General features: G+C 50.2%; 55 protein-coding genes and 2 non-coding genes across 57 annotated transcripts; 28 read left to right on the top strand and 29 right to left on the bottom strand.

Moving 5' to 3' along the window:
- Positions 1-12,873: 12,873 nt before the first annotated feature.
- On the top strand, positions 12,874-13,311 carry THITE_2049812 (uncharacterized protein; the record flags this gene model as incomplete). The annotated part of the gene is made up of 2 exons (XM_003653965.1): positions 12,874-12,979; positions 13,001-13,311. Coding segments are annotated over 2 exons (417 nt in total), but the record flags the coding sequence as incomplete, so codon positions are not given.
- A 15,792-nt stretch (positions 13,312-29,103) lies between these two features.
- THITE_2116548 (uncharacterized protein) lies at positions 29,104-29,971 on the top strand. The gene has a single exon (XM_003653964.1). It carries the CDS (start codon positions 29,266-29,268, stop codon positions 29,926-29,928), a length of 663 nt encoding a protein of 220 aa, XP_003654012.1. The 5' UTR covers positions 29,104-29,265; the 3' UTR covers positions 29,929-29,971.
- Positions 29,972-31,028: 1,057 nt separating this feature from the next.
- Positions 31,029-36,174, top strand: THITE_2144965 (uncharacterized protein; the record flags this gene model as incomplete). The annotated part of the gene is made up of 3 exons (XM_003653963.1): positions 31,029-33,597; positions 33,658-35,772; positions 36,131-36,174. 3 exons carry the CDS (start codon positions 31,029-31,031, stop codon positions 36,172-36,174), a joined length of 4,728 nt encoding a protein of 1,575 aa, XP_003654011.1.
- Positions 36,175-37,756: 1,582 nt separating this feature from the next.
- THITE_2116547 (uncharacterized protein) lies at positions 37,757-43,247 on the bottom strand. The gene is made up of 2 exons (XM_003653962.1): positions 39,627-43,247; positions 37,757-39,572 (listed from the first exon to the last, which is right to left on the bottom strand). Exons 1-2 carry the CDS (start codon positions 42,957-42,959, stop codon positions 38,088-38,090), a joined length of 4,818 nt encoding a protein of 1,605 aa, XP_003654010.1. The 5' UTR covers positions 42,960-43,247; the 3' UTR covers positions 37,757-38,087.
- A 4,206-nt stretch (positions 43,248-47,453) lies between these two features.
- Positions 47,454-49,486, top strand: THITE_2129529 (uncharacterized protein; the record flags this gene model as incomplete). The annotated part of the gene is made up of 6 exons (XM_003653961.1): positions 47,454-47,537; positions 47,693-48,658; positions 48,749-48,907; positions 48,994-49,161; positions 49,365-49,414; positions 49,480-49,486. 6 exons carry the CDS (start codon positions 47,454-47,456, stop codon positions 49,484-49,486), a joined length of 1,434 nt encoding a protein of 477 aa, XP_003654009.1.
- A 799-nt stretch (positions 49,487-50,285) lies between these two features.
- On the bottom strand, positions 50,286-50,965 carry THITE_2129528 (uncharacterized protein; the record flags this gene model as incomplete). The annotated part of the gene is made up of 2 exons (XM_003653960.1): positions 50,286-50,667; positions 50,775-50,965. The coding sequence occupies 2 exons, from the start codon at positions 50,963-50,965 to the stop codon at positions 50,286-50,288; spliced, it is 573 nt and encodes a 190-aa protein (XP_003654008.1).
- A 2,310-nt stretch (positions 50,966-53,275) lies between these two features.
- On the bottom strand, positions 53,276-54,620 carry THITE_2116544 (uncharacterized protein). The gene is made up of 2 exons (XM_003653959.1): positions 53,742-54,620; positions 53,276-53,669 (listed from the first exon to the last, which is right to left on the bottom strand). Exons 1-2 carry the CDS (start codon positions 54,503-54,505, stop codon positions 53,357-53,359), a joined length of 1,077 nt encoding a protein of 358 aa, XP_003654007.1. The 5' UTR covers positions 54,506-54,620; the 3' UTR covers positions 53,276-53,356.
- Positions 54,621-55,677: 1,057 nt separating this feature from the next.
- Positions 55,678-58,346, bottom strand: THITE_2116543 (glycosyltransferase family 90 protein). The gene is made up of 2 exons (XM_003653958.1): positions 57,229-58,346; positions 55,678-57,169 (listed from the first exon to the last, which is right to left on the bottom strand). Exons 1-2 carry the CDS (start codon positions 57,962-57,964, stop codon positions 56,028-56,030), a joined length of 1,878 nt encoding a protein of 625 aa, XP_003654006.1. The 5' UTR covers positions 57,965-58,346; the 3' UTR covers positions 55,678-56,027.
- Positions 58,347-59,103: 757 nt separating this feature from the next.
- Positions 59,104-65,184, bottom strand: THITE_2154984 (uncharacterized protein; the record flags this gene model as incomplete). The annotated part of the gene is made up of 7 exons (XM_003653957.1): positions 59,104-61,041; positions 61,747-63,680; positions 63,739-63,766; positions 63,825-63,986; positions 64,043-64,366; positions 64,507-65,041; positions 65,102-65,184. 7 exons carry the CDS (start codon positions 65,182-65,184, stop codon positions 59,104-59,106), a joined length of 5,004 nt encoding a protein of 1,667 aa, XP_003654005.1.
- Positions 65,185-66,005: 821 nt separating this feature from the next.
- THITE_2116540 (uncharacterized protein) lies at positions 66,006-67,006 on the top strand. The gene is made up of 4 exons (XM_003653956.1): positions 66,006-66,131; positions 66,204-66,221; positions 66,293-66,404; positions 66,471-67,006. The coding sequence occupies exons 1-4, from the start codon at positions 66,084-66,086 to the stop codon at positions 66,575-66,577; spliced, it is 285 nt and encodes a 94-aa protein (XP_003654004.1). The 5' UTR covers positions 66,006-66,083; the 3' UTR covers positions 66,578-67,006.
- A 938-nt stretch (positions 67,007-67,944) lies between these two features.
- Positions 67,945-72,829, bottom strand: THITE_2144959 (uncharacterized protein; the record flags this gene model as incomplete). The annotated part of the gene is made up of 4 exons (XM_003653955.1): positions 67,945-68,062; positions 68,625-72,255; positions 72,366-72,528; positions 72,578-72,829. The coding sequence occupies 4 exons, from the start codon at positions 72,827-72,829 to the stop codon at positions 67,945-67,947; spliced, it is 4,164 nt and encodes a 1,387-aa protein (XP_003654003.1).
- A 163-nt stretch (positions 72,830-72,992) lies between these two features.
- THITE_2116538 (uncharacterized protein) lies at positions 72,993-73,584 on the bottom strand. Its single transcript, XM_003653954.1, has one exon. The coding sequence runs from the start codon at positions 73,386-73,388 to the stop codon at positions 72,999-73,001; it is 390 nt and encodes a 129-aa protein (XP_003654002.1). The 5' UTR covers positions 73,389-73,584; the 3' UTR covers positions 72,993-72,998.
- Positions 73,585-74,372: 788 nt separating this feature from the next.
- THITE_2116537 (uncharacterized protein) lies at positions 74,373-75,876 on the top strand. Its single transcript, XM_003653953.1, has 3 exons — positions 74,373-75,239; positions 75,314-75,401; positions 75,483-75,876. Exons 1-3 carry the CDS (start codon positions 74,552-74,554, stop codon positions 75,781-75,783), a joined length of 1,077 nt encoding a protein of 358 aa, XP_003654001.1. The 5' UTR covers positions 74,373-74,551; the 3' UTR covers positions 75,784-75,876.
- A 408-nt stretch (positions 75,877-76,284) lies between these two features.
- Positions 76,285-77,741, top strand: THITE_52978 (uncharacterized protein; the record flags this gene model as incomplete). The annotated part of the gene is given in 4 exon segments (XM_003653952.1): positions 76,285-76,671; positions 76,763-76,821; positions 76,844-76,891; positions 76,907-77,741. The coding sequence occupies 4 exon segments, from the start codon at positions 76,285-76,287 to the stop codon at positions 77,739-77,741; spliced, it is 1,329 nt and encodes a 442-aa protein (XP_003654000.1).
- A 14,342-nt stretch (positions 77,742-92,083) lies between these two features.
- On the top strand, positions 92,084-92,254 carry THITE_53764 (uncharacterized protein; the record flags this gene model as incomplete). The annotated part of the gene is made up of 1 exon (XM_003653951.1): positions 92,084-92,254. A coding segment is annotated over one exon (171 nt), but the record flags the coding sequence as incomplete, so codon positions are not given.
- Positions 92,255-103,427: 11,173 nt separating this feature from the next.
- On the bottom strand, positions 103,428-104,919 carry THITE_2116536 (glycoside hydrolase family 61 protein). The gene is made up of 4 exons (XM_003653950.1): positions 104,687-104,919; positions 104,264-104,623; positions 103,812-104,105; positions 103,428-103,647 (listed from the first exon to the last, which is right to left on the bottom strand). Exons 1-3 carry the CDS (start codon positions 104,739-104,741, stop codon positions 103,819-103,821), a joined length of 702 nt encoding a protein of 233 aa, XP_003653998.1. The 5' UTR covers positions 104,742-104,919; the 3' UTR covers positions 103,428-103,647; positions 103,812-103,818.
- Positions 104,920-106,330: 1,411 nt separating this feature from the next.
- On the bottom strand, positions 106,331-107,794 carry THITE_2170564 (uncharacterized protein). Its single transcript, XM_003653949.1, has 2 exons — positions 107,613-107,794; positions 106,331-107,522 (listed from the first exon to the last, which is right to left on the bottom strand). Exon 2 carries the CDS (start codon positions 107,334-107,336, stop codon positions 106,527-106,529), a length of 810 nt encoding a protein of 269 aa, XP_003653997.1. The 5' UTR covers positions 107,337-107,522; positions 107,613-107,794; the 3' UTR covers positions 106,331-106,526.
- Positions 107,795-131,991: 24,197 nt separating this feature from the next.
- THITE_2020879 (uncharacterized protein) lies at positions 131,992-133,437 on the top strand (the record flags this gene model as incomplete). The annotated part of the gene is made up of 2 exons (XM_003653948.1): positions 131,992-132,605; positions 132,648-133,437. Coding segments are annotated over 2 exons (1,404 nt in total), but the record flags the coding sequence as incomplete, so codon positions are not given.
- A 945-nt stretch (positions 133,438-134,382) lies between these two features.
- Positions 134,383-135,452, top strand: THITE_160705 (uncharacterized protein; the record flags this gene model as incomplete). The annotated part of the gene is made up of 2 exons (XM_003653947.1): positions 134,383-135,069; positions 135,141-135,452. 2 exons carry the CDS (start codon positions 134,383-134,385, stop codon positions 135,450-135,452), a joined length of 999 nt encoding a protein of 332 aa, XP_003653995.1.
- A 325-nt stretch (positions 135,453-135,777) lies between these two features.
- THITE_2050349 (uncharacterized protein) lies at positions 135,778-138,341 on the bottom strand (the record flags this gene model as incomplete). The annotated part of the gene is made up of 2 exons (XM_003653946.1): positions 135,778-137,174; positions 137,246-138,341. 2 exons carry the CDS (start codon positions 138,339-138,341, stop codon positions 135,778-135,780), a joined length of 2,493 nt encoding a protein of 830 aa, XP_003653994.1.
- Positions 138,342-139,601: 1,260 nt separating this feature from the next.
- THITE_165525 (uncharacterized protein) lies at positions 139,602-141,672 on the bottom strand. The gene has a single exon (XM_003653945.1). The coding sequence runs from the start codon at positions 141,409-141,411 to the stop codon at positions 139,873-139,875; it is 1,539 nt and encodes a 512-aa protein (XP_003653993.1). The 5' UTR covers positions 141,412-141,672; the 3' UTR covers positions 139,602-139,872.
- A 13,930-nt stretch (positions 141,673-155,602) lies between these two features.
- Positions 155,603-156,842, bottom strand: THITE_117983 (uncharacterized protein; the record flags this gene model as incomplete). Its single annotated transcript, XM_003653944.1, has 7 exons — positions 155,603-155,842; positions 155,917-155,972; positions 156,137-156,160; positions 156,242-156,276; positions 156,343-156,404; positions 156,458-156,721; positions 156,840-156,842. 7 exons carry the CDS (start codon positions 156,840-156,842, stop codon positions 155,603-155,605), a joined length of 684 nt encoding a protein of 227 aa, XP_003653992.1.
- Positions 156,843-162,103: 5,261 nt separating this feature from the next.
- On the bottom strand, positions 162,104-162,718 carry THITE_2116532 (uncharacterized protein). Its single transcript, XM_003653943.1, has one exon. It carries the CDS (start codon positions 162,574-162,576, stop codon positions 162,202-162,204), a length of 375 nt encoding a protein of 124 aa, XP_003653991.1. The 5' UTR covers positions 162,577-162,718; the 3' UTR covers positions 162,104-162,201.
- Positions 162,719-174,920: 12,202 nt separating this feature from the next.
- Positions 174,921-176,496, bottom strand: THITE_2129516 (uncharacterized protein; the record flags this gene model as incomplete). Its single annotated transcript, XM_003653942.1, has 2 exons — positions 174,921-176,081; positions 176,491-176,496. The coding sequence occupies 2 exons, from the start codon at positions 176,494-176,496 to the stop codon at positions 174,921-174,923; spliced, it is 1,167 nt and encodes a 388-aa protein (XP_003653990.1).
- A 635-nt stretch (positions 176,497-177,131) lies between these two features.
- Positions 177,132-178,071, top strand: THITE_2129515 (uncharacterized protein; the record flags this gene model as incomplete). The annotated part of the gene is made up of 2 exons (XM_003653941.1): positions 177,132-177,321; positions 177,419-178,071. The coding sequence occupies 2 exons, from the start codon at positions 177,132-177,134 to the stop codon at positions 178,069-178,071; spliced, it is 843 nt and encodes a 280-aa protein (XP_003653989.1).
- Positions 178,072-179,537: 1,466 nt separating this feature from the next.
- On the top strand, positions 179,538-180,092 carry THITE_2089143 (uncharacterized protein; the record flags this gene model as incomplete). The annotated part of the gene is made up of 1 exon (XM_003653940.1): positions 179,538-180,092. One exon carries the CDS (start codon positions 179,538-179,540, stop codon positions 180,090-180,092), a length of 555 nt encoding a protein of 184 aa, XP_003653988.1.
- Positions 180,093-180,458: 366 nt separating this feature from the next.
- Positions 180,459-182,667, bottom strand: THITE_160710 (uncharacterized protein; the record flags this gene model as incomplete). The annotated part of the gene is made up of 7 exons (XM_003653939.1): positions 180,459-180,531; positions 180,605-181,161; positions 181,234-181,299; positions 181,370-181,560; positions 181,638-181,753; positions 181,843-182,231; positions 182,308-182,667. 7 exons carry the CDS (start codon positions 182,665-182,667, stop codon positions 180,459-180,461), a joined length of 1,752 nt encoding a protein of 583 aa, XP_003653987.1.
- Positions 182,668-184,215: 1,548 nt separating this feature from the next.
- On the bottom strand, positions 184,216-185,315 carry THITE_160711 (uncharacterized protein; the record flags this gene model as incomplete). Its single annotated transcript, XM_003653938.1, has 2 exons — positions 184,216-185,231; positions 185,300-185,315. The coding sequence occupies 2 exons, from the start codon at positions 185,313-185,315 to the stop codon at positions 184,216-184,218; spliced, it is 1,032 nt and encodes a 343-aa protein (XP_003653986.1).
- A 576-nt stretch (positions 185,316-185,891) lies between these two features.
- THITE_2116527 (uncharacterized protein) lies at positions 185,892-186,885 on the top strand. The gene has a single exon (XM_003653937.1). The coding sequence runs from the start codon at positions 186,145-186,147 to the stop codon at positions 186,754-186,756; it is 612 nt and encodes a 203-aa protein (XP_003653985.1). The 5' UTR covers positions 185,892-186,144; the 3' UTR covers positions 186,757-186,885.
- Positions 186,886-187,921: 1,036 nt separating this feature from the next.
- THITE_2078416 (uncharacterized protein) lies at positions 187,922-190,052 on the top strand (the record flags this gene model as incomplete). Its single annotated transcript, XM_003653936.1, has 7 exons — positions 187,922-188,110; positions 188,185-188,416; positions 188,475-188,615; positions 188,680-188,797; positions 188,847-188,918; positions 188,991-189,017; positions 189,160-190,052. The coding sequence occupies 7 exons, from the start codon at positions 187,922-187,924 to the stop codon at positions 189,755-189,757; spliced, it is 1,377 nt and encodes a 458-aa protein (XP_003653984.1). The 3' UTR covers positions 189,758-190,052.
- An 844-nt stretch (positions 190,053-190,896) lies between these two features.
- On the bottom strand, positions 190,897-192,234 carry THITE_136625 (uncharacterized protein; the record flags this gene model as incomplete). The annotated part of the gene is made up of 2 exons (XM_003653935.1): positions 190,897-191,433; positions 191,476-192,234. 2 exons carry the CDS (start codon positions 192,232-192,234, stop codon positions 191,281-191,283), a joined length of 912 nt encoding a protein of 303 aa, XP_003653983.1. The 3' UTR covers positions 190,897-191,280.
- Positions 192,235-194,701: 2,467 nt separating this feature from the next.
- Positions 194,702-195,208, top strand: THITE_25363 (uncharacterized protein; the record flags this gene model as incomplete). The annotated part of the gene is made up of 1 exon (XM_003653934.1): positions 194,702-195,208. A coding segment is annotated over one exon (507 nt), but the record flags the coding sequence as incomplete, so codon positions are not given.
- A 389-nt stretch (positions 195,209-195,597) lies between these two features.
- On the bottom strand, positions 195,598-197,017 carry THITE_2051261 (uncharacterized protein; the record flags this gene model as incomplete). The annotated part of the gene is made up of 3 exons (XM_003653933.1): positions 195,598-195,894; positions 196,007-196,507; positions 196,583-197,017. 3 exons carry the CDS (start codon positions 197,015-197,017, stop codon positions 195,598-195,600), a joined length of 1,233 nt encoding a protein of 410 aa, XP_003653981.1.
- A 1,461-nt stretch (positions 197,018-198,478) lies between these two features.
- THITE_2116526 (uncharacterized protein) lies at positions 198,479-199,173 on the bottom strand. Its single transcript, XM_003653932.1, has 2 exons — positions 198,956-199,173; positions 198,479-198,895 (listed from the first exon to the last, which is right to left on the bottom strand). Exon 2 carries the CDS (start codon positions 198,770-198,772, stop codon positions 198,617-198,619), a length of 156 nt encoding a protein of 51 aa, XP_003653980.1. The 5' UTR covers positions 198,773-198,895; positions 198,956-199,173; the 3' UTR covers positions 198,479-198,616.
- A 299-nt stretch (positions 199,174-199,472) lies between these two features.
- Positions 199,473-201,412, bottom strand: THITE_2116525 (uncharacterized protein). Its single transcript, XM_003653931.1, has one exon. The coding sequence runs from the start codon at positions 201,098-201,100 to the stop codon at positions 199,628-199,630; it is 1,473 nt and encodes a 490-aa protein (XP_003653979.1). The 5' UTR covers positions 201,101-201,412; the 3' UTR covers positions 199,473-199,627.
- A 444-nt stretch (positions 201,413-201,856) lies between these two features.
- On the bottom strand, positions 201,857-202,835 carry THITE_2116524 (uncharacterized protein). Its single transcript, XM_003653930.1, has 2 exons — positions 202,485-202,835; positions 201,857-202,384 (listed from the first exon to the last, which is right to left on the bottom strand). The coding sequence occupies exons 1-2, from the start codon at positions 202,650-202,652 to the stop codon at positions 201,881-201,883; spliced, it is 672 nt and encodes a 223-aa protein (XP_003653978.1). The 5' UTR covers positions 202,653-202,835; the 3' UTR covers positions 201,857-201,880.
- Position 202,836: 1 nt separating this feature from the next.
- THITE_2116522 (uncharacterized protein) lies at positions 202,837-204,719 on the bottom strand. Its single transcript, XM_003653929.1, has 2 exons — positions 204,321-204,719; positions 202,837-204,237 (listed from the first exon to the last, which is right to left on the bottom strand). Exons 1-2 carry the CDS (start codon positions 204,634-204,636, stop codon positions 203,069-203,071), a joined length of 1,485 nt encoding a protein of 494 aa, XP_003653977.1. The 5' UTR covers positions 204,637-204,719; the 3' UTR covers positions 202,837-203,068.
- Positions 204,720-205,113: 394 nt separating this feature from the next.
- THITE_2116519 (condensin-like protein) lies at positions 205,114-209,697 on the top strand. Its single transcript, XM_003653928.1, has 5 exons — positions 205,114-205,626; positions 205,795-206,306; positions 206,359-206,624; positions 206,681-209,212; positions 209,472-209,697. The coding sequence occupies exons 1-5, from the start codon at positions 205,391-205,393 to the stop codon at positions 209,640-209,642; spliced, it is 3,717 nt and encodes a 1,238-aa protein (XP_003653976.1). The 5' UTR covers positions 205,114-205,390; the 3' UTR covers positions 209,643-209,697.
- A 1,590-nt stretch (positions 209,698-211,287) lies between these two features.
- On the top strand, positions 211,288-212,103 carry THITE_2089133 (uncharacterized protein; the record flags this gene model as incomplete). The annotated part of the gene is made up of 1 exon (XM_003653927.1): positions 211,288-212,103. The coding sequence occupies one exon, from the start codon at positions 211,288-211,290 to the stop codon at positions 212,101-212,103; it is 816 nt and encodes a 271-aa protein (XP_003653975.1).
- Positions 212,104-212,586: 483 nt separating this feature from the next.
- THITE_2078408 (uncharacterized protein) lies at positions 212,587-214,283 on the bottom strand. Its single transcript, XM_003653926.1, has 4 exons — positions 213,817-214,283; positions 213,172-213,281; positions 212,951-213,103; positions 212,587-212,873 (listed from the first exon to the last, which is right to left on the bottom strand). Exons 1-4 carry the CDS (start codon positions 213,865-213,867, stop codon positions 212,822-212,824), a joined length of 366 nt encoding a protein of 121 aa, XP_003653974.1. The 5' UTR covers positions 213,868-214,283; the 3' UTR covers positions 212,587-212,821.
- Positions 214,284-214,413: 130 nt separating this feature from the next.
- THITE_2116513 (uncharacterized protein) lies at positions 214,414-217,891 on the bottom strand. Its single transcript, XM_003653925.1, has 2 exons — positions 217,765-217,891; positions 214,414-217,664 (listed from the first exon to the last, which is right to left on the bottom strand). Exon 2 carries the CDS (start codon positions 217,581-217,583, stop codon positions 214,854-214,856), a length of 2,730 nt encoding a protein of 909 aa, XP_003653973.1. The 5' UTR covers positions 217,584-217,664; positions 217,765-217,891; the 3' UTR covers positions 214,414-214,853.
- Positions 217,892-220,468: 2,577 nt separating this feature from the next.
- On the bottom strand, positions 220,469-224,923 carry THITE_2116511 (glycosyltransferase family 1 protein). The gene is made up of 3 exons (XM_003653924.1): positions 223,856-224,923; positions 223,363-223,800; positions 220,469-223,308 (listed from the first exon to the last, which is right to left on the bottom strand). The coding sequence occupies exons 1-3, from the start codon at positions 224,639-224,641 to the stop codon at positions 220,474-220,476; spliced, it is 4,059 nt and encodes a 1,352-aa protein (XP_003653972.1). The 5' UTR covers positions 224,642-224,923; the 3' UTR covers positions 220,469-220,473.
- An 853-nt stretch (positions 224,924-225,776) lies between these two features.
- THITE_2116509 (uncharacterized protein) lies at positions 225,777-227,888 on the bottom strand. The gene is made up of 2 exons (XM_003653923.1): positions 227,171-227,888; positions 225,777-227,117 (listed from the first exon to the last, which is right to left on the bottom strand). Exons 1-2 carry the CDS (start codon positions 227,712-227,714, stop codon positions 226,087-226,089), a joined length of 1,575 nt encoding a protein of 524 aa, XP_003653971.1. The 5' UTR covers positions 227,715-227,888; the 3' UTR covers positions 225,777-226,086.
- A 152-nt stretch (positions 227,889-228,040) lies between these two features.
- Positions 228,041-229,731, top strand: THITE_2116508 (uncharacterized protein). Its single transcript, XM_003653922.1, has one exon. It carries the CDS (start codon positions 228,202-228,204, stop codon positions 229,624-229,626), a length of 1,425 nt encoding a protein of 474 aa, XP_003653970.1. The 5' UTR covers positions 228,041-228,201; the 3' UTR covers positions 229,627-229,731.
- A 1,522-nt stretch (positions 229,732-231,253) lies between these two features.
- On the top strand, positions 231,254-231,610 carry THITE_2089127 (uncharacterized protein; the record flags this gene model as incomplete). The annotated part of the gene is made up of 1 exon (XM_003653921.1): positions 231,254-231,610. The coding sequence occupies one exon, from the start codon at positions 231,254-231,256 to the stop codon at positions 231,608-231,610; it is 357 nt and encodes a 118-aa protein (XP_003653969.1).
- A 652-nt stretch (positions 231,611-232,262) lies between these two features.
- Positions 232,263-234,258, top strand: THITE_2116505 (uncharacterized protein). Its single transcript, XM_003653920.1, has one exon. The coding sequence runs from the start codon at positions 232,437-232,439 to the stop codon at positions 233,961-233,963; it is 1,527 nt and encodes a 508-aa protein (XP_003653968.1). The 5' UTR covers positions 232,263-232,436; the 3' UTR covers positions 233,964-234,258.
- Positions 234,259-234,409: 151 nt separating this feature from the next.
- On the top strand, positions 234,410-235,070 carry THITE_2116504 (uncharacterized protein). The gene has a single exon (XM_003653919.1). The coding sequence runs from the start codon at positions 234,588-234,590 to the stop codon at positions 235,056-235,058; it is 471 nt and encodes a 156-aa protein (XP_003653967.1). The 5' UTR covers positions 234,410-234,587; the 3' UTR covers positions 235,059-235,070.
- A 1-nt stretch (position 235,071) lies between these two features.
- THITE_2116503 (uncharacterized protein) lies at positions 235,072-235,739 on the top strand. Its single transcript, XM_003653918.1, has one exon. It carries the CDS (start codon positions 235,092-235,094, stop codon positions 235,410-235,412), a length of 321 nt encoding a protein of 106 aa, XP_003653966.1. The 5' UTR covers positions 235,072-235,091; the 3' UTR covers positions 235,413-235,739.
- Positions 235,740-237,821: 2,082 nt separating this feature from the next.
- On the top strand, positions 237,822-239,257 carry THITE_2116501 (uncharacterized protein). Its single transcript, XM_003653917.1, has 4 exons — positions 237,822-238,211; positions 238,290-238,418; positions 238,485-238,579; positions 238,653-239,257. The coding sequence occupies exons 1-4, from the start codon at positions 238,017-238,019 to the stop codon at positions 239,035-239,037; spliced, it is 804 nt and encodes a 267-aa protein (XP_003653965.1). The 5' UTR covers positions 237,822-238,016; the 3' UTR covers positions 239,038-239,257.
- A 286-nt stretch (positions 239,258-239,543) lies between these two features.
- On the top strand, positions 239,544-241,233 carry THITE_2078396 (uncharacterized protein; the record flags this gene model as incomplete). Its single annotated transcript, XM_003653916.1, has 3 exons — positions 239,544-239,761; positions 239,934-240,223; positions 240,296-241,233. The coding sequence occupies 3 exons, from the start codon at positions 239,544-239,546 to the stop codon at positions 241,153-241,155; spliced, it is 1,368 nt and encodes a 455-aa protein (XP_003653964.1). The 3' UTR covers positions 241,156-241,233.
- A 724-nt stretch (positions 241,234-241,957) lies between these two features.
- On the top strand, positions 241,958-243,577 carry THITE_2129497 (uncharacterized protein; the record flags this gene model as incomplete). Its single annotated transcript, XM_003653915.1, has 1 exon — positions 241,958-243,577. One exon carries the CDS (start codon positions 241,958-241,960, stop codon positions 243,575-243,577), a length of 1,620 nt encoding a protein of 539 aa, XP_003653963.1.
- Positions 243,578-243,649: 72 nt separating this feature from the next.
- On the bottom strand, positions 243,650-243,721 carry THITE_t84. Its single transcript has one exon. It is a non-coding gene; the product is annotated as a tRNA-Cys (tRNA).
- A 10,228-nt stretch (positions 243,722-253,949) lies between these two features.
- On the top strand, positions 253,950-254,216 carry THITE_2033989 (uncharacterized protein; the record flags this gene model as incomplete). Its single annotated transcript, XM_003653914.1, has 1 exon — positions 253,950-254,216. A coding segment is annotated over one exon (267 nt), but the record flags the coding sequence as incomplete, so codon positions are not given.
- Positions 254,217-261,038: 6,822 nt separating this feature from the next.
- Positions 261,039-263,149, top strand: THITE_2144934 (uncharacterized protein; the record flags this gene model as incomplete). The annotated part of the gene is made up of 5 exons (XM_003653913.1): positions 261,039-261,836; positions 261,884-262,147; positions 262,187-262,518; positions 262,655-262,820; positions 263,093-263,149. The coding sequence occupies 5 exons, from the start codon at positions 261,039-261,041 to the stop codon at positions 263,147-263,149; spliced, it is 1,617 nt and encodes a 538-aa protein (XP_003653961.1).
- Positions 263,150-263,327: 178 nt separating this feature from the next.
- On the top strand, positions 263,328-263,412 carry THITE_t105. Its single transcript has one exon. It is a non-coding gene; the product is annotated as a tRNA-Thr (tRNA).
- A 1,887-nt stretch (positions 263,413-265,299) lies between these two features.
- THITE_2095935 (uncharacterized protein) lies at positions 265,300-266,539 on the bottom strand (the record flags this gene model as incomplete). Its single annotated transcript, XM_003653912.1, has 3 exons — positions 265,300-266,168; positions 266,289-266,381; positions 266,477-266,539. 3 exons carry the CDS (start codon positions 266,537-266,539, stop codon positions 265,410-265,412), a joined length of 915 nt encoding a protein of 304 aa, XP_003653960.1. The 3' UTR covers positions 265,300-265,409.
- Positions 266,540-267,466: 927 nt separating this feature from the next.
- On the bottom strand, positions 267,467-269,035 carry THITE_160737 (uncharacterized protein; the record flags this gene model as incomplete). Its single annotated transcript, XM_003653911.1, has 5 exons — positions 267,467-267,887; positions 267,946-268,596; positions 268,653-268,682; positions 268,740-268,930; positions 268,970-269,035. The coding sequence occupies 5 exons, from the start codon at positions 269,033-269,035 to the stop codon at positions 267,467-267,469; spliced, it is 1,359 nt and encodes a 452-aa protein (XP_003653959.1).
- Positions 269,036-273,088: the final 4,053 nt, after the last annotated feature.

Here is a 273,088-nt window from a genome sequence, read left to right as displayed (position 1 = left end):
AGCCTACCTAAAAGAAGACTAAGACCGAGCCGGCCTATTATACTATCTTAACGCTATAATTCAGTACTTTCGTATATAGCTTCTACAACGTAATTAGTATAGTCCTATAATATCGGTCTCTAGTGTACTTTACCTTTGTATTTAATGTACTTCTAGCCCCCTCTTCGTCTCCTTTGACCCTAGGCTAGCGAGGAGCCCTAGTTCTATATTAGGCTCCTTAGGACAACCTCGCTATATAGCATTATAGCCGTCTAGTTAAGTATATAGTACAATATCTCAATTCCTCCTAGTAGGAGAATCGGTATATCGTAGAGGCTATTTACACTATAGCGTAGTCTTAGGCAACTGTCCTAGAGACGAATTTACGCTTCGTAGACTATATTATCGTGCTTACTGCCCCTTTGCCCATCTATACCCCTTGGGGGTCCTGCCCCTACTACTCTCCCTATACACATTCCCCTACTTATAACCTACACTATAGTCGACGCTCTTCCTCCCCGGTAGAGGATGTACTATATACCCGTCAAGCGTATATATAGCCTTTGCCTTAGACCCCTTACGTCGCTACTCCGCCCCTTTGTACACCTACTCTGCCTACGTACCCGTTCGAAGATGAGGAAGAGATTGCCGACGTAGGTCCCATTATAGACCTTAAATGAGTGACGCTACTAGTACGTCCTATTGTTTTTTCGTATATAGTTCCGTTCTATCTAGGTTTAGGAGGATGATTGGACTTAGGCGTATCGTAGTTTTCCTATACCTATATAGTTATATTTGTCTAAGTAGCTAGTCTTTATAGAGTAGTCTATATATAAATACGACGTTTCCTCTTCCTCCTCTAGTTCGATACTAGCCTATTGTTATACTATATATCTCCCTATTTCTATTTGAACTTGTCAAGCGTAGCAGTATCTAAGAAGTTCTTTAAAGGCTCCTATATCGGTTTATTGTAACCTACCTACTTAACGTATATATCGTAGTTGTTCCCCCTCCCCCTCGCGTTCTAAGCTTTAAGGATCGCCTCTACCCTATACTCTTGCTAGGGAATACCCTCCTCCGATATAACCTATATAGGGTCTAGTCGTTTATCTATAACTTTCTATAAAGGGAGTGGGTTAGAGGCTGCTCGCTCAACTAGGTCAATATAGAAAGTTGGGTATAGGCTATTTAGTACATCGAGCATTACCGTTAGGAGGGTAGGTACTACGACTACCTTATACTTAGTATTTAGCTAGTCGAGCTTTTTACTAGGGCGGTTCGTCTTTATATTGTATAGGGAGAGCTATACCTCGTCCCTAACCTAGAACCGTTCGACTAGGCGATAGGAGTGGTTTATATTCGCCTACTACCACTACTATATATATACAATAGCTACTTAGGTCTACTCTATTCCCTCCTTTAGATAGTGGAAGAACCTAGTAGCGTAGCCTTCTAGGGAGGCCATAGGCGCCGTTAAGATTGTAATAAGTTGTATAGGACTTATATCGAACTTATAGAGAAGGTAGTTTGGACTTACTCCGATTATAGACGAGTCCCTATTATTGAATATAAACTAGTAGGCTAGAAGATATTTAGGCTAGTTGTACTATATAAAGGAAACGAAGATCCGGAGGATCGTTTACACCTTTTAATTAACCTACTTTGTCCCTCTATCTGTCTAGGGATAGTAAGACGTTGATAGGAGCTGCTTTACCTCTATCGCCTTATATAGTACGGTCTAGAACCTACTTAGCTAGTCCGACCTATAGTCGGTTATAATTTAAGTTGAGAACCTATAGAAGCGCTACTATACGTTATAGAACCAAAGGGTATACTTTTCCACTCCTATCAAGTACATTGCCTCGAGCTATATATACTTAGAGAGGTAGTCGGTAATTACTATAAGGTAGCTAGGCGCCCCCTTATCCCTTATAGAGAGGTCGGTTATAAAGTCAATGGAGATCTACTTCCAAAAGTGATCAAAGATAGGCAAAGGTTATAAAAGCCCTTAACACAACTGTCGAGAGATCTTGCTTCGACGGCACTAATTGCAATTCCTAACGAACCGCTTTACATTAGACGATATAAGGTCCTAGTAGTAATCTCTCTAAAGTATTTTGAATAGCCTATTGCGCCCTAGATATTCTAATATAGCTAAGTTATAGATCCGCTAGATGATCGTAGTAGTTAAAGGCTCCTATATAAGGAGCTAGAGACAACTATAGAACTAAAGCGCACCTTACGTATTGAGGGAGTAGTCCACGATCTAGGTCTATACTACGTTCGCCTCCTTTAGAAACTTCTAGGCTTCGTTGTAAATAGCTTAGAGCCAATGAGCGTAGTACTCGTCTTCGACAACGCCTTTATCCTATAGAGTAGCAAGCTACTTATCCTCGAAGAGCGTCTCTCCTATAAGTAACCTAGCCTCCTCCTATACACTAGTCTAATATACTTTGATTGGAGGGAGTAGCTAGGCGATACGCTAGCTATCCTTAGGCTTATCCTATTTATGCTAAGAGAGTATATTAGGGCGTAAGGCCTAGGATCCTAGCTAGTACTTTAGTTCGAAGTTGAATAGAGAGAGCGTCTCCGCCTATTGGGCCTGTCGTTCACTGATTAGACGCAACTAGGTAAAGTACTTAAGGTTCTTATAGTCGGTTAGGATAGTGAAGGGGGCTACTATACTCTAGAGCTCTGTCGACTAGGCCTTAAGGCAAGAGATGATAGCTAGTAGCTCCTTATTGTAGATAGTATAGTTGCGTTCAGTAGGGCTTAGCTTTGTAGAGTAGTAGGCTACGAGGTAGAGAACCCTATCCTCTCCTCGCTAAGATAAATACCCGCTAAGCGCTATACTGGAATAGTCTACTTCTACAACCGTCTCCCTCTCAAGGTCTTACTAGGCGAGGATCGGCTCCGATATAAACGTGGCTTTAAGCGTATCAAAGGCTTCCTATTCCTCTTTGCCCTAGTGGAATAGGACATTCTTATAGGTAAAGCGTATCAATAGGGCCGCCTTTTTAAAGAAGTTGGGGATAAAGTCGCAATAGAAATTAGCGAATCCTAGGAAGCTCTATACTCCTTGGACCTTATAGGGCGCCTTTTACTTATGGATAGCCTTGATCTTCTTAGGGTTAGGACAGATATAGACCCCTACCTCTACAATATACCTTAGATATTTGACTTTCTTTATCGCGAATATATATTTCTTAAGGTCTAGGTTGAGGCCTACGTCTTTTAGTCTTCAGAGGACTTTGTATACCTTTCTTATATAGTCCTTTTAACTCTTGTTCGAATATACTAAGACGTTGTTAAGATATACTATTATATAATCTCCTAGCGTTGGACTAAAGGCGTTGTTGATATATCTTTAGAATATCGTAGGAGTACCCGCGAGCCTAAAGGGGTAGACTAGCTACTCGAATAGTCTAAACCTCGTATAAAACGCTATAAGGTGCTCGTCCCCTTTAGCTATCTAGATATAGTGGAATATAGCCCTAACGTCCAGCTTTATAAGCTATTTGGCCCTAGCTAGGGACCGAAGAGTCTCTTTGATTAGAGGGAGTAGGTACTAGTCCTACTTAGTAATTTTGTTTAAAGCTCAGTAGTCTATATAGAACCTCTATCCTCCTCTTAGCTTCTTTACGAGAAGGACTAGGGTAGCTACCGATAAAGAGCTTACCTAGATCTATCCCTTATCCAATAGGTCTACAACCTACTTCTAAATCTCTAGGAGATAGTCCCTTAGTATATTGTATAGGGGTCCCTATAGGAGCTTAGGAGGTTTTCTATCTAGGCCTGTCTTAAAGCGGATATAATGGTTGGCCTCCCCCTAATAAAGGGGTAGGCCGTTCGCCTTCTCTTTGTCGAAGAGGTCGGCGAAGTTATATAGCTCCTCTAGTAGAGCGACCTTTAGGTCTAGGTTAGTATTGGGCTAGGAGATAGCTACTCCTAGTATAGTAGTTATCTCGTAGATACTAGTAACAAGGAATGTATCTTATACCCTTTTAGACTTCTTCCTTTATACCCTATAGGCTATACCTACGAATACCGCGCCTATAACGAGGGTAGTGCTAGTTTCCTTCTATTGTAAGGAGCATTTATATACCTATAGGCCGCTTTACGAATTGACGGTAAGGACCCTGTTGGCTAGGTCTAGCACAATCCTATAGTAGTTTATCTAGGGGAACTCTAATATAACGTTGTAGGCTAGCCCTAGGACTATATAGAATATAGCAGCACTGATCTACCTATCGATGTCCATTGTAACATAGGCGATATATATAATTTTCTTTATGATTTATACTCCTTTGACTATAATACCTAGGGTATAGGGAGTCGGTAGGCTTATTTACTCGATCCCTAACCTCTAATATACTCTTTCGCTAATAGCTCTATAGCTCTAGTACCTACTATCCATTTATATATTTATAAAACTAGAGGAGTTTAGGAAAATAGGGATAAGAAAAGGGGGCTTATCTATTTTCTCTCTAATCTCTATAAACTCGTTCTATAAGTGGCTAGGTCCTTTCGGCCCCTATACGAGATTTTGTATAAGGGCTACTCTTTTCCCTCCTCTTCTTTAGAGGGGGAGTCCTCCTCTATCTATTCCTTAGCCTTCAACTTATTGATGTCGATTTAAGGAGCTAGTCTCTTAGCTAAAGCGAAGGGATAGATAGCTATAAAGTGGCCTTAGCGCCTATAATAGATATAGGCTCTAGTCTATTAGTGCGCTATATATACTTCGTTATTTACCTACTTTGCCTATAGTATATTTGTACTTCGTTTTCCTCTATTCTACTACTACTTTCCTCTATAACCTTTATTAGCTTCCCCTTAGGCTAGGGTAGTGTAGGTTATATTGATCCTAGTCATCGGTATATCTCTATCTATATCCTTCTCCACGTCTACGTTGGGCCTAGGTCGTTTACCCTAGGACCGTTAATATCGTTCCTCTAGGCGGAGGGCCTCTAGGTCGATAGCGATCTTATAGTACCTTACAACGGCTATAGTATAGTCGTTCTATAGGACCCCCTATCCTATCGCGATATACTTCAACTTTAGGGAGAGGTATCGTTGTAGTTTGATAAGTCGTACCTTATTGCTCTAATTAAGTCCTTTAGCCTTCGATAGCTTCGCTTTAAAGCAAATAATAAAGGAGGAGAATAGCTCGTTGTCTCTTTAATAGAGTATATCTAGCTCCGTCAAGGCTATAACCTACTTATAGGGGTCTATATAGACTATCGAGAGATATTCGAGAAACGCTCCTAGGTTATAGTTGTAGCTAGGTCCTCCTAACTTATAGAAGGCTACGACCTTAGCCTAGACTCCCTAGCTAAGGTTCTTCTAAATGAATATCTACTAGTCGTAGAGGCCTCTAATAAAGTCCTAGTCTACTACTAGGACGTATACTATTATAGCCTTCTAGGCGGTAAAGAGCTCTTTTTTACTATCGAAGGGTTGTCCTATAGGGAGGCGCTTCCGCTATATCTAGGGAGTTGCTAGAGCTATAGTATCAATTGTCGGAGCTAGGGCGTTGGCTACCATAGAGACGTTCATAGTCTAAGCTATAGTAACCTAGGCTATACAAAGTTCCTCAATAGTTATATTCTATTGTACAATCGTCTCCTATAGGAGCTAGAAGTGTTTATAGACCTAATCTAGGTCCAGGACCTATAGGACGCCTAGGTTGTTTATAGTAACGTCCGGTCTACTCGGTACTAGCGTCGAAACGCCTAATATACTACTCTCGTCTACGCCTAGAAGCAACAGCTACTCCATCTATAGAAGGTAGTTGAACTATAACGTACTAGCCTTATAGCGTCTATAGATAAGCGTACAATGTTCTATTCAACTACCTTAAGGAGAGAAAAGGAGAAGTATAGGCTACGGTTCTTACGTATAGAGTTTTCAGGGGCTCGCGTACAGGGGGCTCGGGCCGATGTTATTCTAGGCGCGAGGCGGGTCCGCCTTGGGCCCATAGCGGGCCCGTCATAGGACCGCTGTAGATCCTGGGCGTAGCCCCACATACCTAGCCCGGGTATAGCCCGGTCTGTAACAGAGGTTCAAGGAAGCAGTAGGTTAGATAGCGCCTTCGCCTTTTCTATGACGGCATAGCACGCTGACCACCGTTATATAACTTGCGCATAGACCTGTCACGTGACCACACACTTATATAACCTCCTAACTTGGTTAATTTGTAAGATTCGAGTCGACTTCCAGATTAGGAAGGAGGGGTTGACTTGCCAATAAGGAAAAACACGCTAATAAGGCGAACTACGTCTTGCCCTACAATGTATAGACTTTATAGTTCTACTACAAATTGTAGCTCTACTACAAATTGTCTATACGTACTACCTAAGGTATTTAAGCACTGTTTTCCACCTATATATTGATAGTTTCCCTCTCTCTCCTTAGACTTGAAGTCTTTGTCAATCGAAGATCAATTTAGCTATAAGTTATCTAGCACTTGTTTTGCCTTACTATAATATTACTTTAAGTCTTACTACTATAGGCCTACGAAGGCGATACAATATCCAATATAGCCTTTCCCAATAGGACTAGTTTAGTTGGCTAGAGAACTTGAATCTCCGATAGAACCTTCGACTTACTAACAATACAATGCGACAGGTTGGCTAGGAACCAATTGGCACTAAGGACAAACCGTTAAGCGTACAATAGGTTGCTAATAGCGAAGCAACCTCCGATCGACTAGCGGTAAGCAGTGCAATCACCTTGTTGAGGCGATTCAACTATATTAATCAATAGAAGAAGTCCTAAAAGGGGTACGATTCTACAATGGCTTGTGAAACGGAAAACGTAGGTCATACTCCTAGGCCTACCGAACAGGGCTAGAACACCTAGAAGATTGCTAATATAGTCGATCTATAGGGCTAAACTGTGCCCTCGACCTAAACTAAACCGATGTAAACCAAGTCGCACTTAGAGTTATATAATCCTAATCGTCCGATCCCAACGACTGAAAAGACTTCTAAACCTATAGCCTATATGAAAACCACGAAGATTGCTGACTTTAAGAAATTCACCGATAGCAAAGACCTAAAGTATTTAGTATAGAAAGTAGCTATATTTCAGAAGATTAAAGGGAACTACAAATTGTTCCTAACAAAGGACTTGAAATTTAGGTATATAGTGTCCTTTATTGGTAGCGAAGTAATGGAGGCTCTTATACCCTATCTAGAAGAAGGTACAATAGAACTAATTACTAATCTTAATAAGTTGTTCAACTTCTTAGATAGATTCTACACCGATTCTATTGAGCTCCACTATATAAAGAACGATTTTATAGCCTTGAAAATAGGATCTATACCTTACTATAAGTTCCTTACTAAGTTTGTCTACTTTACTACTAAGTCTAAGAAACCTAAGGACAAGTAGAAGGAGGAGTTCTATACTTGACTCTTTTAGAGCCTCTATTTCTAAATAGTAAAAGATCTAGTTAATCTAAGTATTAGCTTTAACGACTTTACTCGCCTTAGTCACTAGTTCTCCTTACTCTAGGAGATAGCTAAAAAGGATTAAAAGGATAGAAAATCCAATTTACTAGGATCTAGATAACCGAATAGAGGATTAGGTCCTATAAAGAAGAAAGAAAAGACCCTTTAGCTAGATAGCTCTAGCGGAGGCAAGGCTAAATTAGGATCTTCTAGGCTCTTTTAGAAGGAGTATAATACCTTAAAAGAGGAGGGTAAATGCTTCTATTGCTAAGAGACTAGCTATATAAAGGTACAATGCCTAAAACGTATTATAGCTATAATTAAGAAGATAGAGGTAGACTTAGAAAAAATAATGAACTTAGCTAAAGAGAATAAGACTAAGACTATTGAATTAGAAAACTAAGAGCCCTAGGGAAAGTAGACTCTAGCTTAGAGCTAGATATTAGGTTAGTAGTTACCTAGGTAGACCTTTAGTAGCTTATAGGCAGTTAAAGTCTCTCCTTCCTCTATACATTAGCTATTAATAGAACTAGCATTACTATTACTATACTTGTTGACTCTAGAGTAAATAGATATACCTTCCTTGATCGAACCTATATAAAGCGAATCGCTAAGAAACTTAGTGTTGAAAGGACATTACTCGAGATTCTAATCTTTATAAAGGACTTCTAGGGCTAGTCTATAGACCTTATCGACTTAATCCTAAGATTCGACCTCTAAATTAATAAAAGAATATAGAGGGATACCCTATTCCTAGCCCTTAATATAGGGAAGGAGCATTAGCTATTACTAGGCTAATAGTAGCTCGTTTACTATAATATTCTACTAGATGCTTACTAATATCAATTAATCTAGCCTAAAGATAAACTATATAATCTAGAATAGAATTATATCTTTAAGATTCTTTACAACTCCCTTGTTCCTAAAGCCTTAAACCTTGAATACTAGAAGAATATTAAATAGAGAGACTAAGCAATAAAGCGTTAAGATTAGTATTAGAAGGCTCAATAGTAGCTATAAATATTAAAGTATAGGGAAATACTCTCTAAACCTTTACCTAATAAATTCTACTAATTGGTATAACCTACTAAAGATCTAAAAATATATTGATTAGTATAACCTAAGGTAGACCTAGGATTATACTAATTAGTATAACTTAAAGTCTTTAAAATATATATCAATAGAAGTAATCTTATTGAACCCCCTAAGAAACCCCCTTAGAAGGTATCGTTTAGAAGCATATAGGACAATAGCCTCTAGAAGATAGACTAGGCACTGAAAGGCAAGGAATTTATTCCCCTAAGAACCTATACTCGACCTATAATACTTAAAGAAGAGGAGGAATAGACCACCTCCTAGATAGAAGAGGGTAAGCGACTACGGATTCTAGAAGATCTAATCAAGGCTATAGTTATCTCTACTATAGCCTTTAACAAAATGTTCCTTAAGGGAAACCAATAAGAGAGTTCTATACTAGGATTCATTATAATTGCCTAGATCGACTAAGCTATTGAGGCTAGGAAGACTAGTAAACTCCTTGACAACGAGGACAAAGAGGTCTAAAGCTAAGTTAAGGAAGTAATTGCAAAGTACCTTTACTTTGCTAAATTTACTAATATATTCTTAAAAAAGGAATCTAATAAGATACTACCAAGGTGTAAATACAACTATAAGATTAAACTTACTAGACCGCTACCCTAGCGAATAAGCCCCCTATACTCCTATACCCTCAACTAGCTAGAGACTATAAAAAAGTACTTAGTTAAGAACCTATAGAAGGGTTTCATTGAGCTAAGTACTACCATATATAGCTCCCCTATACTCTTTGCTATTAAAGGAGATAGGACCTAGAGATTTTACGTTGACTACTAAGCCTTAAATAAAGTTACTGTCAAGGACTACTACCTATTACCTTATATTGATAAAACTCTATAACAACTAAGAAACGTTAAAATCTTTACTAAGATCGATATCTAATAGGCCTTTTACTAAATCCGACTTGCCCCTAAAAGCAAAGACCTAACAACCTTCTGAACCTACTATAGTTAATTCTACTATAAGGTCCTACTGTTTAGCCTATACAATGGGCCTACTACCTTCTAGCGATTTGTCAATTCCTAGTTCTTTAAGTACTTTAACGTATTTATAACCACCTATATTAATAACCTAATTATCTACTCTTAGAACAAGGAAGAACATTATAAATATATATAGCTTGTCCTTTAGAAACTATACGAAGTAAGTCTTTAGATAGACATTAAGAAATATAAATTCTATATCATTGAAACTAAGTTCCTTAGATTTATTGTTAGCATTAAAGGTGTCTAAGTAGACCTAAAGAAAATTGAGACGGTAGTCTCTTAGGACTGATCTACCACTATATAAGGAGTATAAGCCTTCCTTAGATTCTATAACTTTTATTACCAATTTGTCTATAAGTATAGAAGGATTATACGCCCTCTATAGCGCCTAACTGTTAAGGGAAAACCGTTTAAGTAGACCAAAGAGTGTAAAGAAGCCTTCTAAGAACTTAAAAGGCGAATAACTAATACCCTACTCCTTAAATACTACGATCCTACTAGAGAGAGCTAAATCAAAGTCGACGTATCTAGCAGAGTCGTAGCTAGAGTCTTCTAATAGAAGTACAATAATAGTTAGTACCCTATTACGTTCTTCTTAAAAACGATGTCTAGACTAGAAAGCAATTACCTTATCTATAACAAGGAACTCTTTACTATTATATATACCGTTGAAGAATAGTACCTAATACTACTTAGCCTCTAGTAGTAGTTCAATATCTTATTCGACTACTATATATTGTAATACTTTATATAGAAGAGGCTACTTAATATACAACAAGCTAGATAGGCTAAGCTCCTCTCTACCCTAGATTTTTAAATCGTCTACTGACCTAGAAGGCAGAACGCCGTTGCCAATGCCCTGTCCTACAAAGCCGAAGAGCTCGCTACCTAGAAGGAAGTCTAAGAAGCTTACTACACCTAGACGGTCCTCTCTAAGAGTAAGCTAGACCTATAGATCCTAGAGGAACTAGAGTTGCCGTCTAAGGAGCCTACTAAGTACAACTTATAGTATATAATCTATTAAATTAAAGCTAACGAATCTGAGCTATCTCGCCTATAACGGCTCGAAGGATATAAACTAGTAGATACTATCTTTAAAGCGAACTAGGAGAACAAAGCCCTAGAGAGTTTCTAGGAACTTGCCTACTAGAATAATATCGACTAGACCCTAAGCAATAGTAGCCTCCTACTAAAGGGAGATAGGCTAACAATTCTACTAGATAGTTACCTATAAACCTACCTATTAGCTAAGATCTATAACTAGATCTCTATAACCTACCTAGGTAAGAATAAGATACGAGAGTTGGTCTAGAGATAATACTTCTAGCTAAGGTAAATAGGAGATATCAATAGGTTCGTCTAGAATTACTAGACCTATCAACGTTCCTATATACCTCGCGATAAGCTACTAGGCCTCCTTAAGCCCTTAGAAGTCCCTATAAGACCTTAGCAATATATCACTATAGACTTCTATGCAATGTCTTAGGACAAGTTGGGCTATAACCAAGTCTTTATTATAGTAGACCGCTTAAGGAAATATAGCTATTTACTCCCTTACTATAAGACTACTATTGCTAAAGAGATAATGTAACTCTACTACTAATATATTTAGTATACTTATAGAGCCCTAGAATCAATCACTTTAGACTAAGGACCTTAGTTTATCTTAGTATTCTAGGACAAGTTCTATAAGATCCTTAGAATTAACCTACGCCTCTCTTCTTTAGAATACCCCTAGATAGATAGATAGACTAAAATTATAAATCAATACCTTGACTAGCGTCTATACCCCTTTATTAACTATTTCTAAGACAATTAGTTAGAATTACTATCTACTATAGATTTTACTTAAGCCATTTTACTCTACTCGTCTATAGGCCTTGCCCTATTTAAGGTCGAGACTAGTATACTCCCTTAGATAATCTACAATTAGTAGGAGTATATTTAAAAGTTTAGTAGCGCCAAAGATAAGCTTAATTGTACTAAAGCCTAAGAGATGCTCTTTAGAATTAATTCTACTATCTAATTTGCTAAAGAAAGTATATAGAAAGCCTAGGAAGCTTAAAAGTAGTAAGCAGATAAGCATTAGTAGCTAGAAGAGTTTAAAGTTAGTTAAAAGGTCTATATTACAAAGGGCCACTAATAGACAAACCAACTAAGCAATAAGCTCGACTACCTAGTCGCTAGACCTTTTCTAATTATTGCTAAGAAGGGTTATTCCTATAAGCTAAAGCTACCTAAGACCTAGAAGATATATTTAATATTTACCTTAGATCGACTCTAGAGGGTACCGAATAATCCGTTACTAGGCTAGGAACCTTAGCCTAAGCTGCTAATTGAGGTAGATAGCGAATTAGAATAGTAAGTCGAAAAGATTCTTACCTCCTAGATATTTAAAGGGAAACTCTAGTATTATACTTAGTAGATTAGTTAGAGCAAGGACCCTAAATAGTACAACGTTATTAATTTTAAAAATATACTATACCGCCTCTAGGAATTCTATAAAGAATTCCCTTATATAGCTAGACCACCTTGGCGATTACTATAATGGCTAAAAGCCTATAAAGAGGATTACTTTAATAACGAATACCTAGATAATAACCTGCTAGTACCTAATAGACAACGCGATCCAACTCGATCTAGGAGATATCGCGTATATATATAAACCTACTATAAGGTCGTAAGATGACATTTCATCCTAGCTCCCTCGTATACCTATTAGCCTAGATATAGCATCTTATATAGCCTAGTGGGTTATAGAGCAGATTTCCGAGTCTCGTAGAACTTAATTGTATAAACTTTGTAAAAAATAGGCTTGTAAGCCAATTCTCCTAATTCCTAATAGCCAGTAGAGGACTACAACGTATCCGTTATATAGGTACAACGCTTTTTCAAGGGGGGGGTAATATAACGGTATAGCACGTTGACCACCGTTATATAACTTGTATATAGACCTATTATATAACTATATACTCACGTGACCTCCTAAGTTAGTGGATTTATAAGATTCGAGTCGACTTCTAGATTAGGAAGGAGGGGTTGACTTGCCGATAAGGAAAAACACGCTAATAAGGCGAACTACGTCTTGCCCTACAACGTATAGACTTTGTAGCCCTATTGCAAATTGTAGCCCTACTGCAAATTGTCTATATACACTACCTAAGGTATTTAAACACTGTTTTCCACCTATATGTTGATAGTTTCCCTCTCTCTCCTCAGACTTGAAGTCTTTGTCAATCGAGGATCAATTTAGCTACGAGTCATCTAGCACTTGTTTTGCCTTACCGTGACATTTTCCTTTTACCAAATGGCACTTCGATATCCAATATATACCGTCTAGCTATAGGGAGAAGAAGTGTTTCCTTGTCGAGGCTTACAACAATCTTATAGGATATATCAAAGCTAAGATCCTACTGAATAAGTCCTCTAAGTCCGTTAAGTCCTTTATCTTGCAATACATCCTTTGTTACTAGGGTTACCCTATAGTTGTAGTTGTCAATAGAGGCTCTAAGTTCAAGGGCGAAGTTAAAGAGATCCTTTGCAAATTAGATATTAAGAGAGTTATTATCTCACTATATAATTTGTATACAAATAGTGTAAATAAGGCTAGCTATATCCCAATTGCCATCTTGTTTACAAAGATAACTAATAGTATAGGAAAGAGGTGGAGGGAGCTCCTTCTATATATTTTATATATAGATTATACAACTATTAAAGGCTCTTATAAGATATCTCCCTTCTTTCTTATCTACAATTATAAGCCTATTAGTCTAGTTGAGTTTAATGTTCCTATATAGCGAATTCTTACCTAGGACTTTGTCTATACCTAGTTAAAGGGAGAAGATCCTACAAAGGTCTATACAAAGCTTATTGCCCTCTATATCTATATCCTCTAGGAAGTAGAGCACAATTATAAGATTACTACTAAATAGGTTGCTATAGCCTACAAAAAGATAGCTAAACGTCGTAATAAGGCCTATAAATATAAATTTCACCCTAAAAATGCGGTTATATCTATTAGTAATCTCGTCCTCGTCTACAACAATATACGCTAATTAGATATAAGCTCAGTTTAGAAGCTAAAATATCGTTGGTTTAGCCTGTTCTATATTTAGATAATTAAAGACTAGGACACTTACTTCTTAGAGACTCTAGACAATATACCTATCTAGATGCTATATCCTCTAAACTATATAAAGAAATTCTTTAAGCTAGATAATATCTAGCTAAAAGTAGATAGACCGACCCTATTCTATTGCAAAGAGGAGTGCTATAACAGTAGGCATTACAACAAGGTTAACGACGAGGGTTGTAGCGATAAAGAGCGAGATTCTACAAATATATATTACTCAACGTCTACCAACAATAGCGAAAGGGAATATAGCGTCGCCAATAGTACTAGCCTCAACTAGGTAGAAAGGGACTACGCCTACGTCTTCACTAGCCTAGATAGCTACACCGATTATCTAAGCAAGCTTCTCTATAATAGTATTATAGTTCTAGATTGTAATAAGGTCTATAGTATAAGCGATTACGATAATAGAACATTAAGAGAGGACAGTACAAAGGACGCTACAATTATAGTTGAGGAGGATGTCCTTAAGGAAGAAACCCCTAGTCGTACTATAGCGCCTTAGGCTAGCTAGACTCGCTTAACTGTAAAGGGGGTAAGGAAGGAGCGACCTCATTAGAAGCTTATCGTCGAAATCCCCTATAGAAAGCTACCTAGTTTTTAACACTAGCCCTCTAGATATATAGGGATATATATTCTAGAAGGGGGAGAGGGTATAGAAGCTGCCCCCTCCAATAGTTTCACTAGTGTTTTGCTATATTTCCTTCCTAATACCTATTGTTATATTAGCCTCTTACTTATTAATAATATCTTCGTTAGCTACGTCTTACTTAGTCTTTATTTATCTACTATCCTTCGCTCGTTTTTAGCTTTTAGGACTTTATTCTTTTTTCGCTAATACCTAAGTTTTCCTCTTAGAGGATGACCCTACTCTTAGGGGCCTTATAGTTATTTATACCTTTTTCTTTTCACTTCTACCCTCTAGATAGATAGTTTTTATTGTATAGGACTAAGTTTCTTAGAGCTAAAGCCAAAGCTAAGAAAAATCTACGATTAAAGTATATAGTCTCTTAATCTACTGTCTATAGGCTAAGCTCCTAGACTATGTCCTACCCCCTACCTGTCCCTATCTATTGTCTCTATCCCTTAGTGGCGTAAACTCTTACGATTAACCTAGTACTATACTATCTACTCTTTAATAACATCCTCTAGTGAAATAAACTACTTTTAGCCTACTTCTTCTAGATATAGCTTCAACCTAGGATTATTCCTTAGATCGTATAGGAGATAGCTCTATAAGATCAAGTCCTAAGCTAGGTACTTCTAATTATTCCTATAGATATAAGTCTAAGTACATTCTTTCTCTAACTAAATACAGTTAATATACTTATTAGCAAAGAGAGGAGTAAGAGAAGTGTAGCTATTAAAGAGCTAGGTTATATAGACATCTCTATTTTCACTAAAAGGAGTTATTAAACGCTAGAACGACAGTTTATAGCTTTAGTAAGGAACTTTGTTACTATAAGAGTGTTAGTCTTCCTCTACCTAGAGGGCAAATATAAAAAGGGAAGTATAGCGCTTATTTACGACCCTATACCTAGATTAAAAGAGCCGAAGCTCGGTTTAGGCGTATAGCGAGATAGTATATCTAGCGCCTAAGCAGTCTACTATTATAGTACTCTATATATACTAGACAAAGGACTAAGGTATTATAGTGCTATTCGATTATATCAACTAGCCAATCGTCGATATAAACCAATTGCTATATCCTATATTAATCTTACTAGTTGCTTAGTAGGATCTACTAGATATATAGTAGCTTAACGTTTAGTTAGAAGATCTTAATTATACTATAGATAGCCTTATATTTAACTAAGATCGTAGTATACTCGTTAGTATAGCGCTTATCTTTTAGCATTGGCAGATCCCTCATTTTACTTCGAACTACCTAGATATACTTCTAGGCTATAAAAATGTTCGTCTTTGGCACTAGCGAAAGATCGATCTAGCGATTTATAATCCTATATAACAATGGCCTTTAGTCGTCTACTTTATCAGTGATTTCCTACAAGACGTCGTAGGTACGCTAGTTGTTCAACATCTTAGTTTTTAGGTTGCAAATTCGTATATAGGAGCTATATATAAATTCGAAAGGGAAGTAGAAGACTCGATTACTAAGAACCTAATCTACCTAAAGAGACAAAGGCATTAGAATAAGGTAGCAAAAAGGTTAGAGGAAGGAAATGGTTCTAGGATAGTAAAGAGAAGAGGAAGGCCTTAAGAATTTAGGAGGCGAACGCTCTTTTCTAGCTTATTTCTAGCCAATTAGCGAGCACTATGGGCCTTATCCGTTTTCTTTCGCCTAGATTAGGAAAGAGCTAAGTAGCCCTCCTACCTTTAAAGGCTTGCCTACCCCTTTTCTCGATCCTTCTACTAGCTCTTTTATAATTAACTATTTCTTTTACCTTGCCTATTACGCTTTAGATTTTCTTGTAATTGCTTTAATTAGTCTAGATCTTTCTGCCTAGAGAGCGACTTTTCTATCGAGCTAAATTTTTATATACTATTGTAAGCATTGCTATAGGTCGTTGTAGGATTCCTAATTTTATAGAGCCTATATAATCTTAGGCTAATATAACTATCGCTCTAGGATAGAAGCAGCTACTTAGAGAACTTAAGTTTTATATACCGCTAGGTTTATAGAGGCTTATAGGAGATAGCGATTAAGCGAAGTATTACACCTCCTTCATAGAGTAAGAGCTAGACTTAAAGATACTAAGTTACTCTAGGGAGACTAGTCCTAAGCTTTTTCTATTTCTATAGACCCTAAAGAAGTACCTATAAGATATAATCAATTAGCGGCCTAACTAGATTCAGAGCCCTTAGCTTAGTGTAAACCCTAAGATTATAAGCTACCTATTCCTAGGCTAGCTAGAGGGAAGGTATATAATAGATCGGTTTTTCAAGGTTAGTTTTATAGATATAGGTATTTCGCTCTTTGATATAAAAGGTATACTACTTACTAAGGAATAGCTAGAGGGCTAGATAATCCTAGACATTATATAGTTTTTCTTTTGTCTTTATAAAGTCTATCTCTAATTCTACCTCTAGTCTATTTTAGATATTAGTCCTATACTAAAGGAGTTCCATTGGTCTAACTAGAAGGTCATTGCTAATCGTTGTCGTTTCTAGGTCTTCTTTTGCTTCGTCGATAGAAGGTATTGGGCTATTATAATCTTCGACTAAGTCGTAGGCTAGCTTTACTACTTCAACTCTATACTTAAGAGTATAGAGATATATATCAACATCTTGTCAAAGGTCTAGATCGCTTTCTAGTCTATCTATAGGTTCCTTTAATTGTAGCTATATAAGGAGGTAATCGTCCACTGTCCTTAGCAAGGTATAGATTAGGAGTATAGATAGTTCGCCCTAGAGTTTATATAGGCTTTTCTTTAAAAGCTCTAGCCTCGCCTTCTAGATAGACTAATATAATTCAAGATACCCTAGCTCCAACTATATTAGAGAGATAGTAAGAAGGTTATATAGCGGTATATATTACATTTATAGTTAAGAGCTTATAGGAATGCTTTTAGTACCTTCAAGGATTGCCTACTCTATACTAAGGGAATCCCTTTATTATAGTAGAACAAAGGCAAGACGTATAAGCTCCCTCTAAACCTATTGTCTCCGACCTAAGAACCTATATAGCCTATACTCTTAGAGTATAACAAAGATAAGGTGATCAAAGTCCTTTAAGCCAACGATATATTTATACTTAATGTCCTTGAATTCGATAACTTGCCTATATATCTCTATAACTACTTTAGTAATATAGAACTTAAGATTTTAGCTATATACTTAGTAGCGTTTAAGGAAGCCTAGCTCCTTAACTAGAGCGAGAAAGGAGTAATTGCTACTACCTAAATTATCCTTATACCCTAGTTAAAGAAGGATATAGTGTACTAAGTATACTACTATAGGGTTGTAGAACTCCTACTAGATAGACAGTTTAATAGTATACTACCTTTGTAAGACCCTATAGACGACTTTGGACAATAGCTATAAAGTACGTTTCTAGTACCTAGCACTATTCCACCTCTCCGACTAGAGGACTAGCTAATTGCTTTAGGTCCATTAGCGGCATTTATAGAGGATCTTAATAATATATCGACCTAGTGGAATATCGAAGCTAAGATTATAGAGATTACTACGCTATAAGCGACTACGATATAAAGACTTGTCGATACCCTTATAGACAAAATAGACTAGGAGCGCCTCTTTGGGAGTAAGCTAGTTAAGAACCTTAGGGCACTAGTATAAATAGCCCTTAAGAAGATAGTACTTGATCTCTACCTCTAGGAAGAGGAGACACTTGTCTATACGCTTATAAGGAGGCTAGACTACCTTAAGATGCCTTATACTTTGGTATAGAAGCATCTTTAGGTATAAAGATTATCTACGTTATTTAGTTAAACGTTACCCTTAGTATAGCACTATAGTAAACGCCTTTGTAAAGAGCCTACAAAGCCTAGACGTTTACTTTGTCTACTACTATACGACCTATATAACTGTGCCTTTGCCTATAAGTATAAGTATCTAGTATAGTAGTAAGGCTAGGACGTGTATATCAAGGAAGTAGAGGAGTACGAGAGACGGTGTAATTAACTACTATAGCTAGCTAGACCTTTATAAGCTAAGAGAGCTATATATAGAGAGTAGCTCAAGGAGTAGCGACAATAAGAGGTATATACTAGGGAGCTTTTAAGGTATAAGCTTACCTATTGGAGTATATAGCAAGTTCGAAAGGGAAATGTAGATTAGGGTAATAGACTACCTAGATATAGAGGACCTAGTTTTTCTGTTTTTCTATTTATTTTAAAGCATTATATTTGTTGCTAAAGGAGGTCTAACCCTCTAATTATATATATTTAAGTAGGTTAAGCCTATCTTCTTTATTATTAAGTAAGATATTAAGTAGTTGTTAATATATATTTGTTAACACTACGTTGGTAGTTCTCCTTCTTCTAGGAAGGCTGTTAAGCCTCTCCTTTTATTGTCCTACCTCTGTCTAGACGATAGGCATTCGAGCTATTAAGCTCTAACCGTATTCTCGTTGTCTTCTATCTTTTCTACTATATCCTACTAGACGTACTTGAGCTACGTATCTTCCTCTTAGGAGATATCCTTCCTACTACTCGATACGTACTATCTTTATCCGTCTAGAGGGGCACTATATTCCTCTAAGAGCTATCTTATACGCCTAATCCTAGGTGTAGTGGGGTAGGTTGGTGTAGAGGTTTTGCACTATTTCACTATAAGTATAGAAGGATTATATAACCCCTATAGCGCCTAACTGTTAAAGGAAAACCGTTTAAGTAGACTAAAGAGTATAAGGAAGCCTTCTAAGAACTTAAAAGACGAATAACTAATACCCTACTCCTTAAACACTACGACTCTACTAGGGAGAGCTAAATTAAAGTCGACGTATCTAGCGGAGTTGTAGCTAGAGTCTTCTAGTAGAAATATAACGATAGTTAGTATCTCGTTATATTCTTCTTAAAAACGATGTCTAGACTAGAAAGTAATTACCTTATCTATAACAAAGAACTCTTTACTATTGTATATATTGTCGAGGAATAGTATTTAATGCTACTTAGCCTCTAATAGCAGTTCAATATCTTATTTAACTACTATATATTGTAATACTTTATATAAAAGAGGCTACTCAATATATAGTAAGCTAGATAGGCTAAGCTCCTCTCCGCTTTAGATTTTCAAATTGTCTATCGACCTAGCAAGTAGAACGCCGTTGCTAACGCCCTATCCTACAAAGCTAAAGAGCTCGCTACCTAGAAGGAAGTCTAAGAAGCCTATTGTACTTAGACGGTCCTTCCTAAAAGTAAGCTAGACCTATAGATCCTAAAGGAACTAGAGTTGTCGCCTAAGGAGCCTACTAAGTACGACTTATAGTATATAATCTATTAGATTAAAGCTGACAAATCTGAACTATCCTACCTACAACAATTCGAAGGATATAAGCTAGTAGATACTATCTTTAAAGCAAACTAGGAAAGCGAGGCCCTAGAGAGCTTCTAAGAGCTTGTCTACTAGAATAATACTAACTAGACCCTAAGCGATAGTAGCCTTCTACTAAAGGGAGGGAGGCTAATAGTTCTACTAGATAGCTATTTATAAACTTATCTACTAGCTAAGATCTATAACTAGATCTCTATAGCCTACCTAGGTAGAAATAAGACATAAGAGTTAGTCTAGAGGCAATACTTCTTACTAGGGCAAATAGAAGATATTAACAGATTTGTCTAGAATTGCTAGACCTACTAATATTTCTATATACCTTACGACAAGCTACTAGGCCTCCTTAAGCTCTTAGAAGTTCCTATAAGACCTTAGTAATACGTTACTATAGACTTCTATATAATACTTTAGGACAAGTTGGGCTATAACTAAGTCTTTATAATAGTAGACCACTTAGGGAAGTATAGTTACTTATTCCCCTATTACAAGACTACTATTGCTAAAGAGATAGCGCAACTCTACTATTAGTATATTTAATATACCTATAGAGCCCTAGAATCGATTACTTTAGACTAAGGCCCTTAGTTTATCTTAGTATTTTAGAATAAGTTCTATAAAATCCTTAGAATTAACCTATACCTCTCTTCTTTAGAGTACCCTTAGATAGATAGGTAGACTAAAATTATAAATCAATACCTCGACTAGCGCCTACACCTATTTATTAACTATTTCTAAGACAATTAGTTAGAATTACTACCTATAATAGATTTTACTTAAGCTATTTTACCCTACTTATCTACTAGCCTTGCCCTATTTAAGGTTGAGACTAGTATACTCCCCTAGATAATCTACGATTAGTAGGAGTATATCTAAAAGTTTAATAGCGCTAAAGATAAGCTTGATCGCACTAAAGCCTAGGAGATACTCTCTAGAATCAATTCTACTGTCTAATTCGCTAAAGAAAGTATATAAAAAGCCTAGGAAGCCTAAAAGTAGTAAGCGGATAAGTATTAGCAACTAGAAGAGTTTAAAGTTGGCTAAAAGGTCTATATAATAAAGGGCTACTAGTAGATAAACCAACTAAGCAAGAAGCTTAATTACCTAGTTGCTAGGCCTTTTCTAATTATCGCTAAGAAGGGTTATTCTTATAAGCTAAAGCTACCTAAGACCTAGAAGATATACCTAGAATTTACCCTAGATCAACTCCGAAGAGTACCGAATAACCTATTACTAGGCTAGGAACTCTAGCCTAAGCTGCTAATTAAGGTAGATAGTGAATTAGAATAGCAAGTAGAAAAGATTCTTGCCTCTTAGATATTTAAAGGGAAACTCTAGTACTACACTTAGTAGATCGGTTAAGGCAAGAACCCTAAATAGTACAACGCTACCAATTTTAAGAATGTACTATATTGCCTCTGAGAATTCTATAAAGAATTCCCCTATATAGCTAGACCACCTTGGCAATTACCGTAATAGCTAAAGGCTTATAAGGAGGATTACTTTGATAACGAACACCTAGATAATAATTTGCTAGTACTTAAAGGACAATGTGATCTAACTTGATCTAGGAGACGTTGTATATATATATAAACCTACTATAAGGTTGTAGGATAGCATTTTATCCTAGCTCCTTTATATACCTACTAGCCTAGATATAGCAACTTATATAGCCTAGTGAGCTATAGAGTAGATTTCTAGATCCTATAGAACTCAATTGTATAAACTTCGTAAAAAATAGGTTTATAAGCCGATTTGCCTAGTTACCAATAGCTAGTGGAGGACCGCAACGTATTTGTTGTGTAGGTACAACGTTTTTTCAAAGGGGGGGTAATATAACGGTATAGCACGCTAACCATCGTTATATAACTTGCGTATAGACCTGTCACGTGACCACCTACCTACGTAACTTCTCGAGTTGGTAGATTTGTAGGATTCGAGTCGACTTCTAGATTAAGAAGGAGGGGTTGACTTACTAATAAGGAAAAACGTACTAATAAGGCGAACCGCGTCTTACCCTGCAATGTATAGACTTTATAGCCCTACTGCAAATTGTCTATACGCACTACCCAAGGTATTTAGCACGGTTTTCTACCTATATATTGATAGTTTCCCTCTCTCTCCTTAGACTTGAAGTCTTCGTTAATCGAGGATCAATTCAGCTGCGAGCTATCTAGCACTTGTTTTGCCTTGCCGTGACAATAGTGTCCTTTATTAGTAGCGAAGTAATAGAGGCTTTTATACCCTATTTGGAGGAAGATGTAGCAGAGTCGATTACTAATCTTAACAAGTTGTTCAATTTCCTAGATAGATTTTATACTAATTCTACTAAGCTCTACTATATAAAGAACAATTTTATAGCTCTAAAGATAGGATCTATGCCCTACTATAAGTTCTTTACTAAATTTGTCTACCTTGCTACTAAGTCTAAGAAACCTAAGGACAAGTAGAAGGAGGAGTTCTATACTCGACTCTCCTAGAGCCTACGTTTCTAGATGGTAAGAGATTTAGTCAATTTGAATATTAGCTTTAACGACTTTATTTGCCTTGGTCACTAGTTCTCCTTACTTTAGGAAATAGCTAAGAAGGATTAGAAAGATAGAAAATCTAATTTACTAAGATCTAGACAACTAAGTAGAGGATTAGCTTTTATAAAGAAGAAAGAAAAGACCCTTTAGCTAGATAGCTCTAGTAGAGGCAAGGCTAAATTAGGATCTCCTAGACTTTTTTAGAAGGAGTATAATACTTTGAAAGAGGAAGGTAAGTGCTTCTATTGCTAGAAGACTAGTTATATAAAGGTATAGTGCCTAAAACGTATTGTAGCTACAATTAAGAAGATAAAGGTAGACTTTGAGAAGATAATGAACTTGGTTAAAGAAAATAAGACTAAGATGAGGAGAGTAGCGAAGTGGGGCCATGCAGGATGCAGAGACATGTGTATTGCTCCTCTTATGCAGGGTGGGAGGAGCACCGAGGTCTATATACATGTGTGGGCAGAGCTGACATGTGCCCCCTAAGCGCAGGGAGCTTGGCAAGTGGAGTTACGTGTGCACCAGCACGCGACATAAGACTACCAAATTAGAAAACTAAGAGCCCTAGGGAAAGTAGACTCTAGCTTAGGGCTAGATATTAAGTTAGCAGTTACTTAGGTAGACCTCTAGTAGCTTATAGGCGGTTAGAGCCTCTCCTTCCCTTGTACTTTAGCTATTAATGGAACTAGCATTACTATTACTATACTTGTTGACTCTAGAGTAAACGGTTATACCTTCTTTAATTAGACCTATATAAAGCGAATTGCTAAGAAACTTAGTATTAAGGGGATACTACTTAAGATCCTAATCTCTATAAAGGACTTCTAAGGCTAATTTATAGACCCTATTAACTTAATCCTAAGATTCGACTTCTAAATTAACAAGAGAATATAGAAGAATACCCTATTTCTAGCTCTTAATATAGGGAAGGAGCATTAGCTATTACTAGGCTAACAGTAGCTCATTTACTATAATATTCTACTAGATATTAGTCGATATTAATTGATCTAGCCTAAAGATAAACTATATAATCTAGAATAGAGTTATATCCTTAAGATTCTTTACAACTCCCTTGTTCTAAAGGCACTAAACTCTAAACACTAGAAGGATATTAAGCGGAGAGACTAAGCAATAGAGCATTAAGACTAGTATTAGAAGGCTTAGTAGTAGCTATAAATACTAAAGTGTAGAGAGTCACTTTCTAAACCTATACCTAATAAATTCTATTAATTGGTATAGCCTACTAAAGATCTAAAAATATATCGATTAGTATAACCTAAGGTAAGCCTAAGATTATACTAATAGTATAACTCGAAGTCTTTAAAATATATACTAATAGGCGTAGTTTTACTAAACCCCCTAAGAAAACCCTTTAGAAGGTATTGTTTAGAAGTATATAGGACGATAGCCTCTAGAAGATAGACTAGACATTGAAAGGCGAGGAATTTATTCCCCTAAGAACCTATACTCAACCTATAGTGCCTAAAGAAGAGGAGGAATAGGCTACCTCCTAGGTAGAAGAGGGCGAGCGACTATAGATTCTTAAGGACCTAATCAAAGCTATAGTTATCTCTATTATAGCCTTTAATAAAATGTTCTTTAAAGGGAACCGATAAGGAAATTCTATACTAGGATTTATTACAATTGTCTAGATCAACTAAGCTATTAAAGCTAAGAAGATTAGTAAACTCTCTAACAACGAGGACAAAGAGGTCTAAGCCTAAGTTAAGGAAACAATTGTAAAATACCTTTACTTTACTAAATTTACCGATATATTTTCGAAGAAAGAATCTAACGAGATGCCCCTAAAGTGTAAATACAACTATAAGATTAAACTTACTAGACTACTACCCTAGTAAGTGAGCCCTCTATACTCCTATACTCTTAATTAGCTAGAAACTATAAAGAAGTACCTAGTTAAGAACCTATAGAAGGGTTTTATCGAGCTAAGTACTACCTTATATAGCTCTCTTATACTCTTTGCTATTAAAGGAGATAGGACTTAGAGGTCCTATGTTAACTACTAAGCCTTAAATAAGGTTATTGTTAAGAACCGCTACCTATAACTCTACATTAACGAAACTTTATAATAACTAGGAAACACTAAAATCTTTACTAAGATCGATATCTAGTAAGCTTTCTACTAGATCCGACTTGCCTCTAGAAGCGAAGACCTTATAACCTTTTAAACCTACTATAGCCAATTCTACTATAAAGTTCTGCTATTTAGCCTATATAATAGACCTACTACCTTCTAGCGATTTGTCAATTCCTAGTTCTTTAAGTACCTCGATATATTTATAACCACCTATATCGATAACCTAATTATCTACTCTTAGAACAAGGAAAAGCACTGTAAATATATACAACTTGTCCTCTAGAAGCTATATAAAGCAGGTCTCTAGGCGGATATTAAGAAATACAAATTCTATACTACTAAGACTAAGTTTCTTAGGTTTATCGTTAGTATCGAAGGCGTCTAAGTAGACCTAAAGAAAATTAAGACAGTAGTTTCTTAGGACTAACCTACTATTGTACAAGGAGTATAAGCCTTCTTTAGATTCTATAATTTTTACTGCTAATTTGTCTATAAGTATAGAAGGATTATATAACCCCTATAGCGCTTAACTATTAAAGGAAAATCGTTTAAGTGGACTAAAGAGTGTAAAGAAGCCTTCTAAGAACTTAAAAGACGAATAACTAATACCCTACTCTTTAAGTACTACGACCCTACTAAGGAGAGCTAAATCGAAGTCGATATATTTAGTAGAGTCGTAGCTAGAGTCTTCTAGTAGAAATATAACAATAGTTAGTACCCTATTACATTCTTCTTAAAAACGATATCTAGATTAGAAAGCAATTACCTTATCTATAATAAGGAACTCCTTACTATTGTATATACTATTGAGGAATAGTACCTAATGCTACTTAGCCTCTAGTAGTAGTTCAATATCTTATTCGACTACTATACGTTATAATACTTTATATAGAAGAGGCTACTTAATATATAGTAAGCTAGATAGGCTAAGCTCCTCTCTGCCCTAGATTTTTAAATTGTCTACCGACCTAGTAAGTAGAACGCTATTGCCGATGCCCTATCCTATAAGGCTAAAGAGCTTGCCACCTAGAAGGAAGTCTAAGAAGCCTATTGTACCTAGATAGTTCTCCCTAAGAGCAAGCTAGACCTATAGATCTTAGAGGAATTAGAGTTGCCGCCTAAGGAGCCTACTAAATGCGACTTATAGTATATAGTCTATTAGATCGAAGCTAATAAATCTAAACTATCCTACCTACGACGACTCGAAGGATATAAACTAGTAGATACTATCTTTAAAGTAAACTAGGAAAGCAAGGCCCTAGAGAGTTTCTAAAAGCTCGTTCGCTAGAATAATACCGATTAGACCCTAAGTAATAGTAGCCTCCTACTAAAGGGAGAGAGGCTAATAGTCCTACCAAATAGCTATCTACGAACCTATCTATTAGCTAAGATCTACGACTAGATCTCTATAGCCTACCTAGGTAAGAATAAGATATAAGAGTTAGTCTAGAGACAATACTTCTAGCTAGGGCAAATAGGAGATATTAATAGGTTTGTCTAGAATTACTAGACCTACTAACGTTCTTATATACTCTACAATAAGCTACTAGGCCTCCTCAAGCCTCTAGAAGTTCCTATAAGACCTTAGCAATATATTACTATAGACTTTTATATAATACCTTAGAACAAGTTGGGCTATAACTAAGTCTTCGTTGTAGTAGACCACTTAGGGAAGTATAGTTACTTACTCCTCTATTATAAGACTACTATTGCTAAAGAGATAGTATAACTCTACTGCTAGTATATTTAGTGTACCTATAGAGCCCTAGAATCAATTACTTTAGACTAAGGCCCTTAGTTTATCTTAGTATTCTAGGACAAGTTCTATAAGATCTTTAGAATTAATCTATACCTCTCTTCTTTAGAGTACCCCTAGATAGATAAGTAGACTAAAATTATAAATCAATACCTTAACTAGTGTCTATACCTATTCGTTAACTATTTCTAAAACAATTAGTTAAAATTACTATCTACAATAGATTTTATTTAAACTATTTTACTCTACTTATCTATTAGCCTTGCCCTATTTAAAGTTGAGACTAGTATACTCCTCTAGATAATCTATAATTGGTAGAAGTATATTTAAGAGTTTAGTAGCGCTAAAGACAAGCTTGATTATACTAAAGCCTAGGAGGTGCTCTCTAGAATCAATTCTACTATCTAATTCGCTAGAGAAAGTATATAGAAAGCCTAAAAAGCCTAAAAGTAGTAAGTAGATAAGTATTAGTAACTAGAAGAGTTTAAAGTTAGCTAGGAGGTCTATATTATAAAGGGCTACTAGTAGATAAGCCAACTAAGTAATAAGCTTAATTACCTTGTTGCTAGGCCTTTTCCAATTATCGCTAAGAAGGGTTATTTCTATAAGCTAAAGCTACCTAAGACTTAGAAGATATATCTAGTGTTTACCCTAGTTCGACTTTAGAGGGTACTAAATGACTTATTACTAGGCTAGGAACCCTAGCCTAAGCTACTAATTGAGGTGGATAGCGAATTAGAATAGTAAGTCGAAAAGATTCTTATCTCTTAGATATTTAAAGGGAAACTCTAGTACTACGCTAAATAGATCAGTTAGGGTAAGGATCTTAAATAGTACGATGCTACTAATTTTAAGAATATACTATACTGCCTCTAGGAATTCTATAAATCATTCCCCTATATAGCTAGATTACTACGATGGTTACTACAATGGCTAAAGGCTTATAAGGAGGATTATTTCGATAATAAACATCTAGATAATAATCTACTAGTATCTGAAGGACAACACGATCCAACTTAATCTAGGAGACGTCGTATATATATATAAACCTACTATAAGGTCGTGGGATAACATTTTATCCTAGCTCCCTTGTATACCTACTAGCTTAGATATAGCAACTTGTATAGCCTAGTGGGCTATAGGGCAGATTTCCAAGTCCTGTGGAACTCAATTGTATAAGCTTTATAAAAAATAGGCTTATAAGCCGCTTTTTCTAATTACTAATAGCTAATGGAGGACTGCAATATATCCGTTGTATAGGTATAACGTTCTTTTGAGGGGGGGGTAATATAATAGCATAGTATACTAACTACCGTTATATAACTTATATATAGACCTATCACGTGACTACACGCCTATATAACTTCCTAAGTTGGTAGATTTATAGGATTTAAGTCGACTTCTAGATTAGGAAGGAAGGGTTAACTTGCTGATAAGGAAAAACGCGCTAATAAGGCAAACCACGTCTTACCCTTTAGCGTATAGACTTTATAGCCCTACTGCAAATTGTTTATACGCACTACCTAAGGTATTTTAGTACGGTTTTCCACCTATATATTGATAGTTTTCCTCTCTCTCCTTTTAGACTTGAAGTCTTCATCAATCGAGGATCAATTTAGCTGCGAGTCATCTAGCACTTGTTTTGCCTTGCTGTGACAGTATTAATTATAAAAGCTTATAAGGTTATACTATTATCCTATTTAGAAAGCTAATCGCCTAGCGAGCTAATAAGTAAAATATAATAACTATATTAACTATAGAAGTAGAGTTGTTAGCACTTATAAAGATAGCGAAAGAGGGTATATTCCTTTAATGCCTATTAGAGGCATTCGAGATCTATCTAAATAAAAAGATCTTATTGATCTAGTATAATAACAAATAGATAATCTGACTAATCAATGCTAAGATGCTTATACTATAGACAAAGCTAAAATATATTAATATTTATAACCACTAGCTACGCTAAGAAGCTTAAAACAAGAAAGTTAATATAGATTATATACCTTTGAACTAGATATTAGCTAACGGCTTAACGAAGACGCTAGAACCAAAGCCCTATAGGAAGTTTATAGAAATGCTCAATCTAGCAGATATCCAGGCCCTCATCGAGATCCACGCCCACTAGGCGGCGTAGAAGGAAGAAATATAGGGCTAGAAGAAGGCTCTAGCCGAGCCGAAGGTTCAGTTCGCGGTATAATACGTAGAATTAAGAAGGGTAGGCGTGCAAGGCTCAGTAGATCAAGGCGATAGGAGAAGGACCTCAACACTATAGAATTGCTAGATTAGGAAGGACGTAGTATTAGGAATAGCTTTATAGATTACTAGATTTGGCAGGCCAGAGCTAGAGGCTCGACCTAGGGGGGTGTGTCAGAACTAGTCTAGCCCGGAGTACCGGACCGGCCTACTGAGATTAGGATCCACCGGCTTAATGCCCAACTGCTGCCCAAGACTGGGCTCCTCAGGGGCCTCACTCCCACAATACACCATCTTCAACACCACGATTGATCCCAGTTGTATATATCGCTTGCGTCGTGATAGCTTCATTTTCCTAAGCCTACGCAGCGGTTCCAACAAGTAGTATGTATACCAAAATAAGCAAGTCTGCCGGATTGGCTGATGCAGCCCGGATGTTTGTTGTGGGTACGATGCTTCTTTCCCAGACGCCTCATGACATCGGGATTCGTTAGCGGGATGCAGAAAGAAGTGACGAGTACTCTAGGCAGCTAAACACGAGAGCAGGCAGGCAGGTTAGTTAGTTATGTCCTCATAGTTGTCCGCTGACTTCAATGATCTGCGGTGGTACGGATGTAGGCAGCTGTTATCTCCGGGATGTCCGTGTTATTAATATCGGGTCAGCAAAGAATGCTCAAAATCCATGTCCCCTCCTCCACGACAGACGCAGCGATCCTCATTCTTCCTCGATCCTCGCCAGCGTGTGCTATTGACAGTCATTCGGACTCCAGCGTCTCTTGCTCGCCACAAACCCACTGAGCGGTCCCATTGCTATGGCGTCTGCGCCCCAGCCGAAGATCGTCCTGGTGACGGGCGCCAACCAAGGGCTCGGCCACGCCGTCATCGAGGTTGGCGGCACGAGGTACCCGGACAACGTCTACATTCTCGGCAGCCGCGACCTCGACAAGGGCAAAGAAGCGGCCCGGAAGCTCGAGGAACTGGGGGTCAAGGCTCGCGTCGACGTCGTCCAGCTCGATGTCACCAACGACGAGCATATCGAGGCTGCCGTCCGGCACGTGGAGAAGACCTATGGCCGGCTCGACGGTACGCAGTTCCTCGGCCAATCTCCTACCACATGCATACAGCCGCCCACTCCCTCTCTTCTCTCCGCGGGTATGGCTTACACGTAATTATGCCACAGTCCTGGTGAACAACGCCGGCTTCCCCGGTGGCCGGGACCTGACCGAGGACGCGCCGGCGGCGAAAATCCGGGCCGTGTTCGGGGAGCTGCTGAACGTGCACATCACGTCGGTGGCGGTCATGACGTACGCGTTCCTGCCGCTTCTGCGGCGGGCGCCGGCGCCGAGGGTCATCAACGTGACGTCCGGGCTGGGCAGCATGACGCGGGTGCTGACGCCGGGGCTGCGCATGGGGCGCTTCCCGCCCTACGGCGCCTCCAAGGTCGGCATGAACGGCCTGACGGCGCACATGCAGGTCGTCGAGACCGAGCGGGCGGCGGCCGAGGCGGCCGAGGAGGGGAAGGAGTCGCGGGGCGCGCGCGTCCGCTTCTTCATCTCCAACCCGGGCGTGCTGAAGACGGCCTTCACCCACTTCCACCCGATGGGAAGGGCGCCGCAGCTGGGCGCCAAGTCCATCGTGGAGTTGATTGGCGACGACGAGGGCAAGTACGACGACCACATGCAGTGGGAGTGGGATTTGGAGGGAGACCAGATGAGAAAGGTCCCGTGGTAGCGGATACGGGATGTATGTATACTCAGCTGCGCACTGGTGGTACACTCATCCGGCCAGCCGGCCGGACTGGCGCTCGGTCCGTCTCTCACCTGTTCCTGGTCTCCAGCAGTCTTTTCCCCGGCTTAGTCAGCACTTGGCACTGTCCACTCGCCAGGCAGCCACTTGTTTGGAGCCTTGGTCTTGACGGGCTCATGTGTGCGTTGAGAGGGAGTGTACGGAATAACAGACGACGAGAATCGAGATATCTGGCGATCAAGTTCTGTTCTCCATGGATACGTTTGTTGTTGCCAGGTGGAGATGAAGATAGGTGTGTGGTTGGGAATTCATTACCACAGTAGTTTGTGGGTCCCCGCACACAGCTCCTGCATGAGAAAGCTTAATGTACGTACACGTGTAGTGTAGTGCAGTTAGCGTCGCCCCTGCAGGGGAATAGGGGAAAGTTGCTTTTGCGACGGCCCTGCAGGAACCAACCTGGAAGCACGGAGCCCCACAGTCTGGTTCTCTCCATCGTTTCAAAACATAAAACAGATGCTGCCAGCAGTGGCAACCCGTGAATTGAGTCAATTTAATGTGTGTCTCGTCCATAGGTGGGCAGTAAGCACCTAGTCCATAGAAAGGTCAGCTCGGTAAAGTACCAGGTAGGCATGGCAAGAGTCAGGTTCCTGTTGGCGTGTGGTCTCCGCCAGGAGAACTGCTTGGGCGTCCAGTGAGAACTGCGGTTCTCTCCGAGCCACTAACTTCCCCAAATTGATGAACCTAGAACACAGTGGGGCCGGCTGAGAAGATCCCTAAATTACCTACCCCGGCCCCCGACGGTCAGATTGCCCACACGGCACAGGCACACCGCACGCACACTCTTTACACGGTAGGGACGCGCTGTGCTCGCCGTGCTTCCCAACGGTGCCAGCACCAACCATTTTCCGCCACACCGCAGCACAGGTACTTCCGTACCTACTGTGTAATTTGAGCGAAATTGGTATTGCCCTGGCTGGCGGATGGATGGCGTCGACGGCGCTGCAGCCACCACAGCTTGTGTCACTCCATTCCCGCTGTTGCTTTTCCCGCTCCCTCCCGATCGCCGTGCTGGCCGAGAGCCGATCATGCCTGCCCCAGACACCGTCCGCCGGCACGGCAGGCGCAAACCTGACCTGAACATCGACACCTCGCCACCGCCGCCGCCGCCACCGCCGCGAGCCAGGGAGCGAGACCTGCAACGAGACAGACAGCGAGACGGGGGCAGAGCCGCCGAGGCCGTCCCGCAGACACCCACCGGCCTCCTGCCGCCCACGCCGTCCGAGGACAGCGTCAGCGATTCTCCGCCCGCCCGCCCGCGAGCGCCGCAGGGGAGGGATCCCGCCGACATTGAGACATTCCTCGAGGGTCTTACCCCCGTCGACATCCCGATCGACATGACCGATAAAGATATCGACCGCCCCGAACCACACCGCCCCGGCCTGCGGGACTCGCACGACCTCTCGCTCCCCCCCCGTCAGGTCACCCGCGACTCGCTCGTCGCGAACATGCTGCTTTCGCTCGATCAACTCTCAATGGGTCAGATTGGCACGACTTACGGCCCTTCCAGGTCTAGCTACGACGAGTCGGCCATCTACCGTACCCCGTTCAGCGAGGACGCACGGGCGATGACGTTCACCTCGAGATCGGGCCGCGCCAACGGACACGGATACTCGTACAGCTCCGACTTCGAGGGCGCCGATGACGCGAGCAGGATATCGTCGCGGGGACGCCGCAGCAACAGCAGCTCCGGGTACCAGCCCGGCCTGGGCCGCATCAATAGCATGCGCGAGACCTCGCAGAGGAGCCCGGCGCGGCCGCTGCACTCCAGGGGCGGCAAGGGTAGCAAGAGCAGCAGCACGGCCAGCGTCGACGCAGGCTATGCCCAGGTCCTGAGTAGCCAGCGCTGGGCCAGGGGCTTTGGGGGCAGGTCGTCCAGCTTTGACGGCGAGCCGCGCCCGTCGCCCGCCCCCTGGCAGGTCGAGTTCGCGAGCTCCTTCTTCAACGACGCATACGATGCCGCCCCGACCCCTACAGTCCCAGCAGGCCCGCGGAAGCTGACCACGGCGCCGTCCATGCCCGTCATGCCGCCTCCCGAGCCGAAGCCGGTTCCCAAATCACCTACGAGGGGAGCTGCTCCTGAGCGTCGCCGCAGCACCCGGTCTTCCAGGAGCGCGACGGTCGGCCGCAAGGCCGAGCCCAAGTTCAACGCAGCACGCGACGCGCCGCCTCTGCCCGTCTTTGACCTCGACTCCGCCCCTGCGCCGCATGTTGGGTACGAGAAGACAAAGGAGCCCGTCCCAGTGCCGCCGGCGAATGCGGCCCCTCAGCCCAAAGAGAAGCAGGGCTTTTTCAGGAGGATGTTCGGGTCGTCAAAGTCGGCCGTGACCAGCAGCTCATCGTCGCCTCAGGTCTCGGCCTTCTCACAACAACAGAAATCTTCCACTCCGCCGTCCCGCGAGTCCCACCAATCGGCCACCCACACGCTGCAAAAGAAGACCTCGTCCTTCTTCCGGAGACGGAAGTACTCCATCACCGATTCTGAGCCGCCACCGGTGCCGGCCTTGCCGCTGGCCCCTGCTGTCAAGCTGCCTTTGGACAGGTTAGACGTGCTGGCTGGAAAGGCGGAGCCTAGTCCCATTACCAGCCTCCGGCGGGCTATGGACCCATTCCTGCAAGACAGCAGCTCGGCCTCCGCCGCTCCGGAGAATCCTGCGGATACTCCGTTGCCCTCGGTTGAGAGCCCCCACGACCCCCATCAGGAGAAGACCACCGAGCGAGCTGCCGCCGAAAATGACGAAGACCGCGCGCCCAGAGGTTTCTCGCCCGATTACGAGCCGAGCCCGAAGGCCGTCATCCGCAAGGTCGATCCCGAGACCGTCACGCCAGGATCACGCCCGGTCGCTACACCGAGCCGGCAACCTGATGAGTACCCTGCTGGATCCCCGCCCAAGTCATTCCTTAGGGACAACAGCGACAGCGAGGACAGCCCGGTGCGGCAACGGAAGGCGCCGCGCTCGGAGCCTCGAGAGAAGAACCTCAGACCGGGACCGCAGCCAGACGGCCGGACGCGGTCCCCTTCCCCAGTCGTGTCGAAATCGAAGAGCGTCCCCAACCTGAATAAGGCTAGGGAAGAGGCTCGGTTGTCATCGCGGCCGGACTCTAAGCGGTCGCCCTCTGCTCGAAACGATCGGGGTGATTCCAGCGCACTTAGTCCAGAGGCGGGTGCTGAGCCTAGGTACAAACACAGCGTGCCGAGTCTCCGAGTTGACAGTGCCGAGCCCAGTCCGAACGGCATGGGGACGGGCGAGTCGATCAACCAGTCAGCGAAGTCCATTGATGAGCCCGAAATCATAGTGGGGGACCCTACCGAGGATGATCGCCAAAAGGCGCAGAAGATTTTCGACGGCAATGAGGATTTCATCCAAAAGGACCGGGCCGCCGCTTGGATGGGCGAAGAGGGGATTGTGCGGCAGCGGACCCTGCGCGCCTACATGGAGCTCTACGACTTCGAGGGCCAGAGCATATTGGCCAGTATGCGCCAGGTTTGCCAGCGGCTGCTGCTGCGAGCCGAAACGCAACAGCTCGACCGCATCTTGGTGGCCTTTTCGAAGCGGTGGTGTGAATGTAACGCCAACCACGGCTTCAAGTCGACAGGTAAGGGCTTCCTTCCCCCGGGCGTTCCCGAGGCCGCATCGACCATAGCTAACCTGTCAGACGTCATTCACACGATATGCTACTCCATCATCCTGCTCAACACCGACCTGCACATGGCCGATATTGAGCACAAGATGACCAGGAGCCAGTTCATCAAGAACACCATGACCACCATCAGGCAGGCCCTCCAGGAGTCGGCCCCTGATGCGTTCAACCGGCCGAGCATTCTACCGGGCAAGGCGACTCTAGGTGCTGATGGCGAGGGACGCACGTCGGAGGACTCGAAGCACAACAGCTTCCGCGCTTCGTTCAAACCTCCGCCGAGGCCGGGCTCCGCCCTTGGCACTTTCTCCGACCAAACCCCAGGCGACAGCTGTGGCCCCCTTGTCAAGGCGCCGTTCGATGGCCCGCTCCGGGCCTGGGAAGCCCAGGTCGAGCTCGTGCTCAAGGACATTTACGCCTCGATCCGCGACGAACGCCTGCCGCTGTTCGGCGCCGAGCCGGCGGCTCCGCAAACCCCGGGGGGCCTCTCGGTCATGGGCGTGCTCAAGCGCACGCCAAGCGTGCTGAGCAAGGCACCATCAGAGGGTGTGGCGTCCACTCGCGGCAGGGTGCCCGAAGCGGCCAAGGCAAGCTCTTCGCGGTGGAACTCCAAGAGCCGCTCGCGGCCGAGGGGATTCAACAACGGCTTCTCGTCTAGTAGGACGAGCTTGGAGGATGGCAACTCGGTTTGGACCCCGACCGATTCCTCCGCGACGTGGAGCAAGCTCTCGCTCGGGCGCACGCACACGTCCATGTCGATGGATTCCTTCGGTTCGTCGTACCCGCGCGGCGACTTCCAGCAGTCCATCGGGTTCGCGAACGCGCTGAGCCAGGCTATCATCCGCGAGGACAGCGCTCTCGAGACGCTTAAGGACGAGATCAAGAACGAGCAGCTGCTAGACGACGAGTCCCTGGAGCTGGAGGGACCGCCGTGGGTCAAGGAGGGCATCGTCACGCACAAGCACCACCTGGACGGCATCGACAGGAAGGCCAAGGGCCGCAACTGGGTCGAGGTCTTTGCCGTCGTCCAGAAGGGCCAGCTGAGCCTGTTCTCCTTCTCTCCAAACAAGTCTCTGCGCAACAAGGCCAGACGCGGGCTCGGCAGCACCGCGCTCCTGCCGAAGGGCGCCGTGGTCGGCGGCGGCAACTGGCAGGACAACGCGACCAACCTCGGGACCTTCTCGCTACGCCAGACCCTGGCCACCGCGCTGCCCCCGCCGGGCTACTCGCGGACCCGTCCGTACGTCTGGGCCCTCTCGCTCCCCACCGGCGCCGTGCACCTGTTCCAGGTCGGCACACCCGAGATCTGCAGGGAATTCGTCAGCACGGCCAACTACTGGAGCGCCCGCCTCAGCACGCACCCGCTGGTCGGCGGCATCTCCAACATCGAATACGGCTGGAGCGAGGCTCTCATCAACAGTGCGTCGACCAACGCCGCCCACCACCCCGCCAACGACAGCGCCGCCAGCATCGTCGGCGGCCGCCCGCCGAGCAGCACCAAGGGCCACTCCCGGCCGGGCAGCGCCGCCAACGCCGCCTCGGTCGCCGCCGCCGGCGTCGGCCGCTCGTCCATGCAGTCAGGCCGCTCGATGCGCTCCGCCTCCTTCGACTTCGCCGTGCGCCCGGGATCCGGCAGCTCCGGCGTCCTCGGCGGCGGCGGCGGCAGCACCCTCCCGCGCCACCACGCGCACCCCCACCACAGCAGCGCGCACCCGCACCACGGCCGCCTCCCCGGCGACCGCGTGCACATCGCGGACTGGACGCCGCCGACGCCGTCGATGCGGCCGTCGCCGCTCGCCGAGGCGGACCAGCTCGAGTCGCTGCTCGGGTACGTGCGCGCGCTCGAGGCCGAGCTGCAGGCGCACAACGCGCTGCGCTCGCCCATGCTGGGCGCCTTCTCGCCCCGCTCGCCCAACGCCGCCCGCGCCATGGCCAACTGGGAGCGCAAGAGCGAGTACCTCCTCCGCGAGATCGTCAAGTTCCGCACCTACGTCGACGCCCTCCGCCACGCCGAGGCCCGCCGCCGCGAGATCTACCGCGAGCGCGAGACCGCCCGCCGCGCCGCCCGCGGCGAGGAGGTCCGTGATGTCGGCGAGAGCGAGGATGAGGATGAGCGCGAGCATGAGCGGGAGGGTGAGCATGAGCATGAGCATGACCGGGATGGAGAGCAGCAGCGGGAGCGGGAGCTGGAGGGAGGTGAGGATGGGCAGGGGGAAGGGGGAAGAGGCGGGCTGGAGATTACCGTTGGAGAGTGAACGTTTTTGTGTTTGAGTCATGTGAGGCGGGGCGGTGTTGGTTTTGTCTGTGGCGACGAACCAACCCGTTTTGCGGTGGTTGAACCAACCTGTTTTGTGGTGGTTAACTGTTGGCTGATCGATCCTGGCTCACATACCAACCGATACGGAGGGGTTTGGAGGGAGTTTGCCGACGACGAACGGTGACCGAGAACTGTCCTGGCTGTGGCATGCACGGTTACGACGGGTATTAATAGCTCCAGTGAGCAGCGGTGGAGGAAAGAGTCTGAGTGACGGCTGAAGCTGTGTGCTTGGATGGATGGATCTGACTGCTGCCTGCTTGTGTCACGCTCGGCGCCGGGACGTGAGGTGTCAGTCAGTCAGTCCAGGGGGTAATCTTTTGAGGGGTGTTTTGTCGTGTTGAAAGAGGAGGGATCGATCGGGTTGTGGATGACGCCATGACTGATAGAGTTTTGTTTTGTGTTTGTTTGTGTTTGTTTGTGTTTTGGTTACGAAAGCCTGTTGGCGGTGAAGTTGGAGAGCTCGACGCTAGTTCCTTTTCCTTCCTTTTTTCTTTTCTTATTCGTTCATCTTTGCTCTCCACGTCTATATTAGTTCTCCATACATGAGCAAGCGCGGCGGACTTGGTCACACGTGGCACGACAGAGCACGACACAGCACAGTACGGCACGGCGCGTGATTCCTGTTGGTAGAGCGTTCATTCACGTTTCTTTCACTTTGTCTGCTGATGTTGGTAGCCTTTACGAGAGGAGCTACTGCTACGTTGGAAGTCGGTGTAGGGTGTAATCTTAGATGAGAAGAGCTGGGAAAGGGGGGTGTACAGTAATGCGGATAGCTAACATGTCTTCTACTTCTTCAGCTGCTTGGGACCTCTCCTGATTTCGCCGCCCTCTCTTCGTGTACCTACTCTCTTCTGTTAACCGTCCTCTCCTGGTTTAACCATCCTGATCTGAGTATTCCCTTCTGATCTGACTCTCCCTCTGACTTGTTCCTGATCTTTGTGCTGCATTCGTCTTGTGCGTTTCCTCTAATGTGAAGGCATGGGATAACAAATCCGGAAATTCCCTTCCCCGGCCTGGCGGCTCTTGCAAGTCTTGTAAGTTTAGATGGGCTGCTGTGTAGCTCTTGCTGCCAAACTAGTAGATACCTACTGAAACAGGTTGAGTAGCTACCTGACGGACCGACCGGTCTCACTGCTGGCTGCACTGCTGGCTGCACTGCAGCAGCAAGACAGGCGACTAGGCCTGAACAAGTCCGTCCAGATTAGGCATCAGGATCTAGGTCCTGATAGTAGTGTGTCGACAGAACCGTATACTCTGAACCCCCTTGATGGTCAGTCATGCTGTCGTTGCTGAAGCCGTTGACTCCTGTATCCTGCTTCAACTGCCAAGATGTCTGTTGCCTTCTCTCCGCGAGTGGGTTCTCCCCCCTGATGATAGGTGGTAGGGCACGCACAAGACATTTGCGGAAGGGAAGTTATTACAGTGAAGCTAAGGACATCCTTGTAGACAGACCCTTGTCATTGAACTAAGACTCAGGGCTCAATGGCCAGCGACATCAACCCTGTCCATAAAGAGCCCTAGCAATGCTGCTATCATACTCGTACAAAGGATGATGACAGCGCCTCAAAGTAAGAGTACACAAATATACTGCCTCGCCATAAACTTGGACACCTGCTCCGACTACCAAGAACCGCAGTACCGTGGTCCCAGACAGGAGAGAACGCAAGCCAGCTGATACAGGCTAACCCTTGACAACCCATTGAGCATTTCCCAACCCGCATGGTATACTATCAATAAGCCAGAGCCGTAACAATCCGCTGCGCGAGACCCCGAAACTCCTTCGCAGAGAACATGCCCATGCTTACAACCCGCCCAGAACAGAAGAACATAATCCTGCTCATAAGCATCATCACAAGCAGCAACACACCGACGACCCCCATCCTCAACCGCTTCGATTTCAGCCCCTTTGTACCAGCAGCCCCGCCTGCACCGCCGTACTTCCCCAGCCAACCCATCACCCGCTTCATATGCAGGAACAAGCGCCCCATCCCCGCCTTAGTCTTCTTGCCGCCCTTACTTCCACCCCGATGCCAACCCAAAACCAACCACCACCACCAGCAGCAACAGCAGCAGCAGCTCCTCCACCTCCGATGCGCGACAGCGGTAGCGGCAGCGACAGCGACGCGGGCGCCTACCTGCCCGCCGCGCGCCTGCGCTCGCGCTCGCGCTCGAGGTTCTCGCGCAGCGCCGCATTCTCGCTCTCGCTGGCGGTGAGGCGCTTGAGCGCCTCGCCGCGGTCGAGCAGGCGGCCCTCGCGCTCGGCCTTGAGCTTGTGCTCGAGGTCGCGCAGGCGCAGCATCCACTTGTTGTCCATGCTGCCCCCGCCGCCGCTGCTGCTGCCTCCCGCGCCTGTGCTCCCGCTGGCGTTGGAGCTGGCGCTGGCGTTGTTGGTGTTGGTGCCGGACGCGGCTGTGGATGTGGTGATGGCCGTGGAGGTGGCGGCTGACGCGCTGGTTCTTTCTCGGTCGTGTCCTCCCTTGCTTGCTTGGGGCTGGCTTGGTTGTGGTAGCGAGCCCGTGATGGTGTCGTCGTCTTCGGTGGCAGCAGGGTCGCCGCCACCTCGGGGCGTGGCCGGGCTGCCGCCCCTCGAGCGCGAAAGCATGGCCACCTCGTCCGCCGCGGCCAGGCTCTGTCGGCTGGGGTGAGGGTGGTAGTGGTAGTGCGATGACGAGCTCCGCGTCGGCGTGGCCATCTTGCCCAGGCCGCTGCTCTTGCTGCCGGACTTCGGGATCTTGCTGCTCCTGTCCTTCGCCTTGGGCCCTGTTGGAACCAACGGCGACGGGCTGCCGCCGGGCGATTCCGGCCCGTTATGGTCGGCCGAGGCGGCGTACGCCGCTCGTCGGGCTTCGGCGGCGGCGCGCAGCGTGTGGTTCTCGATTTTGAGTTGGCGGTAGGCGTCCTCGAGCCGGGCGAGTCTGGCCTGCGTCTCGGTGAGGGTGTGCGAGTGAGTGCTCAGCTGGCCCGTGGCGATGCCGTTGCGCACGATGGCCTCGAGACGGTCGAGCTTCTTGGTCCGCTGCTCGAGATGGTTCTCGAGCGTCTGGTATTCCCTCCAGAGGTCCTTCTCAACGCTCTTGATCTTGCCCTGGAAGCTGCCAACCATTGTCTCGATGGTCTTGACGGCGGCGAGGAGGTTCTTACTGAAGCCCGGCAGCATGGTCGCCACGGATTCCAGGCTGGGCAGCGCACGCCCGTTGATGAGGCTGTTATCATGGGCCCAGTCGGTGCCGCACAGCGCCGAGAGGCGCGTCCACAGGACGAGGAGCAGGTTGTTGCGCTCGGTGAGCTGCTCCTTGAAGGTGTTCTCGAGCTGCGAGAGGCGCTTCTTATCTTGCGACTTCATCTGTTCGAGCTCCATGATGCGCTGGTCCTGCGAGCTCACCGTGCGGGTGATGTGCTGGTGTGTCTTCTGGAAGGTCTCGAACTGGTGCTTGACGTTGCGGTGAGCCTGCCGTTCCTTATCCAGCATCTCCGCCAGCTTGCGAGACTCGAGCGCGTGCGACTCGAGCAGGGCGTCGCGCTGCTTGATCATGCGGTCCTTCTCGGCGAGGGATGACTTGGTGGCATCGAGGTCGCGGACCGTGTTCTCCAGATCGCGTTGGAGTTTCGCGATGGACTGGAAGGTCAGCATCCGAGCCGTCTCTATATCGCTCGGCTCGGGCAAACTTACCTTGAGCAGGCTAGACCTAGTACCGTTCAAGTCGCCCAGCGCCTCCCGCAGGTTGTTCTCCAGCTCGAGCAACCTCTCCTTCCACTCGGTCGCCTCCACCTCCCGACTCGTCAGGCTCTTGCGCAGCCTCCTGGCCTCGTCCTTGGCCGCCGACGCCTCCCGGTTCAGCTCGTTCACGAACTGCTGCACCTCCTCCTTCTCACGGTTCGCGACGATCTCGCGCTGCCGCCTCTCGGCAGCGAGCCGCTGTTCCAGCTCCTTGGCGCGTTCCTTCTCCTCCCGCAGAGACTGCTCTGCGTTGGCGAGCGCCGCCTCGAGGTCGCCGATCCGGATCTTGTCGCTTTCCTGCTCCTCCCGGAGGAAGGCGATCTCGCCCTGGCTCGACTCCTGCTGCACCGACAAACGGTTGGCCTTGTCGTTTGCCTCGAGCAGCTTCGCCTCCAGGTCCTCGAGCTCCTTGTTCGCGTCGCTGAGTTCCTGCTCGAGCTGCTTTATCCTGCGCAGCTTGGCCTCCTGCTCGTCCTCCAGCCGGACGAGCGCCTCGCTCATCTTGCGCATCTCGCCTTGCAGGGCGTCGAAGTTCTCGGTGCGGTCGTTCAGGTCGAGCTGCAACCGCTCGATTTCGGCGGTGCGCTGGTCCGCCTCACCCTCGAGCGCGTCGATCTCCTCCTGCGCTTCCTTCCGTAGCGCCTCGAATTCGTTCTCGAGGTTGGCATGCTCCTGCAGGGCCTCGTCCCGCTCGGCCTGCAGCGCCATCAGGTCGCTCATGGCCGTCTCGAGATCGTCTTGCAGCGCGGCCACCAGCTCCTCGGCCTGCCTCTTGGCCTCGATAGCCGCCTCGAAATCCGCCATGCAGGCGTTCAGCTCGCGCTGGAGGTCCTGGTTCTGCAGCTTGAGGTCGTTGTTCTTATCGCGCAGCTCGGCCAACTTGTTCTCGAGTTCCTCCAGGTCGGCGTCGTCGACGGCAGTGTTCGTCCCCCGCGTGCCGCCGCTGGCCCTCGATTGCGACCGCTCGTGCACGCCCGCGCGAGAGGCCGACCGCTCCAGGAGGCTGTCGATGGTAGAGGGCGCGGGAGCACCGCGGCGCTGTGCCATCTTGAGGTCCTCGATCTCCTGGTAGAGCCGCTCCTTCTCCCGGTTCCGCGAGGTCAGCATCGAGGTCTGGGCTCCGACTTCGCGCCGGAGCTCGGCGTTTTCGTGGCGCAGCTGCTCGCTCTCTCGCCGCAGCTCCTCGACCAGCGTGCTGCTGACGCTGAGTGTTGCGTGGCCGTCGGCGTCTCCCAAGACGGACGTTCCTGACCGACCGGGAGATGACGGCCGATCGCGTGGTTTCTTGGTGATGTTGTAGATGTTTGTCGTGTGATGCATCGGCCCGACGGCTGAATGTGCTGCGAGTTCCTGCTTCAAACGGAAGATCTCGTCCCGCAGGCGGCGGTTGTCTTCGTCGCTCTGCTCCCTCCTAGCGGTCTCCTGCTCGAGCAGGTCCTTCCAGACGTCGGCTTCTTCCTGCCGCTCGAAATCCTCGCCCAACCGTTCGCCCGTCTTTTCCCCAAGCGTCCGCACGACCTCGGCCATGCGGCGCTTCTCGGCCTCCTTGTTCAGGTTTTCTTTCCTGAGCCGCTCAATCTCGGTGACGTACTCCTCCACCTGTTCCCGGAGGTAGATCAGCTCCTCCTCTCTTTCTTGCGCCTCCTGGTCGTAGGCGGCGCTCTGCTCGTCGTCCGACTGGCCGCTCCTCGCCGTCCCCGGGCGCTCCTCCTCGTCCTTGAGCTGCTTTTCGAGCTCCTTGACTCGCCGGCGCAGGACTTTGTTATCACGCTGCAGCACGGCCAGGCCTGTTTTGAGCTCGACATTCTCCGAGATCATCTCCTTAATGCCTTCTTCAGAGAGCTTGTCGAGGCGGTCGCTCAAAAACATGACCTTGAGCTTCAGGTCAAAGTTCTCCTTGCTGAGGCGCTCGATGGTGCTGCTCTGCTCCTTGAGTGTCAGGCTTCGGCCGTGCCGGCTCGCAGTGGAGGTTCCAAAGCCGCCAGCATCGGAAGTACCGGGCCGCGCCGGGGTTACCAGCCCCCCTCTGTTCTTGTACTCCTTCGCCAGCGATTCTGGGACTTGCACATCCCTGACGTGACGGGCAATAACCGTATCAGTCGGGGCGGCAAGCGCCGCAGCTTTGGTTGGCTTTGGAGTTTGAAGTATCGCGCGGTCCGGCCCGCGGCGCGAGTCAGACTGGGGCGATATGCTGCCGTCAACCTCGTCCAGGGTCTCAAGCTGGCGGAAGACGGGACCGGATGAGTCGTGGAGATCTTCAATGCCACTAGCCATGCTTCCCATGCTTATGGAGCGAGACAGGGGGTTGTTGAAAGACCGCGGCATTCCTGAGGACGGCACGGCGCCGCCCGATTGGAGCGCATAGTCGGCGCCCATACCCACGGTGACGTCGCTATCCGGGTCCGTATGTAGGGACGAGACGGAGGAACGCTGGCTGCCTATCCGACTGCGCAGGAATCGTGGCCGCTTGGCGGCCTTGAGGGCCTGTCCAGGGGTGTGCCCTGCGTCAGCAGCCGCTCGCTCTCGGCTTTCGTCCCGGCTCGCCGTCGAAAGGGAGGCACTAGAATCGGGGTGCAATAGAGAATCGTCGACTGGTTGGTCTGGGGCATGCTGCTCGACGGGGGAGTCCGCACGCTCGCGACTAGGCTCACTCCGAACTGACGCTGCCTGTGATAGGGCTTGAGAAATCGACCTCACTGTTGCCGCGGCTGTTGGCGAGGAGGAAAATGTCTCTAGTGACGCCGTGCCGTTGCCGACGTCGTCTGTGGAGTTATCTTGACCAGGCAGCTGAGGACTCGACTCTCGGGCATTATGCGGCGTGCTGGTCGTGGAGCGGCTCAGGGTTGGCAGCACTTGTGACTGGTCAACGGCAGAGGAGTCGTCTGCGTTCGGGGCGAACCGCGGCGGCGCTGGCTTCTTGGAGGGTGAGTCGAAGAGAAAGGTGTCGTCGAGGCCGTTGTTGGAGGCTGGGAGGGGCGAGGGGGCAGCAGAGAAGCTCGACTCGATGTCTTGCAGGTGTTGGCGGACAATGATCTCGGCCTGGGAGTCCGAGTGTCTCAGGTTCATGCTCGGGCTCTCGAGGTAGCTGCTCTCGGGCGCAGCGAGCGCAGCGGCAGGAGGGTGGAGCGGCGGGATGTTTTCGGCCTTGACGGCAGCGACGTCGGTGGCAGGGCGCTTCTCGTCGGCGTGCTGTTTTGTGGGGGACGCGGCATCGTCGTCTGGGTCAATTTTGCAAGCCGTGGACGGGCGGGAAACGGGCTCGTGGCCCTCTTGGAGGTTGTCCATTTTGGGGAGTTGAACCTCGCTCGCTATTGGGCTCGGAAAGCGCAGCTTTGGGTAGTCGAGGCACTGAATCTGGACACCAACGATTGGACGCCTCGTTGGGGCGTGCAGTCGTCAGTGTTGTCGGGGAGGTTAATCGTATGTGGATTGTGAAATCGCATGCGGAGCTGCATCGCATTCTCAAGCCCGGTACGTGTATGGCAGCCACATTTGCCGTTGGTGTCTGTCGCCGAGTTTGAGCGTTTGGGTTGTTGCTCCTGGATCCGGTGCTGTGTTGTTGCTTGCTCCTGCAAGATGCGGCGGTCCAGAGCGGGCCAAGTCGTCCCATGAGACCCAAAAATCTCCAGGGAGCAGTCGCTCCTAGCCCGGAGGCCCGTGCGCAGCCCCACAGGCGTTGCTACAACACCCACGCTGCCATGTGCGCCACGGTCCAGCCCTCCAATGAAGGCATGTGCCGAACGTCAATGAGACAGCGAGGCTGTAGCACAGACGGACGAGGGGATGCGGTATGTATTCGGGACCAGTCTTGCTGCAAACTGTCGGATTTATGGGCAACTCGCCGTCTCTCAATCACTAAGTGCCTAGTACCTGCCAAGCTACCTAGCGAATGGAAACAGGAAAGCAACGACGAAGGATTCGCCGAGAAAAAAAAAAAAAAAAAAAAAAAAAAAAAAAAAAAAAAAAAAAAAAAAAAAGAATAGAAAATGCCCAACCTGCAAAGCCCTTCTGCGATTCCGTTACCGACTACCTATTGACGTTGGAAACAAACCTGCTTGCGCATCCACTTATCTGTGGAAATTTAGCCCTGCGCTTCGTTCAATCACCAGTGGTTCGGGCATCGAGTGGACATACGTTACGGCAGTTATAGCAGTACCGACTCACGTCGTTTGTATATCCAGCGCACTCGCTCGGATCCTTGCACAAGGTACTGCCCCAAACACATTGGCACCACATCACTCGGAAGTAAGTCGCTCGGGGGCGCCTCCTGACGCCGTCGTTCACCTCCACGTAGTGCCAGCCTGGGTCCGAGGATATCGTCGTGCCGGAAGTCGTGCCGGAAGTCGCGCCAGAAATCGTGCCAGAAGTCGTGCTGGCCGCCGAGGAGGCGTCATTCACGCCAGTGCCATTCACACTAGTGCTTGTGTAGCTGGTACTGGCGGTGGTCCCGTTGCAGTAGCCATCCTGGTAGCTGGTGTCAGCAGTGGGAGCATGTCCATATCTCGCCGCCATGAGTGAGAACCGGTCCATAGAAACAAAAATGGATGAACCCACGCAGCTATCGCAGTAGGTTTTCCCGGCTGTCGTGATCTCGCCCCGGCAGGTATATGGCAACCTGCATCCGGATTGGCGTTTGCAATAGCACTGGTCGTTTGGCATTGCGGTGTTGGGAAAGGACCGTCGAAGAGGAGATCTTGACAGAGGGTGGCCTTGTGTGCAAGAGTCCACTTTTGTGTAAGAAACGAGTATGTGCGGATGCGAGAATCAAACTCTGTTTCCGGGGTTCCAACGTCAAGTCGGATAGGACGTGTTGTGCTTCTACTTCCAAGCGTGGAGACTCCTGGGTGGGAAGGCTGCCATTTATGAACGCCGCTCGCCGAGGCCACGCAACATCCAATACACGAAGTGCAACACCTATGACAAGTCACTGACCACGAGGTACTTTCCTGGGTCTACATGACTCCGAGAGGGAACAAGATGGAATGAGCCCCGAGGTCTTATAGCCCCCAATGGCCAAGGGGCACTTTTCCTTTCCCGAAGTCAGCTGATAGGTGGTGCCAGATTGCCGGTTTACTATTTAGTCTGCGCCTACTTGTATGGGCCTTTCACAGGGAACCAATGGGCACAATAATAGCATACAAAGCCCTTCATGAAGAAGCGAAATACAAAAACCAAGGCAGCCAGGCCGACGCCAACACAATGCTTTCCGTGCTTTGTCGCACACACCCGAAGAGCCGTCACTAGTCTCGTTGGCAAGACGAAAGGCCCCGTAAAGCAACGCGGTCTGAAACTAGTGGATTTGACATCCGTCTAGGATTTTGCTCATGAGGAGCAGAGGACTGACTACATGGTTAGTTTACCAGCCGGCCACTTACCGCCAACGCTTGGAGCCGTCCGTCCTCAACCTTGATGGCCAGAAGAACCCTTACACATATTCCGCTGCCACTCCTTCCTCGCCGCTGGCGGTACCAGTCCGGTCATCTCGGTCCGCTCCACCCGCCACAAATACGCATACATAAGGTGCAGTTTCCGATCGCCGCGTTGACTGAGCCGCTAGCGCTTGTAAGCGAACCCCCTGCATTGTCCTCAAAGGTTCCATGCGTTCCGCTTCTATGTAGCACAACCCAGCTAGGAGGGACACCTGGCCCCCTGAGTAGGGTTACCAAAACTCATCAGCCACACCCGTGACCATTTCAGCATAAACTGAACCAACAGCACACCATAAAACACCGGGCTCGACCAAACACGGTGGCAGTGACAGGCAGACAGACCGCCCCCGCCCCCCCCTCCTCCCCTTTCTCCCAAAAAGTTCCCATCTAACCGGGCCAACTTATCGCCCCTGGGTCCCAGGGCATCATAGTCGCTGTCAACGTCGTGAAAATAGAGTTCGGGTCACCTTTCATATGATTGCCCCTTTTCAAGCTTGACTGCTTGTGCCTCACGGGCTAAACCCGTTGCCCAATTAATTGAAGCGTGACCCAACCGGTGCTGTAAGCAGCCAAGACCCCCGGAAAAAGCAAATGCGTTACTGTCCGGTCCATTCTACGCGTGCAAGAAGGGAGTAGCAAGCCTATGATGTGCAACAGTTCATGGCGACCTACGAGAAAACACGGACAAGGCGTGTGGTGATGATATTGCCCTCGCCGCGACGCCAACCCTTCCACGGCGCTTACAGTGCCGAAATGCTAACCCCGCCGCGATGTGACGGGGCCAGATGGCTCATTTGGGCGATTGGGATGGCTCGGGGCTCCAGATCGTGGACAATTCAGGGAGGCGACGGCCGACGTCGCTAGAGGGAGTCGAGCTGCGGGACGAAGGCCGGATGCGCGGCAACTTCAGGCTCGCGTCTGTGAATGTTGTCCATGAACCGCATTGGGCTCCCTTAGAAAACGCGAAGTATACACATCACGGTGACAGTGTCAGGCTTCATGAACCACGCAGAAGAGCACTTGTCTTGGAGGTGGCCTCAGAAGTGAAGGGCGAGCGTACATGGCACATTGTACAGAGCATCTCAGACCAACAAGAGGTGCGGCGCTTGCAGAGTTCTGGGGCCTTGCAGTAGGGTAGGTTCTGGCAGGAGCAATAACAATGCGGTCTGGCATCTGGCCCTGTACATATAGGTCCGGTAGGCGCTGTCTTTCGGTCGGTAGTGGGCGGTTCAGTAGAGGTGCCGCAGGGTTTCTGTGACGACATATCTAAGACGTACGCACACTCAGACGGCGCGTCTCAAGCTTAATCAAGTAAGCCAGGATCGGTGGGCAGGCAACTTCACTTTGTCGTAGTCGATGCGTGAAGCGCTTGAGGAAGGGTGATACTTAGGGGGGCAAGGGGCTTTATTAGTGCATGTGAACTGGCGGCATTAGGTTGCACCATACTACCTGTATGATGCATGCCATGTGATTTCTGACGTGTTACTGCCAGGAACTGGCAATGCGTGAGACTGGGAATTTGTGGAGGTCGGTTGGAAAGGGAACCATTGACTAGCAGTCGAATAATCCCACCTTTCGAGTGCCCCTTTGTTCTTCAAATCAACCAACTACCTACCTCTAAGGTAGGCTGGACAAGATCTTCGTACAAGCTGCAAACGAGACCTGTTGGTAACTAGCATTCAATGTGCAATGTGAGCGAATAGCTTCTTGTTGTATAGAAAGAGTAACAGGAAGTTTGCTTACGCGGTCTCTGGATGCCCTGGTGACCTGGGTTGTACAATGAGGGTAGGGAGTCACCACGCATGTGAGGTGATGATGTCAACACAATCCCCTTTTGGCAGACAGGAAACTCAGTGATCTCGGGTTTGATGCTTATTCACATGCAAGGCGCCTCGGGATAGCGAGCACTTGAGAAGTAGCAGTTATATTCTGTTAACCCTCCCGATTCTGCAAATCAAATATTGAATGTTTGGGTTACCTACAGGCCTATCGCGTAGCCTTGTGAAGCGGGACGTTTTCGGTACAAACGAAGTCTCTTGGATTTAGTGACTCGCTCGTGCTCTTGCTTGACCTACTACGCTCACGGTTGGGAGGAGCGACCGGGTTCGTTCTTCTCGTCAGAGACCAAACCGGGCAGCGTCAGCGCATCGGGATCTGCAGAGTCCGCCAGACAGCCCGACACAGTACAGCAAACCGCGCACGACATAATTGCAAGCATTTCTTATAGAGATGAAACTTAACCACCAGCCTACGACCGCCGCCAAGCCCAATTGTTCGCCTCCTGTGGCCGGCGCGAGCCTGGTCCCCGGATCGGTTCGTGGAAAACAGATCCCGGCCGACAGCATCAACAATGCCGACAACAGCACGGGACTACCCTGCCGCTGCCGCGAGCCCGGCAGGGAGCCACTCTGCCAGCTCGGGCCCGCAGGTTGCGGTCAGATGATAGCAGAGCCAGGGATGCGCTCCTGCCTTGCCTGCGTCAGACTCCCATTTCTTTGCCTCCATCCCTACCCCCTGCCACTCCGTCCGTTAGGTTTCGCTGCGCGCTGCTATCAAAGATACAACCATTGACGCTGTTGTCCAATGCAGAACCAAGCCTGCAGGCCGTACCAGTCCGCACACGACGAGGCGCTTGACGAGCTTCTCCACCCGGGAAGGAATGGAACGGGGACTGGGGAGGCAATAGGCGTCGACATCGGCGCGCTCGGCTTCTACACTGATGATAGCGGTCTCGGGGACAGCGCGCTCTGGGAAAATGTGGGCAACATTGGGGCTGCCGCAGGCGATGCGGATCCAGGGCCCATTGAGCTTCAGGGTCTCTCGCTGACCGAGGACGCTGGAAACAGCAGCGGCGCTAAGGAGGCCAAAGACTGGGCCGGTAATGGAGGGACTGCGCTTGCTCGGGACACCGGTCCGGCCGAGGAGGCCGGTAGTGCCTGGGGTGACTTCGCCGGAGGTTATGAGGAAGAATGGCACTTCGCGCCGCCTCAAGAGGCGTCTGGGGACACGGGGAATCCCGACACCCCGCCCATCGCGAACGTCGGAAATGCTGACTCCCCATCAAACTCGGGGAGTTTAGTGGATCTGCCCACAGCGGCGCGCGACGGAGGCGAGGCGTCAGACGAGCGCGTGTTTGGAGACGCTGAAGGCACTGGCACTCCGCCGATTGTGGACACCAGCAATGATGGCTCTCCTTTGGCCTCGGGCAACGCCGGGGCTGAATCCAAACCTGCCTCTTCTTTATCCGACGAGGGCATGATTCTGGTTCTTCCAACACGGCCGGCCGAAACCAGTACCACGACTCCCTCGTTGCAGCCTCAGCCACCTGACTCGTCTCAACCGGCGGAAGAGGCCGTGCCAGCTGCAGCAGGCCCTGACGCATCCAGCCGCGCGAGTCCTCCTGCCGAGCACAAACCCTTTACGGTCTGCATCTGCCGCGACCCACCCGAAAAGGGATACCGACCGCCGCCCTGCCGATCGCTCAAGTGTACCGGGCGAGTGAGCAACCCGGAGCATCCTATCCAAGCATTCCGAAGGCGCTGTGACGAGTGCATTGTAAGCTTTCCCCCCTTCTTCGTCTTTGCACCAAGACCATCTCTTACTTTTCTCCGAGCGGAAGTTGAAAACTAATACTGCCCACGGCAGGCTGCCCGGTGTCATCGCCCGATGCGCTCGTATCTCTGCATCTGCCGGTCCTGCTCCGCGAGAAGGGCGCCCAAACGCCTCGGCTGCAAGCTGAAGAATCCCGCGGAGTGCGAGGGGCGGACTGTCGACCATTTGCGTCGCTGGTGCAACAGATGCAAGGTAACCGACCTTTGGCCAGCCCTCGTGTTTTTTTACACTGGGAATTTGACTGACGCTCACACACTTTTCTGTTCCCCTGCCTACAGGAGGCCGGATGCGACGAGATCACCACGAACCCCCGGCGGGGTCGGCCGTACAAGTGCAAATGCACCTGGGAGGAGGCACCCCCTTGCGCGTTCCCCGAGCGCTGCCTGAAGGAAGGCACCATGGTCAAGACCGGCGAAGCGAGGGTGGCGTGGTACTGTGCGAACTGCGTAAGACCGAGTTTGCCCCCCGTCCAGTCCAATCCTAACACTTTGCGGTGCTGGCGACTGACGGTTGTTCTTTTGACTGCTGTAGTTTGAGACATGCAGGCCGGAAGTCAGGATCTGCGTTACCATAAATGAGAAGTAAGTTGCAATCGTGACTCGGTCAGGGCGCGGTTCTTGGCTAAAATGCATGGGTAGACAAAAAAAAGGGTTACGACGTAGACAATCAAGAGTCAGTTCTAGATGATGGGGACGGATTGTAAGTGGTTCCCAGACAAAGCTTAACTTGACATAAATTCCGGCTTTTTACTCGAGACTTACTAGTACTTAAGGGCGTGCATACGTGTTGCCCTGGTTCACGGCGGATTGTGGATGGATGAGTTCGAGGCAAGCAAGTCGGAAAAAAAAAAAAAAAAAAAAAAAAAAAAAAAAAAAAAGGTTCCTGGCACCTGTATTCCGTACTGTGGTAGACCTGGTCCCTTTTGTCCTTTTGTTGTTCCCAATAAGTACTTTGGGCTGCTTGCTGTCCGTAAATTTAAAACCAATCATCATCGACCATTGTTTACTTTCGAGTCAGGGGTAGGATGTCAAGACCTGCGCCCTCCGATTCAGAGCGCAAAAGGAGCAGATTCGCGCCCATGTGGTTAATTTGGCATTGGGGTCCCATCTGCTTTTAAACTTGAAACACTTCGGTCGTTCTGAATACAATAGGTGGGATCTCCCTTAAAGCAGTTGATGCATGTCTGGCGTACCCATGATCTGATACCCAGTCGTGAGCATCGAACTACTCTTCCTTTGCTGTAAGAAATCACAGCCTCATCCCTCGGCCGCTTGCAATGCTCGGTGTACCTCCGGTCATACGTCGCATATACATGCCTCATCTCAGATCCAAACACCCCGTTGATACACAGAATCTGCCAACACAAATGCCCCGAGAAGCCCAACTCCGTCTATCCATGCAAGAGGGAAGAGCCCTGGCCGAAAAAGCAGCCAAGAAACAAAACACAAATATACACAAAAAAGAAAATGGAAGAAGCTCCCAGCGCAGAACTGCGTTTGAACTCGCGAATACGGCATTGACACAGAGCGCCATCATCCCACAGCAAAAAGAAGAGAAAAAGTACCCGACCTCAAGAATCATCCGCAAAAACCTGATAAGACATGACCATGATCCACAACAAAAAGATCTCCCCAACCAGCCCGAACGCAAAGACGGCCTGCCAGCTCTGGCAGATGCTGCGCTGCTGCAGCCAGGCGAGCGTCTGCAGGCTCTGGCCGGTGGGCTGGGGGCTGGCGCCGAAGACGTAGACGTTGCAGTTGGAGCTGACGGAGCCGGAGGGCCCCCACAGCTGGATGGAGATGACGACGAGGCCGACGAGCCACAGGACGAACAGGATGAAGCCGCCGATCAGCACGATGCTCGGCAGCAGCCGCCGCTGGAAGATCAGCCAGAGCAGCAGCAGGATGAAAGCCACCGACAGCGAGGCCACCGTGATGTAGTAGGGGAAGTACCTGGCTCGGCGTGTTAGCGGCTTTTTTTGAACTGGAAGAGGCCGAGAGACGGCCGGGGGAAACGAGAAAGGGGATGGAGAAGGGTGGGAAGGGAACAGGGAACTTACCATGGTATTGGCAGCAGCAGTGTCTGCTGGATCTGGATGAAGGTTGCGAACACGCCGATGATTAGGCACGACGCGATCAGCATGATGAGCATCCAGAGGTTGAGCTGCACGGCCGGCCAGTGGTACTTGTGGATGCGCTCGACGACGCGGCGCTCGTAGACGGCCGAGTCGCTGGTGACGGTCGACGCCATGGCGGCGGTTGCGGGTGCAGGATCGCAGTGGGAAGGGAGAAGAAGGCGCGATCGTGCGAGGCGGGGTGGTTAGGTGGGTGAAGATGCGGTGTTCGGCCGGGGCCGGCGTGCCGTGTCATCCACGGGGACAGTGTCCGGCCGTCGATCGGCGGAGTGAGTGGGTTGAAGTCGCTGAAATGTTTCCCTCTCCTCTTTATGCTCATCCAACGATCGCGTAGTGTAGAGACCAGTGCGGACCTCGGACAACCGCAGCGCACCTGTCCGGCCCGCTGCACTGACCCGTCCGTGGCACGATGATCTTGGTTTTGTTGTTGCCAGTCGCACAGGCAGCCCTTGGCCGCAAGGGAAGCCTGAGCCCGTCAAGAAGAAATTCTTCTTCAAATCCACCAAAACCCCAGTCTGGTGCCCCTGAGCCCAGACACTTGCGGTCAGGCGAGCGCCTTGCCGGGGCCGCAGGGGGCACAGCGGAACGGAGCGGGTGCCACGTCGAGGTGTGGGGGGATCGAGAGGTTGGCGGCGGGCGTTTTGGCGGTCTTCGTCGGGTTGCCCCACTGCGCGGTGGAGCAAGCCAGTCGCTGTCGTGGCTGGGAAGAAGAAACTGACCGAGTCGAGCGAGCCGGTGGGACGCGCCGAAGGCTTCAAGACAAGATTGCAAACGGGGATGATCTGTGCATCCGTTGATCAAGAATGCGATGGGATGCGACGGGGAGAATGGCGTCGGGTTTCTGATCTCCGCGCCGCGCCGTCGCTGGACCTGCGTCCCGCGGGAACTTGAAAGGCTTGGCTCGCGCTTTTATCGGTGCCTGATCGCAACGTGGGGAACAGGGGTGCGGGGAGCTTCCATGTCAGGGCCCGACAGATCGGAAAACAGGGGAGGCAGGGAGTGGAAGTCGAGGAATCTCAGCCCAACTGTAATCAATTGGGCATTGTTGGGTCTCAGTGGAATGGTCCTGGAAAAACGTTGCATCCCATGGCCCAACTCAGAACCCAGCCAAAGCTGCTCATTGTTCCTCCATCGAGGCACTCAGGAGGTGGGCTGTGATTATCGTGAGTGGGGCAGCTCTCGCGGTGGCTGGGCCGTTGGGGGTTATGGCTAAAGAGGTCCCGCCAAGACTAGTGTAATTTCGGAGACTGCCGCTTACAAGTATTTACAATCGCCATGGGGTGAGCGGCAATCGCCACGGGGTAAGCGGGGCCGCGACGACTTAGAGCAACATCAACAATGCAAAATCGCGAAGACTCGTAGCAACAACTTCACCAAACCTTAACCAAATTGAAAAAAAAAAAAAAAAAAAGGAGGATAACCCGTACCCTAACCTTGACCCGCACCCTAACCTTAACCCGAATCCTAACTAGCGGGGGGCGGGGGGCTAGCGCCGCCCTCCGTACCCCCGGCGAACTAACCGCTTGGCGATAGTGATAATGCAAACGCCTTGGCGATCGGGGCTGCGTAATAACGTTGTAAAAACATTGCCGACAATTGGCCGAAATTAGTCTTGGCAGGACCTCTTTAGCCATCAGCCCGTTGGGCACCTGCAGAGCCAAAATGCCGGTGGCGGGTGGGCCGCTCAGAACCTGCCAGGGCCGCAGTACACCTCCTCCAGCATTCTGAATCCTAGCGCGATACTTCGCCCCACTTAGTGCCAACTTTAATCCATTTTTGGCTAGTAAGTTACTCTTCTCATAATTTCTATGGCAAGGTACTTCTCGCAACCAACAGCGCGAATTTCATTGAACCAAGTCGAATCCAACTACCACGCTACGTTCGAAGCGCCACACTTACGTTCGAACCACCATACAGCAATCCGTCCACCACCTTCGAGGTTGGAGGCCATTTAGGAGGTATCGGCGGCGATACTGGAAGACTTCATCCGACGGTTTACACGTTCAATGCCCAAATGGCTTCGTATAGTTATTGAAAACTAGGGAGGCTGTATCTAGTACTGATACTTCCGCGGCAATAGAAATTTTATATGGCTTGGCTGTATCTGAACTTCTCGGCACTTTGACTGATTTAGGTTTAGTTGATCGACAAGTACCACGCTAGGATTCAGAATGCTGGAGGAGGTGTAGGCGAGCGATCCTCCCGCGATCTGCGATCTCCAATTGACATGTAGTCACAGACTCCTTGTAGCAACAACAGTTCTATGAGGTTCCGTACTCCGTATCTGTATCTACTCGATATCCATCTACATCCGAGCCGCCAAAGTCCGGAGAGACTGAGAAACATGCCATGCTGCCTGATGAAGCTGGAAATAACGAACCCATGGACGCCCCGGCGCCTGTGAGCTAACGGACGGTGTACGGAATATTCCGTACGCAAGACAACATCCAACCAAAAAGCCGCAGGAAGCTCGCGGCATTCCCTCCGCCGTTTTCGTTCTGACCACCTCACAGCAAGCTCTCGCCGAGCGCGCACCGGACAAGGGAGCAGCCCGCCCTGACCGTCTCGTGCGCTCCGATGTCGTTCTCCGGCGCCAGGCGCGGGTTGACCTCGACGAGGTCGACGGCCACCAGGCTGCCCGTCTGATGCACCGACTCGCAGATGAAGTCGCCCTCGCGCAGCGTCAGGCCGCCGCGCACGGGCGTGCCGGTCGAGGGAGCCCACAAGGGATCGAGCGCGTCGACGTCGAACGACAGGTGGATGGGCGTGTCGTTGCCGATGTGCGCGAGCGCCATCTCCACGACGCGGCCGATGCCGTACCTGTTGGCCGTTAGCTACAGATTCGTCCTCATCTCATTGCAGCAGGAACGCTGAGCGGCAGGGGGAACCGACTTGTCGATATCGAACATGCTGAACGCCTTGATCCCGTTCTCCCTCAAGATCCGCTTCTCCCCCGGGTCAACATCCCTCAGGCCGATGTATACCAGCTTCTTAACGCTGATCCGGTGCTCGTCCTTCAACCAGCCGAAAAACTCGTCCTTGTCCTCCCTGGCGAGACCGGTCAAGAAGCTGACCGGCATGCCGTGGACGTTCCCGCTGCCGCTCGTCTCGGGCGTGTTGATGTCGGCATGCGCATCGACCCAGATCACGGCGATCTCCCTGCCGAGCCGCTCGCGCATGGCTTTAGCGGTGCCGGCGATGGTGCCGATGGCGATGCTGTGGTCGCCGCCCAGCGTCAGCACCAGCCGCCCTTCGCGGGCGTGCTCGTACACCTGGCCGGCGATGCGGCGCGTGACGGCCGACACGGCGCGCGGGTTCTTCATGCCGCGGTGCGGCGGGTCCTGCGCGGGGACCAGGTCATTGTACAGGTGTACGGTGTCGTGGCCGTGCAGGTTGTAGCCGAGCTCGTCGCGCAGCTGCGTCAGCAGGCCGGCCTCGATCAGCGCCGTCGGCGCCGCGTCCACGCCCGGCTTGCCCTGCCCGCCCGAGAAGCCGACGGCGACGATGCCGAGGTCTTCCGGGTGCGCGAGGAACTTGGACTCGATCATGGACGTGTTGAGCTTGCCGAAGAAGCGCGGCGAGTTGCGGCCTGTCGTGGGCGGCGGCGTGAGCGTGCCGGCGCCGGCGATATCACCGTTGCGACCGAAGGGGGACATCGGCTTGAGATTTATTGGGTGGGAAATGCGAGATGACGTCGTATGGGGCCCGATCCGGCGCCGATATGCACACGTTGAGAAGGTAAGCGACTAAGGTAAGGGACTAAGGCAAGGGACGCGCTGTGCTGCAAAGACACAATTGATTGATCGTCAGAACCAAAACCCGGACACCAGAAAACTGCAAAAAATGAAGCGCAGAGATCTTCTTTATCTTGCCGGCCGGGGCCAACCTGATGGAGACCGGCACATGGCACAAAACAAGGAATGCATGTGCGGGATCTCCGCCCATGACTGCTCCATCGCCCGGATTTTGTGGGCCAAACACCCTGATGGCGGCGCGACATGGTGGGGCGAACACCCCGGGGGCGAGATCAGGCGAAACGGAAGCTAACAATAGGAAGTTTCGAAACACACCTTGACAGAACCAAGCCACTGATTCAGGTCTGTCACGGGCGATAAGGGACTTGCTTGACTCGTCGGACTCTGTCAGACGGGCCTTTGCTGTGGCCACAGGAGGCGGTCAATGCGGCACAATCGATAACGTCAGAAAGTCGGGGTCTGCTCGCGGAAACAAAGAGAGAGAGGCCGGCCAGACGTGCTGTCGTTGAAGAACAAAAAGAGTGAAGTTCTCCCGACCCATCGCGAGCTGGAGGGCGGCAGATAAGCTTCCTCCCTTATATCTCCCCGTTCCGGCCAAACACGTAATGCCATCGGCACCGGCAGGGCGCATCCCGGCATCGGATTACTGGCCAGTGTGGCTCGGAGTTGCTACACCCTCAGCTTCGCATCCCTGATTATCTTGCCTTTCTTCTTCATTCTGGGGCGTTTGCCGGCAAATCGCTCACGTGGAGGGGAGAAAAACGGCGCGGGAGTGCTTAGCATGACATCGTCTCGGCTCCGACTGCCGTTAAGTTATAAGTGCGATTGCAGTTAACGGCAGGCCGTTAACCCCCTGGCGGATACCGCCGGCAAGCGCCGGCCCACCCGCATCCACAGGCCCACTCCTTACTCAAAATTCGGTGCAGGGTCTCCGGTTCTCCCGCTCGCCGTGCCCACTCCCTCCCCCCGGCTCCCGAGTTCGTCTGTATCCTTGCTCACCGTTGCGGCCGCCTGTCCTGCCGTCGGGCTGCTGGGCACGGGATCTGCTGTTAGGTAAGAGATTGCGCTGCACCCGGCTGGGACTGGTCGGGAGACATGCGCGTTTGGTTCATGGGTGTCACGGGCCTTTTTTGTGCACGGAAATACCTGGCGAGAAGTCTTGTAATTACCAAGGAATCCTGGCAGAGTTGATCAAGTGATGTGCCATGCCGAATTCAGTCTGGAGCTCGGGAGCAACTTGGACTGAGAATTTCTCAGATTGAGGAGGAGATTGAGGGAGAAAGTTGAGATCCTGCGCCCACTCCCTGGTCATGACGCACCGTGCGCCAGAGGTCCCACTCACTTTACTTGAATGGCCCAATCGAGATTGAAGATCCTCCAATGCAGGAACAAGACACACCTGCACGTTGCTGGCCACTGCGCCTCAGCGCAGCAAATCCCCCACCCACCCCATCTTCTCCCTCCTCTCATCCACCACCCTCGCATACTCCAACAACAACCTGAGCACGTACACCTGCATATCTTCCCGCCGGAGGACCTTGCCGGCCCACTCGCGCCCCGCCATCGCAATGCGCTCCGCAACCCCATCCCTCCCCGGCACGCCGGCGGCCTCGCAGCCGAGGAAATACTCGAGGATGCCGTACCAGTCGCCGAACCGGGCGTCCATGGGCACGAAGTGCTTCCACGCGACGAGCCGGCTGTCGTGCCACTCTCGCCACAGCGCCGCCTTCACCGGCAGGCTGGTCGAGCGCAGGAAGCCGAGGTAGCGGCCGCTGAACGAGTTGCCGTCCACGTCCGGCAGCAGCTTGTGCCGGAACTGCTCCGCCATGGGCATCGGCGGGACCGGCGCGAAGTACGCGTCCGTGTAGTTGCACCCCGGCCAGAAGCCGTCGTGGGCGCACATCAGGTCGGTGAAGGCGATGTCGGTGGTGGCGGAGAGCCAACCGGGCAGGGTGAGGTCGCTGTTGGTGCTACTGCTGCTGCTGCTGCTGCTGCTGCTGCTGCTGCTGCTGCGAGTGGCGGCGAGGTGGTATTCCTTGGCCGGGAGCGCAAAGTTTAGGGGTGGGCTGGCGCCTGACGCGGCTAGGGCGAGCTGGCTGGCGTTGTTCATCGCGACGAAGCGGTGGCGTTGGAACGAGCGCCAGTTGGTTTCTCGGTTGAGGCCGCCTGTCGCAACGCCGCGCCAGATGGCGGATGAGTGCTTGGATTCCCAGGGGATGCTAGCCCCTTCGGCACCCGTAAAGCGCTCCTCTTCGTTCCAATACATAGGCGCGGGGAGCAGGATGTCGTTGTTGACCGCTAGCTTGGAGCCCCCAAAGACCGGGAGAAGGGATCTGGTAGCGGAAACGCTGAGGGGTTCGACGAAGATGCCTTCGAGGGCCTGCAGGTCGGCTTGGTGGCAGAAGTCGGTGCTGAGTGTGTAGTTGACGACGTAACCATCCTGCATATGCTTCAAGTCGAAGCTGCTGGCAATGGAAGGGGTTCTGTTGAAGTCTGTGACGACGTCCGCTTTGCGAGCCGGGCTATCGGGTGCGCAGCCGCGGCGGGCTATGAGCCAGTAGTGCTCTGTGCCGGATCAGCCGAAGCTCCCAAGTGTGAAGCAAGTATAATGCAGGTAAGCTCACTTTCGTGCTCCCATATCCTCTCAGGCGCAGCCTCTTCTTCCAACGTCTCCTTCCCAGGCAGAGGCAACTTCCCAAACTCACTCACCACGCCCCGTGGATCCTCCATGGTCTTCGTCTTTGCCGCCTGCCGCATATATCCCTGTATGTCCTCCCACGGAACCACTAGCCTAGGTTCGTCCATTGGGTTCAGCGCGAGATCCATGTCCGGAAGCAGGTGCTCGATCGTCTGGAGCATCTCCAGCCAGATCTGCGTCCAAAACCAGTCGCTCCTAGTCGAGGCTTTATGGTCGCGGATCTCGATGCGCATCTCGAACTCGCGGGCGTCCTTGCGGATCTGCGCCGGCTTGAGAGCCCAGAACGGCTCAAGATCGTGGTATATCTGATCCCAGAACTCCTCCACGATGATGGCGTTCTTCTGGCGTGCGAACTCGTACCACTTATCGAAGCTAGGCGGGGGATGGCGGCCCCGGCGCTTGCGGTAGGCGGCGGCCGCATCTTCGAGAGTTGAGGTTGCGCGCGAGATCAAGCTGGAAAACTCCTCATCGGCCTTCTTGACTAGTTTGTCGATAGGATGCCGGTTCGAGCCATTCTTGTGCTTCCAAGAAACCGCGGGAAGGAGTGGGCCGATTTGTGAGGAAAGGCCTTTGGTTTGGGTCAAAATGTAGAAGGTCAGCGTCAGTATGAGCGCTGGGAGGAGATATCGGAGGAATGCCGAAGGACGACGTGGAAACGGCATCTTGTTAGAGAGTCATCGCGCAAGGGCTGCAGGACGAGGGGTAGGTTTGGCCTCGCGTTTGCACCGTAGGTTGTCGTGCGACGTGCTAGTTGGTGGTCGGCTGCCTTGATAAAGCCGTAGCCACGTACGCACAATTTTGCCCTGCGTGGGTCGAGGTCGCAAGTCGAGGTCAGTACGGAGAAGCAGCAAACCGTTAGCTAGTTGACGTTCTCATTGTAGGCGCAGGAGACAGAATGAAGGCATTCGTAATGGAGGAAATTCGGAGGACGGGACAGCGAAGCGAAGCGAAACGAACAAGTCGCACCGTGCACCGTCGAGGTAAATCCTGAAAAAAGGGAGGAATTGTCGGGTGTCACCCACTGGGCTGCATCAGGTAGGCTCGCTTCACACAAGGCACGCAAGGGAAGGCGCGCCGGACGGTGATCGACTTACACAGTACATACCTGCTGAGACCCTGCATTCGCTAATCTGGACCAGGGGTGCAGCAGGCTGATCGATCGTTGCGACAGGGGTGGCACGGGCCGTGGAGTTACAGTGCCAGGAACAGGGCCAAGTGCCGAGCCAGGGTCCAAACACCGCGTCAGAGATGCTTCATCGCGGCTAGTGAGCTGCCAGACAGTGAAAAAGAGCTGTCGACATGTGAGGTCTTCCAAGTTTGCTATGCTTAAGAAGTTCAGGATTCACTAATTTTTTTCCTGTACGAGTGGCAAATGGACGGCCAAGGCAACCTGCATTCGTCGGGGACCGAACTCGGCCCCGGGAAGTACACTGGCGAGGAAGTTCAGTGACGTCGCCTGTGTTAGCAATTCAACAAGAGGCCGCTCAGTTAGGGCAGTTTGCGGCCCAAGTGGACTCACATCTCGGGTTGCGAACTTGACGATTGAAGATCACACGGATCTCTTTTAAGCTCAATAACCTCACAGGGTCACGAGGCACGCAAGAAAAGACGGCCTGCCATATCCCAGTATCTATATCCCTTGTGTACACTAATATACAGGTCGATCTACAGTACCGCGCAACATACGCCATGCCCATGCTGCAAGCCAATAATACATACCTCTCCCAGTTACCTTATATATGCCATGCCACACAGCTTATGAAACACGTATACCGTCCCTCTTTCCCCTCGCGGCAACCGATCAATCGACGTTGGGCGACATACTATTACCGCTCGGGCTCTCCTCGATGTCGTCGGAGAAGTCCTCGACCGTGCGCGACACCAGCTCCGCGTAGGTCGGGCGGAAGGGCCACTGCATCCAGCGCTCGGCGATCTCGACGAACTGGCGCTCGTTCATGCTGCGGGTGGTGACCTCGCCGACGTCGCGGATGGGCGAGCCGCCGGCGGCGGGGTCGGCCAGGCTGGGGCAGTAGGGGAAGACGCCGTCGCCGGCGCCGGGGAAGATGGTGTTGAGGGCCTTGGTGATGGGCTCGGAGCCGCGCTGGCTGAGGCTGCGCAGCACGAGGTCGAAGGTGTCGCCGCCGCGGGTCGAGCGGGGCCCGATGTCGCGCAGCACGCGCGCGGCCGCCTTGGGCTGGATGTCGAGCAGCGCGCTGGGCACGGCCGGGTAGAACTCGTGCGCGCGCACCCGCAGCGGCTCCACGTAGCGCCGGTCCCAGTTCATCACCGGCGGGTCCTGGTACAGGATGTGCATGTTGTCGCGCTGCAGCAGCACGTCGGCGCGCATGCTCCGGTCGAGCGAGTCGACCTTCTTGCACCAGTCCTCGCCCATCTTGGCCGCGCGCTCGAGGAGCGCCTGGTCCGATCCGGCGTTGACGAACGCCTGCACGATTTCGTGGCGCTCCCGGAGGATGTTGCCGATCTTGCCGGTGCGCTTGACGCTCCACTTGACCCAGTACTGGAGGGCCTTGAGCCGCGCGTAGGCGGCGGAGCCTTGTTGGAGTCTGCCTTCGGCCTGCGCGGTTTCGAGCTCGTGTAGCTCGGCGGTGTACGCGGCTCGTTCTTGCCCGTATGCAAGTTCATCGTCGCTGGGAACGGCGCCGTTTTGCTTCAAAAATTCCAGCAGATGCTCCGGCTCGCGTCCCGGGGGCATGACGAATCCGCCTCGGCGCATCCGTTCGAGTGTTTGGGCCGTGCTGTACAAGTCCATCCCGGAGTCGCGGCGGTACCACTGCCCCCTTCCGGACCCGGAATCGACAACCTCGGCGCCGGCAACCTCACACACGTAGTCGGTGGATATCTCGGCCTCGATGGCCATCTTCTTTCTCCGCTGCACGGTGCGCGGCATGATTGCGCCCTTCTCCTGGTCGGGAATCCAGAGGAGCATGCGCACCAGGCCATATTTATGGAATAGCGAGGCCGGGCGGATCGACGCGATGACTTGGAACAGAACAAGCTGGGCGAGGCTGTCGAAGCTGCGGAACTTGCGCTTCGGGTGCATGGACAGGTTCATGGTGACCAGCAGCGTGTCGTTGCGCTCGGGCGTCTCGTCGGCGCTGTATCTCCTCTCGACCTGGTGCGGCAGGTACGTCGGGTTGAGGATCTTGTTGAGCTGCTCCCAGACGATGCCCGATTCGGGCAGCAGCTGCGTGCCCGGCCGCTCCAGCAGCGGCTGGAGGAACGGTCGATAGTACTCTTCGTCGGGTTCGAGCAGCAGGTGCGAGCGCGGCTTAAGCAGGTCATTCAGCTTCCTGCTCCACACGCCCACGCCGGGGAAGATGTCGAGGATGTCGCAGCCCTCGTGGCGGGCCATGGTCGGCTTGATGTAGTTGAGAATGTCATCGCACAGCTCTTCGCTGACGACGTTGACGCGGTACTTGTCCGTGTTCTTCCCGCGCCGGCGACCGCGCAAATAGGCCCAGACGCCGGTGTCGCGCAGCTGCTGGGCTATGGCGTTGTGCGCCGTGCCGACGTCGGTGGCTGCTGAGGCTGCTGAGGTTGCTGCTGCGGCCAGTGTGCGCCGGGCCTGCTGCGCAACGAGGCAGCGCCGGGCGCATGGCGCATGGAGCAGTGTCGTGCGCACATGACTGCGGGCTGCGTACATGGGGGCGGCCGGCGAGCAGCGGTTGCAGGCTGGCGAGCCAGGGAAGTGAAGGACAACGGCAGAAACCCTTGTGTTCTAATCCATAAAAAGTTCCAGACACCGGCGGCCATTTTGCCGACGTTGACCGCAGCGGGCCATCAAGGCTTGGCTTATCAGAGAGCTGATAAGGGTTGGGGTACTGGTGTGTATCAGGGCATGCTCACAGATCGAGTGACGGCAACCACATCAGCTTATTCCGCGTAGGTAGCCGCCTCGGTGATATTAATGGCATATTAATACTAATACTAAGCCTCCGGAACTTAACACACCCAAAACAATGACCGTGAACCAGCAAACGAGCACCACATCAAACCGCGTATCTTACACAGCGACCCCTACCTCGACACCGGCCTCGTCCCGCTCTCTCTCAGCGCCCACCCTACCCTTCACTCGCTTGGCCGGACTCATCAGTGGCCCGTCCGCACTCGACAGCGGCATCCTCAACTCAGCCGGGTACCGGAACCTCGGCGAGCGCGGCACCCGGGCCCTCTCCCTCTCCCAATCCCTTTGGGTTCCCCTTTCCAGCTCATATTCCCCCTCCCAGTCCCTACCCCAGTCCCTTTCTTTCTCCCTCCCATCCCGAATCCACTCTCCTCTTCGACCCCCATCCCCAACCCCAACCGACAACCCCTTTTCTCCCCATTCTGACCCGCCCGGCCTCCATCTCCTGTTATCCCAACCCCCCACACCCATCCCCAACCCAGTCCCCATCACCAGCCCCTCCCCATCCCCCTCCCTAACCGCCAACCGCGCCAACTTCCTCAGCACCCTCTCGAGCCGAAACCTGGCGCCGAACACGGGACTCAGCAGCGGGGCGGCGCGGGCGCCGGGCGCGGCGTGCATCGCGACGATGGCGTCCGGGTCGGCCGCGCCCAGCAGCGAGGTCCAGCGCTTCCACAGGCGGAAGCCGTCGGCGGCCAGCGCGGCGAGCAGCGCCCGCTGCGGGAAGAAGTACCGGAACCGGGTCGGCGAGAGCAGGTGGAAGAGCAGGTGGGTGACGGCGTAGGGGAGGAAGGGGTACGAGGTCAGGATGAGGTGGCGTTGGTGGTGCGTGGAGGCGGTGGGGTTGCTGCTAATTGTTGTTGTTGTTCTTGATGAGGAGTAGGAAATAAGCTGGGGGTGGTGAGGGTGCCAGCGGGGTTGTTGTTGTTGGAGGGGGCTCAGGGATGGTGGTGTTGTGGCCGTGGGTTTGAGCGGGCTGAGGGGAAACAAAGCCTGGGAGGAGGTCGGCTTGCGGCGGCGGCTGGCGCCGTGGCCGAGGGATTCAAAGTCCCGCATATTGAGGTAGGTCAGGCAGGCGCGGAGCATGGCGTAGTGGGTGATATCAATGAAGTCGGTGACAGGGAGGTTTGCCGGGATGGACGGGTTGCCGGCGGCGAGGCAGGCGAAGCCCCGGCCGGAGAGGAAGAAGGTGCGGACCGAGCTGTGGATGGGCTGCACGCGCTGCAAGCCGAGCGGCTCGTTGGCGGCGGACTGGTGGCTGTCGGATTTGAGCTCGAGCAGGCCGATGGAGCGGGCGCGGAGGAAGCGGTGGAACTGGTCGGGGGTGTCGGAGTTGATCTCGGAGTTGCGAAGCTGGCGGAGCTCGCGCATCGAAAGCGGCATGCCGATGTCTAGGGCCATGAGCGGGCCATGCTTTCTGTACAGGGCGAACGGATCGGCATCCGTCAGCCTGACGGCGAGAAATAAGTCGTTCAGCCGCATCGGCTCTGCGGCGAGCATAACCCATTGGAAGAGGAGCAGCGACTCGGCTCTTTCCCGGTCGTTGAGCGTCGACAGCATCCACTCGTACAGGCCATGAAGATCGTCGGGGACCTCATCCAGCGTGTATTCGATCATCTCCTGAGTCGCCCCTTCGATTATGGCCGCGTTCAGGATGTTCACCATGATCTCCGCCCAGAGGAAGACACCCCTTGCCTTCCGTCCGATGGTCATGACCGCGCTGTCTCTCTCCTCCCACTCGGCCAGCAGGTTGAGATTAACATATCGCAAGATATCATCAGTGTTGCGCAGGTGCATGGGAATGCTTATCAGGTTCTCCTCCTCAATGATCTCCTGGCGGTAGCCGCTTGCGACGCAGATGCTGAAGTCCGAATTGCGAGCGAGACGTGACAGCCGGTTGAGCAGCTCGTTCACGTAAGCTGGGCAAGCCTCGTCGGCAATCTCGACAATAATGAAGGTCCTTCTGACTGGCGTCTCGATTTTTTGGTTGACGTAATAGTCGGCAAAGAAGGAGACCACCTGTGCATCGTCAAAGGTCCGCGGGTCGCTTCGCGGCTGGTTGTACAGCGCGAGGAGCGCCTTTCGGAGACGGGGGTCTAGCAAGAAGAGTTGTGCAAGCAGGTCGCGGTAGACGCCGGCGGGGCTAACGTGGTAATGGCCGGCAAGGGGGACGTCGGTGCCATTGCAGGCCTGAGCGGCGCACCAGATGAAGGCGGCGCCGGCTGGACCCCATTGCCTCTCGAGTCTTCTGCGAAGCGACCTCAGCAAGATCGTTTTGCCACAGCCGGACTCTCCCCTGATCCAGAGGATCTTATGCTTGTTTGGGCCGTCGCGGTGGTGCCACGCCTTGAAGTCGTGCAGGTCATACAGCCACAGGCATGTTCCCGGGTACGAAGTGGCCGGGTGAGTCTCAGGGAGCGCGGGCTGCGGCTGAACGAGCACGGAGAGGCATTCTAAGGGGTGGTGTAAGTGCCGGACTCGTACAGATACACAGGCTGCTGTTGCACTCACCAGTCTCCTTGGTATTCAGAACGTGGCGCTGGACGCCGTCAACCCCGCGGACCCTTTAACAAAACAGTAGCACGGGGTGAGCTTACCGCATCTTCTTCCTTGCATATGATCGCAGTCAGGGTTTTCATCAACGCACGATAGCCTGCATCCTCAGCTGAGCCGAACCTGCATATGTCGGCATGTAACGCGTAGATGGTCTCTGCGTCTTCCCTTGGGTCGCCAATGAAGCTCGCAAGACGCCGAATTGTCTGCAACCTGTCAGCGAACCGCGAAGCCCACATCCTTCCGTGAGCAGCGCACTCACGGTTTCCGCCCTGATCTCCGGGTGCTGGTAGCTCGGAATAACCGACTCCTGGAACGTCTTGACCTTGAAGTTGTACTCATTCCACAGCCGCACAAATGCCTGTCGGCCTAGCTCTACCGCGACGCTGTTCGCGCCGCACAGTTCCTGCAGCGCAGGGTCGTCGGGGTCGCCAGGCAATGTGACGCTGGCCATGCTCCTGATCGCGTCGCCCAGCTTGCAGTGCTCCGTGCCGCGGTGGGGACTGCCGAGGAAGATGACAGCCGAGGTTGAGAGCAGGATCTCTTTCAGGGGCCCGTCGTGTTCGGCCTCGGAGAGGCGCAGCAGCTGCACGAGTCAGACAACGGCGTTCCAGAAACGTGTGGCGTACTCACGTCCTTGACCAAAACACCTCCCGTGGAGTGCGCAACGAAGACGATCGGCCGGGCGCCGGCGCCGAGCGCAGAGCGGACGCCGGCAAGTTCAACCAGCAGCTCCTTGGCGTGGGAAAAAATATCGGCCTGCAGCGGGAGAGGCTTCGTGCCGGTCACGAGCGTGTGGTAGCCCCAGGTGAACAGCCTGGCGTTCGGACATGACGCGGGGAAGAAGTCAAGCGGCCAGTATGCACCATCCTGTAGATGGCGTTGGCCAGCTGGCTCTGCGAGCACCGCTAGCTTCAACCTCGACGCCGACTTGACCGAAATCTTTCGTAGGAGGCTCCTCGACCTGCTCAGGGAGCCTTGCCGAGTGGGTTCGGCGGAGATATCGAGGTTGAGTCGGGACGCGGACTTGGCCGAGAGGTTCCCGAGCGGTGTTCTTGCACTGCTCCCGGCCCGCTGGTCTCTAGGAAGCAGGGGCTCGGAGTTCGACCGTCGGAGCAGTGCTGTCGGCTGGCGCTTTGTCAACCTCCTCTTGATGCCAGGATGAGATACTGTGGTCTGAGTAGCGGCGAGGGCCTGCTCTTGGCTCTGGCACTTCCACGACCGGACGGGATGGCCGCCAATGCCATGGACAAGGACAACGCTGGTGGCAGATGATGGTCAGCAACATCTCCAAGCGAGGGGTGAATCGGTGCTCACTCACTCAACCGCCGGGTCTATGGGCCAGTCTGGCTCGTACAGGAGCGTGAGACCGACCGGCTTGATGGCATCTTCGTTCACTTTCATTGTTTTTGCATTTGAATGTCATCCTCGAGAGCATCACAAAACGTGGAGCCAGCGTCTTATTGCATGGTCACGTTGCAGACCAGGAGCACGGCACAAGCAACAAATTTAGAGCTACGGCCGCATCCATGTTGGCAGCAGGTATGACATGGTGGAGGGGTGCGGTTGGCAAGTTTGGGCCATGGCCATCCGAACTTCGTACCCATGCTTGTTGCTGGGCAGACTGGTCAGAAACGGGCCGGAGAAGGCCAAGTTCTTGAGCGAATGTGCCGTCTGTCGCCTCTCGGCCCATGAAAAGCCGGACACTATAACCGACCCGGCTGTTTGGCGGTGCGGGAAGGGTCACTTGTTCCGCACTCCCAAGCAAGACGAATCGTCAAGGCGATCGAGATCCAAGCGATCTACCTCGAGGCCGCGTCGATCCATGGATCTGAATCCCTGCATCCATCCCATCCGGGCAGAGACACCACTAAGTCCAACCAAGCCGCTGTGGGCTAACAGCAACGGGCCGCCCGCACACCACCGCTGGACGTGGACGTGGATCGTCTATCCAGGAGTTTTGCTCGGCGCGCAGACGGGCAGAGCCGATATCGAGTGCTCGATGGGCAAACCGATGATAATTTGGCGGTTTTATGTCCAACAGGAGGTTTCGGACCGACGGTTTGCGATGGCCTGGTTCGGAAATCCAAGCAGGAGTTTTGTGGCGCGAGGCTTGGCAGGCGGTTGGTTGGTTACCTGTTTGGGGTGGAGAAAACCGGCCCCTGCAGCCTTGTTGCCCCACTTCCCCTTTTCATTCAAGCATGCGGGACATCTTCGGGAGGATCGGGACCTTGCTCGCCGCTCTCCACCCGCGAACCGTCGCCAACGAACGCATCTGCACAACCAACATGAGCTGACCCGAGATGGCGCCATGGGCTCGTCTTTTCTGGACGCTATACCTAAGTGTTGAGGTAGGTGCAATTTCTACACCCACCACTGGCCGCGCAACGCCAAACTCTCTGGCTGACCGAGCTCAACGACAGGACCGAATCGTCCACTTCGTAAGCCTCCCCTTCCCCCACTGCCGCCACCCGCCGAGCTTCTTCTCCTGACTCCTCCCGCGTCTCCAAAGATTCTGCGAAGTCCATCATTCCATCGCGGAGTGCGTCGGATCCACCGCACCGTCGAGAACCTCCGCTATGGCCGCGATCCAAACGAGCCGCTGAGACAGGGCGAGGCAACAGGTGCGCGCAAAACGACGGTCCCAGAAGCATATTGCCGCGAGCATACCGTGCTGACTCCGGCCGCAGCCGAACCAAGCAGGTCGCAGAGTTTTCTGAAGCATTTCATCGAAGAGCTCCGGAACCAGGCCCGCGGCAAACCGACCGATCTTCCGCCGAACCCGCCGAAGGATTGACAGGGCAACTGCGCCGGGTCGTTCCACACACTCAAGTGATACCAGGTGCTCTTGCCCGTGGCTACCGTTGACCATGAGCGCGGCACTCGGCGCTGTGGCGCAGGTGTTGCCTAGGGGGTTTGGAGACTCGAGTGTAATTTAGGCTGATGTCGAGGGACATCTCGCTCTCGTCCTTGGCAAGATGTTGCCCGAGTCGCGATAGCGGCCGTGGCCATGAGTTAGAATCTCCGGATAGGCCCTTTTTGGCCGGCCCTGACAGATGGGGTGCACTACCTGTGCCCGGAGATCCAGGCCTGACCTACGGCAAGTCCGGCCGCACCCGTCGCTGATAAAGCGAGACCGGCCGGGCAGGGAATGCTGCGTGGGTTTCTGATGTACTTAGTGGCTGACTCCCTTGGAATTGAATTCCCTCAACTCAACTGCATGCTATCTAACCTAAGACGAGGTGGGCTACCTTGCGAGCTTGACCTCAGATCTTTCAGCAGACTGTTGACCCTCGCCCTTATATTCTACTGGTACTCTCACGCTCTCCCCATCCCCTGTTTCATCCTCCCGAGCCTTCCTCCCTTGAAGCGTGGGTCGGCTCATTCGAAATTCTTCTCCGGTGCCTTGCTGCCTGCTGATTGACTGCCTAGGTACTAGCTGCCTGCCACAAGCTGCAGACACAGAGCCATCTCAGATCAACGCACTCAATTCACTGCCTAATTACCTCCCCTAGCCCGCTCTACGAGAACAGTTCAACGCAATAGCCCTTGTCCAGTTTCCAAATCCCCATTCAGAAGCCAACCCCAAAGCGGAACTTATTAATCGTTGTTGATTTTCGCGCCCAACTCCGACTCCCTTCCCCCCATCCCTCCCCTTTCCTGAGCCGCCTGCTGGTCTTATTACTCGTACCAGCTGCAATTCTTCTCGCACTGTCCGCAAATATCGTCGTACTCATCGGCCTGCGCCAGGCAGTCGTGGCTTGTTGACAATTTCTGCAGTTTTACGGCGTTGCCGCCTCGTCCTTGGCTTGAGTGCTGGTGGATGCCATTTTGTCGATCAGTTAGGACAGGTGTGTTTACTTTTTGGATCCCGTGTGGTCTCTGAGAGTGCTGAGCCAGTGGCAGCATTGAAATCCAGGCTGTGTGTGAGTATATCTGTGTGAGAGACTGTGTTGAGGATGCTGGCCGGTGTTGGGCGGCTCATGAAGGCATTACTCATATGCGCACATTCTTCGTGTCGGCCAACCTAGTGATTACACATGCCATGTTGGCCTGTTCAACAGGACAGGTCAGGGATTCTCAATTGAAATACATGACAAAGTCATAACCTTTCTCAGCTCCACGCCAGCTACCACGCAGAAAAGTACCTACAGGCACCTGCGGCTATCCCGCTTCGAGGCCCACGCAAGGAGCCTTTTGTTCACGCAGCGACCTCGTCCATCCATGCAAATGCCTCCGTCCGTTTGATACCCGCACCGTCATGCTGACACTAATCGGTGGCCTAAAACTAAGCCCAAGTCGTCAACACTTTCTTGATCCCCTACCCCGTGATTGACCCATTCCCTTCCATCACCACGGCGAGACACGCATAGCATGTCAAATCAAGCAACGAATCCATTCTTCCCAGCGGCTCGAATTTGGCCAGTCCATGATCATCGCAAGCCCGTGCTGACGCCCCTTTTTACCGTGCCATCACAAACAGCGATGTGCCAGCCAAGGCATCCATCAACCATTCAACCCATACCAGGCCGCAACAACTCTTCCCCACCTCCTAAAAGGCCCGCCCATACCGCACAATGGCCACCTCCCCGTTCCTGGGCACAAGCAGCACGCCCTGCTCAGTGAACCGGATCAGCTGCATCGTAGCCTCGCTGCCCAGCCAGTCCCTCGGCAGAAAGTAATGCCGTCTGATATCCGGTGCCGCTTTTCCATTCCACGAGATATCGCTTGAACACAACCTGTCCGGTATGTCAATGTACGCTCTTGCAGGTTCTAGGTGGGAATTCCGTGCAGTTGGGAGGAAAAAAAAAAAAAAAAAAGATATGATGACAAGCGCTACCCACCAGTTTTGATGGTCGATGAAGATTATCTTCTCGCGGTAAGTGCCCAAGAACAGCTGTGTCCGTGCTGAGAGCTCCGGTAGAGATCTGCGTCTGACTTGCTCTTTGGGCGTGGGGGCTGGACCCTGCAGGTCTGCGGCCAGAAGCAGGTTGATCTGGTTCCTGCCTCTATTCGTCTTGGACCGCATGTTCCAAGGTTCAGGGGATGTTTGGTGGACAATAAAGCGGCGGCTGTGAGTGGTTGACAGTGCTTGGACTTTGTCAGTACTGGTGATATCGCTTGGCCGTGGAGTTGCTTCTTCCGCCTGGTCCGTTGGATCAGTCGTGATTATGTCGAGAGTTGTTTCTTTCTCGAAGTCCCGCCAATTGTGGATATGTACCCGGTTTTGTTCGACAAACAATAGTCGAGAGTCGTCAAAGGGATCGTTGATCCACTGTCCACTCCGATCGCCGGACCTCGTTCTTTCTAGCGCTAACGTTCTCGAGGCCAGGTCCCAGATTTGATCCCGGGACCGAGTTGATATCAACAGCAGAGTTTCGTCCGGGCTGAAAAGAAATTGGTCGGCAACCTCATCGGCAACGTCGTCGGCGATCCATGCTTCGAAGACAGGGTATACTGCCCATTTCCCATCCTCTTTCAACCTCAGCTTCTTTGCAATGATCTTGCCCATGTCGTCTCCGCTGACGAGGTACCTTCCGGAGGGAGACCACGCCAAGCTGATCACATCCGCGTGAGGCCCATGAGTGCAAACCTTTCTTGAGATCTTCCCTTTGAGCATGTCGTGGATGGCGACTGTTCCGTCTTCCCGCCCACAACAGTAAAACTCACCCCCCCTCTCATATGCAAGCGCGGTGATTGCACTGCCGCTCTTATCCTGTGAATATACTGGCTCTGACACTGCTTCCGAGACCCCGGACCCGTCAGCTGTGCTGCTTAGATTGTCGCCATGGCGATCGATGTCATCTGGTCTGACAAGCGCATCAGGTTCCCACACAGAGCAGATGGAGTCTCTCACGTCGTAGATGCGTTGCGAATCAGGACTGAAGGCGATATCCCGAACGAACTCGTTGCCATGAAGCCTGTACACAAGGTTGAGCTTTGGCAGTGCCCACACCGACAACACTCCTCTATTGTTGCTGGTCAGGAGTAAGGTTCCGTCGCTGTTGATGACCATCTCCCGCGCCTCGGTGTTGTCATACTCTTCTCGCTCGTCCTCGATGAGATTCCAGTGAACAAGAACTGTGTCCTGGTACAGGATGAAAAGCGAGTCTCCATCTGGGTGCCAAACTGCAACTTCAGGGGCACTGTAAACATCATTTTCGTCCGATCTGCTTTCGTCGGCGGCGCGGATGCATCTCCGGGGAGGGTTGGGAGCATCAACATTCGCCTCCCACACAAATACCGGCCGCCCTCGAAACGCGATGACAACCTGGGTCCGGTCAGGGCTCAGCACCATAAGGCGGGGGCAGCCGCGGAGTTTGTCCGATTTGTCGGTTCTGAACCTTGCCAGTGCCGTGCCAGTCTGCGCGTCATACCGGACAATGGAGCAGTCGTCATACGCGACCACAAGATCCGTGTCGGTATTCCCAAAAGCAAGGTGCATTGGGTCAGCTTCAGGAAGTTTGTTGAACGAATGGAGCAGATTCCCAGTCGAGATATCCCAAATCTTGAAAGTAAACCGACCGCTGGAGACGACCATGCTGCCAGTGCCGTTAGTTTCGAACAGGACAACCCACTCCCCGTGCTCGAGCCGGCGCAATTCCTCGCATGTCTCGGCAGACCAGACGATGATGGTGCCGCTGGCGGACACCAGTGTGAGGAAGTAGACGCCGCTGCATCGCACTTTGGATGCTGTTTGGTCTTGTCCGACGGACAGCCGCGCAAGGTTGTCATCCCAGTTGCGTGAGGAGATTCCCGCGACTCGAATGAGCGCGCTGTCCTGCCGTGCACCGAACTGAGCAATGATGGAATCTCGAGGGCAGAGCGGTGGAATATGCTTGAAGATGGATGACGGTGTCTCGGCGAGGTTGCTCCCAAACTTGCCTAGGAGTCGGATGAGGTCCACAGCCCAACGCTCGAGAAACTGCACTTCGTTATCGCCTGGAGCCGAGGTCTCTCCACGTGGCTCTGCAGCGTCGAGCGACGACGGGCGTGCTCTCTTGCGCCGCTTGAGATAAAGCTTGATGTACTGGGAAGCCAGCGGCAGGGTGCGTAACGACCTCGAGAGTGCCACAGCTTGGATCCAGCAAAGAACATGTTTCGCGAAAAAGAGCTTTAGATGCTGAAGCAGTTCTGGAGAGCTGACTGGGGCGTGTCTCACATGATAGGCCCAGTAGTTCAGCGCGTAGCTCAGAAGCGGGTGTGACTCGTATACCGCGGACAGTCGGTCTTTGTGCTCGGTATCGGCCTGGGGAACCTGCGACAGGATGCGTCGCCATCGATCGTCAGAGAGGTACCTCAGGCATGCCTTTGCCAGCGTTTCGTGCCCCCCCCGTGACGAAATAAGCTCCGGCTCCTCTCCATCGGGCGTGACAAGGAATCTTCGAGCAGTGGCATGGATCAACGTCACACTGTCGCCGTCGACCCGCACAAAATGGCCGCAGACCTGGACGATGGTGTCCTTGAGGCTTATAAATCCGCCGAATTCAGGTTCAAGTGCGGCTTGGAGCTCCACCACTCTCATGGGCCTGAAGCTGCAAGTTGCCCACGTCAAGATCCTCTGTGCTATGTCCTGGAGCCGGGGTTCCTGATTCTTGATGGACAGAAGCATGTTCCGATACAACGACTGCATGTCTTTGGGTATGACGTCCATCGCTTTTTGTATGTCGCCCAAAGTGTGCCAGTCGTGGTGCAACCTGTCCAGGGCAAGGCGAGCCCACAGGAACGACCCCTCCGTTCTGGCGAGAATGCGCTCGATGATTTCTTCCCGGATGAGGCTTTCCGCCGGTAGAGCTTCAGCAACAACGGACCGAACGTATCCTCGAATGTCGGCCGCTGTATCTCGGACACTTATCGTGTCGAATATTGCCGCCTTGCCCTTCTGCGCCAGAGCACTTGTGATGTCTTTGCTGGGCCGGCTCAGAAGCATGATTTTGATGCACGAATAGGACTGCATTTGCGACAAGAACTTCAGAAACGCCTGCGGGTTCTCCGATTCGTCCACTGCGTCGATCACCCAGTGCAGCGTGTAGCCCACGTCAAGCTTGAACAAGATGCCTTCGAAAATCTTCGCCCAGATTGTTTGGTGCTTCTGAGACGATAGGACGTCGCCAACATCCTGATGCAGGCGAAGCAACTGCTCAGCGAAGACGTCGTGGGTGCTTGCGACCTGGAAGGCAATGGACCTGAGGCAGTAGGCGACGCTCTTCTTGGTCGGCTGGGACTCCAGAAAGAAGTGAAATTGGCAGCTCTGGGCCAAAAAGGCTTGTTGCAAATGCCGAACAGTCATTGCTGCCAAGGTCGACTTGCCTGTTCCCGGCATGCCGCTCAAGCAAAACAGACGATTCTCTCCGGTTGGATCACTCAGCCAGTGCTGAAAGCTCTTCCGTTCGCGGAGCCATTCACCGGACCCTTGCAGTCCCTGGCTTGCAAACTTTTGCACATCTTCAACCGGGTTTTCGACAATGCCGAGAACTGATTCGAGGGTTACGAATTCGATCCACCGGCGATGGCTGCTTGACTGGGGATTGAGCTTCCAGACGTCAGCGAAGGAACGGTAGCAGAGGGTTTGGGTCGTCGCATACAAGGAGCCATGAGGTCACGAGAGATCTGCTTGAGAAAGGTGATGAACAAGATATAATTGTCATCCACTCGGCTGCGGTACTTGCAGATTGTGTGATGGTCTGCATCAGCTGGGCCCGAGATCTCCTTCGGATAGTTCAGAACGCCTGTGTCTTTCCCCACAATCTACGCTCGTTAGCGTCCTGTCCCAGTTGGACCGGGGGAGGTTCCGTACCAATTTCTTGATGCCCGGGGGAACTCTCGTCGGGAGCGTCTCGTATATAGATACCAAGCGTAGGGGCCCACAAACGGTTCGAAATTGTTCATTCAAATCCTCGATTGAGGTAGAGTTGCTCTCCAGCTCCGACACGTAAACCTTGTTCGACGTCCCAACCATGACAGAAAGGAGGGTGTTGAGAGAGCTGGCATGCGATGAGCCTCTGTGGGGCGTGGAGAGAAAGACGATCCCGTGTACGCGGGAGATCATTTCCGTGTAGTGGTCATCGTACTTCCCGAGCACATAAGCCTGACAAGGAGGTAAGCAGTTGGAGTAGGCGAAAGCCCTTTCTGACCCACCTTCTTTACCACCAGCCCGCCCATGGAGTGCGCAACGAAGATGATCGGTCGCTAAGATGGTCATTCTTAGTTAACGGGCTTCACCACCCAGTGGTTGTTATCATAACGGCACAAACCTTCCCAAGAGGCTGAGCCCCGCTGGGATCCTCGTCGCCAAACCCCCTCATCCGAATCAGCAAGCCCTTGGCGAAGTCAAGGATGCTCAGTGGCGTGTCTGGACCACGCCAGTTGGCATTGTATCCGAACGTGAAGATCCTAAACTCTGATAGTCCTTGCTCATGTTGAAGCCAGGCGGGCCAAAACATGGATGAGTCGTGCCTCCAGCACCACGTAGTCCAAGAAGACCCGCCAAGGCCATGAACAAATATCACGTCGGCCGTAGCATCATGGGGTTCGTGCACCAGCGTCAGGCCTTGAGGATTCTTGGGTGGCGCAGACGTGAAGAACCTCGAGTCCGAGCCGGTCGCCATCGTGGCAATGGAGTCGTGCCTATAGAGCGCTCCTTCGGGGGTTCGTAGAGGGACATTGTGATGATCAAATGCCGGTTGCGACGGCCAACTTCGGCGAGTCCATTCGTCGGTGGTGCTGGAGCGGGGATTCACAGGTTGACGAGGAGAGCTCTCTGAGCTTCCTTGCTCCGCCCGGTCCGCGCGGAACCGTTTGAACTGCAGAGTGGTTAGCGAGAGATATGAGGAGTCAAAGAGGAACCTGCCATTTCGAGAATAGAATCCGAGAAAGACGCCTAGCATAGGCTGTCGTATGATCGCATGGAAGAAGATTTGTTCGGGATCGTCCCCGCCAAACTCCCGGGAAGATGTGGGTGGATCGAGGGGTCACCAACCAGGGAGGGCAAGAGCCTCACACATAAGGTACCTAAGGTAGCTACGTACCTTAGGTAATGAAATTTCCAGGTTGGCACATTATCAGGGGAGGGGGCATCATGTGCGTCCGGCATACTGTGCTCTCGGGGAGGCAGCTCGGGTGCCCTGATTGGGCAGATCTCAAGCCTCCCTGCAGCTTCCAGGTTGCAGACTCGACAGCACGGCACAGCACCCGACCGTTCAGATAAGAGGGGCAGTGCCTTCCCAAGTCTACGTTCAGGATGTTTCGTCCCTACCTTAGAATACTCTCTGCTCTGTGCGCCTGAACTCCGAGTTCCATCCGCTCAAACATTGAAGCCATCGGATCACCCACCTGAGTACGAAATGCTTGAGGATCCGGTTCCCCAAGTTCCATTTACTCAAGCATTGCATTCATTTGATCCACCCCCCGAGGACAAACATCATGAGGGTGCGGACCTCGACGTCGAGCGTCATGCGGGAAACAAAGCACCCACTGGTCCAGTGCCCAAGCCCCAGCTCGGGAGCGCTTTCAAACTTGACAGTGCCGTAGCTAAGGGTAGGGCCTTCGGATTGCGAGAAGATGAAGATTGAAACGTCAAGTCCATCGTCTGACATGATCCTTTAGCATTCCCCGTCCCTGGGTCGAAGCCTCTGAGCACAAACAGCTACGGCAGGTCCCTCTGGGGTCAGACTGGAAAGATCACAGCTGAGCTCCCGAACGGCAAGCTTCAAAACTACTTTCTGAAAGTAAGCGACGATGGTACGCATAACAACGCGTCAGAACGGTCATCATGTTTATGTATCTGCAGACCGAGAAGCTCGGAGATACCGGCCGAGTCATGATGCAGGGCGAGTACGAATCACTCAAGGCAATGCACGCTGTTTCTCCGAGCCTAGTCCCAGAACCGTACGGCTGGGGACAGTACGATGACGACCCGGAAACCTACTTCCTTCTGGCCGAGTTCCGAGACGTTGGCGAGCAACCGCCACACCCGGTGAACTTCACGAGGCGCCTGGCAGAAATGCACATCAAGTCGGTCTCACCGACGGGCAAATTCGGGTTTCACATCACGACGTGCCACTCCAAGCTGCCGCAGATCACCGACTGTTGGGAAGACTCTTGGGCCGTCCTCTACCGCAAGCAGCTAGCCCATATGATCAAGCTCGATGAAGAGAAACACGGCCCGTGGCCGGAGTTCAAGATTGTCTGCCAGCTCGTGCTCGACAAGGTGATTCCCAGACTCCTGGAGCCTCTCCAATCTGGTGGCCGCAGCATCAAGCCGTGCCTCGTTCACGGTAACCTGTGGGACGAGAACTGCGCCGCGGACATGGTTACCGGTGAGCCGTTCATCTTTGATGCCGGGTCGTTTTACGCCCACAACGAGTACGAGATCGGGAATTGGAGAGCTGTGAGGCATAGACTGAGCGCCACCCGCTATGTGAAAAACTATTTGCGGAACTTCCCTCCTTCTGCGCCTAGTAAGTCAGGACCCAGCCCAGAAGGCTTCCTGGACGCAGCTTGTTCTCGTTCACTAATAACCCTTCGAACTCAGAGCATGAATGGGACGACCGAAACCTTCTGTACTCCCTTCGTTTTGATCTCGGGACCGCCATCCTGATTCCCTCCGAGCAGCGCCAGATGTGAGTGCCACGATATCGTTACAAGCCGCGGGGGCTGTTGCTACCCATCAGCTTTTCCCAAAAGGTTCTGACGACTTGCAGTGTCAAAGAGAACATGACAATTCTGTGCAAGAAGTTCTTTCCCAATGAGTACGCGGCTCTGCAGAACGGCTTGATTGGGCTTCCTCTGCGCGCGAACCCGAGCTTGCGGCGCGCCGCCACGTACTCCGAAGACCAGCAGGTAGATGAAGAGGAAGAGGACGAGACGCAGTTCGAAGAAAACGATGAGGAAGACATCGAGGAGGAGACAGCTAGCAAGCTCTTGGATATGGATGCCAAGGATGACTGGGACGATCAAACTACCGTGGTCGATGAAGACCAGCAGCCTCGGTCAAGGTTGTAATCACGTATCACAGGACTCATCAATGGCACGTTCCCGTCTTCAAAATTAACTGTTAATAATCGCAAGAACGCTTAGACTGCGGCTAACCGCGCCGTTATGGTCTGGCCTCGTCGGAGAGATGATCACAGACCAGTCGCCAGGCTATACATATGATCCCATCAGAGCCGGGCGCCGCGGAGAACTGGTGGAACTTTGGCGTTGCATTTTTGCCCGACTGACTTGCACAACTGAATCTGATTCGGCGGGGAAGAGCGGGCGGCGCGGGAGGCACGGGCAGCGCCATGGTCGGGCCGGGGCGGCTGCATCGTACACAGTGAAGTAACTGACTTCGTACTGGCGTTCAGATCGGCGATGTCCAACGGTTGGGGTGATTTCTCACCGTTCTTCGGCTCGGCTCCACAACTCTCTCGGGGGGTTTCCTTCTTCTGAAGAACCGCAGTGCTACCAGCGTAAAGGATGGCCTCAATTTCAGATATTCGACTCCAGGTGTGGATTCTAGGCATGTACAACATACCCTATTCTCCCCAGAGTCTCGGTTCTCTCAGAGACACCGGCGCTGACAGCGACCCAGGCCTGATCCGCGCGACCGAAGCCATCGCCTGGAGCAGCATCTTCCCGTATGCCTACTACATGATCCGGTCATTCGAGGTGCCGGAGCACGAAGTAGCCTTTTACGCCTCGGCCTTGGTCGGCGTCTTCACGTTCGGCGAGTTCCTCACGGGCGTCGTCTGGGCGCGCGTCAGCGACCGGATCGGGCGGAAACCGACGTTGATGCTCGGGACGTTCTGCGCTCTCGTTTCTGCCCTTTCTTTTGGATGTTCCGGTTCTGTTGCTGCTGCCATCGCTTCTCGTGCCTTCGGTGGGCTCTTCAATCCCAACGTCGGACTGGTGCAAACTTGTGCCGGTGAGTTGGCGAGGAAAGAGCAGCAAGGTAAGCACGGGCGTGCAGGTGGCTGCTGCTGTGTCAAGAGGCCATAAGCTGATGGAGGAACAGCGCAGGCATTTTCTCTTGTCAGCTTCATCCGGTCTCTTGGGTATGTAATTGTTCCAGATCCAGAAGATTCCATTGTGTACCTGCCTGGGCCGCGGCTTATTATTGTTTGATCATGTCCTGATTACATAGCAACCTCATTGGCCCTGTCCTCGGTGGCCTACTTGCGGATCCAGTGACACTCTACCCGGCGGTATTCCCGGGCAACTCGATTTGGGACGCCCACCGATACCTTCTTCCCAACCTCGCTGTCGGCATCTTGCAAGTGCTCACCTTGCTCCTAACCTTCTTCTGCCTTCGAGAGACGCACCCTCGGTTGGCACAGCGCTACGATCCGGGCTTATCGGCAATTCGCGCTGCCAAATCTTACCTCAGGGGAGGCTCCGCGGAGGAGGTGACTTATGCTCCGCTCCCGCTCGACAGCGTCCCCTCCGGGACTCTTGAGAGTCCTCCTGAGGCACATCAGTTGGAGGCTTTGGAGGAGGATTCACTGGAGAGAAAGGCGGCATCGAGTCGAGTCTTTACTCTTCAGGTTGTGCTCGAAATCCTGGTCGTTTCGCTGCTCGCCTTCCATAAAATGTCCTCCGATGCCCTCATGGGTACCTTCCTTTCCTTGGCGCCTGCGTCCGGCGGCGATGACCAAGGCTCTAGAGCCAGTAGGCGAAGTGCATTCTTCCCGCACGCAAACGGCGGCTTCGGCTTTGACACTCGGACTATCGGCATTATCTTTCTCACCGAGGCAGTCTTCAGGGCGCTCATTCAGCCGACATTTATCCCGTGGCTCATCTCAAAACTCGGCGCGCTGAGCGCTTTCCGGACCGTTCTTGGACTGTATCCGGCCATGTACCTGTTGACTCCTTTCCTGCCCAGCCTTCCGTCTCCTCTTGGGCTCGTGGCCTTGCTGCCAGACTTGTGGATCAAGGTTGCCCTGTCTTCTGTCGGCTATGTTTGCTCGGCAGTCCTGTAAGTTGACTGCGGTTAACTTGGAAGAACGTGGCAGAAGCTCACATTGGCGCTTAGAATCACAAACGTGTCGCCATCCAGCGATGCACTTGCCAGAATCAACGGCGCTGCAGCGTCGTTCGGGTGTCTGGCAAGATCCGTAGGTCCATTGATAAGCGGCAAGCTCTTTACCCTCGGCGTCCAGTTGGGGTATTTGCAAGTTCCATTCTGGACATTAGCCGCTGTCGCATTGATGGGTGCTATTGTGTCATATTTCCTGTCTGATAGAGATTCCTAACCTGCTTAGTGGTGGACGAAACCCTCTTTGTGCTTTGGGTTCCTCGATGGTTATCTTAAAGGTTCAGCGAGAAATGACGTTGGAATGAGACAGCAGCAACCATGTCTTGTTATAAATAAGGTATATTCTATCACATACGTCTACATGCTCCAACCTCGCAATAAGCACGTCATTCAAGTGACGGGCCGGGTAAATCCTCCAGGAACAAAGGCCAGGGTATAGGATATGCTACTCCCGAGCCTCAGCATAGGCTCCGCGAACAGAGAGACTAAAAGCATACTCGAATGGTCGGAGACAGACGTGTTCTTGATTGTATGTGCGCATCTCCGCAACGGACCACGGCTGCCAAGCACCAGTCGAGTCCCCTAACCGGTTCTGCAGCTACTGCAGCACAAAATGCAAGAAGAACGTACCTTTGAGCCAGACCAGATTCACATCGGCAGACGCTGCGGGCCTGTCGATATGTCTTGGGGCTTCAGGTAGGTCTAGGCGCCGATTATCACGTCTACAAATGCGTAGCACTACCTTCCTCTGGAATTGGAAACGGGAAAACGGAGTAGTCCAGTAGGGCGAGGCGAGGGCAAGATATAGGATTCAAAATGCGAGTTGTTAAGAACAGAGTCGGCTTGTAATGGCTGTCGTGAAGGTGTAGACAGGGTGGTCTCCCTACAAAAGAGACGAAACGCTGGCGGCTCGGCAAGTGGGGAAGGCTTATTGCTGTGAGCTGGCCTCCTAGAGCCGGTTAAGGAATGGAGTTGTATGAGGATTCGGGGCCCACGTGACCTGGCCCACCGACCTCGGGTTTATCCATCCACCCACCTCTCTACCACCATCTCTGCCCCACTATCTCCATCATCATCAGTAGCATCATCTATGCATTGTCTTCCTTATCCTATAGGTTATAAGCCTAGCCTTTCGAAGCGCATTTTTCACTCCTTTTGAACTATTTGAATCAAATTGAACTAGATCTACTGCGTATATAGTATTTTCGACCTTTTTAATCGCTTTGAGCCTAATAGTCGGTCATTTACCCGATTAAGGGCAGATCGTCGTCTAGCGATAGAGACTAGAGACCTCGTCGATCAAGCTTAGCGATATTATAGTCGCTTAGTGGTATCGATAGACCGATTAGCTTAGAAGAAGTAGATTGCCTCTTTTAAGTAGAGCCTAAAATACTATAAGGATTAGCTTTAGTATAACACCTCTCTGTTCTTATCGATAAGATAAGATGCTAGATAACTCGGAGTTTAGCTAGGACCTTCGTAAGTTCGTAGAGGCCTTAACGAAGGCCTTGGACAATCGTTAATCAAAGTATAAGCTCCTAGCTATAAAGAAGATCGCTAAGGAAGAAGACTAGCCAATATAGTATAACAACCTTATCTAGAACTTTAGCTAGAACCGACTTTCGAAGTATATCTTCTACGACGTTCTCTAGCTTAAAGATGCTGTAACGTTTAAGAAGTAGGAGGAGGAGCATATCGCCGTTGATATATACCTTCGTACCTATATTGGTAATACTAAGATCGAGCAAGCGTTTAAATAGATAAGTTGGAACTCGAGGGATATAGATCCTAAGGCTACTTTTAATTTCTTAACTAAGTACTTCGAAAGCGCTTTTATCAATATATATATAGCTCTATATAAAGAATTTACTAATATCGATCGTAGTAAGTTCGCTTTAATAGAGGCCTTTTAATTATAGCTTAGTTATATTTAGAGCTAGCTATAGACCCTTGGCTTGCCCTTTACTAAGCTAAAGAACAAGGCTTATATTTATATCGCTCTAAAGATAGTTTGTAAACACTACCTAGTAAAGTACTTATATTAGGAGTACCTTATAAAGAAAGGCGATATAACTTAGAACTTCCTAATAAAGGAGTTCTATAAGATCAACTTTAATAAAAGCGCTTAGTCTATCTTTATTAAAGTAGATACTAAGAAGAAAGATAGCTCTAACAACAATGGCAATATAGATATTAACGACAAGGCCTAGAACGATAGTAAGAAGAAGAACAGATCTAATAAGAAGAAGGACAAGGATTATACACCTTATATAGTTTATAGTAAGCTAATAAGCTTTAACTAAATATATTGTAACGTCTATAACTATTATCGTCCTTATAACAACCTATTATACTTCTAGTATAAGCCTAAGAAGGCCTTAGATAACTAGCGTAATAAGTTAATTGTAAAGGCGAAGAAGGAAGAACGTTAACGTATATCAACGACTAGCCCTCTCTATTAGTAATCTGGTATATAGAATCTATCGATAGCGCTAGTACCGGTTAAGAAGGTCCTGTTCTAGACTAATATAGTCAACCTCCCTATCAACAAAATAACGATAATATCTTTTTAGGGAGGCTTATAGTATAATTAAACGCTAAAGTCCAATAGGCCTTGAAGGTAATCCTCGTTTATAAGATACGAGACTTAGTGGTCTATAACTTAGGTTGTTTAGCTATTACCTTCAACGATAAGAAGTGGTTTAAAATACTAGAACCGCTCCTAATACCGTTATTATTACTCTTTTCCAATAGCAAGATTATATATACAATGTATATAGGTATAGTTAGCTATAAGATAGTACTCTCTAATAATATAATCGTAACGATAGAGATTCGCTATACAATTTACTAACCAACGTTGCCCTACAACTTTCTTACGTCGTTGAATATAATTAACAACAGTGTTTTATAGAATTAAAACAACTATACTCTGTTTTCTTAGTATATTGGCTAGATCCTAGTAGAGATAAACATTGATTACAACGTTTCAACTATCAAGGCTAGGCCTACTAAGGAAACTATGGACTACACCTTTATTTCTATTCTATACTATAAGATATATCGCTACTTAATATATACCAATAAGTCTATAGTTGAGGAGGCTTATAGATATACCAATATTATACTTATTTACAAAGATAACTCTGTTTACAAGAGTTATATAATAGGTAAAGCCTATAACGAATAGGGCAAGATCGCCTCTATAGAAACCTATACGCCTCTCGATTTTATTTGTATAAATATAACGAAATATAAGAACCTAGGGCATCTTAGCTACTAGTACAGTATTTACATTATAGATATCTAGACCAACTATCATTGGGTTAAGTTTACCTAGAGGAAAGAGGCCTATTTCAATGCTCTCTAAGACTTTATAGAGATAATTGAAACCTAGACCAATTATAAGATTAAGATCATTAGTATCGATAGTAGTAGTAAATTCGGCTAAGCTATATATCTCTTCTTTAATAGTAAGTTCAACGCCTAGATACGTTTAAAAGGTATAATTGCAATGGTTATACCTCTATATACGCTATAGATAAATAGCAAGGTAGAATATACTAGTAAAGAAGTTATTGAGAAGACCTGAGCAACGATTATTGTATATAAGATTCCTAAGTGCCTATAGCTATTCGTTATAGAGACTATAGTCTAGGTAATAAACCTTTTACCTACTAAGGTGAATTCTAATATAGAGAGCCTACATTAGCGCCTAGCCACTGGGCTGAATATACTAAAGGAAGCTCAATAGCTATTTATTCAATATCTTTGAATATACTTTTACAAAGTATACTACTACGTTAAACTTATATATTGCGACAATTTTGACAAGTTTATACCTAGAGCTAAGAAAACACGTCTAATTAGCTATATTGATCTATATAGAAAGATCTATTGGCTTTAGAATCTTTAAACTAACGAAATCATCTATATTAGTATAGTTTGATTTAACGAAGGACCCGATGCCTATAATAATAACGATATTTAAACCGAATACAAAGTAGTAATAGATAACAATCTTCTAGAGAAAGAGGAAGAAATCGTTGTTAAACCTATTACTATTCTACAACCTTTGAACAAGTAACTAACTATATCTTCGCTACTACAATAGGAGTCCTCTCCCTTTAAGGACGAAGGTATAGGCTCCTCTAATAAAGAAAACTCTATTATAGATTGGTATAGCGTTGAAGAAGAAGATCCTAATTAGGAAAATCCTAATAAGGAAGATACTAAAACGATATATCTACTATCACCTAATCTAACGTCTAAGGCCTTAACGCCTTCTAGATAAGATAATTCTATTTCTAAATATTCGAATTACAAGGAGAGGGATCTTCAACCTCTTCTCTATAATAATAGAGGAAATCCTTAATCTCTTCTCTATAAGGAGATAGGTCCTTAACCTCTTCTCTATAATAAAGGGGGTTCTCCTATTATAGAAGTTCCTCAACTACTTTATTATAATAATCGACAATCGCCTTCTTTGCTTAATAAGGTAGACTAATAAAAGATTTAGTAGGAAGCTTCTATACCGCTAGATCATCTACTAGCGCTATATATTAAGTAAGAAAACTATATATAATAGCTATTTAAACAACCTCTCTTAGTAGGGGGGTTGCTTAGATATTCTCCTTAGGCGAGTAGCCCTTTAGAATTAGTAGGGGGGTCGAATCGCCTATAACGAAATAAAGTAAAGTATAGCGATAGAAGAGAGCCTAGCTACTATGCTAAGTTGATATAAAGTAAGTTACCTAGCTAGAATTACTTTATAATATATCTCGTTGAACTACCTCCTCTAAAGCTACTAATCGAATTCACTTTATTATATATTAAAGCCAAATATAATATTAAGATATCTTATTGTACCGACCTTCTATAGAATTATCGACAAGCTAGCTAGCTCCTAAACTTCAAAGAGTACTAGCTTCTAGCAATACGAAAACAAGATCGAAGTCTCCTTGAAAAAGACGTCTATAAGCTAGTACTAAGGCGCTTAGGGATAACGATTCTTCCTAGCAAATGGGTATACGACGAAAAGACCGACCTCGATATAGGTCAAACTACTATATAGGCTAGATAGGTTGTCTATAGCAACTTTGATCAAGGCTTATAGAATTTGTAAGATCTCTATATAATGGTTGTCAATAGCGTTATAGTCTAGGTTTTCCTAGCATTAGTAGCTATTCTAGACCTTAAATACCTTCAATTTGACTTCGTTATAGCATTTCTTAACGCTAAGATCCCTAATAGAGCAGAATACTACGTTTAGCTATCTACTAGGTTAAACAAGCTATTAAGCTTTATTTATCACCTTTGTTGTATACTCTACGGCTTACGCTAAAGCCTACTCTATTGGTTTATAATAGTTAAACCGACGATAGAGGAACTGGGCTTCGAAGCCCTAGATTTAGACCTCTGTCTCTTTTAGCATAAAGAAGATAGCATCTTAGTACTCATTTATATAGATAACTTGCTAATCGCTACCTATACTAGGGACCTTATTTACAAGGTATATAATAAGCTCAACAACATTTTCTAATTAAAAGAAATCGACGAACTATAACGTTTCCTTAGTTTTAATATCGTTCGCGATCAACCGAATTAAAAGATCTACCTCTTATAGGCATTATATATCAAGACACTTCTCTAGAAGGTCGGTATATAGGATTGTAACCTAGTTTCTATGCCCTAGCTAGCTAAGTTCGAGCTTCCTACTAGTTAGGAGCCGATTATAGAGGAACAGAAGACATATATTAAGAAGATTAGTTCGATCAACTAGATTACAACAGGCATATAGCTAGACATTGCCTATACTATATCGCAGCTATATAAAGCAAATATAGGCCTGTTATAAACATATCTCGATCTAATAAAATACCTCTTTCGATACCTTTATTATAGACCGGGCTATACCTAGGCTAGGTATATAGGGCTACGCCTAAGATCCGTAGTGGCCCTAGGGCGGACCTATAGCAAGCCCACTTCGCGCCTAGAATAACTTTAGTCCGAACCTACTTCGTAAGCCCCTAAAAAACTCTATACGTAGAGACCGTAGCCTATACTTCTCCTTTTTCCTTCCTTAAGGTAGTTAAATAAAACATTGTACACTTATCTATAGACGCTATAAGGCTAGTATATTATAGTTCAACTACCTTTATATAGATAAAGTAGCTATTGCTTCTAAATATAGACGAGAGTAGTATACTAGGCGTTTCGACGCTAATACTAAGCGAACTAGATATCACTATAAACAACCTAGGTATCCTATAGGTCCTAGACCTAGATTGGGTCTACGAACACTTCTAGCTCCTATAGGAGACGATCGTATATTAGAATATAACTATTAAAGAACTTTATATAGCCTAGATTACTATAGTTTAGACTATAAACGCTCCTATAGTAGCTAACGCCCTAGCTCTAGCGACTAACGCTATAGCTCTAGCAGCTCCCTAGACGTAGTAGAAGCGGCTCCCTATAGGACAACCCTTCAATAATAAAAAAGAGCTCTTTACTATCTAGAAGGCTATAATAGTATATATCCTAGTAGTAGACTAGGACTTTATTAGGGGCTTCTACAACTAGTAGATATTCATTTAGAGGAACTTTAGTCGAGGAGTCTAGGCTAAGGTTATAGCTTTCTATAAGTTAGGAGGACCTAGCTATAACTATAACTTAAGAACATTTCTTAAATATCTTTTAATAGTCTATATAAACCTCTATAAATAGGTTATAGCCTTAATAGAACTAGATATATTTTATTAAAAAGACAACGAGCTATTCTTCTCTTTTATTATTCGCTTTAAGGTGAAGCTATCGAAGGCTAAAGAATTTAATTAGAACGACGAGGTATAACTTATTAGACTATAATGATACCTCTCCTTAAAGTTGAAGTATATTATAGTAGGATAGAGGGTTCTATAGAACGATTACGCTATAGCTATTATAAAGTACTATAAGATCGCTATCGACCTAGAGGCCCTTCGCCTAGAGGAACGACACTAGTAGTCCTAGGGTAAACGACCTAGGCCCAACGTAGATATAGAGAAAGATATAGATAGAGATATACTAATAACTAGGATTAATATAACCTATATTGCCCTAGCCTAGAGGGGAGCTAATAGGGGTTATAGAAGAAAGTAGTAGCAGAATAGAGGAAAACAAGGTATAAATATACTATAGATGAAGTAGATAAACAATAAAATATATATAGTGTACTAATAGGCTAGAGCCTATATCCGTTGTAGGCGCTAAGGCCACTTTATAGCTATTTATCCCTTCGCCCTAGCTAAGAGACTAGCTCCTTAAGTCGACATTAATAAGTTAGAGGCAAAGAAATAGGTAGAGGAGGACTCCCCCTCTAAGGAGGAGAAGGGAAAAGAGTAGCCCCTATATAAAGTCTTATATAGAGGTTGAAAGGACCTAGCCGCTTATAGAACGAGTTTATAGAGATTAGAGAGAGAATAGATAAACCCCTCTTTCTTATCCCTATTTTCTTAAACTCTTTTAGTTTTATAAATGTATAAATAAATAGTAGGTACTAAAGCTATAAAGCTATTAGCGAGAAAGTATATTAGAGGTTAGGGATTAAGTAGATAAGCCTATCAACTCCATATACCCTAGGTATTATAGTCAAAGGGGTATAAATTACAAAGAAAATTATATATATCGCCTAAAAGCTTAAACAATCCTTTGCACTCAAACGCTGATTGCGAAGGAACCGTTGAGCCAAAACCGAATCCGACGACGCAAGCGTTCTTAGCGCACCCGATTACCCCTATCTGCGATATCGTAGAGGGGGCGTAGCGGCTACGTAGGTCGTGGTGGCGATGGCGGTAGCCCAGCGTTGGGCACCGTAGGTCGCGACACTACGGCTAATATATATAAATACCCTAATCGACGCGATCGAAGACTTAGGGTCCCTCCTATAGAAGCTATAAACGATCGGAATATATATACTAAAAGCGCTAGCGACAAGCGATCGAAGCTCCTATAGGAATTCTATACCCTAGTGTCGCTAGAGATATAGCTATATATATAGGTAGCTATATATATATATTACTACGAGGTGTTCTAAGACGAGCTAAACTGCCTTTACAATATATATAAGCTATATAGGAGCGTCGACTATATTAAAGAGGAGGTTATATAAATTAAGAACAAGGTTAGGATATAGGCGAGCGTTAAGAGCGTATAAGCGAGGACCTAGATATAGGTAGTAGGGTAGGGCGTAGCTATAACGGTAGCGCCCTAGCTACTTGAAAGCTATATTTAGTATATACTAAAGAAACTATTCTATAAGCTTGTAGTAGACCTTAGGCAAACGTCTATAGATATCGTCAATAGGAGTATAGGTGATATAGTCTAGGTAGTCAATATAGCTATAGCGACGATAGGAGCAATGATAGAGGGTAGCGAAAGCGGTACGATCATAGTATAGAAGCTACTAAAGAGCAAGAATATAGTAGTTACCTTTAAGGAGGACTACTAAATATAGTTTATTAATAAGGATAATAAAGTATAGGTTATAACTATATTTAGAGTAACTATAATATTTAAACGCTATACCTTTATAGTACTTATAAAGGGTGTTTAGCTAGCCGCTTTAACAAGGTATAAAGGTAACGTCGACTACCTAGTAGTAGACCTAGCGAAGAAAAACAAGGTTTAGATTATATATATAAGGCTATAGGCGCTATAGGGTAGCGCTAAGGACAGTTAGGGGCTATAAACAATATATATACTAGTCGAGCTATATATAGTCGAGGAAGTGGCAAGGCTTATCGACCAAGGGGTCTTGCTCAATTATATAGTCTACCTTTATAAATACTTTAAAGGTATAGTATATACGATCCTATACTTTAAGTATAGGAAGTAGAGGTATAAAGCGATATTCTATAAAGAGGAAGAGGTATACTACTTAATTTATATCTATATAGTGTATAGCGATAGCGATATAGCAAGGGAGCAAGAGGCAAGATACCTAGTAAAGACCGACCTAGCTAGGAATAGGCTAAAGTGTATTAACTATAGGAGTACTTATATAGCCTTTAATACGAGCTATAAGATAGTAAAGGAGTAGCGCTAGCGTATAAAGAAGCGGTTCAACGACCGCCTACTCACCTTCTATATACTCTAGTCTTAGGTGATAGTAGCAACGGGGGTAAGTACATAGTATAGGAGCTAGGAGGACAAGTTAGGAGAATAGCGCCTAAAGAAACGCCTTGCTAAGGTAGACTAGCCTACTGATATCTAGAGGGTAAAGTACTCTAATAGTAAAGACCTATTCTAATTTAAAGTACTTTTATAAACCTTCTAAGGAGTAAAGGCGTAGAATAGGAGCATTGCTTATATAGTACCCCTATATAGTATAAATACAGAGCTAACTTTGTAATCTAATATAGTAATAACTAAGGGCCTTTGTCCTATATCGAATATATAGCTATAACGTTGAAAGTACTCTATTAGAACACCGATAGTAGTAGAAACTACCTTAACTAAGCGCTAGAGGATAGAGAGGAGTTCGACCTAATAGCGATTTAGAAGCTGCTAATTCGCCTAGATATAGCCCCCCTAGCCCTGCCCTATAGGCGAGATAGCTAATATAAGATAGTATATAGCGTTGGCAAGGCGGCGCTATATATAAGCAAGCGCCTCGATTATATAATATAGTTGGCCGAGGCGGGGGAAGATTAGGTAGCTATAATGTTTAAGAAAGAAGGATCGGACCCCTTTATAGTATAGTCCATTTATTTACTTAACTAGGAGCTAGAGTAGCAATCGCTACTCTATACCTTAGTAGAGTAGGAGCCAAAAGGGTATAATGTACTTATAGGCGACTTTAACGCCTATTACCTAATGTAGGACAAGTATAATAGGACCTCTTGATTAGTGAGTATACTACTCTAGATCGTAGTAGAATAGGAGCTCGAGCTTCATATACTATACAATATATCTACCTAAGTATAGCAAGGCAATAGAGATAGTATAATCGACTATATCTAGGCAACGTAGGGTAGCGGTGCCTAGTGGCTAGGACCTTTTAACTTAGTAGGCTTAGACTATATGCCCTAGGTAGCTAAAGTACTACTAAGGGGGAGCAACGGTAGAGCTACTATACTATAGAGCTATAGCTAGGTATTACTAGACTATAAGAGGTGTAAGGCTAAGGCTTAGTTCCTAACTCTACTAAAGGAAATTAATATAGTAGAGGAACTTAAGGATATAGTAGATACCCTTATATATAAGCTAACTGATATCGTAGATATAGTAGCCCTACGCTATAAGCTTAACTAGGGGTCCTATACGCTATAGTAAAATCTTAAAGTCAACGAGGTAATATAAGAAGCAAAGAGGGTTAAACGTACCTAGTAGTTAAGCTATATAGTAAGCTCTTAAATATACTATCGCAAGGCGATATAGCGTTTTAAACGCTATATCTACTAGTTGTAGACGCTATACTAACGCTATTCACTTGCTAAGGCGTCGAAGGAGTAGAAGCTAATGTAGAACATTGAGAGATAGGTATAGCTTCGAAGCTACTAACGCCCTAAGCCTCTAGCGCTACTAACGCTCTAGCTAAGACCTAGTAAGCTCTAAAGCACTATAATATACGCCTAGAAGGCTAAGGCGCTAGCAAGGTACTTCTTTCCTATACTATAAACGTAGTATAATAGTATCCTCGACTAAGACTAGCCTAAGGGGTCTTTTCGTAATACTACGCCTATTGACTAAGAGGTCTATAGAGCTAAGGTTATAAAGATTATAAGCTGTATAGGATCGAACAAGGTGCTTAGCGAGGACCTCCTTATTAACAAGTTCCTTAAGGCCTATAATAAAGAGGGTAAGCTATTAGAGGTACTTACAACGATTATATACATTTGCTTTAAGCTAGAGCACTTCCTATATAGATTCTATACTATATAGGTAGTCGTCCTTAGGAAGCTAGGGAAGTCTCTAGAATAGCTAACAGAGGTAGAGGTGTACTACCTAATATTACTGCTTAGTATAGTAGACAAGATTATTAAGGTAGCTATTATAAACCAAGTAATATATATAGCTAAGGCGTATAAGCTACTCCTAAAGATATAGATAGGCTTCTAGTAATACAGGTCTATAGAGGTAGCAATCTAGGTAATAACAGATATAGTAAAGACAGTATAGATATACAACGTCTATATTTCGCTATTGCAATTAGACCTAAAAAGCGCCTTCGACTAGGTCGACTAGGTCTAGCTTCTATATATACTCTAGGAACTAGGCTTCGAGAGGAAGCTAATTATATTTCTAAAGAGCTACTTCGAGGATCGTATAGTACGCCTATAGTTTAACAAAATTATAGCTAAGCCTACAACTCTATAGCAAGATACGCTATAGGGCTTGCTACTATCGCCAATGCTATTTATCCTCTTTATCACCCCCTTGTTCTACGCCCTCGAGGTATATATTAGGCTCCTAATAGTCGAGTATATAGATAACACTAACCTTCTTACGTTTAAATAGGATATACTAGCGTACTACTATATATTAGAAAGGAGGTTTACTAAGTATAAGAAATAGGCTATAGAACAGGGGATATAGTTCGAACTAGCGAAGAGCAAGCTTATCTACTTTATAAGAGTACAATAGCTATATATAGAGGTCGTCAATATCTTCGACGAAGGTTAGCTAGGACTTATATCTATAGAGTTAACAAGGTTCCTAGGTATATAGCTAGACTATAAGCTCTTGTTTTAGGTATATAAGAAGGCAGTTAAAGCTAAGATAGCTATATAGAAGTTTGCCCTTATAAGACTTGTAGCGAAGACGTATAGAGTATATATTATATAAGCTTAGAAGATCTATATAAAGGTTATTAGGAGCGTCCTTTTATATAGGGTAGCGGCGTAGTATACTTTAACGCTAGTTAGAGGAGCTCTCTATAGGATTATATATAGCTTTAGCGTAATATAGTTAGGCTACCTCTAGGTAGTTACTAGCGTATATAAGGCTACGTTAGTCTATAACCTAGAAAGTGAGACCTAGGTACCCCTTATCGATCTATACCTTAACTGCTAGGTAGCGTATACCAAGTAGAGGCTTTAGAAAACTAGGCTTATATAGCTCCTATACAATGTCTACGCGAAGGTAGCGTCAAAATTAAAGAAGCGACGCTATATATATTACGCCCTAGCGGTAGGGCTAGCTATAAGGGAGTCTTCTATAGAGCAGAGGCAACTATAGGCCAAGGACTAGCTCCTTGTATATTGCTTAGCAATAGTAGTAGAAGCGTAGGGCGAAAGCGACAAAGACGACGATTAGAGACCCTAGGAGCTATAGCTATACACTAATGTAGATATAGCTATAGTAGAGGAGTAGAAGGTGTATAAAGAGCTATAGATACGCTATATAGACGTTAGAAGGCTAGAGAGGGTATACTATAGAGAAGTAGCAGACCTATATACTTTAGAACCCTTTGCCTAAATGCTATAGGTATATAAAGATCTTAGTAAGGTATAAAGCTCCCTCCTTATATAGGCGTAAACTAAGGCTATTGGCCTTAGGTAATTCCTATTCTAGAAGGGGGTATTAGATATACCTATATCGCTTTATCGCTATAGCGAGGTACCTAAGATCGTTATCTACTTTGTAATACGCTATAAGGACCCTACAATTACTATAGGAAGGCCTTATATCTAAGATCGATATACGCTACTTGTACTACTTAGAAGTAGAAGAGGCGCCTAGAGGCTTATAAGATAGCTAATATACATTAGGCGCTTATAGGAGTATTAGCTAACGTTTAAGCTAAACGTCGAAGGCAAGGTAGGATATAAGGGATCGGCAAAGGGCTCTACAAGTATATAGTAGGAGTATAGTAGCTAGGACAACGTAGCAAGGGAGCCTTAGGCAGCTAGCTATAAGGACTAAGGCGCGAGCGAGAGGCGTAATAGGAAGAGGAGGAGGCATAGGAAGGTCGGCCTCTAGCCGCTCCCCTCGAGTATATAGCGCGCCTAGTGGCTACGGCACTCGCGCTAGGAGCGTATTATATATATAAGTGGCGTACAACGGGCTATATAGGCCACTATATCTCCGTTGCTACTAGGCTAGAAAGGTGAGTTCTAGCGAGTTAGAGAGAAGGAACTAGGGAGGCCCGCCCTATATAGCGAGAATATAGCGTAGACGCTATATGTAAGTGGTATATATAAAGGTGGAGGGACCGCTTACCCTTAGTGGCGAGGCGCTAAGTGCCTCTTTAGTATAAGATTAATAATAATAATAATAATAATAATAATAATATATATCGCCTATATTACAATAGACATTAATAGGTAGATTAGTATTGCTATATTCTATATAGTCCTAGGGCTAGCCTATAACGTTATATTAGAGCTCTCCTAGATAAACTACTATAGGATTATACTAGACCTAGCTAATAGGGTCCTTATCGTCAATTTATAAAGCGGCCTATAAATATATAAGTGCTCCTTATAATAGAAGGAAACTAACACTACCCTAGTTATAGGTATAGTGTTTATAGATATAGCCTATAAAGTATAAAGGAAAAAGTCTAAAAGAGTATAAGACACGTTCCTCGTCACTAGTATCCGCAAGATAACCACTATACTAAAAGCGGCTATCTCCTAGCCTAATACCGATCTAGACCTAAAGGTCGCCTTACTAGAGGAGCTATATAACTTCGCCAACCTCTTCGACAAGGAGAAGGCGAACGGCCTACCCCTTTATCAAGGGGAGGCTAACTATTATATCCGTCTTAAGACAAGCCTAGATAGAAAATCTCCTAAGCTTCTATAGGGACCTTTATATAATATACTAAGGGACTACCTTCTAGAGATTCAAAGGTAGGTCGTAGACCTATTGGATAAGGGATAGATCTAGGTAAACTCTTTATTAATAGTTGCCCTAGTCCTTCTTATAAAGAAGCTAGGAGGAGGATAAAGGTTCTATATAGACTACTAAGCCTTAAATAAGATTACTAAATAGGACTAGTACCTACTTCTCCTAATTAAAGAGACTCTTTAGTCTTTAGCTAAGGCTAAATAGCTTATAAAGCTAGACGTTAGAGCTATATTCTACTATATCTAAATAGTTAAAGGGGACAAGTACCTTATAGTATTTTATATAAGGTTTAGACTATTTAAATAGCTAGTCTACAGCTTTAGGCTTATAGATACTTCTATAATATTCTAGAGATATATCAATAACGTCCTTAGTCCAATACTAGGAGACTATATAATAGTATATCTTAACAACGTCTTAGTATACTTGAATAAGAGTTAAAAGGACTATATAAAAAAGGTATATAAAGTCCTCCGAAGATTAAAGGATATAGGCCTTAACCTAGACCTTAAGAAATATATATTCGTAATAAAGGAAGTTAAATATCTAGGGTATATTATAGAGGTAAAGGTCTATATCTCTCCTAACCCTGAGAAGATTAAGGCGATCTATAAGTAGGAGGCGCCTTATAAGGTCCAAGGAGTATAGAGCTTCTTAAGATTCGCTAATTTCTATTGCAACTTTATCTCTAACTTCTTTAAAAAGGTGGCCCTACTAATACGCCTTACCTATAAAAATATCCTATTCTACTAGGGCAAAGAGGAATAGGAAGCCTTTAATATACTTAAGGCTACGTTTATATCAAAGCCGATCTTCGTTTAATAGAACCCTAAGAGGGAGATAGTTATAGAAATAGACTATTCTAGTATAGTGCTTAGTAGATGTTTATCTTAGTAAAGAGAGGATAAGGTTCTCTACCCCATAGCCTACTACTCTACGAAGCTAAGTCTTATTAAATACAACTATACTATCTATAATAAAGAGCTATTAGCTATTATCTCTTACCTTAAGGCCTAGTTAGCAGAGCTTTAGAGTATAGTAGCCCCCTTTACTATTTTAACCAATTATAAGAACCTTAAGTACTTTACCTAGCTATATCCAATTAATAAACGATAGGCCTAATAGGCAGAGACGCTCTCTCTATTTAACTTCGAGCTAAAGTACTAGCTAAGATCCTAAGCCTTATACCCTAATATACTCTCTTAGTATAAATAGAATGAGCTTAAAGATAGTTAGTGTATCGCCTAGCTATTTCCTCCGATCAAAGTATACTAGACTAGTATATAAGAGGAGGCTAAGTTACCTATAGGAGAGACACTTTTCAAGGACAAGTAGCTCGCTACCCTATAGGATAAGGGTGTTGTCAAAGACGAGCACTATACTTACTAGCTTTAAGCCGTTTATAACAGAGCTTAAAAGTTTCTAAAGGAGGCGAATATAGTATAGACCTAGATTGTAGACTACTCCTTCAATATATAAAGTGTACTTTAGTTCTATAGCTATCTCTAGCTCCCTATATAAGAGCCTTTGACTACTACGATTATCTAACAAATCTATAACTTAGCTATATTAGGATACCTAGGGTATAATAGGCTATTTAAAATACTTTAGAGAGATTACTACTAGGACCTTATATCGTCTAATGTAAAGCAGTTTATTAGAAACTATAATTAGTGCTGCTAAAGTAAAATCTCTTGATAACTATGTTAAAGGCTTTTACAACCTTTACCTATCTTTAATCGCTTCTAGAAGTAGATCTCTATTAACTTTATAACCAACCTCCCTATAAGGGATAAAGGGACGCCTAACTACCTTATAGTAATTATCGATCGCCTCTTTAAATATATATAGCTTAAAGCGATATACTTAATAGGAGTAAAAGAGTATACCCTTTAGTTCTATAACGTATAGTAGCGCTTCTATAGATTCCTAACTTAAATTATAACCAATTATAGGTTAGACTAGCTAAGTAGGTTCTAGACTATGCTATATAAGGTAGTAGAGGTAGAGCAGCTTCTATCGACGTTTTACTATCCTTAGACGAATAGAGGGACAAAGTAAGTCAATTAAAAAGTATAGACGATCCTCTAGATCTTCGTTTCCTTTATATAGTACAACTAGCTTAAATATCTTTTAGCCTATTAGTTTATATTCAATAATAGGGACTCGTCTATAACTAGAGTAAGTCCAAACTACCTCCTCTACAAGTTTAATATAAGTCCTATATAACTTATTACGATCTTAATAGCGCCTATAGCCTCCCTAAAAGGCTATACTACTAAGTTCCTCTGCTATCTAAAAGAGGGAATAGAGTAGATCTAAATAGCTATTACGTATATATAGTAGTAGCAATAGGCGAATATAAACTACTCCTATTGCCTAGTTAAACGGTTCTAGGTTAAAGACAAGGTATAGCTCTCCCTATATAATATAAAGACGAACTGCCCTAGTAAGAAGCTCGACTAGCTAAATGCTAAGTATAAGGTAGTTATAGTACCTACCCCTCTAACGATAATGCTTAATATACTAAGTGGCCTATATCTAATCTTTTATATTGACCTAGTTAAGTAAATAGCCTTTGACCTACTCCCTTTATAGAAAGTTATAGATAAACGACTAGACCTTATATAGGTTATATTAGAGGAGGGTGTTCTCTAGTAAAAGTATAGGGTAGAGGCGATCCTTAAAGCTTAGAATATAAAGGGGAGGGGGAATAACTATAATATATATATTAAGTAGGTAGATTATAATAAACTAACGTAGGAGCCTTTAAAGAACTTTTTAGATACTACTACGTTTAACGAGTTTAAATAGGAATAGAGAGATATATAGTATCACGATAGGCTAGTATTAAACTAAAAAAAGAAGGGGAAACGTTATATTTATATATAAACTACTCTATAAAGACTAACAACTTAGACAAATATAACTACTTAGGTATAGAGAAACTATAATATACCTAAATCTAGTTATCCTCCTAAAACTAAATAGAACGTAGCTATATATAAAAAGAAAATAAGATATATAAACGGCGCTATCTACTCTAGCTCTATAATAGGTCCTATATCTAGTAAGTCCTCCTCTTTATCCTTAAACGGATATATAGGCGAGGCAGGTATATATAAGGGCAGAATAGGCGTATAAAGGGTATAGGGCAAGGGCGGTATATATATTTGACGAGTATATAAAACGTCCTCTATAGGAGAGGATAGGCGTTGTCTATAGTATAGGTCGTAGGGGGATATATATATATAGGGTAAGTAGCGAGAGTAGGACCCCTAAAGGGTATAGACGGGTAAGGGGGAGGTAAACGTAATAACGTACTCCGTAAGATGCGAATTCGTCTTAAGGACAGTTGCTTAAGACTATACTATAGTATAGATAGCCTCTACGATATACCAATTCTCCTATTAAGAGGAATTAAAATATTACACTATATACTTGATAAGGCGATTATAGTACTATATAGCGAGATTGTCCTAAGGGGCTTAGTATAGAACCAAAGCTCCTCGCTAGCTTAGGGTCAAAGGCGTAGAGGAGGTGACTAAGGGTATATTAGAAGCGAAGGTAGAGCGTACTAAAGATTAGTATATAAGGGCTATACTAATTGTACTATAGAAGCTATATATAAAGGCGATAAATAGCGCCTTTAAAATAACGTAGTAGACTAGCTTAGATTTAGTTTTCTTATAAGTAGGCTCTATAATAGCTTTATTGTTAGTGTAGAATTTAATTAGGTATTTTAAGCCAATATATAGAGAGGGGTTGGTCGTCTAGAGTACTAAATCTTAGCGACACTTAGTATACAACTTAGTATACTCTATATAGCTTTCTCTATATCCTTAGATATATTTAACGAAGTTACTATATATAAGCCGTTTAACGTAGTTCAAATAGATATCTCTTTCCTCTTTAGGAAGGGCGTTATCCTTATTGTCTAAGTCGCCCTCGACAATATAGTCGCTAATAGTATAGTAAAAGGAGTTGTTACAATTATTATAGTTTTATCTAAGACATTGTTAGCTTCTAGCCTAGGGCTAAAGTAGGCTCGATAAGGGATAATATACATTATAGTCCTAGTTATCGTCTCCTCTAGGATAATATCCTTCTTTGTTACTATTAAGTGAAACGACTATAGCCGACATTTTAGAGGGTATAAACAAAGACAAAATAAATAAGTTTTAAGAATATATCGCTATTATAAAGAGAATAGAAAGCTATTATAGAGGTCGGAGCAAATAGATAAAATATATATAAATATATATAGGACATATATATAAAGGAAGTAGCGAGAAGCTAAGTATATATAAGGAGAAAGAGTTATAAGAACGAACTAGGCGTATAGTAGATTCTTATTAGGTTTATATCAAAGTCGAAGTAGTAGTGTCGTAGATATAGAATAGTTATATAAAGAAACGACGAATATTGCTAATAGGACATAGAACAAACGTATAACGAAAATAGCGTAGACGACATAGGCGTTGCTATATATAAGAAGGTTAAAAAACAAGTATAAAATAAAGACAAGGTAGGAAGAGCCAACGTATAGAGAGAATAGAGGATAGGAATATAAAGGAGAGATAGGGGTATACAATGGAAGTAAGAAGAAAATATAGGGTATAAAGTTCATAGGGGAGGAGGGGGTTTTAATAGTATAAAAGGGGGCTAGGTCGTATATAATTAATAGGTACGCCTAGTGCAACGTAGTTACAATATATAAATGTATAAAAAACAAAACTAATATTCTAGTAGGCAATCCTTTGCACTTAAACGCCGATTGCGAAGGAACCATTGAGCTAAAACCGAATCCGATGACACAAGCGTTCTTAGCGTACCCGATTACCCCTATCTACGATATCGTAGAGGGGGCGTAGCAGCTACGTAGGTTGTAGTAGCGATAGTAGTAGCCTAGCGTTAGGCACCGTAGGTCACAACACTATAGCTAATATATATAAATACCTTGACTGACGTAACTAAAGACTTAGGCTCCCTCCTATAGAAGCTATGAACGATCGGAATATATATACCAAGGGCATTAGCGACAAACGATCGAGGCTTCTATAGGAATTCTACGCCCTAGTATCGCTAGAGATATAGCTATATATATAGGTAGCTATATATATATACTACTATAAGGTATTCTAAGATGAGCTAAACTGCCTTTATAACGTATATAAGCTATATAGGAGCGTCGACTATATTAAAGAGGAGGTTATATAAATCAAGAATAAGGTTAGGATATAGACGAACGTTAGGGGTATATAAGCAAGGACTTAGGTATAGGTAGTAGGGTAGGGCGTAGCTACGATAGTAGCGCCCTAGCTACTTGAAAGCTACGTTTAGTATATACTAAAGAAATTGTTCTATAAGCTTATAGTGGACCTTAGGCAAGCGTCTACGGATATCGTCAATAGGAGTATAGGTAATATAGTCTAGGCAGTTAATACGGCTACAACGACGATAGGAGCGACGATAGGGGGTAGCAGAAACGGCGTAATCGTAGTATAGAAGTTGTTAAAGAGTAGGAATATAGTAGTTACCTTTAAGGAGGACTACTAAGTATAGTTTACTAATAAAGACAATAAGATATAGATTATAGCTATATTTAGAGTAATCGCGATACTTAAACGCTATACTTTTATAGTACTTATAAAGGGTATTTAGCTAGCTACTTTAATAAGGTATAGAGGCAACGTTAACCGCCTAGCGGTAGACTTAGTAAAGGAGAATAAGGTTTAGATTATATATATAAGGCTATAGGCACTATAGGGTAGCGCTAAAGACGGTTAGGGGCTATAAACGATATATATATTAGTCGAGCTATATATAGTCGAGGAAGTAGCGAGGCTTATCGACTAAAAGGTCCTACTCAATTATATAGTCTACCCTTATAAATACTTTGAAGACGTAGTATATATAATCCTATACTTCAAGTATAGGAAGTAGGGGTATAAGGCAACGTTCTATAAAGAGGAAGAGGTATACTACCTAATCTATATCTATATAGTATATAGTAATAGCGATATAGCAAAGGAGTAAGAGGCAAGATACTTAATAAAGACCGACCTAGCTAGGAATAGGCTAAAGTATATTAATTGTAGAGGTATCTATATAGCCTTTAACATAAGCTATAAGATAGCGAAGGAGTAGCGCTAGTATATAAGGGAGCGGTTCAACGATCGCCTACTTACCTTCTATATACCCTAGTCTTAAGTAGTAGTAGCGATAGAGGCGAGTATATAGCGTAGGAGCTAGGAGGACAAGTTAGAAGAATAGCGCCTAAGGAAACACCCTACTAAGGTAGGCTAGCCTACTAATATTTAAAGGGTAGGGCGCTCTAACGGTATAGACCTATTTCAATTTAGAGTACTCTTACAAACCTTCTAAAGAGTAGGGGCGTAGAATAGGAGTACTACTTATATAGCGCCCCTATATAGTATAAGTATAGAGCTAACTTTATAACCTAATATAGTGATGACCAAGGGCCCTTATCCTATATCGAATATATAGCTATAACGCTAAAAGTGCTCTACTAGAATACCGATAGTAGTAGAAACCGCTTTAACTAAGCGCTAGAAGATAGGGAGGAGTTCGACTTAGTAGCGATTTAGAAGCTGCCAATTTACTTAGATATAGCCCCCCTAGCCTTACCCTATAGACAAGGCGGCTAGTACAAGGTAATATAGAGTGCTAGTAGGGCGGTATTATATATAAGTAAGCGCCTCGACTATATAATATAGTTGGCTAAGGCAGGGGAAGATTAGACGGCTATAACATTTAAAAAAGAAGGATTAAACCCCTTTATAGTATAGTCTATTTATTTGTTTAACTAGGAGCTAGGGTAGCAGTCGCCGCTCTACGCTCTAGTAGAGCAGGAGCTAAGAAAGCGCAATATACTTATAGGCAATTTCAACGCCTATTACCTAATATAGGACAAGTATAATAGGACCTCTCGATTAGCGAGTATACTACTCTAGATCGTAGTAGAATAGGAGCTTAAGCTTTATACGCTATATAGTATACCTACCTAAATGTAGCAAGGTAATAGAGATAGTATAATCGACTATATCTAAGCAATATAAGGTAGTAGTACCTAGTAGCTAGGACCTTTTAACTTAGTAGGCTTAGACTATATACTCTAGGTAGCTAAAGTGCTACTAAGGGGGAGTAGTAGCAAAGCCGCTATATCGTAGAGCTATAGCTAGGCGCTACTAGACTATAAAAGGTATAAAGCTGAAGCCTAGTTCCTAATTCTACTAAAGGAGATCAATATAGTAGAGGAACTTAAGGATATAGTAGATACCTTTATATAAAAGCTAACTAGTATTATAGATATAGTGGCCTTATATTATAAGCTCAACTAAGGGTCCTATACGCTATAGTAGAATCTCGAAGTCAACGAGGTAATATAAGAAGTAAAGAGAGCTAAACGCGCCTAGTAATTAAGCTATATAGTAAGCTCCTAAACGTATTACTATAAAGCGGTATAGCGTTTTAAGCGCTATACCCACTAGTCGTAGACGTTATATTAGCGCTACTTACTCGCTAGAGCGTCGAAGGAGTAGAAGCTAATATAGGATATCGAGAGGTGGGTATAGCTTTAAAGCTACTAACGCCCTAAGCCTCTAGCGCTACTAGCGCTCTAGCTAAGACCTAGCGAGCCCTAGGGCGCTATAATGTACACCTAGAAGGCTAAGGCGCTAGTAGGACGCTTCTTTCCTACGTTATAGGCATAGTACAATAGTATCCTTAACTGAGACTAGCTTAAAGAGTCTTTTCGTAATACTATACTTATTAACTAGGAGGTCTATAGAGCTAAGGTTATAGAGATTATAAGCTATATAGAATTAAACAAGGCGCTTAGTAAGGACCTCTTTACTAATAAGTTCCTTAAAGCCTATAATAAGGAGGGTAAGCTATTAGAGGTATTTATAGCAATTATATATATCTACTTTAAGCTAGAATACTTCATATACAAATTCTACATTATATAGGTAGTCGTCCTTAGGAAGCTAGGGAAGTCTCTAAAATAGCTAACGAAGATAAGGGTATATCGCCTAATATCGCTACTTAGTATAGTAGGCAAGATTATCGAAGTAGCTATCGTAAACCAAGTAATATATATAGCTAAGGCGTATAAGCTGCTCCTAGAGATATAGATAGGCTTCTAGTAATATAGGTCTATAGAGGTGGCAATCTAAGTAGTAATAAATATAGTAAAGACGGTATAGGTATATAGCGCCTACGCTTTACTATTGCAATTAGACCTAAAAGGCGCTTTCAACTAGGTCAATTAGGTCTAGCTGCTATATACGCTCTAGGAACTAGGCTTTAAGAGGAAGCTAATTATACTCTTAAAGAGCTACTTCGAGGATTGTATAGTACGCCTATAGTTTAATAGGATTATAGCTGAGCCTATAACTCTATAGCAAGGTACGCTATAGAGCTCGCTACTATCGTTAGTACTATTTATCCTCTTTATTACCCCTTTGTTCTATACCCTTAAGGCGTATACTAGGCTTTTAATAGTCGAATATATAGATAACACTAACCTTCTTATATTTAGATAGGATACGCTAGTATATTACTATATACTAGAGAAGGGGTTTACTAAGTGTAAGAAATAGGCTATAGAACAGAGGATATAGTTCGAACTAGCGAAGAGCGAGCTTATCTACTTTATAAAGACGTAGTAGCTAGATATAAAGGTCGTCAATATCCTTAGCGAAGGTTAGCCGAGACTTATATCTATAGAGTTAACGAAGTTCCTAGGTATATAGCTAGACTATAAGCTCTTATTTTAGGTATTTAAGAAGGTAGTTAAGGCTAAGATAGCTATATAGAAGTTTACCTTTATAAGACTTATAGCGAAGATATATAGCGTATATATTATATAAGCTTAGGAGATCTATATAAAGGTCATTAGGAGTGTCCTTTTATATAGGGTAATAGCGTAGTATACCCTAACGCTAGTCAGAGGGGCTCTCTATAGGATTATATATAGCTTTGGCGTAACGTAGTTGGGCTACCTCTAGGTAGTTGCTAGTATATATAAGGCTACGCTAGTCTATAACTTAGAAAGTAAAACCTAGGTACCCTCTATTGATCTATACCTTAACTACTAGGTAGTATATACTAAGTAGAGGCTCTAGAAAACTAGGCTTATATAGCTCCTATATAATATCTATATAAAGGTAGCATTAAAGTTAAAGAAACGACGCTATATATACTATACCCTAACGGCGAGGCTAGCTATAAAGGAGTCTCCTATAGAGTAGAGGCAACTATAGGCTAAGGACTAGCTTTTTATATACTGCCTAGCAATAGTAGTAGAGGCGTAGAGCGAGAGCGATAAGGACGACAATTAGAGACCTTAGGAGCTATAGCTATACGCCAATATAGATATAGCTATAGTAGAGGAGTAAAAGGTATATAGAGAGCTATAGATATATTGTATAGACGCTAAAAGGCTAGAGAGGATATACTATAGAGAAGTAGTAGACCTATATACCTTAGAACCCCTTACCTAAGTACTATAGGTATATAAAGATCTTAGTAAAGTATAAAGCTCCCTTCTTATATAAATGTGAACTAGGGCTATTGGCCTTAGGCAGTTCCTATTCTAGAAAGGGGTACTAGATATATCTACGCTACTTTATCGCTATAGTAAGGTACCTAAGACCATTATCTACTTTATAATATATTATAGGGACTCTATAGTTATTATAGGAAGGCCTTACGTCTAAGATCGATATATGCTATTTACATTGCTTAAGAGTAAAAGAGGCGCCTAGAGGCTTATAGGATAGCTAATACGTACTAGACGCCTATAGGAGTACTAGCTAGCGCTTAAGCTAAACGTCGAAGGCGAAATAGGATATAGAGGATTGGCAGAGGGCTCTACAAATATATAGTAGGAGCGCGGTAGCTAAGATAATGTAGTAGGGGAGCCTTGGGCAGCTAGCTACAAGGACTAGGGCGTAGGCGAGAGGTGTAATAGGAAGAGGAGAAGGCGTAGGAAGGTCGGCCTCTAGCTACTCCCCTCGAGCATATAATGCACCTAGTAGCTATAGTACTCGCGCTAGGAGCGCATCGTATACGCAAGTAGCGTATAATAGGCTATATAGGCCGCTATATCTCTGTTGCCACTAAGCCAGAAAGGTAAGTTCCGGCGAGCTGGAGAGAAGGAACTAGGGAGGCCTACCCTACGTAGCGGGAACGTAGCGTAGGCGCTATGTGTAAATGGTGTATATAAAGGTAGAGGGACCGCTTGCCCTTAGTGGCGAGGCGCTAAGTGCCTCTTCAGTATAAGATTAATAATAATAATAATAATAATAATATAAATGTATAAAGTAGAGAAGGGCTAATTACCGACTTACTAAGGTGATATAAATAAATAACTTGAGCCTAGGCAGTAGGACAACTATAAGTAGCAAGGCCTTAGTAGGTAGCTATACTAGGCTACCTTAATAATAAGGTAGACGCTATACAACTAAGTAGCAAGTACTAGCGTATATTACAACTAGCACTGCACTAGACCTAAACTACGCTCGATATAGCATTACATATACTCTAATTTAATTGCCTAATAGGGCGGGGGGGGTATATTACAGATTAGGCTATACCTAGGCTAGGTATATAGGGCTATACCTAGGATCCGTAGTAGCCCTAGGGCAGACCTATAGCGGGCCCGCCTCGCGCTTAGAATAACGTTGGTCCAAACCTACTTCGTAAGCCCCTAAAAAACTCTATATATAGGGACCATAGCCTATACTTCTCCTTTTTCCTTCCTTAAGGTAGTTAAATAGAACATCGTACGCTTATCTATAGACGCTATAAGGCTAGCACGTTACAACCTTCGCGATATATAGGACTATACTATCTCGTTTAGTAGCAAAGATCTTACAGTCGAAGACCTTAAGATAATAATATTCGTAGATACTAGCTATACGGACTATATACTATCCTATTATTCAACAAGTAGCTATATTGTCTTTGTAGCTAGTATTGTCTTCGTAGCTAGTAGTCCAATGTATTAGAAGACGAAGAAATAGACCTTTATAGCACTTTCTTCTATAGAAGCCGAGTTTATAAATCTTATACCTATAAGGCAGTCAGCTCTCTAGGTAGTGAGCATTCTCAAAGACTACAGCTATATATAAAATATACCCTAGGTTCTCTATACTAATAGCCTAAATATATATACTACGGTTCTAAATCCCCTCAACGTAGCTAGAACCTAATACATCGATATCTAGTACAAATAGATCATTAAATAAGTTAAACGGAGCAAGCTCATAGTACATTACATCAGAGGAATAGAGATACCTATAGATAGCTTAACGAAGCTACTAGGCAAAGAGAAACATACTAGGTTCATAGTTTTAATTGGGATCACTAAGATAGCTATTCCCTAGATTTGAACAAGGCGGTAGAAGCTGGATTTGAGCTTAGAAAACGTAGAAAATACGTTTTTTGATAGATTTGGCTCAGAACTAGATTCTTCAATAGATTTACGTTGTACTAGGCAATTGCCCGGCATACCTGTTTAATACCTTATAGTAGATGCTTAATACTATAGATTTGTATATAGTTACTAGATTGGGAGATGGGAATAGCCTCATCTCTATAGTACTGGCGAGGTGGCTGTCTATAGGGGGGTATAAGGATTCGGGGCCCACGTGACCTAGCCCACCGACCTCGGGTTCATCCATCTACCTACCTCTCCACCACCATCTCTGCCCCACCATCTCCATCATCATCAGTAGCATCATCTATACATTGTCTTCCTCATCCTACAAGTTGGGGTTGGCAGTCAGAGAATAGAGCGCGTTGACTTTAGATGGAGGCTGGATGTGCGTTGATTTGAGATAAAGCCGACTTTGTATCTGCAGCTCAATTATCATAGCCAGCTCATAAACAATGAGCAGGCACTGGGGCAGATCCCCAGGCTCACATACGCTATCGAGGTACAAGTACGTGTCCAAGTCAATAGCTTGAGTCGATCGGCTCTGGCGTGAGATGGATTGTGAGAGACGTCACGCAATATGTACAGCAGAATCGAAGTATGTACCATTTCCACCAAGCACATCATCACCCAGACTACCCCCTCATCCCTCAGTCCTCCCCTCCCCCTCCCCCAGAGAACCTAGACAAGAGCAGGCAGCCAACCAACCTGGAATTTAGCAGCTAACGGGCGCCGGGCCGGGGTTGGTGTAGCTGGTCGGGATGGGCCAGTACAGCTGGAAGAGGATGCCCGGGTCGGTGGCGCTGTAGGCGCCGGGGAAGGCGACGAGCTCGCCCGTGTTGAGGGTGCCGGTGCCGCCGGTGACGGTCAGCTGGGCGCACGCGAGGTAGAACTGGGCGCCGCCGACGGTGCTGGCGCTGTGCAGCGCGATGTGCTCCACGCGCAGGAGGTAGTCGCCCGGCGCGATGCACGAGGGGATCTTGACGCTGACTTCGGTTTTGCCTGTTTTTTCCATTTGGTTAGTCATTAATTAGGTGGTGGGTGAGTGGTGAGGTGGTGGTGGGGGGGTAATATAGGGGTTTGGTCGGATAGGGCGGGCGGGGTGGGGGAAGAGACGATGGAGAAAGAGAGAGAAAGAGAGAGAGAGAGAAAGAACGCACCGCTGCTAGGCCAGGTGATGTTGCTGGTGCCGAGGCCGGACGGGCCGTCCTCGTAGATCTTGAACCAGACGTTGCCGGTGCCCTGGAAGGTGGCGGCGGTCTGGCCCGACGGCGCCTTGGCCATGTAGAACTGCAGCGGGCCCGGGTGCTGGATGCTTGGGTCGACGGTGAAGGTCACGGTGCCGCCGGCCTGCACCGTGGCGATCTGGGGCGCGGGGGTGCCCGGGTTGAGCTCGTAGCAGCGGATCTGGTCCGACGTGACGTCGGTGACCGGCCCGTGCGAGTAGTGGTTCGTCGTCTCACGGATCGTCACCCATTCGCCGGAGAGCTGGCCGTTGATGTCCGTCTGCGGGAAGGTGTCTGGCCAAAAGTGTTGGTGTTAGCGGCGGCGCCTGGTGGAGGCTGGCGGAAGGGGAGGCTCACAGTGGGCTTGCGCGCCCGCCGCGGCAAGCAGGGCGACCGAGGTGGTGAGCTTCATATTGGATGTGTTTGACGAGGCTGGGGAGTAAACGATCTTCGGCGTGTCTTGGCAGAGGATGATCAACAACGTGCGCCGGGTGAATTCCAGGAGTGAATTTGGACAGGGCTTTATAGTTTGCTGATCTCCCGCCCCGATGGGCTGCGGATCATGGAGGATTCCATGTCTTTCCACCTCGCGGCCCCGCATACCCTCGCGTCATCTGCGAGGTCCGTCCCAAGAACCGGGCTACTGCGAGGACGTGCTACGCTGTGGACCGCGTGATGCCCTGGGAATCGTCATCTGTGGAGGAAAATCTCAGCACTCCACGGCCTCGGCGGCGAGTGGGAGGGTTGCGTCGGACGGTAAGCGACCGGACATAGATGAAAGGGAGGATCAAGGGCGCTCCATTTCGCCCTGGAATCCGGGTTTCGCCCCCCTGTCCGCCAAGCACGTCTGCGTAATGCTGCCTACGCCGATGTGCTGGCGGACTGGGATGGCGATGTGGATTGCTGGAAACCTGGGGCAAGCCAGAGTCGCACGCGGCTTGTGTTCCCGATCACTTGCCCCTTTTGGAGCGCGAACTCGAGACAGCTGGGCATCCTTGCTGAGGGCGACGAATGAGAAGGGCGGTTTCGGGAAGCGCACGTTGCAACCCGGGCGCCGGGTTGCACGACTCGGTACCAGCCCTTCCATGGTTCCCATTCCGGCTACTCACGCATTGCCGATCGCCAAGCAGTTGGCTTGATGCAGGGGCGGCCAGAGGAGGCAGACGTGCCGTTGCTAGACCAGGGGACTACACTGGACATGATCTCGATCGACTCCAAGCGAGTTGAGAGCCCGGACTTAAGCACAAAAGCTACGCTCCAGGCAGCGGTGCGCTCGACTTGAGCCTCAGCCCTTGACGAAGGATGGACATTGGCTTCGGCAAGAAGAGAAGAGTCCCGATGGCAAGAGGGAGATTTGTTTCTATGGAGTGTGGGTTAGTTGCGATGTCGGGGCGAACGCAGTATATCTGATTTCTTTCCGAGTCCGGAGAACTTGGACTGGCTTCCTGGCTGGTCGAGGGTGGGCTGTGGAGGATGCATACTACTGTGTTGTGTGTAAGTCCGGATCAAGGGATGGGGTACCTAACAAGCAGGTAGTACTGTGTGCTGTGCGAGGCTGGAGCCGATTTTCCCGGGCTGGAATTCGGCGGAGTGAATAAGTTTTGGCTTCTTGCTCAAGGCGTACAACGATGCCGAGGCTTACACAAAACCGTGGGGGTTCGTTCCATCCACTTGCTTGCGGGTGCACCGAAATGAAGTCTTCGACAAATGACCCGAGTTCGGCTCTCCACGACGGCCAACTTTGGCTCGAACATACTGTATTGGCATTTCTCATTGTCTCGTTCGTTGCTATTCCCGGTTGCTATCATTCGAAGCGTTGCTTATACGGCGGATTCACGTTGCTGCCATCTACGGAGTACTCGATCGAGCCCGAGCAGGGACGGATCGTGACCTAGCACCAGTGACTCGGGGGAAGAACCCCCAGAAGTCGGGCCGGGCAGCTGGGAGAATCGCCTCTTCGCGCACACCACATGCTCAAGTGAGCAAGCTCAACCACGACCTAGTATTGACGAGGTGGATTGTCTATGTAGTGCATGAGACAACCCACCTTGGCCACCGCGCTCAAAACCCCATCCCCTACACGAGCACTGCATCTGAAAAAACAAGCCAAAACATTGCATATTTATCATGATGGGTATCAATACTGGACTCGACAGCTCCCTCCCCAACATCACAAGCGTCCCTTCACGGCGACCCTTCAAGGCGTGCCCGGCGACCCGACATCAAGATTCGGATCGAAGACGGTAATCTGCGAGGGCTTGGCGCGGCCGATGGCGCCCGGGAAGGTCGCATCCTTGAAGTCGATGGTGGCCTCGCCGAAGTCGTGGGCGAACAGCTCGTCGCGCAGGGCGGTGGACGGGAAGCCGTTGTACGAGACGAGGGCGCCGCGGAACCACACGCCCTTGGCGTTCTCGATCTTGTCGTCGTCCGCGTTGGCGAAGCGGAAGCAGTGGGTGCTGAGGCCGTCCTTGTGGTACACCATCTTGGGGTGCTCGCCGTCCCAGCGCACGTCGGCCGCGGCCCTGACCTCGTAGTTGCCGTGCTGCGAGGCGGCCACGTACTCGGCCTTGCCGGTGGCGTCGCTGACCCACACGGCGATGTGCTCCCAGTCGTGCGTGTGGCCCGGGTCGATGAAGTCCGGGATGGCCACGTCCTTCTCGAAGTAGTAGCCGTACAGGTAGATGCACCAGCCGTTGTTGCAGCGCTGGCGCGAGTAGACGTTGTTGTTGTCGAGGTCGGACAGGTCGTGGCAGTCGCTGGACAGGCCGGTGAAGTCGTGCGGCAGCCCCTGGACGATATTGCCCTGCGCGTCGATGGCCGGCACGTTGTAGCAGCCGTCCGTGTCGAAGTCGAGCGAGGGCTGCCAGCGCAGGTCGTTGGCCGTGGCGCGCTGCGGGAGCGCCGTGGGCGGGTTGGGCGCGCGGCCGACGAGGAGCGGAGGAGCGGCCAGGACGGCCGGTGCCGCAGCGACGGCCAGCAACAGTAGCGCGGCGTCTACTCTCGTCATGGCTGGTGCAACTGGCTGATGAGGACAGGCTACTGCTACTGCTGCTTGGAGCGGGGGAGGGGGGAAGGATGGCGAGTGACCCCTTGGGTGGTCACCGTGGCGTCGCTGCCAGGGACAGGGCCGTCTTATAGCATCGCCGTCGATACTATCCTAGCACACAGCAGTGGTTGCTGCTGGCGGGGTAAACTGCCGCTTTCAGCGATGCCGGCCGATCTGCGGTCTATGTTTCGGGTTACGGGATCCGGTGTATGAGCGTGATTCACTATACCTCCTTACCTGGACGTAGGCACATTCGCGCCGCCCAGGACAGCCATGAGAAAGCCAGCACCAGAATGGCACCGTCATGCTGGAATCTGCGCATCCCATTCGCCCTGTCGAGGGGCGGTCGACGAGCTAAACGGTAAGGTCAACTACTGCGTACCTGGTAAAGGTTCAGGGTAGGGAACGTTGCATGCACCATCTCCGCTTTGCATGTCCGCATGGCCGAGGCCGCGGCCATCAGAAGACCAGTGCCTGGCCCAGTTGAGAGCCGACGTCGCATTTGAGTTATCTCCTCCCCAGCCAATGGCGAGGGGTAAAGCGGGATTGTGGTCATTCGACGGTCGCCAAGCACGCACCGCCGACCTGGGGGAGGCGCCATTGCTGTCCGTGTGAGTGGCCACGACGCGGGTCTGAGACACCCAATTGGACACGCCGCCACAGAGCCCGGAAAAAGGGCTAGTTACGGAGTACACCAATGCGAGACTTGGCTAACTCGATCGTGGCTCAAAAGCCGCCGGACGAAGTGACATCGAAGTCAAGCCACAGAACGATGCGGAGGACGGATGGGTGCTCATATCAACGTTACTATGCAAGAAGGGGCACGCATCACTTGCGGGGATAACTAATTTTCGGAATACACACACCGTACTGGCAGTACTACGTACACGACAGTGAATAGTCAGGGCCACTGACATTAGCCCTAACCCTAGAGCTTGCAATTGCCTCAAGGTTTGCGAACCGCCAACACAGAGAACTGAGTAGGGCGTGGAATATCGCGCAAAGGATATGTCCGATTCGCTGTATTAGCGTATCAAAATGATCATTTGAAAAGGCAGACCAAACTTGGCCAGCAGCGAGCGATGTGTGTGAACTTGGGATCTGAGCCAATCGGATGGCAGGAATGACAGCTGACAGCCGTTGCGTTGTCGCTTGCAAGCACCAGGTTAAAGTGGGTCCAGAGGCCTGCAACACACCCCCAATTTGAGCAACAACAGTAGCCAACAGTGGGCAACCATCGCCATCGAATTTGAAACTGTAGATACTGCAAAAAACGGCCCAAATGGCCATTTTCTGGTGTTTTCGAGTGCCTGTTGATGTTTTGATACTTCCTTTTTAGACATCTCCTCTGTTGCATACGTCGGAAGCGCTACACGTACTGCGCGGGCGAGCAACGCCCACAACAACGCCCACCACAATATAGGCATGGAACCGCTTGAATCACTGTATTGGGCACGAATTCGAAGCTCTTGATGCATTTTGCAATATCCTGATGATGGCGTATTGTTTGGATACTTCCTTTTTTAGCGTTTCCTTCCTGTATCGCGGGCATCACTGGCACCGCGGCATCATGGCTGTATCGCTGGCACCGTGGGTATCGCTGGCACCGCGGCATTGTGGCTGTATCGCGGCCACCGCAGGCACCGCGGGCATTGCGGCATCGAAGCTGTGTTGCGGCCACCGTGGGTATCGCGGGCATCGCGGGCATCGTGGGCATCGCGGGCACTGCAGTAGTGGTCGGGACGGCGTTCGGTATAGCGGTCGGTACGGCGGTCGGCACCCAGGATATTGAACAACGGTTCGGCACAACGGTCGGCACCCAGGATATTAAGCAACGGTTTTGCACAACGGTCGGCACCCAGGATATTAAGCAACGGTTCGGTACGGCGGTCGGCACGGCGGTCGTTGCCCTGGATATTGAACGGCGGTCGGCATAGCGGTCGGCACAACGGTCGGCACCTAGGATATTGAACAACGGTTCGGCACAGTGGTCGGCACGGTGGTCGGCACGGCGGTTGGCACCCAGGATATTGAACAGCGGTTCGGCACGGCGGCCGGCACCCAGGATATCGAACGGTGGTCGGCACAGCGGTCTGCGCCCTGGTTATTGAACGGCGGTCGGCACGGCGGTTGGCACCCAGGATATCGAACGGTGGTCGGCACAGCGGTCTGCGCCCTGGTTATCGAACAGCGGTCGGTACGGCGGTTGGCACCCAGGATATTGAACGGCGGTCGGTACGGCAGTTGGCACCCAGGATGTTGAATAGCGGTTCGGCACAACGGTCTGCGCCCTGGATATCGAACGGCGGTTAGCACGGCGGTCGGCACGGCGGTAGGTACAGCGGTCGATACAGCGGTCTGCGCCCTAGATCTAATATATATACTACACAACGGCCCTCAATTTTGCCATAAGGCGATGGTCATTTAAGCTGTAAAACAGGGGTCTCCCTTAACTAATTGTTATTGCTCTCTATCTTCTATGTCCGTTAACAAATAACAGGTATAGGGTATAAGTCTGTTAGCGTTTTTTCCCCCCTACCTTGCTTACCCCTTTTCGGATGTGCGAGCCCCCTTTTCGGATATGTAAATTTTATAGAAAAATCTTAGCTCCCCCTTTTCTAGATGCTCCCCCTTTTCTAGATATATAAAATTTTCTGCTTTCTCTCCTCCTCCCTTTTCTATTATTATTTATACCTTCTTTTGCCTTTGCTACGCTTCTCTGGATCTACTACGCTTTGTAACTCGATATACCTCCTTTTCGCCGACCTTCTACCTCTCAGTCTACGTTCTACAACTATTGCTATATATATAAGCCGCTATTAGAGTTTTAGACTCGTTGTAATAGCGCTCTTTATACTATATATATCTCTTATAGTAGTAGTTGCTATACTTATACTCTTAACCTTCTTAAGCTCCTCCTACTTCTCGATCTTATAGTTGTTACTAGTTGGCTACCTCTTATAGGTTATATAATATTTACGATCCTACTTTACTATCCTACACTGCTATATATTACTAATGTCTATATAGGCAATGTAACCGTTGTATTGTATAATCTTAGCCCAGTAGACGTCGAGTGCACTGAGTATAGTACGTTATATTGGATAGATAAGCATCTTAGTATATATTTATATATCTATTATATCTTCTTCTTCTTTAGCTAATACTCTTCTATAGTATAGAATTCTATAGCTACAAATCTTGTATTTAGCTCCTATTGCTTATAGGGCAATGTTTCTTTGTTACTAAACCGCTATCTTCTAGACTTCCTTAACTATTTGTTGTATATATAAGATCTTCGAAAGTCCTATTTTCGTAATAATCTTTATTGTTATAATTTAGCTTTTGTATTTACTTCTGTTTCTATAAATTAAACCATTTACAACGTTTATAGTAGTAGGCCTATAGATTTTCAAATCTATAGCACCCTATATTATATTGCTAGCCCTCTTATAGAAGTGCTTAGAGAGCCTCCTTAGTATACTTAGCTTTTTTTTATAATCTATAAGCTACTATTGTATATTGAACTTTCTTCTTTATAGACTCTAATTACGATTTTATAATACACTTTATAGACTTTCTCTATCGATATAACCCCTTTATTTGTATCTACTTAACTATAAGAGAGCGCTTTCTTTAGAGCTTAGCTATATTACGAGTTGTAATTATACCATAGTTGCGTTTAGTTATAGATTATAGCTATAGTTACAATCGTCGCTATAAGAACTTGCTAGTAGTAGATAAGGTAGCTATTTTTATTCCGGAGGAGAATTTAAAGCCTAATTTTCGTAATATTGTCTTTATACGCTGCTTAGACGACAGCTCTATATAGGCCTAGCACTATATTTATCTATATTACTTTGCCTATCTCCTATTAGCTTACCCTTTGATGTTTTTATTTAGAGATCTTAGCTTTTATTAGGGCTTATAGCTCTATAATGGCTAAGGGTAGGGCTATATTTAACTATATGTTGAGTTTAGGCAGTGGTGTTGGTACTTATTATATCCTTATATAGGTTATAGCTAAACACCTTTTCTTTTTCACTAGTTATTCTAGCAGTTTTTAGTAGACCTTTAGGCTATAAGCAATTAGCAAAAGCTATATTAGATTCGTAATAACTAGAAGGAATTGTATATAGAACTATATTAAGGAGTGTAGAACTAGCTATAACTAGGTAATAGCGATGCTTATAAGCTTAGGTAGCAAATTGTCCTACTTGTAAGCTAAGTTAGGGGCCTATACTTTATTGCTTAGTGCTATTAGGATTTAATAGCTATCATTTATAAGCTGGGTTATCCTATACTATTTATTATAGTTATAGCCAACCTAAACTAGGTAGAGATCTAGCAAGAGCTTCTTCTAGACTAGACTATAGTAGACCGCTCTAACATTGCTAGCTATATCTTTGAGCTTAAGTGCTAAGCTATCCTTTATAAGCTTTAGTATAGTAATCTATTTAACGAGTTTATAGGCATTGTTTAGACTATTAAATACTAGAAATGTAGGCTCCTATACCGCTATATATTGCTTTTCTTTTCGTAAGAGTCTATACGTCTGTTTCTTACGCCTACCAACGTCGACTACGTTATTTGGGCTAAGCTTCTAATAGAGGTGAAGATCTTAATAGCTAGTTATAGGTCGTTATTACAAGTAATATAATTTATAGGCTATATAGTTCTAATAAACCTACCTTTCTTTGTATAGTTCGTAACCCTTATATAGGGGTTGTAAGCTGTTCTAAGCACTTTCTAAAGGCGTTTATAGAGGAGACTGTTATTCTAGAAAATAGGTATCCTATCTATCGTTGTCAAGACATTGGGCAAATAGTTACTTATAAAGTTAATAGCTACAAGGTGCAACTTAACAACCGTTGGGTTATACCTTATAACCTTTACCTCTCTTATAAGTATACTACCTACATTAATATAGAGATTTATATATCTGTGAAGTCTATTAAATATATATATAAGTATATTTATAAGGGGACTAACTAGTCGACGATTCAACTCTCTACGAGTAACTAGCTTAATAAGGTTGATACCTACTTACAATATTAGTACATTAGTCTAGCAGAGGCGGTTATATTAGATTGGGGTAATGGACTACCTAAACATAGGGGACCCAGTTTTTCTATTTTTCTATTTGTCTCAGAGCGTTATATTCGTTGCTAGGGGAGGTCTGACCCTCTAGTCATATATATTTAAGTGGGCTAAGCCTATCTTCTTTATTATCAAGCAAGACATTAAACAGTTGTCAATATACGTTCATTGACACTACGTTGGTAGTTCTCCTTCTTCTAGGAAGGCTATTGAGCCTCTCCTTCTATTGTTCTACCTCTGTCTAGACAATAGGTATCTAAGCTATTAAGCTCTAACCGTATTCTTATTGTCCTTTCTTATATTTCCGCTATATCCTATTAGATGTACCTAAGCTATATATCTTCCTCTCAGAAGATAGCCTTCCTACTATTCGATATATACTATCTTTATCCGTCTAGAGGGATACTATATTCCTTTAGAAGCTATCTTATACGCCTAGTTCTAGATATAGTAGAGTAGGTTAGTATAGAGGTTTTGCACTATTTCAAATGGGGGCTTAATTAGGGAAGAGCTTAGCTCTATGTCTAAACGGGACAGTATAGACTACGAAGTCTTCTAAGATTATAGAACTATACGATGCTATATTAATAGCTATACGACAACGATACGACCGACCTATTGAGGCTCCAGTATACCAATACTAGTATCTCTAGGAGGCGTAGAAACCTATTGAGGCGTATACGTTCTAAGGGTCTGTTGAGACCTTGTCCTAGGAGACCTTCCTTTGCCTAGACGGCGTAGGGTATCGAAAAGATATCCTATTATCCTTAATACTTTAAAGACCTATTAAAGCTTCGTCATTATCGATATAGCGATTGTAAAACACTAACCTAATCGAAAGACGATAGTTCTATCCTCCTAAGTAGAGACAAAGGTAGAATTTTTATTGATCGTCATTTTCTTCTCTAGTCTAGCTGAACTAGTTATAAAAGTAGTTAAGTGTAGTAGCTATTTATAAGCTTCTAAGCTTAGGGCTATACCTTTATAACACTTAGCTCCTTTTAATAGTATATCTAGCATTGTTTTATATTAGATACAAGGTCTTAGCGTAGACGTTTACTTTTTTTTTTAAGAGCTATACTTTTACTGCTATTATACTAGTTGAGTTTAGTATATTAGTTGCTAAGGGTATCTAGGTAATCTACAAAGAACCTATAGTTATCCTTTAGGGCCTTTAGACTATATATTCTAAAGGAACCTAGCTACTTATAAGGTTTTCTTCCTCTAGACAGACGTCGAAAGAGTCGATATTCCTATAGAAGTATATACATTAGTCTTTTTATAGTCTATCGATATAGTCGTTGCCTTTCTTAAAGACGATAGCCAAGCGCCTAATGACTAGACTCTAGCGATATATATATATACTATCTATAGAAGCTCTAGGAATCCTATCGACCTCTATAATACTATTAATCCTAATACTAACCTCTAAGGGAGAGTCTAAGGACGTATCTGTCTTATAGCCTTTCTAAGGTATACTAAGCGAAGAAGACTTAGCTAAAGCGGTGTACTACCCTCGTAAGACCCTATAGGCGACCTTAGACGACAGCTATAGAGTACGTTTCTAGTACCTAGCGCTATTCTACCCTTCCGACTAGAGGACTAGCTAGTTACTTTAGGTCTACTAGCGGCATTCGTAAAGGATCTTAACAATATATCGACCTAATGGGATATCGAAGCTAAGATTATAGAGATTGCTATACTATAAGCGACTATAATATAAAGGCTTGTCGATGCCTTTATAGACAAGATAGACTATAAGCGCCTTCTTGGCAATAACCTAGTTAAGAACCTTAGGGCATTGGTATAAGTAGCCTTTAAGAAGATAGTACTCGATCCCTACCTCTAGGAAGAGGAGACGTTTATTTGTACGTTTATAAGGAGGCTAGACTACCTTAAGATGCTTTATACTCTAATATAGAAGTATCTTTAGGCGCAAGGATTATCTGTATTATCTAGCTAGACGTCACCTTTAGTATAGCACCGTAGTAAACGCCCTTATAAAGAACCTATAAAGCCTAGACGTCTACTTCGCCTACTACTATATAACCTATACGACTATACCTTTGCCTACAAGTATAAGTATCTAGTATAGTAGCAAGGCTAGGATATGTATATTAAGGAGGTAGAGGAGTATAAGAGACAGTGTAATCAACTACTATAGCTAGCTAGACCTTTACGAGCTGAGAGAGCTATATGTAGAGAGCAACTTAAGGAGTAGCGACGATAGGAGGTATATATTAGAGAGCTTTTAAAGTATAAGCTTGCCTATAGGAGTGTATAGTAAGCTTAAAAGGGAAGTATAGATTAGGGTAATAAACTACCTAGATATAGGGGACCTAGTTTTTCTATTTTTCTATTTGTCTTAGAGCATTATATTCGTTGCTAAAGGAGGTCTAACCCTCTAGTTATATATATTTAAGTGGGCTAAGCCTATCTTCTTTATTATTAAGTAAGATATTAAACAGTTGTTAATATACGTTCGTTGACACTACGTTGGTAGTTCTCCTTCTTCTAGGAAGGCTATTAAGCCTCTCTTTCTATTGTTCTACCTCTATCTAGACGATAGGCATCCGAGCTATTGAGCTCTAACCGTATTCTTATTGTCCTTTCTTATATTTCCGCTATATCCCACTAGACGTACCTAAGCTATATGTCTTCCTCTCGGAAGATAGCCTTCCTACCATTCGATACGCACTATCTTCATCTATTTAGAGGGACACTATATTCCTTTAGAAGCTATCTCGCACGCCTAGTTCTAGGTGTGGTAGAGTAGGTTGGTGTAGAGGTTTTGCACTATTTCAATATAGCTCTTTGAATTTTATATATATCGCGAGTTCCCCTTTGTTTATCGCTTTCTAGTCTATCTTAAGCATTAGCAATATATTGTTTTCTAGGTAAACAGCACTTCTAAGAAGCTTATAGAAGCGTTAAAATATAGAACTGTAGAGCTAGAAGCATTCTTTGCTTATAACGTAGCCTATAAAGATACTTGTAATATCCTCTATATTGATTTTCCTTTATACTTCGTCTAGGATAAGTGGTTATAGGAGTAGAAGCCTTATATCCGTAGCACTGCTATTGGGCATATATACTACGTTCCTTCTACTATAGATAAGCAGTATTTTCTTTGTCTTCTTCTTTGTTTAGTTCTTAGTGCTTAGTCATTTACCTATTTATAGACTATAAATAGCTATAAATATCCTATATTTTAAGCTACTTATATTGTAGCTAGTTTGCTCGACTTTGATTAGAGCTAGATTATATACTTCGACAAAGCTATAAACTAGCAAATAGGATATACCCTTTATAAGCTTTTTGCTATTAGCCTCCTTGCTAGCGACATTATAGACTTGATAGTGCTATAGTTATAATTTTGTAATTCCTTTTGTAATGATCTTCTATACTGCTTTTATAATAGCATAGCACACTAACCACCGTTATATAACTTGCGCACGGACCTGTCACGTGACCACCCACCCACGTGACTTCCCGAGTTGGTAGATTTGTAGGATTCAAGTCGACTTCCAGATTAGGAAGGAGGGGTTGACTTGCCAATAAGGAAAAACGCACTAATAAGGCGAACTGCGTCTTACCCTATAACGTACAGACTTTGTAGCCCCACTGCAAATTGTAGCCCCACTGTAAATTGTCTATATATACTACCCAAGGTATTTGAGCATAGTTTTCCACCTATATGATAGTTTTCCTCTCTCCTTAGACTTAAAGTCTTCGTCAATCGAGGATCAATTTAGCTATAAGCTATCTAGCATTTATTTTACCTTGCTATAACATTACTTTAAGTCTCACTACTATAGGCCTACGAAGGCGATACAATATCCAATATAGTCTTTCCTAATAGGACTAGTTTAGTTAGCTAGGGAACCTAAATCTCTAATAAAACCTTTGACTTACTAACAATGTAGTACAATAGGTTGGCTAGGAACCAATTGGTACTAAGGACAGACCGTCAAATATATAATAGGTTGCTAATAGCGAAGTAACCTCTAATCGACTAGCGGCAAGTAGTATAATCACTTTATTAAAGCGATTTAACTATATTGATCAATAGAAGAAGTCCTAAAAGAAGTATAATTCCAATAATAGCTTATAAGACGGAAAACGTAGGTTATACTTCTAGGCCTATCGAATAGAGCTAGAACACCTAGAAGATTAATTTAGTAGACCTCTATAAGTTTAACGTAGAAGGTAACTAAGGTACTTAAATTCGATTGAAGATTAGTGATTTAACTTTGTTTAGCTCCTAAACCTAAATGACTGTCAACTTAATTAAGAAATATAAGCTTATAAACCCTATTTCTAAGTTTTTTAACTAAATTAGCTAAATTAAGTACTTAGCTAAAGAATAAGAGATAGATTTAATTAAGTGTTATATAAGGCTTAAGAATAAGTATATCGTTATTACTTGCTTCCCTTAGGATAACAAGCTAATCGCTCTTAAAGAGGTCTAGCCACTAAGTACCGAATAGGTCAATCAGTTATAAGGCGACGATCTTATTGAGATAATCTAATCGATTATTATATAGCACAATATAGCAATTGGGCAAGCTATAGCTCTATAAGTCACCTACAATGTACTAGCTAATTCGATAGTAGTACTACTTATAAGAGTTTAGTAGTTTAAGTAGAAATAAGGCAATATCCCTAACCCTAAAGAACTTTCTACTTTATACGTCTAAGTCGAGGTACTTTTATACAATAAAATAGTACTAGAAGACGAGAGGACAGAGCTCCTTAAGAAGATTGCTAATATAGTTGATCTATAGGGCTAAACTATGCTTTTGACCTAAGCTGAACCAATATAAACTAAGTTGTATTTAGAGTTATATAATCCTAATTATCTAATCCTAATGACTAAAAAGACTTTTAAACCTATAACCTATAGAAAAACTATAAAAATTACTAATCCTAAGAAATTTATCAATAGCAAAGACTTAAAGTATTTAGTATAGAAGGCAACTATACTCTAAAAGATTAAAGGGAACTACAAATTGTTCTTAATAAAGGACTTGAAATTTAGATATACAATGTCCTTTATTAGAGGCGAAGTAATAGAGGCTCTTATACCCTATCTAAAAGAAAATATAGCAGAGCTAATCACTAATCTTAACGAGTTGTTCGACTTCCTAGATAGATTCTATACCGATCTTACTAAGCTCTGCTATATAAAGAACGATTTTATAGTCCTAAAGATAGAATCTACGCCCTACTATAAGTTCTTTACTAAGTTTGTCTACTTTGCTACTAAATCTAGGAAACCTAAGGATAAGTAGAAGAAGGAGTTCTATACTCGACTCTCCTAGAGCCTACGTTTCTAAATAGCAAGAGATTTAGTTGATCTAAATATTAGCTTTAACGACTTTACCCGCCTTAGTCACTAGTTCTCCTTACTTTAGGAAATAGCTAAGAAGGATTAGAAGAATAGAAAATCCAATTTACTAGAATCTAGACAACTAAACGAAGGATTAGCCCCTATAAAGAAGAAAGAAAAGACCCTTTAGCCAAATAGCTCTAGTAGAGGCAAGGCTAAATTAGGATCTCCTAGACTCTTTTAGAAGAAGTGTAATACCCTAAAAGAGAAGAGCAAGTGCTTCTATTACTAGGAGACTAGTTATATAAAGGTATAGTACCTAAAATGTATTGTAGCTATAATTAAAAAGATAGAGGTAAACCTAGAAAAAATAACGAATTTAGTTAAGGAAAATAAGACTAAGACCACTGAATTAGAAAACTAAGGGCTCTAGGGAAAGTAGACTCTAGCTTAGGGCTAGATATTAGGTTAGTAGTTACCTAGATAGACCTTTAGTAGCTTATAGATAGTTAAAGTCTCTCCTTCCCCTATACATTAGCTATTAATAGAACTAGTATTACTATTACTATATTTATTAACTCTAGAGCAAACGGATATACCTTCCTTGATTAAACCTATATAAAGTAAATCGCTAAGAAACTTAGTATTAAAAAGATACTACTTGAGACTCTAATCTTTATAAAAGACTTCTAAGGCTAATCTATAGACTTTATCGACTTAATCCTAAGATTTGACCTCCGAATTAATAGGAAAATATAGAAGGATACCCTATTCCTAGCTCTTAATATAGGGAAGGAGCATTAGCTATTACTAGGTTAATAGTAGCTCGCTTACTATAATATTCTACTAAATGCTCGCTAACATTGATTAATCTAGCCTAAAGATAAACTATATAATTTAGAATAGAGTTATATCCTTAAGATTCTTTATAACTCCTTTGTTCCTAAGGCACTAAACTCTAAATACTAAAAGGACGCTAAACGGAGAGACTAAGCAATAAAACGTCAAGATTAACGTTAAAAGGCTTAATAGCAGCTATAAATACTAAAGTGTAGAGAGATACTCTCTAAACCTATATCTAACAAATTCTACTAATTAGTATAACCTACTAAAGATCTAGAAATATATTGATTAGTATAACCTAAAGTAAGCCTAGGATTATACTAATCGGTATAATTCAAAGTCTCTAAAATGTATACTAATAGGCGTAATCTTCTTAAACCCCCTAAGAAACCCCCTTAGAAGGTATTATTTAGAGGCGTATAAGACAATAGCCTCTAGAAGATAGACCAAGCATTAAAGGGCAAGGAATTTATCCCCCTAAGAACCTATACTCGACCTATAACACCTAAAGAAGAGGAGGAATAGGCCGTCTCCTAGGCAAAAGAGGGCGAACGACTATAGATTCTAGAAGACCTGATCAAAGCTATAGTCATCTCTATTATAGCCTTTAACAAAATATTCCTTAAAGGAAACTAATAAGGGAATTCTATACTAAGATTTATTATAATCGCCTAGATCAACTAAGCTATTGAGGCTAAGAAGATTAGTAAACTTCTTAACGACGAGGACAAAGAGGTCTAAGCCTAAGTTAAGAAAGCAATTGCGAAGTACCTATACTTTGCTAAATTTACTAATATATTCTTAAAGAAGGAATCTAATAAGATACTACTAAGGTATAAATATAACTATAAGATTGAACTTACTAGACTACTACCCTAGTAAATAAGTCCTTTATACTCCTATATCCTCGACTAGCTAGAGACTATAAAAAAGTACCTAGTTAAGAACCTATAGAAGGGTTTCATCGAGCTAAGTACTACTTTATATAGCTCTCCTATACTCTTCGCTATTAAAGGAGATAGGACTTAGAGGTTCTATATCGACTACCAAGCCCTAAATAAGGTCACTATCAAAGACTACTATCTACTACCCTACATTGATAAAACCTTATAATAACTAGGAAACGCTAAAATATTTACTAAGATCGATATCTAGTAAGCCTTCTACTAAATCCGACTTGCCCCTAGAAGCGAAGACCTAACGACCTTCTAAACCTACTATAGTCAATTCCGCTATAAGGTTCTACTGTTTAGCCTATATAATAGACCTACTACCTTTTAGCGATTTGTCAATTCCTAGTTCTTCAAGTACCTCGACATATTTATAATCGCCTATATTAATAACCTAATTATCTACTCTTAGAACAAGGAAGAACACTATAAGTATATATAGCTTATCCTCTAGAAGCTATATAAAGTAGGTCTCTAGGTAGACATTAAGAAATACGAATTCTATACTACTGAAACTACGTTCCTTAGGTTTATTGTTAGCATCGAAGGCGTCTAAGTAGACTTAAAGAAAATTAAGATAGTAGTTTCTTAGGACTAACCTACTACTATATAGAGAGTATAAACCTTCCTTAGGTTTTATAACTTTTACTACTAATTTGTCTATAAGTATAGAAGGATTATACGTCCTCTATAGCGCCTAATTATTAAAGGAAAACCATTTAAATAGATCGAAGAGTATAAGGAAGCTTTCTAAAAACTTAAGAGGCGAATGACCAATACCCTACTCCTTAAGTACTATAACCCTACTAGAGAGAGCTAAATCGAAGTCGATATATTTAGTGAAGTCGTAGCTAGAGTCTTCTAGTAGAAATATAACGATAGTTAGTACCCTATTATATTCTTCTTAAAAACGATGTTTAAACTAGAAAGCAATTACCCTATCTATAATAAGGAACCCTTTGCCATTGTATATACCGTTGAAGAATAGTACCTAATACTACTTAGTCTCTAGCAATAGTTCAATATCTTATTCGACTACTATATATTGCAATACTTTATATAGAAGAGGCTACTTAATATACAATAAGCTAGATAGGCTAAGCTCCTCTCTGCCCTAGATTTTCAAATTATCTACTAACCTAGTAAGTAGAACGCTATTGCCAATGCCCTATCCTATAAGGCTAAAGAGCTCGCTACCTAGAAGGAAGTCTAAGAAGCCTATTGTACCTAGATAGTCCTCTCTAAGAGCAAGCTAGACCTATAGATCCTAGAGGAACTAGAGTTACTGCCAAGAAGCCTACTAAATACAATTTATAGTATATAATCTACTAAATTAAAGCTAACGAATCTAAGCTATCCTACCTATAATAATTCGAAGGATATAAACTAGTAGATACTATCTTTAAAACGAACTAGGAGAGCAAAGCCTTAGAGAGCTTCTAGAAGCTTGCCTACTAGAATAATACCAACTAGACCCTAAGTAATAGTAGCCTCCTACTAAAGGGAGGGAGGCTAATAGTTCTACTAGATAGTTATCTATAGACTTACCTATTAGCTAAGATCTATAACTAGATCTCTATAGCCTACCTAGGCAAGAATAAGATATAAGAGTTAGTCTAGAGACAATACTTCTAGCTAGGGTAAATAGGAGATATCAATAGGTTCGTTCGGAATTGCTAGACCTACCAACGTTCCTATATACTCTACAACAAGCTACTAGGCCTCCTTAAGCCCCTAGAAGTCCCTACAAGACCTTAGTAGTATATTACTATAGACTTCTATACAATGCCTTAGGATAAGTTAGGCTATAACTAAGTCTTTGTTATAGTAGACTGCTTAGAGAAGTGTAGTTATTTACTCCTCTATTATAAAACTACTACTATTAAAGAGATAGTACAACTCTACTATTAGTATATTTAGTATATCTATAAGACCTTAGAATTAAGTACTTTAGACTAAGGCCCTTAGTTTATCTTAGTATTTTAGGACAAGTTCTATAAGATCCTTAGAATTAATCTATATCTCTCTTCTTCGGAGTACCCTTAGATAGATAGGTAGACTAAAATTATAAATTAATACTTTAACCAACGCCTATACCTATTTGTTAACTATTTCTAAGACAATTAGTTAGAATTATTGCCTATAATAGATTTTACTTAAGCTATTTTACTCTACTTGTCTACTAGCTTTACCCTATTTAAAGTCGAGACTAGTATACTCCCTTAGATAACCTATAATTAGTAAAAGTGTACCTAAGAGTTCAGTAGCGCTAAAGACAAGCTTAATTGTACTAATGCCTAGGAGATACTCTCTAGAATTAATTCCACTGTCTAATTCGCTAGGGAAAGTATATAGAAAGCCTAGGAAGCCTATAAGTAGTAAGCAAATAAATATTGGCAACTAGAAGAGTTTAAAGTTGGCTAAGAGGTCTATATTATAAAGGGCTACTAGTAGATAAACCAATTAAGCAATAAGCTCGATTACCTAGTCGCTAGGCCTTTTCTAATTATCGCTAAGAAGGGTTATTCCTATAAGCTAAAGCTACCTAAGACCTAGAAAATATACCTAGTGTTTACCCTAGATCGACTCTAGAGGGCATCGAATAACCTGTTACTAGGCTAGGAACCCTAGCCTAAGCTACTAATTAAGGTAGACAGCAAATTAGAATAGTAAATCGAAAAGATTCTTGCCTCCTAGATATTTAAAGGGAAACTCTAGTACTACGTTTAGTAGATCGGTTAAAGCGAGGATCCTAAATAGTATAGCACTACTAATTTTAAGAATATACTATACTACCTTTAGGAATTCTACGAAGAATTCTCCTATATAGCTAGACTACCTTAGCGATTACTGCAATAGCTAAAGGCTTATAAAGAGGATTACTTCAATAACGAATATCCGGATAATAACCTACTAGTACCTAAAGGACAATGTAATCCAACTCGATCTAGGAGATGTTGTATATATATATAAACTTACTATAAGGTCGTAGGATAACATTTCATCCTAGCTCTCTTATATACCTACTAGCCTAGATGTAGCAACTTATATAGCCTAGCAGGCTATAGGGTAGATTTCCAAATCCTATAGAACTTAATTGTATAAACTTTCGTAAAAAATAGGCTTGTAAGCCGATTCGCCTAGTTACTAATAGCTAGTGGAGGACTATAATATATTTGTTATATAGGTACAACGTTTTTTCAAAGGGGGGGTAATATAATAGTATAGTATACTAACCACCGTCATATAACTTACGTATAGACCTGTTATATGACCACCTACCTACGTAACTTCCTAAGTTAGTAGATTTGTAGAATTCGAGTCGACTTCCGAATTAGGAAGGAGGGGTTGACTTGCCGATAAGGAAAAACGCGCTAATAAGGCGAACTACGTCTTACCCTACAACGCATAGACTTTGTAGCCCTACTGCAAATTGTAGCCCTACTGCAAATTGTAGCCCTACTGCAAATTGTCTATACGCACTACCTAAGGTATTTAAGTACGGTTTTCCACCTATATGTTGATAGTTTTCCTCTCTCCTTAGACTTGAAGTCTTCGTTAATCGAGGATCAATTTAGCTACGAGCTATCTAGCACTTGTTTTGCCTTGCTATAATAGCTTTAAGTGTATTACAGATGTTTCGCTAGACTTAGAAGAACTATATTTCGACTTTGGGCTCTTTTTATTGAATTAGCTACTAGCTAATGGCGATAAGTATTTAGTCGACTTTAGTTTACTAACTATTCGTTATTACTAGGAGGATATAGAGTGGAACCCCCTATTATAGGCGAAGCTTAGTTACAACCGTCAATAGTAGGAGGCCCTCTTTATAAGTATTTAATCTTGGTTAAACGTTAGCTAAATCTAATATATATACCACACAATGAGGCAGGTAGTGCGATCCTCCATTTGGCTATAAAACAGGGGTCTTCCTTAACTAATTGTTACTGCTCTCCACCTCTTTGGCCTTGCACCCCTCCTCTCTAGCTTAACAAATAACAGATGCAGGGTACAGACCTGTTAGTAATTTTCGCGCTCCCCTCCTATTGGCTTACATGCTGACACCCCTGTTGCTGCCCCTTTTCCTCCCTTCCGCACCTCGCTTATACCCCTGTTACACCCCTGTTGCTCCCTCTTTTCTTCTTTTCCGCTTCTTTTGCTGTTTCTCTTTCTCCTCCTTTTCTCCTTTCCGCTCAGTTCCTCTTGACCTTCCCGTCGATAAAATGTCTCTTCTTCGTCGCCCTCCTAGTAGCTCTCTTTATAGAGATTATAGCTATAGTCAACTTATACTCTAAAATAGCCTATTTTTTATCTAAGGCGCTAGCGGGACTGGTAGAACCTTTTTATATTATTGTCTCTCTTTTTTCTTCCGTTTATAAGGGTATATTGTCCTTTACGTTGTTTCTTCTAGTATTGCAGCTCTCCTTCTCAATAGTGGCTATACTTCTTATAGCTATTTTAAGATTCTAATCGACATTATAGACGCTAGCACTTACATAGTCTAAAAGTATACTTAGCTTATAACTCTTTTGCAATGTACTAAGCTTATTATCTAGGACAAGGTTCTAATATAGTACCGCTATTGCTTTAAAGCTATAGATCGTATATTGTAAGATATTTATAATTGCGATAGCCTATTTAGAGGAGTTCCAGTTATATTAGAGGGAGACTTTATATAAATCTTGCCTGTTGTTCGTAATAGTAATAGGTGTTACATTGTTTAAGCCTATCTATAGAACTTGCCTATTTAGCCTTAGCTATAGGTCTAGAGATTATTAGAGAATATATAAGTATAGGGAGCTAATACTAACAATTGTACTTTCGTAAGTTGGTTGTAGGATCTAAATTATAATCCTTACTTCTATAGCTCTATTAATCTCCTCTCCCCCTTTATACTCTGTTCTATATAGGAGCAGTTAGTTGATTAGGTCCATCTTATATACTTGCTTAAGCACGTTGTAACGGACTTAACAGTGTTTATAAGCTAAGCGATTCTTTGCCTTTACAATGTAATTATAAGTTTTATTAATATAGCTATTATTTCTTTAGTTCTAGGTTAGAAAACTTAGTATCTCTTTATTAATAAGGTGGAAAACCCTCCTAATAGTAAGGATCTTAATACTCCTATATTGTCTTTTGATTTTTTATTTTCCTTAAACTTTGCTTCTATTCTACCTACTATCCTAACTTTGATGGTTAGAGCTCCTATTCTTTTACTTTAAAACCTTGACCCTAGCAATAGTGTCGCGTACCACACTGGCCCACCCCCCTGTCTGTGGCTCTGTGGCTCTGGCATCTGTGGGGCTGAGCTCCCACTTGTGTATATAGATCTCAGCTCTCTTCCTACCTACTGGGAGGAGCTCCCTCGATCTACGTCCTCTTCTCTCCAGCTCTCGCTCAGCCACCTAATGTGCCCTCGCCTTCTCTCCTTAGTTATAAGCCTAGTTTACGCTTCAAAATCACCCTCGGAGGTTGCTTTGTAGAGCCATCTTTTTCTTCCTTTCTTCTATCTTCTAGCCTCTTGAGCCTGTAACTACTATAGCATCTCTCGCGTTTACCTCTTGCGATTGAGAGCGCCTCCGATCGTCGACTTCCAACCTCCTTTTTCGAGCTCCTTTTTTAGAACGTTCGGATCTCCCGACCTCTTGCAACCTTAGCTACTGCCCGCTAAGCCACTAGCGCGTATACTACGGCTATTCTTAGGAGCGATCGACAGGTAGCCCTACTATTTAGGGGGTACTATAGTCTTAATGCGTTTAACAGTTCTAGAAGATCTATTTCTATCGCCTATCTCTATAAGGTAGAGCACTTCCTATAGCCTTTTTTAGCTTTACTATAGAGACCTAAGCTTCTAGTAGCCTTTCTAATTAGCTAGCACTATAGAATTAGGTACTAAGTATATAATAGTAACTATAGGCTTTAAATGTCTATAGTTCTATACTTGGTTTTAGCTCCTAAGTATAGTATATACTCTATTCCCTATTAGAGCTATAGCCTAAGAGGGCCTAGTGACGGTTCCTAGCTCTCTAGAACAACTAGGGGGTACTAAAGGAACTAGAAGGGTAAGCTTCTCCCTACTCTCCTACTAAATTAGGGGGTATAGAAGTACTTAGGCGCCTAAGGCTAGGGCTTAAGCGAGGAACCTACTAGTAGTCCTTATACTCTAGAACCAACTCTAGAGCTACACTAGGAACGCCTAGACGTATTTAGAGAGAGCGGCTACCCCTGCTAATCATAGGGCTAGCAGTAATAGTAGAATAGAGATTTACTATATTAGTAGAGGCCTCTAATATAGGTGTTAGTACAATTGTTGCCAATATAGCGGTACACCTAGAAGTGCTAGCTAGGGCAGTACAATGGCAAGTGCTACTACTACCATTAGCTAAGGCAGTACAACAGCAAGTACTGCTATTATCGCGGTCGACACTTCCGACAATGGAGGTTAGTTCGACCACTTTTCGCTCTAGCTAACGCGGCCACCAGAGGCAACCGCGGGCCTCAACAGCCTTGTCAGGCACCTGTCTTTTCCTTTGTTCGAGGGATAGATCTGTGGTTGAGATCTCTAGATCTGCGGCCTAGTGTGCCTTACGTTTTTTACAGACCCGCTCCTCGAAGCGCGTCTGGGGGGTGTGTCGTGTACTACACTGGCCCACTCCCCTGTCTATGGCTCTGTGGCTCTGGCATCTGTGGGGCTGAGCTCCTACTTGTGTATATAGATCTCAGCTCTCCTCCCACCTACTAGGAGGAGCTCCCTCGATCTACGTCCTCTTCTCTCCGGCTCTCGCTCAGCTACCTGATGTGCCCTCGCCTCCTCTCCTCAAATAGGCTTTGTAATAGGACTTAGCTAGTTGTAACTTAGCTTGCTTTATCTATTATTAAAGGGTGAATCTTAATAGGTGACTTTACTAGGCAGTTGCAGTTGATTCTTAAAATTAAGTTAAGTTCTTTAGAGAAGGACTTTCTTTATATTATTATTTGTAGGTAGTTTCTAGTTCGCCTCTACTTTGCAATGACTATTAATAAGTCTTAGAAGTAGTCTTTTTCTTATCTTAGTAAAGAGATAGTTAAAAAGTAGATTTACACTTGGCCCACTCGGCCCACTTACACGTCGTGTACACCCCTTAGCCTCGACTACCCTCTTTTCTTCCAACTACCACAACTTCGTCAATTGCAGGCCAAAATACGAGCTTTTTAAGCTCGAATTGTCGCCTAATATCCGGTCTATCTAGGGGAAACGAAAGTATCTCCTAGATACAGAAAAGGCTACAATTATTGCGGCTCGAAAGGCTAGGGTATCTCGCAAGGCCTTGGCCTCTAATTTCCAATGTAGTTTAACCACTATCTCCAACATTTGTAAACGCTTCGAAGAACGTAGAACCGTCGAAACAAAGCTATATAGTAGCTAGCCAAAGAAGCTTAGCAATGCCTAGGTCTGATATATAGTTTAGATGGTTAAACGGAACTCTCGAATAAGCTAGGTAGCTCTGCTAGGGGCTTGCCTTCGCTAGGTTGTCAAGAACACCTTACGTAAGGTCCTAAGTAAGTATTATCGTCGAAAATTCTATTTGATTAAGAGGATCGCCCTGAACGAAGAAACAGCTACTCTTTAGCTACAGTATATAAAAGAGTTGAGGAACAGGGTCTAAGATTTAATAGAAGTATAGCCAAGTGTATCCTAACCCTCCTAGTAGCTCTTATTAACTTAAAACTCAGAGGGCCTACTCTAACAAATCTTCCATTTAAACTGCTCTAGATATACTCAACAGTTGGGTTTTCTATACCCTAGAGTATAAATACGATAAAGAGGTTATTAATATCTAGGCTTACATTAAGGCCGAGATTACAATAATAATATAGGAGATAATTTAGAAGGGGGAGAGGTCACCCTTAGTGGTAATGACCTAGGATAAAGATTCTTTATACTAAGGATATATAGCTAATAGCTATATCTAAGCCTTAGAAGAAGGCCTACTTCCATTCTACCGCTCTAGCACCTTTTTCCTCTAGGATAATGTAAGAATCTACACTATAGCTAAGACGAAGGAGTGGTTAGAATAGTATAGCATCTAGGTCTAGGAGTACCCTCCTTATAGCCTAGATCTTAACCCGATTGAACATATATAAAAGAAAATAAAGGAAATCCTACGTAGAGACTTCCCTAGCCTGCATCTTCTAAAGGATACAGAGGCCAATAGGGCCAAGGTGGCTAATGCATTGCGAGCTGCGTAGGAGAGGGTGCCCTAGGATTTAATTGACTAGCTAATCGATTCGATGCCTAGGCGTTTGTAGGCTGTACGTAAGGCTAAGGGCTGGTATACGAAGTATTAGAACCTTGTCAAATAGCTTTAATTTGGTCTAGAAATGACCTAGTTTGGCTAGGTATTTAGCTCGTAATTGAAGGATGCAGTGTGGTAGTAGCTGTGTTGGTAGGGTGCTAAGATAGGAGTGTAAATCTACTTTTTGACTATGATTTTATCGATTTTCAAGAGCTTATATTTTCTTAAGCTAGTTTTATATAGCTATGTCTTAGGTTATAGATGTTTATAATATTTATATATACTTATTAGATTTAGAGGGGTAGGGTAGGAAGCTTATAAACATTGTATACCTAGAGATACTAATATTATAATATAGTTGTTAAACGCCATTGCATATTGTTGTAGTTGAGGTATACTATATACTAACTAATGCTTTGCACCTGTGTTAAACGCTATTATATACTCCTATAGTCTAGGTGCGCAACACTATTTTAGATTCGATTCCTATATTCTAGGTACGCAATGCTATTTTAGATTTTTATATTCTAGGTGTACAACGCTATTCTAGATTCTTATATTCTAGGTGCACAACGCTATTTTAGAATCTTACACTCTAGGTATATAATGCTTTGCACCTAGAGCTAGTAAACACGTTTCTCTCCTCTATAGTATATTCTTTATAGACCTATTAAGTAGATTCGTTATAACTTACGTTCACTAATTATATCTCCTTCCTTTGTAATTTGTCCATTATAGATATATCAAGTAGGTTAGCTATATCTTTGAGAGCCTTTGCAAAGGTCTGCTCCTCTTTAGTAGATAGGTATAGAAAGAGCTTGCGAATAAGCTCGATACAGTAGTTGATACGTTTGACGGAGCTTGTAAGTTTGCTATACGTAGTGTAGCGTCTATCCTCTTTTAGGTAATATAAGCTATAATAGGTAGGCGTAGCAAGGTCGTTATTCAATAGGCGTATAGCTTTCTCTCTAGCCTTATAACGTCCGTTATAGATAAGAGGTATAAATTTATCTCTTAGAATAGGGTATATAGTAGGAGCTACTATTGTATAGGGAGTAGGCTATAAAAGTATATATAGGTCGTTGAATTGCTAGAAGCTAATAGAAGATAACGTGTCTATTATAAGGCGTAAACGCTTAGAGGAGATAATCACTTCGAGCTCCGACTTACACTTTGTAGACGTAGTATAATACTTGTAAAGCTTAGGTGTTAGCTAAGGGGGGGGTGGAGGGGGAGGGAGGGGGTCGGATTCTTTGTAATATAGTGTTTACAAGGTGTCTCCAACTCTATTATATATATATTAGCTACGAAGTATATTATAGATATATTAGGAGGACTATATTTACTACTTCCTTTAAAAAAGCTATACCTAGTACTACCTAAGTTGTAGTAACAACTAGCGTAGTAACTATTACCTATATTATCTTACAATATAACGTAGTTTATATATAGGCTTTAACCTTTTTTATAATGCTTATACTCGCTATTAGGATCGTTGCCTATAATTTACATTAGTAGAGATTTAAAGTTAGTCGTATAGTCGAAGTTAATATTATAGTACTTATTTAGGTTATAAAGATCTATCTATAAGTAGATATTGCAGACCACTTATAGGTATATTAGCGTTGATATCCTATTATTATTATAGATCGCTATATATTTTAAACTTTAGCAAGTTCTACATATACTTTATAGGCTTAGAAAAGTTAGCGTTGATATCCTATTATTATTATAGATCGCTATATACTTCAAACTTTAGCAAGTTCTATGTATACTTTATAGGCTTAGGAAAGTTTTATATAGCCTTAAGAACAGTCTCCTTTATAAGGATACTAGCTATAACCTTTATATCGCTATCTTCGTTCCTCTCTCTTTGCACTTCCATAGCTATGTCTCTAGCTTCGTTATCTTCCTCTTGTACGTCTGTCGCTATAGTAGTTGGCGTAGATATAAGTGGCTTACGAGGAGTATTGCTATATTAGACGTCTTCGTCTATATTAATAGATGGCAGAGGCGAGTGCGCTTCGTTGTTGGAAAATGTAGGAGGCATCTAATAGTCGTTAAAATCGCTACTTACATATAGCGATTGAGCTAGTATATATATAGTTGTGTTGATTGACTTAGTCGACGATATGCGATATAGTTGTTAAGCGGTTTGTTTAGTCGATATAAGACCTAGGTTTCTGTCTTTTAGGCGTAGCGATTCTGCTCTGATACGTAGTCGGCTTCTATATACCCGTTAGACTTGCTCTAATCGCCTAGTAAAAAGCTTAGAAAAGAGGTAATAAATCAGTAAATGCTTACAAATGCACCGCCAAGCTGAGCTGCAACGGATATATGCGGTTCTATAGGATGAATGTCGTATACGTTGGAAAAAGTAGGTGCGTAGGTGTGGAAAAAGTGGGTGGTTGTGGCACTGCCAAGAAAAAGGATTGAAATGGCTATGCGCAGCCTGCGAAGCAGGCTGCCAACCCCTAGTATCGAACTACGGTCGGTATAGCGGTCCGCATAGCGGTTCGGCACAGTGGTCGGCGCTTAAGATACTCAACAGCGGTTGCAGATATCGTAGTTAACCTAGCTATCGCAAGCACATAGTAGATATCGCAGACATTGCAGTATATAGGCGTTGCTCGCCTACGTAAGGTGTTTTCGCAGGCTCAATATACGCAACAGAGGAGATGCCTAAAAAGGAAGTATCAAAACATCAACAAGCACTCGAAAACACTAGAAAATGGCTATTTAGGCCTTTTTTTGCAGTATCTACAACTTCAAATTCGATAGCGATAGTTGCCCACTGTTGGCTACTGTTAACTACTGTTGTTCAAATTAGGTGTATATTGCAGCGACCCCATTAAATCCACAACCCCTTTTCATTAGAACTACAACACTCAAAGTGTATAGCCTATACGCTCCCGCCAAAATTTGCAGCGTATACACCTCCACCGGGGTCAAAAAGCACACAGGCCGGGGTTGGATACCAGGGGGCCAGCAAGGGTGTTGACAAGGTTAGTCAGCCACATACGATCTCACTTTCCAAGTCCTTTTTCTAGCGCTTTCTATAGGAAAATACTTAGAGTAGAAATCCCAGGAGGGCTCCTGCAACTGCATTGCATCTCTTTTAGTTGACTATGCCGGAATATTGGCTCTTACGGCTGGTACAGATGATGCCCAAGAGGTTGCAGATGTGCAATGTGAACGAGGGCCGTACAATAAACTACTGATTTTCTTCCCTTGTTGGCCCAGTATATTGTCGCTCCTTGGCGCGGCACCTTGGCGGGCACCCTGGTTAGCACCCTGGCATCCAACCCCTGCCTGTGTGCTTTTTGACCCCAGTGGAGGTGTAGCACTAAAAGGCCGAGGTACATAGGTATATATCACCCTAACCCTAGGTGCATATCACTATATCAGGAATACGGTACCTACCTTACGTAATATAGAACCTGAAATATTATCCGAGAACGAAGCTATCGCTAACCTCGACGCCCTCGAAGGCTATAGGGCCTCGGCGTCTACCGCATCGCCTAGTGTATTGCCTAGCGCCTCGCCTAGCGCATTGCCCCTTCAATAGCACTAGCAACATTGTCGATTTGTAGCGATTCCTGTATGAGCGATTCCTATGTGTGATGCTGTATATGTTGGGTTGGGAGTGTACGGGCTACACTTTGGGGTTGTGGTTCTAATGAAAAGGGGTTGTGGATTTAATGGGGTCGATGTTGCAGGCATCTGGACCCACTTTAACCTGGTGCTTGCAAACGACAACGGATGACCGCCCTCCCGGCGCCCCACATGAGTCGGCGCAAAACGGGCAAGTCTCAAACTCATCGCTGCCTCTTCATGCCGCAACAGGCCTCGCAGCAAGCCCGCATTGCCAAACCTCCCAAACCAGGACAAGTAAACGCAGAGCAGTCGGCCATGAAAGATGTACCCGCATCATGACACGCCCAAACAACCCCAGCCGAGGTGATGGCGGCCCCTCGGCTTCGCCATCCATTTCACCTTCATCTTCACCCTCATCCTCATCGCTGTCGCAGCCGCCGCAGCAGCCCGACAACCAAGACCCGCTCGGCCTCGGCCTGGGCCTCGGGACCCTCTACCCCGGCCTCCTCCCCGCCATCCCAGACGACGCCCCGCTGCCGGACAAATCGCCGAGCAGCAACGCGGCCACGGGCGCCTCAGCCGCCAGTGTCCGCGCCCTCACCTCGCAGGCCATCGCCTTCTACTTCCGCGCCCCCGTCAAAGCCTTCTTCCGCACCCGCGTCGACTACCTCGCCTACGCCCGTGCACTCCAGGAGCAGCAACAGCAACAGCAACGGCAGGCCCACGCCGCCGCCGCCAGGCTGGCAAACGACCCCCTCCCTCATTCAACCCCCAGCCCCGCCACCGCAACAACGACCCACCCACCCCGACACTGGCTCCTCTCCCGCCTGCGCTCCACCGCCCCGGGCCTGCTGGCCTCGGCCATCCGCCACCACGGCTGGCGCGTCGTGCCGGACCAGGTGCTGCCGCCGCTGCTCGCCAACGCCGCCGTCGGCGCCGTGCTCTACACGAGCTACCTGCAGGCGCTTGCGCGGCTGCACCCGGAGAGCGGCCGCGCCAGCCGCCGCGTGTACCCGCCGCCGGCGCCCGCGCAGACCTTCGCGGCCGGGTTCGTGGCCGGCGCCGTGCAGAGCGTGGTGGCCGCCCCGCTGGATGCCGTGCAGGCTAGGTGGGAGATGGTTGCTGCGGCTTCGTCGTCGGCGGGCGGGATGACGGGGAGTGGCAACCCCGTGAGGGCGATGGGGAATGGGGTTGGGGGTGGCACGGGTGTGGGCGAGAAGAGGCCCGCGAGTATGTGGGCGTTTAGCCGGGGCAAGCTGAAGGAGATCGGGGTCCGGGGCATCTTTGCCGGCTGGGGGCTGTCGTTCCTCAAGGACAGCCTCGGCAGCGCCGTGTTCTTCAGCGCGTTTGAGTACCTCAAGGCGCAGAGCTACTACAGCTTTGTGACGTGGTACTACGGCTCGCTCAATGAGGACGCCGTCGTGCGGCTGTCGCGGAAGCGGCCCGCGCCCGAGGACGGGCGGCAGAGGCTGTCGAGGGACTGGGAGGGCGAGGAACAGCCGCCGCCGACCGTGATCCGCCCGCACTACGCCATCGAGCCCGCGTTCCTGCTGCTCGCCGGCATGGGCGCCTCGGTCGCCCAGCAGGTCGTGCTGCATCCGCTGTCGCACGTGCAGGCCGAGCACTGGGAGCGGCTCGAGGCGCTGGACGCCAAAGCCCGCAAGCTCAAGCTGAAGCGGCAGGCCAGGTCGGCCGAGCCGCCGGGGGCGAATTCGACGTGGAGGTGGCGCATGCTCAGGGCCTACCGCGACGCGTACCGGATCACCTGGGCCGAGTGCGTCGCCGAGGCGCAGGCCGCCGGCCTCAGCATGCGCCAGTGGCTGTATCGTGGCTTCTGGTGGAACACCATCCGCCAGGTGCCCAGCACGAGCGCCGGCCTGATCATCTTTGAGCTGGTCCGGAGGAAGTACGGCTTTGGCGGCGATCAGGTCCGCATCAACCGGGACGGTTATGATATCATGTTGCATTAGATGTACAAATGTTGCGTAGATAGACTCGGGTCAGGCGCGTATTTGGGTCCAGGCAGGCTTCATCTCTGATCAATCTCACATCTTTTGTTTGAAGATAGCGGTTGGCTCGGGGAAGTTGGAAAGACGAGAGCTAGAGAGCCAGAGAGCCAGATAGCGCATAGAAACAGGAGGGAGAGCATAGCAGAAGGGGAGGGCTAGCGGTCCGAGTTAGGGATAAATGTGGCGATTGACATCTATTTGACAACGAGTTGATTAAACACAATCAACTCAATCAACATGATCTACCCAATTCAATCCAACTCGATCTGTATACTTGAGTTGATTGAGTTATTGGGAGCCTTGGTCTGAATCCTCCGCAGGTGCATGTCCAAATGGCCAGAGTAGCGGACAGTTGAATAGAACGCGTCGGCCCGACATAGGCTATTGTCACAATCACAGTTCAGTGCAAGTATTGGAGATAATGAGACACCGCTTCACGCTGAAAATGATGTTCCACCTCTCTTCACTCAGCTCGTATGTTCTAGAGTTTCTCGACCCAGTCCCTGCACTTATCTCAAAGGCTTCTGCTGAAAGAAGACTCAGCCTTAGCCATGTATTGAGAATACCCTTCCTGTCCAACAAGGCCGGACCGGCTGGCCCGTACGATACCCACCTCTTCGGTCATCGACTCGAGTGTTCCAACCGGGCATCTAGCTAGCGACTTGATGCCCAGCATGCCCGGGGAGCTTTGGAATCTGCGAGGTAGCTACTAAGCTCACACTACTCAGCTGGATCACCCACTCGTTCCCCTATATAATGGCCGGCCTTCTGTCTCCTCTGGTAGGGTTCCAAGCCGCAGACAGCACAAGCAACACAACCAACTCAACCAGCTCAACCAGCTCAACCAGCTCAACCAGCGCAGCCAGCACAACCAGCGCAACCAACGTGCTTCCGCCCACAATGAACGGACCGCCTCCCCCCCAAGAGCCCCTCGTCTCCGACATCATCACCGCAGCGCTAACCAGCCTCCCATCCCCCGCGCCCTCCCTCCCAAACCCCCTCTTCCCCGTCGCCGTCGGCAGCAAACCCTCCAACCCACCCCCGACCCTAGACCGCACCGGCATCAACCGCATCGCCCTCTACCGCGGCTGCTTCAACCCGCCACACGCAGGGCATCTGCAGCTGCTGGAGACGGTGCTGCACCGCGGCGGCGGCATGCCGACCATCAACGTGCGCGCGGCCGTCGTGCTGCCGCTGCGCGATGCCGCGGTCGCGCCCAAGGACCGCTCGCTCGTGTTCCCGCTGGCCGTGCGGGCGCGGGCGTGGCGCGACGCGATCGCCGACTCGGGCGTGCTGGCCGGGCGCGTGTGCGTGCTGCCTTCTGGTTCTGGCTCTGATTATGGTTCTGGTTCTAATTCTGGTGTTGGGGAGGACGCGGAAGGGGATCTGGGATTTGAGTGGGTGGCCGAGTTTACGCGGCGGGTGGAAGAGCTGGCGCGGCGGGAGGGGTGTGAGGTGAGGTTCATGATCGTGTGCGGGCCGGATCATATTCATCTGGGCGTGCGGCCGGTTGCGGCGTGGGGGTGCAGGGAGATCGCGGTGGCGGATGGCACCAGGGATGCGCACTTTCGGGGGGAGGATGAGGGGGTGTCACAACGGGCAAAAGGACATCCTTGCCCTGCAAAGGCCAGGGGCACCCTATATACTGTGCGCGACAGGGGGGAAGTCGCGTGCTGTGGAGGATCGAAGGGTGCGGCGAGTGGCGGGAGCTCGAGGGCCCGCATAAGGTGTGGGAGTGCTCTGTTCTTGATGCGTCGGAGGAGGAATGGGATGGTACGGAGGATGGTCGGCTGAAGTACTGGTTCATGCCGCGGGTTAAGCAGGAGGAACAGTTCAGCTCGACGGGTATCCGCGAGATTGTCAATGCCAACCGCACGAGGACTGTCAGGTTAGCGGCGCGATTGACGGGGTACGCGCTCAGCCCAGGGCGGCTGGTGGAATACCTCCGACAGTTGGCGAGGAGGAAGTGACGCGCAAACCGCGGAGGTAGGCGATTTTTTTTTTTTATGCGAGGGGTTCATCAAGAGACTTCCTCTAATTTATGACTGCACCTAGTTTCTCACGGCAAAGATTGGGATTCCATCTAATACTTCTTGCCCAGTGAGGTGAATGAGAACGCGGACCTGAGTAAGAGCCCCCGAATCAAGGACACAACCGAATTTGCGCGAATCCATCTAACAAGTTGGAAGGCACTAAGAAGACAGACCCCGCTAACGCCAACCCAGGGTTCCTCGAGTTGCGACTCACCAAGCACTTACTTACCCCCTCGGACAGACAAGTGACCCAAGCAACCCCTTAATTCCCATCGCCGTCACCATCCCCATCCCCATCCCCATTCCCATCACCCTCTTCATCACCCTCCCCATCACCCTCTTCATCACCCTCCCCATCACCCTCCTTATCATCACCGTCCTCATCAGCCTCCTCCTCATCCTCCTCATTATCCTCCTTCCCATCCTCCTCATCACTATCCTCGACTTCCCGCCCACCAGGCAACCGAATGACCCCCTCGTCAAGGTAATAATGCACCTCCTCGTACGCGTTCACGATGGTGGTGCGGCTGAGGCCGAGATTGTTCGGGACGGGGTGCACGCGCACCTCGACGCCGGCGCGCACCAGCGCGTCCGCGCACATCTCCTTGAGCCAAACGAGCTCCTCGTCGTCCCGGGCCAGCTTCAGGTCGCTGCACCAGCTGCGCAGCCGCTTGACCGGCTCGCGCATCAGCAGCCACTTGGTCGCTGGTCGCCAGCAGGTGTCGTCGAACCACCGGTCGGATTCAGTGCCGGAGGAGGGGGAGGAGGAGGAGGAGGAGGAGGATATCACGATCACGGGCGGTGGTTGTTGTTGGGCTGCTGCTGGTGGTGGCTGTGGCTGTTGTTGCGCTGGTGACCGTTGTTGCGGTGGTGGCTGTTGTGGTGGTGGTTGAGGCGGCGCGAGGTTGGGTTGTTGTGCCGCTGAAGAGCGGAGGACGGAGGACGGCTGGACCGAGGACAGCTGGTTGCCGTCGCCGCCCAGGAGGTTGCCGGGGCGGGCGCCGGGATCGGTGTTCCGCCGCCGCTTCTTGGCGGGTCTGCCGTCGTCGGGTGGCGACGCGGCTGAGCGCTTGAGCGAGGTGCTGGAGCCAGCCTGGGTGACGCCGCTGACAAACTGCTGGAGGATGTTGACGGCGTTCTGCACGGTGTGTACGTCGGCTTGCGTGATGATGCTGGGCTGTGGAGGACTGCGCGCCCCGGCCTGGGGGGCTGAAAGCATGCTGGCGATACCCCGGGCAACGCTCGACGGCAACCCCGAGTCTGGAGAGGCCTGGGCCTGCGCTTGCTGTTGCTCCGGTGCTTGCTGCTGCGCAGGCGCTTGCTGTTGCGGAGGGTCTTGCTGCTGCGCAGGCGCTTGCTGTTGCGCAGGGTCTTGCTGCTGCGCCGGCTGTGGCTGAGGGGCGGCGGACTGGTTCACGTATGGCCCGTAGCCGACTGCCCGGCCCAGGTGCTCGGGCTCGAACGAAGGCCGCGAGCAGGGCGAGGGAATGATATCACGGCCACCCACGCGCCAGTAATGGTCCGGCCCGTCGCCGACACGACGGCGATGCTTGGCGCTCGTCACCAACGCGTACTTCTTGGTGGACTGCAGGGTCGGGCGCGGCAGTTTGAACTCGTAAGCGTAGTAGTCGTTGGGCACCATGGGCTGGAAATGATTCCCTTCCTACAGTCCCGCGTTGTACTCGGTCAGCTTACTGCCCGTCGGTGGACGGAGGGACGTGACTGCGAACATACCGTGTAACACAGAAAGAGATGCCGGCTGTTGTACGAGCCATACGTCTTCATGTCATAGACCTTGTTCCACCACGGCACCTCGCCCGAGTGGTACTTGTACAGCACGATGAACACGCCGTAGACATCCGCCGTGAGAATGCACGTATCCTCGTTCGTCCAGCAGCCGGGAATCTGCAGCCTCTCCCAAAGATTTGCATCCCCGTCAAACATGGTCTCGGGTTGGAGACTACTTGATCTCGGGCCTGTCGCTGTCGTTCGGGAGTCGGATTGGTTCAGTCTTGTGTAGAACTGATGTCGAGGGTGTTCCGGGTTCGACAGAACCTTCTCGAGGAAGCTGAGATGCTCGGCCTTGACCCGCACCCAGAAGCTAGCGTTGCCGTAGATCAGCAGGGCCACGGCGAGCCAGTAGCACTGCCCGCTCTCCACGGTCTTCACACCGGTTAAATACCACGGCCAGTGGTTTGGATGCTTGATGAAGACGACGTCCTCTACCATGGGAAAGCCCTTGTAGAGCAAGACAAGATTCCCCTGCTTGTCGTAGGTGCGCAGGTAGTGCAGCCAGTCCGGCCCGTTGAGCATCGTCTCCTGGTCCATGTATTCGTACCCAGTCGACAGAAAGTCCGCCCTGGCAGCCTCGACCTCCAGCGGGAACTGCCGCTCCAGCGTCCCCGCGTACCCCATGGCCTTCGTCAGCTTGGGGATGTCTATGCGCATATCGGTGAGCGGCCCCGGCGGCTGCCGTTTTGCCGCTGGGGCATCGTCGTCGGAGTCGAGCAGATCGATCACTTGACCCGCCTTTGCCAGCAGACGAGTCAAGTACCAAGGAAGCTGGGATGCGAAGCTCCGGCCGCGCTTCAGAAGCGGCGAGGACGGTCTATCTGGGGCGGCGCCGCCGCGCAGACCGACTTGGCCTGGGCGGGCAGCATTATCGTCGTACACTTCCACCTTTTTGATCCTGAACTCGGTGGGGTCGAGCAGCGGCGCGTCCCGTTTGATGGTCTCGAGCTCTCGGTAGAAGAGCGCCTTGGCCAGCCACTCTTTTGCCTCGTCATCGGCGCTGTCGTAGAAAGCTTTGGCTGCTTGGGAGCTCATCGTGAATGTTGTGCTGTGCCGGTGTTCCTGGGTCCGGAAGGGCACATTTGCGCACCCGAGAAGATGACGCCCCTCTTTAACAGCAATGGGTATTGTGGGCATCCTGAAAGCTCAGGGCCGGACCTGGAACAACAAAGAAGTAACAATTGGGCTGACCTGCTTTTCGGATTTCGTCCTAATCCGGAGTGGAAAAAGGCACCAGCCGGGCTCAAAGACTGGTCAGAGCATTGTTGTGAGGAGTCTTCTTTGTCCGTCCCTGCTCTCTCGCCAGCAAATCTCGATTCCATTATTGAGGAGGGTCCCTTTAGCCAGGCTAAGCCGGACGTTCACGAATTATCAAGTCTGCAAGAAGCGAATCCTGTTGGACCACTGAGCTAAAAACCTAGGGTGCCCCATTTGTTGTTATTGGGACTTAGCTCAGCGCCGTTATGTTCTGACAAATCCTACAGGTAGAGCCAACAAAGGACAGCTCCGTCCGGATCGGGAGCAGGCCCGGACACGCCGAGGCAGATAATGCTTGTGTTCCGTTGAACAAAGGCCGAATCACTGCCGAGAGGAGGAAGCTAACAGTGGCAAGGGGAAAAGCTATGCTTCCGTCTTCAAAATGTCGCCTTGTTCTGATTTTCAACTTGACTCGCATAGCCCATTGTACGGAAATCTGAATGGTAAAATATCGCAGCTTTACAAAGAGCTTCGTTTGGCAGCAGCTGTAATCAAATGTCAGGAATCATAAGTCATTGAAGCCTTTCAAATATATACTTTATACACAGAGGAAGCGAGGAAGGAGGCTTCCGTTCATTTACCAGGCAAATCCTCTGGAGTTTTCGTTGCGGGAATCGGATGCCACAGCCGTGTCGTGTCTTGGCCGTGCCCGGAGATGTCCTCCTGCTAGCGTCTATCTTTCCCCATTTTCGCTGTCCTCTCACAGTGTTGGTTCTGAATTGACGTAGGATAGTGATATCCAGGTACTGACTACGTTGTCGACCTGCGATAGATGCGAGATTTATCAAAGGCCACTTGATATATCTTGAGAATAGGTAGGTATATATAGTGTGGTAGGCGCTGTTGAGGGTGGTGTTGACGTCATAGTGTTTGCAGCGTTGTGGCTTAGCTACTGCAAGCAGGTTCAGCAACCACGCGCATGTTCAACCACCGGGGTTAGCTAGCTGGCTCGGACGGTCATCGGCTCCTGTAGCTGCGGGCGGGCGATGACATCGGCCTCGGCTTTATCAAGCTTCGCTTCACCACTTACTGCGGCGTGGCAGAGTTAAGTGTCCTGTATTACGCTGCACATACAAGCACGAGAACATCAAATATTGGTATCACGGTGAAATCTCAGGCGCACAGCTCCGGCGCCTCCCCATACCCTCTGCGCGCCCGTATTATAAGTAGATATGAAATTGCGGTTCGCAGCCAGTGGCTTGCGAGGAAGAAATCTATGTGCAGCGCAAAGCAAACACGCCAGACCCAGCCGATGTGCGGTGAGAAAACACGCAAAAAAACAAGAGAACTCCCCCCTCCCAGCCACCGCTCAACGAGGCGGCTGACCAGCCGGCGGGGAGTTCGGCAGCTCATGCGGCTGATCACCACCGGGCGGTGTCAGGGGAAGCTCCTGCGGCTGGCCGCCAGGAGGCCGCGGCTGTTGTGTCTGCTCCTGCGGCGGCGGCGTTGTGTGCGAGGACTGCTCGGCCGAGGGGGACACGGGCGACGGAGACGGGACGGAGCCCGGATGGGTCTGCGGCTGGCCGGCGGCGGCGGCGGCGGCGGCGGCGCCCACGCCCGGCTGCGCCGTCGCCATGTACTGCACGGGCACGCCGTAGCCCTGCGCAGGCACAAACCCGGCCGGCGCGGCAGGAGCGTACCCGTTCTGTCCCGGCACCGGCTGCTGCTGGCCGGGGTACGGCGCCATGACGTACACCGGCTGCGCCTGGGCGGCCGGCGGCATCTTCTCGGCCCCGTCGCCGCCGTCGGCCCCGCCGGGAGGGGGAGGAGGCGGCATCGGCACGACGGCCGGGTTGTTCCCGTTCGGATTGCCCAGCAGCTCGACGGGGTAGCGCCAGCGGAAGCCGTGGCGGAACCAGTACTTGAGGCGGGTGCCGGCGCTGAGCGTGTCCCAGTACTGGCGCAGCAGGACCTGGTCCTCCGGGCTGCGGGCGGGCTGGTGCTGGGTCATGCAGATGACCCACAGCGAGATGCAGCACCAGCAGATGGTGCCGAGGCGCAGGGCGCTCTTGCCCAGCATCAGCCGGCGGAACCAGAAGTACGACTCGACGAAGCCCAGCAGGAAGATGGCGGGCAGCACGGAGGCCAGCACGATGGCGTACGTTGCCACCCTCACGCAGCCCGTCATGGCCGAGCACACGTCCCAGTCGTCGTCGTCGTCAGAGCCGCTGGAGCCGCCGCCGCCGGAGCCGGAGTCGTCACCGCCGCCGCTGACGGCGTCAAAGCCCGCGGTCGGGTTGATGCAGCGCTCGACGTAGCGGGTGTAGATTACGTTGGTGGCCGTGTTGGCGACGGTGGAGGGCACGGCGGTCGAGGCGAGGAAGTAGGTCACATGGGTGTGGACCGAGCCCTCCTCCGTGTCGGTATAGAGCGAGGTGGCCGTCGAGATGGGCGACAGGTGGGCGGTGACCTCGTAGGGCGGGTAGTAGTAGGCGTAGGTGACCACGGTGAAGGCGGTCGGGCAGGACGCCGGCGCGGTCCAGGTCACCGGCACGGCGTAGTCGGTGAAGATGCCATATGTCGGAGTGGGCAGGGCGGTGAGGATGTCGGAGGAGGGGACGGCGTCCACGGGGACGAAGACGCTGACAATTTCGACATCCTCGTAGGTGTCGATGTCGGTGTCCGAAGAGATGGGCCGGGCGGTGGGCGTGACAGTGGGCTTGAGGGTCAGCGTTGAGGTGTAGGTGTAGACATCGCACTCGGTGCAATCTTCGACGTATTTGGTGGTTCTCGTGGAGAGGGCGTAGTACGACGTGACGGTGTAGAAGGTTGCCAGCGCCGGCTGGAGCTGGCCGAGGAGCGCGGCGAAGACAGCCAGACGGGCCATTGACGGCCGAGCTGTCGCCATGGAGGTCGTGATGCTCAGTCTCCACGCAGCGTCTGACGCGTATTCCTTGACGCGTATTCCGGTCGTGTAGTGAAGTTACTGTCCCCCAGGCACCGCGGTGGCTGCCAAGTCCTCTCCGAGAGAAAGGACCAAGCAAACTAACGGCGGGAGGCGCATCAGCCTCATCTTGTACCTTCGAGGTTCCGCTCGCTCCCCAGGTCCCCCGGCAATAACTCACGTTATCATGGTAACAGGGGCTCGGCGACCACCCCACGCCGTTGCTTTCACATCAGGGCTCAATGACTGGTCGCATCGAGAGTTTAGGGCGTGTTAGTGTCTGCAGCTAGCAGAGGTGGACGACCACAGCCCCCTGCTCCGGGCTGGCGATGCCCAATCAGCAATCGGCCTCGGGAGGGTGGGGTGTGTTGAGGCCGTAAGGTCGGATCAATTCCTCGCCGGTGGGTGCAAAGCCACCAATTTTGATTGTGCCCAGGTCTGTTTGTACTGACGCTTTTGCCTCCTCTCTGTCTGATCTTGAACACGACGCCCAAAAGCTGCGCCGTCTGGCCAGATTTGCCTAAGCCCGTGGCGAGACCAGCCTTGCGTTGTAACTGCTAGTGCAGGCTGCGTGCGCAGGACTGCCGTTCGTTGAGAATGAGATCTGGGAGGCCGAGGCTCTACACTGACTCGTGTCCGGATCCGTCATGCATAACCTCTCCCTTTTGCGGCTCTTCAGTGAAAGAACGCAAAAGGCCCACACCATGTTGTTTGCTGATCCGCACCCAGGCTTTCCTTTTCTGGACGGCGCGAGGCTTCGTTCTCTGGTAGCGCACTGCAGATTAGTTAAAAGCGGTTGCAAAGCCTTGCGCCGCGGGGTCAATGCGCTCTCCGCATTGCGGCTCAGAGAGCCGTGCGCTGGTTTGCTGGAAGAACGGAGAGGGTGGGCCGAGTTAACAATCCTAGCATTGTGGTTCTCAAACACCAGGTTAAAGTGGGTCTAAATGGCTGCACCGCACACCCAATTTGACAGCAGTACGCAATGCACTGCCATCAGTGCCATCAATATTGAAGCTGTAGATACTACGAAAAACGGCCCAAATAGCCATTTTCTAGTGTTTTCGAGTGCTTATTGATGTTTTGATACTTCCTTTTTAGGCGATTTCCTCTGTTATATACATCGGAGGCGCTACACGTACTACGTAGGCGAGCAACGCCTATAACAACGCCTACAACGCCCACCACAACATAGGCATATAACCGCTTAAATCACTGTATTGGGCACAAATTCGAAGCTCTTGATATATTTGGCAATATCCTAATAATAGCGTATTGTTTAGATACTTCCTTTTTTAGCGTTTCCTTCCTATATCGCGGGCATCGCTAGTACTACGGCATTATAGCTATATCGCTAGTATCGCTAATATCGCTAGCATTGTAGGCATCGCTAGTATCGCTTGTATCGCTAGTATCGTGGGCATTGCTAGCATCGTAGCATTGTAGCTATATCGCTAGTATCGATAGCATTGTAGCATTGTAGCTGTATCGCTAGTACTATAGCATTGTAGCTATATCGCTAGTATCGCTAGTATCGCGGCATTGTAGCTATATCGCTAGTACTATAGTATTGTAGCTGTATCGCTAGTATCGCTAGCATCGCGGCATTGTAGCTATATCGCTAGCATCGTAGTATTGTAGCTGTATCGCTAGCATCGTAGGTATTGTAGGTATCGTAGGTATTGTAGGCATTGTAGGCACTGTAGTAGCGGTTGGTATAACGGTCTGCGCCCTGGATATTGAACAGCGGTTGGTACAGTGGTCGGTATAGCGGTCTACGCCTTAGATATTGAACGGTAGTTGGTATAGCGGTCGTCGCCCTAGATATTGAACGGCGGTTAGTATAGTGGTCGTCGCCCTAGATATTGAACGGCGGTCGGTATAGCGATCGATATAGCGGTCGGCGCCCTAGATATTGAATAGCGGTTAGTATAGCGGTTGGCGTAGTGGTCGTCGCCCTAGATATTGAATGGCGGTCGGTATAGCGGTCGGCATAGCGGTCAGCATGGCGGTTGGCGCCCTAGATATTGAATAGCAGTCGGTATAACGGTCTATACCCTAGATATTGAACGGCGGTTAGTACAGTGGTCGGTATAGTAGTCTGTGCCCTAGATATTGAACGGCGGTCGGTATAGCGGTCGTCGCCCTGGATATTAAACGGCGGTCGGTATAGCGGTCGTTGCCCTAGATATTGAACGGCGGTCGGTATAGCGATTAGCGTAGTGGTCGGCGCCCTAGATATTGAACAGTGGTTGGTATAGCGGTTGGCGCCCTAGATATTGAACGGTAGTCGGTATAGTGGTCGTCGCCCTAGATATTGAACGGCGGTTGGTATAGCGGTTGGTATAGTGGTTGTCGCCCTAGATATTGAACAGCGGTCGGTATAACGGTCTACGCCCTAGATATTGAATGGTGGTTAGTATAGTGGTCGGTATAGCGGTCTACGCCCTAGATATTGAATGGTAGTCGGTATAGCGGTTGTCGCCCTAGATATTGAACAACGGTTTAGTAAAGCAGTCGGTATAGTGGTTAGTGCCCTAGATATTAAACAGTGGTCAGTATAGTGGTCGTCGCCTTAGATATTGAACGGCGGTTGGTACGGTGGTCGGCGCCTTGGATATTAAACAGCGGTTGGCACGGCGGTTGGCGCAGTGGTCGTCGCCCTAGATATTGAACAGCAGTCGGTATGGCGGTCGGCGTAGTGGTCGGCGCCCTGGATATTGAACGGTGGTCAGTATAGCGGTCGGTATGGCGGTCGTTGCCCTGGATATTGAATAGCGGTCGGTATAGCGGTCGGCGTAGCGGTCGGCGCCCTAGATATTAAGCGGTGGTTGGTATAGCGGTCGGCGCCTTAGATATTGAACGGCGGTCGGTATAGCGGTCGGTATAGCGGTCGTCGCCCTGGATATTGAACAGCGGTTGGTATAGCGGTCGGCGTAGCAGTCGTCGCCCTAGTTATTGAATAGCGGTCGGTATAACAGTCTACGCCTTAGATATTGAACGGCGGTTGGTACAGTGGTCGGTATAGCGGTCTACGCCCTAGATATTGAACGGCGGTCAGTATAGCGGTTGTCGCCCTAGATATTGAACAATGGTTCGGCAAAGCGGTCGGTACAGCGGTTGGCGCCCTGGATATTGAACGGTGGTCGGCATAGTGGTCTACGCCCTATATATCGAACGGCGGTCGGCGCCCTAGATATCGAACTATAGTCGGTATAGCAGTTCGGTATAGTAGTTAGCGCCTAGGATATTCAATAGCAGTTGCAAATATCGTGGTTATCCTAGCCATCGCAAGCACATCGTAGATATCGTAGGTACTACAGTATATAGGCGTTGCTCGCCTACGTAAGGTGTTTTAGTAGGCCCAACGTACGCAACAGAGGAGATGCCTAACAAGGAAGTATCAAAACATCAATAAGCACTCGAAAACACTAGGAAATGGCCATTTAGGCCGTTTTTTGCAGTATCTACAGCTTCAAATTCGATGGCGATGGTTGCCCACTATTGCTACTGCTGTCAAATTGGGTGTGCGGTGCAGCTATTTGGACCCACTTTAACCTGGTGTTTGAGAACCACAACAGCAACCCGATTTTCCGGCTCGCAGTCCAGGGTGTGTCCCCTCGGCCAGCCTGCCTCATGTCCCACTGCGGCGCGGGTTCCTCTGCGGCTCTGTCGTCCCAGGGCTCCAGCAGCAGCCGGGCTGTCTGCATTGCGCAATGAGATTTCTCCCTCTTCCTGAGGCTTTGGTATTCTCGTTGACGTTTTTAGATGCCAGTGCTTCGGCGGTCAGAGAGCACTGTGTCAAATGTCCATTGCCTCTGCGAAACATCGTGGAGGGGAGACGAGAAGAAGGGAAGGGAGCAAAAACAGGTACGGAAGACCAAGGTAGAGATCACATACCTTTCTCAGTCGTGTATCGTCGCCCTCTGCCCAGGAAACTAAGGTATTGTCTCCCCGACCCGCTCGCTCACCGGTCGCTAATTGACACGCTACAGCGAGCTGCGAGGTGTGGATGCAACGGTGGGATCGTAGTAGAGCATCGGAATGCAAAGAGAGTACGTTGTTCTAGTACAAAGGAGAGCTAAAGACTGAACAGAGCGTGGTATATATATACCTAGGAGTGGGGAAGCTATAGCTAGTACGCTGTGCCAAGCTCTAAGCCCCTTACCCCTAACGTGATATACCCCTTAGTTGTTTAATAGAGCGCCTAAATATATATAAGTTGAACAACTGAACTACGAAAAAACTAGAATATAGGAAATCCTTATAAATAGTAGATTATATAGGAGTAGGTTATATAAAGCTATAAGAAATTCTAAAGTATAATTCTAGCTAATTAAAGTGTCTAGATTTAGGGAGAGGTATAAATTTCTATCTATAGGAGCTTAAGCTTCTTTCTTCCTATATATATCTTTTTATTTATATATATAGTAGCTACTACTACTATTACTATTACTATTCTTAGCTCCTTAGAGTATATAAGACTACTATACCTCTATACTTTAATATCTTTTTAGATAAATTGCCTATACCTTCGCCTACTCCTTTAGAGGAGGGTAATAGTGCTAAAGAGCTTATAGTAGAACCTACTACCCTATATACTACTTCTAAAGAGCCTACTACACCTTCTTCTAACTAGCATTATAATCCTTTAGTTAAGTGAGTTATATACTCTTCCTTCTAGCTCACTTCTATATTACCCTAATATACTCTCTAATTATATACTATAAATGACTATAGAGTATAAGATCCTATACCTAGATTGTATATACACTGCTTTTATAGGCTTCTATAATAGAACTTACTATAACTATAATAGCTATAGTATATACTATTAGCATTATAAACGTTTCAACTATAGCTATAAGCCGATCCTACCTACTACTATAGAGAAGGTATAAGCTCTAACTATAGCTATCAACGACTTCGACTAGAAAGTAAGTCTCTACTATTTACTACTCTATACCCCCTATTTAACACCGAATAGGCTATAAAGAAGATTCGTCCTACGCTTTATACGCTCTTGAACGATCCTTAAGAGGTTAAGGAGAAGGGAGAGTAGAAGGATATAGATATAGCAGAGCTAGTAGAGTAGTAGCTTTAGCAGTAAGTATAGGAGTAGGCGTAGGAGGTCCCTATAGTCGCCTAGGGTAGAGCCCTGGATAACCCCCTCGGTTTTACGCCTATAGCATTAATAGAGAGTAAGGCGTAGAAGGTACTCTCTAAGTAGGTAGAGAACAATAAATTAGTTAATAACTAGGAGCTAAAGCAGATCATTATATAGACGATAGAGCTAGTAGAGCAGTTAAAGATATAGGCGAGGATCCTTTGGCTTTAGGGAAAGGTAGCGATAATAAAGCTTATTAATCACTAGATTATATAGGGCAAGAGTATAGAATAGTAGTAGTAGATAGTCTTTATAAAGAAGATAGTTGACTCCTCTGTTCTTTTCTTACCTAATATATATCTTAAAGGTTCAATAGAGCGTAGAAGTGCTTAAACTTCTACCTTAAGAGCTATTTCGTTAAACCGTCTATAGGCATCTATATAGTAGAGAGGTAGAGTATATCGAACTACTTACTTTAATACTCCTAGCAAAGCTATATATTATAAATATCTATATAGTGTAGATGAGTATTGATCCTTATATACTCTCCTACTATAAGCTAAATCGTTTGCTAATTGTTATAGAAGATCCTTTAGGGCTCTTTAACCTCGAATATAAGGTCCCTAAATAAGCGCTTTAGGGCAATTGTCTTAGCTACAGTAAGCGATAGAGCTTTCAACTCTACCTCGGTAGAAGATATAGTAATAGTATTTTGCTATATAGTTCTAAGAGATTAATCCTCTAAAGAGTATTATAATATAGCCCTATAAAGAGCGTTGTATATCCGAATTATTGCTATACAATATATTAGACGTAATCTAGAGTACCTAGTAAACGCTCTAACCTCTATACTATATACTAAAGAAGTATATAGTATATAGATACTAAATAACTTGTTTTACTACTTTAATATACTCTAGTCCTAGATTCGTTAAGAACTAGGAGAGCTTTATAACTATAAATACAATGTCTAGTCGGATTATAACTATAGAGTAGAGAATCGAGCCTATAAGCTCTTAGTATAGTTTAACCTACTTAGAGGGCACCTCTTCTTCGAACTTACAAAGCTCCTCTATAAGAAGAGGGATAGCTAGAGCGCTTATAATATCAAAGAGACTATACTTCTTTATAATCTTCTCAATATACTAGTTGTATATAAGCTAGATCTTATATACTCTATAGTTATAGATAACTCTAATCCTAAGAAAGTGCTCGATATTACCCTACTTATATACCTTGTACTTCGCTTTAATGCCCTTTATAATATACTCTATAGCTATAGTGTTATTTCGATAGTAAACTACTAGGAAGTCGTTGATATAGAAAATAAAGATTATCTTCTTCTTAAGGTTAAAGAATAGGCAAGGTTCTTCTATAGAGGGTTATAAGCCAAGCTCTTTAAAAGTATCGTAGAACTTATTATATTATAGGAGTAGTAAGTCCTTTAGCCTATAGAGAGCCTTTAGAAGCTCTATACAAATCTCTAGTTTCTTAAATCTGTCTAGAAGCTTATAAGTCACCTGCTCTACATCTAGCCTCCTTATATTTAGGAACACCTACTTAACATCGAACTACTTCACTTCAAGGTCGAAGTACACTATAAGCGCTATAACAGTATAAAAAGAGTATATAGCGAGGGTAGCTATATATATATTCGTAATATTAGTAGTGTCTTATAGATCGCCTTATATATAGATATATACCTTATACTTCTTAGGGTTACTATCCTTATTAAGCTTATAGTCGAATACCTATTTCAAGGGTAGAGGCTATATTTTTATATACTCTCATTTAATCTCTCGCTATGTTGCTTTACTTATTAGATTACGAATCTCCTTATATATAGCCGCCTTAAACTCCTTCTTATACTCATAGTTCTCCAAGTCTCTATAGCTCTTCAAGAGAGGGGGGAGCTTAGTATTGTAATATATCGTTAGTATCTAGCTAGCGGCGGTAGCAAATACCGTATATAGGGTTTAAAATAACTCTAGGAAGAGCGTTTTAATACCCTCCTAAGATATAGGGAAGAGCATCTTATTACTATTGTAGGCTTCCTATAGAGTAAGATCTAAGTGATTAGTCTAGAACCTTAACCTTAGGTTTTCTTATATTTCTAATAACCTAATAAAGAAAATATATATATATTCTAAAGCTATACTTAGAGCTATATTCTTATATACTTTTATAGAAGGCTTCTAAATTTATATACTCCTTCTTATAGGTATAAGAGGCTCCTTAAGTTTATATTACAGTTTTATTACGCTTAGTCCTAGTTCATTAGTCAAAGGTTACATTTATAGAGCTTTATACCCTATAGGCTAAGCTTCCTACTCTACTATATATTCTACTATATTGTAGAATATATCTTCTTCCTTACTTTATAAAGCTAGGGGCTCTATAAGCGGAGATGCTTTATAGTTACGTTATTGTCATGCCCTAGAGCCACCCTAACCCGCGGGACCCGCCTCGGCACCTGGCACAGCCCTCGGAACGCGCCTCGGCACCTAGCACAACCCTCGGCCCAACCACCTCGCCCTACATCCGGCACCCAGCGTAGCCTAGCTAACCACAGGGCACCACACAAGTCATCTACGTACGCCACCAAAGCGTACGTCAGTAGCCTAGATCACGTAAGCTACCTAGAAGAGCGATTGGAGGGGCACAGAGCTAAGCGAAGTGCAGGGCATCAGGCTAAACAAGTGTAGGAAACTAAGACATTGGGTTGGCAACAGAGCGGATTAGGCGTACTCAAAGAGCTATATAGGCGCTATAGGATAGCCTAGGAAAGGATCTACGAGCTTAGGAATAGAGGCTGGCCGATATAGAGGAAGATCGAGGGCCAGGATAGGAGAAATAAGGAGGATGGAACCTATAGGCAATGGGAGAGGCTAGTGTTCAATACAACTACCTGCAACCCCCCTACCTATAGCTACCCTATAGCGCGTACTCTACTTATACCTTGCTCGTACTCCGTCACTTCAACGTATACCCCCTTCCTTCTAGGAGCCCCTACTTCTAACAAGTTGAACGCTCTTATCCCACCTTAGGGAGTTGAACTAGCGGAGACGAGCTATAGCCTAGACCTATACCTACGCTACGCTCGAGCAGAGCCCTATACCCTCGCAATCTTAGGTACTTTCTACCGATCCGACCTCTTTGTATACCCTCTCCGTACCGCCTACGCCTAACGCCACTATAGGCGAGAGCTCCTAGCATACTTAGATTGATCTGAACGGCTCCCGTATAGCGCCTATCGACCCCCTGCTCTCTACCTAGGAGCGCGACCTTACTAAGGAAGAGCGCTATCTAAGCGCTAAGATCGCTCTTGAGCGCTGTCGTCAAGCTATCCTCCAACTACGAGCTTAGTATACGTAGCTCTTACACTAGAATGCCCAGCTTACATATATTGCTGAGGGCACTACCTCTTCGAATTCCAACCCTCTTATCGCCTAGGCCGCTAATACTACTGTGCTAGCTACATCTATTGCTACGTCTACGCCTATACCCGCTCCTACACCTGCTTCTACGCCTATTGCCACGCCTAAGGCTATACCTATAGCCGCTACGCCTACGCCTACACCTATAGCCGCACCTATAGCTATATCTATTGTTATCGATACCCCTCTACCCGCTGCCAATCCTAAGTTCAACGCTCCTATTGCGCCCTCGCCAATCCTTCCCAGCGCTACGGGAGCTCCCCTCTAGCGTACCACTAGCTTGAACTACCCTATATATAGCGGCAAGGATGCTTCTTCGCTTCGGGCCTTCCTATACGACTACTATACCAACTTCTAGCTTATAGGCTACTCGCTCGATAGTAGCGACTACGTTATATATATAGCAAGCTACCTCTAAGGCCCGCCTAAGAACGCCTAGGTAAAGTATATCTAGGAGTAGGAGGCCGATCCTAACTTTCGTCTCTTAGCCATTACCTAGGGCGAGTTCGTTGTATTCCTTTAAAACGAACTATTTGATCCCGATTTGTACGTCTTTAGTATAGCCTTAGAGCTTAAGCGCCTCGTATAGTGTAAAGACGAGACTATCCCGGAGTTCGTTGAACGGTTTACTAGCGTAATCGCCGATATACCTTCGAAGTAGAATGAACCTACCTATATAGTTACCCTCTTGCCGAAGTTCCGCCTAGAGATTAGCTTCATCCTCAACTGCTTCCCCTAGTTACCCGCTATATTCTAGTAGCTTGTGAGCTTTGCCTACTATATCGAGTATAGTCAGCGTATTGCCGGCACCTCTCGCTATCGCCCTCGCTCGTCAAATAACGCCCCTATAGCTCTGTAGCTACTACGCCCTGTTAACGTCCTGCCCACGCCCTTCTAGCGCCCTGTTCGATGCTTCACCTATAGCAGGGAGGGCTATCGCTACGCCAATTGCCCTGAGAACCGCCCTCCTGCCTAGCCTGCCCCGCCTTTTGCCCCGCCTGTTCAGCCTGTTCCGCCTACGGCTACGCCCACCTAGCTTCCTCCTACGTAGCCCGCACCCTAGCAACCCGCCCTAGATACTGCTACGGCACCCGCTGCTACGCCTAAGTCGCGCCCAGTTTGCTACACCTACAACGAAGTTGGCCATATCTCCACATTCTGCCCCAAGGCCATCTGCCGTCGTTGCAGGCGTATAGGTCATACTGCTATTCGTTGCCCAGAGCCTCTGAACCCAAACGCCTAGAATAACCCGAACCTTGCTCTGCTTGGGCGCGACTATAGCGCTAACGCCGCCTAGGAACTCGGGGGGCCTAGGTCGTCTTGGATCGAGAGCATTGTCCTTATGCGCTTGGATAAGAATTGGAAGCCTACGATAGTAATGCTAGATACTAGGTCGGATTATAATATAATTAGTCGTAGCTTTCTAGCTGAGTACTCGCAGTTGACTAAGTTCATTCAGTGCCCTAGATTTGCCGCTATTGGCAATGTGCCTATTCTGATGTATGGTGTGTGCCCCCTATATATTCGTATCACCGACCACCTTGGATACTCCTAGACCTGCCTGCTACGCTTCGTAGTCGCAGATATCGAGCCATTTACAATCCTCTTAGGCCAGACTTAGATAGAGATGGCCAAGCTATTCTTCAACTACTATGAAAAGACTTGGACTTACCTAAACTCGAAGCGCTACCTTAGCTTGTAAGTTGAGCCTAAGTAGGATTAGAGCGATAATACTTTCCTTGTTGCTACGCTTATACCAGTTACCGACCTAGCCGAACCGCCCGACCTAGCCAACCTAGACGACCTAGCCGAAGAAGACTCGTCTACCGTTGGCTTGCAACCTGCTACTCCCGAGCTCCTAGAAGTATATAAGGCCTACCGAGACCTCTTCTCCACTATAGATCGACCTCCCTTGCCTCGCCACATTGCGCTTGAGCACCGTATTGATCTCGAAGACAGTGCGACTACGCTATAGGGGCCGATCTACCCTCTTAGCGAGAAGGAATTGGAAACTCTATGTAAGTGGCTCGTGGAGGCTCTGGAGAAGCAGTGGATCCGACCTTCTACCAGTCCTATAGGCGCGCCTATTCTGTTCGTTCCGAAGAAGGGAGGCGAATTACGCCTCGTTGTCGACTATTGTACGCTCAATCATATCACCTGTAAGAACTGTGCTCCCATTCCTCTGATCGGCGAGATCCTCGATCGCCTATCTTCTATAAAGATCTATACTAAGCTCGATTTGAAGGATACGTACTATCGGATCCAGCTATGCGAAGGCGACGAGTGGAAGACCGCCTTTCGTACACGTTATAGCCACTTCGAGTTTATTGTAATGCCGATGGGCTTAGCTAACGTACCTACAACCTTCTAGACTTACATTAACCATACCCTCTCTAGCCTTGTTGATGTCACCTATATCGTATATTTGGATAATATACTGATCTTTAGCAACGACGAAGCTGAGTACGAGCGGTATATGCGCGAAGTTTTAGAACAATTGCGAAAAGCCGACCTCTACGTCAACCTCCCTAAGTGCCGGTTCTATATACGCGAAGTCGAATTCCTTGGGTTCATTGTTACCCTAGAGAGCATCAAGATGGAACTATCGTACATTGAAGCCATTGCGTAGTAGCCGCTACCTCGTAGCGCTCACGACATCTAGATATTCCTTGGGTTCACTGGCTTCTACTATAGGTTCATTCGCAACTACTCGAAGATCTACGCCCCCCTGACCGACCTACTCCGAGGCAATCGTACCTTTAAGATGACATAGAATACGATCGATACGTTCTACGAGCTACAACGTAAATTCTAGGAAACGCCTGTCCTACGCTATTTCGATCCTAGCCTTCCGACCTACGTTGAGGCAGATGCTTCGAAGTTCGCTATCAGCGTGGTCCTCTCCCAACTGTTCAAGGGCCAGTGGCACCTTGTTGCGTTCTGCTCCTATAAACTCAGCCCTAAAGAAATGTACTATAGCACTGGTAATAGGGAGCTGCTTACGTTCGTCGACGCCTTTCGTACCTAGCAGCATTACCTCCTATATTCGTAGACCACCGTCATCGCCCTCACTGACTACCTGAACCTCGAGTATATAAAGACGAAGAAGTGGCCCTCTACGCGGTAGCTACGCTAGAGCGATAAGCTTATAGAATTTGACTTCGTCATTAAGTACCGCCCTAGCCTACAGAACCCTGCTAACGGACTCTTTCGAAGACTAGACCTAGTAGAAGGCCCTAGCGACGAGGGCGCCGAGAACCCATTGCTATAGCTCCTAGAGGAGCGTATTGCTACGGGAAAGGACTATATACCAGGGCACTGCTCTACAGTTAGGGTTGTCACTCTAGCTATATGGCCGAGACCCAGTGTAGGGCTTAGAGAGTTGGAGGATATGTATAAGCTGTATAAGCAGGAGTTTAATAAGAGTGTTGCGCCTGATATACGCCTCGAGGAGGGCTATTAGGAGGTCTTATAGCACGTAGGTAGCGGCAAGCGTCACTGTAAGCCTATGGCTAGGGACGAGGGAGAGGCGGCGGTGTAGAGGCCTCGCCTAGATAACGCTTTTCCACTGGTCAACCACAGCTTGGACGGAAGTACTACCCATAGCCCAGATGGACCTAGTAAACCGCCGTTAGAGCGTAGCTCCCTAGAGGCCCAGGAAATATATACAAGGGAACCTAGCCACCTAGGGCCTAGGCGGCGACCCCCCTCGGACTAGACGGCCCGTAGTAGTCTGGCTAGCGGTGTATATACACCTAATCACCGCCTATACGTCGCTACCGCTGCTAGGAAGCCGGTGGAGGACAAAGGCTAGCCTTTTGAGCAGCAACTAATCTAGGTATAGGAAGTCGATCCCTAGGTGACTGAGGGCGCTTGGAAGACGGCTCGTATATATAGGCAATGGAAGCTTAGAGACGATAGTATCCTATGTTATAGTGGCAGGATCTATATACCTATAGCCCTACGGCATACGCTTTTAGCACGCTACTACAACGCTATAATAGGTGGCTATAGCGGTATCAAGAAGACTTACAAACGCCTAATACGCTACTACTACTGGCCAGACATACGTAGAGAGATCGATCAATATATAGTAGAATGCATTATATACGGCTGTACAAAAGCGAGAACCCACCGCCCTTACAGCGAGCTCGTAGCATTGCCAGTTCCTGAGCGCCTATAGCAGGATATTATAGTCGACTTCGTCATTGGCCTGCCTACCTCCATCGACCCCTGTATATATAAACCTTACGACGCCGTCCTCGTTATCGTTGATAAGTTTACTAAGTACGCCCTCTATATTGCAACGTACAAATAACTCTAGGCTAGCGCCTTTGCCTACCTCTTCTTCAATTACGTCTACCGACCCTTCGGCCTACCGTAGACCATTGTTTCCAACTATAGGAGCTTGTTTATAAGCAGGTTTTAGCGTACACTCTACAACCTCTTAGATATTATACAAAAGCTGAACACTATGTACTATCCTTAGACTGACGGCTAGATAGAGAGGTAGAATCAGGCGTTGGAGCATTACCTATATACTTACTACGTATAGGAGCAGTATAACTGGGCATAGAAGTTGGCTCTGGCCAAATATACTTATAACACCTTAGTGTATTCGGCTACGAAGGCGACCCTAGTATACCTCCTTTATAGCTACTACCCACGTAATCCGGTAGACCCGCTTACGAACAGCTCAAGCAACGTTCCCGCTATAGAGGAGCGTGCTAGGAAGCTCGCTAAGGATCGGGAAAGAATCCGCAAGGCCCTAGTGCAAGCCAACGAAGGTTATACGAAGTAATACAACCGCAAGCGTACGCCTATAACCTTCAGAGTTGGCCAGTGGGTTTGGGTTGATTCAAAGCACATTCGCTAGCGGCGTCTGAGTAGCAAACTCGTAGATAAGTATCTCAGGCCGTTCAAAATTATCGCTAATATAGGTAGTAAGAAGATGGTATATCGCTTGGATCTCCCGCCTACGTTCAAGTTCTACCCTGTTTTCTCTATTGCGATACTCGAGCCGTTCAACGGCAACCTGTAGGAAGCGCTTACGTACTACGATCATATGCAGGTCATTGCGTAGGAGCAGCATTGAGAGGTCGAAGCCATTCTTGATTATATAGGGCCACCTCTCGACAAGTATTTCCTCATCAAGTGGAAGAACTACCCGCTAGAGGAGAACACCTAGGAGCTACATAGGCATATTGATGACGGGCCTTTACTACACGCTTACGAAGTACATATTCAAAATAAGCATAGACGTAGGCGATAAGCGGCGGGAACGCAACGAGGGCGCTAAGCGACACTTCAATTGAGGAAAAAAGAAAAGAAAAGGAAAAAAGAAAAAACAACGCAAGAACTACCTACCTACCCAACAGCCACCCCCTATATTGCCAAGTCCTTCTCTAAGCCCTAGATCAACTCCGTTATAAACTCGGCCACCTATACGTCATTAGCGCCCTCCTCGCTACCCCCCTCCCCCTCCTTACCCTCCTCTAGTAGCGGACCCCAGCTCTTCACCACTACTAAAATTTCATTCTTTGATTGTTAGCTATATATACGCTTTGTGGACACAACGGACTTGTAGATTTACTACCACCCCCTCTATACACTTCTACTGCTCCTCCAGCTTGGCTAGCCTCTCTACTACCTCTTCTAGCGTAGTGCTAGGAGGAGGGGGAGGAGGTAGGAGCGGCGTAGGCGCGTCGACGAAGCGCCGAAGGCGCCTCTTTAGCACGCCCTCCGCCTTCTGCACCTCCCCCCACTGCTCTAAGAAGTTCTCGGAGTAGGCGGTAGGGGCGACTGGGGTACCGCTAATGGCCTCGCGGGCCACCGTAAGCGTATCGACGACGCCCTAGACAAGCGTAGCCGGCTAGAACGCGCTTAGTACACGTATTATGTACGTAGGGGAGACACTTGAAAACTTACCTTTTTATCGGTGGTAGGGTGGTCCCTCTTGTCGAAGGCTTCGATAAAGCTATAAACTGTAGCGAGGGCAGTAGAATAAATCTTCATTTTTTCAGAGGGATCAGCAACAGCGCAACGTATATACAACGAAAATGTAGATTTCGGCTTTAAAGCGCTAAGGTCAACGCCTTTGAAGGAGGAGGGCAACTTATAGCTAGGTAAGTATAGTTATTTTACGTACATTCGATATAGCGCGAACCGGAACCTACGAGTATATTAGATGTAACGAATATGTAACCTATACGTAGATACGCACCGGCTTAATAGTAGTAGACGGGGGCGCTACCACTGTCGAAAAACTTGGCTATACAATGGCGGTAGCTACCATTGTCAGTATATATATAGCCTACGCCTCTGATATACTTCGATTGCGCTCTCTGCACTTACAGAATAATATGGGCAACGCCCGTAGGGACTCTCTTCTTAGGCGTCGAGTCAAGGTCACTAGACTGCCGCACTGTTAGCGATCGCGTTGCTCCCTATCTACGCCCTCTCTATGTACCGCCCTTCTCTTATGGCCGAAGCTGCCTTTGTACGGAGTCGGAGGCTCGGATTCCTCTATCTCTTCGTCCTCGTCCTCCTCCTTCTTCTCCTCCTTCTTGTCGTCGTTGGTGGGCGTAGCCGCCGCGCTAGACGTACGCTCCGTAGGAGCTGTGGGCGCGTCGTCGGCGGGCGACTCTACCTCGCTAGTAGAGCGCTCTTCAGGCGTTGCGTTGATAAGCCGGAAGCCTAGGCTTGAGAACAACTTTGATATAATTGCTTCTACCTAGTGTATTAGTAGTGTCTGCCCTACTCTATCTATCAACATCTCAGCGTTGAAGGTCATTTACAAGGCGTAGCTGGAAATGAATGAGTTATTTGAATCTACTATATTGTTAGCGTACCATTGCATTCTTCCCGCTAGCTATATAGCGAGTTCGCTAGCTATATAGCCCTCGTATACTAGAATCGCTAGAGCTATCCTATCGATTAAGAGCTATCTTGCTAATCGACCGAACCATCGTAGGGCGACCTACTGAGGAGAGGCGAGGGCGGAAGCGCTAAAAAAAAACGAATTATCTATAAAGCGAAGAAGTTAGCTATACGTGTACGATCAGAGGGAGCGTTAGGAGGAAGTAGAGGGTATATGTACGATCGTAATCGCGGGCCAGTATCGTATTGTCGTCGTAGTGGGCTAGGCACTTAGGTGGGCTAGGCACTTACGAAGATAGCGCGAAGGAAGAAAAGGAGGAAAGGAAGGCTAGGAGCCGTGAACCTAGAAGATATACTCGGTAAGGTGGTCTAAGCTTAGAGGGCTTAAAATCCTATATTTCTTATATCGCGATGTTCTAGCAGAAGTTTCAATTCCCCTTTTCTATATACGTAGCGAAGGCGCTTAGGACACGTATAGTGTATGCTCCTTACCCCTTTTTCTTTCCTACTATTACCCTAAATATACATACCTTCTATTCAGTTCTATTTAGCTCTATTGTTACCTTTCTGTTTTGGGTCTGAATAGGCCCTAAATAGGCGGCCCTAGATCTGAATAGGCCACTTCTATCTAGGCCACCCTAGATCGCGTATACGGAGGAGCAGTTGGATCGATAGAGGCCGCGTATATAGGAAGATCGCAAGCTGCGTATATGCTACCCAAACTACCGCTATACGATCTGCCGCTAGTAGGCTAGGCCACGAGCCGAAGCGCGACTAACAGGAACTACGTGTACAGCAAGATCGTAAGCTACGTATACGCCACCTAAACTACCGTTATATAGTCCGCCGCTAGGCATATAAGGCTACAACCCTGAGGCGCGACCACTGCGCCCCTCAGGCTACGGCATAGCAGTCCCTAGGGTCAGGGACCTTGAAGGAGGAGGGCCCTATTATACCCCAGAGCCACCCTAACCTATAGGACCCGCCTCGGCACCCGGCATAGCCCTTAGAACGTGCCTCGGCACCTGGCACAACCCTCGGCCCGACCACCTCGCCCTGTATCCGGCACCTAGCGTAGCCTAGCCAACCATAGGGCACTACGCAGGTCATCTGCGTACGCCACTAGGGCGTACGTCAGTAGCCCAGATTACACGAGCCACCTAGAGGAGCGATCGGAGGGGCATAGAGCTAAGCGAAGTGCAGGGCATCAGGCTGAGCAAGTACGAGGAACTGAGACATTGGGTCGGCAACAGAGCGGATTAGGCGTACTCAGGGAGCTATACAGGCGCCACAGGATGGCCTAGGAAAGGATCTACGAGCTCAGGAATAGAGGCTAGCCGATACGGAGGAAGATCGAGGGCTAGGATAGGAGAAATAAGGAGGATGGAACCTATAAGCAGTGGGAGAGGCCAGCGTTCAATGCAACTACCTGCAACCCCCCTACCTGTAGCTACCCTGTAGCGTGTGCTCTGCTTGTGCCTTGCTCGTACTCCGTCACTTCAACGTATACCCCCTTCCTTCTAGGAGCCCCCGCTCCTAACAGTTATAGAGCTAGGTACTCTACTAGCAAAGAAGCCTTATACTCGCTCCTAAGGGTAGTGCTATATAGGATAGCTACTACTAGCCTAAGGTCCTTAGATACTCTACTAGTCTCTAGAAGAGTACTAGAATCATTAACCAGACCTCTATTTCCGTTATTACTTCTATTTATAAGCTCTTTCTATAGCTAAGCCTATAGTTCTAGTAATATCTCAGAGGTCAAGAGTCTACTCTACGCTTACGCTTCCCCTACCCCCAAGTCTTAGCCTAGTAGTATACTCTTGCGCTTAGGAACTACAATAGTAATAGACTCCAACGTTAGTCCTCTATACTTAAGTTCGTAGAATATTCAAAGAATCGACCTAGCGTCCTAGATCTCTTCAACCCCCTTATCTAAGTGCTCTGCTATATCCTTGACAATAGCAACTTTATAAACTAGAAGCTTTTCCTTACCTAGATAGTAAAAGGTCCTCTCGTCGAACATTATATTCCTTGTTACAATAACCTTGTCGAGCTTAGGCACCTAGATATAGTAAATATTAGATGCTCTATACCTAACTAGATACCTAATTCGCCTATATAGCTATACTTTAAATTCTCTCTTCCAATGTCTAGCCTTATACTCCTTATCTAAGGGGTATACTCTATAGCTATATACGAAGATCCTAGACTAGTTAGGGCGTAGATCCGCTATTAGCGCTTAGTAGAAGGTCGGTTCCTATTAACGAAAGTAGTTCTTAAACTAGGAGTAGAGCACTTCGTTAAAGCTTTAAAGACTATAAGCATAGCTAGGCGAGATAGTATATAAGAAGGCCGCTACCTTTATACGCTCTAGCTAGAGCTTTATAGGTAGGTTTATATTAGTAAGCATCTTTATACTCTTTAGCTAAAAGACTTGTCCTATATACTCTAAAGCTCTATTTAGCTATAGTATATATATTAGTATAAGCTCTAAGTCGATACCTTCGTTATATACTTAGAGCTAGTAAGCTATTAGTTAACGATCTTCTAGTGCAATAACTCTTATATCGTTGTCTTAGCGGATTTTACAGACCTTAAGTCTCTACTGCCGTTTAACCTAGCGTTTAAAAGCTCTAATAGTGTTAAAGAGCTTGGTTTAACCCTTATTAGAGAGTATAAAAACCTAGATTCGTCTACTAAATTCGTCCTTAATCGTAAGGAAGTACTAGGATCTATTAAACCTAAAAGGGAATAAGAAGAGGTTCTAGGAGATATACTAGAACGGCTACAAGGCGCGATACTCTATCTTATAAAGCGTATTATACTCCCTAGCGTATAACAGAGTATATACCTTATATTTGATCGTTAATATTCCTTAGATCTTAATGTTCTTTATGCTCTACACTAGTGCCTAAAGAGCTCTCTAACCTAGATATCTAGATCTCTTATACTAGAGCTCCTCGGTATCTTTTCTCTTTTAAGGCGTATATAACGTATATAACCTCGTATTGTCCTTATAAACAACTACATTCACTGTTACTACGTCTACAAAGCTCTATAAAGGTTAGAGAATATAAAAGTAAAAGGAAAAGTTCTTCGATTTAAGGAAAACTATATTGAACTTATAAACCAACTGCTTAACTTTTATATTCTTCTTAAGCGTTCTACACTATAGAGAGTAGTCAAGACCTAAATACTAGATACTAGCTATATATAGGGCGGTCTCTAATATAATGTTAGTATAAAAGCCTTCTACTATAGCAACGCTCTTTAAGTAGAGGTCTACAGTTCCTTTCCTTTACTCTCTATCTAGTACTCCCTTTATAATACATTCTCCTTTTCCTAAAAAAGGAAAAGTAGTAGTGCCTACTTCTATATAGTCATTGTCTTCTAATAGTATAAAGGTACTAAAAACTAGGAGCTTTTTATTATTGACGATATATAGAATAGTATAGTTGTCGAAGAGAGTACTTTAAAAGAGCTAATAGGTAACAGTAGTTGAGAATATAAGCGGATAATAAGCTCCTTTACCTAGGAGGCTTAGGTCAATAATAGTATAGACAATCTTATTAGGAGAATCTAACCTAGACTTCCCCTACTCTATAGAGCCGGAGCTATACCGCTTTTAGAGGCTCTCTTAAAGGGAATTCCACTTTAGTTCGTTAAAGCGCTCTCTAATCTTAGCAATCTATACTTCTAAAAGCTTATAGTAGCCTTTCTCCACCCTAGTAATTACTATCTAGAGAAACTAGTACTCTACTAGCTTCTACCTATATTTGCTATTAGCTTTATAGAGGTATAAGTAGAGCCTTAAGCTATAAGAGCTTATACTATCTATAGAACTATTGCCTTAAGCTACTCCTAAAGAGGTAAATACGCTATAGCTAAGCCCCTTAGTAGCAGTATTATTAATCTAAATACCAAGGCGAGCGCCTAGCTCTTTAAGAGTAGAGATTAGGCGCCTCTAGGCCTTAAGTACCTTGATCTTAGAGAGCTAGTGACGAGCCTAGTCTAGAGCGATCTAGTGACCGACCGCTTTAATAAAGTGTTTAGATACTCTAGGTCTAATCACTTTAGGGATATCGAAGCTCTTTGTATATAGGTACACTTCGTTCTAAAAGTAGTACCATTTATATAGGTTAATATCTATTCTATATACCTTTTATAGTACTATTATATATTATTAAGTAACTAAATCTTTAATAAAAGCGTTAGTAGGTATAAGCTATTTACAAAGTTTATAGATAAAAGCTTAGAGACTACTAAGTCTAGCGTTCAAAATAATAATATATATAGTATTAAATAGAGGTTAGTAAACAGAGTATATAATCTACTAGAGGATAAACGAATATAACTTTATCCTACTCTCTTAAATAATAGTAAGTATAAGGTATTCTTTATATATAGCTTTAAGCTTAGTAGCAACCTCTTGTTCAGTAGGAGCTAGGGCTTAGCCTATAGGAATACCTAATTCCTTAGCGTACTTCTTACAAAGCTCTTCGACTACCTTATCCTATAAAGGAACTTTTAGTTGCTTATCCTAAGGCTCGTTAAAAGCATCTAGATTATATTTGTCCTAGATACTATTATTTATAGCTATAAGCTTAAGCTCTATAAACTACTTAGTCTAATCTATATAGAACTAGAGTATAATAGTTAAGCTACTTTTAATAGTCGTTATATTGAGATATAGAGTATAAAAAAAGGAGAAAAAGAGAGCTTACTATAGGTTACTAGCTATATACAATTATAGAGTGCCTAGGCTTATAACTAACACGCTATAGCGAGCTACGAGGTGTGGATGCAACGGTGGGATCGTAGTAGAGCATTGGAATGCAAAGAGAGTGCGTTGTTCTAGTACAAAGGAGAGCTAAAGACTGAACAGAGCGTGGTATATATATACCCAGGAGTGGGGAAGCTATGGCCAGTGCGCTGTGCCAAGCTCTGAGCCCCCTACCCCTGACGTGACACTAATCTAAGCCTTTCCAGGACCACAAGCCTGAAAGGTACACAGTTTGAAGAATGGTCCCCCTTTCTCGTGGCCATCTCCAGATACGTCTGCTAATATCACGCCACTGACCGCGTGTGCTTCCTTCAACAGCTGGGCGCCCATCGACGGCAGGGGCGAGCAACTTTAATCTTCGGCTGAAACGTCTTCCTGGCAATGGTGCCCATCTAGCTAAACCAACAAGGAAACCCCGAGATCCGCAACAACCAACACTGCAACTTTCCAAAGAAACCGCGAATAGGTACCGTTAACCTGCTTTCCCGTTTCCCCGCGCGACCGCGACCCTCATACAAATCACGAGAGCCCCAACAGGACTGCGCTGCAAGCTATTCTTTCGGCGGGTACACCTTGTTGCCGTCCGTGGTCTTATCCGATTCTGGCACCGTCACGCCGCCCTCGCTCAGCGGCATTCCGTCATCCACCGTAAACCTCAGCTCCAGCCTCGGGTCGTCATTGGCCAGGTACAGCCTCAGCACCAGTATCTGCCTCTGATCGGCCGTCTTCCCGCCGTCATCCACCGTCACCAGAGCTTTGCCCCGAGGGCCGCCAGGGTCAGCCACTCCGCTTGACTGGCCCGGGTAGTAGAAGGTGTAAAACACGTTGGCCGGGGGCATGTTCGGCGTCAGGTCGCCCCTTTCCATGAAGAAATCCTTGAGCACAGACGGGCTCTGGTCTCTTGTGCGGTCCTCGACGGAGCCCATGATGAACGCCTAGCGGTGCTTGCAGTCATCCCCGGCCGGCGAGAGGACGGCCCACTTGTGCTGGTCGACGTCCCTGTTTGCCCCGATCTGAGCGACGAGCATTTCCTCCGTGTCCTCGGCCGGCTGCAGCGGTATGTATGCAGCCGTTGCCGGCCACCTGGGCCAGATGGCCAAAGTAGAGGCCTCGCGTGCCGGTGGCCACGAAGATGGTGCAGCCGTAGAAGATTGACGTACCCACCCTCAGCCCCACGCTGGTGCTGTCGATGGGGAAGAAGCGGATCGCGTTTACCTGCACCCACTTGTTGTTGCCGTTGTCCCTGTTGCCCTCCCTGCGGTCGTCGGTGGCCGCCTTGACGGCTTTCCAGTCCTCCTCCAGATTGCGGCGCGAGAACGGGTGCCAGTGCAGGGGGTTGGTGCTAGGGGGGCTTGTGTGAGAAAAACAAACAAACTAAAAAAAAAAAAAAAAAAAAAAAAAGGGGGGGGGAGAGAGAAGCTTTCTTCAGGCTTCACTGGTAGTGAGTGACCTAAATTATACATACCTTAAGTCGCGCCGCGTAACGGTAGCATTGTTGGGGAGACTGGTGGCGGTCGTGCCGGCCTGCCTTGGCTAGCTCGAAAGCGTAGAGTGTTTGGTCTTGGTGCAGTGTTTGCACAGAGCGGACGAACTGGTGGTCGTCGGGGCGGCACAAGTCGGCGAGGCGGTCTCAACGACAGTGATGGTCTAGACGACGTCCGAGGTAATTGCCTGCGTCTACGTCACCCATGCCATTGACGCAGATGGGGGAGGCGGAGGGGGATTGTTGTTGTTGTTGTTGTTGTTGTTGTTGTTGTTGTTGTTGGCGCTTAACGTCCTATGTGGGTCCACGCAGTGGCCCCGCGATATACCTATAGTATATATAGACGCGCTAAGCTGGATATATATAAAAAAGCTTAGTCCTCTTCCGCACTATCTATATAGCAACTCGAGCCTATAGGGCACCTCGGCGGTATAGTTGCCGCCTTGCTAGCCACTCCCCTCTCCTCTATTTAGGAGGGTATATAGGCCTTCGGTATTATAGCTTTCGCCTATCCTAAACACTGTAAGTATCCTCGGTATACGCCCTCCTAGGCCTATATTGTAGCTAGTAATTCGGTATACTAAGCTATTAACGTAGCTATAGTAGCTTTAAGAAAGGAAAGAAAAGGAAAAGAAAAGAAGGAAATAAGAGAAACTAATATATAGAGACCTTGAAAACCTAGACGCTAAAGCCAAAACTATATATATAGGAAATGTTAATAAGGAGCGAAAGTACGCTCTACTACTCTATACCTTGTATACTATCTCTATCTTCTTCTTCGTTGGCTAGCCCTAGGCCGCTAGACTAGTATAAGCCTATAGCCTAACTTCTCTAGCACATTTTCCCCTCTAGACTAATACGCCTATACCGGTCTAGGTTATAACTATAGTCCTATACTTAGGTAGGAACCTGCCTACCCCGCGAGGGGTAGGGGACCTTGGCGAGTAGGCACTTCTAAGGGAATCTAGAGGATCTATAAGGCCCTATTGCTATTACTATAGCGCTACTACTTACTTCATGCTCTATACTCTATCTCTATATTGTTCTTCATTAGCTAGCCCTAGGCCACTAGTCTAGTATAAGCCTAATGCCTATCTTCCCTAGTATGCCTCCCCCCTAGGGCAATACGTCAACACTAGCTTAGAAGACTACTATAGTCCTATACCTAGGTAGGAACCTATTACACAAACAAAGTGGGGGCTACCCAGCCTCGTTAGCCGAGGCAGCGGAGCACTCAAACTAAGCAGGAGCTTTAGAGGAGTGCAAATGGATATATTGCAAGAGTGTAAGATGCGAGCAAGTGCCTACTTAATTATAGGAGTGTAGTGGCCTATGCGTAAGGTAGCCTATGCACTGTTGCGGAGCCTAGTGCTGTTGTGGGGCCCAGTGGGTCCAGTGGGCCCACACTTGCGCAGTTGGCCACAGGTGGCCACAGGTGACCCACAACTGTGTGTAACAGAACCTGCCTACCCTACTAGGGGTACGAGCCCTAGTAAATAGGCACTTCTAAGGGAATTTAGGGGATCTATATAGTATAGCAATAGTAAGGCCTAGGCTGTCACACGCAACTGTGGCAAGGGCACTTATAACCGCACCGCAGTCAGGGGTGACGAGTGTTCCCCTTAAAAAGGGAACCTCGCCCGCAACCCTTTTGTAGAGACCAGACTGCATCAACATACTTTTGTGACATATACTAGTGTTCAGGAGTGCTGCCTCATCAATTGACGAGACTGAGAGGCATTGATCTTTCTTACCCTCACACGTTTACCGCTGGATAGTCACCAAGGACCATCCGCGTGTAACATAGGCGCTACTAGCGTATTTAGGCGTTAGCTATAAAAATCGAAGCCCTAGCTAAGAACTAAGTTATAATTTAGAATTTATAAACGTATTGTAAGTAAGTTAGTAGAAGCCTATCTTTGTTATAAACTCCTAAAAGGGCTTTAGCTTATAGATTAGGTTCTATAGATATAGCCTCTTCTTAGCTATTTCTATAGGCTCCTCTAATTGCCCTACTTATTAAGCTATAGCTATTCTAAAAAACGTATTAGTATACGTCAATAGAATACTAGGTATTCTAGCCTCTTATATATATTATAATATCTATAGATTAGTTTATAATTAATATAGTTATAGTAGTAATAGTATACTATAAAGGCTCTATGCCCTATCTATATTGCTAGGAAGTGGTATAGTATCCTCTAGGAAAGATATTCTAGCTTAGGTAGGCACTTAACGTTATACTCTAGCTCCTAAGATCTATAGTGCTAAGATAGGCCCTGCTATAGATCGCTCTATTGCTTAGCCTTAAAACTCTTTAAGCGCTTATATAGGTCTATCTTAACCTTAGAGAGTATAGGTTAGCTCTCTAGGTCCTTATCCAATAAGACCCCTACCTTAGTAAGTCGATTTACTATTTAATTTCCTAGAATATCTATATGCCCTAGGCTCTACTTAGCCTAGACCTTACATTTATAGGACTCTATAGCCTTATAGAAGGCTAAAAAGTAGGCTTATAAAATCTTCCAAGCTATGCTATATAAGTACTAGATCATCTCTATATTGTTGAGGCAGACCTAGATCTACTCCCTAGGTATAGCTATTTACTAGGCCGCCTTAAGGGCCCTCCTCGCTCTAAGGGCCTCTACATTAAATAAAACTATATATAGGTCGAGGAAGGCGTAGCTAGGGTCGACTAGCTCCTTTGTATTGCCTACCTTATAAATCATAAAGCTATACCCTAGTTTTTATATATTGTTGTCTTTTTCTAGTAAGCTATTTAAGAAGGCTACAATATCGTCTAGTTGTAGCTCCTACTACTAGGCGTCGAACTACTAGGTAGCCTTCTCTTTGTCAAGCTCCTCTATAGGGTCCTCCCTATAGCTAGGGGTAAAGTATATTAAAGGGATAATAGGCCTATTGAAAAGGGAGAATTCCAACCTAGTATACTATAGCTAGATATATAGGCGGTATATTATACCCGCCCTACGCCCCTGCTATTAGGCTAGGATCTCTATCCTCTTGACTAGGTGATAGTCCCTATCTACTATATAAAGGCGGAAAGCGAAGTAGAGTCGAGCCTTCTCTAGGGCTACTTCTACCATTAGTATACTTATATCTTAGTAAAGGACTTTTTTATTATTATTTCCTACTCCGATATGCCCTTGGCCAGGGCTCGCCAGTCCTTCTACCGCTTATATACAGGAAAACCGTGCTCCGAGGGCCGGATAAAAAACCTGTATCCGACCTTTAGAATCAAGGAAAAACAAAACGAACGAACGAGTCTAAGTCCCAATACTACAAAGAAAAGGGAAAAAAGAGTGGCCAGGCCAAGTAGGCCCAGTGGCCTAGGGCTAGCCTAGGCTAGGCTCCTAGGCAAGGTCTAGCCTTGTAGCTAGCCTATACTCTGGAAGCTGGCTTGACTGTAGGAGCTAGTTAACCACCCCCCTTGCAAGCCTGCGAGCCTAGGCCCCTCCACCACGCAGTACATAGTAGAGGTCTAGGCGAGTCCATATAGCCTAGGGCGCCCAGGGTCTGGGCCTCGGCGGGTACCTGCACCAGACCACCAAGTGCTCTACCGTTTCCACACCTTCACTATAAGCGTAGAGGGGGGTATTGACGTCTAGGACCTAGGCCTTAAAAAGGAAGCCCCGAAGGCCTATAGCCCCCACCTTGGCCTAGGTTAGCAGAGAGCTCTAGGCCTTGGTTAGGCCTTGATACTAGGCTAAGGCCCTATTAGTAAAGAGGAAGTTAAAGGGGTCCTAGTTAGCCGGCCTCCTAGGCTTCCTACCCTATACCTAAACCCTTTGCTTCTACCGCTCCTCCTAAGCCTCTCTAAGCGCCTGCCTAGTAGGCCTACAGCTAGCCCACTATAGCGTTGCTAGTGCTTGCCTTTCTACCGTCGTAGGCTCTAGCGGCCCTTGTACCCTCTAGGGCCCTCTTTGGCCTCTAGGCTTTCTAAATCTCTTATAGAGCCTAAGGCAAGCCCTGTTTATAATGTCGATAGGCCTTTGGCCCTTTAGGAGGACCGGTCGTCGAATCTACCTCTTAAAGTCTACTAGCCTTTTGTTAAGGTATAGGTCTAGAGGGGGAACCTAGGCTTCGGTCTCGAGGGTATAGATGGGCGTAGCCTGGTAGGCCTTAGTGACCACCTGGAGGCTGCGGTTCTAGGCCTTGGCTAGGCTCCTAGCAATGCCCTAGGGCTGGCCCTAGGGGGGGGTAGGAGTATAGGCAGTGGAGGTACCGTAGGCTATAGCACTACGTATACACTTAGTATAGATTTCCCTAGCCTAGGCTAGGCTAGGGCCCTAAGTCTTTGCAATTATCCTAGTTAGAGTGTACTCCTAGGTCTATAGCTTGCCCTCTATAGCTATCCTGTAGGCCCCCTACTGTAGCCTCTAGTCTAGCTAAGCTCCTAGGAACTTAGCCGACTAGGTAGGCTATATAGGCCTAGTTCCCCCCCCCTATAGTAGAGCTAAGTGCACTGGGACAGCCTATTGCTACTAGCCTTTGTTAAAGTGCCCTAGTTCGCTTTTTTTAGCTACGAAGGCTATACCCTAGGTTTTAGCCTACTATAGGCATATATCCTAGGCTTTTTCCAACTGCTAAACGTTGGCTTCTAAGGTTCTATTAAAGGCTAGTAGGTTAGTATCGTTGGCGAACCCCACTAGGCCTAAGTGTAGGTGCTTCTCTTTTAGTACCCTATATAGGGTGCTAATATAGAGTAGGAATAGCACTAGGAATAGAGGAGAGCTTTAGAGGACCCCTGCCACCACTAGGATAGGCTCTATAGCTCTCCTATTAAAACAGAGGATAGCTAATTGGCTAGCTAGTCAAGCCTTGGTCTATAAAACTAGCTACCTTAGGTAACCAAGGTCTCGAAGGGTAGCTAGGAGCCTAGGATAGTTGACTATATCGAAGGCCCTAAAGATATTAAGCTGTAGGAGCGAGGCCGCTGCCCATTGCCTCTAGGCCTCTTAGACCTAGGCTACTACTAGCTATATCGCTAGCTCTATAGACCTATAGGCTCTATTGCCCATTTGTTCTTTAGAGAATAGGCCATTGGCTTTAGTAGCTTCTATAACCCTCTTCGCTACTACTGCCTCTATAACTTTATTAATAGTAGGCAATAGAGCGATAGGCCTATAGCTAGTAGGGGTCTAGTATACTGCTAAAGGCTTACTAAGCTTCTACAGTACTATCGTTTTAGCTACTTTGAAGCGTAGGGGGAACTACCCTACCTATAGGTACCTAGTAGCTAATATAGCTAAGATCTAGGCCAGTAGTTAGCTATAGGCCTTAAGTAGGCTAGTAGGTAGAAGGTCTTCTCCTAGGGCTTTCTATAGGGCAGTGCCTTATAGGGCTCGGCTAATGTCTTTGGGTGTTACCCTCTATTCGATAGCGAGCTAGCTAGGCTAGTCCTAGGCAAGGCTAGGGTCTTAGATATTAGAGAGGTCGATAGGTGGGTTCGGGAAAAACCGGTCTATAAGAGCCTAGGCCTTAGCCTCGAAGGTAGTTAGGCTAGGGGCCCCCTAGGCCACTTAGAGGGCTAGGAGCTTGGGGGGGTCGATAGGGGTATAGCTCTTGAGCTAGGCCCACTTTTCTAGCCTCTATAGCAGAGCCTGGTTGTCATTAGCCTCCTAGAGAGTAGCCCTCTAGTTGGCTATTTTAGAGGCTTTAATAACCCTCGATAGTGCCTTAGTAGCCCTGTTATAGCTTGTCCAGTGCTTAGGGGTAGAGACTGCCTTATAGGCCCTCTTAGCCTGCCTAGCCTATTTTCAAAGATCTTAGATCTCTAGGGACTACTATAGGGCTTAGAGGCCTTAGTAGGGCCGTTTCTAGGGGGTAGTACGGCTTACAATAGCCTATAGCTCGGCTATTAACCTATCAAAGGCCTTTTGTAGGCCCTGGGCCATTATAGCCTGCTTAGCAAGCTTACCTAAGGTAAGCCCCATTGTAATAGGCAAGGTCTTCGCTTTAGCTTCGACCTCGTCCTTCCGCATTATACCCTAGGCCTACCCCGCTAGACAGCCATCCTAGCACCCTCTAGGCCTAGATACTAGGGCTTCGAGGGCTTAGGGGTAGTAGTTGGACCACCCCCTAGTGTCTAGGCTATAGTAGGTGCCTTATAGGCCTATAGAGGACTAAATATAGTCAATAGTCGATGGCCAAGCTAGCCAATAGCCCTAGGGGGCCTAAGTAATAGCCCTATAAGGCGTACAGAGTTCAAGATCCTACTGGATAGTTAGATCAAGCAGCTCGTTAGCCCTTTGATCTAGCCGGCTATACTAGTCCTAGCAGGGGTAGTAGAGGTTGAAGTCCCCCACTAGGACCATAGGCACTGTAGGGGCAGGCAGCTATAGGAGCCTGCTTAGCATCTCCTTAGAATCTAGAGGGTTGTAAACCGACTAGACTTTAAGGCCCTGCTCTAGCCGGACCTAGCACCAAAGATCCTCTATACTATAGTCCCACTAGCTAACCCTATAGCGCTTAGTAACGTACAGGGCTGCCTAGGCCTTAGGTTTATAGACCAAGTAGTATTAGGAGCTTCGAAGGCAGTAGGTCGACTTAGTAAATAGGTTAATCTACGGTTCTTAGATAGCTAGGATATCGAAATTAGACTCTTCAAGCAAGGCCTTAACCGCCTCTTTGCTGCCCTAGGTGTTCTACAACAAGATCCATATAGTTATAGCGCTATTGGGTAGTCGAGGGTGGCTAGCTAGGTTAGGCTCTAGGCCTCTAGTTGGCCAGGTAGTTAGCTAGGTGGTTAGCTAGGTAGTTGGCTAGGTGGTTAGCTAGGTGGTTGGCTAGGTGGTTAGCTAGGTGGTTGGCTAGGCTAGCTAGCCTAAAAAGCGAAGCCCTAGGTAGGAATCGAACTTACAAAGTTGTAGTCGAGCTAGCGCTACATTAGATCCTAAGCTACTTCCTAGGTTGCAACTGCTATACCGCTAGGCCTACTACAGGGCCGTTTTAATGGCCGGGCTAGGCTAGGGCTATTGGGTTTAACTAGGTCGAGGGCAAAGATTCGACTATTATCTCAAGGCTAGTGACTAGGCCTAGCGGCTAGGGCTTGGGCAAAGGTCCAGGGCCGGTAGGCGTAGGCCTCTTGGGCCTTAGCCTTAGCCTAGGCCTGGGCTAGGTAGCCCCTATCCTAGGCAGAGTGCTTTCCTCTACAGGCTAGGCAGTAGGGTAGTCAAAGGCCTTTGTAAGTAGAGCAGTCCGTCTTAGCCTACCTACCTTCCTAGCTATAGGCCTTAGTTCTATAGCTAGGGCATAGGGCCTCCTTACAGCAATAGCGTTGGATATACCCCTACTTCCAGTACTTAAAGCACTGGGTAGGGTTCAAGGTTGGCCAATATAGCTTATAGTCGAACAGCTAGGCCCTCTGGAGCAGGCCTTCTTTATAGGCCTTCGTAGCCTCGGCTTAGTCAGCTAAGGCAACAAGGATTATAGCCCTAGTATAGCCCTTAGCCACTAAGAGCCTAAATTTAACCTTGTCGATGCTCTAGAAGTTAATCTCCCGTTAGAAAGTAGCCTCCGAGACCCCTTCTAGGTCCTTATAGTACACCCCTTTAACTAGGATTATAAAGGTCCTTGTAGCCTCGTAGGCTAGTAGGCCAAAGGCCTTTAGGACCTACTTTTCCCGGTTAGCCAAATACTATTCCTTAGTAGCTAGGTCTTTAAAGATTAGAATAATATCTCCGCTAGGGAGCTTCTAGGCTACTATAGCCCTGTTAGGCCTTTCTAAAGCTTGGTTAACGGCTTAGATCACCTAAGCCAAGGTTCTCTTAGCTAGTTCGGCTAGTATACTAGCCCTACGTATTATAAGCTCTCTAGTAGCCCTAGGTAGGACTACCTTCTAGGGGGCAATAGGGTCCCCTAAAGAGGCCCCCACGGCTATATTAGAGTAGGTTTGGGCCTACGGCTTCTGTTGGTTAGATTCTACAATAGCCTTTTTAACCTCTTTGGCTATAAGCTTCTATAGGCCTTGCTTAGATAGGCTCGCAAGCCCCAAGGTAGGGCCTCTGGCCTAACCGCTAGCCTAGTAGGCCTCCTTTAGCTTGCTTATAATACCCTGGGCCTAGGCCTTAGCTTTAGCTAGCACTAGGGCTAGCAAGCTACTCCAAAGGCTTTAAACTTCCTTCTAGGCCCAGTAGGTCTTTGGCTAGGCCTATATAGCCAGGGGGGGGCCAGCCTAGGCTAGCCTTCCTTCTTTGGGCGTTGTAGGGGCAGGGTTATTGGCGCCTATCGCCTAGCGGCTATAGCCGACGTTGCTAGCCATCAGTAGGTATTAGGGCCTGTGCTAGCCTAGTAGGGCGGGTGGGTCACGTGAAGGCAAAAAGTCTAACCGCTAGTCAGCCGATGCTAGATTGCCCTGTTTTCTACCACCTCCTACACCTACGCAATGGACTGCGCGCAATGGTGGTCGGTACAGCTGGATAGGGCTCGACGAGAGCTTTCGAACGGTGGTGGTTTTGAAGGGTTTGTCGGCGTTGCGGCAAGGATACAAGCAAGCAGAAAGAAGAGAAAAGTTCCCATAGTAAAGGACTTTATTTAGTATAGTACACTATACTAGGAGGGGAGCTCTTATAGCTATATTGATAACCCTTTGAATTGCCTCTATATAGTATTTTATATAAACGGAGGTTCTCTCCTTTCTACTATAGACCCTACTATATATAAGCTTAGTATATTCGCTATACTAGTACTCCACGCTATATAGCACTATTGAGATAACCACTATTATAATAGCCTTTTATAATATATAAACAGGAGGCTTATACTAAGTGTCAACAAGGTTATAAGGGTAGTACAGTAACTTCTTAGCCTTTATATACCGCTTATAAATATACCTTTTGAAGATTAAACGTCTATCGAATTATCCCCTAAGCTACTATACTACTATTTAGAGCTAGGGACCTCCGTCTTTAGCCTCTAAAGCTATAGCTAGGTATATTGTCAGACAGTCATTAACTATAACTAGTAGATTCTAGTGGTTCCATTTTCTTATAAAGTGGATTAGCTCCGTCTTATCTCTAGAAAACTATACCTTGTTTTCGTTCCTCTACTCTAGGACCTTTCTAACTACGTTGCCTATATCCTATATATTCCGTTGTAGGTCCCCCCTACAATTGGAATGTACTAGGCCAACATTGTTGACATAGCTAAACTAGAGGGTAGATTTGACTTAGAGGAGTTTCACTAAGTAGAGGATATATAGGATTAGAGACTAGGGGGAGCCTTAGAGGGTTCTATAGGGGATAAGAAGCTCCTCGATATACTCCCTGTTAATCTAGGCTTTAATTTTCTATTCGCTAAAGAAGGATTCAACTAGCTATATTACTCTAAGAGACTAGTTCTATTTATATATATAGGCTAGCAACTACCTAGGTAGAAAGGTATTAAAGGTACCTTCGACATCGAGAGTAGCTAAGGTAGTAACGTCTCCTATTATAAGCTTCTACTTAATATCGTACGTTAAATAGATAGCTAGGTTGGGCGCCGACCTTTATAGGACGGCACTAATGTCTTAGGGACTGAGAATCCTAGCCTTAAGGGCATAGAGGGCCATTCGCTAGGCTATAACCTATTCAAGGCCTTTACTTAAGTAGGAAATCGGGGCAATTAGCTAGTAAGCTTTAGGTATTAAGAAGTCTCTTTTACCTAGCTTCGGTATAAAGGATACCTCTATAATTCTCTAGGGTTTTAGGTAGTACTATAATATGATATATTTGTTGAAGAGGTCTATAATAACCTTGCTAAATACCCTTTAGCAGCTCTTTATTAGGTATACTATAGCAGCTCTTTATTAGGTATACTTTAGTCTTGTCGATACTAGGGGAAGTGCTTTTAACCCCGATAGTAAATATAGCGGCCTCCTCTGGCGAGACGCTGCCTAGGCACTGGAGTTCCTACTTCGCTTTGTATAGCTATTAGCCAACGAGGGGGTCGTCGTCTAGGTCGTTTACCACGCTAAAGCGTTTGAGGAGGGCCCCCACGATATACCGCGCTTTATACGTAGGATCGTAGATAGTTTCTTCTCCGACCTTGATTTGGGGGGACCTCCTATTTTATTCTTGCTTGTGCTAGGCGACCACCCTATAGAGTTCCGAGTCCGTTCAAGCATTGTTAAGCTGGTCTATCTAGTACTGTCGTTTAGCTTTCTTAGCCACCTTGTAAAAGGCCCTCCGGGCCTCTGTACATTCCTCGCGATCGTTGTTGTTACTAGGTTCCCTGTCTACCTAGCGTAGCTCGGCTGCCTTCCATTGTCGCTAGGCCTCCTTGCACTCGTCGGTCCACCAAGCTGCACTCCTGCCGCCCGGGAGGCGGAGGGGGAGCGGCGGAGGAAGACGCTGCTGCGCCGCAACCGCTGGTCGTGAGTGTGATGGGAAAGCATCTGGTTTGGCCAAAGTTAGGATTGATGTAGATGTTGTACTCGGTGTCTGTGGCCGGGCAGGCCCAGAAGGCAGGGGAGCCGTGGTAGAGGAGGGTGTTGTTGGAGGGGTCAACAGAAAAACCTAAGGTAGGTGGTTTCCCCTGATCGCATTGGAATTGGGTGATTGGGGGGTCTGCGCAGAGGGTTAGTGACTGCTGGCTAGAACGACCAAGGTCAAATAATGGGGGTGTCTACTTGCCAGTCACGATACAGCCAAAGCCACGAGAGTCGACGATGCCGCCGCCGGAAAGAACAAAGGTGGCAGTGTCGTAGCTGCCGTTAAGGCGGATCTGACCATCCTCCAGCCGTCCGGCAGGACAAGCAAATGCTCCATCCGAGGAGATTGTGAACTCGCAGCGGTCATTGGAAATCGTAGCGGCTTTGTCACGGGGATGGTAGAACCATCTTGCAAGTGCCAGGCCAGGCGACAAGGCCGTGGCTACGGTGAGATTGCGGAGAAGCTTCATGGTGAACGAAGTGAAGGGGGGAGGGGGAGAAACGAGAGCGATGAGGAAGGATTCTGGTTCTGAGTCGAGTCTGGGCTGAACACTACTTTCACCTAATAGGTCTTATGAGAACGAGAAGAGACGAGAAACCATATAGGGCTCGCTCTTGGGTCGCACTTGACAGATTCTCAGTCATAGATACACGTTCAACACCTTCCCCCCCTCACCAGTATCGACCTCGGCATTGATCAAGTCCGACGATGATGATGCCGCTTACACCGAAGGATTGCTCATCTCGCAGTCTCGTGACATCGACGCTGCCCGAAAGAAAGTATCAAGGCTCTCGGACTCTGTGCTGGCTGTGTGCATGGCTGGCTACCTTCGGCTCTACACGATGAGCTTCTTACACCGGAAGGTGCTGACAACATCCGTTGGCACGCAGCCGAGATGCGACACCGAGCATCCTCACTGGCAACAACCATGTTTTTCGGTCATGGAAGGATTCTCAGTTAACTCATGCTGACCACGTATCCCCCCAAAACCAGGTTGCCAGGGATACGCAAAGAATTCCAAGCCGGTTTGCTGTCAAGCACCCGCACGGAAAGGACAGGAAAAAAAGAACAAAAAAGGCAAGAAAAAGAACGCGCCATTTTCCTATCTAAGATCTTACCTTGGTGATGTTTCTGAAGTAGATAGTGCAGCTGTGGGACAAGGGATCACTCTGGAATCTGGATGCTCGCCCAGGAGTGTGTGACTCTGACATTGACTCCTATCCTCTTCGGGTAGACAACAAACGACTCAAATCAGAAGATGACCTAAAGAAAATATTGTCAAACGAAGATGGCAACTGCTATCTAACCTAGAGTAAACATCCGTCCGAGTAAGTTACCAACGCGTTGTAAGCCCTTAAGGCACGACAGCGGTTTCGCGTCTAGCCCAGAAGAATCCCGCATTGTTCAGCCGAGTGGCCAACATGGTCTTCAACTTCCCTACCGCCTCTCTCGCCTTTCGCAATGACGAGGATGCCGCTGCCGCTGATGTAGGCGCAAGGACCTCAGTGATCCGCCGTGTCTCGCTCTGGATCGCCCGCCACTCCTCCGACTCAAACCACCAAGACTGCGAGGAGGCTTTACAGCATTCCCATGCAAAGAGGGCCATCTCGGCCCGGTCATGACGTTGCGCAGCCAGCACCCTCCATTGCAAGGGTTTTTGTTTTTCAGCGGGGGTAGTATCCTGCGCAGCGGACTGCAAGTTGGTTTCCTGCTCACTGCCAGCTTGGTGTCCGCAACTGGCGCATTTGGCTATGCTTGGAGCGCAAACACTCGCCGGAGGTGACCGAGATTGCGGTCGATGGGGCCCGTCGAAACCTGATGGCTGCCGCATACCGATAGGACCCGGCGGTGAGGACGCATCCTCCCGCCCAGTAAAGTCTTGGGGGTTGAGGGACGACTTAGCGCTATGGACGTAGCGCTGCAGTTGGATGTCGTTTAGGAGAGGGGGAGCGTCGGCGAGATTGGAGAGATCTAGGCGCGAAGGGTACTGGGAGTATGTAGACTCGGTGTACACGACCTCGTCTTCCCATTCGTCGTCGCTACCCTCATCGCGGTTGTTGACTGTAGGACTTCGCGTCCCGTCTCCCCGAATATGCTCGTGTAGGCGGCTGGCGGGAGGAGAGCCTATATCCAAGGAGCTGTGAGAGAACGCGAATCGATTCCGTAATTCCGCAAGGGAAGCTCTGTACGATGCCGCCGGAGACTGGGGGCAATGCGGGGACGGCGTATTCATAGAGCTCGCGGAGCTCCGACTCTGTCTATGGTTGCTGAAGCCGGAGTTCGAAGTTTCGCTCGAGCTATCGTCCGTGCTGGACGCCGTAATGTCGTCGGACCTGGACTTGATCGACAGCTCAATTGCGTTGAGCCGATTGCTCTGGCTATTGACCTGAGTCTCAAGACGGTGGAGGGTCTTGAAAATCTGGTCTAGCACAGGCATTTCCGACGTGGTTGCTATGGCTATTGTTGTGTTCCTATGTTGCTGTTGTTGCTGCTGTTGCCGGGCGCCAGTGCTGTGCTGTCGAGGTCGACAGACTCGAGAGTTTACCAGGACAGCAGCACGAATGACGCCTGCGTCCGGAAGGGAAAAGAAATCCAAAAGCTAGGGGCGCTCAAGAATTCCGCTTACACCGAGAACCTGTCTATGAGCAACCTATGCTCCATCTCTACGCACCCTGGTGAGAGGATATTCGGCGATAAGAGCTTGAGCTCCGGCGTCGTCTCACGTCACATAAGCTACTTGGCAAGGCTCGCAGCTCAGTCCGAGGTCTGGTGCGACAGGTGGGTAGGTGTTGCGGCCGGGACCGTCAATCCTTCGAGAACTCCCACCAAGTACCGATATGTATACGTCCTCCTGCCAAACTGGGTTATGCTTATACGACGTCAGTGTGTCGGTCGACATTCACCGCCACCTCGCCTCGACTTACTGCCATAGTTAACTGTTACACGGTTGCTCGCACCGCCACAAGATATGCGTCATCCAATCAAATTAAAAGCTACCGCTGCCAAACCGGTTGCTAAACTCAAACGGCAGAACCTAGTCGTGATCCATGATGGTCGAGATCGTGGTGGTGAGCATGAGTTCGGTTCTTGGTCCATACCTCGTCGCGCGGACTCCCGAATCCCATCAGCTTATCGACATGCTCTCGGGGACTTTCTCGGTCACTAGGCTCAATTGAATGACTAGAATCCTGTCAAGGATTGTTCGGTGACATGGGCGATGGATCCTGTTTCCCAATTCCGACGCTATCCATCATGAAGTCCGAATGGACAGGGACGATGGGCCGTGCCGTCATGTGGTTCACCATCAGCATTGAATGCAGGCGGTTGGATAGAGAGGGGTCCGAGAGCACGGCGGGAACCAGGGAGGGAAGACGGTTGCCTGCCGTAGGTAGGACCTACATATCCTGCTTCACGCTCAACGATGACTCGGAGCGGACATATGTCATCTCTTGGAAGTTATCTCAGTAGAGTCTCCCTCCATACATCCTTCAACACGCTACTCGCAAAGCCACCAGTACACCCTGACAATCCTCTTCCCTCTCTCGTCTTGCACACCTCTATCGCCATGCGTCTCCCATTGTGGGCGGCCACCTTGTGGATCTCTGCCCTGTTCGCACTGACGGAGGCAGTCTTTGTTCGGTCTTCCTCCGGCTGTGCGCCCAACGAGTACTGGTGTCAAGACCGGTGTGGCTCTGCTGACTACGGCGACACTTGTTGTCAAACCCCTGACGGCCAACACAATCTCTGCGGAGCTGGTAAGCAAACAAGCAGTTTCTCCTGGAGATACTTGACAAACATTGACACCAAAAGGAAACATTTGCTGTATGTACGGTTGCTGCCCTGCCGGGACAGTATGCAATGCCGTGGGTGGCTGCGACTCCGTGCCTGGACTCCAAGTCAGCGCGCCAGACAAGACTTATGGCAGCCCGCCGGGAACCCAGAAGACGGCTTCTACGTCGGAGCCATACACAGAGAGCGGTTCACTCTCCACTGTTACATCGCAAGTCTTCGTCACCCAAGTACGCACGAGGACCATCATTGTCACTTTGACCTCGTCCAGGTCGTGCACCTCTGAGGGCAACCATTCTTCATCAGGGAACCCCTCCACGGAGCCTGCCTCGGGTGAGCCGACAACTTTCTCAAGCAGGTTGTTGAGTACGGAGCCATCTTCGTGTCCTCAAGGGTTCTCCACGGAGTTTCCACAATGCGCGTTCCCAGGCACGTCGGAAGCGACATCCGCCGGATCTACCACTGGCGACTTTACCGGCATACCTACTGGTTGGCCTACCAGCAGCCCGCCTAGCAACCCAACCACTAGTGCCAGCACTTGGACAGATTCGCTTGGAGAGACCATTGTCTCTAGTGGCTCTGAAATCGTCATTGGCGGCACGGAAACGATCCCTGTCCCGACGGGGCACAGCACTCTGACGACTGATGGTCACACGTTCACCTTTGGGAGCGGCTCCGGGAATCAACCCAGAGGCGTAGCACCCGCTACGACATAGACCGGATCCGACGGTCAGGTAATCATCTCCAGTTCCGGTATCGTTGAAATCGGGACAAATGTACCGGTCACCCTTCCTACGGTCTCGTCCTTGACGACGCTTACTACGGATGGAGAGACGTTCACTCTGCCTCCCACCCCCACGGTTTCCCCAGGCGGCGGCACAAACACCGGAAATGGCGCAACAACCTGGACTGAACCGGATGGCCAAACCGTTGTTTTCAGCTCCGGAGTTGTCCAGATCGGCATCAACCTACCAATCACACTACCGTCCGTCTCGTCTCTCCGCACCCTCACAACCGACAGTGAGACGTTCACGCTGTCACCTGCCCCTACGTCCACATAAGGCCAGGGCACTCCATCGTCTTCCGCCGGCGCTACCACTTGGACCGCACCCGACGGACAGATTGTCGTCTCCAGCTCTAGCGTCGTACAAGTCGGCACTAACGCACCCATTACTCTGCCCACGGTGACTGCCCCTACCACAACCACAAATGAAGGCGAAGTTTTCGCCTTGTTCCCAACCACTTCTACTACCGCAACAAGGGCAGCCAGCGTTCTGACATCTACTCTGCCGGACGGTGAAACCCTGTTGTCCAGCGGAAGCGTCATTCAGATCGGAACAGGGCCTCTGCCGTTATATTCTGACCAATGTTTGATGGGAGAAGCGGCCATGAAGTATCTGAGGATGAGGCAGACTCCTCTTGGACACCAACAAATGGCCACATTGGAGTTGGTATTGTGTTTTCTTCTTTTCTTTTTTTCCTTTTTGGTCCCCTCTTTCTCTTGGTTTAATCAGCCAACGACCAAACGTTTAGATGGGACCATCCATACGGAGTATTTTGTTCCAAGGACTTCAATTACACAGACGACATAGGATGCTGGCTGGATTGGAATCACCGCCTGAGTCCGAACAGGTAGAACTAGCTGTTGTAGAAGAAATGCTGCCAGTCGGCAAGGGCGATGGCACGCAGAATTGGAACCCTCTTGTTTCCTTCGAGGGTAAATGGTCAGAAGATCTTCCAACTAACTAGTGACTGAGAAGACGATATAATTCCAAGGAAAGCCTCCAGGTGGCCAGGAGAGGACGCGAACTCGATCTGTCCCGTGGCAGATTTACACGGGACCTGCCGAGCGTGGATACGCCGCATATCTCGGCCTCGCCGCTGTCTGGTTTGTTCGGACTCTTCAACATCGGCAGACGATTGGCTCCGGGTACGCAAGCCACTCCCCAAGCCCACCACGACGGATCATCAGCATGTGCTCCCATGCCCTTGAAGATGACGATGCTCTGCTCGGACCAACACAAACCAGGGTGGGGTAGTGGCGCAAACCGGTCATGCCTAGTAGTTAATTATCTAAATAAGAGAGTAACGCGAACCCCCTCTCTGCTGACTGTGTATATCAAGCCAGCCGTCTCTCTGTCTCCCATCTCCCCTCCTTCCCCACTTCCAAGCATCTTTCACAATGGATCTCACCTCACATGTCTCGCACAATCCGGTGTTTCTCGCCCTCCCTGCTGAGCTTGTCGAGCGCGTCGCCTGCTTTCTCCTCGAACAAGACCTCCTCAATTTTCGGCGTACCTGCCGCCGATTCCACCACAACTCGCAAACTGCTTTCGCCAACACCTTTTTCTCCACCGTCACCACCGACCTCTGCCTGGCCTCTTTTCAGCGCCTCCAGCGCATCGCCCAAGATGACCTCCCCCGCCACTACGTCCGCACCGTCATCTTCACCTCCAAAGCGCCCTGTCCCAACCGCCCACGTCACGCCCCAGGTCAAGGCTACCACTGGTCCCGCACCCCGGGCCCCCAGTTTCAAGCGCAATACCTCAACCCTGACGTCACATCCAACCCGTCGATCAGCGACTTCTGTACCACCCTCGCAGCGCCCAGCAACCTGCGATTGTTCCCGCGGTGTAAGATTGATATTAATGAAAGACTCCTCAACAGCCCAGGCGATGCCCGCCTGCTGTTCTCTCAGACACCCATTGCAATAAGCGTTATGATGGTCAAGGGCTAACCGCCCACCTAACAGCTCCTACCATCTGTGTATAGCTACCTACTCAACGCTGCTCCAACTCCGCTCGCTTGTTCTTGTATCATATGATGACCAAAGATTTTCCAAGGTTCAGTCTCGAATTGCATAATTGGATGCTTGGAATGTTCGTGAAACTGCAAGTGGCTCTCTAGAATGCAGCTTTCTGGCTCCGGATTCTGAATGGCCATACGCTCTTAGTGTTGATTGGCAGGTACACCCGAAGGGCATCACAATCCGAACACAGGTCAACCGTATTCTCAGGCCTAGAGTTGTGAGCCTTAGCCTGCTCTGCGCCCCCGGGCCCAGCACAGACACGCCGGCATCCCCTTGCTGATAAGCAGCCCCCAATCACGCGTTGAGGTTTAATGGCGAGACACACGAAAATGAGTTCAGCTGCGGGTGCTTGAACGCATCGACCATCCTGAAGCCGGCTGTTAGCAAATGCTCACGCCAGTAAGGCCGCGTTGCCGGTGAGATAGGTTATTGCTACTCACCCCTGCACAGCAGCATACATGCCCAAGCCGCACATGGCCAAGGACGCCAGGAAGTAGAGCACATGCCACACGTTTTTCGCCAGCTGGAGCGGGCCACCAGAGAAGAAGCCGCGAATGTACCGTTGCATGGCGGTGCCATTCCTAGTCACCTCCCCGGTCTCCGGGTTGAACCCTTCTCCGGGCCGCATGGCGTTCTTGCGGATGTCCATGCCCAGCGCGAAGAGAGGGGGCAGCGTGTAGGTCAGGTTCAGCAGCGTCGACGCGGACATGACGGAGATGAAGCCGAAGTAATCCGGGATCGCGGCCGCGATGACGAACGCGACGCTCCACCAGACCGGGACGAGGGCGGCGTAGAAGAGCTTGCCTGGCTTGGTAACCAGCAGTGGGGCGTTCAGCAGGTCGACCAGGACGTTGTTGTAGAACACCTTGATGCCGATGTTGCCGTACAGTCCCGCGGCAATTAACCCGGCAAGCAGCGTGATGGCGTTGCCGACAGTCTGCCAGCTGTATGCAGAGACCCCCTGGAAGCTGGGATTGTACGTATATTGGCCTTGGAACTGATTGAATTCAACTGGTTAGTCCGCGTCGGCCAGCGTCAAGGCCAGGTGTTTCTCAGGGAGCCGACTGACATAATAAACATAGCATCCGTACACCACGTATACTGTGTAGATGAAGAGCTGTGCGCCCCACATCGCCTTGGACGATGAGGAAGACCTGTTAGCATCGGATCTTTTGGGGCCCAATCAATCAACGGATCATGCTCACCTTGAGGAAGTCCCTTGGCCGTCTCATCTCGGCGAGGAACTCGACAAACAGCTGGGCGCCGGCGTACGCGAGCACGCCTGAAAGCAGGCCGTTGATGTTACCAACCAGGTTGTTTGCCGGAAGACCGGAGTAATGAACAATGGGAGGGTAGACACCGTCCACCGGAGTGATGGAGTCTGGATCGACGGCACCTATTCAGACAACTAATGTTAGCCCATCCTCTTCGCAGAACGAACAGACTTTTCCCTCGTCAAACAGTGCAACTCACTTCCTGCAGAACCCAGCACTGCAATTGCATAGTTAGGAGGCGAATGCGCCATGACCCCCATTGAGATGAAGATGACGATCAAATTCAGCCATATAGCGAGGGTGGCGACCCATCCGCTTCGGACATACCGCAGTCAGCCAACAAAGCTCTGACAAGAACTGGTTCAATCTTGCACATAACAAACAAGCGAAGTTGGGGAACTCACTATGCCTTGAGGGTGCGGATCTGCGTCAAGAAGAAGCCAGCAATGACAAACACCAGGGGACAGACAATGTAGCAGAGCCTGAACTTGGACATCTGGGAGATGTTCTGGCCGAACAGGATGGTGACCTGGCCCAGCAGGAGCAGCAGGGCGATGGCCTGGAGGAAGTTGGTGATGTGCCGGGCGACGGTGCCCCACGTCCGGAACGCGAGATCGCCGTAGTTGCGGGCGGGGAACTCGTAGGAGTCGACGTGCATGAAGACGTGCCAGATGAGATAGCCGCTGTAGCCGGCCAACAGGCCGAAGGCGGTGAATAGGGCGACGCCGGGGCCGTAGCCGAGCGTGCCGATGGCGAAGGGCACGGCGAAGGGGCCGAGGATGTCGGTTGTGATCTGTGTTAAGCACGGATCCGGCGAGCGTCAGTGTCTCCGCATATTACACGTAAATATCATTCATCCGAGAACGTACGAGGTAGAACGCTGCGCCTGCGGACGCGGTGCGGAGGGCCCGGCTGGCATTTGTCCACTCCTCGTCGGAGACGTGAAGCCGGTTGTTCCTCGTAGAGAGGTTGAGATCGCCGAGGTCTTGATGGACGACGCCAACCGACTCGCCCGCGGCACCGTTCCCGGCGCTCTTTTTCTCGCCCGCCAAAAGCTGGCGCCAGGCGGTCCTCGGCTTCTCGAGGGTCCGCTCCTCCTCTCGCGTCTTCTGCGCGTAGTGGAGATACTCCTCGAAGCTGACATCCGGGTCGTGCAGCTTGCGATGCTGTGGCCGGATGGGCGCGTTCTCCGCCACCTGCACAGCGGTCTCGGTCTCCGGCCCGGCCATGCTGTCGTTTTGTGGTTTGGGATGCCCGGCCATGCAGGGATGTGGTGGGAATATGCCGTGGGAAATCCGGGAATGACGAGGAGATGATAACAAAGGAAATTAAGGTGGGAATGATTAGAAATATCTGGGGATTCTCCCTGGCGCGTGCCTGACCCATGCGACAAACGACACTAGTTACCTCGATCCCGCGGCAAGCCGACGACCTTCTTCATGTGGATTGGTCCGTACCACCGTACAACAAGAAACGTCGCATATCCTTCCCATTGCAGTGCACCACACCTCCGGCGGGGTTCTCGATGCTACCGCGGTGAACAGACAGAGGCATCCGACAACGCGCCCTTCACAGTACATTTGCTCGGATCTCCCAAGTCACTTTCCTAGCAGATTCTATAGGAAAATACGTTTCCTCAAATCTCAAGGGATCTTTCGGTGCCTCACTCCGCCTTACTTACATTGGCGAATATTAATAGTCCGCACTGATGTTGGATATAGAACGGGATTAAGTGCAACTACAATATTTGAAGCTACCTGGTAATCGCTCAGGAGCTTAAAGCTTAGATAAGGTGAGCTTGGGATGCTCATTCAGTGCTAAAGAGACTGACTGCATATGGTGACAGCGAGACAATCTCCAGTGCATACCTACCCGGGGAAGCTGGCAGGGCTGTTTGATAGGGAGCTAAGGTATGTGTCGTGTAGTTTAGCAGCTGTGTCAGTGCAGTCCTCACAAGGGAAGCGACACTACAGATTACACTAGTGTATTCCGCTAGTTAGTGTACTAGCGTGCCCCAGTCCGCACGATGCAATGTCCCCAGATTCCACTTGAAGCCGAGCTTGCCGAGCTGGGTCCACGGGTAGTGTAGGTACACTATGCGCAGATGAGTTTAGTGTCCGGCTTAGGCTGAAGCTGACGTCATGGCCAACCTTGAGTATTGTGCTTGTCAAAAAGTGTGACTCGTTGTCAAATAAACAGATGGTAGATGATACAGAATACACCGTTTAGCATAGCGCAGCAGTGGTTTGGTAACTACTTGTTTTCCTATTGCTTCTCTTCTTGCTTCTCTATCTCTCTCTCTATCTCTCCCCCCCTCTCCCCCCCCTTTTTTTTTGTGTGTGTGTGTGTGTTTTTGTCTGCGTTGGGGGGGTCTCCTGGCAGGTTTATTTTCTACATCGACCTCTTAAATCGCTACAAGCAGTCTGTCTAGCTCCGTGGCTTACTCCTTTTCCTACTCCTTTTCGCATAGAACTTCATTCCCACTTGATACCGGATGCTCCTGTATATATAAATAGATGATGACCCCATCTGGGTTAGGCTCTGGGTTAGGGTTGCTCCATGCAGGGTTTGCCCTGTATAGCCCATACGCCCCACATACACTGCCAAGAATATCTTGGCAGTGGTAGGAGCCTCCCCACTTCGAATCGATCATCACACTTACCATCAATCTTCCTGCATACTAATATTGCGTGCCACCGCATCACCACTGTTCTATGACGCGGATCCCATGGCACGACTCGCCCGAGTTCTACCCGTGAACCAGGCGGAACACAACATCAAGAGGAAAGCGAAGCCGCCAGCTGCATGACCCGGAATCCCTCCGCAACGCTCTGATCGGCTGCATCCCCTCGCCAGTAGAGTCTAAAGGCCACATTCAGTCTCTCGAGCCAGGTGTCTTGCACCAGGGCAAACCTAGCGATCGCAGCGTTCTCACGCGTTCTGAACATGCCCACCACTGCCCGTATGCCCGGGGTGACTCTCTGAAACATGAAACCGTCCATCAGTCCCTCCTCTGCCCACAGAAACGCGCTCAGGGGCTCATAGATAAATCGAGACGTGAGCGGGATGTCGAAATTCTGAGCTGCCCGCCGGAGCTGAGGATCGACGATGGCCGGGGAAAGCGAACTCGTTCCCAGCCCTCCGTCGCTCGGCACATCTACATCTACTCCGTGTGTCAGGTACTGCAGCCCCCGGCTGAGTCGTCGGCGCGCGTCACTGAGCCGCTGGAAGGGAGTGCCCGGAAGACAGGCTCGGCAGTCGCAGGTAAAGCCGAGCGCCTGGTGCCTCTCGTGCCTCGTCAGGCATTCGAAAACCGGCGAGTAACAGATCGTGATCTCCTCGCCGGCAAGGATGTCTCTGGTCGCAAAGCTTGCGATCTCGTCTCCGACGTGGCCTGTGGGAACTTTGGCGTTGGGCAAACACGAGTGGTTGAATCGCGAATGGAGGAGGAATAGGCCTTCCGCGGGAGGGAGCGAGACCCAAGCGTCGCTCCCCGAGGCGAGATTGAAACAGTTCTCGGCAAAGGCCATCAGCAAACATGGGAAGATCCGCGTCGCGTTGTCGCGGAGGAGCGCGAACTGCTGTTTCTGCTGCGGCGACAGCTGCTGGAACGCTCGCCCTACATCCTCTTCTGTGATGTCGGCGCGTGCCTTGCGGATGACGAAGAGTGGCTTCTCTTGCAAGATCAGAGCGCCTCGCTGGATCTTCTGCTTGGCGAAGACACCCCAACCCTTCCCGGCGGACGGCTTCAGTTCAATCGGCGCGTCCTTCGGAATGTTCAAGTAGCGGTAGGCTGGACGGGCGAAGGAGCGGGTCAGCCAAGGCACAGCAAGCAGACCGAACGGTTGGAGGCTCTCTTACGGTGGTTCGACGACATGGCGGTCGACACGGTGGCCAGAGATCTTTCTTTTCGGTTAAGGTATTTGGGAGAGAAACGCAGCACACACGGTGAGCAGAGGATTGTTTGTTGTTAGGTTCTGCGTTAGACAGCGTTCTGCGGGTTTCCGCGCCGTGCCTTGTGCGACGGGACGCTGCCTTCAGCGAATGATGAGCTGCTGGCCATTGTTCACCAGACTGCTCCCATGTCCTTCTAGTCAGACTCGCTCGGGAACGAGGGCCGTGGAACAACGCGGCTGCCAGATGGTTCCCACTGAGAGCGAAGAACAGAACTGACTTAGCCTAGGCCATCTGAGTAGTGTGAGTAAGTTCAGGCACGGACAGTCCAGCCCAGAGTCAGTTTGTAGTAGGATGTCCGACTCGGAGAGCAACACGGCCCCTGAGGGAGCAGCAGTTTGTCTTTGCTGATATATTGACTACTGTCATGCGGTTGCCCCAGTGAGCAAAGTTGGAGTTGAAGAGATCCAGGGGTAATATTAATCCCGTCGCACACACATAGGCGGGTGCCAAGAGGTGGCATTGCTAGGTGAATGGATCGTACACTAGTCTTTTGCCCCCGCCGACTGTCTCCGCAACTCCTGCCAGTGAGCAAGACGGATATGACTCAAGAGTCCATCTAGCGAGCTATTTCGCTCGCTTGCTCGCAACTTCTTCTTCATTCACAACCCCGGTCGAGCACAGCTCGTCGGTCCTCCTTCCTGCCCGGCTGATAACACCAGCTCCCGAGCAGCGCCCAATCCCACTCTCCATACGGAATCCACAACCCACACACGCGCGAAAACCCACCCTCCAGCACAAAGCCCTTTACAATGTCCGTCCACGCGGTGGCCCTCTCAGCGACGCACGAGTTCAGCAAGACGCCCGCGGCAGCCATCACGCTGCTCGCCGGGCTCGGCGTGCAGGGCGACTGCCACAGCGGCGTGCACGTGCAGCACCGCTCGCGGCAGCACCTGCGGCCGCGGCCGCCCAACCTGCGGCAGGTGCACCTGCTGGCGCGCGAGACGCTGGCCGAGGTCGGCGTCGCGCCCGGCCAGCTCGGCGAGAACGTGACCACCGCCGGCGTTGACCTGCTGGCGCTGGGGCGCGGGACGAGGCTGCATTTCTTGCCTGCTGCTGGGGCTGATGCTGATGCTGGGGAGGGAGAAGGAGGGGAGGCGCAGGCGCAGGCGGAGGGGCATGCCGCCGGGCTGGATGACCCGCATGCGGTTGTTGTCGTGCAGGGCCTGCGCAATCCGTGTCCGCAGATCGACAAGTTTCGGGAGGGGCTGAAGGAGCGGTTCATTGTGCGCGACGCGGAGCGGAGGATCGTAGGGCGGAAAGCGGGGGTCATGGGCACGGTGGAGGTCGGCGGGGAGGTGAGTGTGGGCATGAGGATCGTGGTCGAGAAGCCGGCCACGTTTGAGCCGCTCGAATGCGTGTGAGACGGAGGGCGCAGGATGACCCGTTCACAACGTACAACATCCGCCGCAGCACAGGGTGATAGCATGCATCTGATCTTGAAGTCGAGCTACAGCAATCCAAGCAAGCATCCGTTCGCTTCTTCTTGCATATCCCTGAGTCGTCCTCAACTTGAACCTGAACCAAACTAGCAGCCCGCCCAGGCGCTCAGCCAACACAGGAGAACGACGCTTTTGGGAATGCCTGGCGTCGATGCATTTGGCTCACGCCGCGCAGGAGAGCTTCCCAGGCCTTCAAGCCGATAATGAACGGTCACATGAGCTGACGAGGAATGGCCACTTTTTGGATATGACAGTCATGTTGAGAAAGACATCAAAGTCTGCGAGAGAAGGAGCCCGCCTCTGGCGAACCGCACTGGTGATCTGTTTAGGAGCTTCTAAGTCTCACCCGCCCTGGGTCCGAACCGTCGTGCATCGGAAGCCGGCAGCCCCGATGGCCAGGATAGATTGAGGCCCGATGAACCTTACAACGCCACCGCCAAATGCCGACAGCGAGCGGGGGCGCCTGTCGGCTTGAAACCGTGCAGGAATAGGGGGCCGGGCGGGACTTTAGCCAGAACTCGCCCACACCCTTCCTCGCAGTCTAAGGGCAGATACCGTCCAGCGTCTTCTATAGGACAGTCTGGCTGTCTTAAAGACCCGTTCAGATTGCCCAATGTTAATCCTGTATCTTGGCGCTGACGTCGAGACCCAAGACCGGATCGCCTGCCAGGTTGGGCTGTGGCCAACCTCAACACATCCCTCTTCCCCCCGTTCCCCCACCCCCGTCAACATCCCAGCCTTTTCTACCCCAGATTTTTCATTTGAAGCTAATGCAGAACACTGCCGAGAATGGGGCCGAGGTGCGCGCTGAGTTGTATGCGCTCGCGTGCAGGAGCCGTGTGGATGATCGTGCAGTCGGCAAGGTTAGAGTTAATCATGCTCCCGGTCCGGTGACGGGGTCTGTAGGAGCATCGTTTGCCGCTGCTTTACGCATGTAAGCGCACGTTGGGTTCCTGCCGGGCTTTTTGCCGCAACAGAGAAAGTCCCCTTTTTCATTTCGCCTTTTCCTTTCCTCCCCCCTTTCTCCCCTCCTGTCATCCCAGTCCGCGATGGCGGTTGCGACTCCGGTCGCAATGCAACGGCCGCCATGCTGCCAACACCCAGAGCACCCGTAATCGACCCCCAACGGGCCGCCGAGAACAACAGCACCGCGTACCTGATCGTGATCAGCATCTTTTGGGGCCTCGCCTTCGTCACGGCATGCGTGCGATTCTACACGCGCGCCGTCGTGGTGCGCTCCTTCGGCAGGGATGACGTCTTCATGGTGCTGGCGGTGGTGAGGTGTCCTGTCGCGGCTGGTAGAGGATAGAAGGACTGCCGATAGATAAGCTGACGCAGTTCGCCGTTCAGCTCTGCGCAGTTGCTGGTCTAGCCTCGTGGATCGTCGAGTGCCGGAGCGGATTCGGCCGACATCAGGACACGATCCCGCGGGCCGAGTTCGTCAGCTTGATGGAGGCGCAGTTTTACCAGTCCATCATCGAGGCCTCGTTCGCGTTTGGCTTCCTCAAGATCTCCATCGCCCTGTCGCTGCTGCGCCTGAGCAGGGGGAGTTGGTACAACAGGATCCTGTGGACCTTGATAGGTGGGCGGGCGCTCTGATGCTTATGTCTGGGCCGCACTGACAAGGGCTTCGAACCAAGCATTCACCTGTTTCTACACCCTCTTCGCCTTCGTCACCATCTTAACCGTCTGCAGGCCCATCGCGGGCCAGTGGGACGCTAGTCTCCGACCGAAGTGCTACAGCAGGCTGATATACCGGGATTTCGGGCTGTTTAACGCGGGTTAGTCTGCCACGCTCCTCGATGGACGTCAACCGCCGGTGCTAATTTGGAGCTCATCCCTTAGCATGCAACATCTTCACCGACGTCGCCTTCGCGACTCTGCCGGTTCCCCTGATCTGGAGCCTCCAGCTGCAGCGACGCATTCGCCTGTACCTGATCGCCATTCTCAGCGGGGGATATTTGTACGCTTGCCTCCTCCTTCTGGACGCGGACGCACCCTCTGATACAAAGCAGTGCCGTTGCCTTGGGGATCGTCAAGGCGATCTTCATCATCGCCTACGTTCGCGAAACAGACGGGACTTTGTAGGTTCCCGCTCCTTCGCATCACTTGGACGCAACACTCTGGACCAAGAAACTAACATCCACACTCTCCAGCTTCCCCGGCGCGCCCTTCTTCGGATCGTAAGCCTTCCTCCCTCCTCCCAACCCCATTTTCCCCATCCATCATCCCGCCCTGCCTTAAAGAAAGACCAAAGTCCCCTTCCCCCCTCCCCCCCAAACATTTTAAGCTGTTATCCTCACATCGCTTTCCTCGCACAACCAGGCTGCAGCTCGACATCGGCATCATCGCCGCCTGCGCGCCGACCCTGCGCCCGCTGCTCGGCCGCGCCCTGCACCTGTCCACCTCGCTCGACCCCTACCGCGGCGCCAACTACTACCGCGCCGGCAAGGCGCTCGACCGGCTGCCCCGCCCTCCCGTGCCGGCGGCCGCGCGGCGCTATCTCCACGGCCGGCGGGGGGGAGGTCGGGATGCTGGGGACGTGGATGTCGAGGGGGATGCGGAGGCGGATGCGGATGGGGTGTTTCATATGGATGTTGGCAAGGGCGGGTGTGTGCGGCTGGTGGGAGGAGGAGGCGGGAAGCAGTGGCGACCGGGAGGAGGAGGAGGAGGAGGCTCGTTCGAGACGGTGAGGTTGGGGTTTGCGGGGGCGGTGGTGCATGCTGAGTATGCTGGTCTGGCGAAGGGGGAGGCGAATGGCGTTGGTGGGGGTGGGAAAGGGGAGGGCAGCCGGAAGGGGAGCGCGAGGACGTTGAGTGGGAGTGGTGGCGAGGGGGCTGTGGTCCGTGGTCCGCCGCATGTCGCGGGCGGGATGGGGTTGAAGGGGATTGTCAAGACTGTTGAGGTTCGGGTTGAGAAGTGAGGCGGCTTGGGCTGGCTGCAGGCGACGATGATGAGGCTGCTGAACGTTGGCTGGACGTTGCCTCACTCATCTTTGCCGTGGACCGCACGGAAATATGCGCGATCCCAATCTCAACTACCCGCGGCCGTAGGCCGGCTTTTCCCGTCTCAGCGTTTGGAAGTGGCTCGATGCCGCGGGCAGAAACGCAAGCGCGGGTAGGGAGACCACTACACGAGCGGGATTTCCTATGACCGAATCCCGGCAGGCTATTAGGAATAGTCTGCTCTGGATCGTCCCCGAGGATGGCGGATGGTCGCCACCCTCGAGCTCAGTCTTTACCGCTGGTTCGAAAACAGCCACAGCCACAGCAGGGGCGAAGATAGCGGCGGCAATCTTCCAATGGGAAGTCACACGCATCCTTTGAGCAATAACCCGACTATGACGGGTTTTCCAATGAAAGGACAGATGGACGAGAATGGCCGCGTCGTAGGTTTATTTATGGCGACAGCAAGCATGGTTGGATCGAGGAGGCGGGCACCAAGTCTTGTCCTGTATACCTCTGGTGCCAAGGTGCCGAGAAAGCAATGCTTGCTTTTGGCAAGACAATATTGGATGCTGGGGTCGAACGGGAAGTGCACGTTACCTATGTGGCTAGCACGCCCTGTTCCGTCGACCGAGGAACCCCCAATGCTCATGAGGTTCTCGCAGTCCACCGATGTGTCGTACCCAAGGTCCAAGGAGCAGCCTAAACACAGACGCAGAGCTAGTCCAGCCTTCTGATTGTGGAGAACAAACAGATGCGAGGAGGACGGTGGCCGCGGCCTCTTTGTCTGATTCTCGACGCGCCGTCCCCGAGCTGACAGCCTGCAGGGTCCTCTAGAATCGTAGCAAACTTGCTAGTAGTGACTAGTCGATCTCCCATGACCTCAGCACGGCGAGATAACATTCGCGTCCTTCGCCTCTTGCCGGAGAACTCCGTGTTGCCGTACGCGAGACGCACATTGCTCTTGCTTTCAAACTTCACTTCAACAAAGCAGCACGCCAGCTCTTCGCTGCGCTGCCTTTCCAACCCACCCATCAACGAGCCCTCACGCGTCAGTAATGGTTGGTGCGACTCACAGTTCAAGCATGGGCCCGACTCGACGGTACGCAGCGGACATGTTGAACAATCTGCGACAACTGAAGCATCACCTACCAAGCCAGCAGCCGCCTTTCGACCACTACAGAAACTCCAACTCAAGACAAGCCTTGGAGAAATCATACAGTCCCTCTCTTGGCCCAGGGCGTATTTTGCCGCACCTTCGTCCCCCACGTATTGAGCCTTGCGCAAATACACCAATCCAAGGCCAAACAAAAACCATCGAAAAATCAAAAACTCCGGTTTCCTTCCGCTTAGAGGTATCAACAAGCCCAACACACCGTTGAAAGGTCCTTCCATCCAATCAAACTCCCCTTGCTCCATCCATCCAATTACTGGTATCATTTCCCCCCCTTTCCGTTGAAACCACCCGCTTCCCTCGTGAACAGCCCGCCACAAGCCGCACTCATCCCTGGTCGTGCCCGGCCAGCACCATAGGGGGCGACTCGCCCGACTCCTCGCCCTGGCTCTCCATCCCGCCGCCGCCCATCACCGCGATCCCCCCAGCTCCCCCAGCACCAGCCCCTGCCCCAGCACCAGCACCACCGACCCCGATCCTCTTTGACAACCCCGCTCCCCCTAGCCCAGCCCCCACCGCCGCCCCAACGCCAGCGCCAGCGCCAGCGACCCCGACCGCCCCGCCCTTACTCTTGAGCAGCAGCGCGAGGCGGGCCTCGTTGCGCTCGCGGCGCAGGCGGGCCTCGGTCTGGCGGGCCTTGGCGCGCTCGGCGCCGAGGAAGTCGGCCTGGGAGCGGGCCTCGTCGCGCTCGACGCGCAGCCGCCGCTCGATCTGCCGCGCCGCGTACAGCTCGTTGCGCGCCGTGCTGAGCTGCAGGCGCGCCTCGTCGCGCTCCAGCGCCGTCTGCCGCAGCTCGGCCTGCAGCGCGGCGAGCATGCTGTGCAGGTCTTCTGCGTTGGCGGGGGGTTGCTGCGGTCCGGTTCCCCTAGGGTCTGGGTTGCTGGGGGCCGGGGCGGAGGTGGGGGCGGCGGCGGCGGTGGTAGTGGTGTTCCAGGTCAGGCCCATCGTGTTGATGTTGAGATGGGGCGGTGGCGCGTGTTGTGGTGTCGGCGGAGCCTGGGGGAAGCTGGTGGGCGCAGAGCGGGCGAGGTGGCCTTGGAGAGCATGGTCGAAGTCCGGGAGTAGGGGTTCGGTCGGAGAGAGCTGGTATGGCGACTGGTGGTGTTGCTGGAGCTGCGGCGCAGGTTTCAGCGCGTGGACGGCGGCCGGGAAGTGTGTTTCTGTGGCAGAGGTGACGTGGAAGTCGTCGGGCGACGACCCGGCTGCGAACTGGTTCTGGCCGAGGTATGTCGTGAAGTCGGGACCGTCGTAGGCGAACGGGTCGTCGTACAGGCCGCTCATTGGCATTGCTGCTGCTGCGGCCTGCTCCACGTTGTTGCGATTGTGGATCGGGCGAATTTAGGCTGTGATCCCCCCCAGTGCCGAGCAGCTGGGCCGCGTTCGCCGTTCGCTGTTCGCTGGGGCCGGGCCAAGGAATGTCGCTTCAGCTCCACTCTTTTGACGTCGGTTAATAGCAACTGCCGTTTGGCGAGACGCGTGATAACTCGACCTTATCAAGGTCGAGAGGTTGAGGCGGTTGCAAAGAGGTTAAAATGTGTGCGCGCGCGCGAAGGTGGACTCGAAGGGTGGATTCCGCCTGGGCCCGAGTGGATATCGGCGGGAAAACCGCCTCCAGTTAGGGGATACTCCGCAGTTAGGGGTTGCCGTGGGCGCTTGGTTGGGCCGTTTCAGCGGTCGGTCTGGGAATATCTTCCGCTGGGAGAAAGTAGTCTAAACGTCGCGCGTCGCGCAGCCGAGAACACGCTCAACGTCGGCCGAACAGCCAACCTCTCGCCCAGGTGGTGTCGGCGAGAAGAAACCCGCACTACTCGCCATCAGGAGGGTCGTCAGCCTCGGTGAGGATGCAAATTTGCTCATGTGACCGGGAGAGGGACTCCGCAGAGCTAGCTTGTCGAGTCGCTTGCCAAGCGCCTCCCCACCACTTACCCCAGGATTCCATCGCTGCAACCTCTTGGCGGGGAACTCTCGTGGGGTAAAGTGACTGTGTGCCAGGGGGCCAGACCGACAGCAAGCCGGTGCGGAAATAAGGTTTCCGCCTGACGCTGCATTTCCTGAGTACAACGGGTATCCCTTAACTTCAGGTATCTTTCGGCGATAGGAAGAGTACTCTGGAAGGAGAAGCATGGAAAGGAAGGATATCAGAAACAGTGTGGAAGCAGAATGCAGGTCGCAGAGGACACTCCCTCAATCAGCAGAGAATAATGGCCCGAGGTCTTTCAGTTAACTGACTTACCCCGCTCAAGCTAAGGAGGACTCAGTCGGGGGCAGTTGGGCACCTACCTAACAAACGAACAGCCGTGGCATTGGGGGATGTGGAGCCCAAACTCCCGAGCACCGAAACAGGAACACTGCCTTCCGGGCTGTCACCAGAGCTCTTGCTCTCGACTGCCCGGTATGGATACCTAACCGTTCTTTCATCTTACCTCTCTGGGCGACAGGCTGCTCTTTCCCTGCGCGAAACGATTGATATTTTGGTCCGGCATTTAGCTTCCTGTGCAGCGCCTGGAGGAGAGCTGCCGAGCTACCTAACGGAACGGGGAGTTCCACTCAAGTCAGCGCTAGCCTCAAAACGTGAGCTTCTGGAAGGGTTCCAGGGTTCGGTAGCATGACAGTGGTCCGACATGGAGGCGCTTTACCGAAAGAGATGCCGAACAGATGGCGGCTTCCTCTCGCAGCGCTCGAGCCATGCACACGCACTCCGAATGCATGCCCAACAAGAAGGATGGAAGGAGCGACTCGATGTGGCTGAGGCCTGACTGTGTGCAGGGTCGGGGAAATCCTTCCTTCCTTGACATTGCAGACCAAACTCGCAGAGGCAGGGAAACCTCGACCCAAGCTGCGAACCAGTTCGCTCCCCCCGCTTGCATTCAGAACTTCGGTCTGCCCTGACTTGCAGAACATGCATGGAAGCTCCAACCATGGGCGCAGAGCGAACGGTCCTTTATGCGTGTCTCGCCCCCGCTCGTGTCTAGATCGTGCTCGCTCCTCGATTGTCAATCAATCGTGGTTGCTCCTCAATCGTCAATCGTACTACTTGCTCCTCGCCCGCCCGATGACCAACCTGAAAGATGCCATGGGCGCATACTTCCCGTCCGCCCGGTAGCTGACTCTCTCCTTCCGATGGACGATCGCCAGAAAAGTAAGGCAGGTAGGTGAGGTGCACGGTACGGATACTCTACCCGGACCTATCGGCATGGCCGCCAAGGACAGTGGGGCGCGGGTGGCCTGGATCGGGCAAGCCGTGCCGTGTCGATGCTGCCGCATCTCTTCGGCATCACAAGATCCCGACCCATGAGATAGGTACCTGACCTTAGTCATCGGCTGGTTGGGTTTGGGAAGCACTCACATCCCAGGGCCTCTACACTTGAGCTTGCAGGAACCGTGCGGAAGCAAAATCGCCGACAATGCCGGCATATTCCCCGAGATGGTGTGCATGGCAAGGACCGCAGCGTGAGGACAGAATAGCGTCTCAGCCACAGTCTAATATATATACTACACAACGGCCCTCAATTTTGCCATAAGGCGATGGTCATTTAAGCTTCAAAACAGGGGTCTCCCTTAACTAATTGTTATTGCTATCTACCTTCCATGTCTGTTAACAAATAACAGCTGTAGGGTACATTGCTATTAAGATATTTTTACTGCTTTTGATTGGTCTAGCTCTACCCCATCATTTTCCAATTGTTGTTTTCTCTTCCCAATTGATTTGTTTTCCTTTTTCCTCTTTTTCTCTACGCGCCTACATCGTGGGCCACGCCGCCGCATCGTGGGCCACGCCGCCGCATCGTGGGCCACGCCGCCGCATCGTGGGCCACGCCGCCGCATCGTGGGCCACGCCGCCGCATCGTGGGCCACGCCGCTGCATCGTGGGCCACGCCGCCGCATAGTCGAACTGGGCCGGCCGTACGCAGGTGCCTGGGCACCTGGGACAGCCGCAGGCAGGTGGGCACCGGGGGCATACTGTGGGCACCGGGGGCACAACGCGGGCACCAGGGGCATACCGCAGGCACCCGGGCTATACCGCGGGCACCGGGGCTATACTGCGGGCACCAGGGCTACAACGCAGGCACCAGGGCCATACTGTGGGCACCGGGGGCACAACGCGGGCACCTGGGCCACAACGCGGGCACCGGGGGCATACCGTGGGCACCGGGGGCACAACGCGGGCACCAGGGCCATAACCCGGGCACCGGGGGCACAACGCAGGCACCAGGGCCATAACCCGGGCACCGGGGGCACAACGCGGGCACCGGGGGCATAGCGCGGGCACTGGGGGTATAACACAGGCACAACATAGGCAGGTAGGCAACTGTGGGAGCCGTAGGCCGGGAGGCAAGCCGTGGGCCAGGAGTACGTCGGTAATGCAGGTAGCCAGTAGTAACAGTAAGCAAGTCATGTGATATAAAAATGCAGATAAAAATTCCACGAGCCCGCGAAGCGGGCTCCAAACCCCTAGTCAACATGGACTCGACTTGACGAAATCAATCAACAAAAATACAAAACAGAAATATTCAGCAATTACAGGTATCAATTTCAAACCCCAGACTGCTTCCCACAGAGTGTTAATGGCAACCCGACATCAGACTAGGTATGGTACACTTCAGGAAGGCGAGTTGATAAAACCAATATTCAAGGCTGACCAGCCTACGCTGGCAACGGCAGCTCCCGTACGTCGCGCCCAAAATCCTCCTTGCTGTTTTTGAACCACACATACACAATGGTAAGCCACTCCAAGAAGATCATGCCGAACCAGCTCCTGTCGTGAACCTGCTCCCACCGGAACACGGCATCGTCGTGGGCCTTCTTGATGACGTCCCTCCGCAGCGCCTCGTAGTCGGCAAACAATTGCGGCACCGACCGCGTATCCCTGCGGCTGAAGACGTGCGCGAGCAGCACGCCGTCCTCGATCGCGAGCCCGCTGCTTTCGCCTTGCGGCGGCGACTGATTATCTCCGTCGTCAGCTTGCGAACAAAGACCGTCGAGAAAATTGCCCAGATGAGACGGGGAGATGAAAAAAAAAAAAAAAAAAAAAAAATGAGAAGGAGGAACCTACGGCATGCGCAGCATCCCCCAACAACAGCGCGCGGCCCTTGGACCACACCCCTCCGGCCGGGAGCATATACACGGGAAAGGACACCCACTCCTCGCACCGCTGCACGGTCTCCTCCACGCCGGCGAGCTTCCCGCCGCGGAAGCGCCGCAGGAAGTCCTGTCTCACCGCCTCCATGTCCTCGCCCGCGGCGCGCCGGCCGTCCCGGCCACCGTCCGCCGGTTCCGGCCGCGCGATCACCGTGGTCAGGTACAGCTTGGTGCGCGAGGGCTCGAAGAAGGTCACCAGCAGCGAGCCCAAGCGGCCGCTGATGATGCTGGACACGTTGACGGCGGGCGAGCCGTCGGCCGTCTCGATGCCCGCGCGGCCCGGCTCGCGCACCGTGATGAAGCCGTACGCGCTCGCCCGCCCCGAGTACGTCTTGCGCCGCGCCGGGTCGACGTACGTGCTGCGCACCACCGAGTGAATCCCGTCGCACCCCAGCAGGATGTCGCCATCGAGCGTCTCCTCCTCTGGCTTGCCGTCGGCGGCGCGGGAGGAGGAGGAAGAGGAGGACGACGCGGTGGTGGTGAAGCGCACGGCGATGCTCCCCTCGGGCGAGGCGGCGTCGCCCTTCTCCTCGATGTGGGTGATGGTCACGCCGTAACGCAGGCGCAGCTGGTCCTCCGGGACGGCGCGTGCCGTGGCGACCAGGGCCTCGACCAGGTCCTGGCGCAGCACGCGGAGTGCGTCGACGTCGGGCCAGACGCGGCCCAGCGTGCGGCCCGTGCGGTGCGAGAGCATCTCGATGTAGGGCACCCGGACGCCGAGCGGGCGCAGGCGGGCGCCGACGCCGAGCGCGTCCAGGTAGCGCATCGCGATGGGGGTCAGGTTGACGGCGCCGCCGAGCGTCTGGATGTTCGGGCGCAGCTCGAGCACCGTCACGCGGATGGGAGAGGACGGGGTGGATTGCTGGTGTAGCGCGAGGGCGGCCGCGAGACCCGCGGGGCCGGCGCCGACGATGATGGCGTGCATTGCGATTGTGCCTGGGACTCAGTCGGTTGTGCTAGGAATGTAATTCCTTGCTGGCAGTAACGACTGCACGAGAAGCACTCAGGTGCAGCAAGACGGGCGCACAAGTCCCAGTCGGATGAGAGGGCGCACATCGGGGTCGCAGACGCCATCGTCGCCGGAAGAGGAAGGGGTTATATGAGAATCTCAGCATGGCGTCGATTGAGACAAAGCTGCTTGAGGTTAAGCTTCTGCACGCAGGGGCGTGTTGGACAAAGCAAGCGCCGCGTGGCTTGGGCGCTAACTCACGATGCTGACGTCTCCAATTCTCCGCTCGTGTTCAAAGCGAGCGCCGGGTCTTAGTGGACGCTGCTCACTTTGATCCCCCGATGGCTGAAGAGCTCCCGCCGAGCCTCCTATTCTTACTGGTCAGTACTGTACACATCGCCAAAGGGTGAGTGGGGCCGCTACAACAGAGAGCATCACCGACAGTGAGAAATCGCAGACTCGAAACAACAACAACTTCACGACACCTAAACAAAACAAAACAAAACCAGAAAAAAAAAAGATGACCTGAATTCTAACTAGAACCCGAATCCTAACCATGACCCGAACCCTAACCTCCGGAGGGCTGGCGCCGGCCCACGCATCCCCGGCGTACTAACCCGTTGGCGATAGTGGAGACCTCACCTCGCAATCTCTTGGCGATCTAGGAACTTTTGACTTGGCGGCTCTTAAGCCTCCAACCACAAACGCACCCCCCTACCAGGTAGTGAGCTACTGTGAAAATTTGATTTGACCACGGAGATGCAGGTATGCAGTAGACCGTCCGGGAGGAACTACGGAAAGAAGGCTTGTCTCCAGCACTAAGCCGTACCGTGTTCCTCTTCGCTGCTCTCGGGAGCGGGCGACCTGATATCGCCGAGTTCTCTGTTTCTGCTATACCTCGCTTCTTGGCGGCCCTCGTGGAAGCTGACGACACTCGTGCATGCGTCCATGTGTCCATGTGGAGGGCGTGGAAACCTCAACGTGCCGACAAAGTCCCTTTGAGCGGCTGAGCCGGGCCGCATCGGGGGGCGGTTTGTTTGCTTTGCCCCAGCCCCTGGACAAGGCCTGCAATTGGTCAGACACGGCGTCCTTTTCGCCCGCTTATCCCTTGGCATCGGACCGGAGCAGTCACTTGTCAAGTCGAGCTGTTGGATTTTTGTGTTGAAATGAGAGGCGACAGATAGAGGGAGAAAAAATAGAAGTTCTTTTCGTCATTGGACATCCCACTTTTGCTTTCCTCCGATGCCGTTATCAACCACCGGATTCCCCACCAAAACGCACTCATCTCCATCGACCGTTCGTTGTGCTTCTCGTCCTTTAGAGATACACATCGACACCATGAGCGTGAGGTTGACGTTGGGCGTGACGATAAGGCCGTAGGCTGTTGTTGGAGGAACGCGCCACCGCCGCTCAGCTGGCGGTTGATGCGCGTGACAACGGCGCCCGTCTTGTCGTCGGTGATGTCGGCCCGACGTCCAACCGACTTCCCTTCATCGTTAGCGACTCGGCCTGACCCGTCATAGCGTTGGTATCGGTCGCCGTCGCCTTGGAGCCGAAGACTGCGGGCGGTCCGTGTCAGTGCTTGTTGAAGCAAAGAGTTGAGGGTGCCTCGCGCTGAAATCGGCTCTTGACCTCGAGCAGCTTCCGCCCGCTGGGGTCGACGGCGGCGTACCGATGTCGCATAGATGTCAAGTGCTCCTTGACGGTGTCAAACAGGTGGTTGGCGGCCATGTCGAACACGGACTTGCGCCCCGGAGAGACTGGTGATATTTGACCGGTCCAGAGTACATGTTGAAACAGCTGCTGCGGTATGGTTCCCAGCCTACATCGCGGACAAAAACAAAGACCAAGATTGTAAGCGGTTAGAGGCTCACCGTGTTTTGCAAGCTGGGAACTTACTTGGGACTCATTCAGTGAACGGTCTCGACCTAGGTACCTACACGGCTACCTTAGTGCATCACCAACTTCACGTCATGCTTACCGTACCCGCTGGGGGTTTATGGCAGGATTTTTGGCAGATCTTCAGCGTCCGGCCTTGCATGTCGCCGAGGCCGGGGAGCTCCGTAACCTTACGAGTTTGGGAATTGGGTTCCTGACCCGAGCCCAGCTCGCAAGCAAGCCAACTGGGCCCACGGGTTGGCTGGGGCCGGTGGTGGCCTCTGCGGTTTTTTGGAGCTGAGTCAATCTTGGCGAAGACTTTCCTATCCGTACTTTGAAGCTCCCAAACTCCATGGCGACGAGACTTCGACCATAACGAGCGCAGCACTGGTTTTGCATGAACGAGCATTAACCCCGAGAATAGACAGAAGAGGCCCTCGCCAAGATAAATATCTTCGATCTCTCTGCTGCTTCTAAGCTGGTCTGGCACTTGGCAACGCCAACTTGGGATATGTCTCTGCTCTCTTCCGCAATGGCGCCCTATCATTGTTGCAAAACCACGCAAGTCGTTGTCTGTCATGAAGCGACAGCGTGGCGGCTTCATGACTGCCAGCAACCTCTCCTCCACGCGAGAGGAACACAGCATTATCCACATAAATAATCAATCAACAGAACCACAACACCCACCCTCTCACCCAGCTCACCAGCTCACTCCCTCCCCCGAAAAAACCTACCCAAACCACCCATCAACCCAACCAACCCCCTCGCCTCCTCCCCCGCGCTCGGCAGACCCGCCCGGATCCACCCGGGCAGCTTCGCCCTCACCCTCTCGGCGCCAAACCGCCGGTCGACCAGCACGACGGCCGCGTAGTCCCCGCGGTGCCGGATCACCCGCCCGATGCTCTGGTTGACGGCCCGCATGCACGCGTTCTCGTAGAACTCGCGGGCCGCCTGCTTCGCTTGCTCGCGGTCCTCTCGCGTTGGCGTTGGCAGGGGGTTCTGGCCCTGGTCCTGGTCCTGGTCTTGCACCGGGCGCTCTGCCCGCGTGTTCGTGTGCGTGTGGTCGCGCAGGCGCGAGAGCGCGGTGGCCTCGACGTACTCCAGCCGGGCCTTCCAGTCGGGCGCGTGGATGTTGGGGTAGGGCAGGCCGACGACGATGACGCAGCGGCCGAGGCGGTCGGCGAAGTTGATGCCCTCGGAGAGCTTGCCGCCGACGACGCTGAGAAGGACGGCGCCCGTCTTCGGTTTTTGGCTGGTGGGCGGTTGCTGTTGCGCAGGGCCCGATGTTGGTTCAGGGGAGAGGATTGCGGCGCTGTATTGTTGCAGGATGTCCTCGCTTGAGCCGCCTTTCGTTTCGCGGAAGAGGGCCTTTTTGGCGGCCAGGCGGTCCCAGATCGTTGGCGCCGCGGTGGCAGGGCCGGCTGTTCCCGGCGCGCCTTGAGACGCGGGGTTGTCGGGCGTCTGCCATGACGCGACGACCTCGTCGAGATAGCCGTAGCTGGGGAAGAAGACGACCACACCATCGGGCACGACAGAACAGATGTTCAGCAGCGCGAGACCCAACTGGCGGATCATGGCGCGATCGCTACGTTTCTGGAAGCTGAATTCGAACGAATCGGAGGCGGTGCTACTGCCTGGGGGGATCGGTTTCGTTGACGCCAGGGTCCAAACAAATAGATTTGACGATGGGATGACGTGCCCGCAGCTGAGGGTGGTGATCTTGTCCGGTGGGAGAGTCGGGAACAGATGTGCCCTGTAGTCGTCGAATGGCGACATGGTGCCGCCGGCAAGGATGACGGCTCTGGCGGCGGAGGCGATGGACGAGAATGCGTGCGTCGGCGATAGAAGGAGGTACGAGAGCTTAATGTCGGACGGAGTGGAAGAGATTTTCTCATAGAATATCCGGCCCTCGGTGCTCAGGTTGGTGAGGGACGTCAAAAAGGAGACAAGAGTATGGAGGACGGGTGTTGACGTCGGAGGCTTGCTGCCATTAGCAGTCGTTGATTCCTGCTCCTCGGCGTAACTGGCATAGCTCTCGACCTTGTATGCCAGCTTTGACTCTTGAATGTACCTGACGAGCTGATATAGGTTGATCAGGTCTGCGCCTCGGGCCTTTAAAACTGTGTTCGAGTCGACTATGCCTTGGCCACCCTGAGGAGAGTTAGCACTCGTTTGTCCCATAAAAGCTGGAAGCTTACCTTGACACTGAGCAGTGCGTTCAAGCACTCGCTCAGAGACTCGACAACCTTTCCCACCTGCGCCACCATGACCCGGTTTTCCGCTTTCAGTTTCTTGCCGAACCGTTTCACGTACAGGCCCAGCATTTGCCTTGCTCTTCTCAGCTCGCTCAGGCGGATTTCAGCTGCGTGGACGTTGGCCACGGCGTCCATGATGTTGTGAGCCTCATCAATGATCACGACGTTCCCTTCGAGCTTGATACCGAGGGCCTCCCGCGCGCTCTTCTGCAGCAGCAAGGGATACGGAAGCGTGATGACCTCCGCCCCCGGGATGGCCGTCCGTGAGGCGTAGTACGGGCAGACTTGCAACTCCTTGCCTACCCGGTGGAGGTCTTCAATGTCCGGCAGCGTTGCCAGAACAGAATCGCGAAACTCGTGTGTTTGTTTGAGATTCTCGGCATTGGGCATGAATGGGCATCTCTCTTTAGGCTTGGACTGCTGCAATTCCGTACATCTGTCATTGATGGCGGACAGCGACCCGAGCCGCGCAACCGAGGGGTTGATGCACAACTTCTGCCTCGACGACAGAGGCAGCTGCTTGACCGTTTCCGCGGCGGGCATCCCGTCAGCCTCTGCGCTGCATGATACCATTTCCGCTGGAATAGACGGAGGGAAGGCAGGCCGCCTCAACTGGGAGATGAACTGTGTCAACTGCGAGTGTGTGCGCGACGTGTAGTAGATCTGCTGCGTGTCAGTCTGATCGCACCCTTCGAACGCCCAGAACTCAACAACCAACCTTGACTTCATCCTCTACTTCCTCCCCGCCGTTATCACCTTCCCTCCTAGAACCACCTCCGAGTCCAACCTTCTCCAATAACGCCCTGGTCTCCTTACTTAACCCTCCCAGGCCGTCATCATCACCCCCCACCCCATCCCCATCCCAATCCCCAACCAGAAACTCCCTCTCCTCATCTACCTCCCCATCCTTCTCCTTCCTTGTCCTACCACCACCCTCATTAAGCTGATCCACCCTCGCCCTCTTAGCCGCCCGCTCCCTCCCGCGGACCTCCATGGCCCTCTCCCTTGCGCGCGCCCTCTCCAGCGCGCGCTCGCGGTCCTCCCACCGCCGCGCCAGCTCCTCCCGCCTGCGGCGCAGCGCTGCCTCGACCATCCACTGCGGCTCGCCGGCCATGGCGGCGGCGGTCGCGTCGACCGAAGCCTCGTACCGAGCGCGCTTGTGGGCGCGCAGCCAGGTGAGCGAGGCGCAGATTAGGGAGAGGGATTTTCCCTGGATTTTTTTCGTGCGGTTAGTGGGTTCTGGTTTCTGAGGTTGTCAAAGGCATTGGGGGTGGGTGGATTTGTGGCGAGGAAAGGGGGGGAGGATTTACGGTGCCGGTTGGGCTTTCTAGGATGCCGACTTGACCATTGCCCTTCTCGAGGACGTCGTACACGGTGCGCATGAACTGGAGCTGGACATCATAGGGCTGGTATGGATGGTGGAAATCAATTGGCGGGGCATTGTTGGTTTTGTTGTCGTCATCGTCATCGTCGCTCATTTTTGGAGGATGAGGATGCTGTTTGTTCGTAGATGACTTTTCGTTCTGATTCGAATATTGGTTAAAGTGGCTGCACGCTGTTTAACCAGACAAACTGGAGAGACGGCGACGGAACCCGAGCTGCCGAATTACGAAGGAAATCACTGGGGTAATGAGCCATAAGTGGACGAAACCGCAAAAGTTGGATGCGACGGCGCTTCACTGGTCCGAAGGTTTACAGTCACACGATCACGTGAGCCCCAACTTTCCTGACTGTGGACATCTGCATCCTCAAAAAGGGGCTCAGGGTAAGACACATCAGATGCTGGGATATCACTAATGCTGGTGGCTGCCGGACGCCTAATCCCACAACACAACTAAACCGTAGTCGTACAGCACAACCCGTGCAAACACCAAACTCCACAAATGCTGCTCTCTCAAACCCTCAAAATGTCCATCTCGTCGTCGTCCCCGGCCTCGCTTGTCCCTTCCACCGATTGGTCCATCCCAAGGCGTAAGAACTCGTGCTCCAGCGCCTCCTCGGCGCTAATCCGCTTGCTCGGGTCCAGCTCCATGCATCGCGAAAGAAACTCGATAGCCAGCTTCTCGTCCGCGGGCACCTCGTGCTTCTCGCTGCGGCCGGTGCTCCACAGGATGATCCCCTGGAGGCTGAACCCGGACTTGCCGATCGTGGGGATCGACGTCTCGAGCATGCAGCCGTGCAGCAGCGCGGCAGTCTGCATCCTTCGCTGCCCGAAAATGGTGGCAATCTCGATCATCGCCTCGATGTCGTCGGCCGAGTTGAAGAAGGGGAACCGGCGCGACAGGATCGTCAGCAGGATGACGCCGACGCTCCAGATGTCGATCTTGGTCGACTGCTCCGTGCATTTAAACAGCACCTCGGGCGCGCGGAAGCCGCGCGTGCCAGCCCGGTTCGCCCGCCGCGACGGGCGCGTGTCCTCCCGCGGATAGCCGGGTTTCAGCGTGCTGCTGAGCAGTGGCCGTAGCCTCGCCTTGCGCACCGCCGGGTCGTCGTGGCAGACACACGGCTTGCAGTCGTAGCCCTCGCGCTCGGCCAAGCCGAAATCGACCAGCACCCCCCGGCGCGAGGCCGGGTCGTAGAGGAAGTTTGTCGGCTTGATGTCGCGATGCAGGATGCGGTGCCTGTGCACGCTCGCCAGCGCCGTGAAGAGCGACCGCAAGTAGATGGCGATGTCGGGGATCGTCATGTTGCGGAAGTAGTCGCGGAAGTCGGCATGGCGGAAGTAGGGGAGGACGGCGACCACCTGGTCCGTCCAGCGGAACGCTGTGATCAGCGGACAGACCGACTCGCAGCCCCGCAGGTCGTGGAGCAGCTCGAGCTCGTTCAGGATGCGGCTCGGCGAGGACGTGACGTAGATCTTCTTGATGGCGACATACTTTGGTTTGCGACGCCGCTGCGGTTGCGGTTGCGGTTGCGACTGGTAATCGAGCGTGGCGCTCGACTGGCTCGCGAAGCTACGCAGCGGCGGTGGCGACCACTTCTCTGTGTCCCTGTCCAAGTCCCACGAGTTGTCGTAACTGTCGTACAGCAGGTCCTCGGCCTTGTAGACGGTCGAAAATGTGCCTGGAATGTGACGAGTCAACAAGAGACCTCTAGCGCCGGGCGCGGGCATTGGCACGAAGAGCGCAGATGCGGGAGGTGCAGACCTTCGCCAATCCGCTTGATCAACCGGTACTTTTGCCGGAAGCCGCTAAAACAGTTCTGCAGCTTCTCCATGTCCTGCTGGATGTGGCTGTCGTCCGGCCCGTCCTCTTCTGAGCTCTCCACGTACTCCGAGTCCTGGCCATCCTCGTCTCCCGGCCCGCCGCCGTCCTGGTTAGTGGCATCGTCGTCGGGGTGCTGCAGTGCGCTCTCGTTCATCTCGGTATCCTCGGTCGAGGGGGCATCCTCGTGTATTTGAAAGGAGGTGGCGGCCTGGAACGAATCTGCACGGCGCCGACGTGTAGCCGTTACCGTTGCCATGACCGTCGCCGTTGAGGGTAACTGAAGGGGGTGCACAGACTGAGACCCGTAAGAGAGAAAAAGAGCACACTGCGACTCGCTCCACTCTGTCGGACGGCTGCTATCTATTGGAGGTGCATGAGTTCTCTGAAGGTGTGAAGGAGCGCGCGAGGATTCGCTGAGCTGCTCAAGGCAGCGAGCCGGGCTGAGAGGGAGAAGCGGCTGCCAATTGGTGGTCAAACTGGAATTGGTTGGTATCTGAGTGCTTCTCAGCCTTCAAGCCTTGAATTTGGACCTGGCCAGCGCTCGGCTCAGGCTCAGGCTGACGGTTAACAAGGGTCAGAGCAGTTCTGGAGGGGTAACGCACAGACCACGACGCGATAACCCCGGCGGGACGCGCCTGCCGACCAGCGGAGCACAGTTACTGCCCGGTCGCGGGTCCGCCAGCGTCAACAAACAAATTCCGCCGTTGCCAGGGCTCCCCCCACTGGGCGCAAGCAACAAACCAAGCAAACCAAGCAGAGGAGGGGCGACTCGGGTGTCTCGGTTTTGCGACGCAATCGCCCAGTACAGCGCCTGCAGGCGGCCGAAAACTGCGGAAGACACCTCCCGCCTACGGTAACTTTCGACAACACAACACGGCATTTCGACGGTTTAGTTAAAGGCTTCATTAACGGTATCGACGACTTTTGTTTTCTATCCTGCATCTGCACCTCGCCGCCCACTGGTCCCCCTCTCGCGACAGCAACCCACCCCTCGCCGGCCGTTGTCCGCCATGGACAGCGTCAACTTCGACATCAACGATGCGCTCAAGCATTACATGAGCGACCCTGCCGGCATCCCGACGCCCGAGGCCGACAGCGCGCTGGTCGACTGCGAAAACGACCCCGAGGCGCTCGCCGACAACGCCCTCGTCAATGGCGTGCTCAACCCCATCGTCGACGCTGTGGCCGAGAACCCAGACGCAATCACACGCAGCTCCATCTTTGACTCGCTGCAGTTCCTTCTAAAGTGTGCATCCATCTCTTCTGACCCCTTGATACCCTGCGCAAGAGACTTGTCGCGGCTGGCCGCGGACTCACCCACTCCCGCCCCGCGCTCGCCTCCGCTGGGTTCTGGCGCCACAGCCCGTCGTCGTCGCTTGCAGGACCCTGATTCTGAGCTCTTCAAACAATCCAGGTACACCTCCTTCCTCTCGGCGCACGCTCTGAGCAAAATCTTTGACCTGATCACCTCCGGCCTGGCCGCCGAGGCCGACGTCATCCACCATGACCTCGAGTCCGACGAGCAGGAGCTCATGGCCCACCACAAGCAGCTGCTCGAGATGTACGGCTTCCTCCTGCAGTGGACCATCGCCGCGGTCGAGACCAAGGCCGCCGAGAAGTCCTCCGCCACAGTGCCCGCGCGCGGCCGCGGCAAGCCCAAGGGCAGGAAAGACGCCGCCGGCAAGGACGCCACCTGGGACTCTTCGACCCAGCTGGAGACAGCGTTAGGCACCATGTGCAAAGTGCTGCGCCTGAAGCTGAGCAAGATCTTCCTCACAACATCAGAGCGCGATACCTTCATATCGCTGCTGACGCGGCCCGTCTACATGATCCTCGAGAGCGAGCAGCGCGTCAAGAACACCAGCATCCGCATGCACGCCTTCAAGGTGCTGTGCATCGCGGTCAAGCATCACGGCCACGGATACGGTGGGTAAGCCCCTTTCCTTGCCGGGCGCGAAGCTGACTCAAGTCTGCATAGCTGCGCAAATCTCCATTGTGCAGAACCTCACATACTTCGAGCACCTTTCGGAGCCGATGGCCGAGTTCCTCCACATCCTGGCGGAACAGTACGACTACCCGCAGCTGGCTGACGAGATCCTGCGCGAGCTCAGCAACAAGGAGTTCAACAGCAACGACACCAAGGGGCCCAAGTCTGTTTCGACCTTCATGATTAGGCTGTCTGAGTTGGCTCCTAGGCTGGTCATCAAGCAGGTTACCTTGTTGGCGAAGCAGCTCGATAGCGAGGTATGCGCACCCGCTCAGTGCGACTGTTTAGCTCTGCCGAAGCTGACATGCGCCAGTCATACACCCTCCGGTGCGCGCTGATCGAGGTCTTCGGCAACATGCTGGCCCACCTTAGCAAATCAGACGAGAGGGGCGAGAACCACAAGATGCAGATGAATGCATTCTTCGACGTGCTGGAAGAGCGTTTCCTCGACATCAACCCTTACTGCCGCTGCAGGACCATTCAAGTCTACATCAAGCTGTGCGAACTGGACCAGAAATTTCCGAAGCGGCGGCAAAAGGCGGCCGAGCTGGCCTGCCGCAGCCTGGAGGACAAGAGCAGCCATGTCAGGAGGAACGCGATCAAGCTCCTCGGGACGCTGATCCGCACACACCCCTTCACGGCGCTCCACGGCGCGCAGCTGGCGAGGAAGGACTGGCAGGAGCGGCTGGACAAGGTCGAAGCCGAGTTGAACGCTCTCAAGCCGCCCGTCGATGCGCCCGGCCTCGATGGCGACAAGGGCAACACAAGTGTGGACCAGGAGTTGCTCGACGACGCCACCCAGGTCGAGTCGCCTAAGAAGCAGCCGGCCGAGATGACCGACGAGGAGAAGGTGGCCGCCATCCGCAAGGCCCAAGAGGAGGCCGCCACCTCCGAGGCCATCGAGAAGCTGACGCTGACCAAGCGCTACTACACGGAAGCGCTCAAGTTCATCGACGTGCTGCACGAAGCGACCGGAACGGTGTGCCAGCTGCTGGGATCGCGGAACAAGAGCGAAGTCATCGAGGCCATGGACTACTTCGAGATCGGCGATGCATACAACATTGAGCAGAACAAGGTTGGCATCCGCCGCATGCTGAGACTCATCTGGACCAAGGGCAACAGCGACGAGGGCAAGGGCGTGCAGACCCACCTGATCGAGTGCTACAAGCGGCTCTTCTTCGAGGCGCCCGACAACTTCAGCCCCAACGACGCGGCCAACTACATCGCCAGGAATATGATCAGCCTGACATTTGGCGCGACCCCGGCCGAGCTCACGTCCCTCGAGCAGCTGCTGAGCACCATGATGAAGCAAGGCATGATTCCCGACCTCGTCATCGCGAAGCTGTGGCAGGTGTACGGCGTGCAAAAGCGGGAAATCTCCAAGAAGCAGAGGAGGGGCGCCATCATCGTGCTCGGCATGCTGGCCACCGCCAGCCCCGAGATTGTCGTCGGCGAGATGGAGACGATGCTGCGCACCGGGCTTGGAGCCCACGGGCGCGCCGACCTGCAGCTCGCCAAGTACACCTGCGTTGCGCTCCGCCGCATCAACCCCACCGGCCGCCAGGCCAAGGAGTCGACAGCCAAGTTCTCGAGGCTGCCGAACGACCACGCGGTGCTGGTCAGACTTGCGGCGATCACCGAGGTGCCCACTGACAGCAAGGACTGGTACGGCGTGGCTGAACAAGCCATTAACGCCATCTACGCGCTTTCGAGGCACCCGGACGTCCTCTGCTCTGAGATCATCCGCCGCAAGACGAAGGCGGTGTTCGGCCGGTCGGGCTCGCGCGCGAGCTCACGCCCGAATTCCCGCCCTGCTTCGCGCGACGAGACTCAACCAGCACCGAGCTCGGCGGCAGCCGCCGAAGGAGCAGACGGTGGTGAACCGCCCGTCCCGAGCTCGCAACCGCCGAGTTCGCAACCGCAGCCGGCGAGCCCGACCAAGAAACAGAGCAGGGACGACGTCACCGGTCTCTCGCAGCTGCTCTTCATCGTCGGCCACGTTGCCATCAAGCAGATCGTGCACCTCGAACTCTGCGAGCAGGACTTCAAGCGCCGCAAGCAAGAAAAAGAGAAGACGGCCGGCGCCGCCAAGGATCGCAACTCGCTCTCGGCCAGCACCTCCAGCCGCCGGTCTGTATCGGCGTCGCACTCCAAGGACAAGTCAAAGGTCGACGAAGAAGGCGACGAGCTGGACCTGATCGGCGGCACGACCGAGGACGACTTCACCGAAGCCATGGCGCACATCCGCGAGCGCGAGCTCCTCTACGGGCCCAGCTCGATTCTGGCCCTCTTCGGCCCGCTGGCCAGCGAGATCTGCGCCAACAACACGACGTACCGCGACCGCAACCTGCAGCAGGCCGCCACGCTCTGCCTCGCCAAGCTGATGTGCGTCTCGTCCGAGTACTGCGAGGCCAACCTGCCGCTGCTCATCACCATCATGGAGCGCTCGACCGACGCCACCGTGCGCAGCAACGCCGTCATCGCCCTCGGCGACATGGCCGTCTGCTTCAACCACCTGATCGACGAGAACACCGACTTCCTGTACCGCCGCCTGGCCGACCCGGACCCGTCGGTCAAGCGGACCTGCCTCATGACCCTCACCTTCCTCATCCTCGCCGGCCAGGTCAAGGTCAAGGGCCAGCTCGGCGAGATGGCCAAGTGCCTCGAGGACGAGGACAAGCGGATCGCCGACCTGGCCCGCATGTTCTTCACCGAGCTGAGCACCAAGGACAACGCCGTGTACAACCACTTTGTCGACATGTTCAGCCTGCTGTCGGCCGACCGCCGCATCGACGAGGAGAGCTTCCGCCGGATTGTCCGGTTCTTGCTTGGCTTTGTTGAGAAGGTGAGTGTCCTCCCTCCTTTGTGCCTGTCTTGCCTCACTTTGCCTGGCCTTGCCTTTCCATGCCTGCCTTGCCTTGCCTTGCCTTGCCCATTCCCACTCCCATACTCACCTACCCCCTCCCCTCTCTCTACCCTCACCAGCTACCATGCCTTCGACCTGATAGACTACCCCTATACTCTTCGTCAACCCTTGCCTGCTCTCATATTTACGTAATGCTTGCTTTGCTAACCCGTTTTTTCTCTCCCTTGCGACGACGCAGGACAAGCACGCGAAGCAGCTCGCCGAGAAGCTGGCCGCCCGCCTGGCCCGCTGCGAGACCGAGCGCCAGTGGAACGACGTCGCGTTTGCGCTCGGCCTGCTCCAGCACAAGAACGAGGACATCTCCAAGCTTGTCGCCGAGGGGTTCAAGGTCGTGCAGGCTGCTGCTTGAGGGGTTTGTGTCTGGCTGGCTTTCGTTGGTGGTGGTGGTGGTGGCGGCTGCTGCGGCGGCGGCGGCTGCTGCTGCTGCTGGAGGTGTTGGATGGCGGTCGGGTCGTGGACGTGGATGGGCGGCTGGGCGACTGACGGATGATGTGCTGTGCTGTGGAGTGCGGTGGTGTAGTGTGCATTACCGGGCGTCGGGCGCGGGTTGGACCGTGTTGGACTAGGAGCTGGGTTGGGTTCGGTTGGGCATGGGATGTTGGGAGATATATCCTCGCCATGTTGGGCGGCGCTTGCTGCTGGGAGAGCGGTGCTCGACTATGCTTGTTCGTGGGTCGGGAGGGAACTTGTGACGTACACGATCGTAACACTCTTGAGTTGTTTCTTCTCTTACACGCTGAAAGTCGCACTGGCTGATGCTTGTGCTGGGACTGGATGCTCGGGGCGTCGCTTGCCTCAATCGTGTGCCGGCCGGTGGCCGTCACCTACGGAACGGCCGCATTAGTGTTGGCAGGGCCCGTGGTAGGCCGCAGGCTGGCCAGAAACTTGCCAGCTTGCTCACGGGAAGATAGGCTGGACGTGTTGAAGGCCCTGAGCCACAAGAGTCCCAATAACAACAATGGGGCCCCAGAGTTTTTAGCTGACAGGACAGTGCTCGCAGGGAACGGCGAGGTGACCGCCAGTGGCAGGCGAGGATGGTTACCTTGCTGGGTCTTCTTGTTCGGACTGGGAAGGTTCATGGGAGGATTGCCATCCCTTTTATGTTGGTTCTGTCCTTCTGAAGCGCATGCCTGATTTCAAAAGCCGCTCGAGTCGGATCTATATGACACCTCTTGACCTCCCTGCTTACCATCTCAACTAATGAGGCGTGAACTTGCTCTTCTCTGCTACTTGTTAAGATCTCAACAAGTGAGGAGTTCACTTGCTTCTTTTGCTTCTTCCCCGCAGTGCGTCGCGCTTTTACGATCCTTACTCTACGCACTCCTGTACCGCATCAGGCAGAGCTCTGACCTTGTCGGACCCAATCACCTGCCAAATGGTAACAAGGCCAGGCCGTTTTACCCATGTTCAACATGCCACCTTCACCTTCTCCGCAGCCACCTTCCCCGCACCATCTGTAGGCGGCGCGCAGTTGGCTGACCGTGGTATGAGCGGCTCGGAGTCCGGAACCGACTGAGACCTTGGTGGACGTGGAGGCGGCGAGGCCAAGCTTTCCCGGACAGCGTTGCCGAGCTTGAACCTATTTTCTAGCACTGCCGGAACATGGTCGGATATTTCTAGACTGCAGCGAGCGCAATACCGGGCCCTGTCTATGGTTGGGGTTCACTCGGTCTAGGTTTTATAGCAGGTAAATGGCTCTCTCTAACACAATTACGGCAGATTAGCATATTCAGCCGAGTCATCGTCACTGGCTTCTGGTTTGTCGCCGCGCAAGGGCACAAGTTGTTGTTTCTTTTGAATATCCATCGGCAACGCAACGTGACATAGGATGCGTAGCCATCGAAGTAGACATAGCAGCGAGACGCTCACTCAAATCCAGGGCCATAAATACCCTGAAACACCCGCCAAGGCCGCCCCAGGACGAGATCAGTGGTGGTGTTGTGTAGCTACGCCATATCTGTGAACTTGTTCTCTACATAGAGTCAAGTGACAACATGGCCGTCAAGCAAATCCTTCTGGTGACACTCGGCGGGTGGGCGGCCGCGAGCCCCGTCTCGCCGCTCGCCCCGAGGGATCCATCTCCTGAGGCACAAGCCGACACCACCACGCCCGCGATCCCGACGGTGACCGTGACCCGGACCTTCACCATCCCAGCTTGGACCAAGACCGACACCGTGACGCGGACTCTCAACTGCACGCGCACTATCTACGTCCCGGCCGGCTCCCCTTCCAGCACCGCGGCAACCCCCACGGGCGCGGCCCCGGCCCCGGCCCTCCTCGGCCGGCAGACCACTACCATCTCGCCGCCGCCTCCCACCCCCACCCCTGGCCGGACCGTCACGCGCACCGTGGTCGTCGCCGAGACCGCCACCCGCACCGGCGATCTGACCATCTCGGAGTACCTGTGCAGCGCGACAGTCGAGTACGCATACACAGTCGACGCGACGACGACCGCGACGTTCACGCGCACCCGCTACCCGGCGGACCACACCGTCACGGCCACGACCACCATCGAGTGTGCGCGGCCGCCACCGCCACCGCCGCCGCGTACAACATCCGCGCCGCCGCCGCCGGCGGCGGTAAGCAGCGGCAGCGGTAGCGGCAAACCGCCCGCCGAGGTGGCTCTGGAGGAGGCTCGGCAGGCGGTGGATTCGTCGTCGGAGCCGCTCACGCCGCTGACGACGCTGCACATCACGCAGACAGTGTACGCGGGCACGACGGTCACGGCCACGGGGTACACGACCCGGTTCGTGTGGCGGTGCAGCGCGAGCAGCACGGCGAGCCCGCCAGCCGCATCGGAGTCGCCCTGATCAGGGTGGGCTGTTATCCGTTCGTTTGCTGCAGCTTCGCGTTGGTTATGTTCTTGCCTTGGTAGGGTTGGTTCGTTCGGCTGACTGGGTGGGTGAACGGGCGTCCTGAACAGCCGACGGGCTAAGGTCAGGCTCTGTAGGAATTGCCTGTGAGCCCGTGGGAACAAAGCAGGGGGAGTGTAGAGCGAAGACTCGTTGAGGGGAGAAAACGATATATACGGACGTGTTCTGCCTCCAGATAGCACGTGAGTGTGGCGAGAGAAACAAGGATAGTTACCCCTATCGGTCGATAACTCAGAAAGTCATCGATGACCATGTTTGAGCCTTCGAAGCACCAGTCCGTTGCTTCCGCGGCTCCACAGCACGACGGAGATGGAGCCAGCCATGCATGGTGCCATCTGGCAAAGCGCCGGTGTCAATGAGCCGATATACCGCGCGCTACAGCCAAGGTTCTCCTCAGCCGTGGCAATGAAGCGACGGGGGCGCCAAGGGAGTGAAGCAGTTTTATGTTCTAGACAGGAAACGCTCCCAGGGGTCACTCACTCAAACATGTTGAGATGCCTCCTGCAAAGATGCTCACAAACCCTCGAGTTTCCAGCTATAGCACAATATGTCCAGCCAACCCGCAGGACGCCGCCAAGTGGAGGTGAGACAAGGCACCAGCCAGCTTCTTCCCCAGGCGGCACTCACCGAGGGGCCACCGTCTCCACCCCTAAGTCTACTCCTTCGACACAACCGCCGGCGTAACACCGAACGTGGGCCGGACAAACCTATTTCGTGCCCGTTAGCGCCTGCAGCGACTCCCTGACACTCCGTCCACCTCTTAACAGGGACGGGGGGAACTCACCGGTCGGAGTGATAAACGCGCGTGTTCTCGCCCAACAGCTCCTTCTCGCGCGCCTGGTCCGCCAGGTACCTGCGGACCTGGTCGCGGTCCTCCTCGGCCTGGAGCAGCGGGATCAGGTGGATGCGGGCCCACATCTTCTCGCGGGCGAGCTCACTGACGGGATGCGTCAGCACACAGAACGGTGGAGAGGACAAAAAAGTGGGAAGGGGGGACCGGCGCACTTCTGCTCGCGGATGCCCACGATCAGCTTGTACCAGCCGAAGAGCATGAGCGCGGCGCCGCCGGCGATGAGAGGGCCGGGGCGGAACAGGCCGCGGGACGGGAGATTGCGCTGTGGCCGCGGGTTAGCGGGGGGTTGCAGCAAAGGCAGTGAACATGCGGTGCGTGGTGGGTGCTGTGGCGGCAGCGGTGAGCAGGGCCCCTCATCCAGTGTCCTAGACCAAACCATGTCGAGCCCGCTCATCCGGAGCCAGTCTACCATCGCGACCACTCTCCCAATTCAGGCCGCCCAGAAAACATGGCTCAACGCCTTCCCTCCACCTCTTCCCTTCACCAACCCAGCGACTTCCCCATCTTCAACCCCCGTCTTCGAATCTCGAGTCCCAACTTCCCTGTATGCCTGTCTCCCCCATCCTGCCGGTCTCTGATGCACGTAGCGTGGCCGACCCAGCCTAACCCAGTCCAACCCGGCCAGGCCAGGCCCAATCCCACCACCACCGCGGACCCAGCAGCCGCGCTCGCAACCCCATCCCCAATCATCCACCCACGCCGCTACCAACCCAGCCCACGAAAGCGGCACCGCAAAGTGAAGCGTGAGGGGAGGGGGAAAAAAGAGAGAAAGAAAAAGGAAAAGGGAGAAAACACACCCTAAACTGAACGGCCTCATAGCCGCCAGCAGGCGGCATATCCTGCGGCATGGCGGGCAACCTTTGCTTGTTTCCCCTGCGCTGTTCTTCTGTCCTATCCTCTTTCTCTCCCTTTATCTTACGTCCGTCCGGACCTTCACCAGACAGCCTTCACTGATCCCGTCCTTCACAACCTGCGAAGCCGACCTGATGCGCTTCAAACCCGAACCTGCCTGTCGCGCTTCGTTTGCTGCTCTGCTCAGCTCTGCTTTGCTCCGCGTAAAACCGCGCTGCGCACGCGAATGGCAGGCAGTCCTGGTGGATCAATCGATCGCAATCGCGATCGCGATGGCAATCGGGCGCTCGTCGGCTCGCTCGGTCGGTTGATCAATCGGTTTAATCGATTGGGTCGACCGCGTGTGGTGTGAACAGCGGTGGGGGCAGGGCCAATTGGCGCAAGGAGCGAGGTTGGTTGCCGAGCTTGGAGCTCGAATTGACGATGCGATGCGATGCGCGGGCCGACTCGGAAAGTTGTTGCGAGGTTTGGTTTGGCAGGATGGACAGGGCAATCGCCTTGGCGGGACTGAGATTACGTAAGGGTCTTGGAGGCAAGAGGTATGGACGGAATAAACGTTACATGGTACAAGGGTAATTACGCTATGGTAGGTAACTACCTTAGGTAATTACACGAGGAAGCTCCATGCCGGCTGCGCGGCCTCAAAGGCGCCCATCACAACACCAGCAGTGAAGACAGAGTCGTCAGAACGCAACGTGCTAGTCACTACAAATAAGTTACACCACAACACCGACAAACTCCATCCCATCCACCCGCCCACCCGTCCGTCCGTCCATGCGTGCTGCAGTACATCCGTTGGATCCATCCCCGCTAAGCAGACAGTAGTGCTCCGAGACAGTAGAACGCCGTAGACAGTGGCTCTTGACAAAGCTTCCACGTTCCCAAGCGCGCACTCCACGCTGCACCCTCCATTGCAGCGAACCATCTACCATGCGGCCCGGCCCAGGTGCTCGACCGGTGGCCGGCAAAGTCGCGGATATAGCTACCCCTTCTCCGCTTCCGTGCCAGGCTTATTCGCCTCTCTGAGCGCAAGCGCCGCCTGTTCCGCCTGCATCTCCGCCTCGGCCTTGTCGAACTCGGCCGCGAACTCGGCCTCGAACTCGGCCTCCAGCGCGGCCTCGTCAAAGTCCATCTCATCATCATCCTCATCCGGCTGCTCGCCAATTCTAGTACTTCCGCTCTGACGTTGCTGTTGCTGTGCACCGTCGAGATCATCCGTGCCTCCTGGCGTAGGCAGTCCGCTGCCGCCCTCGAGCTGGTCAGCCGGCTGCTCGCCGGCAGCAAACTGGGCCCGTAGCGACGTCGTGCGCTGGCTCTGTGTGCGGCGCAGCTTCTTGGCCGGCGTCTCGTGCCCGCCGTCGTCCCCGAATGCTTCAGTCCCGTCGCCGTCCTCGCCGTCCTCGGCGCGGCTCTTGCGCTTCCGGCTCGCCGACAGGCCAGACGTCGGGCTCGCTGTTCTGCTCCGGCGACGCGTGTTGTCATCTGAGTCCTCCTCCTCCTCATCCTCGTCAGCCTGGACGTAATCTCCATCCTCTTCCTCGTCATCGTCGTCGTCGTCCTCCTCTTCGTCAGACGATCCGCTGGCGAGGAACTCCTCCAGCTCGGCGTCGGCTGAGCCCCAGTTAAAGGTCTTCAGCCCGTCGATGGGCGACGACTGACCGTCCGGGAGCGCGTCGGGCAGCAGGTCCTCGTCCATCTCTTCCTCCGACGAGTCCTCATCGCCGTCATCATCGGCCGGCTGCAGGTCCCGCGACTCTCCCGAGGCAGACACCAGCCGCAGTCTCGGGCCGCGCCGGTTGTGCCCGCCATTGGGCGCCTTGTTCTCGCCTTCGTTGTTCTCTTCGTCGTCCTCGGCCGCCGCGTTTTCCCCCGTCGTCGCCGCCGCCGCCGCCGGCGGCTTGTTGCGGTTGTTCGGCTCGTCCTCGTCGACGAGGCGCGCCGTGAAGAGGTACGGCGTCTCGTCGACAGCCTCCCACCGGCTGAAGCAGGCCGCCAGCCACTCCTGGCTGACGATCTTGATGTGTGGCCGGCGCCGCGCCTCGAGCAGTTTCTCCCTGCCGGGCTGGGACGCGTTCACCACAAGATGCGTCACGTCGTTGTGGATCCGCGGCCGCAGGTCCGCGCCGAAGCTCATGATTTGTACGCCGATCTCGGACTGATAGATGTCTATGCCGCGCGGCAGCACGCCCGAGAGCACAATCTTGAGGCCCCGCAGCACTTGGCTTTTGAGCTCCTCGAGGATGCGGCCGACGTCGGGGACCGAGCTGAAATCGACATTGCCGCCGGCGTTGTGCGACGCGCGGTTGCTGTCATACTCTTCGTAGTATGTCTTGTGGAGCTTGATGAGGTGTTGTTCTAGGTACTTCAGCTCCGTGTCGTCGTCCTGCAGCACGCGGTGCCGATGCGCCGCCGGGGACGACGACCGAGACTCGGACCCGTCCTCCGACTGGACCGTGGCCTTCTCGGCTTCTTCGCCCTCCCGATCGAGCTTCTCCTGCAGGAGCTGCAGAGGCCGATCTTTAATCTGCTTCTCGAAGGCGCGCTCCTGCTCCTCGACCTGCCGCTTCGTGAGGGCGGAATCGTCCCCACCGGTCATGTTGACGATGGCCTCGAGCGCTTCGTCCTTGTTCTTGTCGACCTTCGGAGGCGGCTCCATCTTCCGCCCCTTGTTTTGTACACCGTTGGTCGCGGCGTCCGACGTGAGCAGGTCGTGGCGTTTCGGCAGGAAGCTGGAGTTGATATCTCCGATGCCCTTGAAGAACTCGTACGGCGAGACCTTGATCAGGTTCGGCCGGTTGCGCGGCCACACGTCGGACCGGTCGTCGATGATGACCACCATGTTCGTACTCACGGGAAACAGGCGGCCCAAACTCTTGGCGAACATGTTACCGTTCTCGTCGCGGCTGATGACGCGGTTGCCGAAGAGCTTCCTCTGCGGGTCGACGACGCGCGCCACATTTTGCGCGTACGCGCGCGTGCCCATCGTGTAGACGTGCATCTCGTACAGCTCGGAGATGCGCTTGAGGAACTCCTCGAGGCCGGGGCGCATCTTGATGTAGTACGAGCACCGCCGCGCCAGGTCGGACGGCCCGTCGTCCAGCTGGAAACTCTTGACCTCCTTGACGGACTCGTGATTCGGGTTGGTCGGGTCTCTCTGCCACTCGCCGACGGTCGGGTCGATGCACGCCTGGATGATGGTCTGGTCCAGATCCACCACCAGGCTGAGCTTCCGGCTCTGGAGCAGCCGGCGCTGCAGCTCCCGCTCGGTGCGCTGGGCGTGGGACGGGCTGACGGTCAGGCAGGTCTGGTCGTGCACCATGTGGATCGGGGCGCGCTCCGTGTCACGAGTCTCGGCGGCCCAGTTGACCACGGTCATGTCCTTTCCGCACATGCCGCAGAGACCTCCATACTGTATCCCGTGCGAGCATTCTTCTTTGACTGTCAGGCACGCCCTGTCCGCCACAATGCGCTGACCCTCTGTGATGTGCCACTGCGTCAGCTCGCCGTCGGTGGGCGACTCCCACGTCACCGTGGTGGTCTGCTCCTCCTGCCGCGGGTTGTCCCCGAACTTATCGGTGACCTCCCTCATCCATTTGAACGAGTATTCCAGGAGGGGCTCTTGTTTCTTGATCTTATCGCCAGGAGACTTCAGCAGCCTGACGATCGTGATGGGGTACCGTATCCGGCTTCCCAGCCGGATGACCTTGCTCATGCTGCCGGCGGGTGGAAATATCCGGTCGGCGTGTTGCGATAATCTGATCTGTTCTGCTACGCCTCGATTTTCGCGCCGAGTCTGTGTGCAGTATTGTTGAGACTCGTCAGCCACTTTTGTCGGACAATCAATCGACCTTCCGACAGAACGGAGACTAAAGAGGGAGCGTCTTTGGTCTTACACAGCAGCTCCCCTGGACAACGATAATGAACCGGTGTCTCGGCGAGTTGAAACACCCATCGCGCAGGAGCGCGCATCAAAATTCAGAAGTCGCAGGATTTGGCTAGTTCGTAGGTGCTGAGGTGCCAAGGTTGGCGCGACGTGACGGCGTGACACGACCAGAGTGGTCTCGCGATCCGATTGCGCGCTGTCGCTTCCCTTTGACTGCTTGGGTTGCCAAAAATCGAGGTGCAATTGCAGAAGAGGGTGGGGGCGCGAAACCTAAACAGGTCTAGCGTTGCGCTTGCGCGGGGCAGACTGGCCTGCTGGTCTAAGCTCCCAGGAGCTTTCGCCGCAATGTTGATTTGGGGTGAGGAACCGAACCGGGTTGGTGGATGGCGGATTCAAGTTGCAAGGAAACGGCGCAGTCAAACGGTGATGATTGGGGCAAATCGTCGAGGTGGCGCAAGCGACAGGGCGAGGTCTGTTCTCTGTATGTTTGCTCCAAACGGCCAAGGGTTCGTGGGATGCAAATTGAAGTGTAAAGTACGTGGGGTTTTGTCGTTATTGCTGTGTAATTTCATGTACTGGCGCATTGGTAAGGTAGAGACGGCAGTCAGGTAGCGAGCGGCCTGCAGAGTGATGGGCCCGGATTTTGGGTGGGATGGCAGACCCTTTTGTACTCTCCGATGGCTGAATCCGGCTCTGCCCACCGCGCAACTTGCGGCTGGCCAATCGAGCCCATGCCCCATGCCCATTGACGCAACGTGCCTGCCAGACATGGACCCCTGTCGGACAGTGCAGCAGCCAAACAGCATGCACCCCGTTTGCGGGGTCGGCTGTGGCTGGATCGTGGCACAAGTCTCCAGCTTGAGGTGACTCGTGCAAGACGTGCACAACCGTTCACGCCGTCGACCACCAGATAAACGAAGACAGAATCTCGATGCCAAGAACCAGGCCGTCAGTTTGCCTGCTCATTTTTCTGCCCCTTTTTACATCTTCCTAGCAAGTCAAGTGTGACACCGTGGAGGAGTCATTCATTGTCGCGTGACTATGACGGCCCTTACAGGCAGCAAAACCACTTGGACAGCAGGCAGGAGGATACTTGCATTTGGTAAGTTATACTTTGCGAATACCGGGTAATTTGCAGCAAATGTACAGGCTGAGCCGCACGCCAGAGAAAGCACCAACAGCGCAGGACGTGGTCACCTGCAGCCCCTTTCACAAAGTGTGTCTTTGTGCAGCCAACCCTCAGTCCCAACTGCCCTGCAGATGTCCTTCAAAGGCGACAACGACCCGATTGGGATGTGGTGCAACAAAGACGGCTGAGGTTCCATTGCTAAACTGGTAGATCTGAAGCAGCAATTGAGAGAGATAAATACCTGCCTAGTGATATAACACATACATCTACCTGGTTGCAGACCGAAACCCGTTACAAGGCCAGGCACATCGCCCTTTAAGCGTAGACGGGATGGTATCAGACGTTATCCAAAGCGGTCCACAGGCTCTCGGAGTGAAACAAGCCAAGTTCAAGAGTTGCATGAGCTCCCAACAGTTCCTCGTTGAGTCATCGTCCCATGACTTGAGGGAGGTAGGAAAGGAGAAGGCCGTGCCGCCTCTCAACGCTGCAGGACTTCAGGTACCTAGATACCCGTAGTTACGCCCCCCACACGACCATCATAGGGTAGTAGACATTGACAACTGGTAATTCACCACCTTCGCCCCAGTACTATCCTCGCCGCTGGAGCAACTTTGCATGGAAGATAGAAAGCAAGGAAAACCATATTAATTAGCTGCCGTCGACTCCCTGACGCAATCCAGTGTAATCCAAATGCCATCAACCCAATCTCCTCTAGTGTATCCCGACGCCCTCTTCCCTGTCATTGCCCCGTCATAATCATGTTCGGTCTCCCTCCGGAGAAAAAACTCCAAAGCCACCACTCTAATGACACGCCGACAAAAACAAGCAAACTCTGCCCACCACCATCAGAATGATGGAACAGAAACCAAAGCCAATTCGCAAACGTAGAACCAGGCACGCTGGCAAGCCCTCGCGAATCTCACCCCAGGGAAGTCACCAGTCGTCCATCATCCGTCCATTCATCAAGCCCAACCAACAACCAGACAAGAAAACAAAAACAGCCGACTAACCCCCGCCCTCCCAAAATCCGATCAATCCCTAACACCGCAAAACAATCACCCTAACCTCACCCCATGTCCCGACCCGGCCGCGCCCCCAAGTCCCCGACTCCCCAACGCCTGCGCGCCGATCCCGGCGCCGATCCCTATCCCGGCCCCGGCCCCGGCCGTGGCGCGCACAATCCGCTTCATGGCGCCCTCGACCGACAAGTCATCAATCATCTCGTCGCGCCGCACAAACGTCCAGCTCTCCTCCTCGTCGTCATCATCGTCGTCATCGTCTTCCTCATCGTCGTCATCATCACCGCCCTCCTCCTCTGCATCGCCCCCGTCGCCGCCCAGGCGGTGGCGGTGGTGGCGGTGGTGATCTGCAGAGCCGGAGCCGGCAGCAGCAGCAGTAGTGCCGGCGGAAAGGTGGGGGTTGCTGGAGGAGGGGGAGGCCGCGGCTGCTGCGGCGGCCGCGCGGCGGGCGCGGGACTTGCTGCGCTTGGCGTTGATCAGGTCGGTGGCGTAGGCCAGGTCGCGGTAGATGCATTGGACGGCGGTCTCGACGCCGTTTTCCTGCGGGAGGGGGGTGAGTGAAAAATGGCGGTCAGCGGGTTTGAGAGGTTCGGGATAGATGTCGCGGATAGGGGTGGTTGTGGAGGAAAAAAGGGGGAAAGAAGAGGTGTTCTACAAGGGAGAGAAGATAACGGCTTACCTTGCGAATCTGCTCGCCCAGCACGCGCGCCTTGACGATCATGCGCTCGCTGTGCGTCGCCTCCCATAGGGCGCGCGCAAACGAGTTGGCGCCCCACTTCTTGAGGCAGATGCCTACGCCGAGGTCCTCGACGCGGCTGCCGAAGAAGAATTGGTCGCCAAAGAAAGGCCGGATGATGGTGGGGATGCCGGCCCGCAGGCTGGCGCCCGTGGTGCCGCTGCCGCCGTGGTGCGCGGCCGCGTCGATCTGCCTGAACAGCCAGTCGTGCGGCGCCGAGTGGATGAGAAAGATCTCGGGCGGCAGCTCGGGCTCGGCCTTCTTGCTGCTGCTCTTGCTGCTGCTGTCGTCGGCGGCGCCAGCCTTGACCGTGTCGCCCTTCTCGTTCGTGGCGCGGTCGCTCCAACCCTTGCTGAGGATGCACCGAACGTCGGCCTTCAGCACGGCGTCGATGACCTCCTGCGTCATGCGAGCGGGGTCGGCGACAATAATCGAGCCGAACCCGACGTAGACGAGCGGCTTCCCGTCGGCGCGGGCCTGCTCGATGAACCGCATCAGCGCGGGCGGCGGCGTCCACTTCTCGCCGCCCTCGTCCAGGAACCAGTAGCCCGTCACGCGGATCCAGTCGGAATAGTCCAGCGGCGGCGGCACGACGTAAGGCGAGAAGTTGTACAGGAAGGGCACCTTGTTGACCTGCAGCTTCTCCCAGGTGGTCGCCGGCAGGCCGAGCATGCGGTTGCGCCAGCGGTTGATCTGGCCAGCCGTCGCCTTCCAGAAGAGGTTGTCGAACATGACGTAGGTGAAGTAGTTGTACCCGCCGCCCATTTTCTGGCCCGGCATGATGAATGCGTGCGGGTACGCGCGCGTGCGCGTCCACGGCATGGTGAAGGCGCGGAAGTAGGGGATGCCCAGCGCTTCGGCGATGTGAATGCCCGCCATGGCCGAGGGCGACTCGATGATGAGGTCGCTGCCCTGGCACGCCTGCCACGAGGTGGCCAGCAGGTCATCGAGGAAGCCGCGCATCTTGGCGTTGGCTTCCTTGAGGAAGGCCCAGGTGAAGGTGCCGTTTTGGATGCAGAGTTGCATGAGCTGGCCCGGGTCGCCGCCGACGTAGGCGAACTCGATGCCGTGGGATTCGATCCACGGCTTAAACTCGCCGTGCGTGGCGATGCGGGGGTGGTGGCCTTCTTCGAGCAGCTTCTTGCACAGCGCGATGTAGGGCTGGACGTCGCCGCGCGAGCCGATGGTGAGGCATGTGATCTTCATCGGTTGGCTGGGTTTGAAGTTGAGGAAGGAGGCTTTCGGGTCGTCGAAGATGATGGTCGGGGCCTCGGAGACGCTGGACGTCTCGCGCGGGAGTTGCACCTCGTGGTCGGCGAAGCCTTGGCTTCGCGCCTTTTCCAGCGCGTTGTGCTCGGCCACAGCAGCTTGAGCATCCTCGCTCTCTCCTCCGTCCATGAGGCTGGAGCCGCGCAGATAGCGAGTCGCCTCCAGGCCCTGGAGGATGGTGATGGTGCAGTCGTCGCGCACTTCGGCTTTCCCGAACTCAAAGAACAGCTCTTCGTGGCCGCGGATCACGACCACGAGACCAGCATATCCAAACCGGAACCCCTTTTCCTTGTCAACATTCTCAATGTCGCGTAACGGCAGGATGAGTTTCGTGCGGGTGCCGGGCCACAGGCTGCGGAAGCAGAAGTGCCAGTCGCTGATGTAGATCTTCCCGTAGAGCGGAATCACCCGCATCATGTGCGCGTAGAATGCTGCCTGAAGCTTTTCGCTCTCCGGCAGCGTGAAGTGGGCTCGAAAGCGGGCTTCGGAGTGTGCTTTCTCCTCCGGACCGAGCGCGCCATCCTCCTCATCCGTCCGTAACTCGGGTGGTTCATCATAGTGTTTCGCCCCGCCCTTCCACATTCCGGACACCTTCTCGACGTAGCCCATAGATTCCGTGGCAAGCAAGTTGCTCATGCGCCTGGACTGGCGGTCCAGGTATCCCATGAGCGCGTTCGCTTTGCGGAGTGGGTAGCCGCCCATCGTGGCGATACTCTGAAGAGTTGGGGTGGTCGCCCTTCCATCCGTTTCCCCTGCGTCTGTGCTCTGACGCGGCGCCGTGGCTGGACGAGTCGGCGGCTTGGAATCTGATGCATGATGTCCAGCTCTAGTTGAGGGTCCAGCATGTTGGAGGGTGGGACCGTGGAAGACCTCACTGCCCCTCAAAATCTGGCTCGCCGAGGCGTCCTCACTGCTTGCCGAAGCGACCATCGCGGACAAGCTGGCCTGGCTCGGATCCAAGCTTTGAACGTAGGAGTCACTACTCTCCTGCCTCTCGTGGCCTTCGTGTCGTTTCCTGCTGAGGGAGCGTCGACCGTGGCTGAAGCTCCGGCGCCGTGGCGACCCTGGATGGATGTTTGCGTTGGTATCCATGCTGCCCCTCGTAAACGCGCGGAACCTGTCGAAGCTGCTGCGAGGGCGATCAGAGCTCTGCCGCGGACTGGGTGAAGATCCGCGGACAGGCGACAGCGGCGAGAGGGTCGCCCTGACACCTTCGCTGATTTTGCCTGTGCGAAGATGAGGTAGGTTGGAGGCTTGTTCTCGCCTGCCACTCGTACTGGTCCGTTCGGAGCTCGGTTCGACCTGGTCGCTCAGGCCGTGCGCATGGGACGACGAATCCTCCACGAGGATTTTCAGGATGTTGATGGCCTCCCTTGCGTAGCTGAAGAAGGAGAAGAAGTACTGCCAAGGAGGGTCAATATCGGCGCGGGGAAAGTAGCAAGCTGGCACACATACCTCGTCGATAGCGTAAGTCTCGTCATTATCGATGACGCGGATTTTGCATGTATCCGCAAAGTTCAGCATGTGCGTCTCCTCGACGTCCAAAACGTTCTCGATCGGGAGTGAGATCTTGACGCTGTCGCCATCGTTGTGCGACCTGAAGATGGCCCGCTGCAGGCTCTTAACCCATTCCTTGGCGCTCTGCGCGGTGTCGGCCCTGAAATAGTACGTCCTGTGGTCGGTGCTAACAGTGAAGTGAGTTCCTTCCTTGTCCCCGTCGGTGATGACGGCAGAGATGCCGTGTCTCAGGTCGATCTGCCCATAGGGGAAGTAGACGTTCTTGGTGTCCAGGTAGTATGACAGGACGTCACCCTTGAGGCTGAACCAGTAGCGGCTGTACTTCGGGTTCCTCTTGCCACACTTGGACAGGTAACCCTTCTTGGAGACCTCATTCTGCGGGAAAGTTAGTACTACGAGGCACACAACATCAGGAGCTTCAAGCACTCACAGCCTTCTTCGGCAGGTACGCATAGAACGCGATATGCCGTGCTGTGATGTACATGTGTCCCTCGAGCAGAACATGCTGAAGAAGCCAGCAGGGATATTCCTCCACCACTTCCTCTTCTTTGTCGAACCCGAAGATTTCCTTCAGCTTCTTGGCAAGCTCGGACGGCCCGGTTTTGCTAGTCTCAGCGTCCTGCGGTGACTCGTTCGAACCATCCAGATCATAAGCCTGCGGGGTGCGCGCTGGTGCCGTCATCATGCTATCGGTCCGCGTGATCTGGATGCTGGGCATGAGGTCGGGGGTCGGCTGGGGAGCGGACTGCGTGGCCTCAGCTCCTTGCGCGCCATCGTCCGACTTGGGCTTGAAGGATTTGGATGGCCGGATTTTGCCAGCGAACCGCGCAAGTCCCGGAACTGACCGTAGCAGTCGACTCTCGGAGAGCTTCCTTAAGTGGCGGCCGTGCGCTTTGACGTCGGCTGCATCATGTGCATCATGCCTTGGCAAAACCGTCGTTTGGGCCAAACCACGTGCTGACGAACTCTCCGGTTGCAACGCCGTAGGGCCGGCAATGGTCTCCGCCATCCGGCGTTCCCCCTCATCCTCGTCTTCCGAACTGTGGCCCTCGAACCGGTCGGCATAGTCCGCTTGGCTGCCTGCTGCCGCGATCAGGCCGAAGATGCTCTGATTCATGTTCATGAATAACCCGCCGCCGTATCCCTGCGGGCGCAAGACCTCCTCTTCACCGTCGACCTGGTCGCCGTGGTCTCGGAGGCGTTCGGGCAGCTCCATCGTGGGCGTGTGTTCACCGTCGCGGCGCTTCTTTTGGAGTTTTCTCGACATCCGGCGAACGGCGCGGTCATCGCAACTGGAACCCGCAGCTCCAGAGGGAGGGGGCGACGATGGAACTGATGGTGGCAGCTTATTCGCACCGTGCGCCCCCGGACTCGCATGGGGACTTGTAGGGGCTACGGCGGGCGGCGGTGTTGGTGGGACGGGGTCCATGGTTCACGGTCTATGTTGCGGACACGACGAGGGGAGATGCCTAGACGCGGACGCAACCATGTGAGCCTGCGGAACGCGACTACAGCGTGCTCTCGAGCAACGAACGGAGGACGGACTAACCGGCCGAGAGATATCAACTGCGGGGACGGGAGGCAGACAGCGGCAGCCAGGCTGATGCCTGGGCCGAGGGAGGGATCCCGCAGGGCGGGCGGGCGGATCAGCTGGCGAGGCACTCAACGGATATGCAGGCGCAGGCGCTCGAGAAACCAACTCGGGGTTACCTCCTACGCTTCGAGTCAAGATAGGACAGGGTTGCGCGACAAGGCCTGGCGATCGTTAACGGCATGTAGAGATATTGTGTATTGATGAGCCCTCGTTGGCCAAGCGAGCAAATGACCAGTGTTGCCTCGGAGCGGTGGTCATCGGCAGCTAACTGTTCTGGTCGGCGTGATGCGCAGCGAGGTGGTCCGAGCCGCTGTGCGACGAACAGGAGGGTTGCCAAGACTTCTATTCCGCACACTAGTGGACTGTTCCGTAGGCTGCTTTGCCGGGGCCAACCAACAGGGTTCGTTTCCCGTTCGGGAGTACACACCAGGCCCGTGAGCCGCGACCGCGCCAATGCCGTTCAGAGCCAAAACGGTCAAAAACTCGGATACGCGACTCGGAGGGGCGGGTGCGACGAGTACGGATTACACCACGCACCTTAAAGCGCATTCGTCTTACACTGATAGGGATACAAGCATACGCCTTCCTCGGCGGGAGTCTGCAGTTCTGTTCAAGAGATGGAGAGAGCAGAGAACGAGGACCGCTCAGGACGGTCAGGTACCCGAGTCAAGAACGCTTATCGATAAGCCAGCAAGTCCCATGACGCAACATGGGCCATTGCCAGCGGGTGCAATCGATCACATGCAACGGACTAATTCTCGGATTAGCGATCCTCAACTTCTCCTCCGGAGCCGAACATGAGGCCATTCGCAGCGAGCAATTGGTCCTAACCTTCGACTGCCAATCACAACTCGAACATGGTGAACATACAGAAGGATGCAAATAGCGGCAGATCGGGACGGAAGACGGGTTGCTGGCTGATCCGGACAGCGGCACCCTCCCGCCCTTCCAACCGTCTCGGCATTGCGGTGCTGTAATTATTATGAACTCGCAACTCGCATAACACGTCCAGCGCATACACCCACAATATCAGTTACTGTTATGTCACCACTTAGCCAGCGCCATGCTCACATCCATAGACACAGTTTCCCGCTCGCGTTACCGCCCGCCACCCAGTCCATGGTCGGGTGGAAGTGCGCGACCGCCGGCACCGCCGTGATGCCCTCGCCGTCCAGCTGCGCCAGCTGCTCGCCATCCGCCGCAAATACATCGACAAACCGGTTCATGTTCCCGATCACAAACTTCTGCAGCCCGTCCCGCGGGCTGCGCTGCCACTGCGGCTTGAGGATGGTGACCCAGCGCCCGGTCTGGTTGTTGTGCGGGATCTCCCGCGTGGGCGCCATCTGCGACTCCGACAGCTCGGCGCCGGCGCTCCACGTGCCCGCGTCTGGGAACGAGTAGATCTTGATGCGGTCGTCGTAGCTGGACGTCGCGACGTGGCCGGCGCTGCTCCAGCTCGCGTGCGAGACCGACAGGCGGGATTCGTGCGAGCCGAGCAGCGCGGGCGCGCGGGCGCTGCCCTTGCCCTGGATCTTGCGCAGGTCCCAGATCTTGAGCGTCCGGTCCAGCGAGGCGGTCGCGACGAGGTGCGGATGGAGCGGGTGCAGCGAGAAACCGCCGATCTTCTGGTCGGTGAGGCTCCAGAGCTCGGCTGTCGAGGGCTTGGTGCGCAGGTCGTGCCGTCCGAGCGAGCCTTGGAGCGTGGAGAAGATGATGATGTTGGGTTCAGATGTCGCCATGTCGATCGCGCTGATGGGTAGGTCCTCGTCCGGGTCCGCAGGCGCGAAGACCTGGGTGGAGATGCCCTTGTCGAGATCCAGCTTGCGGATTGATGAGTCATACGAGGCAGAAAAGACGGCGTTTGCGTCGACCGGAGAGAAGTGAAAGGATGAGATGGTCCTCGAATGCGTCTTGAAAGCTGATATTACGGGGTCTGGCAGCTCCGCCTCCTCGTCCTCGTCGTCCTCGACTTTGGAGGGCTCTTGTGATGCGTCGAACACGCCCATTGCACCCTCCTTGTCGCCCGCGAATACGATCGGCTTAGCTTCTGTTGGATGGAAGCCCATCGAGTATATCCGTTGCGGCACAATTTTGATATCTGGCGTCGGGTTAGCGACGCGCCATAACCAGGAGTAGAGGAGTGCCAGATACCCTGCACCGGCCATTTTTCGTAAAGCTTCAGCCCGCTCATGCGCAACCTCAGGTCCTTAAGGCCCTTATCCGTTGTACTCTTCACATCTTCATCCGTAAATGTCCGAACCCCGGGTTGTGCGCCTCGGACCGGGAGCCCCTTCAGCCCCGCCAACCCGTCGAGTCCCGCTTCCCACTTGCGGCCCTCAACCTGGATATCGCCGAGATTTAGGTCTCCGCTGATACGCATCTTCTTCGCCTTGGCCTTCTCTGCTTCGACCTCGGCCTCCACCTCGGCCTTGCGCTTGAGAACATCAGCATCGGCACCGAGTCCCGCCAGTCGACTGCTTTGTCGCGTCGGACGGAGCGGTTCACGCTGGACAGGCTCCCGTTTTACGCGCGGCGCGCTCGGGCGCTTTGGCTTGGGAGGCGCCGGTTTCGGGATGATCTTGGCCGCGGTCGTGCTGATTTCACTCAGGATGGCGTTGTTGTTCGCGATATTCTCGAGGCGCTTGCGCTCGAACGCGCTCATGGCCGCCGGTTCCTCCTTCGCCGCAGGCGCCATTATGATTATTCACCGGGATCGTGGTACTACCGACAAGCACAAGAGGATACGAGATGCATCAGTGGCCCTCAATGGCAGCCCTCTATGGCAAGTCGGAACGGAGCTAGACTGACAGACCAAAGAGATCACTCGAAACGCGAAGATGGAAGCGCGGGCGAAGAAAGTCAATTAAACAGGGTCGCGCCCGCCGCCAGCCGAGTCGCGAAATCACGGGGAACTGGGCGGTCTTGGCAGTGCTTGATTGGCAGACAACAACTGCTGGGGCCTTCACGGCCCGCTCCACTGCAGCCGTAGCTCGCCAAGCAGAGTGGAGGCAGGGATCTGGCCCGGCAGGCAATATCCTCCACGGTACTCCGTACCTGGGGAAATTTTCAAGCGCTCCGCTACACCTTCCCGTCCACCTGCTCCGAATTCAAATCACAACCCGGGCACGCCAGCACTAAGCAGTGTTTTGCGCACCGCGAGTGGCGCGCGGGCTGAGCCCAGCATGTCGACTACTCTTCTTCCGTTCCTCTACCAGACCCAGACACTTCAGCGGCTATCGCGGACTGGCGTCCCGACCCGCACATTCCGCGCTCTGCTGCATTCCACGGCGGCCCGAAGCAACCCCCCGCGCAGTCGGCCACACGGTCCCCGGCACGAGGATATCCCGTTCGAGTTGCCGGAGGGTTACGAGCGTCCTGACGGTAGATCAGAAGATCAAGATGCCGAGGCGGGTGGGATGCGGTCGACCATCACGCGACAGGAGCACGAAATCTTCAGTCGCATCTTCGAAGAGATTGCGACCCGAAATGCCACGCGCCCTCGTCCCGCTGTACCACCGGCACCTCCGCCGTCCGCTGGCCCGGAAAGCCCGAGACCTGCTCCTGACGAATCTGCGGGTGATTCCCTGCCCTCCCGCCTCGGCTTCCTCAAATTCGACGACCTGCAAGTCCGGACGGAGGAACCCAACCCCGAGAAGGTCCGCAACACGGTCAACATCATAGTGCAGGACGCGGCCGAGGTGCAGTCCAACTTCCGGCGGCAGATGATGAGGCCGTTCGACCCGCTCCACCCTCTCGAACAAACATCAGCCGCATCCGACTGGGAAAAGGCCCTGCTGCGGTTCCCGCCCAGCCTGCGGAAAGCCGCGCGCATGGCGTTGGGCACCATCGAGGAGGACAAGGCAGCCGAAGTGCATGGTTCGGCAACCCCAGCAGCGGAGCAGAGCCTGAGCATAGAAGAGAAGCCAGCGCGGCAGCTCGATCTGAAGCTGGACCCTCTCGCCAAGTCGGTTCAGAACGAAGCCCTCAGGCGCGAGCAGCGCAACCGGGTCGAGGCCAAGATGCACGCGGCGCAGACCGACTTTGAGCTCTGGGACATCCTCGAAGAGGAGGTCTTCCCGCTGGTCGAGAAGCTCGGCATCGACGAGGCGTCGTCCAAGGCGAAGCGCAGCCGCAAGCGCGACAAGAGCAAGCTCCCGCTGCACGTCTACGGGCCGCTGTACCCCTCGTACCTGCTCAGCGCGCTGCGCCTGTTCGACACTAAGTTCGCGCGCTCCTCGCCGCTGGCGCTGCACATCCTGCCGCGCGTCAAGGAGCTCGGCCCGGCCAGCTACGTGCTGGGCGTCAGCACGCCCTTCTACAACGAGCTGGCGCGCATCCTGTGGAACCGCTACGGCGACCCGACCGCCGTCTTCAACCTGCTCGAGGAGATGCGCGTCGCCGGCCTGTACTGCGACGAGACCACCCGCGGCGTCGTCCAGGCCATCGAGAACTTCCTGGCCTCCGTCGGCCAGGGCAAGTGGGGGCCCTTCCTGCGCGAGCTGGCGAGCCTGCCCGAGTTCGAGTTCGCCCTTCTGCCGAGGATCAGGCACTGGCTGAAGACGATCAATATGCACATCTACGAGAGGAAGCATCAGTTGCAGGCGTGAGCAGGGGGTGACAGGGACGGCGGCGCCGTCTCCGTCCGGAAGGTGTATGGCTCTGTGTACGATTGGCGATGTACGACTGGCGGGATTTGTAAAAAAGGCGGTATATGTACAACAGACGGGATCAGCAAGCGATGTACAACGGTGTCACGATATCGCAGCTCCTGGTTAATATCCTTATTCGAACCCCACCGGAATCGCTGCCCTGTGGTTATGCCTGCCCTTCCTGTTCTGCTCCCCGCCACAAGACAACTCTTCCTAGCAGACATCAAGATGCTCCGCAACCCCTTGAACCCATTGCATGGATCCCCCACACCGTCCAAGGCGCAGTGGACGGTCCCGCGTCTCTTGCCAGGGGATGCTGACGGAGATCAAGTGTTCCCAAAGAAGCTGATCCCGGGGCCGCAGGTCGTTCGGCTGGGCCCCCTTTGGGGGGCTGATGGGGGGCTGGGCTGAGGATCGGGCCGTCAGTCGTAGCCTGTAGGGCTCTGGCCGTGCAGTGCTGGGAGTTGCTGCGAGCGAGATATCGCGTGCGAGTTGGGTGCTGTGCTGTGGGTTTCCGCCTGAGCGGCTTCCCAACACCAAGGCAATGTGAGGCTGCGTTTTGTCTTCGACATGGGCGAATAATGCGCAGTTTGGAAGGGATTTTGCAAGTCTGCCGTCGAAGAGATGGTGTTTGAGGTGAGGTCGGCCCAGCAGGCCGCCTCAGGGCCGGGCCCGATGCCGCAACTTACACCTTCGAGATGTCCCAAATTGCCGTACAGTTACACAACAAACACTCGGCAGTCACACGAAATCCTAAGGGCATTGACATTCGAGAGATCACTATTATCAAGATAAAGGCGAATTGTGTTCGTTGTACCATCTCCGGGCGGCTGAAAAGCGGTACTGGAAGCTGCCGGTGCTTGACTCGGAGGCGTCTCACATCCGGCCTGGCCCACCACCACCGACCGGGTCACCCACGGAAGCAGGGTGAAATGGCAGTTGACAGGTCAGTTGGGTTCGAAAAGGCTGGCGCGGCCAGTGGCATTCCCCGCATGCCCGGTGCTGTCTGGCCGAGGCACAACGGCCGAGTCGTGGTCATTTGCGGAGATCAAACCCCTTTTCCGGCTGCCATTCCGGCGTGAAGGATGCATAAGAGCCCACTGTCGGGCCATCCGCCAGGGGCCATCAGACAACCGAAATCCGGGGAACGACACGCTGAAAGCGAGATTCCTCTTCCGGCCTTCTACTTGTACTTCCGCGCGGGTCAGCTTTTCGACGCCAGCGAGCGTCTCGAACGGTCACATTTTTCTTCAGGGCCGCCCAGGAGGGCAAGCAAACGCTCCTTTACCTCAACCACAACCCACCGGGGCTGGCCTCCGCGAACACACCACGCCGCTCAGCAACCAACAACGACGACGGAGCCGGTTTCCGGTCGGAGTCAACCACTGCCAATCACCAGTGACTCACTAGCCACTTCCTCATCAACCACTTCAACAATCAATCCTCCTAGCTGGCTCACTCAACAACCGGCACACGCACAAATCAAACCAAACAAACGCAATCCCACACACACAGTCACCACTCCCAGCTTCCCTCCTCAAACCCACTCAACAACACGCCTCGCCGCAAACGCAAACACACCACCATGGTCCGCCGCGCCCTCAGCCTCCGCCGCGGCGCCAACCCGCTAACCCTGCCCCTCGACCAACCCCCAAACCACAGCCGCAACCACAACCCGACCAGCCGACCCGAGCTGGCGCCGGAGCCGGCACCCTCATCCTCATCCTCTCCCTCGTCGTGCCCATCCCCAACCACAACCGCATCCACCACAACCGCTTCCACGACCGCCGCCGCCGCGGCCAGGGCCACGACGACGACATACACCACCATCACACTCCATGTCCCGCGGCCCGGCCCCGCCCGGCGCGAGCACCCGCCGCTGCCCTACTCGCGACATCACCTGCTCCGGCGGGCGGGGGGCGGCGGGGGTAAACAAGGGTAGAGGATGGGCGGTGCGGTTGAGGTTGCGGTTGCGGTTGCGGCGGCCGCGAGCCGGGCGGGACTGCGGGGTGTTGCGGTGGTGGTGATGGGTTCTACTGTGTAAGGGGTTTACTGTGGTAAGGGGTTGGAGGCGGAGTAGGGATGGGGAAAGGGAGCGGTGGGTGGATTGGGGATTAGGGGTGCGGGTTGGGGGGTTGAGTGATGCCGGGATGTGCTTGCTTTTTCGGTTTGGGTTTGGGTGTCATGGTTCAGGGTTTGAGAGGTCTAGTTTGAAAGTGTTTGGGCGAGGCCAGCATGTCGCGTGACTCGCGTTCCATGCGGTTTGGATTGTTGTGCGCCTGGGAGGGACAAAGCGATAAAGTTTTGAAAGGGCGGTTAGGAAAGTGTAAAGGAAGACAGTTTCCAGCCGGAGGAGATCTCCACAGATTTAACCCGTCACACACAAACAAGAAAGGAATTGTGTCACAGCCACTCATGGTTAGCTTGCCATATCAAACCCAGGAAAGCTGAAGGACTGAACAAGCATCTATTCCGCCTGCTGTTTCTACTGTGTATCGCCCACGCTAGGCGCAAATGGCGGGCCTCAGTGCAGCTTGTCGACAGGGATCCGCTGCCATGGAAGCCCCCATGTGTGATGTGCATTGTGCATCCCTATTCGGTATAAGTTGAAGTGTGGGAAAGGCCTAGACAGGAACTTGAAAAACCTCATGCCTTCCCCGGCCAAATCATCATCGAACAGCAGCATCACCAGCCTTTCTGAAGGATCTTGCGAAAGCAACTAAAAGACGAACAGCTATTTCCGACTGCCCGCTACGTCTTGAATAACCATGCCACCGCCGCCCGCTGCTGCGGTTGCTGCCCGTAAGCTAATTGGCTTGCTCGAGCCACTCCTAGACGGTCCAGACAACGCCAAGGGCAGCGGGGCGGCCACGCAGCCGCCGGGACCGGGTGTTCGGGACATCTTGTCCGCCATTCAGGACCTTGTCCCGGCGCTCTCCCCGGGCAGTCCCCTTTTTGCGACCTTCCACAATGGCCAGGTCCACGATCCGCTCGGCGGCGGCTCCTATGCCTTCCGGGACGATGTCGTGGGCCCTCTGATATCCGCTCTCGTCCACGACGAGACTCTTGCGGGCGAGCTGAGCGGCGACACCATCGCGACTGCCGGATCAGGGCAAGCGCGTCATGCCCGCATTCCCACCCGTCCCATCGTCATCCATGCCGGCCTGCAGCCAAACAACTCGCCACATGTCGGCACCCTGATCGTCTTTTGTTACGCCTTCGCGGTAGCCGGTGCGATCCGGGATCGAATGCACACGGCCGCAGCTAGCACGGGGGTGGGATCCGCGCCGGTGACGGCGCCGCCGGTCTCGGTCGAGATTACATTTGTCGACACCGCGCCAGTCGAGGGCCAGGGGGAGGTGATAGACGGCGTGCATTACCAGCGGTCGCACAGAGACGTGCCCAAGGCACTCCAAACATACATGGCCGACTATGACGAGGTGCTCCATCTCCTATCCACCTGGTCGGGCATCCCCTACACTGTCCGCTTCCAATCCGACTTCTTCGCCGGCCCCACAATTCCCTCCATCCTCCGCTACATCATCGAGCACCACGAGCTGCTCGGCCAGCAGCTCTCGCCCAAGCACGGCACGCTGGCCCTCCGCGCCGCATGTCCCGTTCCCGGCTGCCGCCTGGCAGACAAGCACGGCCGGCGCAACGTGTACACCAAGCCGAGCAGCGGCGGCCAACAGTCCGACGCGGGCACCATCACCTTCCACTGCCCGCACCACGGCCCGCACGTCGTGCGACTCAGCCGCCCGGACGAGGTCGCGCGCCTCGAGGCCAACGCACCCGCGCGCAACCTCATCCGCAGCATGAGCCACCTGCTGGACACCCGCACGCACCACGTGCGCGTCACGGGCGCCGACTACGCCGGCATGTACCAGGAGGCGTTCCTGTACCGGCCGCTGGCGGCGTGGGCGGCGTGGGCGGCGGCATCCACATCCACATCCACATCCACATCCACATCCACGGCCACGGCCACGGCCGCGGCAGTGGCGGGGCGCACGCCGCACATCCTGTACGCGCCGCTGGTGGTGGACTGGAGCGGGGCCAAGCTGTCCAAGGCGCTGTACGTGCGCGGCGGCGGGTACGCGGCGATGGAGCTGCTGGGGTCGGGCGGGCTGTGCAGCTTCGCGCTGCTGCGCGGCCGGTTCGGCGGCGACGGGGCCGCGGGGCTGCGGCGGATCTGGGAGGAGGTCGGGCGGTGGCTGGCGGACCCGCGCAAGCTGTTCCGCGCGTACTCGGTCGAGTATCTGCAGCGGGTGGTCTTGGAGGGCGGGAAGTGGGAGTAGGACGGGATGATTGAGACAGGCTATGGTTTGAGTGGGTGTCAGATAGAGCAGGACACTAACAGGGCATAATTGTTGTAACTGCCTCACTTTGCCCTGCTTCCGAGTCAAAGAGAAGGATCTTGTTGGTTTACACTGAAACATCAGCGAGCGGTCCGAGGGTTTGAGGCTAGGCGGTAGCGGTAACGGTCAGTTTAAGTCAAAGAATATCAATTAGACTTGTGCATTCCTGCCTGTTCCTTAGTTGGGTTAGGAATGATGATTATTTCAGTTTTTTTGTGCCGAATTATGTGTGAAATGCTGGTTTCAAAAATCGGCCAGCCGGTGTGGATGTCTAACAACTGACGAACCCTGCCACCACACACTCGCACAGTGGCAGCTCGCCACCTGGCACAGTACTGAACACTTGGGTTGTTTGACGGATAAGTTATTGGCAACAAATTTCCAATAACGCGTCAAACCGCGAATCGTGGATACGTTCATTCACTCAGTTTCTTGTCAATCGCTCAACTCTTACACTAATACATCCTGCCTACTCCTGCACTGAAACATCCTGCCAACTCTTGCACTGAAACATCCTGCTTTGTGCACTCCACGCAGCCATTGCTTGATTATCGCGGTCCTAAAATGTCGCCGGTTCGTCCCTCGCCGGGTCCCTCGCCGGCCAAAAAGCCGCGCTCGTTCACCCAGACCACGCTCACCAGCGCCTTCCTCCGGCGGGAATCGCCCGGCACCAGCAAATCCGGCTCAACCTCCGCCCTGCACCGCACCATTGACGGACGGATCGCCAAAAAGCCGACCCCCACCACGCCCAAGCCCAAGGCCGATTCCGAGGCGGGCTCCGACAACGACCGTGTGCTCTCTGACGTGCTGCTGTCCATCAAGCCCGTCCACCTCGCCAACATCGCGAGCCGGCAGAAGAACCACGAGTACCGCAAGTACCGGCTGCGCGACGGCGTCACGCGCCTGTGGTTCTACGAGACGAGCGAGGGCGGCAGCGGCCGTGCCAGCATCACGTACGTACCTATTTACCCAGCTGCCTGCTCCACCCTGTCCCACCTGCAGCAATTCGCTCCGTCCCCTCGCACTACTTACTGATCTCTGAGCTGAACTATAAACAACTAACCTGCGATGCCACCTCAAAAAAGGCACATCGCCACCATCCCCCCCGACATCCGCCGCACGCCCGGCACGGTCCCGCTGGACCCGCCGGGCATCGGCAACGAGGACTTCAACGCCGGGCGCAAACAGTCGCGCTTCGGCTACCCCGTGCTGGAGCTGTGGGAGCTAGTGCGGCCCGTGACGCTGGCCGAGATGAAGGATAAGTGGGGCATGAACAGCGCGCCGATGGGCTGGCGCTACGTCGGCCGCGGCCTGTGGGAGGATCGCTGGGGCGGGGAGGATGCGGATGGTAAGGAAGACCGGGGCGGGCGGGTGCGCCGGGTGTTTTGAGTGGGCTTGCGTGTCTTTGTTTTCGTTTTCCCTGCTAAGGTAACTGGGAAGGCGGCGTAGCGAGGCGTGGGCATGCCATTTGTATTAGGCTGGGTGGGGCGGGCATTGGGAACGGAGTTGCGGCGTTGATGGCTGCCCCCGGGAGGATTGGGATGATTTTGACCGGTTGGTTTGTTGAGTATTCCATGGCAAGCAGGTGTCAGAATCTCAACATTGTCTGATTGCGCACCCATCCAGGCCAGCACGAGGCCCGGCTAGTCTATACCCTAGCTAAGTGACACACTGACTAGGCATCCAAGTTCAGCTTCGAGGTGAAGTTGCCAAACGGCCAACCGCCAAGACCGATATTCAACTTCGTGCTGGATTCCAGCTCCTCGCGATGCTCCTTCAGCTCGTCAACATCCCAGTTCGACCACACGAACTTGCCCTTCAGGAAACGCGCCTCCGGGCTCGCCAGCCAGAGAATGAAGCTTGCCGGCAGGGACACTAATCATGTCCCAAAAGACAAACCGTCAGCTCTCACTTCACACAACAACAGAAAACAACCCCGGACGTTCTGGTTGATCGCATCCATGAAGGCGTCCGGGTCGGCGTCGCGCACGGGCGCGAGCGTGCCGATCACGGCGGCGCCGCTGACCAGCACGTCGAGGCGGCCTTGGCCGTTGTTCAGGAAGGCGGCGAAGGCGGCGTCGACGTCGGGCTTGCTGGTCACGTCGGCGGGGTGCGCGAAGACGTCGACGCCCGGGAAGTCGCGCTCGCTGGCGGCCTTGGTCGCCTGCAGCGGCTGCGCGCGGCGGCCCAGCAGGGCGATGCGCGCTGTTTCGGCGCCGATGCCGGTGCCGCCGCCGGTGATCAGCACCGTCTTGCCCTTGGCGGAGAGCTCGGGCCGGGTCGGGGAGAGGGACGGGTAGGTGTTGTTGTGCCACTTGCTGGTGGGCGAAGGGAAGGGGGCGGTCGACATGGTCGTGGTGTTCACAGGCGGGAGGACAGAGATAGATGATTTGTTGATTCGATGGCTTGACTGCTTGATGGACTGCGAGTCTGCTTTTGGGACTGAAGCCACCGTCATCGTCTGCAATGAATGCCCATATTTATCCTCCCGGAGTTGTTGAGAATCTCCCAGTCCACCGCCCCTAGATTACAAATTCCCATTCCCATGGCCAATCCGTGGCGGGATTGTGAAGCCTGTGAAGTGGCAAGCCATGACGGAGCGGACACCACGGCGGGCATTGCAATGCGGAGATTGTACAAGCAGGTTGCTACGCTGCGGCGGAGCTCTTACAAAGTGTTCCGCCCGCCGATGGAGGTTCGCGTGGTTGCTCGCACCGTGTACATACCAATCTGAGCTTCGATGCGATGCCCACACAGCCCCGGTTTGCTATGGTCGAAGACGCCAGGAGAGAAACGGCCAATGAAGTTTTCTAATGAACCTACAATCGTACACGTTTTTGTGGGAGGACCACCCTGCTGTATGTGCACTGCCGCGCCGTTCCCGCACTGTAACTCCCTAACTTACTCTCGCAAGCCACTGAGCAACTGGTATGGCGAATGTGGTGTATTCAATCTGTGTATCTACAGGAAGAAAAGGAGGAAAACTCTGTATACAGGATGATCCATCAGGGGGGCTGTCTGGAGAGCACGGGCCACATAGAGTGGGCCCTGCAACACTTACAAACTGTAGCTACCCGCTGCTTGCTGACAAAACGCTGGCCAGCTGCGGCTCTCCCTCAGAGTTTGAACCGCTCCGGAACACTGCACCACCACTGCCAAACCACGGCTAGGAAGGCGTATGATACAACTCCAGGTCGCTGCGGTCTACTTTGAAATGAGCGACCAAGCGATGCAGTCCGTGCTGCGCTGCGCGCTATGCAACAAACCGTTCGATAAGCGTGCGTGTTCCACGGCCCGCAACGGAACAAGGCGAGCTGACAAGAAGGCCAACCATGCCGGGCTCCAGAGTCGACCCTCCAGAGACACAGATACTACTGCCAGTCTCGCAGAGGCAGTGCCGTTCCTCGGGCCCGGTCTCGCATTCCTTGTGCGAGACGCAAGCGGCGCTGCGATAACGCGCGGCCCGCCTGCGCGGGTTGCCTGACCTGAGCCCTCGAATGCCAGTATCCAGCTAGCAGCACGCCCAGGGGCACGCGCGCGGGCAGCGCTCCAAAAGAGCAACACGGCAGTGATAGTGATTCCCCCCGGCAGGTGGCCGACATTTTCGATCCGACCCTCGATTACGCCTTGTTCGACGCCTCCTCGGCGGTATCAGGTCTCGCTGCGTCCACGGATGCAGCAGCAGACCTGTACCTTCCACTTGGCTGGGAGGATCCGCCTTTCAATCTTTCCGACCTCGCGAGTCCGCAGGTGCCCGACGATGCGACTCAGCTTCTCTCAGCTCTGCCGCCAACTGCGTTGCGTGGCTCGACACCTTCGCACGTCCAAACAGCGGCGCCCCGTGACCTCCAAGTCGCGTTGTTGTCTCCGTCTGTACCAATACTAAAACAGCTGCCTTATCGTTTCGGGCCGCTCATCCAGCGACCGAAGTTGGAAGTCAAAACGCAGAGGACCGCCAGTCTCGTTCTTCACACGCTGAAAGCCTACCCGCGGATGATGCTGGACCGCAACTCGTTGCCACCGTTCATCCACCCGCGGCTGGTAGCCGGTTCTGGTGCGGCGGTCGACGAGATGGAGCCGCTCCACAACTGCATCAGTCTGCTGCATATGATGAACAGTCAGGTTCCCGGGAGCCGAAAGTTGTTCTGGAGGAACGTGCGGGCCGAGTGTGAGCGTTTCCTTGGAGAGGTATGTCGCGTCCGCTCGGAGCCGGGATGAGACGTGATCATGGTGTGTGGTCAGTGAGTTAACGAGATTCCCTTGCAGTACCACGGGTGGAAGAAACAGGGACTGCTTGCGGCCTTGCAGGCTCTCTCCGTTTACCTCATTCCCAGGTTGGGCGAAGGCGAGACGCAACACAACAACTTCGATTCTCTCTTGATTGCCGCCGTGGTGGTACGTCCAGTTCACTCACCCGGTAGTCCCGGCAGACTTATCCTAACCCTACTTAAACGAATGCAGGCAATATCCACGCAATTCAGCCGCGTCGAAGTCGCATCCGACCCCGATCCGCTGGCCAGCTGGGATGATTGGATCTTAGAAGAATCGAAGCGAGGGTGCTCCCCTCGAACTCTGTGCTGGTATCACGGAACCGGCCCCGATGTTCAGATTGCTAACCACGGGAAACAGACTGTGCGTGATATTCCAGGTCGTGGGTCTGCTGTTCTACTTCGAGCCGGCAGGCATGTGCAATGTGCGGCGGGAAACAAATCTGGTCATAGCCCCTCTGCCATCCCGAAAACAGCTCTGGGAAGCACGCGACGAGTTGGCGTGGAGGGCGGAAGTTGAGAGAGACGAGGCCGAGGCTCGGACTGCGTTTGCGCTGGCCGCGAACGGCGATCTGGTCAAACTTGAAGACCAAGACCATCTGCATTGCGTCAGTGACGCGGTGCAAATCCGCACGCACCGTCCTGTCGAGGGCCCTTTGTGGACCACAACGAATTGGGACGAGTGGTGTTCAGGAATGGATGCACTGGGCGGACTTATCATGCTCGCTGCTTCCTTGACGGCGTAGGTTCGTGCATAATCCTTCGTCAATGAAACGACTTCACCGGGCCTTTTCGACTCTCATCCCATTCATAACCCGGGGGCCGGTCATTCACTCTTGGGGAGAACAGCGCCTGCCCGACCTGCGGCCCGGTCAGGGAGGAGGGCGGAAGCGAGCACTTCCAGGTGTTGCTTACCTGATGCCACTGAACCGCTGTCCTAGACGGGAGCTGACCCGAGCCGTAAACGCGGCCGAGAAGAGGACGACGTCGACCTCGACCGGCAAGTGGCAAGTGGGTCCCGCAAGCTTCGTTCGGGCCGAGTCAGCAGCAGCTTCGGGTCAACTACCGCAGGCGCAGGGTAACTTGAATACCTTATGACCCAGAGTACCTTACAGAATACCCCTCTCTCCACTTCACTTTCGCTCCAACCTCACCGAGCCACAGCCAAACTTGGCAACACATAGCCTAACCCAGCGTAGCAGCTTGGAAAGAAGCAGTCCCCGGACACTTCAAATCCTTCACCACGGCCGCGATGCCCAACCCGTCCCCTACCCGCGACGCGGCACTCGCGGCCCTGCGCGCCGCCGAGGCCCGCTTCGTCGCCAACAACCCGCTCTCCCAAGCGCAGCACAACCTCGCCGTCGCCTCCCTCCCGGGCGGCAACACCCGCACGCTGCTGCACACCGCCCCCTTCCCCATCACCATGCAACGCGGCGAGGGCGCCCACCTGTGGGACGTCGATGGGCACAAGTAAGCCCCTCCCTGGCCTTTAAGATCCATCTCCCATTCCCCCCTTCCTTGGTTCTTCCCATCCCCAATGCGCCACCTTCCCACCTCTCCCTCACAACCCCCCCTCCCCCCCCCACAATATCCCCACCAGATCAACCTCTCAACCAACCCCGCCTCTAACCCCCAGAGCAAGATACGTCGACCTAGCAGGCGACCTCTCAGCCGGACTACTAGGCCACTCGCACCCGACGGTCCAGCGCGCTCTGCACGCCGCGCTGGCCGAGACGGGCCTGTCGCTCGGCGCCACCACGCCCCACGAGCGCCGCCACGCCGCGCTGCTGTCCGCCCGCTTCGGCCTGGCGCGCGTGCGTTTCACGACGAGCGGGACCGAGGCCAATCTGCACGCGCTCGCTGCTGCGCGGCGGTTCACGGGGAAACGGGGTGGGGTTGTCTTTGCCGGCGGGTATCATGGGGGGGTGTTGAGTTTTCCGGTCGGTGCTGCGGCGGGGGCAGGCGGGGGAAGTGAGGGTGAGGGTGGTGGTGGGGAGAGAGGAGGGGACGGGGCTGCGCTTGGGGGGGGTGCGGTTGTGGATGGGCTGCCGGACAACACGGTGGATAAGCGGGATTTTGTGGTTGTGCGGCGGTATAACGATCTGGCGATGGCGCGGCGGGTGATCGAGGCGGTGGCGGCCAGGGGAGAGTTGGCGGCGGTGTTGGTCGAGGCGATGCAAGGCGCAGGAGGGGTCATACCGGGGCGGAGCGAGTTCTTGCTCGGCGTGCGGGCGGCAGCGCGGGAGAACGGGGCGTTGTTTATCCTGGACGAGGTCATGACGTCGCGACTGGCGCCGGGCGGGCTGGGGGCGGCGCTGGGCCTGAGCCCAGACCTGGTGACGCTGGGCAAGTATCTGGGCGGCGGCCTGCCGTTTGGTGCGTTTGGCGGTCGTGAGGACGTCATGGCCGTGTATGACCCGCGCTTGGCCGGCGCGATGGCGCACTCAGGCACGTTTAACAACAATACGCTGGCCATGTGCGCAGGGTACGCGGCGTTGAAGGAGGCCTACACCCCAGAGGTGTGCGTCTCGTTCAATGAGAGGGGGGACCGGTTCAGGGAGAAGCTGAGAGACGTTGCGCGTGGAACGAGGTTGAGCATCACTGGCCGGGGCTCCTTGATCGGCTTGCATTTTACCGAGGACGGGTTGGAGGACATCGAGTGTGCGGAGGATATAAAGGGGAAGGAGAGGCCCGATTTGCGGGATCTCTTCTGGTTCGAGATGCTCGAGGCCGGGTTCTGGACGACGCGGAGGGGTTTTCTGGCGCTCATACTGGAGACGGAAAACGAGGAGCTGGACGCCTTTGTTGAAGCGGTCAGGGATTTCCTGGAGAGGCACCGGCAACTCATGCTGGTGGACAAGTGAAACGGCGGCGGAATCACGGTCTAGTATTCTATATCTCGCATTGAGGTTATCCTGATATTCGGAGCGGAGATTCTGTCCAGGCGTGCGCATGGAGTCGGAGCGAACTCCAGCTAACATGCAGATGATTCGATGGATAACTATGTACTGGCGTGTTTGACCCCTTTTCGAGAGAACACCTTTTTCCGGATAGCCATATCGAGTCGGACAAGTGGCTACGCCGACCAGGTGCGTTGACCGCACGCTGTTTTCTCCTGAATCAAAAGATCTCAAACTGTGCTCGAGAGACCCGGGGTATCGGTGTTGCGTCAAATGTGGACAAAGGTCGCCGCCTTTATAAGAAAAACACGTGAAGTTCTGAAAGGCATTGTTCTCGTTGTAGCAGGCAACAACTTACTGCCAACCTAATGCTTTGTTTCGAGGCGACCCTCACCGTGTCCGAATGGTGAAGTATGTATGACCGCGACGCGCTGATTTGACTGCGTATAGGTAGTTGCCGCAGGTCAAGCCTCCCAACCTTAGTAACTGCACAATCATGCTCGTATGGCATCTGCGGGATCTGACAACGGCAGCTGCAGCATGCGGCACAACTTGATGACCAGACCGAGTCTGTGTTCGGACAAAGGCTTTGTTTCCACCCTTTGTCAAGAGAAGCATGATAAGAACGAATGCCCCAACCCACACAGGTTCTTTAGTCTCGCGGCCAGCACTCAGTTGGCACCGTGTGTGGAAGGGGCACATTCCGGGCTGAATGATAAAGGGTCATAACGAACCGCATTTGGGTGTTGATTAGGCAATCCTCACAATGCATGCTGGAGCACCCGGCCATCGCGGCAAGCAGGAGCACCAGCGGCACCCTCGACGGGGCCATGACCTTGGTCATGGTCACAGTAACAACGATCAAATGACCGGAACAGTAGGTCGTTCAAGGGATGCTAACTCCCAGTATCGTGCACGAAGGCAAGAGAATCATGAGCAGAACCGGCACAAGACTCGACAGGGTAATCAGCACCACGATCGTCACAGCCAGGGAGAGAGAGAGAATAGAGGAGCTCTCGGCGAGGACAAAAAGCAGCATTCGCCGCGGCCAGTTCACAACGATCAGCCTGGACGCGGCCAAAACTCACGCCGTTCTTCCTCTCAGCAGCAGCAGCACAACCGCCGCCACCACCACCAGCAGCACCACCAGCAACAGCAGCAACAACGACAACAGAAACATCAGCAGCATAAGCAGCATAAGCAGCACGACCACCAGCAACACCACCAGCAACAGCAGCAGCATCAACAGCAGCATCAGGAAGAGCTGCTACCGGCGCATAACTTACATCTGCGGTCATACTATGACAACGACGACATCGATCTCGTTATCGATACAGACACCGCTGCAGACACCGCTACAGAGCATCCGCCGCAGCAGGAGCAGCAGCAACGGTGTGTAGAGAGGCAGGCCGCACCGCCAGGACAAATCGCTGAAACCAGTGCTCCTCAACCTCCGCCCAGCCGCGTCAGCTTCGACACCACCCCGAGGGACCAGCAGCAGCACTTCCCTAGGCACGACAACTTGCGCCCCCGTAAACCAATCCTCAAACCGCACCCCGCTCCCGGCTTTGCCTCACCCGGGATGACCGTCATTGCCGCACCACCCAGCCCCGAAGCCACCCCTCCGTCTCCGGGCCCTCTCTCAAAAGATATCTTCGCCACCTACGCACAACCCAACCTCGAGCCAGCCCCCTGCGCTCGATGCTCCACCATACCAAAATGCTGCGCCACCTCTCACCACCCACAGCCGGACCCCAACCCAACCCCGGCCTCCCCATCCCCCGCCTACCCGGCCCAAACCGGCGCAGCAGCAGCAGCAGCAATCCCCTCCTCGACGCTGCTCACGCTGTCCCACCAGATCACAGAACTCCACGCGGCCCTAGCCCGCTCCCACGCCCTGGTCGCAGCGCACGAGGCCGAGCAGGCGCGCGCCGAGCGCCGCTTCCCGCGCGAGGTCGCGGTCAAGGCCTTCTTCGGGGGGCTGCGCGAGCGGGTGGCGCGCGGCTCGCGGGCCGTGGCAGTGCTGGCGCGGGAGGCGCAGGCGCGCGAGGAGCGGGCCGCGCTGGGCGGGTTCTGGATCGGGTCCGCCAGCGGCGGAGGCGGAGGAGGAGGAGGCGGCGGCGGGGGTGCGGCGGTGGTGGACGACGCGGAGGTGTTGCCCGACGCGGAGATGGCGGGGCCGCTGGCCGCGGAGTGGGCGTTTTGCGCTGCTTGGGAGGGGGTCGTGGCGGGGATGGGGGAGGTCAGGAAGGTGGAGGAGATGCTGGAGTATCACGCCGGGAAGCGGTGGGGGACGGCCGGTTTGTGGGAGAGGTATGTGGGCTTGTTGGAGGCGTTGGAACGGCGCGTGAGGGAGGCCGGGTGGGGGAGTTTGTGGAGGGAGTGATGAATGCAGAAGCTGGTGAGAAAGCACCTCCAGGAGCTCGTGGGAAAACGGGGAAGAAAAAAGTCGTGAGCAAGGACGAGACGCGATTTGAACGCGTGACCTACCGGACTGCAGCCGGTTGCTCTACCCCTGAGCTACTCGTCCGAAGAGGGACGGTTCAGATGTAGCGTGCGGATTTGTAAGTTATACTAGATTGGTTACTCCGGCTATTTCCCAATAGCGTTAGTTGAAGAACACTCAAAATGGAGAAGTGTGTACTTTTGAGGGGTTCATAGCTCCCAAGGGGAATGTGGAGCGATCAATGGTCATTTAGTTATTCCCGTGAGAACCCATCTGGCCGCCCTCCCAGTCGATCGGCGTATCGAGGAACTTCGACATACGGAACTAAGCTTCGCGACACAAGAAATGGCGCGGCCTGGTGCGGGGACCCTCATCAAGACTTCCCCGCATGTGTGGGAGGAAGAAAGGAGGTGCTGTTGCAGATGTGGGCAACTACAACCCTAACCCGTGGCACCTCACCAACCTCTTCCAGCCACAGATGAGATGTGAATACGGATGCGAATACGGATGTGAACGATTAATGTAAGGGTGTGAGGGTTAGGGCAGGGGTACATCGCGATTCGTGGTAGACGTTAAAGAGGTCCCGCCAAGCCTAATTTCCATAGTCCCCACAGATACCCGTGGGTCCCGCGCTTAGAAGTCACTCCTTTTGCCGCCGCTTAACAATTTCTATACGGTGGTCCTTACGCTCGCGTTGCGTTAGCAGCTACCTAGCCGCTAGTTTATATCCTACCTATGTTTCCCTAACTAATCTGTGTCTATACCTACCCTCTATTGTGCTCCGACCTATATTACAACGTTGTATCGCTATAGAAGTATATATTTAGCCTATATCCAATAGATCCTATTAGTAAATTAGTCAACTAGTTTGCTAATAATATATATTAGTAGTTGCTAAATATTGATCTAGCTATAGACCAATATCTTGCTATAGACTAGCTCGCTTTATATAGCTAGTAACTAAAAGATATACTAAGTAAATTGTTTTACTATCTACCGATTAGCAGTTGCTTAGCATTGATCTAGCTATAGATTAGCTCGATTTGTATAGTTAGTAATAAAACAATATACTATATAGCTAGCAGTAAAACAATGTACTATATAGCTAGTAATAAAACGATATACTATATAGCTAGTAACAAAACGATACGCTATATAGCTAGCAATAAAACGACGTAGTATCTATGGCCTATTAGCGCCCTTGGTCCCCCTCAATATATAAATGCCATTTAGTCAAATAGCGAATTTGATCACTAGCGTTGAATTGCTAATGCTATACCTATAGCGAGCTCCCTAGTCCTAGAATATATACCTACTGAACCTAACCTCGATCTAGCTACTTAGCAGATACTACCCTAGCTCCTCCCTATCCCTAAGCCTCTAATTATACAATCGTTACAATTAAACAGTATTCCTAGTCCTGCTCTAGCCTCTGCCTAGCTACTAGACAGCTCTACACTATCTAATAAACTATCTAATAAGGGAGACAGTTCCTCTATAGAGGAACTAGCTTCTAGACGTAGGTATAGGCATATATCCCCAATTCGCCTATCTAGACTAGAGCCCAAGGCGCCAAATAGTAGCTTTATAATTCTTAACAACATTTAGAAGATCTAGGAACGCTAGTTCAAAGAGGGCGAGTTTACCCTCCTATATATAACCTAGTAAGCCAAATAGCGCTAGGTATTGTATTTCTATAGTAGAAGAGACGCTCTAAGGCAATGGCAAATGAAGACTATATTCTACTACTGCCTCTGGAAAACGCTATAAAAGACTAAAGGGCAAGGTAAATGTAATAGGGCACTATAAAATATAGAGCTATACCACTATACTCTCTATAAGGTTTAGTATAACGATAGCACTATTGATATTGCAATTCGCTATAGGCACAATCACTTAATAGAAGATATCAAGATAATCAAACGTCTATATACTATTATAGAGTATATTGTCTATCTCCTTACTATTGAATATAGTAATAGCGCTATAGAACATTAGCTATATAGCTATACCGAAACTCCTAAGGCTAGGGCACGTCTTTACTATATAGGCGGCTAGTACATTACAACCTAGGAGATTCGCAACCTTCGTAGATCTCTCAAGCTCTATAAATATAATAATTATAAAGTATAGTCCTATAAGGTTTTTAGAGAGGTAGAATTCATAGAAGCTATTACTTAGCTACTAGCCTATAGTGATTAGTATAAGTATAAGGCACTGACTATGCCTAGCGAGAACTCCTCTATATTGGTCTTTATATATAGAGACCTATTGGATATACTGAAAAAGTATAGCCAACTAGCGATTATAGATACTACTTATAAGACTACCTATAGCGGTTAGCATCTATTTACAATTATAGTTTAAGACTTTAACGGCTACTAGCTCCCTTCTACTTACTTCTTTATAGAGAGGTAGACTATTAATAGCATTGTAGTATATCTAGATATACTACTAGAGTAGTATAAAGGAGTAGCTAATAGGGGCTAGCTCCTAAAATATATAATTATCGACGACTCTATAGTTAAACAACTTACTATCTAGGAGGCATTTAGCTACAATAAGTATAGCCTCCTATATATATAACATCTCCTTTATACAAAGTATTGCTAGGAGACTTTGAAGCGCTAGATTAGTATTAATAAGGAGTACCTTAGCTATATAGCGGCTACTCTTCTAAGCCATTGTTTAGAAAAAGGCTATATAGAGTCTATTGAGGCTACTATTGCTTATACTAGTACCAATAGGCTTAAGTAGTATTTGAAGAACAACTAGTTAAGCAATACTCGACTATAGGCGTATTAGGTACAAGATATAACCCCCCTACTCTACTAGATCACTATAATAAATGTAGTCGAAGGATAGTACTTAAAGGTCAAGAACACTAAGCCTACACTGAAGTAGCAGATAGCTAGTACCTTCCCTTTTACTAGTTTGATTATTTACCTTGATCACTATATACAAGACTATTAAAATAAGGCAATCTAAGCTAAGTTCAAGAGTCTCAATTATATACTCCCAACTATATATATAGAGCGGTTTAATGGCTAGAGCTTTAATAGGCTATTTAAATGGGCTTAAGCACTGATTATATATAAGCTATCGATAATATATAAATGGTTCGATGCCAATAAGCCTCTCGACTTCAATAGCGTTTTTATACTAGACTAGTTCCCTAGTCTATAGTACAACGATAGGCAATGACGAAGCAGTGTAGTAGCTATCTAGCTACTGTAGCTAACTGCCTAGGGTGCTACTAACATTGCTACTGAGGTCTCTACGCTTAGGTAGGCTACTCTAGACGAACGTCGTAACCTAGACTACTACAATATAGTCAACTAGGCGGATCAAGTAGCTTAGCTCTTATAGGATACCCCAATTCTAGAGCTAGTTAACATCCCTCGCTATAGGTGTATATAGTTCAAGAGCTAGTTGCTCCCCTGCTTATATATCTAGTATTATCACTTGTTGATAAACTCGTTGTAGCTAGAGCACTTCTAGTAGCTAGTTAGTATCTTAGAAGTAAAGGGGTTTAGAATATACTATAGCGTTGTTCTATAGCTAGTAGATCTCACTAGCTTAGACGAGGTCTCTATCAATTGGTAGCTATTCCTATAGGTCTAGGAGCTAATATAGTTGCTATAAACTACAATATATAGGATCTAGGATAATGTATAGGCAATATATAGCTCGTAAGAGGATCTTAACCGTATTCTAGGGAAGCTATTGAGCAGGGTTCGGAAGGATCTACAATAGGTTTAGAGGTTAGATATTCCTTTGTTTATATCTTAGTAATAAGTAGCAATATACAGTTCTCTGGTTAAGTGCTAGCTAGCTACTAGACTATACTACCTTACGTCCTTATTCCTACCTCTAACTTTAAGGAACTTCGTAATAACTAATAACTAGAAGTCAAAGGATTAGTAGCTAGCTAGCTACTAGACCGTAAGCAAGTTGCTTAGTTCCTAGCTAATTAGTATACTTAGAAAGGAGTTTCTATAATACTAAGATATAGCAAGTGTTGCTAGTGGTCTAAGTCTTAGCCCTAGGACGAACTTTATAGAGTTAATCGAAGTTTCTAAAAGTAGGCTCAACACTATATAAAATTATAGACAAATAGAAATTTCATCCCAACCCCTAAGCTCAGCTTTATAGAGAAACTAGGGAAGGAATATAAATATAGAGAAGGTGCTAGCTAGCTACTGTTTTACTACTAGTCTAGATACTTTATGGTTAGATAGATTCTAAAAAATAAACAATGTTTACTCTATACAGTTGATATTGAAACCTTCGATTCTTTGAGAACTATATAGGCACGTAGGCTATAGCTTTTTCTACTGCCCTAGAGCCTTTTGCCCACTTCTTCTTCCTTTCCTTCTTCTAACCTTATAGCTATAGCCATTGCCGCCTACCCACCCTCCTATACTACCGTTATATAAATTGATTTAAAGCTATTTCTATCGTCGCTATCGCTAGGAAGCTAATTAGCTATATTATAGCTTTAATCTACACTTTTTATACACTTTGTAAGTCGGTTAAATCGAAAAATCGGTCGAAATCGCAGTAGTGTTGCGATTGGTAGTAGCTAATTGAGTTATATAGCAACTTCAAATACAACGATATAGAGCTATACAAAGAGAACAACCCCCCTATCGCCGTCAACAACAACGTTCCTACTACTAGCGAGCAACTAGCTCCCACTGCCCTCCTAGCCCCTATCGCCGACCCTCCTACCGCCCCCGACCAATAGTAGTAGCGCCTCTAGCCCTACTCTACACGCTCTATATACCCTATACCTACTACTACCACCACTACTACTACTACTACTACCAACAAGAGTGCTACTAGCAAGTAGCTAGCTCCCACCACCCCCCCCGCCCTAGCTACTACCTCTCCCACTACCCCTAGCCAGTAGTAGCAACGCTCCTACACCTACCCTACATGTTCTACGCCTACTACTACTACCAACACTAGCACTAGTAGCAAAAACGCTACTAGCAAGTAGCTAGCCCCCCCTGCTCCTAGCTAGTAGCAGTAGCGCTCCTATATACGCTTTGCGCCTACTACTACTATTAATACTAGCACTAGTAGCAAGAACACTACTAGTAAGTAGCTAGCCCCTATTGCCCCTTTAGCCCCTACCGCCCCCACTACCTCTACTACCCCCGCTAATAAGGGCAAGTCTAAGCTAGTTACGCTTAACAACCTTTAGAAGCGCCTAGCTAGGTCCTTAGATACGAAGTCTTCGGTAAAGAGTGCTATTTAAGTACTAGTTAGTAGCTAGCTAACGTTAGGTAGGCTAAGAAGAAGAAGGAGGAGCCTAACTATAGTAAAGTATAGGCGGTGCTATATATAATCTACATTATATATATCTACAATAGAGATATATAGGCCTACCACTTCTAAGAGAGTAAATACAGTGTTATATTTTTTAATATATTAGGTTTATATTTACTAACTAGTATATAGATCTAGGCAATATATACTAGGAGTATACTAAATAAGGCTATACCAAGTCCTATATTTTTATAAATAATATTAATTGACAAATGACTACTAGTCTAATGCTAACGAGCTACTAGTAGCCGCCCTCTATAATTTAACTAAAGATTATCAAGTAGTATAAGCAAGTCCTTAAAGTCGATAAGGACAAGCCCCTACCAATTAACCTTAAAGCGTAGAGTAAACGTTTAGTTACAACTATTTATAAGCTATATAGCTCTATAGCTACCTTATATTTATACCTAACTAACTAGCACTGAAAGGCACAATATATAAGGAGACCGCTACCGCCCTACCCTTGGCTAGCGCTAGTATATCTATATCTAACGCTCCTACTACCTCTATAGCTCACCTCTTGCTCGCTAGGGCTAAGCCCTAGTAGAGCATTGAGAAGAGAGTCGCTCTAGTAGTAGAGCGCTAGGCTATAGTTGCTAAGTAGCTAGCCACCATCGCTAAGGAGTTAGCCTAGCTAGCTTAAAATGCTTTAGAGGAGGCTAAGCGATATACTAAAGCCCTAACCTAGATATATAGGCACTTTATAAATATTAAGTAGAATATTATAAATGTACTATACCTCTACTTTATAGCTAGCTAGTAGCTAATTAGTATAGTATAGGGAAATTTAAAGTAGGAAGGGTAGTAAGGATAAAGATAAAGATAAAGGTAAAGTAGATATTTAAGTTTAATTTTTTTATTTTAATATATTTCCGCTATTGCCTTGTAGCTAGCTAGGCTTTGCCTAGGTCAAATACAGTCTTATACTTCCCTAGCCTAGCTATAGCCTCTATATATAACCTGTTCTTATATAGTAAGATAGTAGTAGCTCTAAAGTAGGTTATATCACCTACTACGTAGACTTAACTAATATAGTATAGACATAGCGATAGCCTATAGCTAGCCTATAGCGTAAGCGCGCTATTACCTACCTTTAAGCGCGCTATACCCTAGAATATACGTAAAGACCCCCTGCCGGTACTGCTACAGTACTTCGAGTTGTAGTGGGGGGGTGGCGTTGATAGGGGCCGGAAATTAGTCTTGGCGGGACCTCTTTAACGACAACCCGATTCGTGTACCCCCTTTTTTCCCTTTTTTACCTGAGTGGGTCCTTTGTTTACATGCGCTCCCAGAATGAAGAGGGACACATCGTTGGTGAGAAGAATGTGTGAGGAACGCATCTCGTGTTCCTGATTTTTCTCTAAAGCTCACTAGTTACTACTTAGGTAGGTAGGTAAGCACCCTCTGGCTAAAGAAAGAAGGATACTTCGCTATGACAAGAGTGAGTTTGGCTGTTTTTCTTGTCTCTCTTTTTTCTTGGCTACAGGGTGGAAATGTACCTGGTTCGTGGTGACCTTAGGTGTCTAAGGTAAGGTATTTTGTTACCAGTACCTTAACATCCAGTCATTTCACAAATCGACATCATCTAATGCGACAATCAAAGACGAAGCAGTCCATTGATCCAAATTCCCAACCCCCCTTGTTGAAAGGGGCATCAGGGCAGTGTAGAAGCGAACTTACATGTGTCCCAAGGTGTCCAGCAGGTGCACCCCAATGAGGCCGCACCCCTCAATTCATGTACCTTGATGCGCTGGTCATCTCTCTAAGTTAGTTCGGAGTCTCCTTCTGGCGAAAATGTTTGGGTTGTATAACTTGGACACAAGATGAATCACACACCAGACGGCCAAAGGATTGGTAGTTTTTAGCAGGTGTTATTTGACGAGCATCCGCAGGCAGGACCACAAGCCAAGATGCACATGCCAGCCCCGAATGGGCTCAGACCAAACCCCCTGAGACAGTCCTGAACGCATTCGTCGTTGCAGGCGCAATCGCATCGCTTGGCGAGGGTGCCTGAGGAATTGGGCGTGGGCGGGGGCGTGGGCACCGCGACAACGCCGCTGGCGAGAAGAGTGACGAGGAGTGCTGCGGCCTTTGTGAACTGCATATTGGACGTTTGGTTTCTTGCTTTGTATGTCTTGGAAGGAGGTCTTGATTGCAGAGTTAAACCAGTCAACTGTTAGGGAGCAGTTGGAACGTTGTTCGGCTTGTCGTCCTTCTTCCCTCTTTACGGCTGTAATGGAGCCCTTTATACTTGTCTGGACCCGAGGAGAAGACCAATTTCCAAGGTCTCTGAACTCTCTTGAGCCCCTCCCCAGTGTGTTGCTGTTGTCTCAACTAAGAAATTGATGACATGTTGGTGGTGTTCGGACCGAAGTTCAAAACGGCACAGGGTTGCAGTTACCAATGAGGCAGGTCAATAATATCATGGACTGTCGGTGCACTCCGTTTCTTGGAAGGAAATCTGACACGCATAAGGGATAATCCAACAAGTTTCTGGCTTTGACAAGGGGTGTTTTTGGTCTTGTCTGCAAGGACGCGATAACGGGAGAAGGGGGGGGGGGATGGGGCGGCGCTCGAATCAATGTTGTATAACTTCCATATCCACTTGGTACTCTTCTGAGCTGCCAACAGCTTAGGGAGTTCCGTTGGTGTCTTGGGGGAATTCTTACCATCCGTACCAAGATCTCCTAGATGTACTGTGGCGTGATGGGTAAACTAATGCCCCCTGCTGGGTACTAGCCGGGGACATTACAGCGGATGAGTGTGCTCTGTGGAGCGAAAACACGATTTTGCAACGCGTTCTTCGAGGAAACTCTCCTGTATATACACTGATCCTGGTTGATACCTGACAAGGTGCCCTAACCTTTGCTCGCAACCGTACTAAGCTGATGCTGCAATGATCCAGATAGAGCGTAGTGGCATTACGAAGAGGTCAGCACAATAAATGGAGACCTTGGTGTTGGGGGCCAATTTGGTTCAATGGGTGGAGTAACAAGAAACCAACGAAGGCGGCCACACGTCTAAATTCACTGCCGCAGTAGTGGATATAGATACCCTGTAAGGACCCGGTGAGGGACAAATCATATGAGGGGACTCACCTAGCCTTGCTTTGAACATAGCAAAGCAAAGCGTTAGTTTCAGTTCGGATTGCTACAATGTAGATTGTGAAGGCAGACAAAGTTGTCAACAATCCGGTGAATGCCACTCAAATACGAGCGAGAATTGCTTCACATCGGGGCCGATGTACAGTGAAATACTGCCGCTGTTGCAATTAGTCACTTGCTTTGCAACACACACTCTCTTCTCCTGCACCACCTCCCCGCTTCTTGCCCACTTCAACCTGTTTGGTAAACAATGCATCCTACACTGTATGTGCATGCAGCAGTGGTGGCTGCGCCATCTTTCAACGCCCTGTGAGGCACAGTCCTGGATATGCCAACAGCAGGCAAGGCTGAAGCCGGATAGGGCGCTTGTCCGGGTCAGTTGGGAGTTGCATGCATGCCGGTGGTTCCATCTCACCTAGAACCGAGCCAACAGGTTAGAATAAAGCCAACAGGTACCTGACTTCCATTGCAGTCGTATTACGTACATACATATTGGTTCATCGTACCACCATTGGCCGCGTCCCAAGAACAGCAACTGTTCACAGGTCCTGACAATCCTACCCCTCCTCATTGTTGTGCCGCTTGAGTAAGGGGTTTGAGCCAGGGGACAACGGCACCTTGACGGCGCCTCCCCCAGGTGACTGGCACTTTGAGACACGCCTGCCTTCTGAACTGCCACCCTACCGGATGGCAAACTTGCATTTGCATGGCACCAGGTCAAGACGCGTGCCGAGTCCGTTCTGTGGCCCACTAGCCTTTCGCTCCCTATCAACAGTTCGTGAAGATTGAAGAAGAGAAACCCCTGTTTACGCTTTTAGTCCCACTCCTCGGATGTAGAATAGGTCGAAGCGCCTTGTTAGCTCGAATTGCCGAACCTGTTCCGTGTCTTCAGTTGCGGATATGGAAGCACCCGAGTCAATCCCAGACTGCCAGATGTGTGGCCCAGTCTGGATTGGCGCCTCCAGGCCTGTATCGGTTAACCCTGGAGATCACCACCATGCAAACCAGGAGGATCTCCGCGGGCAAGGATGATGCTCTGAATCATTGCGTGTTGGTGATTCCGGGAGTACGACGTTGAATCCTTCGTGTGACGTGCCTCTCATCCTTGAGACAGGTTGACAAAAGATTTTTCCCGGGCTCTTGTAGCGTTCAGTTGGTGGTCAATCTCTGGATTCGCTCTTGAATTCCTCACCTCCATTCATTGGCCGTCGTAGCAACTCTTCATTCCCCAGCAACCATTGCACGGAGCACTCGGCGTGTTTCTGATATTTGCTGTTTGCTCCCCACAGCCCCCGGGCCTCCAGCCACGAAGAGTTGCAGCGAAGCAGCCTAACCACCCAGCTGTTTGCAGGGTGTGGCCCGCGTTGTCGGGCGTCACACAATGCGTCAATGGTGTATGAGTGCAGGTAGGTTAGGCAGCAATCTGATGTCCCTGCAACGGACCAACACGCCAATCTGACGTCGAACCGTCTCTCAACTGCCCGAAACAAACATGGCTTTCGGCCCGGCGGAATGCGCCCACAACAAGGCTCTCGGTGAATTAGCTGACGCTTTTGGCTGCGCCACACCTTGACTGTTTGCTCCGGTCAAAGTCCCATTGACTGATGGCAGAGTCCTGGTGCATTTATGGTTCAAGACTCATGCGTTGAGCGACCGTCGCCCATCTTTCTCTACCCAACTCTCCATGCCACGGTCAAGCCCAAGACATTCAACTTCTGCTTCAAGCTTCGAGCCACGCATCTTCACGCCGACATCACGACAAAATGGCCGACGGCGTTCGCCCAGACAACCACGATCCTAAGCCACCAGCGGTCAGCTCATCCTCCGTTCCGGGAAGCCAGCCCGACACAAAGCCCAAGAAGAAGGGGCTCAAGTCGCTCTACCAGCGCTTTGTCGATGCCAAGACCCACCGCAATGTCCAGATTTCAGAGGAGGACCTGAAAAAGTACACCGGAATGTCCAAGGCTCAGCTGACGGATTGGGCTAAGGATCGGCCTGGTGTTGCTGGAAATCGGGCTGCCGGCGGTGTCGCGATCGGCCAGGCCAGCGGAATTGGCGGATATGAGGCTGCTCACGGCCTCGGCGGCTGGGGTCCGGATGCTGCAGGCAAGCTGAAGTTCCCTCCCAAGCCTCGCCAGGACGAGAAGAAACTGGAGGAGGAGGACAATGAGTAGAAAGCTCTTGGAGGCACGATTCTCGGCGCGCTGATGTGATCGATATTCACGGGGGTTTCGGTTCTGTCCATGTACATATGTATGTGTTCAGAGCACATGGGCATTCGTTTGATAAACACACCTACTGCTTGGGGCCGGAATCACTCTTGCAGCGCTATTTGTGTCTCCTGGGCCGTGCCTCCACTCCTGGGCTGCTATGCAAGGGTCAACACCGCACGCAATCGAACGATTGCTTTTGGGTGCTCAGATCGCGATAGCTTCAATCGCTAGCATCCGCGCAGTGGTTTACGGAATAGATAGTCCGTACACATAGTGCTCCGAAAGTGCGTAGGCGAGCCGTGGGGGCCATTTGCGGTTCTCCTCCCACACCAGAGTCTGAGGGGGCGGAAGGTGACAGAGCTACTGTATAGGATGGAGACAATGAAGCTATCACGAAGTGCCTGATACACAGAGATGGTGATCAATGATAGTGTTGTTCGTTGTATTGATCAAAGTGTATAGGAGAGGGCTACTCTGGGCATCCAGATCTGTGGCTCTGGTGGATCCTAATTACAGCAGTATAGCCTGTGGGTGCCAAGCCCCCGGTATTGAGGCCTAGGTTCTGATATACCCCCCTAGGTCGAGCTATAGCTCTGGCCTATTTACTGTATTTAGCAATCTTGATGCTATCGCTATCCTCTTAATCTTCCTAATTCAGTTGTTCTATAGTATTGAGGTCTTCCTATTGCCTAGATCCTTCTAAGTGCCTACCTATCTTAATTCTATATACTTAGGTGGTAAACCGAACCTTCTTCTCGGTTATAGCTACTAGCCTATTTGCCAATTGTTCCTTCTTATATACCTAGTTAGTATATAGTTCGATTAGGTGCTTGATATCGATTAGGTTGTATATAGCAATGAACTGCTTATAAAGCTCTAGGCTTAGCGCCTTCGTTAGGCTATCTACTAGCATTTTCTTAGAGGGCATATATTCCACTTTGATCCTGCTGTTCTACGCTTCCTAACGTAGCTAGTGGTTATAGATGTCGATATATTGCAACTTGGTCTATAGAGTGGCCACTTTGGCCGTGATTAGCCTAATCGTCTAGCGGTTATTACACTGAATAGAAAGGTAGTAGGCGTTTAGTTCGATCGATAGCTCTTTCAATAGGCGCTATAGGAATATACCTTCCTTGGCCATCTACGCTAGGGCGAGGAGTTCTACCTCTATAGTTGATATAGTAACAGTGTCTTGTTTATTAGCGTACTATACAATAACCCTACTAAATAGTATAATAGTATAACCTTGCAAGCTCTTATAGTTGAGGCTGTTATTGGTAAAGCTGGTATTGCTAGCTATAATTAGGATATCGCCATTGCCTAGTTAGAGCGCTAGGAACCTCGTCTTATAGAAGTAATATAGCACTCTGTTGGCTACCCTATAGTGTTCTAGTCTAGGATTCTGATTGAACTATATAAGCTATAACGTTGTAAAGGCGACATCTGGCTATATATTGATAGCTATATATAAGATAAAGCTAATCTTCCTTTGATATAGGCCTACTGAACTATTAGTTGTAATCTCTAAGTATAGGAGCAGTTCCTTTATATCTATAGGTGTTTTCTCTTTTTTCTAGTCTTATATAAGCTAATAGATCTTCTCGATATACACTGTTTAGCTAAGCTATACTAGACGCTTTATTCGATTGTAGTAGACCTCTATTCCAAGGAACTAGTATAGGTCATCGCTGCCTATAAGTTTGTAATAGGCCCTTAGGCCATTGATTAGTTCTTCTATACGTTTATAGTCTCTTTTACAATATATAAGGACGATGTTATCGACGTAGAAGAAGATGATAATACCTTTGTTTGTTATAATGCAAGGTTCCTAAGGTATTGCCTAGAAACCTAGGCTCTCTAGTATAGTGGTCAATGCCCTTTGTTAGAGAAGGGGCGACTATCGTAGGCTATATAGAGCCCTCTTTAGCTTTAACACTGTTTTAGGCTTATAGTAGCCCTAGGGCATTTATATAAAGATATCCTTGTTGATCTCTATATTTATAAACGTATTAACTATATTAAACTGCTTTAGTTCAAGGTTGAACTGCACTATAGTTGCAAAGACTATTCTAAACGATTGTATAGCTAGCGTTGCTATATAGTTCTCTTCCGCCAAGGTCTTCTATTATTGATCGCTATAGACAATAAGTCTCGCCTTATATTTAACAAAGTGCTTTGTTTTATTAAGCTTATAGATATATACCTATATATTGTTGAGGATCTAGTTGCCTTTAACTTGATCGTCGTAATGGCTAACCTCCTTCTAGGATTGTTTGATCTTATAGCTATATAGGTGATCGCGTTTAGCCTCTAGGAAAAGCTCTCCTAGTAGGTGGTCCTTGAGATCTATATACTATTTCGGCTCTAGTAGTAGCTATAACTAGTAGATAGTGCCTAGTTTATTTACTTGCTTTAGCTAGGCGACCTTTTTACGTATAAGCTTTCTTTCTTCTTCCTTCTGTTTAGCTAGGTAGGTTATCTTCCTAATTAGGCGCCTAGCTTCTGCCTTTAGGCCTAGAGTTCTTATATAGAAGGCCGCCTACCATAGTTTAAACTAGTGTTTAGCCTCTATTCTAGGCGCACTAGGGGCGCTCTCCCTCTATTTAAAGGAATATAGTAGTAATAATAAGCTAACGAAGGCTACTACTATAAGTATAGCCAATAGTATTGGCGGTGGTATTAGGTATAGGAACTTAGGGAAGGTTCTAAAGGTATCGCCCTTAACTACAATAGTATCTAGGGCTTCCTTAGTAGTAGTGATCACCTTTGCTTATTCGGTCTCTAATAGCGTGCCTATCGTTATAGCAGGCTCCTCTTCTTCTTCTTCTTCTACTGTAGGCAATAGTTTGTTGTTACCCTTATAATTAGTATTATCTATATACCTAGCTTGAAGCCAGTGCTTTAGCTCTTTAAGGTCCACTTGGGCAAGGCTCTAAGCAATTTCGTGCTAGTTGCTAGAGAACACTTGCCTCTTGTCAAAGATAATATCGTAGGTACGAACCATCTAGTTGGTAGATAGGTTCTAGATACGATAGATGTTCAAGGAGTTGTATCCAATAAGATACCCGATCTATACTCTTAGTCGAAGGCGCTCTAGACGCTTCTACTTCTTCTTTGTAATATCTATTATTGTAAACGCCTTGCAACTATAGGCCTTTAGGTGACCTTAGTACAGCTTATACTCTGATATATTGAGGCCGTCTCTAGTAGCTAAGAAGCTATAAAAACGCTCTAGTAGTGTTCTCTATTCAGTAGTCAACCAAGGTGTTCTATTATATAGATACATTGCTACTCTAGTGATCTCTAGCTATAGTTGCTATAGTAACCCTACGCCGTTGGCTATTGCTCTAGCCTTCTCCTTGATTATACCCCCTAAGCACTTAGCGCTACTATTCTAAGTAGAGGTGTTAGGCGTAAAGGGCTCTATCTTAATACCTTGCTTGTATACCTAGTTGGTGATAATGCTTACCTAGATGAACTTGTTGTTATACTCTAGAACCTTGATCTATAGTTTATACTACGTTCTAAGGAACTATACAAGGTATTTGATAGCTACTAAGATACTAGCCGCCTTATAGTTATATAGGTAGTAATCCTATACAAGGTCTAAGTAACGGTCTATCGCTAGGAGCAGGTATTTAAAGTGCTATCGGCCTTCCTTGTAAGGGTATAGATCTAAAGCGATCCTGTTGCCTAGGCCAAAGTCGAATAGCCTTAGTATTTGGCTAAGGCAGCGTTTTGCCTTGCTAAGGCTATAACTGTTATACTTAATAGTTGGGATGCCTTTGATTTAGCCTCCTCTCGAGTAGTTGACAAAGTGTTCTAGCGCTCTAAGGCCTATATAGCCAAGGCGTAGGTGCCACGTTATAGCATCTGCTATACTCTCTATATACCTTATAAGGCGCTTAAGCTTCTATATTCTAATTGTAAAGGCTATAGGCGTATAGTCCTCTAGTATATACTTAAGGATATATTGTTAGTAAAGCTTAGTGGTATATCTAAGGAGAGAGTGATTATATTGCCTAAGAGGGTAGTTCGGAGCACTCTATAGGCTATTGTCCTACTAGATCCCTCGCTAATTAAGTTTTTCTAGCGATATAATGTTATAGACGAACGTTAGGCAGTATACAACGTTGTATAATGTAATGATCGTAATACCCTTGTCGTTCTATAGTTTAATATCTATCTTGTTGTAACCCTCGATCTAAATAGGGTACTTGCCTACCTAGATATACTTATTAGGCGCTACTAGCCTTAGAGGGCGTTTAAACCTACTAAGATAGTTAACGATATAAATAGTTGACCCTGAATCTAGGATCACTAAGTTGATTAGGAAATATAATTCTCCTACTTAATATATTGCTTAGATTACAGTGAAGCTCGCTAAGCATTTGCCTATAGCTTACTATATATACCTATAAGCTATTCGATAGCTAAATAGGGCAATGTTGCTTAGTCTACTTAGAGGTATAGTATTGTTGTTCAATCTGTTTAGAGCTACACTTAGCTCCTAGGTAGCCTCGATGGTATTACGCCCTACGCTCTAGTATTTAAGAGCAACGTTTAGCTCCTAAGTAGCCTAATTAGCATTGTACCTATTGGTATAGTATTTAGTGCCTTAGCTAGTATTATACTTATTAGTATAATCTTAATCCTAGTGTTCAGTGCCTATATTTTATACCTATTGGTATAATGCCGCCTAGTTCGATAGCTATAGTGCCTTCGAAGGTAGTATAGCCCAAATTATAGCTAGTCAATATGATTTATTGCCTCTATCGCTCTTAGAGTCGTAGTTGATCGTAGTTCTAGACCTCTTTATATAGAGCTTGTTCGCTTTAGCTCGTAGAGAGAAATCGTTCCTTAGATTCGTTTCTATATATACCTTGACGTAAGGTCTACCTTCCTAGCTATCTAGTACGTTCTTTGGATACAAATAGTAATATAGCTTGGTAATATAGAAGTGGTTATAAGCGTAGTACCTAGGCATATCTAAGGACTATACTATAGGAATAGTAGGTATAAGAGCTATACTAAGCTTTCACTTAGCCTATAATCTTCCGCCTTTAGCTCCCTCCTTATAGGAGCCCTAATAGGCATAGTCACCCTATTCTTCTTAGTAGTCAATAGTATTATTCTCTTTCTTATAGGCTTTATATATTATAAAGGAGCCTTTGCTAACATAGCTAGGAGCCTTCTTAAAGAACAGTTTAACGCCTTTACAAACCGCTATAACGACATCTTTGAACCTAAGCCTCTTGATCTAATTCATCTAGTTTATCTAGTAGTATAAGATGAACATTAGGATAGGGTTTATAAGGGCCTATATTAGTTCAGTGAACTAGATGCCTAGATCCTTGGCTTCAGTAAGCCCTTGGGAAGTCGATTCATCTATCAGGTTTTCTTACTTGACGATCTACCTCTCGAACTTGGTAGCTCTTATATAGGTGTTCCTAGGGTGCTTAAGCGTATTAAGGTAGGTTCGAAGGCGCTCTTAGAGCTCGAGTTTAGTCTCTATAGTAGGTTTTACAATCTTCTTAAGGTTGTAGTACTATATTCAAAGGGAGCAGCCCTTTAAGAAGTATATAGTACAGTAGTTCGCCAATATAGTAGTGGTTATAAAGTGCTCTATCTGATTGAGCCGATAGTACTAGAGCTTATACTTCTAGTTATAATTGTTACGCTCCTTATAAATTATTACGATAAACGTAGTAATATTGCTCTTAAGTTCCTTCTCGAGGGCCTTATATATCTCATAGTTAGCTACGTTAAACGACTCTAGTATAGGCAGAGGTCTATAGCTATAGTGCTATTTGTCGACTAAGTAATCGTCGTTATTGTAAGTATAGTAGCTAGGCGTAGTGACCAATCGACGGTCTTAGTGGTCTTCGTCATAAGGCGGTTGATCACCCTGATTACTAGCTTCTACGCTAGGAGTACGATCGTAGGCTTCATTGCAAGGTTCATAGCAAGGTATATTGTATACCTCTTAGGCTATATTATAAGCTTTGGCCTCCTCAAGGTCCTTTAGTTCAATGAGGTAGGCTTAGAGCTTCTAATTAATATACTCCTAGGCTATATTATAGGCGTCAACACTCTCTAGAACAAGGTAGAGGCGCTTCTTCTTATCCTCGAAGTAGTCTATAAGTTTATAGTATATAGCTTTATTAATAAACTAGCGATACTAAGGCACCTAGTTATTAGGGCTCACTAGGATAATGTCAACCTTCGTATTAGCCTTCGAAGATATAGTAGCTATTCTAGTAGTCGTTTTTAGGGGTATTGCTAAAGGATTTTGTTGATCATTGTATATAGAGCTATATAGTGTTATTTAACAGGTTCTCGAGGCAAATGAGACTCTTAATTGACAGAGCTACTACGTAGGATAGAGACAATGAAGCTATTACGAAGTGCCTGATATACAGAGATGGTGATCAATGATAGTGTTGTTCGTTGTATTGATCAAAGTGTGTGGGAGAGGGCTACTCTGGGTATCTAGATCTGTGGCTCTGGTAGATCCTAATTATGGCAGTATGGCCCGTGGGTGCCGAGCCCCCGGTATTGAGGCCCAGGTTCTGACAGAAGGCAGTCCGGCCAACCAATGATTTAACTTTGCTAATGCCCAGTGCTGCATCCGCTGCCTGCAGGAGCTTGCAGCTTGCACTCTCATCCCTCCCTGGTAGGTGTACTGAAAACCCCCGCGTGGCAGTCAGATGATGGGTTCCCGGTCGGCCGATCGCCACCCTCAACATGGCCTTCTTGATGTTTGGCGGCGCAACCCTCTCCGTTGGCGCGGCGGCGCTGGTCGTCTACCTCGCTGCTATAGCTGTCTATCGCCTCTACTTGAGCCCCATCGCAAAGTTTCCCGGCCCCAAGCTCGCCGCCCTGAGCAACTGGTACGAGTTCTACTACGACGTGGTTCGCCAGGGCGAGTTCACTTGGCAGATCCAGAAGCTGCACAAGCGGTACGGCCCCATCCTCCGCATCACGCCAACCGAGCTCCACATCGACGATCCCGATTACTACGATGTGCTCTACACGCGCGGCTCGGGCCGCCGCAACAAATACGCTTACTTCTCGGGCCGCTTCGGGTACGCGAGTGACACCTTCTCCACCGTCGACCACGACCTCCACCGGCTGCGGCGCAAGGCCATCAGCCCCTTCTTCTCGGTCGCCAAGATCGCCGACTTCCAGCCCGTGATCCGCGCCAAGGTCGACAAGCTGTGCAAGAAGCTGGACGGCTATGCCGCCGCGAAGGGCAGCGTCGTACGCCTCAGCAGAGCTTGGATGGCGCTGACGACCGACATCATCACCGAGTACGCGTTCGCCAAGTCGTACGACCAACTCGACAGCCCCGACTTCGCCGACACGCTGCACGAGGCTCTCGTTGCGATCTACGTCACGGGCCACTTCGCCCTGCACTTCCCCATCGTGTTCCCCATTCTCGACCTGCTGCCCGAATGGTTGGTGAAGTGGGCACAGCCCGATATCATTCCCGTTGTTGGACTGCGAAAGACAAGATCCGCCCCTCGCTCCACGTCGACATGCGTAGCAACTAGCAAGGAGAAAGGCTCACTCGCCTAACCCTGCGCCAGGACCTCGCCGAGCGAGTCCGCCAGATCCGCGACGGCATCAACAAAGGCCACGAAGCCGCCGCGCACCCGACCATCTTCCACGAGGTACTCAACAACGACGAGCTGCCCCCGGACGAGAAGTCCAACGCTCGGCTCGGCGACGAGGCGCAGCTGATCGTCGCCGCCGGCCTGATCACCACCTCGCGCGTGCTCAGCGTGGCGAGCTACTACCTGTCGACCCAGCCGGCGCTCGCCGCGAGCCTGCGCGCCGAGCTCGCGGCTGCCGCTGCCAACAGCACCACTACCACCACCACCACGCAGCAGCTACAGCAGCAGCAGCAACAGCAGCCGTACGACGACTGGCGCCAGCTCGAGAAGCTGCCGCTGCTGCGCGGCGTGGTGCACGAGGCGGTGCGGCTGGCCCACGGCATCGTCACACGCGACCCGCGCCGCGCGCCCGACGCCGAGCTGCGCTACGGCGACTGGGTCATTCCGCGCAACACGCCCGTCAGCATGACCACGTACGACATCCTCATGAACGAGCGCATCTTCCCGGAGCCGGAGGCGTTCCGGCCGCAGCGGTGGATCGGGCGGCCCGAGCTGGAGCGCTATTTCGTGCCCTTTGGCAAGGGGTCGCGGCAGTGCTTGGGGATCAAGTATGTTTGTTTTTGCTCCTTTCTCCCCTATCCAATACATCCATCCCATCCATCCATCGGCGGACCCGTCGTGATTGATGTGATGTGATGCATCGCGAGCTCGTGACAGCTAAAGCTAAATCGAGGGTGGTTGCAGCCTGGCCTTCGCCGAGCTCTACATCACCATCGCGACCGTCTTCAGCCGCTACGAGTTCGACATGTTCGAGAGGGACGAGACAGACGTCCGGATGGCGCACGCCTATCTCGTGCCGTATGCCAAGTGGGAGTCGAAGGGCATCCGGGCGACCGTGCGGAAGGTGCAGGTTTGCACGGGTCAAGATCGCACTTCGTATATATGCGCCGTTGTTTTTCGCTTTGTTTTATGTGGGGAGCATTGAGGTCTCGACGAGGCAGGAGGATCGCTGTCGTTGATAAGTAGCTGAGGGGAATGAACGAGATGAACTCACTCCTTGTTTGGGCTTGGCGTGGCCGACGACCGACTCATGCCAATAAGGTATTGGGGAGGGTTTTTTTTTTTTTTTTTTTTTTTTTTTTTTTTTTTTTTTTTTTTTTTTTTTTTTTACTCCGTAGTTAGCAACCCAATTCATGGGGTTCGCTGGCTGACGACGAAGCGTTCGGTGGATCGACATAGAGGCTGAGCAGGGGCATCGAGGTCTAGTATGGACCGGAGGACAACAAGACCATCCAGCAAAGCGGGTGATGCCTCCTGGATACTCCTTCCAGTGTCATCCGCCAAAGCGAAGTTCCTCCGTTGCTCCTTCCCGAACGGGAATCAAGTGGCGATGAGAAGACCCGCTTTTTCACGTAGCGCCCTTATAGCTCAGTGGTAGAGCGCATCACTCGTATGCATCAAGCGGTATGATGAGGTCGGCGGTTCAATCCCGCCTGGGGGCAGCTTTTTGCCTTGCTTGTGCAATTGACCCTACTTGCCTTGCTGTGAGCCAAACAAAGTAAAGAAGATGTAGTTAACTAAAACTCATTCCTCGTGGATGATGCATTTCAACCAGGCGCGGTCTGCCGGTCGAGTTTGACCCCTCATGCTCCTGCAGAAGAAGGCGAGCCAATAGCGGTTTCATCAATGGATGCGTTCCTCCTGTCTGAGGAGGCGCAGTCTCCCCCCCCCCCCCCCCCCCTTCTCCCCCCTTCTCACGCGCTGGAATGTTTTCGGGCTGCAAATTATCTGGGCTGACGACCCAACGTAACAGCGCTTCCCTGCGTGACCGGGTGATTTGAGAACAGCTCCCTGCCGTCGCCACAATGCCGTGCTCAATCTGTGAGAAACTTGGGTTGAGCCAACACGGCGACAGCGACGGTGATCTCTCGCGCCCCCCCGGGGACGTCGGGATTCAATCCGTCCGTGTCGCTGCGGCCGGTGGTTGCCGCGGCTGTGTCCTGATTATGGACATCATCCGCGTCGGTGTCCCTCGTGATGGACCCTGGCGCGCCATCATGATCCGGCAGTTGAAATCTGTGCCCTTTCCCTTTATCGGCTGCAGTGTTCTCTGTAAACCTTCTAGGGGAGTCATTGCTACCGCGTACCCTCGGGTTGTGGAGAACCTCCTCCCATATTCCACTACAAGTAGGCCATACCGTCGAACCCATGCAGGGAGGGGCGTGTCGTAAAAAATGGGCTGGGTCAGCCTGTTAGTGCCCCAACAGTGTGTTGGAAAATACATCGGTAATTGAGCACTTATTTAGCGAATGCATGTAGCATAGAACAGTATTGTAGGGCACTTTTAGACTGTCCCTATCTCAATAATGTTCCTTGTTTTCATTATGTTCTAGAGAATATACTGTTGGAATCTTTGTAAAATACTGAAAAGTAAAAAAAAAAAACAAGATTACCGAACCTTGTTCGGTACGTTCGAAGGTTACAAGGTACGATCTAAGGTTACAAGGTACGATCCAAGGTTACGATCTAAGGTTACAAGGTACGATCCAAGGTTACGATGAGTTTTTTTGCTACTGCCTACAATTGGGATTGAACTGGGGACCTCGCAAAATGGTATCTACAATTTTACAAAGAGGCAGTCACGGTCAATTGAACTACGAAGCAGGAACTCTACAAGCGCGCGGGAAGCGGAAGGAACTTCGGAGTCTATAGAGCTGCAGTACGGTCAGGGCATCTTTGATGGATCCGCTCTATTTTTCTGTAAACAGCCTGAAACTGGAACAACAGAGTATTGGCCTGGACAAGACTTTCCTTACCATTTCAGAGCTCCAAATGTATTGACATTCTGTTGGATGAACACTCTGTTGAGGTAGTTTCAGTCTGTTGGGTTCAGTAGCCTTGTTCCGACCTGTTCTAGCGTTCAACATCCTGTTGTAGGAACTTACAGTATGTTTGAAGGCTAACAGGCTTATATGCACATGTTGTACGACACCCCCCTCCCTGCATGGACTTTCCCGCCGTCATGACAGCTGTCTGACTGTTGTCTGGACGTATGTTCTGAATAGGAGAACTAACATCTCTTACAAGAGAGTTCGTGGCCCAGAATACCCCTTGACCGTCTTACCTATCCGGAGCCTTTGAATCTTCAGATAGCCATCCCCCGCATCAGATCATGGTTATCCCGCTGCGAGCGCGAACACGCTTGCGCCGATCCGCAGACCAGGAACCGGCTGCCGACTTGTGTGATCCACGTCTGGGACGCAACAAGCCACCCCCGGCTCCGCATAACCAAAGGTTGTCCTGGGAAGTATTTGGCTCTCAGCCACCGCTGGGGGCCCCGGGGGCAACCCCGCCTCATCACCACGCTCGAAAACATGCGATCACATCGTAAAGGTATCCCGCTGCAAGCTTTCCCTCCTACCTTTCGAGACGCCATAGCAGTCACCCGGGAACTGGGCTTCCGCTACATCTGGATCGACTCTTCTGTCTGGGCTGGCGGTCATGGATCCGCGTCGCTAGCACTCTCCTCGTCTTCCTCCATCGAAGACAGCCCGAGCGGGCCATCCCAGTCGTAGTCCTCCCCGATCTCTGCTTCCGTCCGCACAGGGTGGTCGTCGATCGCGGCCGTGTTGATGACCGCCATTTCCTGACTGATAGAGACTGCGTCCCTCCGCCGCCAGCGCACTGTCTTCCCCTGCGCATCGTACCAGACCACGAGCAGTTCCCTCTGGCTATAGGACCCCGCCGATCCATCCTTCTCATCATCATCATCCTCCCTGTCATCCCCAAGGGTCTCCTCGTCCAGGATGTAGATGACACCCACCTTGGACGCCAGATGGTAGTGGTTGAACAGCTCTGCCAGGGTGAAATCGTCCCGTGACCACCCGCCGAGCTCCTCATCCTCCTCGTCCGACTCCTGGGCGCGGGCGAACTCGGCCGCGCACTCGGCCTCATAGTCGTCGTGGCACTCGAGCAGCTGCGGCATAAGGCCAAAGACACGCCGCCAGTCCTCGCCGTAGTTGTACCGCGCGGCATCGGAGAAGACGCATTCAGGGCCGACCCCTCCGAAGGCGCGGCAGGTCTGCACAACAGCGTCGAACACCGCGTCGCTCCCGGCGCCGTAGTAGGTCCGCAGCAGGCAGACCTCGCCCCGGTTGCGCTCGTTGTACGGCCGCGCGAGGGCGAGGATGTCTTGCTCGGCCGGCGACAGGCTCCCCGCCGAGAAGACACCGCGGGCTGCCACTCGCTGGGTATAGACCTGCCCGGCGCCTTGGTTAGCATTTTGGCCCAACTGAAGAATCCACATGAGATGATGAGAGACCACCATCTCCGAGGAGATATACCGCGCATGCCATATATAGAAGAAGGAGGAACGTACCTGTCGCTCAGGCAAGGGCAGCTCGAGAAAGCGCGCGAAAATCTGCCTCATCTGCTCGTCCGGAGATAGCGCCGAGTCTGCGTCCCATTTTTCCTTTGAGCGCCCCCGGTGGTCAGCTCGGTAATGAAAGGCGCCCTCTACATGCCGGTCCGCCGACCAAGAGCAGATCTTTTGCCAGCAGCACTTACCAATAAGAAGAGGTCGCAACCGTTTACAGGTAGGCGGGAGAGATCTTGTGCGGACTGGGCCATAATCCTTCAGGCTCTTCTGCCTCGGTCTCTCCGAATTGTGACAAAACTGGCGGGTGTAGCAGTAGTATGGTCCGGCTAGGATAGGATGGGGTAGGATTGGGATCATGGGAGAGGGCTCATCTAGGCATGGATCGAAGGGAACTTCTGCTCTTGAATCCCGCCCAGCGCAGGGCCGCTCGCTTGCTGCGCCGTGAGGCAGAGAGGGTGGTGGCACTAGTGGGCCGCCCAGGAATCTAAGCTTGCCTCCGAACCCGCTCAGCCGGGCCAGCCCCTGTCAAGGGCAAAGTGGGGAATTACCGGAAGAGTCGGGATCCAGCGAAGCTATACTAACACGGATACTTGCAGCCATGATGATCGACCTCATCACCAACATGCTCGAGAAGATCGAGTCGCTGCTGGGGCTGCCGCGCGAGTTCCGCATTGGCGAGCGCGAGGGCAGGCAGCACGGTCTGTTCCGGCGGAGCGAGGGCTTTCTGGAGATAGCCCCCGCTGTTATCCGGCGAGAGGACGCGCAGGGGCTGCCGGAGGACGGCAAGAGGAGGGGGGGGGGGGGGTGCGCGTGGCGGATTTGTTCTCTTGCTGCAGATTCAGCCAGGCGGGCATGTGAGCTGCTGCCGTGCAACCGCCAACAGTAGGGGCCAAGTGTTCCCAGCCACCGGATATGAAGAGCTCTTCGGGAGGTTCGTGGCGAGAATACCGAGCGAGCGGCTACAGGACCGAGTCAGTCTGCTTCTTCAGACAACCCGTGGCCAGGCCCTCTGTCTGTCTGGGATGGGCGCTCGATTTCAGAAAGCAGCTCGAGACTCATGTCGTGGCTTTGACAGCCCCTTTCCAGATCTTTGGTTTTGAGTGAGAACAAACAAGACAGTGACGATGAAGAAGCAGCTACCCATACCAACAGTTCTAAGCGTCCCCAAAATCCCCTCGTTACCGCGCTGCTCCAGGGAGCTCCGCACAAAAGTCCCGCTGATAGGGCAACTCCGAAACACCTTGACCATGCAGTTCACTAGGATACACGTGCACCGGCGGGTGTTTGTCCTCCGGCACCATCAGACCAGAAACCGGCTGCGGCGGCCGTGACTTGCGGACCAGCAAGAAGACCAACGTCGCAATCACGAGGAGCGCCACTGCGCCCCCAACAGCGATCCCCGCCACGGCGCCCTTGGACAGACCCGAGCCGGACGACGGCGCCGCCGTCTCGATGGGGATCTGCATTGCGAGCACGACGCCGACCGTGACGCTGGCGTCTTGTGCAGTCGTGGGGAGCGGCGGCTGGCTGAGCGGAGAGGAGAGCCGGCTCACGCAGGCTGATTGGGACACAAATGCTGTTGACAGGGGCTGGAAGCCGCTATAGGGTGGTCAAGTCAGACATAACGGGGATACTAATAGGGAGTTGAAATGCTCACGATAGGCAGCAGGCGGACGAGGTGACGGTGACGTAGCCATCTGGACACCGGGCGACGCTGGCTGCTGGGAAGGGCCCCGGGGCGCCGGTCCTTGGAGCTGCATCGACTTGGAACGGGCAACAATTCAGGTTGTCGTAGGCGCAACCGAGGACGGGAGCGTAGAGGTACGCCGTCGACATATCCAACAGCGTCCATGAAGGACTCGCGCAGTTACCCGTCAACAGTGGCTCCGACGTTATTGCGGCGGTGGTGGGGGTCGGTCCCGTCGTCGACGAAGGTGTTGTCTGACTGTCGCTCGTGCTCGTCGACGGGGACACTAGGAGCGAAGAACCGCCCGTGTCGGTTGCCGTCGCCGTCGCCGTCCCCGATGTCTTCGGCGCTACCTCGCTGCTCGTCCGTCCGATCGAACTGGATGATTCCTCTGAAAGGGACGTACCGGATGTGGACGAAGTTGTCGTCAGCTGCCCCAGGAGCTTGAGGATCGCCGTGTCGGTGGTTTCCCATGCCACGGGGACACCGTCGGCCCAGATGAAGCTGTCCGGCTCTAGGGTTGCGGTGGTCAGGGCAGCGGTGCTCGCGAGCGTCTGGCTATTGCGGCTAATCACGAAGACATGCTCCAACCCGTCGAAGGAACCGCCCCTGGCGCATACGCTGCCGCGTCTGTAAGCCCCATTGTGGCTCGCTGGCTAGACAGTGGCGATACTCACTGAGACCAGCCATCCACGCACTCAAAATCCCTTTGACATTATGTCAGCCACTCAAATACGCAATAGCCCCTTTGGCGGAGGACTTACGAGGGACAGCACAGCGACGCAGTGACGCTTGCCGGGAAGCTGGTTCCCGTCCACGGGCAGGCGAACCAGTACCCGCTCGGGCAGATGCCTGGTGAGTAGTAATACTCTTGAACGAAGAGGAACAACTTGGTGGATGTTGGGTAACAGCTGGTGGCTGGGTCGTAGGCTCCCCAGTGGCCGATGAACATGGACTAGTTCTGCGTCGAGATGGGTCCTGCCGCAGATGTCACGGTGCTCAGACATGACGCCGGGGGTGTGAAGATGGTGGTGATCGGGCCAGCGTTGGTGGCCGACATCGCGGCCGAGCTTTTGTCGTCTTTCCCGAGAGATAAGAAGTCCACGATCGCGCTGCGACCCGGTTTCTGGTGGAGTTGAAAGGAACCAACCAGGCTGATGCGATGGCACGCAATAGTAGTATGCAGATACAATGGTGGAATGAGTGATGATCCATTCGATGTGGGGAGGCTCCCTCCACTGCTAAGATATCTTGGCAGTGTATAGGGCGTATGGGCTATATAGGGCTAACCCTATATAGAGCAACCCTAACCTAGAGCCTGACCTAGATGGGGTTATCATCTATTTATATATATAGGAGTATCCGGTATTAAGTGCCAGGCTATAAGAAAAAGTATAGCAGTGCCCTTACTACGTTGATCCTTATATTGATCCTCCTTCCTAATTTGGTAATTTAATCCTTTTGAACATCCTCCTTACTAATGTATATACTACGCTATATATTCGAGGCCGAACTGGCTACTACAATGGTCGAATGTATTAGCGAAGGCGGTTCTGGGATATACTTAACTAGTATAGGTGTCTTTTCGGGCGCTACTAGCTGTAGCGTCGTAGGCTACGGCGTTGTAGGCTACAGCGCTATAGGCTATAGCGTCGTTGTATGCTTAATCAGGGCTACTGGCGCAAGCACCTCCTATAAAGAGTTCCTTGTCGATGGACTTGCCGTAGGTGCTTCTGGCTACGGAGCCTTACCCATAGTTGCTAGAAGCTACGGTGTAGCTAGCGCTATATCTTGGGGGCAGCTATATAGGCGCTTAGCGAGTACTATGGCGCCTACGGCCTTTTCTATAGCCTTGCCTGCGGCCTTGCCTATAGCCGTTTTTATAGCTTCAACTATAGCCTCTACGTTCTTCTAGGGCCGACTATATAGGCGTTTAGCTAGGGCCTTAGCTTCCTCCTTTTTCTATACTACGCCTATAGGCGGATCGATACCTAAGCGCCTCTAGTATTCTTCTACTACCTTAGGAGTATACTATATATTATATAGCGATTTTTAAACGTTGTAGTAGATGCTAAGGTTCTTCTACTAGATTAAGTACTTAATCTATATACCTATTATAGAGTATTTAAGAATATACTCTACTTTATAGTTATTGCTAAACTTATAATCTTCCGACTAATTGGAGGCTTATAAATCTTCTATTAGGCCTACCTCTAGTTTAGTATAGCTATAAAGATCCTCTCTTAGTATTATAGGCGAGAGGTATTTTATAGAAATGACTAAGTAAATGCCTATATAGCTTGGAAGGTCGAGTTTATAAGCTAGGTGGCCGATATAACGTTTAATAAGGAACAGTCTAGCACATTATTGCGATAACTTCCAAGGCGGGTTACTAGGTAGGTAATAGCTGTGGTAGAGCTAGAGATAAACCTTGTTATCAACCTTGAATTCGACTTGCTAGTGGTAGCTATTGTAACGGCGTTTAGCTTGTGTAGTTGCAAAGTCTATTGCTAACTACGCTTTATAGCATAGATCTTCTCGAAGTACTAGAAGATCTACTAGCGTTATAGCGCCTAGATTAGCTATAAGTATATCGAGTGGACCTTGTAGCTTAAAGCTATATAGCTGCTTGTAAGGTGTTGAGTGGATAGGAGCTAAATAGGCGCTATTGAGATTCTATTATAGTAGAGGAATAATGTCGATCTAGTTGCTAGTTAGGAATTCGAAGGTGTAGAAACGTAGGGCGATCTCTATAGTCTGATTCTTATACTCTACTAGGCTATCCGCTTATAGGTGGTATATGGTTGTTATTAGTAGCTTAGTGCCCTGATACTCCTATATACTAGTCTAGAGATCTGATATGAATTTGCGATTGTAATTAGAAATAATGGCTGATAGTATATCCTAGTTAGATAAGAGTAACTAACGTGTAAGAATATAGCTCTAATCCTTCGCTAAGTATCTACCGTTGCCTAGCAATAGGAGGGTCCGCTTACTATTTTTATAGGATATAGTTATTATTGCGTCGAAGGTGTTATAGCCTTCTAGTTGCTAGAAGGAACCCTTTAATAGTATACTCAAAAGGCTTACAATGAAGTCGATTGTAATTATATATATTAGGAGTATATCGCTTAGCTAAATTGGCTAGTACTCGCTAATCAGCTTTTATCGACCTATAGCGTTAAGGCGGTATAATAGGTAGTGCGCTATATACTTCTTGACCTCCTAGGTTTTATTAACTATCGATATACTATGTAGATTATACAATATATGTTCTACGCTAAAGTGGTGTTTAGCATTATATACTAGGCTAAGTACCTCCTTGATTATGCCGAATAGTATATAAAGAAGGTGTACGCTATATAGCTAGGTATTGTAGATTAGGCTATCGACTATTATAAAAGGTAGCCTAGGACGTAAGAAAGCTCTGTTGCCCTTAGCGGATAGCGAGTTGCTAGTAAGGTTATCGATAATAGCTTTGTATTTAGAGTCTTCCTTATAGGCTATAATAAACCTTTGATATAGCGAATCTTTTATATAGGCTTCAGCAAAAGCGAATATTACATTGTCGAGTATAACGAGGCCTTGTAGGCGTTTAATGAGATCCTATATCACCCTTAGCTAGTTTAGAGTATCTAGTATAAAGTTAAGGCGGCTAGGTAGGTAGTATAGCTGAAGGTTGTACTCTGAGAGGTAAATAGAGGTAGTAATAACCTGTCGATTAGTTTAATTGATTAACGAGGTATTGAGCTAAGTCTATGCAACAATGCTATATATAGTAGCGTAGTCTATAAGTACATTAACTAGAAGCCTAGCTAAGTAGATTATAGTGCAAAGCTTTTTAACAGCCTACACTAGATAGGCAACCTCCTGCTCTAAAGGTCTATACCATATCTCAGCCTTCGTTAGGCACTAGCTAAGGAATATAATTAGGAGGACCTGTTTTAAGGGAATCGGCGTGCTAGGCTCCTACTTATAGCCATTGTGTAGGTAGAATACTATTATACTAAACCTACGCTCTAGGTAGCCGTCGATTTATATAAAGAGCTGCTTGTTAGGATTGAAGTAGTATAGAATAGTTGAATCTTCCTTGTAAATTATAGCTTAGATTGCTTTAAAGGATAGTTTCTTTGTTAAATAGGCTCAAAGGTCGTTTTTAGGTAATAAGCGGTCCTTTTAAAGGTGTTACTGGCCTTAATATAGCCTTCTTCATAGCCCTTCCTTAGCAAGGCGGTCTTGCGAGCCTATAGAAGTTCCATTAACTGCGTATAGTACGGAATCAAGTGCCGTAAAAAGCCTGGAGCGCTAATATATTGCTTAAGTGCCTTAAGAGTATATAGAAAGGCGAGCTACTTAAAGGCTTTGACATATTGTATAGTCGTTATAAGGCCTAGACTGTCGATATAGAAACCAAGTAGTTCTACGTTTAGATAACTAACGTATAACTTGGTAGGCAATAGGGCGATATTCTTGTCTACGAAAAAGCTGAATATTGTATCTAAGTAGCGCGTATAATCCTTAGCATTGTTTAAGTAGATTATAATGTCGTTAATAAAAGCTCGTATATATAACGAATGTAGCTTTAAAAGCTAGTCTATAATGCGTTGTATATAGGTAGGCGAGTTATAGTAACCTATTAAGCAAACTATAGGCTACTTAAGGCCGTATAGACTAATTAGAGTAAATCGATCTTAGTACAGAGGAGAAATGCTAAACTAGTAGAAAAACGAGGTAGCGTCGATCGCTATAATAAAGTGCTTGCTATATAACTTAGCGATAATTTCTAATTGTAGAGGTAGAGAGTAGTTATTAGGCACTGTTACGTGGTTTAGACTCTATAGATCGATGACGATGTGGCCCTTGAGTTCTCTATTGTGCCCTAGCCTCTAAATGACGAATACTAGGTACGTGAAAGGCGTGGTATATGTTGCCTATATTATATAGCCTTGCTTATATAGGCTGTCGAACGTCTTATTAAGTATTTTACAATCTTTCTTGCTTAGTAGGTAGGATTAGGCATTGACCTTTTAGTGCTACTAGCCCTCTACTAGTGGTATATATATTAGTTTGTTAGGGCTTTGCTAAACAAGGCCTTTATCCTTCTAGAGGCTAG

Source organism: Thermothielavioides terrestris, chromosome 3, assembly GCF_000226115.1.
Source record: "Thermothielavioides terrestris NRRL 8126 chromosome 3, complete sequence".
NCBI lineage: Eukaryota > Fungi > Ascomycota > Sordariomycetes > Sordariales > Chaetomiaceae > Thermothielavioides > Thermothielavioides terrestris.
Note: the sequence above shows the minus strand (reverse complement) of the source record. Positions and strands in the feature narration are given on the sequence as shown.

Bases quoted from the DNA above. Each gene is read 5' to 3' on its own strand.
- THITE_2116508 (XM_003653922.1), top strand. From the start codon at position 228,202: ATGTCGACTACTCTTCTTCCGTTCCTCTACCAGACCCAGACACTTCAG.
- THITE_2116537 (XM_003653953.1), top strand. From the start codon at position 74,552: ATGTTTATGTATCTGCAGACCGAGAAGCTCGGAGATACCGGCCGAGTC. The intron at 75,240-75,313 runs GTAAGTCAGGAC...CTTCGAACTCAG, and splicing joins CTTCCCTCCTTCTGCGCCTA to AGCATGAATGGGACGACCGA. The intron at 75,402-75,482 runs GTGAGTGCCACG...GACGACTTGCAG, and splicing joins CCCTCCGAGCAGCGCCAGAT to TGTCAAAGAGAACATGACAA.
- THITE_2116547 (XM_003653962.1), bottom strand. From the start codon at position 42,959: ATGGACAACCTCCAAGAGGGCCACGAGCCCGTTTCCCGCCCGTCCACG. The intron at 39,573-39,626 runs GTAAGTTTGCCC...CTGACCTTCCAG, and splicing joins CTAGGTCTAGCCTGCTCAAG to TCCATCGCGAAACTCCAACG.
- THITE_2116538 (XM_003653954.1), bottom strand. From the start codon at position 73,388: ATGGCGACCGGCTCGGACTCGAGGTTCTTCACGTCTGCGCCACCCAAG.
- THITE_2116519 (XM_003653928.1), top strand. From the start codon at position 205,391: ATGGACAGCGTCAACTTCGACATCAACGATGCGCTCAAGCATTACATG. The intron at 205,627-205,794 runs GTGTGCATCCAT...CAAACAATCCAG, and splicing joins TCGCTGCAGTTCCTTCTAAA to GTACACCTCCTTCCTCTCGG. The intron at 209,213-209,471 runs GTGAGTGTCCTC...GCGACGACGCAG, and splicing joins TGCTTGGCTTTGTTGAGAAG to GACAAGCACGCGAAGCAGCT.
- THITE_2116509 (XM_003653923.1), bottom strand. From the start codon at position 227,714: ATGGCGCCTGCGGCGAAGGAGGAACCGGCGGCCATGAGCGCGTTCGAG. The intron at 227,118-227,170 runs GTATCTGGCACT...ACCCGACGCCAG, and splicing joins CGAAAAATGGCCGGTGCAGG to ATATCAAAATTGTGCCGCAA.
- THITE_2078408 (XM_003653926.1), bottom strand. From the start codon at position 213,867: ATGCCGCAGGATATGCCGCCTGCTGGCGGCTATGAGGCCGTTCAGTTT. The intron at 213,104-213,171 runs GTGCGCCGGTCC...GCATCCCGTCAG, and splicing joins GTGGGCATCCGCGAGCAGAA to TGAGCTCGCCCGCGAGAAGA. The intron at 212,874-212,950 runs GTGAGTTCCCCC...GGCACGAAATAG, and splicing joins CGCGTTTATCACTCCGACCG to GTTTGTCCGGCCCACGTTCG.
- THITE_2116522 (XM_003653929.1), bottom strand. From the start codon at position 204,636: ATGGCAACGGTAACGGCTACACGTCGGCGCCGTGCAGATTCGTTCCAG. The intron at 204,238-204,320 runs GTCTGCACCTCC...GTCACATTCCAG, and splicing joins GATCAAGCGGATTGGCGAAG to GCACATTTTCGACCGTCTAC.
- THITE_2116513 (XM_003653925.1), bottom strand. From the start codon at position 217,583: ATGAGCAAGGTCATCCGGCTGGGAAGCCGGATACGGTACCCCATCACG.
- THITE_2116527 (XM_003653937.1), top strand. From the start codon at position 186,145: ATGTCCGTCCACGCGGTGGCCCTCTCAGCGACGCACGAGTTCAGCAAG.
- THITE_2116524 (XM_003653930.1), bottom strand. From the start codon at position 202,652: ATGAGCGACGATGACGATGACGACAACAAAACCAACAATGCCCCGCCA. The intron at 202,385-202,484 runs GTAAATCCTCCC...AAAAAAATCCAG, and splicing joins TAGAAAGCCCAACCGGCACC to GGAAAATCCCTCTCCCTAAT.
- THITE_2116536 (XM_003653950.1), bottom strand. From the start codon at position 104,741: ATGAAGCTCACCACCTCGGTCGCCCTGCTTGCCGCGGCGGGCGCGCAA. The intron at 104,624-104,686 runs GTGAGCCTCCCC...ACTTTTGGCCAG, and splicing joins GGCGGGCGCGCAAGCCCACT to ACACCTTCCCGCAGACGGAC. The intron at 104,106-104,263 runs GTGCGTTCTTTC...TGGAAAAAACAG, and splicing joins CATCACCTGGCCTAGCAGCG to GCAAAACCGAAGTCAGCGTC.
- THITE_2116511 (XM_003653924.1), bottom strand. From the start codon at position 224,641: ATGGAGCTGCCCGAACGCCTCCGAGACCACGGCGACCAGGTCGACGGT. The intron at 223,801-223,855 runs GTGAGTGCTTGA...ACTTTCCCGCAG, and splicing joins CGTACCTGCCGAAGAAGGCT to AATGAGGTCTCCAAGAAGGG. The intron at 223,309-223,362 runs GTATGTGTGCCA...CCTCCTTGGCAG, and splicing joins AGACTTACGCTATCGACGAG to TACTTCTTCTCCTTCTTCAG.
- THITE_2116544 (XM_003653959.1), bottom strand. From the start codon at position 54,505: ATGTCCCCCTTCGGTCGCAACGGTGATATCGCCGGCGCCGGCACGCTC. The intron at 53,670-53,741 runs GTCGGTTCCCCC...AACGGCCAACAG, and splicing joins AGCATGTTCGATATCGACAA to GTACGGCATCGGCCGCGTCG.
- THITE_2116504 (XM_003653919.1), top strand. From the start codon at position 234,588: ATGTCGCCGGTTCGTCCCTCGCCGGGTCCCTCGCCGGCCAAAAAGCCG.
- THITE_2116505 (XM_003653920.1), top strand. From the start codon at position 232,437: ATGCCACCGCCGCCCGCTGCTGCGGTTGCTGCCCGTAAGCTAATTGGC.
- THITE_2116526 (XM_003653932.1), bottom strand. From the start codon at position 198,772: ATGGCCGCCAACCACCTGTTTGACACCGTCAAGGAGCACTTGACATCT.
- THITE_2116503 (XM_003653918.1), top strand. From the start codon at position 235,092: ATGCCACCTCAAAAAAGGCACATCGCCACCATCCCCCCCGACATCCGC.
- THITE_2116501 (XM_003653917.1), top strand. From the start codon at position 238,017: ATGATGCTGGACCGCAACTCGTTGCCACCGTTCATCCACCCGCGGCTG. The intron at 238,212-238,289 runs GTATGTCGCGTC...ATTCCCTTGCAG, and splicing joins GTGAGCGTTTCCTTGGAGAG to TACCACGGGTGGAAGAAACA. The intron at 238,419-238,484 runs GTACGTCCAGTT...AAACGAATGCAG, and splicing joins TCTTGATTGCCGCCGTGGTG to GCAATATCCACGCAATTCAG.
- THITE_2116548 (XM_003653964.1), top strand. From the start codon at position 29,266: ATGGCCGGCTCGACGGTACGCAGTTCCTCGGCCAATCTCCTACCACAT.
- THITE_2116543 (XM_003653958.1), bottom strand. From the start codon at position 57,964: ATGCCGTTTCCACGTCGTCCTTCGGCATTCCTCCGATATCTCCTCCCA. The intron at 57,170-57,228 runs GTGAGCTTACCT...GATCCGGCACAG, and splicing joins GAGGATATGGGAGCACGAAA to AGCACTACTGGCTCATAGCC.
- THITE_2116525 (XM_003653931.1), bottom strand. From the start codon at position 201,100: ATGGGACAAACGAGTGCTAACTCTCCTCAGGGTGGCCAAGGCATAGTC.
- THITE_2116532 (XM_003653943.1), bottom strand. From the start codon at position 162,576: ATGGGCTCCGTCGAGGACCGCACAAGAGACCAGAGCCCGTCTGTGCTC.
- THITE_2170564 (XM_003653949.1), bottom strand. From the start codon at position 107,336: ATGACGAGAGTAGACGCCGCGCTACTGTTGCTGGCCGTCGCTGCGGCA.
- THITE_165525 (XM_003653945.1), bottom strand. From the start codon at position 141,411: ATGGCGACAGCTCGGCCGTCAATGGCCCGTCTGGCTGTCTTCGCCGCG.
- THITE_2116540 (XM_003653956.1), top strand. From the start codon at position 66,084: ATGGCGCCATGGGCTCGTCTTTTCTGGACGCTATACCTAAGTGTTGAG. The intron at 66,405-66,470 runs GTGCGCGCAAAA...CTCCGGCCGCAG, and splicing joins GAGACAGGGCGAGGCAACAG to CCGAACCAAGCAGGTCGCAG.